The sequence below is a fragment of the Mastigoproctus giganteus genome, chromosome 11, assembly GCF_048544385.1.
Source record: "Mastigoproctus giganteus isolate SK-2022 chromosome 11, ASM4854438v1, whole genome shotgun sequence".
Lineage (NCBI taxonomy): Eukaryota > Metazoa > Arthropoda > Arachnida > Uropygi > Thelyphonidae > Mastigoproctus > Mastigoproctus giganteus.
Window position 1 is genome coordinate 8,412,769 of NC_143585.1, and position 288,358 is coordinate 8,701,126.

The following is a 288,358-nucleotide window of genomic DNA, read 5'->3' on the forward strand; positions in this document are numbered from 1 at the left end:
CTCTGCAACCTTCATCAAATACGTTTGTAGGACAATTCATCCTTCAGTGCTGTATGCTTCATAGATCTGGGCTTTAGCTTCCGTATCCACACTCCGCCGCGGTCAGTCCAAAGAATATTGGATGATCAGGTGGCTTTCGCGCAAACATAACTTCACAAATGACATCCACACTACAACCATTACATCAGCCTTCAGTTACAGAACTATGAAACTAAAGGCTGAAAAAAGGAGACTGGCTACTACCATAAAGTGATTACAAGCTACATCAACTCTCCTGATTTCTGGGACAAAATTCAAATTATTATATAAGGGTCACCCGTAATTCATTACATAAACCCGTATTTGTGTCTGTAAATTGCGTGTTCTCTATTCGATTCGCCTGTTTTTCTGGACGAAAAAAACCCCAGTTTCTGGGGAAAAACAGTTTGCTATCTATGCCTGAGACCGACTAACTCAGCCACGGAGTGAAAAAGGCCCATTTAAGTTCCTCGCGTCATCGACGGGATTCGAACCCAGGTCTTTTCCACCCGGTGTAGGGGAGGACGGTGACGATACCACTTTGCTATCCGTGCAGGCTGATTTCTGGGACATTTGCTTTTGGAGGATCTCACACGAAACCCTCAGGGCCTTTACCTTTCCCTGCAACAACTGTAACAGGATCCACCTAACTGACCGCTTCATCCTTACCAGCATATTTCAGACTGTCCAGAACCTGGATGAAGATCTTCATCAATTTATAAAAAAATTGTACAGAAAATACGTTATTGCCAGCTTAACATTGTAGGGCACAGGATTTTGGCAACTATGATATCACCGGAAGTCCAGTTGAAAAAAGTGTCATCATCTGTTGTTACATTTTCTCAAATTTCTATGATTTTTCGTATTTTTTACTTATGTAATAATCTAATTTACCATATTTATTCATCTTTGAATTATCTGCCTCTCTAATTTATGTAATGGTGTTCAAAAACAGATCGCCATCATGAATCCCATGTCAGAAGACTCCTTTTAATATGAGGACCCTGCTAGCAAAAGTAATTTCTAACTCAAGCTAACATGTAAAATGTTATCTACATTTTTCTGTCTGATAATGAAGGCAATTAGAGAAGCCGTATCATTGTATTCATACCGTAGTAAGCATATCCTCGTTAAGGCTAAAGCTCTCCATTTGAAAACCTAGCAAGGTTAACATCTCTACAAAATACGCTTGATTTCATTCCTGAATCGCTCGGGGAGAGTTAATTTCCTAGTGGCCTTCATGTAACGAGTTACAAGCAGAAGTAGTTGTTGTGTAGGCTTTTAAAAGCATCAGCGACTAAGGCCATATTGCTCCGTGTATGTGGTCTGTAAATTGCGTGCATTCTAAGGTCGATTTTCTATTTGCTGGATGAAAAACCCTTGTTTACGGGGAAAAAACACAATGTCACCCTCACCTGAGACCGACTAACTCAGTCACGTTGTGAAAAAGGCCCATAAAATTTTCTCCCGTTATCGACGGGACTCGAACTCAAGTCTTTTCCACCAGGTGTGGAAAAAGACCTGACCTTCCCTTTGTATAAGGCAATTGTCAGGCCACACCTTGAGTACTGCGTACAGGTCTGGAGGCCTCACTTTAGGAAGGATGTAGATTTGCTTGAGCGTGTACAGAGAAGGGCAACAAGATTGGTGAGAAGAACAAAGGGGGTGCTCTTACCAGTAGAGGCTTAAATCCTGCAAGTTGCAGCATCTGGAGACTAGGCAGCTGCGAGGTAATCTGATTGATGTGTATAAGGCCTTGAATGGTTTCATCAGGCTCAACGCTGAAGGGATATTTCTGCCTGCTCCGATTAAGATCCTGAGGATGCGTAGATTCAAATTGAGGAAAGACAGACGTAGAATAGATGTGCGGAAGTTTGACTTTAGCCAGCGGGTAGGTGATTGCTGGAACAAACTTCCATCTGTCGTTGTAGAAGTCGACAGCTTAAAAAATTCAAAGCAGAACTAAACAAACATTTGGAGCGAATGGATGGGTAAAATGGGAAGTTTTTTTTTGGCTGATGCTGCATAAGCTTGCTTTCTTGCATCGTATGCCTCTACTAATGCTAAAAGACGGCGATCCTACAAACTGTGCTACTCACGAGGACACACGCAGGGATAAATTGAGGAAACTCTCACTGTAGTGAATACTCTTAACAATAGCTCTAATTCTGAGCATTCCTTACACAGCAAACTATTCCACTTTCACTAATTTGTAAAACGTGCTGTGGTTCACATATGCGTTAATAACTTATCAAGGCTGTCGATTCTAAAAAGAAAATTTTACTTATGCGAAGCACGTGAATCTATGAGAGTGCCTTTAAATAAAGTGGCGAAATCTAAAGGAAGGATAACCAAACCTAATAATCCATTAACAGAGAGACAAATTGCCTCGTTCACAATAGTGAGATACAAGTTTTGCAAACCAGCTTGGAAGATGTGTGTGGTGAAAGCAATATTGACGGAAATGACCAGAACGTGTACTGAAGAGCAGATAGAAAGGCTAAGAACTCCACTTCGTACCAACAGTTCCTTTCAAGAATTTAAAACGTGGTTCCGAGGGAAAACTGTCGAGTAAACCATCTGGCAACAAAGGTAAAAGTAAAGTGCAGCCATTATCAACCCACTGCAGGATGGAAGCCTCCTCAACAATTCATGCTGAGGGAAAGGGACCATAATTAGTATTAGTATTAGTATTAGTAACGGCCGTATGGTGCAAGAAAGCCTATGGCTTATGCTGCACCAGCCAAAAAAAAAAAAAAAAAAAAATCCGAACAAAACAATGATATAAACAAAAATTAAATAAATAAATAAATAATAATAATTAATAAATAAATAAAAATAATAAAATGAAATAAAAAATAAATAAAAAGGAAATTAATCCTATCATCCTATGCGCTTCCCTTACCCGAAAGTACTATCCAGATGACCTTTGAATTTCCCCAAACTGTCGGCCTCCACCACCCATGAAGGCAACTTATTCCAATAATTTATAACTCGCTGGCTAAAATAAAACTTCCTGCAGTCCAATCTAAACATTTCCCCCCATAACTTGAATTTATGTCCCCTAGTTCTAGCATCATTTATATTCTTGAAAATTTTGTCCTCATTCATTTTACTGATGCCTCTCAGAGCCTTAAACACCTCAATCAAATCTCCTCTAAGGTGTCTAGTTTCCAAACTCTGCAACCCACATATTCGAAGTCTTTCTTCATAAGGACGCCCTTTTGCCGATCTCACCAGGCGAGTTACCCTTCTTTGCACCCTTTCAAGAAGCTCGATGTCTTTCTTCAGGTGCGGTCTCCATACTTGAACACAGTATTCCAAGTGTGGTCTAACATAAGCCTTATATAATGGGATTATCACGTCCCTATCTCTACTTGCAAAAGTTCGATAGATCATCGATAGGACACCATGGGCCTTCCTTGGAACCTGTTTACAATGCTCAGAGAATTTCATGTCTGACCGTATCGTAACACCCAAGTCCCTTTCCTCCAGTACTGGGTTTAGTTGAACTCCACCAAGTGAATAAGTTATTTTGGGATTACTGTTTCCCAGGTGTAATACCTTACACTTTGTTGGATTAAAGCACAGCTGCCATTTTTCTGACCATTCCTGAAGTCTATCTAGGTCTCTCTGAAGAAGCTCAGCTTGACAGTGATCATTAACTACTCTACCAATTTTAACATCATCTGCAAATTTAGACATCACGCCCTCTATCCCTTCATCAATGTCGTTTATGAAAATTAAAAACAACAGTGGTCCTAATACTGATCCTTGGGGAACCCCACTTCTTACATCAACCCAATCTGAGGAATAGCCATTTATCACAACCCTCTGCCTCCTGCCCTGAAGCCATCCTTCTATCCATCTAAGGATTTTCCCAGTGATTCCAACCTGTTCTAGCTTATAAAGCAACCGCTCATGTGGGACTGAGTCAAAAGCTTTGCTGAAATCTAAATAAACAATGTCGAAATTATTCCCTAAATCCAGCTCGTGAGTGACCCTTTCGAAATAGTGAACCAGATTTGTTAAACATGATTTTCCCTTTACAAAACCATGCTGAGTATCCTTGAGAATTTCAATTCGATCCAAATGATCCTGAATTCCACCCTTGATCATTGCCTCCATGATTTTCCCTACTACTGAAGTCAGACTGACAGGTCGATAATTTCCCACTTCACTTTTAGAGCCACCCTTATGTATGGGAGATACATTTGCACTTTTCCAATCCAAGGGAATCTCCCCAGAGTCTAGTGATGCTCGCATAACCAGCCTCAGTGGTTCAATGCACTCGCTTGCCGCCTCTCTCAAGATTATAGGGTATATTCCATCAACTCCAGGAGCCTTACTGGTCTGTAGGCTTGAAAGTTTTTTCATTAAATAATCTTGCGAAATTTCAATATCATTAATTACATATTTTTTAACTTCGCTCCCACAATTTCCCATTGCCACAAAAGGCTTTTCATTTGTAAATATCGATGCAAAATAACTGTTGAGTTCATCTGCAACGGCAGCTGGTGTATTTATTACTATCCCTTTTCCCTTACGTAAAGGTCCGATCTGGTTTGTCCTGCTCTTCTTGGCATTTATATATGTGAAGAATTCTTTATCCCCCCTCTTTGCTCTGTTTGCTAGTGATTTCTCATAAACTGCCTTTGCCTGTCGAACCTTTTCTGTGGCTCTATTACACATCACCTTGTAGCTGTTATAGGCTTCAGTACTTTTTATTGCTCTGTAACTTTTCCATGCCACCTTTTTCTGCTCAAGTAATGTGGCAACTTCACTATTGATCCAACTTGGAACCCTTCTCGTGGAGTATTTTTTTAATGGTATATACGCATTCAAGGCATCTGTGATTAATGTTTTAAAAGCGTACCACAGTTCAATTGTATTCATTCTCTGCGCGATATCTATCCAGTTAATAGAGGCCATGTAGTACCTTAAGGCATCATAATTTCCTTTTCTGAAATTAAAACCCATTCCTTTGCCTTTTACTTCTGCTACCTCTCTCGTCATCATCCACCGTAGAACTCCATGATCACTTCCTGCTACTGGTTCCTCTACTGTCAGCCCTGTTATGTCATCTGATTCATGTGTGATGATGAGGTCTAGGATATTCTTTTCTCTAGTACTTTCCCTGACATGTTGATACAAATAACAGTCATCTAGTTGATTTAAAAATTTTGTTCCCCATGTCGAGTTTCCTTCCCATTTACTCCAATCAATTAGAGGCAAATTGAAATCACCCATAATAAGACATTGACGCTTACTTGCCCATTCCATTTGCATGTAGAGGCTTTTGTCATAGTCTTCACAATCACCTGGTCTATAGATTACTCCTACTCGCATTGTACCTTTGTTTCCAACTATCTCACACCATACAGACTCTATACTAGCATGTGAAATGTCTGAATCCGGGAAAGCTATCGTCGCACTCAGGCTGCTTCTGATAAGAAGCATTACCCCACCACCCCTTCTATCCACTCTATCCTTCCTAAATACATTATACAAGCCGTACTGAAACTCATCATCCCCAATTTCCGGGTGGCACCACGTCTCTGTAAGCCCTATTATGTCCGCGTTACTTGTTTTAACCAGCAGTTCGAATTCGCTCATTTTATTGACGACACTTCTAACGTTACTGTATAAACAATTAAGATTTACTGTTCTTGTATATTTAACAACCCTAACACAACCCTTGAAGTTTTTTAGGCTCTCTTCCCTGATATTAGCTACCCGCTCACGTGAAACGTCTTTGCCCCCAGAACATCTAGATAATACGTCGAGTTGGGGTAACAGATAAGAACTCTTAAGGTATGTGCAAGAGTTACATTGACCAATATTATCAGATAAACGCGTGTCAGTATTACCCACATCCCCCCTAACTAGCAGTTTCCCTGAGCCTTTAAGGTATCCTCAATAATCTGCCACGCTGGTCCATTGTGGGTTGGCAGATCGACCGTATTCAGCAGTCAGGGGCTTGAACCCCGGTCTACTCAAAGAGCGTGTGCTACTGCACTCCCGCTCCTGACCATTCGGATACGGAGGCCATTTTTCGGGTTAAATTGTGTAAATTTGGACTTGAACCTGACCCTTTGTGTTTTTGTGGAGCAGTGGAAGATTGGAGGCATGTTCTGCTTTATTTCCCGGCTTATGACGAATTCAGACAAGAACTATTTAACAGCAGTCAACCAATTAGGACTGACACAAATCAGAAAGGAGGATGACACAAATCATAAAGGCCTTTAAACCAATGCAAACGCCGGCGGAAGAAACGCGTATGCAATCTTGTCAAGTGAGCCGCAGAGTTTATGAATCGAATCGCTTCCAAATATCATGAACTTGAAAAAACCAAGACTACAAAATGTGATGTCGTACATATTCGACCTGATGACATTAAGAGTAGGAGATCTGCAGAATTACCTAAAAAGAACAAGACAATTTTAGAAAAAAAGTCGCCAGTTAGGGTTAAATTTGAGAGTGTCTGCACATCTGCCCAGACACAATAGGAGGGATTGTATGATGAGAGCTTTGTCAATCAGTTCGACCATGGAGAGACTGTGCAAAGCTCATGGGGTAAAAGTTTCCTCAGAGTGCTCTGTGTGCTTAACAGAAGAGACTGGTTCTACAGGGATGGGACACACTTAAATGGAAAAAAATAGTTCAAGAATATTTGCCGATGCTATAGAGGGAACGTTAGGTGGGTCGGAAAACTCCTAGCTTGCGGAAATTCCCAGATTAATAGATAAAAAGTAGTCACACGCAGATGTGGAACTGATTCTTCCACTGCTTCCGTTGGAACGAACAGAATCCTGAAAAACTGGAGATTTTAAGGACTGCTGGGAGTTGTTATGAAACAAGTAAACACGTGGAGTGGGTTAGGGTAAATAAGAGTAAGAACAGGTGCATGCACACCAATGCTACGATTATAGTAAATAAATTTGACGAATTTGAAGTGCTGGTCAACACATCAAACGCGGATGATGTTGAGATATCAGAGACATGGTGTCACACAGATATAAGGAATGCAGAATTGGAATTTGGAGAGTACAATGCGTACAAAAAGGATAGACAGGATATGAAAGGAGGAAAGATTATGCTGTTCGTTAGGAAATATCAACACAAAATACAAAACACAAAATACCATCCATGTCAACTGGAGGCAGAGCCTCCAGTTGACATGGATGGACAGTGCAACGTTGAGTCAGTTTGTGTGACTTAAGCACTGGGAAAGAAAAAAAAATGAGAGTAGGAGTATGTTATAGGCCTAATGACTAATGAGTACAACGAACAATTTTACAGAAAAATAGAGTGGGCCTGTAAATCAGATTCTCTTATAAATGTGGGATTTTAACTTCCCAGATATTGACTGGAACTTGTTGCTTCACCACTCGCACACCAGCAAGACTTTTGTGGATTTAGTGGATAATTGTTTTCTACATTAGCATGTTCGGGAGGCAACTAGAGGGATTAATACTTTTGATCAAGGTTACTGATCAATAACACTGCTCAACGTTGAGCAGTAATAATACTGCTCAACGTTTAGGCATAAATGGAGGGCAGATGAACTAATGAGATTTGTGGGCAAGAAAGATTATTACGAAACATCTTTGGCAAATGATGAAAATAAAAACAGCAAATAGTTCTTTATTTATGTAAACTCTAGAAGGAAGGGGATGAATCAGATTGGCCAACTTGATGTCGGTGGTTCGACTGTTGATGATCCTGCTCAGGTAGCTGACAAACTGAATATTTTGCATGTACATTCACACATGAAGAATTGTGAAGGGACGTTGAAGCCAGAAGTCTATCAAACTCTAACAGATAGCTAAATTATTTTGTACTAATTGAGAGGTAAGTGGAGGAGAAATTGTTATATCCACTTATATTACTTCCTATGCTTACTTCAGACATGACGACCCAGTTGTGAAGATAATCTTCACATCCGATTATCTTCACGAATGGGTCGTCATGTCTGCAATACCGGCGTACCTGCCCACCCACTGATGATAGACCAATAGCCTTGAAACATGTCTGGGTGGTGGTACTCACTGAGAATAAGTTTGTTTTGTTTGTTTTGTTATTTGGTTTTTAGGAGCATTAGCAACTAAGGCCATATTGCTCCGGGATATGCGATGGTCATTCCCTGACCTTTCCGTATTTGGTGGTGACTGGCTCGAACCCCGGTCTAATCAAGAAGCGTGTGCTACACACTGCTGCTGCTCCTTCCCACCTGGCTACGGAGGCGCCTCTGAGAATAAGTAACAATAGTCTTCTCTATTAGTGAAGCGTTACTTATTTGATGTAGTGCAATATCATGGCAACTCGTCGTGAAGGCAGAGCACAATATGAGAAAGAGCAAATGATGCCCACAACAACTACTTTCTAGTTTCTTAAGAGTTGTCTATGGTGTATCTACACACCGATATTATGTAGTATAGTATATAATATAATATTGTCAATTAATCAGTAAAATCTATTAATCTTGTCGAACTTCATTGTCAATTAAATTGTACCTTTTAACTAATTACATATTACGACTTAGATTACAAGCGTAACATAATTAATTAAAACATAACTTGAAACGAAAGTTATATAAATGGAACTCGGAGATAATTAACACTTGATACTGAAAAATATATATAGCGTTATAACTGTGTTAGGATACAAGTATAGGGTTATTATTTTGTACTGGAACTGAAATCAAATCGAAATCATGACTCAGACCAGAGCAGCAAAGCAAAAGGCTCAAGTTAATGGGAGTGCTGTGGATCAGGGGAGAACTGAGGGGAGCAGTTGCCCTCTGAATCACATCCTTTTAAAATGCACTGCTTGCATGATATTTGTGGAGCAATCAGGTACGGGACATGATATTGACATGGGGGATGTCTTTGTGTGTGCGCTATGCAAGGGGTGTGAGGAAATGAGGCGACAACTCAGAGGTGTTATGGGCCTATATCAGAGCTTGAAGGACAGGGTGGATGCCCTCGAAGGTTCTAAATTGAGGGCCCATCAACCTCTCAGCTGCCAACATCAACGCCACAGCTTGCACTTGGGCATCATGTGACACAGAGGCAACCCCCAAGGCAGAATGCGCTGGTCCCGAAGGAACTAGTAGTTGTTGGTGACTCTATTGTCAGGGAAACGGGAATCATGCTTTGTAAAAAGGATAGGTGGAACAGGACCAGGGTATGTCTGCCAGGGGCAAAGGTTGATGACGTTGTAGAGCGGATATCATGTTTTAAGGGCACAAAAGGTGATATAGTTGTACACGTTGGCACTAATGATATTAAGAGTAGGAGACCGGCAGAATTACTGACCAAGTACAGGTCACTGTTGCACAAAAGCTGTTAATTAGGGTTGAATTTGAAAGTGTCTGCAATTCTGGTCAGACACGATAGGAGGGAGAATATGATGAGAGCCTTGTCAATCAATTCGGCACTGGAAAGATTATGCAAGGCTCAAGTGGTAGAATTTTTTTCAGCCTGGACTGTACTTGTTAACAGGAGAGATTGCTTCTACAGGGATGGGACACACTTAAACAGAAAGGGTGCAAGAATATTTGACTCACCTAACACTGACTTGATGGAATCAATCAAGTCAGTGTTAGGTGGGTCGGAAAACTGCTAGATTGGGGGAATACAAGGAATAATAGATTAACAGTAGCCACTGGCAGAGGTGTAAGTGACTCTTCGCGGCTTCTATTGGAATGAGCAGCTTGGAAAACAAGATGCATGGTATTTCAGAGACTGCTGGGAATCATTGGGGTACAAGTAAACACATGGGTTGTGTTAGGGTAGCTAAGAATAGAAACAGGTGCATGTATACTTGCGTGTACACCAATGCTAGGAGTTTAGTAAATAAATTTGATGAATTTGTGGTATTGCTCAAAACATCAAAGGCAGATATTGTTGGGATATCAGAGACGTGGTGTCACACAGATATAAGGGATGCAGAACTGGAATTTGGGGAGTACAACGTCTACAGAAAGGATAGACAGGATAGGAAGGGGGGAGGGGTTATGCTATTAGTTAAGAAACACATAAAATCCAAGGAAGTGAAGCCAGTCAACATCGCTGGACAATGCAGTGTCGAGTCAGTTTGGTGTGACATAAGCATTGGGAGATAAAATTTGAGAGTAGGAGTGTGCTGTAGGCCTAATGACTCTGATGAGTATAATAAGGAACTGTACAGGGAAATAGAGTGGGCCAGTAAATCAGAGAGTTTTATAATGGGGGATTTTAATTTCCCAGATACTGACTGGAATTTGTGAGTTGGTCACTCACACACTAGCAAGGCTTTTGTGGATTTATTGGATGATTGTTTTCTACATCAACATGTTCGGGGAGCGACTAGAAGGAATAATAATCTTGATTTGATTATCAGTAGTGATTCTTCATGCATGAAGAATCTGCAGATAAAGGAACCACTAAATGGCAGTGATCACAGTGTGCTGAAGTGGGATTTACTGAAAGAGGTAACTACCATTAGGGGTAAAGGGAAGGGTTATTGCTTTCCTAAGGGCGACTACGGTGGTCTGAGAGAGTATTTAAATTCTATACAGTGGGACCAACTGATGATGTTACCAACAGCAAACTCAAAATGGGAAGCATTCAAAGAATTTATCTTGGAAGCTACTAGGCTTTATATACCAAACAAGAAATATTGTTCAAGGTTTAGGCCTAAATGGATGTCAGATGAACTAATGAGACATATGGCAGAAAAGAAAATTGCATGGGATACATATAAATCAATGGGTGACATGGAAGCCTACGATAAATATAAGCTGCTCTGCAAACAAGTCACAAAGGAGATTAGGCAGGCAAAGGCAGGTTATGAGAAGTCTTTGGCAAAGGATGCAAAAAAAATAACAAAGAGTTCTTTACCTATGTAAACTCTAGAAGGCAAGGTATGAATCAGATTGGTCCACTGGATATTGATGGTTCAACTGTTGATGATCCTGCTCAGGTGGCTAACAAACAATATGAGTATTTTGCATCTACATTCACACATGAGGAGTTATTCAGGGAAGGGAAGGGAATGCCAGAGGTGAGTTAAACTCTGGCAGTGAGCAAGATGATTTTGTAATACCTAAGAGGAAAGTTGAGGAGAAATTGTTGAAGTTAAACATAAAAAAGGCACGCGGGGTGAATGGATCTATCCAGTTATATTAAAGGAGGCAGCAAAGGAAGTAAGCAAATGCTTAGCCATAATTATGAGAGCTTCTTTGGACTCAGGGCAGGTACCCATAGACTGGAGATGTGCAAATGTGACTCCAATTTACATAGGAGGAACAAAGGGCGACAACTAATTATAGCCCTCTTAGTTTAACTTCTGTTCTAGGAAAATTAATGGAGGCACTGGTCCAAGTTTGCAGACGATACAAAGGTTGGCAGGGTTGTTAAGGACACTGCTGACACTATGCTGCTTCAACAGGATCTGGAAAGGTTGAGCAGATGGACTGAGACGTAGCAAATGAAGTTTAACATTGACAAATATAAAATACTACGTACGGGAAACAGCAACCCGAGAGCAACGTATCAACTCTGTGGTACTACACTGACAGTGGTAGAGAATGAAAGGGACTTGGGGGTGGTTGTGCAGGCAGATATGAATTTCTCTGAGCAGTGCAGACGGGCTACAACAGTAGCTCATGGTGTCTTGTGAATGATATAGCGAATTTTTTTTAGCAGGGATAAGGTGGTGATTATTCCCTTGTATAAGGCAATGGTTAGGCCACATCTTGAGTACTGTATACAGGTCTGGAGGCCTCATTTCAAGAAGGATATAGAGCTGCTGGAACGAGTACAGAGAAGGGCAACAAGATTAGTGAATGGAACAAAAGGTTGCTCTTACGAAGAAAAGCTTAAGTTTTGCAAATTACAGTGTCTGGAGACTAGGCACCAGCGAGGTGATCTGATAGAGGTGTATAAAGCCTTGAATGGTTTAAGCATGCTCAATGCTGATGGGATTCTTCCTCTAGCTCAGAATCATCACCTGAATGGCATAAATTCAAATTGAGGAAAGACAGATCTAGGATAGACGTGCGGAAATTTGCCTTTAGCCAGCGAGTGGTTGGTTGGTGGAACAGACTTCCATCCCTTGTCGTGGAAGTTGATAGCCTAAATAAATTTAAGACTCAGCTGGATAGGTACTCTAACGAACGGAGGGGTGAAATTGGAGTGGTGTTTTTTTTCTTTTTTGTTTTTGGCTGATGCTGCATAAGCTTGCTTTCTTGCATCATATGCCTGTACTAATGCTAATGCTAATGGCAGTCAAGTCAAGTGGACCCAATTTCGGCGAAGTCCGGACGGTCTAACAGCCAAATCCTATTCTCGCACCTTAACGATGGTGGGTATAACCTCCATGCCCATGCACACTGTGGGTGACCACCGAGATGTGAACCAACGGAAGCAGGGGTTGAGGTTGGCGCCCACACCACACGGAGGAATGCCGCCCCTCCGTGTTACCAGGAAATAATATGTAGTAGATGATTCTCATCAACTGGTGCAATACCACCACTTTGCTTATTGGAGGCGTTTAAGTGGTGGAATCCATGTTTAGTCTCCAGAGCTAAGTTCAGGTCACCCCTTCCGCATTCCTTCCAACATGCAGTATGAATGATGTCTTTTGAGATTATGATGGACACCATGGTGAGATCCAAACTTCCTTATATTTCGAGGGTGCAGCTCTAAAACGGTGTTAGCAGGCCGGCCGCTAGTTAGCACACCGGACCGAACCTATTGGTAACCCTCTAGGAGGCTTCCGGATCTAGCTGATAACCTTGTATAACCTTGCTACCGCTACTCTGCAAGACAGTGACTGGCGGCGGTCGGAGTAGTGTGTATGCAGGGGTGATTGTTGAGGCCACGTTATGTCAAAGTTCTGGGTATATTATTACTGTGTGTACACCATATCCAAAAATTTCATTACTTCATACAGCATGTCCCACCCACTTTTTCTTACTATTGAATACACCATGAATTGTCAAACTAATAGAAAAAGTTTATCTGCGAAAAGATGTAAGCCTCCCAAGGACTTCCTAATTCATTTCACAAATACACGTGGTCTCAGTTCTAATCTCAATGATGCCCATTCCCACTTGCAGTCTGCCAAACCCCATGTATTTTTTCTGACAGAATCTCAGTTATCGGTTGATTCAACTACTGCTCATCTCAGTTGCCCAAATTATTCGCTGTATGATTCCTTTCGCCTCAAAGGTCGTACTCGTGCATATGTCCGTTCTGATATTCCCTGTTAGAGAATTGATAATTTGGAATATCCTCTCTTTGATCTTCTCTGGCTTAAAATCTGTGTACCTCATTGTGTCAAATTCATCTGTTGTCTCTACCGTTCTCCGAACTCCACTAATCACTTGGAGCTCTTCGACTTCCTCTCTTTGCAACTTGACTTTCTCCAGTCCAACTTTCCTAACAGTGAGGTAATTTTCCTTGGTGATTTTAATGTTCACAACTCCAGCCGGCTTCAGTTTTCTAGTTCACCGACCCAGCTGGTAGAGATGCTGAGGCTTTTGCAATTACTAATGACCTCGCACCTATTGTTCATTTACCTACCAGAATACCGGACAATCGTAATCATACAACAATACGCTTGATCTTTTTCTCACAAACAACCCTGCTAAGTACACAATCGAAGTGAGTGGTCCTTTAGGCACCTCAGATCACAACGTGGTGATTGTCTCTTCTCCAATGGAGCGTTTATCTCATGACTATTCCCAACCTCGGGTTGTTTGGCATTACAAGAATGCAAAATGGGATGATCTGCGAGATTTCTTTTCTTCTTTTCCTTGGTTGGATTACTGTTTCAAAACTTCTGATGTGAACGTTTGCTCAGATATTGTCAGTGAAATCATTTTTGTATGAATGGAATTCTTAACTCCACATTCCACCTTAAAATCTCGTCCTTTTTCTAAACCTTAGTTTTCCAATAAATGCGCTAAGGCTGTTCAAGGGAAGATGTTGTATATCGTAATTGGCTTGTTTCCAATTCTTTAGTTTCATGTTCTGCCTACACCAGAGCTTTTTTTTTTTTTTTTTGGTAGTTGTTGGCGCATCGGCTTCTGTGGCCATAATGCACCTCCCAAGGTTTTTGCAGTACTTTGATCCAAGCCCGAGGCGGGATTCGAACCCGCGACCTTTGGGTTGCCAGGCAGGCACTATACCCACCCGGAGAGCTCGCAACAATTGTAAAGCAGTTATTAATTAGTCCAAACTAGATTTTGAACAGGCTAAGAGTAGAAAACTTGCATCTTATCCTAATGGTAGCCGAGCATTCTGGTCTCTTGCTAAAAACTATTGGCCGCAACTTTTGCGCATCTCTGCTCCCGCCTCTGTCAAAACCAGATGATTCTATTGTCACTTCAGCCAAGTTTAAAGCTGGAAGAGTTTCTGGAAGAAAAACGCGAGTTGCTGGAGAAAAAAACATGGTATTCTCACCTGAGACCAACCTGAGAAAAAAACCTGAGAACCTCAGGTTTTTTCACCTGGTTTTGGGAGGACCAAGTGTGTTACCCGCGAGAGCAATATACTGAGAACAAAGAATGAAATACCATTTAAGACGAAACATATTAAGAATTTTGAAACCCGTAATGTTAATAGATCAAATGGATTCTTTTCTCTGACGAAAGATTATTACTATTATCACTTTTAATATCTCGATATACGTAAATGAAAATACCGCGCATTAATAATTTGGACACAAAAACAACTGTCGACTACTGTGCCATATAGAAAGGGGTTAAACAATCCTCACTGCTCACCTTCAAATACTGCACACAACAAATCACTGACGTAAATCAACGTCAACGAGCATAGCCAGGGTTTTATCCTTAGATAGTATGTTGTCCGTGAAAGTCATGAAGTTTAAATCAATTTGAGAATCTTGGGCAGTTCTTTCGCTCTATCTGAAACCATCTAGATGTGCGAGATTTCTGACCTTTCTGTTTCTTGTATTGCCTGAGGCAAGACATTGTTCTAGATATTAGTCTAAGTCCTTCGAAGGCAGGCAGCAATATATAATTCTGAATAAGTGGTTTACAGCCTTGCTAGTTTTCGGAATTAGTAATTGTGAATCAGTGTTTGTGGAGTTAATAGAGAAACGAACGCCGCATACCAAAGACGGGGTTCTTCACACACAATCAGCTGCGATTCATTTGAACACGCTGCCACGCGTTTATTCCAGGCAAGTACGACCTAGCGATCATCAAGGTTAAATTTAATACTCTGTCATTGAATTAAAGAGACGATTGGCTCACTTAGGGTCTCGTCATGGTGTCACGCAATATTTCTAGGTTCTTGGTGCACTGCAGTCTACATACGACTGTCAAAAATCCTCCGCTCTTCGACACAGTAAGTTTCCCCGATTTTCTATTTCTTCTTTATTTCAATTATTGGAGTTAAGACACGCGTGTTTTACACGATTATAATTTTATTATTGTGTTGTGGCTTCTGCAAGGAATCGGGGGGTCGAGATGGATGTGTTCTTTTCACTTTCTGTTCCACTTCCATCCGGCATCACTTTGTTCCTCTCATTGCTGTTAGTGAAGTAGAAAGGATAATCTTTGTGTGCTCTAAGACTAATCTGTCTCTTTCTAAGCGTGCGTGTACTGGAATCACGTGAGAAGAATGGCATCAAACAGAGCCCCGCATTTGAGAATGAGTTTATCCTCCGAGGCGAATATGTATTAGCACTTTTTACATTTTTGATTCAAAGCGTCAATAGAATTTTATTTTCACTTTTAAACAGACAGAGAGACAGACTTGGAGAGCTTCCACTGTGATTTGAGTATTATTTCATATACTCTACAAGGGAGAATGGCGTGATTTTTGAGATCGATTGGAACAAATCTCTTTCAAGAAGCGCGAGTTAATTTAAAAAGAAAGGCATCGAATAATGAAGCTAAATAAATTCTCAAAGTTCTTAAGAAGCACTTCTGCTGGAAATTAAACTACAGCATTTGAAGGTGCTCTCAGTGGCAGCCTACCCAGGACGATATTTGTTTGGAGAGGTCTAGGTTCGATTCTCATAGACAACTGGGGAATTTCTAAAACACTTTTCATTCAAAGCAGTAGTTAGTTGATCTCAGATGGAGGTGTAAGGTGTTTTCCAGTGAATTATTCGATGTATCAGACCAAACAACATGCAAATCGGCCTATGAACGCACAGTTGTCTTTGATGTACTGCTGGTTACCGATTACCGACATAATACACTTACCAGCATGGCTGGGGACGTTATTACCAATACCATATAGAGCATTTGAAGTCGCAGAGTCGCGGATCGCTTTGGGCTCAGTTACCCGGAAGCGTCGATTTTAATCACGCAACGATCAACTTCACGTTGTTTGGGATGGGTAACTCCAGCAACGTCAGGCAGTGCTCGTTCCGAATAGTCAATTTATTTCCAATTTAAATCTAATTTTGAAAATAATAAGAACTTCTTTAGTAACTCACTTGACCACCTGATATGTTAAATGATCATGAAATGCATATATGAAAGGATTTTAAAACGAGATGTAATCTTTAGGTAGTGAGGTGAGTTACTTAAAAAGATATCAGATTAGTAAGACAGTTTTACCAATTACAGTTTTAGAAATTAAGTTTAGATTTTATTTTATTAAATATATTAATTTGAATAAGTTTATAAAGACAATAGACCTTATAATTTAGCCATGAATAAACCAAATGAATACCCGGCGCACCTGAAAGTCCTAGGTCTGTTTGCACTTCCACATTTCTTTGCATTTCCATCAGTAAGTTAAACTAAATCAATACATCTCCTTCCCTCTCTTTCCCGCCTTAGAAGAGCCCGTAAGTGCTTCATAATAAAACGGGGCAGATAATTCCTTCAATTTTTTTGCCAGAAAGAAATTCGAAAATTCGAAAATAACTGGTTTTTGGACCAATGACAAAATATAACGAACAAGGACATACTTACTGTCACCAATTATATACGACGAACATTGCAAAGAAAATTAAAAATGGTAATCAGAGGCAAAAACAAAATGCGTAAAATGCTCAAACGGAACAAGCTCTTAATTTGCCAACTATTATTATTAAAGATAGACTTTAATAATACCAATGCTAATTTGGATTTTAGATAACGAATGGAAAACAATTTGAGAGTGCTTTAGTAGAAGCTGCAAAAGAGTTATGTGGGATAAAGCTCTGTAAAGAGTGCAACACGCTAAAATATTTGCGAGAGGGGGCTAATTTTGAAAAAAGAAAAAGAAGGTAAAGGATAATTTTGAAAAGATCTTGAGAAAAAGTATCAGGAAAGTGCAAAAATGATGACCCAATCGGAAGTGATAAGCGTGAAGTTAAACAGATGAGGAAGATATTTTAGAAATATGAAAACTACTTTCATGAACTGGAGAAGAAGGGGTGAAGGAGAAAAAGAAGTTCAGTGAAGGATGGAGAAAGGTTCAAATCGGAAAAATTATCAATAGCCTGGTTCGTCCGTTTTTAACCATCTCGATTATCGAGGTGCAAAAATACGTGGTAGGAAAGAGCCGCAGGGACAGATGAAATCAAACCTGAAATTCTGAAAACCGGGGAGAAAACAGTGTCACGTTGTGCGTATCTCGTTATCTAGAGGTCGTTTTGTGAAGGACAAGTTCCAGGATATTGGAGCGAGGCTTTAATTGAACCAATATATAAAAAAGGAAATAAAGATCAAGGCAAAATTATAGAGAATTTCACTCCCGAAGAATAAAAATACTGATGGTAAAATCTATGCAAGTATCTTGAAAAAAGAAGTCAAAAGATTTTTCAAGTAACTTTGGGGAAAGAATACAAGGTTATAAGCAAAACAGAAGAATCCATTTACAAATATTTATAAAGACAAAATGTCGAAAAGCAGGAGCGGTACAAGAATAGACGGGACAAGGTAGGTTGTCCGTCTGTATTTAGTTCTGTTGCTGTAGTAAGGTTTTAGGCGTATCAGCGACTCAGATCATATTGCACCGCATTTATATATATCTCAGACGAGGGACACCATGTATCCCGCGCCTGAGACCGAATAACTGAACCAGGTTTTTTAAAAAGCCCATAATTCTTCGCATCACTGATGGGGTTCGAACTCGGGCCTCTTCGGCAGTGCTTATATGGACTATTCTACTTGCGAAGCTGGACCTTAGGGCTGTTGGGTCCAATCCGCCCAGGGGTTCGGATTAAAAACGGTTCCAAATGTCGACAGTAGGGGCGTGTCTTAAACCACGCAAGAACTCCTTGTTGCCAGCTACCTTTGTTGAAATTATTCAAGGGATATTAGGTTAAGAGGTTGGTAGAAAATTTTTTATTTTTTCTTAATTTGTAAATTTTAATTTCTCCGATGTAATTTTATAAATTTTATTTCGATAGTTTTTGTAAAATGATCTCCTACCTTTTCCAGAGATAATTCTGGTAAATTATATTCTTTTCGGAATTGCGTAAGCTCAATTTTTTAGGGTCACTAGTAGTTAAAGTTTTCGTAACTGCCTAATTGCTGAAATGCTTTGTTAATTTCGATTCCGTTAAGTTAATTCTGTAATACAGCGTTAGTTTTAAAGAGAGATTTAAAATTATCTAATTTTTGAACTTTATTTAATCAAAAAGCAATTTAATTAACTGTAAACTCGAGTTCATGCTATGAAGCGTTAATCTTTTCTAATTTCTATTTGTATATAATTTATAGATCCAAAAACCAGGCCCGAAGATGAAATTTGATATTAAAAATTCGAAACGTGCCGGTTTTATTTAACATTGGTACTGTTTGGAATCGAATTGTACGAACTGTTCTTTTTCACACCAATAAACTAATTAAAATACTCCAGGTGAGTGCTTCACGAATCAAATTTGTGCATGTCTTTCAGAAAAGTCTTTGGTTTTCGTATTTCATTTTTAATGGTTAATAATTTCGGAGGAAAATTGTGCAGATGGCTTACGTGGAAAGATTAAAATGCAGCTCAAGACAATCGAATTAATTTTTCTGCAGCTCAAGACAATCGAATTAATTTTTCTGCAGCTCAAGACAATCGAATTAATTTTTCTGCAGTTCAAGGACAATAACAATTCTTCCCGGTTGTATTTAAATGTCACGGTTCAATCGAATAAGGATTTTGATAACAAAATCAAATGAAACGTTAGAGCAAATGTATATAATCAAGAACATAGGGGAAAACGAGAAAATGTTTAAGTGACCGTGAGAACAAAAGAGAGTCGCATATTAATTACGGCCTAAGAAATTAAGTTGTTTTTGTTCTCATAGAAGGAAACGTTAATCACGAGTATGTTTTTTTTTTGCAGAAGCACTTACAACTAAACTTATTTATGTCTGAAAATGTTTATATTGACTAAAAGATAGTAAAATATAAATAACAGTTCAGTTTGTTAAATGTTAAAAAATAAAGATAAAAAGTCACAATAAATGTCGTCAGAATATCAATGGATGTGCACAAGAGAAACAGGAATTTGGTCTCTCAGCTGCTTTTTCTGACAGCATGTTTAAATTGTATAGATATTACAATGGTCATAATCTTCACTGAACAACTAATTTGCCTTTATAACGAGTTGCCCTGGTATTCACTACTTTCAAACAGCTGCCTTGCCAACATTTTAATTGACTGTTTGTTTGAAAGATGAAATTATGTTTCAGGACTAACGGGTCCCTCGTCATACAGCAGGTAGTCGCTAGTGACAACACTTACTTATAGCTAAAGCAACTTCTGTTGCTTTAGCTATACAGAAGAGACCGTAATCTCTTAAAATGTGAAGATTGCCTCTCCATCTCTGAATATTCCACTGATGTTGTTTATCTTAATACTTCGATTAAAATAAACAACGTCTGCTATATATATAACTACATATAAGTAAATATATATAGCAAACGTTATAACAATAAAACGTGTTCTTATATATAATAAATATAAATAAGAACACTTTTTTACCATCTTGACCTTTGAATCCTGTTGGTCTGATGTCAGGATTCTTTCCAAATCCAACAACAGTAATTTCAGTTTCTACCTATGCAGGTTTTTATTTTTAACATGGGTGTAACTAAGGTCGGAGAGGGTTAACATGTTTAACCTTGTCAGCCTGCCTCCCATCTCTCTCTCTCTCTCTATCTCTCTTTCGGAGAATAAACAATAATTGCATTTTGTTTGTTGCTTAGCATTGATGGTTAACACGTTTAAAGAGAAGAAAAGGAAGTGTCTCAATAAAACGTGGGATCCAGATATGTGCTGTTTTACCAGCACCACGAATCTCAGGTGTGGGTAACTGGGCAAATTAAAAAGTGTGCCTTTTGCTGTTCCTGTTGTGTGGAAAAATCACATTAACTGCTGAGGGATGAAAATATCAAGGGTGACCAGAAAAAGAAAGAACGGCATAAATATCCTAACGCATCATCTGCAATAAAGCCCGTTCCATATAATGAAGACCCGCTGATACCACCCCCTCCCATGGGATTAATGACATCGTCATAATAACGATTTTGTAACGTGGGCTCTTACGTTCGCTTTTACTATTTTTTTTTTTTTTTTTTTTAAGGACAGCATTTGTTCACGTGCTTGTCACGTGCATCGAGAGTTAATACGAGAGGAGACAGCTGGGAATAATTGAGTGTGACAAGAAGAGAAAGCTGCCAAGGTCGCACATGATTGGCTTGTACAGTTGCTGCCGTACACAAAGGTAAGAACGACTTTGCGCCATTTTATAGAAAGTAGAAAACTACGAAGTTTAAGTCTAGTTCCGGTTTATACTCCTGCATGACCACCAGGTCAGTGGAGTTTTACAAAGAACCAGGGATATAATCGTTAATCGTATTTAGCAGTTATGCGAGCTTGAACCACGATACACTCAAACATCGTGTGACACTGCACTCTCGCTTCTGATCACTCGACTACATCAGTGTGTGTGTGTGTGTGTGTGTGAGTGTGTGTGTGTGAGTGAGAGAGAGAGAGAGACATCAATAAAAAGGCTACCTTACACAGCTTATAGGGGTCTCATATGCAAGATTGTGCTGCGTAACGGAACAGAATACTGAATTTGTTTCGGTGGGAGTTTGCAAGGATGGGGTATATTCTGCTCCTGAATCAGGGCGGGTATTCATTCCACACGCTGTTTCCGTTTCCGCATAATCAACATTTCTGGTTTTCTCTCGATGTCCCTGAGCAGTTCTTAGTGCTCTCAGCATCACCATGATTGTCACACACACAACCTTACTCCAGTTCCTTGTACTGATTCACGATTCTAGAACTCCAGCTATTTCGTGATTCTATAGAGCTCACGCTCAAACTCCTTGTGCTGGCAGGCCTTGGACGCCTTAACCCGGACTTGAACACCTAAACCTGGCCCTTGAATTGTCTTATGTATGCATATTCAGGAGCGGATTAAGGTCGGTTGAGGCCCCGGGCGCAGAAGAAAATATTGGGCTCCTTAAAAAAAGAGAGAGACAAGGAAAATAAAAATACATGTTAACCATTTTTTAAAATAAATAAAAAATATTAAGTACTATTAATGTTTTATTTCCGATAAAATTTGAATATAATATATGTATAATATAATTAATAATAGCATAATAATAATCACCAAGTTTTGAACTAATAGTTGAACATATTAGTTCAACTAATTTGTTGGGGTTTTGCGTATAAAGTTGGGGTTTTGCGTGGGTCCTTAAGAAGTCGGGGCCCAGGGCGCGCGCCCGGTGCGCCCGCCGTTAAATCCGCCTCTGTGCATATTCCTCTTTTCTACGTATTATTGTTATTTCCTACTTTTTTGTCTTTTTAAGGTCTTCCCACCCTGCAATTCAGCAACGCATAAAAGGAATGGTTTCCCAACGTTTCGGCAGATAAATATTTCTGTTTATATTCCGACACGACAACCAAGTCAGTAGAGTTTACAATAAATCGTCAATACAAATATTTATCGTATTTAGTAGTCACGGGCTTGAACCCGAACCGGGGTTCAAGCCCGTGACTTCACTCAAGGAACTCGTGCTATGCACTCTCGCTCCTGACCACTGGGCTACGTCAGGCCTATACCACTTCATGCAATAAATAAATGTGTCTGTGTGTACATGAGGGATTCGTTGTTGTAGAGTTTTAGGCGCATCAGCAAATTAGGCCATATTGCGTCGTATATAGTATGTGTGTAATTTGCGTGCGTTCTGTGGTCGATTTGCAGTTGTTGGAAGAAAAACCCGAGTGTCGAAAGAAAAAACGAACTTGTTACACTTATCTGATACTGACTAACTCAGCCACGTTGTGAAAAAGACCCATAAAAATTCCTCTCGTAATTCATGGGATTCGAACTGAGGTGTTTTCCTCTTGCCATCGTGGGTTGCACAGATGGTAGCACTATTCTCTCCACACCGGGTGGAAAAGACCTAAGTTTACATACCGTCAATGAAGTGAGAAATTTTTGTGGGTCTTTTTCACAATGTGGCTGAGTTAGTCGATCTCAGGTGAGGGAGGATAGCATGGGTTTTCGTCCAGCAAACAACAAATCGACCACAGAACACACGCAATTTACAGACAAAATACACAGAGAAATATGGCTTTAATCGCTGATGCTCCTAAAACCCTATAACAAGAACAACAACTAAATATATGTCGTGAATTACTAAACTTCCATTACATAGTGCTGCGTGCATATATAGACATGAACGAGTTACGTATTAACCCTTGCTTCATAAAAATTGCAGTAAAATAAAAATGATTGTTATCTATCAAACTATATAAGAAATATTTAAAAATAGTTCCCAGAAGGGTGGTGGTTTGTAAAACTTTCTGATTTTAGTGCTCTTTGGGGCTAGACCGCGCTATAACGGGAGTTTATTTTATTACAAAAGAAACGCGAAACAAACGTTATCTTTCAATTTGAGTATTACAAACCGTTGAGTAATGTTAAAATAAAATTTAAATTTTCTGTTTATACTCGGGGACGACCACATGGTCAGAGGAGTTCACAAAATAGAGAGGATATAAGAAACAGCACCGTATTTAGCAGTCACAGGCAGGTTGTGAGGTAAGTGCAATGAAGTTGTAGTAGTAGTAGTAGCTTAAGCAGAAAAAAGCAAACAGATAATAATAATAATAATACAATTATAGTTACGCTGGAACTTGTTCAGACTTTCTCAGAGAGCACCGAAGTGTTCACAAGAGTTTCTTGAAATAGTTGTGCAAGGAAAGGTTGGGTGTTGCACTTGCCACTATTTATAAAAATAGTTATTTCGATATTATGCTTTTATAAGAGGGACTGATATCGTCAGGCCTTAGTTTTTCATAAGTTAATTACGTACTATCACCAACTTCCTTCTTCGCTATAAATTTCAATCGTCCATTCAGGCCATTCAGAGAATCAAACATGCAGTTACTTACATTAGATTACATTTTTCGAGAAGTGTACTGTACTCTACCGTACAGGGTCATTTGATTACTAGTATTTACTTACAGGGCATGAACTGCAGGGCTCTGATACCTGTAATGGATCGGGCACATGAAGTGCAGAAGTTCAATACGTTATAAGGTCATTTGGTTATTAGTATACTAATATCATGTATAATAATAACAAAGTACTAATAACCAAAAAGTTCTATTCCCTCTGTGAATTTCGCTAGTCCAAAGCCTCCTCCATGTTACTCACCAGGCTTCCAAGCTACATTTTTATTGACAGGCCAGAGACCCTTTAAAGGAAAGCAGGCATCCGTAGGCATAGAAGATAATCACCGGGATTTTTTTTATTTATTGTACTAAGCGGTCCCAGCCAGCTTTCCTGGCATCCTCGCCACTATTTATATACTGTACAGATAAATACAAATTCCTCCATTATAACGTATTGAACTTCTGCACTTCACGTGCCCGCTCCATTACAGGGTATCGGAGCCCTACAGTTTATGTCATGTAAGTTTGAGTCTCTGCCAGGAAAAATAGATAGTGAGAAAGTCCTCGTATTAGTTCTCTTGAATCATTTCACCTTTCTTCTTTCGTTATGTTTGCCGCAGCTGAGCACCTGATTATAATGGTCGAGCAGCGTTACGCTGTCTTCACAGAGTGTGTGCATAGTCTGTGTTCGCCTAGACGGGTTAGCCGTTGAAACACCACCCACCGAAGATTTAAAAAAAAAAAAAAAAAAAAAAACTTATATTTAGGCCACCCGAATAATTAAATTCATCTGCCGTGCTCTGTCTTATGTCTATTTTGCTGAACGAAAAACTCCAGTTTCTGGGGGAAAAAACCTTGCTATCTACGGGTGAGACCGACTAACTCAGCCACGGAGTGAAAAAAACCCATTAAAGTTCCTTGCGTCATCGACGGAATTCGAACCCGGGCGTTTTCTACCCGGTGTGGGGAGGACGGTGACGATACCACTGTGCTACCGCGCAGACTCCCACTGAAGGATAAATTAAAAACTTCCTCGATATGCCACACTACTCAGAAATAGCTGGCAGCACCCCACATATGACTACCAACTTTATGACGACATCCGCAGTATTCTCATCACAAGAACAACCTGCTTCCCTACAGGACAGGAGCATCACCTGCTGGACTCAGGGGTTATTTACGAGACGGAGAACCATCGTCGGTGTTGAGCGACACGAAATCAATCCCCCGCCCAACAACTGGATGGGCCTCCAACCCAGAGCACCACATCATATTGCAACCACGGTAATGATAATATTCCTGACTTGCCCCACCGGATCCAACAACCTCCTGACCACATCCGGACAAGTGACCATGTCCGAACAAGCAACTCTCCTGTCGAACACATGGAGGACGCGAATTTAATAGGTATAAAGAACGGAAGGAATTGTCTACTGGACAGAGTTATTCTACATGAACGGAAACACCGAACTAGACCCCGAACTGGACGTCGAGCTACCAATATGGAGACGATACCCAAAAAGGACTCGTTACCTGATTTGACTGCGCAATTGGCGATCTGTACCGGGTACCCTCACCTGGTACACTTTAAATCCCCTACCTAGATTGCTTCGAGCCGACCGGGCTAGCCGAGTGGGTAAAGTACCTGCCCGGCAACCCAAAGGTCGCGGGTTCGATTCCCGCCTCGGGCTTGGATCAAAGTACTGCAAAAACCTTGGGAGGTGCAATATGGCCACAGAAGCCGATGCGCCAACAACTACCAAACCAAAAAAAAAAAAAAAACCTAGATTGCTTCTGTCTGCTACCCTCTCCTCCCCTACCTGCTCCATTTCCTCTGGTCAAATCATTTCCACTGACATCGTGGGGTCACTTTCCCTGTCGACCCCATATTTCTAACTTCCCGCAGCCTTCAGTCTTTTCCCGACTCTGACTTACCACCTATAGCGAACGCTCTAACCTAACAAAATCTTAACTTTTAACTAGCGCAAAATTTAACTTGTCAACTTAACTTAAAACCAGTTCGGCTTAACTTAACTCCTAGCTCTTTTTTTTTTTTTTTTTTATTATATAGGCCCTTGCCACTGAAATCACCGAAAATTATGTGGTAGGGCTTGCCAGAGTACTATAAAATCTACTGGGTACCTGACCTGCCTCCCCATGGCAAAGTGTGGTAATAGTGCCCAACGACTAAAAGGTCAAAAGAAAAATGGTACACAACACTATACATTACCACTCCCCTTATACTTTTTAAAATCTCTGACCTTGACAGTGTACTGTGGCACACAAACAATGTACACAATGCGGCGATGGGGGTTCCCCCCCATCGCCGCATTGTCAAACGACACCCTAGTGTCGTTTGACAGCAAATACACTTTACTGAGAAATATATCCTATTGAAGACAAACCCAATCTGAGACATGACCTCCTGGATTTGACTACTTTGTATCAAGAGACTACTCTGTATACCACGCTGCCAACTCACCAGAGGTAGGGTACTCGCTAAAGGTAGGAATTTCTGCGGGCACCGGCCACAGGTGTAGGAATTCTAGTTAATTCCCACCCAGGCTAGGATTTAATCTCACCCTAACCTCAATCGAGGTAGGATTTGCTGCTGGCACTAGTATCTGGTGCGGGATCTGCCGCTAGTCCCATCCTGGGTAGGATTGCACCTTCATACCTTAGGGTGGGCGAGGTTCTGCATATATTTTCGGATGTAAACATTATATGCACTTGCATATTGTAGAGTAGGTTAGATGCTGCTGCTAACACCTCCGGGTGTGGGATGCCTGGTACCTGAATGCTGCAAGGAGGGTTAAGCCAAATGGCAACCCCTTTGCAGGGTACCATAACCCTGGAATCTTTTTTCTCTTTCCCTGGCTCTGGGTGAGCTTTCCAAGATCAGGGGTACCCAATCATTCGCTCCCTCCTTACCTACCTCATCTGGAGGATGCCTTTTTTCTCGTACTCTCTTTTTAACCCCCACTGTTCAGCTATTTCTCTCACTCTCGCTTTTTTTGTTTTGTTCCCCGTCAGGAAGCTCAGGAGACCCCTAACGGACAGCAACAAGAGTATTGTGGACAGCCAAGCTCACAACCCAGCGGTGGTGGCAAGCAACGTAGAGTCCCACTAGGGGTCCTGCGGCCAAGTAGCCAGAACTCGACGCAAAACTTCACACACAACACTTTTCTGGCTTTTAGAGAGTTTCTGTATTTATCACAAGATGGCGCCTTAACCAAGCACTATGCCATAATGCAAAAGGGTGATAGTCGTTTTCTACAACTTTTCACATTCCCTCAGGATTCTCTATTCAGGGGCGACGCAGCATGTTTACTCAAATCGATATTATTAACAGAGATCCTTTTATGATATTGAGAGACTTGTTTTTACAATTTCTTGGGCTTATGTCTTTTTGTTTTCATTTTTTTTTTGTCAATTCATCTAAATGGTATATTTAAATTTTACTGGATATTTTATTGTGTTTAATGTATTATTTATAAAAAAATCTGCATATTATTCTTCGCACTTCGATACTAAAGTTTATTCAGTCGTTGCGAAAATCCTTAGTAGTATTAAAAAATAATTTAATCGCTCGCACAGCCTAGTAGTGAGAACCTGTAATTCAGTGGTTATCCTTGAGTTTTCGAAAAACCGCTTTCTATAATTCGAAGTAAATTATGGGGTGGGTCAGATGTTGTACGTGTACCGAAGGGCTGTTTGAAAACAACCACAGTGGCTCTCCTTTTAAGTAATGCTCCAGTGACAACTGAGGACACGCTTCTGGGTTCTGAAAAGCGATTAACGCTGTTCGTGCAGTTGAGTTGCGTTGTAATTTGTTTGTGTTTATTTCTGAAGAACAGAATTTTGCGCAACTGGATTTAGATAAGTGTGTAAAAACTGCTTACAGCAAAGGATGAGCTGTATGAAAATATAAAATAAAATTTCTTTTTATACTCTGGGGCGATCACATAAGGAGTTCACAAGATAAAGAGAATACAAGAACATTGTACCGTATTCTGCAGTCAAAGTCGCGCGGCTTAAACCACAGCCACTTAAAGCAACCCCAGAGGCCCACATCTGGGGAATACGGGCTTGGCACACCCAGGGTCCTGAGCTGGAAAACATCGTTCTTCCCTTTCTTGGTTATTTCATTCTACCTCTGACTCTCTCTCTCTCTAAAGGTGATTCAGAAATTTTTTTGGGTGGTGCAGCAAAAGCCTCAGGCTTCCTTGCACCAGTTGGCTAATAATAATAATAATAATAATAATAAGTGCACTTCTGTAACCTTCCGGTGGACTACACACGGTTACGGAGGTTATTCCCTTGTTTCTTCAGACGATAGAGTTATTTATTTTGGTTGGATGTCTCGATAATTTATTTCACATCCTGTAGCAAGTGGGACTCCATTCTTAGTCAATGAAGATTTTGGAACCAAAGAATAATGGGGCGGCTTGTGACGTACTGAGTGATCCAATTAGTGTCAACGCAGAATGCGTTGTACCTCGAATTATACACTGGGTGGACAGAAATCAAAGGATACCTACCTAGTAACGGGCAATCCCACCTTTCGCCCGGATAATGACAGTCACACGGCGAGGCATTGAGCCCACTAGTTGACGAAAATATTCCACAGGTATTCCCATCCATGTTTGCTGCACCGCTGTCCATAATTCCGCCGCATTCCTGGAGTCACTCATAGGACCAGGAGAACTCCCCCCCCCCCGTCTCCAATCATCCAAGGTCCAGTGTCGACGTTCTTTTGCCCAGTTGAGGAGTAGCCTTCTGTGTCGTAGTGTTAGCAATGGAACCATAACCTATTGCGGCTAATGATCGCCTGATTGTCTTGGTGGACCATCAGGCGATCATTGCGGTGGGTTCGCCCACTAGCGAGAGGGGTGACAGCGTCGCGTTGCCTAGGAACCAGGTATTCCATAAATTCTGTCCTTTTAGTGTAGCGCTGGCTACACGAACTTTGTGTCCAGTTTACGCGAATTTTCCGACATAACCAAAGAAATCACGTGCCTCTACGGACATATCCACATATACCGATTGTTTACTTATTTTTGCCAGGCACTGTATTTCTTCTCGAGGTACAGCGATTTATATACATGATTTTATTTATTATTGCCTTTCTTTATAGTTTTTTGCTAATAAATTTTGTTTATTACTGTATATTTTTAAATGGTTATATATAATATATATTTATATAATATTTAATTGATATTTAGGAGTATCTGCTCAAAAAAAAAAGCATAGCAAGAGCGCTACTTTTAGCTACACTTTTACACTTTACCCGGTGGCGCAGCATTGAGGGGAGGGCGTAACTTAAGAGGAGACCGAATTAGTTTCATAAATGAATCCCGGAAAAATTATGTTCGGTAAAAATATCCCCGGTAAAAATATACCGGTTAGCGCCTAGGGTGTTTCTCCCCACTTGACAATGTTTTTAAATCACGAACTCGTTTACCGATTTAAAACAGCTGGATGGGGGAAACACCCTACCTCAGCTAAGACCCCCCCTCGACGACACAAATCAATCAGAAAGAAAACGCTCTCGCCTTCACCGAATCACAAAATTCGACAGTACAATTAATCCATTTTTACTGGGGATATTTTTACCGATTACCTTCATAAATACAGATGAAAATAAACATATTTAAAAAAAATGCAAATGTAATGAAATACTGTATAAAATATGGAGTTTTGCTTCAAGTAATAAAACATTTTTTTCACCTACCGCTAATCAGCATTACGTGGAAAGGGTAAATCGATTTTAAAATAACTGTCGACCACCTACGCTAATGTCATCACTGAATATATAATTCAAAGTAAAATAAATTAACCAGAAAAGGCAATCTTTCTAACCGATCTGCTAACAGGCGCAGTAAAAACAAACAAGGAATGAGTTACTGATTTGAGGATAAATGGGCCTGTTGTACTGGAATCCATAGTGATATGAAATAATGATAACGCATATATCCAGCAAAAACATCTTTAATTATAAATAAATACTTTGGACCTATCGAGGCTGAATGTGCCTCTTCATCAACAAATAGAATGGAAACTTTAGAGATAAAAATTATTTTAACGGACACAGAGTTGTGCGTACAGTGAGGCGTGCGAGGGAACGAGGTAGGCCATTTAACCATTAAACTGGTGTTCATTGTGGCTGCATGGACGTGCGTAGTTTTGCCTCCAGCGCTTATCTAGATTTTAAAAAGTTGCCTCCAATATGGGGTGTATTCTCATGCCTTTGCAGCGGTTCATGGTTCTGGAATTACACAATGTATTAAGTGACTCTGACCAGAGGCGGTGGCAAAAGTGTCGGGAGTGGTCAATTACTTCGTAATCCCGCTTGGGACTGAAGTCGTGGTGGGTCGACCAGAAGTGTTCCGCGATTGCGGACTGGTTGGTCTCAGTCACAATCTTTGCAAGCTATGCGGCATACCACACCGCTGCGTAAGAGAGGGGTGACCGGAGCCTTTACATTAGAAACTAGAGAACGTAAGTTTCTACCAGGCAGCTGCACGCATTTTGTGTGCTATTCTCGTTGGATTTTTGAGATCCGGCCCGACATGCCTGGACAGTAGGGAATTTAGGCGGTAGGCACATTGTCCTTAGTGGATGGAGGTCTCGGGTGGACTGTGAGCTCCTGCGCTTGTAATAAGCACTTGTCCAATATGTGGGTTGGGTAGCCGCAATTGATCAAATCTGTCCTCATTTTGGAAATCTCGTTGCGCCTAACTTCATCTGTGCTGGACTGGCTCCAAGCTCTGGAGATTACAGTGCGGCAGTGCTGTTCAGATGGCTAGAGGCATGGCCGGATCTGTAGTTTGTGAACTGTCCGAACCTCATTGGCTTATGGTACACTGAGGTTTCTATATGTGGGCCCACGCGTTTTACCAGGACATCTAAGAATGGGAGAGATCCGTCTACATCTAACTCTAGAGTGAACTGGATGAACGTTGACAAGGAATTGAGATATTCTAGCAACGTTGCTTCAGAGCCACGTGGGATGACGGTGAAGATTTCATCGACGTATCTGCACCATGTTGTAATAGGTACTGGTGGGTTCAGGAATATCTGCTCTTCCAATTCTTCTGTGGCGATGTTGGCCACAGCGGAACTAACAGGGGCACCCATGGCAGTGCCATGCACCCGCTAGTATAAGGAATCCTCACAAGCGCAGGAGCTCACAGTCCACCCGAGACCGCCATCAACTCAGGACAATGTGCCTACCGCCTACATTCCTACTATCCAGGCATGTCGGGCCGGATCTCAAAAATCCTCCGTGAATACCACATAAAATGCGTGCAGTTTGGTAGAAACTTAAGTTCTCTAGTTTCCAACGTAAAGACTCCGGTCACTCCTCTCTTATGCAGCGGTGTGGTATACCGCATAGCTTGCAAAGATTGTGACAGCTGCTACATAGGAGAGACCTCGAGACGTCTTCAAGACCGCCTCGCAGAACACGACAAACCGATTCGCTTTGCTGAGACCAACCAGTTTGCAATCGCGGAACACTTCTGGTCGACCGACCACGACCTCAATCCCAGGGCGACTACGAAGTAATTGACCATCCTGACACTTTCACCGCCGCCTCTGGTCAGAGTCACTTAATACATTGTGTAATTCCAGAACCATGAACCGCTGCAAAGGCATGAGAATACACCCCATATTGGAGGCAACTTTTTAAAGTCTAGATAAACGCTGGAGGCAAAACTACGCACGTCCATGCAGCCACAATGAACACCAGTTTAATGGTTGAATGGCCTACCTCGTTCCCTCGCACGCCTCACTGCACGCACAACTCTGTGTCCGTTAAAATAATTTTTATCTCTAAAGTTTCCATTCTATTTGTTGATAAAGAGGCACATTCAGCCTCGATAGGTCCAAAGTATTTATTTATAATTAAAGATGTTTTTGCTGGATATATGCGTTATCATTATTTCATATCAAGTTACTGTTTTGTAAAACAATCTCCGATTAAAGCAATGTTTTCAGGCGTTTAACTTTTCCTATAAAACCGTTTCTGCAGGGAAGGAGGACCCTAAAATTTCAATGGCGCCCACGGAGTTAGGATTTACTTCTGTGGACACGACAATCTACCGTCCGCTAGCGGAGAGCATTCTAACCCCCGACATCATCCAGAAGGCAAAGGAGGAGCTCCACGAGGACCCGAGCACGCGGCAGGAACATATCAAAGCGCTGAGGGATCTCCTGGAAAGTGAGTGCTTTTCAATCTCTTTCATTTAAGCGACGTAACGCCACCTGCCCAGGAAATAAATCTTCCTTTCTGACTTTCCCAGATGAGCGAGAGAACGGACTCTTTGCCCGCACAGACGACGCCTTTCTACTCCGCTTCCTGAGGGCCCGAAAGTTCAGTTGCGAAAGGGCGTTCGACATGGTTTTAAGCTATTACGACGCGCGTGCCCGCATCCCCGTCTACCAGCAGCTGCTGCCATCTACTATCACTGACACGTTCGCTGAGGAACGCCACACTGTCCTGCCCTATCGAGACGCTGATGGACGAGCCGTTCTGTTTACGAGGATAGGTAGGTGGCGCCATTTTTTCTTTTTAATTAATATTTTGCATATAATTAAAGAAAAAATATTAAGAAAACTCTATAGTCTTAACAAATCAAGAAACGTTTATAAAAAGAACTAACTCCTTAAGTACACAGAGACGAATAGTCTGACGTAAGTTACGCTAATTTTAAATCTGTCTTTTTGGGATATTTTTGCCGTTTTTTTTCGGAGTTATGGATTCTCGATCGGGATCATCGAATCGGAACACAACGCATGTTTTTAATTTTCATTTATTGAGTAAAGCAGTCCATAGTCAAAAAAAAAAAAAAAAAAACTGGCAAATCCGCCAGACATGGTAAAATATACAAATATTAACAATATTCTTATATACATGAGACATTGTATATCATCAATCAATTCAATCATCACACTACAATTCATGTACTGTGCAATGATCGGCCCCTCACCTACGGTACAACGAGTAGGACAAGCAGGCTACAACAGAAACCGATGAAGAGACACTGTCCACAGATGAGCACGAGCATCACATTCTAGCGACCGATCATCCCCGGTAATCTCCAGAATATAAACAGTTCAACAAACAGCCATCCACCAACAGTCAGAGGGCTCAACAGAAGTTACTCACATTAACCAGCAAAACCAAGCTGGAAGAAGGTGTTTTAATTGAGGATCAAATCCAAGAAAAACAGCAACTGAGGCTTCTTGCCAACTGAGTTGGCAGGAGCAGAAGTGGAACACAACGCGATCATATAATCCAGATTATATCAGCCCCACGGCAGTCAATATGATTCATCCGCAACCAAAAATTCTAGAAGAACTATGCCTAGCCTTATAAATGGCATGTCATTTTACAAAAAATTTAATTTTTAAAATTTTAAAAAACAGAGATTAGCTCATTACTTCGGGTACTAACATAATTCGTGATTGTATTTTTATAATTTATTAAATAAAATTTTTATTAACAATTGAAGCTGTTGACTTTCATTCTCTTTTCGAATGACTGAAGATGACGCCGAATTAAAGACCGTTTAATAAATTTTCTTTCCAAAACATAATTACGTCCAGCAGGTAGATAGTAAACACAAATCATTAGTTTCTAAGGCACCAACCTTTCTATATAAAAAACATAAAAGCGAAAAATCGGGTAGGTCTGTAAGGCAAATCATCTGTGCCACGTGTCAGAAATCAGTAGGTCTATAGTTATCGGTTAAATCATGTGTTTCAGAGCATGTAATGCGTTTTAATGTGCGTAACATTTAATGTGATAGACGAAACAATTTATTATTGCTTAAAATATTTAAAAGACATGGGACAAAGATATTTTGAACCAAATTATCCTTTGGCATTAAACTGTTCAGCAGCAGCTTAAATATAAAAGCGCACTTAGATTTATATATCTAGAGTTACAGATATTCATCGAGAAAGAGAGAGAGAGAGAGAGAGAGAGAGAGAGAGAGAGAGAGAGAGAGAGAGAGAGAGAGAGAGAGAGAGAGAGGCAGTGCGTTGGAACTGTAAATATATGAAAAGAAGGAAAGAAGCACTTTTAAACTATGTGAAATCTAAGTATTTCTATATTTCTAGCTAGAAATTATATACAGATGGAAACCACTTCGTGGTAAGATTCTACCATTTCATCAACTGTTGTTGCACGGATACAAAGAATGAAATTGCCAAAGGTTCCATACATATGATCTCTGACGATAGATCTAAACTTGATACGCCTTCGTCAACAATATTAACGAAGGCATATATTAAATTTAATGATATGCCTTCGTATTTTCCTGATAATACAAAGGTTGCAAGAGTAATTAATGATAGTAATTACAGTCATCATCATCATCATCAGCCATTTTCAATCCACTGCAGGATGAAGGCTTCTCGAGCAACTTTCCAGTTCCTTCTGTTTTGAGCACTGGCCATCCATTTACTACTCAAAAACTCATGAATTTCATCTATCCATCTCCGCCTTTGTCTTCCAGGTTTTCTTCGCTCCTCTTGGGTACCATTCTGTTATTTTCTTAGTCCATCTGTCATCATGTCTTCGAGCTATGTGTCCTGCCCAAGACTATTTTAGTTCTTTAGTTTTGATAAGAATGTCCTTTACTTGAGTTTGCTGCCTAATCCATGTGTTTCTCTTCTTATCTAACAGTCTGATTCCCAATATAATTCGTTCCATTCTTCGCTGTGTAGTTCTTAGCTTCTCTTCCATTCTTCGCTGTACAGTTCTTAGCTTCTCTTCCATTCTTTTGGTGAGTGCCCAAGTTTCACTTCCATAAGTCATGGTGGGGAGTATACATTGATTCATTATTTTACGTTTCAGACAAACTGGGATATTGCTCTTCAGTATGTGACTATATTTCCTGAATGCTATCCATCCAAAATTTATTCTTCTCTTGACTTCCAGCCATTTATCATTATTACAGCTAATAACTTGTCCCAAATAAGTATATGACTCCACCTTTTCAATTACTGCTCCTTCAATCATTATTTCCCTTTCCGTGGCATACTTGTTCATCATTACCTTTGTTTTAGCCATATTCATCTTTAGTCCAAAATCCTTACTAACTGTGCATAACTGATTAAGATTTTCCTCTAATCTTTGGGATCGTGGCTTATGACCACAATGTCATCTGCAAATCGTAAATGGTTTAGGTATTCTCCATTCACATTGACTCCTTTCTGCGACCAGTCTAATCTTCTGAAAGCTTCCTCAAGGGCAGCAGTAAACAGCTTCGGAGATATTGTGTCTCCTTGTCGAACTCCTTTCTCGATTTTAAATTTCCTACTGTCTTTGTCTAGTCTAATAAAGGATGTAGCACTCTCATATATTTTCTTCAAAATCATAATATATGGAGTATCTATGCCTTGTCTTTCCAGTGCCCGAAACATTGCCTTATGCTGTATGGAGTCAAATGCCTTTTCATAATCCACAAATGCCAGGCATAATTGTGTTTTATATTCATTTGCTTTCTCCATTAGCTGTGATATTACGTGAAGGTGATCCATAGTTGAGAATCCTGTCCTAAAGCCAGCTTGCTCTTTCGGTTGATTCCCATCAAGTATTCTTTCTAATCTGTTAGTAATGACCCTTGTGAACAACTTGTAGATATGGGATAACAAGCTAATTGGTCTATAATTTCCAATTTCTGATTTATCTCCTTTCTTATGCAGCAAAACTATGATTGCATTATTCCACTGCTTAGGCATCACACCTTTTCTAATGCACTTTGTGAAGAGCCTTGCCAGTTTTTGTGTTATGTCTCTTCCTCCCAATTTTAACAACTCTACAGTAACTTCATCTTCCCCCGGGGCTTTCCGATTCTTCATTTTCTTCAATGCATGTTCTACCTTATCGGGAAGAATATCGGGTATGTCGTATGTGTTGCTACTCTGCAATCCATCTTCCCCACTGCTGGCATCAATCCCTCGCTCCTTGTATAATTCTCTATAGTAGTCTTCTGCTATTTGAATAATGCCTTCTCTGCTGATTATAAGTACACCATCGCTATTCTTCAGTTTCAGTATCATTTGTCTTCCTGTATTACTGCTCATGGCTGCTGATTTAAATCCTTTGTTTTCCCTTAATGCTTGTTCTACTTTTCTTGTGTTAAATCTTCTTATGTCCTCTCTGAGTCTCTTTCTAATGGCTTTGCATAACTCAGTATACTCAATTTTCTCCCTGTCAGTGTTTTTCTTGCTCTTCATTTGTCGTCTTTGGTTCATCATGACAAGTGTTTCTTGACTAATTTTTTCTTCTTTGGATTTCTGTTTCCCTATAGGTTTCTTGGGCTTTATCACTTTCAGAAAGTTGTAATAATCCTCGTCGATATCTTGGTCCTGAGCAGTCTGCAAAAGCTCAAACTTGTTCTTAAGTTCCAGTACATACTGCTTTTTCTCCTCCTCTGTTATTTCAAAGGCCTTTGTATTATTTACTCGAGTCAGATTTTTCCTTTCCTTTCCTACATCTATATCAAGTGTACATCTTACCATTCTGTGATCACTTCCAACATTTACCTTATTCAGGACGGTAACATCATTCACAATATATTTTCTGTTAGTGAGGATGAAGTCGATTTCATTAGTTGTTAATCCATTTGGACTCTTCCATGTCCACTTTCTGTTCACCCTTTTCTTGAAAAAAGTGTTCATTACTGGCGTTCCTTGAGATTCTGCAAATTCCACAAGTCTTTCACCTCTTTTATTTCTTTCACCAATTCCAAAATTTCCTATAGTTCCTCTTTCTGCGCTGTTTTGCCTTTTTCCAACCTTAGCATTGAAGTCCCCCATAATAATAGTGTAGTGGGTTTTCTGCTCATCTAGAAGACTCTCAATTTCAGTGTACATTTCTTCAACCTCTTCATCATCATGGCTCGATGTTGGTGCATAAATCATTATAATCTTTAGCTTGTACCTCTTAGAAATCTTGAGTATTAGTCTTGACACCCTTGGTGATGTACATTTGAATTTCAAAATGTTGTTTTTTAAATCTTTATGGACCAGAAACCCAACTCCACCTTCACTCCTTTCACTGTTTCCATTGGTGTGCAGCAGATTTCCACTTGATAGACTTATAAGTGACTCATTTCTTCTTCTTGTTTCAGCCAAACCGATGATATTCCAATTCACATTTTCTAATTCCTTTTCCAGCTCTAATATCCTGTCTTCACCGATGAGTGATCGTACGTTATAACAGGCCAAGTTCAATTTCCGTGCATGGCAGCCTGGTCGTACCCAGAGATTCTTAGCACCCTCTCCTTCCACTCTGATCCTCTCGCTGCCGTAAGAGGGAGAGTGAAAACTGCTGGGGACTGAGGGCCATTTGTATTGTTGTGCTCTCATTGCTGGAGGGTTTGGTCTTTTCCTCTTCACGCTGACCAGGCGTCTTGAAGAGAACCACTCTACACGTTCGTTGCCACCTAAGTGACGTAACAGGGCTTTTCCATCGAGAAGGTGTGCATGAGTGGATTTTAGGGAGGCAGGCCAACCGGACTTCTCCTAAATCTTCTGTAATAGAGAGATATTGGATCCATCAGTGTTTTAGGCTGAGTGTCTGATAACACACAGGATACCTGTTCCCCTCTAAGCCCCAGTAATTACAGTGTGCTACCCCAACTGGATAAATTAATTAGGCAGATGGGATAATAAGTGTCATTGAGGGTTAACATTGATAACTGCAAGATGCATTACTCCATCTGAGTAGCAGCAATCCCATAATAGCATAACAAATCAGTGGTACAACTCTTAAGGTCGTGGAGAACGAAAGACGCCCAGGGCTCATTGTACAGTTCAACAAGAAGTTCTCTGAGCTGCGCGGACAACTTCCATGACAGCTCATGGGTTCTGTCAATGGCACACAGGAATGTTTCCAGCAGTGACGAATAGGTGATCATACTGTTGTATATAAGGCAATGGTCAGAAAACTCTGGAACCCAAGCGAAACCCATTTGTAACCAGCCTTTCTGCAGTAAGCGGGGCTCTGCTGCAATCAACTTTCTCTTCCCTAGCGTCTCGTGGGATCCATGATGTAGAAACTAAAACTCTCCATACCACTCTTTCTATGATTAAAGCTGGCCCCTTTCAAAATCAGCCATGTGGAAGGCAATGGCATACCACCACATTATATGATGCCGCAGAGACCACAACAAAAACAACTCCAAAGACTGCTGTAAACCACATCCCGGATGTCACTGTGTGCCCCGCAAAATTAAATTTTTAGAAAGAAGATTTTAAATGTGGCTACATGGAATGTAAAAATCTTAAAAGAAGGTAAAAATTGACATTTGAGGAGCAAACAAAGTCATGTGGACAGGACAAGGTCATTTCAACGCTAGAAATGGGTCTTTGGTTGCTTTTTCCTGGAAGTGACCAAGTAAAAGAACATGGTCTCGCTATTATATTGAATAAGGAATGTTCAAGATCTCTTCTTGGATATAATCCTGTTAACAATAGAATGATAATTCTACTGTTAGAATTATCATTCTACCAGTTAGAATTTAGAGCCAACCAGCAAATTTGACAGTTTTAGTTGCATATGCACCAACACCAACAGCCACAGATGAAGGTATGGATATTTATTATGAAAACCCCCAAGAAACTCTTGACCTGGTCCCAAAAAAGGTTGTTTTAATACTCATAGGTCAATGCAGAAGTAGGCAAGACAGTGTCTTTTATTCCGGAATGAGGAAGGTTTGGCCTTGGCATTAGAAATTAACAGGGAGAAATTAATTGAATTTTGTCATCTGAACAGTCTTGCCATATGCTTAACCAGCTTTCAGCAAAACCCGAGAAGCCTCTAAACATGGAAATCTGCTGATCATAAAACAAGGAATAAAACTGATTACATATTTATTCAACAAAGATAGCGTTCCAGCGTTATCACAGCAAAGACTCTTCCTGGTGTAGATTGTGGCAGTGATCATCAGCTACTTCACATCAATATCAAGCTAAAGCTGAAAAAGATCATGAAAACAGTTTTCCGTAGACGAGTGGATATAGAATATATTCCCAACGATTATATAAATGAAACAAAGAATCGTTTTCAAACTCTATTAGAACTGGATGAAGAAATGCTGCCTGAGGAAATGTGGGAAAATACACAAAGCATTATTAAGGATTCAGCAAATAAGGATACATTAGAAAGAAAAAAAAGAGTAGGAAGATATGAATTACAGACGCCATCTTTAAACTTATTGAACAATGTTTTCTCAGATCGTGTCAGTGAAATTATTCTTGTAGGGATGAAATCCTTTATTCCACACTTCACCTTAAAATCTAGTTCTTTATCTAAACCCTTGGTTTTCCAAACTATGGTAATTGCGATATACAATATAAGAATGTTGTATATCGCAATTGGCTTGTATACAAAATAACAGCTTCATTTTCTGCCTACACCAAACCTCGCAAAAATTGTGAAGCAGTTATTAATCAGTCCAAAACTAGATTTCGAATAGGCAAAGAGTAGAAAACTTGCTTCTTGTCCAAATGGAAGTCGAGCATTCTGTTCTCTTCCTAAAGCTAATGACCGCAACGTTTTTACATCTCTCTTTCCACCTCTGTCAAAACAGATGATTCTATTGTCACTTGAACCAAAGATAAAGAACCAATGATCTGCTCGCATCCAACTTTTCTTCCAACTCGTGTATTGATAATCTTGGTAAACCACCTTCTCCCATTCTTAGTACACTCCATTCGTTCTGTGGTGATCTGTCAAAAGGATGTCAGGATTTTGAACAATCTTGATGATAAAAAAGCTTCAGAGCTTCTGGTGGTATTTCGCAACTTGTTTTCAAAACCTGAGGCTCCTAAACTGACTTCTGTTCTACGTATCTCATTTTTTCACTCACTTTCTTATTCCAAAGGTGTTGTTTCCCTTCTGTTTGAAAATTTGCTCATATCAGCCAGTCCTTAGAAAGGGTGACAAATCCCTCCCGTACAATTATCGTTCCATTGCACTTACTTCCAGTCTTTCTAAATTGATGGAGAAATCAATTAACCGTCAACTTTTAAACTATCTAAAGACCTTCCATCTGATCTTTGAAAGCCAGTATGAATTCAGTAAGTTTCGATCCACTGGTGATATTCTGCCATATATTAGCCATTTGGGATAAAATTCAATTTAAACGTTTGGTGAACCTCAAGCAATTTCTCTTAATATTTTAAAGGCTTTTGATCGTGATTCACATAAAATTCTTCTAAATAAGCTTCCATCTTATGATTTGATAGCTGTTTTTTGTAATTGGGTATAGTTTCTTCTCTAACCACTCACTTCGGTGATGGTAGATGGCTCTCTATCTTCTAACTTCTCCACAGATCTTGTATTCCCAAAGGTTCTATTCTTCTCCCACTCTTTTCTTCTCTTGTATATGAATGACCGTCTTCCATTGACCAGAAATGCTATCTATAGTTTTGCTGATGACAGCACATTGCATTCCACTTAAAGTTTGAGAAACCGCTTTCATATGCTGAAACTTCCCGGATCTCTACTACAAATTCCCTAAATGCTGATCTCTAGACCAGATAATTCTCCAGTGGGATGAAGATAATTCGGTTGATTTCAATCCTTCTGAAGATGTCCTGTCTATATCTCGCAAAATGGATCCTTCTGATCCTATGCTTACCTTCGATGACACTCTGATTTCTAGGCAAGATCATATGTCTCTATTGGGGATTGCCCTGACTTCTAATCTCTCTTTTGGCAAAAGCAAAAACACATTACAAATATTGCATCATCTGCATCTAAAAAACTGGGTTTTCTGTTTCGTTTTTGGTGTTACTTTTCTTCCAAACAGCTGATCACTCAGCACAAATCGCAAATCTGCCCTACCATGGAATACTGTTTCCATATCTGCGCAGTACCCCCGAAACCTATCAGGCTTCTTGACTCCATTCTTGACTCCATACTCTCTGTCTAATAGAAGTTCTGTTTTTGCTGCATGCCTTTTCTATAGATACTTCCATGGGCACTCTTCTTCTTAATTTGTTTTTAATTCCGCTCTCTCTTTCAAACCTGTCCGAACACGTGCAGCAACAACTTGTGAACATCCCTTTACTGTCAAACTTCAAACACACAGAACCAAACTTTTCTAAGGAAGGGGATGAATCAGATTGGTCCGCTTGATGTTGATTGTTTGACTGTAAATGGTCCTGCTCAGATAGCTGCCAAACTGAATGAGTATTTTGCATCTACATTCACGCACATGAGGACTTCTATAGCGAAGTGGAGAACAGAAGCTTGTTAAACCATAACAGGGAACTAAATGATTTTGTAATAACTGAGAAAATTGGAGGAGAAATTGTTGAAGTTAAACATAAGAAAAACACCTGGGGTGGATGGGATCTATCCAGTTATATTAAAGGAGGCGGCAAAGGAAGTTAGAAAACCCTTGTCCATAATTATGAAAGCATTGTTGGACTCAGGGGAGGTCCCCAACGATTGGAGACGTGCAAATGTATCTCCAATTCACAAAGGGGGATCGAAGGGTGACACGAGTAATTACAGTCCTGTTAGTTTAACTTCTCTTCCGGTTAAAATAATGGAATCTCTGGTTAAAGAAGAATTGCAGGATCATCTAGAGAAGACTTCAGTTATAGCTCGGACACAGCATGGGTTAGTTAAGAGGAAGTCTTTTCTGACCAATTTGATTGGATACTATGATGCAGTCACAAAGGAACTGGATGCAAAAAATAATTTTGATGTCATATACTAAGATTTCAGGAAAGTTTTTGATACTGTCGCACATGGAAGAGTACTGTACAAATTGGAGCAGTATGGCATTAAGGGTAAGTTGCTGCTATGGATAAAGGGGTGGTTGAGTGGAAGAAGACAGAAATTGGTAATCAGTGAACGCTGCTCCTCATGGAATAATGTTGTTAGTGGAGTTCCCAGGGCTCGGTGTTGGGCCAATTGTTGTTTTGTATATTTATTAATGGTATTGATGAAGGTATATTAGGCTTAATATCTAAATTTGCATATGATACAAAGTTGGCAGGGTTGTTAATGACAGTAACAGGATCTAGAAAAGTTGGGCAGATGGGTGGAGAAGTGGCAACTGGAATTTAACATTGACAAATGCAAAGTACTGCATATGGGTAGCAGTAACTCCAGAGAAATGTACCAACTGTGTTGTGTTACACTCAGGGTAGTGGAGAACTGAAGAGGCCTGGGGGTAATTGTGCAGTCAGATACGAAGTTTACTGAGCAGTGTAAACTTCATACCTGTCTTGTCAATGATATACAGGAATTTTGTTAGAAGGGATAAGGAGGTGATTATCTCCTTGTATAAGGCAATGGTCAGGCCACACTTTAGTACTGCGTACTGATCTGGAGGCCTCATTTTAGTAAGGTTGTAGAGTTTCCAGAACGAGTTCAGAGAGGGGCAACAAGACAGGAAAAAAAAAGGTATGCTCTTACGAAGAGGAGCTTATGTTCTGCAAATTGCAACATCTGGAGACTAGACACCTGCGAGGTGATCTGATTGCATTAGCATTAGCATTAGCATTAGCATTAGTAGAAGCATTTGATGCAAGAAAGCAAGCTTATGCAGCATCAGCCAAAAAAAAAAAAAAAAAAAAAAACCACTTCCACTTCACCCCTCTGTTCGTTCAAAATACCTATACCTGTCCAGCTGAGCCTTAAACTTATTTAGGCTATCAACCTCCACTACAAGGGATGGAAGTCTGTTCCACCAACCAACCACCCGCTGGCTAAAGGCAAATTTCCGCACGTCTATCCTACATCTGTCTTTCCTCAATTTGAATTTATGCCCTCTCAGGTGATTCTTCTGAGCTAGAGGAAGAATCCCATCAGCATTGAGCATGCTCAAACCATTCAAGGCTTTATACACCTCTACCAGATCACCTCGCTGGTGCCTAGTCTCCAGACACTGTAATTTGAAAAACTTAAGCCTTTCTTCGTAAGAGCACCCCTTTGTTCCATTCACTAATCTTGTTGCCCTTCTCTGTACCCGTTCCAGCAGCTCTACATCCTTCTTGAAATGAGGCCTCCAGACCTGTATACAGTACTCTAGGTGTGGCCTGACCATTGCCTTATACAAGGGAATAATCACTTCCTTATCCCTGCTGGAAAAATTCCTGTATATCATTGACAATACTCCATGAGCTACTCTTGCAGCCCGTCTGCACTACTCAGAGAACTTCATATCTGCCTGCACAACCAATCAAATTGGTCAGGCAAGACTTCCCCTTAACAAAACCATGCTGTGTCTGAGCTATAACTGAAGTCTTGTCTAGATGATCCTGCAGTGCTTCTTTAACCAGTGCCTCCATTAATATTCCAGGAACAGAAGTTAAACTCACAGGTCTATAATTACTTGTGTCGCCTTTTGATCCTCTTTGTGAATTGGGGTCACATTTGCACATATCCAGTCCATGGGTAGTTCCTCTGAGTCCAAGGAAGCTCTCATAATTATGGCTAAGGGTTTGCTTACTTCCTTTGCTGCCTCCTTTAATATAACTGGATAGATCCCATCCACCTTTCTTGTATTTATCTTCAACAATTTCTCCTCCACTTTACTCTCAGTTATTACAAGATTCTCTAGCTTACTGCTAGAGTTGAATACACCTCTGGCATTCCCCTCGCTGAATAACTCCTCATGTGTGAATGTCGATGCAAAATATTCATTTAGTTTGTTAGCTACTTGAGCAGGATCATCAACAGTTGACCCATCGATATCAAGTGGACCAATCTGATTCACCTCCTTCCTTCTAGAGTTTACATAAGTAAAGAACGCTTTGCTGTTTTTCTTTGCATCCCTTGCCAAAGATTTCTCGTAATCTGCCTTCGCCTGCATAACCTCCTTTGTAACTTGGTTGCATATCAACTTGTATCTATCATAGGCTTCTGTGTCATGTGTTAATTTTTAAGTATCCCATGCATTTTTCTTCTCTGCCATATGTCTCATTAATTCATCTGACATCCACTTAGGCCTAAACCTTGAACAATATTTCTTAGTTGGTATGTAAAGCCTGGTATCTTCCAAGATAAGTTCTTTGAATGCTTCCCATTTTGAATTTGCTGTTGGTAACATCATCAGTTGGTCCCACTGTATAGAATTTAAATACTGTCTCAGTCCATCGTAGTCGCCTTTACGAAAGCATAAACGCTTCCCTTTACCCCTGATGGTAGTTACCTCTTTGAGTAAATCCCACTTCAGCACACTGTGATCACTGCCACCTAGTGGTTCCTTTATCTGCAGATTCTTAATGCATGAAGAATCACTGCTGATAATCAAATCAAGAGTATTCCTCCCTCTAGTTGGCTCCCGAACATGCTGATGTAGAAAACAATCATCCAATAAATCCACAAAAGCCTTGCTAGTGTGTGAGTGACCAGCCCCCAAATTCCAGTCAATTTCAGGGAAATTAAAATCCTCCATTATAAGACTCTCTGATTTACTGGCCCACTCTATTTCTCTGTACAGTTTCTTATTATACTCATCAGAGTCATTAGTCCTATAGCACACTCCTACTTTCAATTTTGATCTCCCAATGCTTATGTCACACCAAACTGACTCAACACTGCACTGCCCAGCGATGTCCACTGGCTTCACTTCCTTGGATTTTATGTATTTCTTAACTAATAGCATAACCCCTCCTCCCTTCCTATCCATCTATCCTTTCTGTAGACGTTGTAAACCCCGAATTCCAGTTCTGCATTCGTTATATCTGTGTGACACAACGTCTCTGAAATCCCCACAATATCTGCCTTTGATGTTTTGAGCAATACCTCAAATTCATCAAATTTATTTACTAAACTCCTAGCATTGGTGTACACGCAAGTATACATGCACCTGTTCTTTTTCTTAGCTACCCTAACACAACCCATGTGTTTACTTGTACCCCAATGATTCCCAGCAGTCTCTGAAATATCCTGCATCTTATTTTCCAGGCTGCGGCTTATTCCAATAGAAGCAGTGCATTCCTCTTAAACAGCATTTAAAAAACATAAACAAATAAATCATCAAAGAAATAATTTGATTTGCAGTTTTATTTTCATTGTCAAAGTTTTCAGTTTTTAATAATATTTAAACACTTAACTTTGCTTATTCAAAAGGATACAAATTACATGCCAACTGAACGTCTCCCTCATAATCATACTTGTATGCTAAATACACTGCTCGACAAAATTAACAGAACAAAATGCTATTCATGAATATTGACGTCTATTCATAAAGTATGGTCTGGATGTCTTTGTTGTAGGATCAGACGTGGAGAGATGATACCAACGCCTCTTGAAGACTGCTGTGGGACACCTGCTAAAAGTTAAAAAACACTTCTTTTGATTTTAACAGGTTTCTCTCCGGACTAAGTGTGGTTAAATTTAGATCCAGTAACAGTTCATTACGTAGGTCCAGATATATGTTACACGAATGCATTAAGTGGTGCCAGTCCTACAGTTGTCCACGTACACAATGGACATCGTTTACGAGCCCAAAGTCCGGAAGTCGCTTTTTGGATGACCCCTGTCCTGTCAGAAGAAAGGTAGCGTATAAATTAGAGAACTAGCCAAGTCTTTGTTCGTTGAGGCAGGAGACACTAGGTAGAAATAACTTGGTAGTACTGCATTTGGTAGAATCATTCCAACGGATTTGCCAGAGTGAAACAAGTTCCTGCAAAGTACGCCAAAGTGTGTTATTCGTGTTGTTTCGGGCCACTTAGCTACCAGGAAGCAGCAAAACAGCCGGACGACTGATGCCTGGTACACAAGCCCGCCTTCTTGTTGGCTAGGACTCTACGAGCCCTAGCCAACAAGAAGGCGGGCTTGTTTCTACATTGTGACATTTGCAAGAAACCTTGCATCCACTGGATGTAGTGCCATACCAGTGGGTGTCAAAAAAAAAAAAAATAAATAAAATAAAAAAATCCATGTGGCAGTTATTTGTATCTATAATTGCATTATTTGCGATCAGCCTCAGAAATGATCTGAATCATTATCTGTCCATCTTAGGATCTTCGCCGCCATCAGCAAACCAATTTTACGGAGGATTTCGGGCCATCTTGATGCTGATAGAAAAGCTGATAGAGAATGAGATTACTCAAATCTGCGGGATAAGCGTAATCACTGACTTCCGAGGATTTGGATTGAACCACCTCCGCTACGTGTTCACGAACAGAAACTCAATGTCTGTTTCAGCATTACAGGTGAGTGTGCAAGCGAAGTCTTACATTCTGCAGAGTAGGGTGGTGCGGGAATATTTTTGTGATTTGTAATCGAGTATTTTTTTTTCTAAAGGAAGGGTTTCCCGCTCGATTCAAAGGCGCCCATGGACTCTACGAGCCCGCATTCGTCGATTTCGGAATGGCTCTGATCAAACCCTTCATAACGGAGAAACACAAAAAAAGGGTAAGACATCTTTGAGTTGGTCCTTACTGTTAGAAAAAGCACGCTTTTCTGCTACAACGGTTTCTGTCGTTAATATTTTACATTAGATTGCCAAGTTGCCGCCTCCCACACAAGTTCGATGGTATCATACTACTTCAACCGGCAAGCGAAAAAATCTTAAATATCAAATTTGTTTACTTTGCATTTTGTTCATTGAAAATATTTTTTCTTGTTTACTTTCAACTCTGTATCCAGGCTGCTGCATTTTGATTTCCCTGCCCGGTCACCCCCTAAGCGCCCATGTTTATATATCGCCACTATATCCAAAATACTAGAATTTTCACAAGCAAATTTCTATTTCTGAGAAGCTGTAAGAGCTTTTCAAAGTGGTTCTGAAAAGAAGTTGTTTTTGATCTCTCCGTAATCCTATATATTCCTTGATCTGTGCTTAATCCTATATATTCCTATTTTAAAAGTTTAAGTCGACTCTTCCGTGTTTCTCAGTTTGACCGTTTATTTTATTTATTTATTTTGTGGTCCTTGAGGCTGTCACAGACATTATCTTAGGCATGACGAGCTAGGGTTTGTTATCTGGGAGTCTAAAACGCTGATGGAGCGGATATATTGGTCACACGTGAGTCAAATGGACCAAAGTTTGGGGAAGTCCAATCGTTTTGAAATAAATCATCCACTTACACCTTCACGATGGTGGGACTGTTACTTAGCCTACCTATAACACCCGTGTGGAAGCCCTGAAATACTGAATTTAGTATACTCGAGGTAACCACTCTGGTGTGTACCAACGTAAGCAGGGGCCGAGGTGCGGCGTTCACATCGCAGAGAGGAATACCACCCCTCTGTTCTATCAAGCAATACTAGGTGGTAGATGACTCTTATCAACCGGTGAAATACCACTACTTTGCTTATTGGAGGTTTGAAGTGGTGAAACCCATGTTTAAAGCAAAGTTCCGGCAACCCCTCCTCATTTCTTCCATCCGGCAGTATGCTTATGATTCATGTCTTTGAAGTTATGATGGACATCATGACGAGATCCAATCTTCTTTACATTTCGAGGGTACAGATATAAAACGGTGGTGGCAGACCTGACACTACATAGTCCATCAGACGAAATCTATTGGTAGCTCTCTAAGAGGCATTCGGATCAGCTAGTATATAAATTACTGCCACTACTCTGCTAGACAGCGATTGGAGGAAGGCCCAGTAGTGTGTATTCGGGGGGGGGGGGCACATAACGAGGCCACGTTATATGGCAAGGAGCTGAGTATATTCTTGGCGTGTGTACGCTATATCCAAAAATTTCAGTACTTCAGACAACACGTTCTCCCCACCTTTTGTTACTACTGAATACATCACGAATACTCAAACTAATAGAACAAACTTATCTACGAAAAGAACTAAACCTTCCAAATATTTTCTCGTGCATTGGAGAAATATGCATGATCTAGGGTCCAATCTCAATGATGACAATTTCAACTTACAGTCTGTCAATCCCACTTACTTTTCTGAGAGAATCCTAATTCTGTTGATTCAACCATTGTTATCTCAGTTGTCCTAATTATTCGCTGTGCGGTTGCTTTCTCTTCAAAGGTAGTATTGTGCATACATCCGCTCTGATATTCCCGTCGCAGGCGTAGTAATTGGGAATCTCCTCCTTCCACTCTTTTCTGGCTTAAAATCTCTCTACCCTATTTTGTTAAATTAATCTGTTACTTCTATCAAATTCCCATTTCCACTTATCATTTTGAAATAATTTAACTCCCTTTGTATGGAACTCGACTTTCTCCAATCCATCCAACTTTCTAACAGTAAGATAATTTACCTTGGCGATTTTAATGTTAACAACTCCAGTTAGCTTCAGTTCTCTAGTCATGTGGACCGAACTGGTTGAGTTGCTGAGGCTTTTGCAGTTGGCAATGACCTCACACAGATTGTTCATTTACTTACCAGAATACAATACAATCCTAACCACACAGCCAACACGCTTTGATCTTTTGTTCACGAACAGTCCTTCCAAGTACTTTAAGGTGACTGATCATCCAGGTGCCTTAGATCACAACTTGATGATGGTCTCTTCTTCAATGAAGTCTTTCTCTCGTGGCCAATCTCAGCCTCGTGTTATTTGCTATTACAAGGATGCAAAATGGGACTGATGTTAATGTTTGCTCAGATCGTGTCAGTGAAATTGTTCTTGTACGAATGAAATAATTTATTACGCAGTCCAACTTAAAATCTCATCCTTTATCTAAACTTTGGTTTTACAATAAACGCGCCAAGGCTGTTCAAGATAAGAACGTTACATATCATAATTAGTTTGCATCCAAATCTCCAGGTTCATTTTCTGCTTAGATAAAGAAACTCGCAATAATTGTAAAGCAGTTATTAATCAGTCCAAACTAGCTTTTGAACTGGCTAAAGAGTAGTAAAGTTGTTTTTTGTCCAGACCGTAGTCGAACATTTTGGTCTCTTCCTAAAGCTACTGGCCACAACTTTTGCCCTTCTGTACTGCTACCTCTGTCAAAATTTGATAATTCTATTGCCACCTCAGCTAAAGATAAAACCGACTTACTAGCATCATACATGGTCCTTGAGGTTGTCACAGACATTCTCTAAGATATGCCAGACAAGCTGTACTTGCTACCTGGGAGTCTAAAACGCTGATGGAACTGATATTCGGGTGACACTCAAGTCAAGTGGACCCAATTTGGGCGAAATCCGGACGGTCTGTGACAGCCAAATCCTCTGCTTGCACCTTCACGATGGTGGGACTGTTAGTAATCCTGGGTATAACCTCTATGCATAAGTACATGGTGGGTGACCACCCAGGTGTGAACCAACGTAAGCAGGGGTCGAGGTGTGGCGCCCACACCACATGGAGGAACGCCGCCTCTCTATGTTACCAGGCAGTACTAGGTGGTAGATGACCCTCATCAACCGGTGAAATACCACCACTTTGCTTATTGGAGGCCTGAAGTGGTGGAACCCATGTTTAGTCTCTAGAGCTAAGTTCCGGTCAACCCTTCCCTATCTCTTCCATCATGCAGTATGATTGATGACTTTTGAGGTTATGATGAATGTCGTGGCGAGATCCAATATTCCTTACATTTCGAGGGTACAGCTCTAAAACGGTGTTCGCAGGCCGGCCGCTAGTTAGTACACCGGACTGAACCTATTGGTAACTCTCTAGGAAGCTTCAGGATCAGCTAGTGTATAATCTTGCTACCTCTACTCTGCCAGATAGTTACTGGAGGGAGTCCGACTAGTTTGTATGCGGGGAGCATTGTCGAGGCCACGTTATGTCAAGAATCTGGGAATATTCTTACCACATGTACGCCATATTCAAAAATTTCATTACTTCATAAAGCATGTCCCACCTAATTTTTCTTACTATTGAGTACACCACGAATTGTCAAACTAATAGAGCAAGCTTATCTGCGAAAAGATCTAAACCTCCCAAGGACTTCCTAATTCATTTCACAAATATACGTGGTCTCAATTCTAATCTCAACGATGTCCATTTCCACTTTCAGTCTGCAAAACCCCATGTACTTTTTCTGACAGAATCTCAGTTATCGGTTGATTCATCTACTGCTCATCTCATATGCCCAAATTATTCGCTGTATGATTCCTTTCGCCTCAAAGGTGATACTTGTGCATATCTCCGTTCTGATATTCCCTGTCAGAGACTTGGCAATTTGGAATCTCCTTTCTTTGATCTTCTTTGGCTTAAAATCTCTCTACCTCATTGTGTCAAATTCATCTGTTGTCTCTACCGTTCTCCCAACTCCACTAATCACTTGGAGCTCTGTGACTTCCTCTCTTTGCAACTTGACTTTCTCCAGTCCAACTTTCCTAACAGTGAAGTAATTTTCCTTGGTGATTTTAACGTTCACAACTACAGCTGGCTTCCGTTTTCTAGTCACACCGATCCAGCAGGTCGAGATGCTGAGGCTTTTGCAATTACTAATGACCTAGCACAGATTGTTCATTTACCTACAAGAATCATACAGCCAATACGCTTGATCTTTTTCTCACAAACTACCCTTCTAAGTACACGGTCGAAGTGAGAGGTCTTTTAGGCACTTCAGATCACAACTTGGTGATTGTCTCTTCTCCAATGGAACCTTTATCTCATGGCTATTGCGAACCACGTGTTGTTTGGCATTTCAAGAATGCAAAATGGGATGACCTGCGAGACTTCTTTCTTCTTTTCCTTGGTCGGATTGCTGTTTCAAAACTTCTGATGTCAACGTTTGCTCAGATCGTGTCAGTGAAATTATTCTTGCAGGACTGGAATCCCTTATCCCACACTCCCCTTTAAAATCTCCTCCTTTATCTAAACCTTGGTTTTCCAATAAATGTGCTAAGGCTGTCCAAGAGAAGAATGTTGCATATCGTAATTGGCTTGTTTCTAATTCTTCAGTTTCATTTTCTGTCTAGACCAAAGCTCGCAACAGTTGTAAAACAGTTATTAATCAGTCCAAACTAGAGTTTGAACAGGCTAAGAGTAGAAAACTTGCTTCTTGCCCTAATGGTAGCCGAGCATTCTGGTCTCTTGCCAAAGCTATTGGCCCCAACTTTTGCCCATCTTTGCTCCCACCTCTGTCCAAACCAGATGGTTCTGTTGCCACTTCAGCCAAGGATAAAGCTGACTCGCTAGCATCCCATTTTTCTTCCAGCTCATGTATTAATGATCTTGGTAAAACACCTCCCACCATTCCCAACACGCTCCATTCAATGCCTCCTGTGGTCTTCCGTCAAAAGGATATCAGAAGGATTTTGATGAATCTTGATGCTACGAAAGCTCCTGGTCCTTATGGTATTTCTCCACTTGTTCTCAAAACCTGTGCTCCTGAACTTACTCCTATTCTTTGCCGCCTTTTTTCACTTTCTTATTCCAAAGGTTCCTTCTTATTCCTTCTGCTTGGAAATTTGCTCATATCCAGCCAGTTCCTAAAAAGGGTGACAAATCCCTCCCATTCAATTATCGTCCCATTGCAATCACTTCTACTCTTTCTAAAGTAATGGAGAAATCAATTAACCGCCAACTCTTAAACTACTTAGAAACCTTCCGTCTGATCAATGATCACCAGTATGGATTCCGTCAGTGTCGATCCACTGGAGATATTCTGGCTTATGTTACTGGACGCCGACCTGAACAAATTCGCTGCTGACCGGACTTACCGGAAAAAAATTATGACGAGTAGGACTAATCAGCAATGACTGATGTATACCTTGCACCTGTTCCTGTCTGATTGAGCTGGTGCTCTTATCTCGATGTAAGCCAGCTCAAGCAGATTTAACTCTCGTAAGGAGTTCTCTCCTTTGTATTATAATATGTTTTCTTTGTAAAATTACCTTTTTGTAAATAATTGTTCAATTTTCCCAAGTTTGGGAAACTGTAAGCCCCTGTCTTTATGGCCGTGAAGGGTAATAAAAGATTATCTCTCTCTCTCTCTCTCTCTCTCTCTCTCTCTCTCTCTCTCTCAATTTATGGACTAATTCAAAGGAAAGGTTCGGTGAAACACAAGTAGTTGCTCTTGACATCTCAAAGGCTTTTGATCGTGTTTGGCATAAAGGTCTTCAAAACAAGCTTCCATCTTATGGTTTGCCAACTGTTTTTAGTAATTGGTTATCCAGTTTTCTCTCTGATCGCTCACTGAGGGTGATGGTAGATGGCTCGCTGTCTTCCAACTTCTCCACTAATGCCGGTGTCCCCCAAGGTTGAGTTCTTTCCCCCACTGTTTTCCTCTTGTATATCAATGACCTTCTTCCATTGACTGGAAATCCTATCCATAGTTTTGCCGATGATAGCACATTGCATTCAACTTTCCATTTTGAGAAACCTTGTCCTGCTCAATCAGCTGCAACTTCTCGAAAATCTGCTACCAATTCCTCCAGTGGGGCAAAGACAACTTAGTTGATTTTAACTCTTCTAAATCTCAGTCTTGTCTTATATCTCGCAAAAAGGATTCTTCTGCTCCTATGCTTATTTTTAGTGACACTCTGATTTCTAGGCAAAATGATATATCTCTTTTGGGGGATTACTCTGACTTCCAATCTCTCTTGGCACAAGCACATTACAAATATTGCTTCCTCTGCATCTAAAAAACTTGGTTTTCTCTTTCGCTCTCGGCGTTACTTTTCTTCCAAATAGCTGCTCACTCTGTATAAATCGCAAATCCGCCCTGCCATGGAATATTGTTCCAACATGTGGGGTTGTGCCCCCCAAAAGCTCTCTCAGGCTTCTTGATTCCATTCAGAAGAGGGCAGTTAGGTTAATTAATGATCCATCTCTAACAGAGTCTCTCCACTCGCTTTCTCATAGACGTACTGTTTCTGCTGCATGCCTCTTCTATAGATACTTCCGTGGGCACTGTTCTTCTGAATTGGCTTCCATAATTCCCGCTCTCTCTCTCAAAACAGTCCGAACACGTGCCGCCACCAGCCAACATCCATTTACTGTCCAACTTCAAACCCACAGAACCAACTTTTCATCTTCGTCATTTATTCATTCAACCGCCGTTTTCCGGAACAACCTTCCTTCTTACGTATTTCCTGAAAATTACAGTCTACAGAAGTTCAAGTCCAATGTGAACAAATATCTTCTTTCGTCTTCTTAACTTTAAACCCAAGCACGGTACTAAGTACTATAGGTTCTAATACCTCTCGTGTTTGGGGTTCACATAAAAAAAAAAAAAAAAGATACTTTTCCTCTTACTCTTATATTGACGATATTGGTAAACCATCCCCTATCATTCCGAGTACTCTCCATTTTAATTATTTTCTTGTCTTTCATTTGAAGGATGTCAGAAGTATGTCAAAAGAATTTTGAATAAACTTGATACCTAAAAAGCTTCAGGTGGTCTGATGGTATTTTTGTTCTCAAATCCTGTGCTCTTGAGCTTTCAATCCTTCTAAAAAACTCAGTCCTGTCTTATATCTCGCAAAAAGGATTCTTCTGCTCCATTGCTTATCTTCAATACAACTCAGATTTCTAGACAAGATCACAAAACCCTATTTAGGGATTACTCTGACTTCTAATCTCTCTTTGCATACGCACATCACAAATATTACTTCCTCGGCATCTGAAGAAAAACAAGGTTTTCTTTTTCGCTCTCGTCGGAGGTACTTTTCTTCTTAACAACTACTCATTCTGTACAAATTTCAAATCCGCTCTACCATGGAATATTGTTTCCACATCTAGGGCAGTGCCCCCATTACTTGTCTGCGCTGGTAGCCAAGTGTTATCGTCACCGTCCTCTACACACCGAGTGGAAAAGGCCGGGGTTTGAATCCCGTCGATGACGCAAGGAACATTTATAGGCTTTTTCACTCGTGGCTGAGTTAGTCGGTCTCAGGCTTAGATAGCAAGGATTTTGCCCTTTTTCGTCCAGCAAAGCAGGTAAATCGATCAGAGAACACACGCAATTTACAGACATAATACACATTGGTAGATGACATAACTTTCCGGGTGATCCTAATAAATATATATATATATATATATATATATATATAATATATATATGTATATATTTATATATTTTTATTCCATAACTTACACTATGTACTTCCCCGGATGGCTGGGTAGGTTTCAATGGTCTATACCACTCTACCGCCAAATAGCGGCAACACTCAGCACTCTCGTTGTGTGGCTTTTTCCTCCTCCTTGGGGTTATCCTCCTTCCTCCTTTTCGCTTGGTGGAGCAAACGGGAAGGTTGGCTACCTCCTATATATATATATATGTGTGTGTGTGTGTGTGTGTGTGTGCGTGTGCGGGCAGACACATTACAGATGTCAATACACATGTCTCTTCTGTAGATCCTTCCAGATGCTTCAAGTGCCTCGGATATGGACATTCGTCCAAGAACTGTAGATCTAAAGAGAACACTTGTGGCCACTGCGCAAGACAGGGACATCAAATTGCTGAGTGCCCTGATAAATCCTCCCCGACCGTATGTCCAAATTGCAAACTCAGAAAGAAACCTGCAAATCATTCCTACAAAGATACTACTTGCCCCGAATTTTTCAGGGCGCAAGAACAGACCAAATTAAGAACTGACTATGAATAGAACACAAAATAATAATGTAAATTTTAGTGTTAAGATATTGCAATTAAACTGCAGCGTAGTCTGGCAGTTGTTAATGATGTATATAGAATGATTTCATTGCATAAGTTTTCTGTTTTGGCCTTACAAGAGCCATACTCCTTTAAGGGCGTGGTTAAAGGTCTCCCACTTCAGTCTCGGATCGTGCAGTCTATTCCAGAATCTTCCGGTGCTGGTCGTGCTGCGGTGACCAGGGTTTGGGCGGCCCTGGTCATTGCTGATCCGTCGATTACGGTTACAAAGATTTCAAGCCTATGCTCTAAATTCGCAGCTTGTGCTTGTCTTGAAGGATCTTTCGGCTTATTCTTTTTTGTTTCTCTTTATATGAGGTGTTCCCAACCTATTGAACCTTTCCTTAATTATCTTGAGGACCTTTTATTTAGGCTTTCGGGTTTACCACTTTTAATCTCCTCTGACTCAAACGCTCACTCTCCAATGTGGGGTGGTAACACATCCTGTCCCAAAGGTGAGTTACTCGAAGATTTTATCATCTCTAAAAACCTTATAGTCCATAACACCAGAGGTCAACCCCCCCCCACCTTCTCAAATGCCTTGGGACAATCGTTTATTGACATAACCATATCTAATCGTCCATTTAATTTAGGTATTAATAACTGGTTGGTTCGTCCTTCCTGGTCTGGTAGCGATCACCACCCCATTACGTTTGATCTGGTCACCACACTCAGACCTTCTCCTTCCCGTTTTAATCATGATACCCCTCGTTATAGGACAAAGGACGCGGATTGGTCTCTTTTTGATGCTAATCTCCTCAGTCTGGCTACAGAGGAATTCATTTCAAATACTACTACCTTAGATCCTAATTCTCTGGAAATGAAAATTACGGAACTTATTTCCAAGGTCTCTGATCTTAGCTTTGTAAAGAGGAAAAGAATCATAAACTCTGTTCCGTGGTGGACTGCCAGTCTCACTGCTCTTCGGCGTCTTCTCAGGGCTGCTCGACGTGATCTAAATAGGGCCAAAAGGTCTGATAGGCCTCCTGCAGAACTGAATAGGCTCTTTGAAATTTACAGAGCTGGTAGAAGCAACTACTTTAACACTATCCGGAAGGAGAAATCTCTTGCATGGGATAGATTAGTTGAAAAAACTATTAAAAACGATCCCTGGGGCCTACCTCACAAAGTTCTTGCGTCAAAATTACATCTGCATACCCCACAGAATTCAATCTCACTCCCCAGTTCCTCTGAAACTCTCACTTGGTCTGCATCTATTGAAGCGATTTTAGATGAACTTCTTCCCCAGGAAACTTCGGTTCCTGAAAGTAATGACCAGACTCTGTTTCGTCTTCAACATCTTTCCTTTGAAGGCCCCTCAAATGAACCTCCTTTTACCGTTTAGGAAATCGATATAGCGATCAACTCTTTCTCTTGTGGCAAAAGTCCTGGGCTTGACAATCTTGCGGTCTCTACCGTAAAACGCACTTGGAAAACTAAACCCTGTCTCATTGCTACCTTAATGAATACTTGTTTGCTTTATGGTGTCTTCCCAGATCGTTGGAAGACTGCCAATCTTAAACTGCTAATTAAGAGTCCGGCTAAAGCCGTTGACTCACCTTCCTCCTATAGGCCAATCTCTCTTCTTCCTTTTCTTGGGAAAATTCTGGAAAAACTTCTTGTTGCAAGATTTAAAGACTACTATGTTTCTAGGAATCTCTCCTCTTCTTCCCAGTTTGGTTTCACGAAGGGCAGATCAACTACAGATGCTATAAATCTTCTTTTAAATACTGTTAGAACATCTCCTTCAAAATACGTTCTGGGTCTCTTCGTGGACTTCAAAGGGGCCTTTGACACCTTGTGGTGGCAGAGCGTCCTGGAGAGGTTCTGAAGGGCCGATGTTTCCTGTCCTATCTATAGCCTTATTTCAAGCTACTTTCAAGATAGGAACCTTGTGGTCTCATGGGGCTTCTGCTCGGTTTCGAGACCGGTTTCTAGGGGTTGTCCTCAGGGATCCGTTCTTGGCCCTGTCTGCTGGAACTTGATGGATGGCTAAATGTCCCTCATGGCGATATTGTTAATATTGCCTATGCTGATGATCTTGCCCTGCTGATCCCTGGGAATTCTCGCCTTGAGCTTGAAACAAAGGCTAACCACATCTTGGATGATCTACACATATGGTGCTCACTTCATAAACTTTCGATTTCTGTATCTAAGACGAAGCAGCTTCTATTAAAAGGTCTGTTAAATCGTAATCGACCTCCTGTGGTGAGGCTTCTCAACCAGACAATCAAGCTTGTACGTGAATTTAAATACCTTAGGGTGGTGATTGATGATCGCCTTTCTTTCATTCCACACTGCAAATTCCTAAAGGAAAAAATTAAATCAACTACTGGCTGGTTAATTCACATTGCCAGATCTCTTTGGAACCTCAAATCTAGAACATTGGGTTTATACTACAAATCTATATTCCTCCCAATTGTTACATATGGCGCGGGTGCGTGGGGTTCCCGTGTCCAAAACTCTCTCATCCTTAAAATTCTTCTACAGACGCAAAGATCCTTCCTTTTGGCCACGAGCAGGGCATGTAGAACTGTTTCTACTGATGCCCTGCTAGTTCTGAATGGGCGCCTTCCCATTCATTTAGAAATTATCCTTGCATTTCTTAAATTTCACAGGAGGCGTCTTACCCCTGCTTCCATTGGTGTTTTTGAAAATAATTATAATAATTCTACCGACCTTGAAGTTTCTCGACTGCTCAGTTTAGCCCTTGATGAGTGGCAGCTCTCTTGGGATGACTCTTCCTTTGGCAGAATTACTTTCTGCTTCCTTCCTAAAGTCTTTGTAAAATCTAAGAATCTTTCCTGGCTTCAACCTGGACTTTTTTACTCTTTTCTTCTTACGGGTCACGGCCTTAACTCCCACCTTTTTAGGTTTGGACTGGTCCCCTCTCCTCTTTGTCATTGTGGAGCTGAGGAGACGGTGGAACATTTAGTCCTAAATTGCAACATATATTTAGATTTATGTTACCAGCTCATGTTAGACACTAATGTTTACACCCTAGATGATTTCCCAAAATTTTTGGAAACATCAGAATCCTTCTCAGCTTTTTGTAACTACGCTAACTCCGTGTTTAGAAGACGAAAGATGCTAAACACAGCTCATTCTGTTTAACTCAAAATTTTGGATAAAAAAAATGTATTGTTTAGAATTACAACTTCCTCTTTTTATGTAATTGTGATCTTAATTTTATTATGACTCTCGGAGTTAATAGCCTTGTTAAATCTCAAGTTTTCCTCATTGTGTGTTAAGATACTAGAGATGCAGTTCTAACAAAATCACTGAAGGTTATTAGATTGCTTGTTATTTAGTGTAACTGCTTAAAACTCTTACCAACTATTGTTCAGAGAAGTTCTTCTGGGCTTCTCAGAAGTCTTGTCTTCTCACTGTAAATTTTTGGAAAATTTTGTAATTAGATGCTGAGTTAAGTTAAGTTATTTTCTTGGTGTCTCAGACACAATTAAATTTGTTTCTTGAGTTTTCCTTTCTCTGGCTGGCTGAGGTTGGGCCCCTCTTCCAGTCGGAGAAAACCTAACTTTCCTCTCTGTTCTTAGTTGTTAATTCATCCTACCGTTTTCTGCACCTTTCTTAAGAGAATATCTCTCTTCTTTCTTTGTCCTACTTCTCCTTCCCATAACTTTCACGGGTTTACCACTGGTTGGAAACCCTCTTTGCGGTTACTAACCCCTGGAGCGCCTCCTCGTGGCAAGGTACGGGAGTCTGGACGCAGGTGGCTTCTCCCCCTGCCTCCAGGCTGCAAAGTCTCCAGGGCCGGCAAACAACACCCATCAGAACCTACACTAAAACATACACACTTGCCGGCTATAAATAAACTACAGAAGATACAGCGGTATATAGGGGAAACCCTGGAGGCCGCAATCATTACACGAATACCTTGTACCTTGTACCTTGTAGATCCTTCCATGGACACTGTTCTTCTGAATTATCTTCTACAATTCCAGCTTTCTCTATCTTCCCAAGCAGTCCGAACACGTGCCACAACCAGTAAACAGCCTTTTACTGTCCCACTTCAAATGCACAGAACCAACTTTTCCTCTTCCTCATTTATGCCTTTAACTTGCATTTTTTTTGAACAACCTCCCGTCATCCATATTTCTTGAAAATTATAATCTACAGAAACTCAAGGGTGATGTTAAAAAGTATCTTCTTTCATCTTCTCAACCTTCAATCCACGCACGGTACCTATGGGGGTTCTAATACCGTCATGCATCTTCTCGTCTATCTTCTATTTAAAATTATAATACTTTTAGTCTTTAAAAAAAGTCTTACAGCTCATTTACTTTCGTTTTATATTTTGTAATTTATGACTGTAAGGTTTAAGTTTTGAAACATATATTAATAAGAACTTCTTTTTTTATTATTCTTATTTCCAGCTGTAACACACGTAGGTGCACATTTGTTTCATAATACAGGTGTTTCAAAAGTGAAAAAAATGTATGTTCTTTTGAGTTATTTACTTTACTACTGTATTCGGACTTTATAATACTTAAAATGTTTAAAAGTTCATCGGTGGCATTTCCAATGATTTTAAATTAAAATACATAAAACAGAACAAGAAAAGTAAAAAAATAATGGACATCTGAGCAGAAGTAAAATAACCCAATTTTAAATTAAATCTGAAGGCTATTCTGGGTTAACATCGAAGATTGATAGAAATATAGCATTTGGGTAGTGAATGCTCGATGTAATTTATAGGAGCCGGGGAATCTCTTACTCTTTTACAGTACTGCGGTGGTCCAATTTAAAGATTACTTGGCTAAAGCCAGAACAGAAGATACAGCGGTATATAGGGGAAACCCTGGAGGTCTGAGTTCTGTAAACGGAGAGCAGGTCTAGATGCTTTTTTGTGCAAGTGAATTAGACCGGGATTCACCGTTTCCTTCTTTGATTCATATTACGATCAAGGTTCTTCAATTTGAAAGGACTGTAGTTACACTTCGCCATAGACATAATTTACCATATTACCTGGAAACGAACTTGGGGTATCCTGAACTTGAATTTTTATTTCAATTGACTTTCTTGAAACACGATTTAGTGGAAACATGACTCACTCATGATGTTAAGGACAGTGAATTGGTCCCACCCGGCTTTGTTGTTATTCGTAGGGATAGGCTTGATAAGAGAGGCGGTGGGCTCATAATCGTTTGCCAAAAAGAGATTCCTATCTCAAAAATCAAAGTTTTTGTTAACATTGAAGGTATTTTCTTTCAGCTGGGCAGTGGCCCTTATACCTGCTATGTTATGCTTGTCTACCTTCCACCACCTGTAGATACTCTCTTATGATCGAATTTGAGAACAGTATCGACCAAATTTTTGATCAACATCTAAGAATGGACCATTTAATTGTTTTAGGAGACTTTAATATGCCACATGCCTAAAATGGATGTAATGCCAATTCAACTAATGTGTGGACACTTAAAGGTAGATTTCAAAAAATTTTCTTCTCTTTAAATTTGAATCAGATCTGTGAATTTCCAGCTAGAAACGAAAACTACTTGGATTTACTTCACCAACTTTCCTTTGGTGGTCTTTAAGCCAACTAATCTTTTCAAATCAGATCACATGCCTGTCGCTCTTTCCATCAAGAAGAGATCAGCTAAAGATACGGATTTAGAACGAAAACAGAAGCTCAATTTCAATAAAGTGAAATGGCCTGATATGAATTACTCATTTAGAAACTGTAATTGGGAATTACTATTAAAAATCAATGATCCTCAAAAAGCACTGGACTGCTTTAACCAAATAATTAACGAAGTTACAAACAACCTTCTTCTTTATTCCATTATAGTGTTCCTGATTCAAATTACCCACACTGATTCCTTAAGGTACTAAAATCCCTACTGGCAAAAAAACAAACAAAACAAAAAACGAAAAATGCATAGTACGTTCAAGCTAAATAAGGAAATATGCCTTTATAATAAATACTCTTCCTTAAGAAGAAAGGTAAAGATGACATTAAAACAGAACTACAACAAATACTTGGGCTTCATCGAGGGAAGAGTCTTTGAGGTAAAAGATATGAAGCCTATATTCAGCAACTTCAAGGCAAAAAATCAAAATGCGGCTGTAAACATACTAGATATTCCCAATGATTTGTCATCTTAGCATTAGCATAAGCATTAGTAGAGGCATATGATGCAAGAAAGCAAGCTTATGCAGCATCAGGCAAAAAAAAAAAAAAAAACTCTTCCACTTCACCCCTCCGTTCGTTCGAAATACCTGTCCAGCTCAGCCTTAAATTTATTTAGGCTATCAATTTCCACAACAAGGATTGGAAGTCTGTTTCACCAACCAACTACCCGCTGGCTAAAGGCAAATTTCCGCACATCTATCCTACATCTGTCTTTCCTCAATTTGAATTTATGCCCTCTCAGGTGATTATTCTCAGCAAGAGGAAGAATCCCATCAGCATTGAGCATGCTCAAACCATTCAAAGCTTTGTACACCTATATCAGATCACCTCGCTGGTGCCTAGTCTCCAGACACTGTAATTTGCAAAACTTAAGCCTTTCTTCGTAAGAGCAACCCTTTGTTCCATTCACTAACCTTGTTGCCCTTCTCTTTACTCGTTCCAGCAGCTCTACATCCTTCTTGAAATGAGGCCTCCAGACCTCTATACAGTACTCAAGGTGCGCCTGACCATTGCCTTATACAAGGAAATAATCACCTCCTTATCCCTGCTAGAAATATTCCTGTATGTTATTGATAAGACACAATGAGCTACCCTTGCAGCCCATCTGCACTGCTCAGAGAACTTCATATCTGCCTGCACAACCACCCCCAGATCCTTTTCATTCTCTACTACTGTCAGTATAGTACCACAAAGTTGATACTTTGCTCTGGGATTGCTGTTTCCCATATGTAGTACTTTACATTTGTCAATGTTAAATTTCATTTGCCACCTCTCAGCCCATCTGCTCAAACTTTGCAGACCCTGTTGCAGCAGCAAAGGATCAGCAGTGTCCTTAACAACCCTGCCAACCTTTGTATCGTCTGCAAACTTGGACATTAAGCTTGATATACCATCATCAATATTATTTATAAATACAGAAAACAACAATGGACCCAACACTGAACCCTGAGGGACTCCACTAATAACATTAGTCCACGATGAGCAGTGTCCATTAATTACCACTCTCTGTCTTCTTCCACTGAACCATCCCTTTATCCATAGCAACAATTTGCCACCAATACCACACTGCTCCAATTTGTGCAGCGGTCTTCCATGTGCAACAGTATCAAAAGCCTTTCTTACATCCAAATATATAATATCAAAGTTATTCCTTGCATCCAATTCTTTTGTGACTACATCATAGTATCCAATCAAATTGGTCAGGCAAGACCTTCCCTTAACAAAACCATGCTGTTTCTGAGCTATAACTGAATTCTTGTCAAGATCCTCTTACAGTGCTTCTTTAATCAGTGCTTCCATTAATTTTCCTGGAAAAGAAATTAAACTCACAGGTCTATAATTACTTGTGTCAGCCTTTGATCCTCCTTTGTGAATTGGGGTTACATTTGCACATTTCCATTGTGTGGGTACCTCCCCTGAGTCCAAGGAAGCTCTGATAATTATGGCTAACGGATTGCTCACTTCCTTTGCTGCCTCCTTTAATATAACTGGATAGATCCCATCTACCACAGGTGCCTTTCTTGTGTTTATCTTCAACAATTTCTCCTCCCCTCTACTCTCAGTTATTACAAGATCATCTAGCTCACTACCAGTGTTTATCTATGGCATTCCCCTTCCTGAATAACTCCTCATGTGTGAATGTAAATGCAAAATATTGATTTTCTTTGTTAGCTACCTGAGCAGGATCATGAACAGTTGAACCATCGATATCCAGTGGACCAATCTGATTCATCCCCTTCCTTCTAGAGTTTACATAAGTAAAGAACTATTTGCTGTTTTTCTTTGCATCCCTTGCCAAAGATTTCTCGTAATCTTCCTTCGCCTGCCTAACCTTCTTTGTAACTTGGTTACAGATCAACTTGTATCTATCAGAGGCTTCTGTGTCACGTGTTAATTTATATGTATCCCATCCATTTTTCTTCTCTGCCATGTCTCATTAGTTCATCTGACATCCATTTTTTTTTTTTTTTTTTTTATGTGAACCCCAAACACGAGAGGTATTAGGACCTATAGTACTTAGTACCGTGCTTGGGTTTGAGGTTAAGAAGACGAAAGAAGATATTTGTTGACATTGGACTTGAACTTCTGTAGATTGTAATTTTCAGGAAATACGTATGAAGGAAGTTTGTTCCAGAAAACGGCAGTTGAATTAATAAATGAGGAAAATGAAAAGTTGGTTCTGTGGGATTGAAGTTGGACAGTAAATGGATGTTGGCTGGTGGCGGCACGTGTTCGGACTGTTTTGAAAGAGAGAGCAGGAATTATAGAAGCCAATTCAGAAGAACAGTGCCCATGGAAGATCTGTAGAAGAGGCATGCAGCAGAAACAGTGCGTCTATGAGAAAGCGAGTGGAGAGACTCTGTTAGAGATGAATCATTAATTAACCTAACTGCCCTCTTCTGAATGGAATCAAGAAGCCGGAGAGAGGATTTGGGGGCACCACCCCAGATATGGGAACAATATTCCATGGCAGGGCGAATTTGTGATTTATACAGAGTGAGCAGCTGTTTGGAAGAAAAGTAACGCCGAGAGCGAAAGAGAAAACCAAGTTTTTTAGATGCAGAGGAAGCAATATTTGTAATGTGCTTGTGCCAAGAGAGATTAGAAGTCAGGGTAATCCCCAAAAGAGATATATCATTTTGCCTAGAAATCAGACTGTCACTAAAGATAAGCATAGGAGTAGAAGAATCCTTTTTGCGAGATATAAGACAAGACTGAGTTTTAGAAGGGTTGAAATCAACTAAGTTGTCTTTGCCCCACTAGAGAATTACCTGAAGATCGGCATTTAAGTATTGGTAGCAGATGTTCGAGAAGTTGAAGCTGATTGAGCAGGACAAGGTTTCTCAAAATGGAAAGTTGAATGCAATGTGCTATCATCGGCAAAACTATGGATAGGATTTCCAGTCAATGGAAGAAGGTCATTGATATACAAGAGGAAAAGAGTGGGGGAAAGAACTGAACCTTGGGGGACACCGGCATTAGTGGAGAAGTTAGAAGACAGAGAGCCATCTACCATCACCCTCAGTGAGCGATCAGAGAGAAAACTGGATAACCAATTACTAAAAACAGTTGGCAAACCATAAGATGGAAGCTTGTTTAGAAGACCTTTATGCCAAACACGATCAAAAGCCTTTGAGATGTCAAGAGCAACTACTTGTGTTTCACCGAACCTTTCCATTGAATTAGTCCATAAATGGGTAAAATAAGCCAGAATATCTCCAGTGGATCGACACTGACGGAATCCATACTGGTGATCGTTGATCAGACGGAAGGTTTATAGGTAGTTTAAGAGTTGGCGGTTAATTGATTTCTCCATTACTTTAGAAAGAGTAGAAGTAATTGCAATGGGACGATAATTGGATGGGAGAGATTTGTCACCCTTTTTAGGAACTGGCTGGATATGAGCAAATTTCCAAGCAGAAGGAATAAGAAGGAACCTTTGGAATAAGAAAGTGAAAAAAGGCGGCAAAGAATAGGAGTAAGTTCAGGAGCACAGGTTTTGAGAACAAGTGGAGAAATACCATCAGGACCTGGAGCTTTCTTAGCATCAAGATTCATCAAAATCCTTCTGATATCCTTTTGACGGAAGACCACAGGAGGCATTGAATGGAGCGTGTTGGGAATGGTGGGAGGTGTTTTACCAAGATCATTAATACATGAGCTGGAAGAAAAATGGGTTGCTAGAAGGTCAGCTTCATCCTTGGCTGAAGTGGCAACAGAACCATCTGGTTTGGACAGAGGTGGGAGTAAAGATGGGCAAAAGTTGTGGCCAATAGCTTTGGCAAGAGACCAGAATGCTCGGCTACCATTAGGGCAAGAAGCAAGTTTTCTACTCTTAGCCTGTTCAAACTCTAGTTTGGACTGGTTAATAACTGCTTTACAACTGTTGCGAGCTTTGGTTTAGGCAGAAAATGAAACTGAAGAATTAGAAACAAGCCAATTACGATATGCAACATTCTTCTCTTGGACAGCCTTAGCACATTTATTGGAAAACCAAGGTTTAGATAAAGGACGAGATTTTAAAGTGGAGTGTGGGATAAAGGATTCCATTCCTGCAAGAATAATTTCACTGACACGATCGGAGCAAATGTTGACATCAGAAGTTTTGAAACAGTAATCCGACCAAGGAAAAGAAGAAAGAAGTCTCGCAGGTCATCCCATTTTGCATTCTTGTAATGCCAAACAACACGTGGTTGGGAATAGCCATGAGATAAAGGTTCCATTGGAGAAGAGACAATCACCAAGTTGTGATCTGAAGTGCCTAAAGGACCTCTTACTTCGACCGTGTACTTAGAAGGGTTGTTTGTGAGAAAAAGATCAAGCGTATTGGCTCTTTGATTAGGATTGTCCGGTGTTCTTGTAGGTAAATGAACAATCTGTGCTAGGTCATTAGTAATTGCAAAAGCCTCAGCATCTCGACCTGCTGGGTCGGTGTGACTAGAAAACGGAAGCCAGCTGGAGTTGTGAACATTAAAATCACCAAGGAAAATTACTTCACTGTTAGGAAAGTTGGACTGCAGAAAGTCAAGTTGAAAAGAGAGGAAGTCAAAGAGCTCCAAGTGATTAGTGGAGTTGGGAGAACGGTAGAGACAACAGATGAATTTGACATAATGAGGTAGAGAGATTTTAAGCCAGAGAAGATCAAAGAGAGGAGATTCCAAATTGCCAAGTCTCTGACAGGGAATATCAAAACGGACATATGCACAAGTACCACCTTTGAGGCGAAAGGAATCATACAGCGAATAATTTGGGCATCTGAGATGAGCAGTAGATGAATCAACCGATAACTGAGATTCTGTCAGAAAAAGTACATGGGGTTTGGCAGACTGCAAGTGGAAATGGACATCATTGAGATTAGAATTGAGACCACGTATATTTGTGAAATGAATTAGAAAGTCCTTGGGAGGTTTAGATCTTTTCGCAGATAAGCTTGCTCTATTAGTTTGACAATTCATGGTGTATTCAATAGTAAGGAAAAGTAGGTGGGACATGCTGTATGAAGTAATGAAATTTTTGGATATGGCATACATGTGGTAAGAATATACCCAGATCCTTGACATAACGTGGCCTCGACAATGCTCCCCGCATACACACTACTCGGACTCCCTCCAGTCACTATCTGGCAGAGTAGAGGCAGCAAGATTATACACTAGCTGATCCGGAAGCTTCCTAGAGAGTTACCAATAGGTTCAGTCCGGTGTACTAACTAGCGGCCGGCCTGCGAACACCGTTTTAGAGCTGTACCCTCGAAATGTAAGGAATATTGGATCTCGCCACGACGTTCATCATAACCTCAAAAGTCATCAATCATACTGCATGATGGAAGAGATAGGGAAAGGTTGACCGGAACTTAGCTCTAGAGACTAAACATGGGTTCCACCATTTCAAGCCTCCAATAAGCAAAGTGGTGGTATTTCACCGGTTGATGAGAGTCATCTACCACCTAGTACTGCCTGGTAACATAGAGAGGCGGCGTTCCTCCATGTGGTGTGGGCGCCACACCTCGACCCCTGCTTACGTTGGTTCACACCTGGGTGGTCACCCACCATGTACTTGTGCATGGAGGTTATACCCAGGATTACTAACAGTCCCACCATCGTGAAGGTGCAAGCAGAGGATTTGGCTGTCACAGACCGTCCGGACGTCGCCGAAATTGGGTCCACTTGACTTGAGTGTCACCCGAATATCAGTTTCATCAGCGTTTTAGACTCCCAGATAGCAAGTATAGCTTGTCTGGCATATCTGAGAGAATGTCTGTGACAACCTCAAGGACCATTTAGGCCTGAACCTTGAACAATATTTCTTAGTTGGTATGTAAAGCCTAGTAGCTTCCAAGATAAGTTCCTTGAATGCTTCCCATTTTGAGTTTGCTGTTGGTAACATCATCAGTTGGTCCCACTGTATAGAATTTAAATACTGTCTCAGACCATCGTAGTCGCCTTTACGAAAGCAATATCCCATCCCTTTACCTCTGACGGTAGTTACCTCTTTGAGTAAATCCCACTTCAGCACACTGTGATCACTGCCACCTAGTGGTTCCTTTATCTGCAAATTCTTAATACACGAATGATCACTGCTGATAACCAGATCAAGAGTGTTACTTTCTCTGGTTGCCTCTCGAACATGCTGCTGCAGAAAACAATCATCCAATAAATCCACAAAAGCCTTGCTAGTGTGTGAGTGACCAATTCACAAATTCCAGTCAATATCTGGGAAATTAAAATCTCCCATTATAAGACTCTCTGATTTACTGGCCCACTCTATTTCCCTGTACAGTTCCTTATTATACTCATCAGAGTCATTAGGCCTATAGCACACTCCTACTCTCAATTTTGATCTCCCAATGCTTATATCACACCAAACTGGTTCGACACTGCACTGTCCAGCGATGTCCACTGGCTTCACTTCCTTGGGTTTTATGTGTTTTTTAACTAATAGCATAACCCCTCCTCCCTTCCTATCCTGTCTATCCTTTCTGTAGACGTTGTAGTCCCCAAATTCCAGTTCTGTGTGACACCACGTCTCTGATATCCCAACAATATCCGCATTTGATGCTTTGAGCAATACCTCAAATTCATCAAATTTATTTACTAACCTCCTAGCATTGGTGTACACGCAAGTATACATGCATCTGTTCCTATTCTTAGCTACACTAACACAACCCATGTGTTTATTTGTACCCCAATGATTCCCAGCAGTCTCTGAAATATCCTACATCTGGTTTTCCAGGCTGTGGCTCATTCCAATAGAAGCATGGACATGTCCATGCTTCTATTGGAATTTTTTTTTATTTTTATTTATTTTTTTTTTATATATATGTATATGTATATATGTATATATATATATATTTTTTTTTTTTTTTTTAACACAAATTCTTTTTTTTTTTTTTTTTTTTCTCTCCTCTGGAGTGGGCCCCCAGAGGAATCTGGCCCATCTTTTGCCAACATCAGGTGGGTCAGAGTCTCGAATTGAGACAGTGCGAGCTCCATTGAGACTGGCCCACCTTCCCGTGGGATGGACGAGTACCCAGAATCATCTGTCCAGGTGACTGATGATTCTGGGTAGCCAAGCGGTCAGACACAACAACAGAACACACACAGAATACACCCAAACATACACTACTTATTTCTGGCCCTTCTACAGTGGTACTGTTCTTTACAGAGATACGAGGCGGAGATGAACTGACGTTCTAGGTGCCGCCCATTACAAAAACACATGTCCAATAGAAGCAGTGCAAGAATCACTTTCACCTCTGCCAGTGGCTACTGTTAATCTATTAGTCCTTGATTCCTCCCCAATCTAGCAGTTTTCCGACCCGCCTAACACTGCCTCGATAGCATCAGCAAACATTCTTGCAACCTTTCTATTTAAGTGTATCCCATCCCTGTAGAAACAGTCTCTCCTGTTAACAAGTACAGACCAGGCTGAAAAAAAGTCTACCCCTTGAGCCTTGCACAATCTTTCCAGGGCCGAATTGATCGACAGGGCTCTCATCATATACTCCCTCCTATCGTGTCTGGGCAGAATTGCAGACACTTTCAAATTCAACCCTAATTCTCACGGCTTTTTTTCAACAGTGACCTGTACTTGTTAAGTTAATTACTTTTAATCTTTGTCTGAGGCAGATTACCTTGCTTGGAGCTTTGAATAAATTGACAACAGATATAGCAGATGACGGGATGGAAGGTAACGAAATTGTTTCTCTCAACTACATTGATACACTAACAGTATTTGAAATCACCCAAGCAGAATTGTGGAGCACAATCCACAGTATGAAAAAGGACCCCACACGAGCCCCAGACGTTATCCCTATTGTATTATGGAAAAAATGTGGAACCACACTTGTAAAGCCATTACTTAACTTAATAAAATTATTCGTTCCACCTGCATAGATATGATTTCGTTTGTCTCGAATATATCCTAGGCGCTTGATGAAGGAAAACAAGTCGACTCCATCTTCTTTGATTTAAGCAACGCCTTCGACAAGGTAATCCATCAGACATTAATCAATAAACTGCATCGCTATGGTCTCAGAGGACAGGCACTAAACTGGATTGCAAAATACTTGGAAGGTAGCCAAATGTCGGTGACATTTAAAGGTAAAATGTCATATCCTTTCAAGCCTGAAATTGGTGTCCCACAGAGTTCATCCTTAGGCCACCAATTATTTCTTATCTAGAACAACGACCTGCCAAACACCGTTGGAGACTACCAAATCAAAATAGACATATTTGCTACGATCGGCCTCGACGGGTTTCCTATTTTTATTTTAAAAGTATGCAGTGCCTATATTGTTGATGTGCTGTTGCACATTTTCCAAAACATCCTGAAAGATGGGGTTCTCCCCCAGAGATGGAATCACTACTTTGTGCGGCCGGTGCCAAAAAAGAAGAACCCTAAGGCCTCTTCAGACTTTCGACCTATATCCATCAGTTGTTCTCTTTTAAAACTTTTTGAAAAGTCATCCTTCCTGCTTAAACCCAACAGTGTTTGGCTCACAGGCCACCCCACCTCCATACCGTAGTACCGAGACGATCCACTACTACAAATCTGTTGGTGACTCTCTTCAGAATGCAGCACGCATTAAATGAAAAAGCCCAAATTGACATCATATTCCTTGACATAAAGGCAGCTTTCCATAATGTGTCGTTACTTGCGCTTAAAAATATATTGAAAGTTTATTTCCGCATTGAGGGCAAACTATTGCAGATCATCAAGACCATTTTGAAGCCAAGGTACCTAATTGTACAACACCAAGAATTCCGTGCAGAATACACCCTCACTTGGGGTGATAAAACACCTCAGGGAGGAGTTTTATCAGCTTTGCTGTTCGCTGCCGCCCTGGAGCCTTTTTCTGGCGCTGAATCAGAATTTCATTTCCTACGCCGATGATATGAAATATTTTGTTGTCTCTAAAGAAGGATCTCTGGTGTCCGACGTCAATTTCCACGCCAACGTTTTTTTTTTTTTTTTTGGAGCATTAGCAACTAAGGCCATAAGGCACATTGCTCCGGGAATATGCGGTTGTCATTCCCTGACCTTTCCGCATCCTCCGTATTTTGTGGTGACGGGCTCGAACCCCGGTCTAATGAAGAAGCGTGTGCTACGCACTGCTGCCGCTTCCCACCTGGCTACGGAGGCGCCTTCCACGCCAACGCTAAGCTGTATGAACTGGAGACATACCTGCGCAAAATCGGTTTGTGGCTAAACTCAGACAAGTCAGCACAACTGAAAATAACTAATAAGAAGATATAAAATGAAATCAAATTATCTATTAATGGAGCACAGATTAAGAAAGTGAACTCATACATCGACCTAGGAGTGACGTGGGACGAGTGCCTTACCTTCCAAAGGTACTTTCAGAACACGAGAACAAAAACTCTCGCTGACATATGGGCTGTAAGACAGGAAATAACTGGGATTCGAAACCAGCAAATAGTGACCCACTATGTCCAAAGATGTATCGTTCCTGCATCCTTATATGCTTCAACAATTTGGTCTTCTGCTCCAAATACTTATATCAGGAAATTTCTCGGCGTGGAACACTGGTTGCTCCGGTGGTTAAATAGGATTGCCGGGAAGCCCTTCACGATTTCGAAATCCATACTGTACGCAAACTTGAACACAGCTCCGTGGATTCAGATGATCACAATACGCAACACCTGCACTCTGGCACCACTTCTGACTGGGAGTTTAGATGCCACTCAAATTGAAAATCTTGTAGTGAGGCCCCGCCCTGGAGCCGCTTCCACAACCCTCATAGTCTCCGAAGCGCTCTCAATAACACGGAAGGATTAAGGCGGATGTTTCCTGCCAATGCTCTGGAGCTGTTTAGAGACCTCAAAATAGACCCGGACAGGTACTGCCATGAGAAAACTTACAGGAAGCTCATTGCAGCGGATCTGTATACGAAACTACAAATGTGACGAAGAAAGCAATTCAAGAAAGACTTCAAGTGCCCTCGAACTCATAAAAATCTTAAATGAACGATTTATAGTGTTTCCAAAAGACTCTTATAGGACTGAGGGTAAAAAGTGTAAAGTGTAAAGTGTGTTTAGGGTCAAACGGCACCAGGGGTTTCCCCCATCTCCGCGTAGTTTACATTGTGGTGTGATACAGTTCACTGTAAAGGCCAGAGATTTAAAAGTATATGGATCTTGAGGTGTGTGATGTTGTGTACCGTTGTTCTTCTGGCCATTTAGCCGCCGGACCCCAGCTGAGGCCCGACGTTGCCCACACTTCGCCCCGTGGAGGCAGACCAGGTACACTAGTATTACAGTTATTTACTCTGGCAGGCCCTGCCACCTAGTTTCCTGAGATTTCAGTGGCAAGGACCTTAAAAAAAAAAAAAAAAAAAAACGTTTGCGTGGGTTGATCGCTAGATTGAAAGACCGAAATGTGAGCGAACTTAATTTGGAGCTATTAAATTTTGACCTGTGGGATATACGCTGGCGAGCAGGTAGAGAGGGAGAGGAGACTGAAGACTGGGGGGAGAAAGACAGAAGAAATGGGGTCGATAGAGGAGGCGACCCCATTATAAGGCAGTGGGGCATGCCCATGCCCCACCAGGAGGAAATCTGGGTTGGCGAGTAGGGGAGAAGGCAGGAGGAAAAAAAAAAAAAAATCCTGTCTCCTCCCCTACCGCCGAGGGAGGGGGAAAGAAAGATGGGTCCAGCAAGAGCGCCGGCACCGATTGCCATTATGGCTGGCATATGCAGAGCGGTCTCATTGGGCTGGTTGGAATTCAGCTGAATAGAAAATCACTCGTGAGGCTGTGTCCTGTCCGAAGGAGGTCCACACATCATTTCATGACTGAGGGTATAAGGTATAAGGTATCATGACTGAGGGTATTGATTTTGTTCAGAGAATGACAATGAGACCCCAACCCACAAGCTGTACTGGGACCGCACCATAATAACGGATAAGACAATCCCGCAGAACAGACCGGACATAACCCTTGTGGACAAGAAGGAAAAGGCTACCTATCTGATTGATATAGAGGTACCTAACACTGGCAACCTGCAGAAAACCCATGGAGAAAAAAATCAGGAAGACAGGAGATCAAAGAAATGTGGCATATGCAACATGTAACGACCATCCCGATCATTGTGTCAACCACAGGTATGGTGCAAAGACCCTAAATAACAGCCTAGCAGCAATAGGTCTCCCAGAGAACACCTACAAGGAACTCCAAAAAGTCGCAATCCTGAACACGTGTAGGATAGTCAGAGAGTTCCTCGACCAACAGTAACACCAGACGTAACAACAACCACCCTGTGTACTTGGTAGCAATACCCGTCACGAGGTGGCACCCCCAATCAGGGAGAAATAATATAAGAAAGCAATAATAATAATAATAACGATTCAAATAGGGTTAATTATTTTCCACGATAATAAAAGTGGCTGCATTAGTTTTACTTGAAATTTTTGATTTCTGAAACCTCACGTACACATATCTTTTTATAGATTCAGTTCCACGGACGAAACATGGAGTCGTTGTATCAGTTCTTCCCTCCTTGCATTCTTCCTGCAGAAGTGGGAGGAAATCTGGGTCCCGCTAATTATAAGGTGTGGAGCGACAAACTTTTAGTCAATGAGGAAGGATTCAAAGAAAACCTGAAGTTCGGCTACAGAGAGGGATACAGGAGGCATGAGAAAAGAGGATGGTTGAGCTGGTTTTGACTTCCTGAATATAAGTTGGTAGAAAAACGCACAGCTGTGGAAACTCAATTCTAAAGAAAAAAAGTGTTAAGTCGATTTAATAATTACAAAAAAAAAGAGTGATGATTTTATAAATTGCTTCTAATATTAACTTTTAAATAAAGTTGTTCGCTAAAATCATGGTTTATTGAGAAAGAAAAAATACAGGTCGCTTATCATCGATTTTATTGCCTTTGAATTATTTGTACTTTGTTTTAATATTCACTTATTATAAAATTTACTATAAATTAGGTATCAATATAAAAATGGGGGGGGTGTACCGAAATCATTTAAAAGTAATATTTGCGGTCTGCTGGCTAACTCATCTAACCATAGACCTGTTCAATACATCACATGTAACAAAAAACAAACCCATCAGGAATACCGGAATAACTAGAAGAAATAATCAGGAAATCTTAACTTTTACTTATTGTCAGAAACGACGTAAAGCATTAAAATTCTTACAGTTTATGAAAACATTACGTGCTTATGAAAGCAGCCCTCGTAACTTGAACGAGGATTATTTTCATAAGCGCCTTCCTTGAGGCAACCCCACAGGAAATAATGTGGCCGAATTACAGCAGAAGATTGCAGAGTGTTTTTAGACAGTGTGTTCTGCAAACATTGAGACTATCTCAGCAATTGGAACAGGCGGTATGCATAACACCAAATTATGGACATATTACACCAAGCGGGTAGATGAATTGGTTCTCATCCTTAATGTGACAGTTTTTTTTTTATTTTTTTTTAACCACTGGCAGGAACTGAATCATTTACGTTCATTTGTTGCTTTAACAAGCGGGCACTAGAGATAAAGACAAGTTTTAATCTGTGTACCGATCTTTAGGAGATCCCCAACACAGCCACCCAGATTGGAAGGACAGGCGCCTGTTGATTTCTGCAGATTTTGCAATATCAATTTGTCTTGCGTACTTTCTAGAGTCAAGTGTCTTTCTACTTAGAGGTTTAGCACAAGCTACACCTTTTTGAAAGTGGATTTTTCTCTCTGGAAACCCCTGTGAGAATTTATAACGTATTCCAGAGAGAAAATCGCCCTACCTTAAATATCATTTGCAATAAACATAACTAGCCTGAATTTACTCAGTATTAAAATGGCATGATGATGATGCAAGGAAGCCAATTTATTCCGTATCTGCCAAAAAGAAAAAAAACAGAAGCCTATCTCATATTCTAGCGTAAGTTAGATCCTTAGTTAGTTCCTTTTTAGTACCTTAATTAGATCCTTCAGTTAGTTCCTTCTCGGCATTTATTTCTTCATTAACAACACATTAACTGACTTGCAATTAATGTTAACAAACCAAAAAGAAAAAAAAAAGTAGTGGAGAAGGATTTAAGTTCCTTTTTGTTTTAATTTGAAATGTTAATTTTATGGCAATATATACACAGTACTGCCATAAATACCTATTGTCAAATGGTAAATAATAAGACACAAGAACTCAAAACTCTGTGGGTTTATTCTTGAATACCCAACAAATGAAACAAAAACACTGATTCAAAATGCACCCCCCTTTGTTTTTTACACAAGACCTCAAACGTTCGGCCATTCATCAATAGAAGTAACGCACAACATCCAGCGGAAAATTGGCCACAGCACGCTCCAGTGATCTCTTCAGGTTCTCCAATGTGGCATGCCTTTTACCACAGACCATCCCTTCCAAAATAGCCCACAAACGGTAATCAAGTGAATTAAGATCTGGGCTGGCTGAAGGCCATTCGTCATGCTTGATGAACTCGGGCACATTCTTTGTCAGCCATGTTTGGGTGATCTTTGCCTTGTGGCCTGGCGCTCAGTTCTATTGGAAGATCCAGTGCTGACCATTGAAGAGGGTTTGATTGAGGGGTCTCACGTGCGGCTCCAGAATATTTCACCCTCTGAATACAAAAATGCATCTTTCAAGTTTGCATCTACGAATTGTATTTTTTATTTATTTTATTGCTTATTATTTTATGTTTTGATTTTTACCTTGTTATGTATTTTCGATCTGTTTTTATTTCTTGCAATTCCAATGAATGTAGTAAACTGGAATTTGCATAATGTACAACCTTCTAGCCGAACCAGGCTGTTCCAGGGGTGCCCACTGATGTGGAAATAAAATGATATTAATAATAATAATAATATGCAAAAATGCATCTTCGTAGGAAGCTCCCCACCAAACCATCACTGATGCTGGATAATGACCTTTTCAGCCCTTTTCGCGGCCTGACATGCCCCTGCAAAGCTATGGGCATACTTTCATAATTTCACATTTCGCTATGCGCTGCAGCCAATTGCTCTATAATGCTCAAATGGCAATATTGGCGAGATGATTTTGAAGACGTTCGGGACATGCTATGAAAACAAACTAACAGCGCAATTATACAAGATTGCAGGATATTTCAACGCAATTATTGAAATCAAATAATATTAGAACGCTTTATTTTGTTCGATTTTCAATCAACCGAGGGCTATCTCCAAGGGCTCGGCCCTCGGGCTTTAGTGGGAGCAAATGATCCCAATGACTGAAATTCAAACGAGAAGTGTAGGAATTTTATTGTGAAAATAATGTTTATTAATAAACAAGAAAATAGATAAGAAATAACGATTTCGGATTACCTATAAACACAGAATCATTATTTCTGTTTTAAATGTTTGCTGACATACTGCATTTTAGAATAAAGTTAAATTCTTAAGAGCAAACCTCATTGCCCGTCACCACCAAATACGGAGGATGCGGAAAGGTCAGGGAATGACCACCGCATGTCCCGGAGCAATATGGCTTTAGTTGCTAATGCTCCTAAAAACCAAATAACAAAACAACAGCAAATTGTTTGGAAATTATATTTGTAAAGCTTTTAATCAATCGCAAAGGAGAGGTTGCACAGACTTAAAATTAAATGTGTCAAGAATGACATATTCAAGGCTCTGAAAACAAGCTTCGAAGAAAGCGTGGGTCACATCATCCTAACGGCGAGATACCACAGGAAGATGACAGTCAGGCAGCTCCTATTAAAAATTCAATTTCTTTTCAAAGATTTCTTCCACAAAAGAGTTGATGGAGTTTCGATAAATAGTCATTCCCCCTCCTTCTGTCTTTTTCTTGATATGTTAGATTTAGCTGTGGCTCAATTTTTGGACATCAACGTAATGATATCTATAACTGTATGGCAAACGATATATTTTTTTTTTATATTATTAATTGGCAGCCATCTTCTTGGCACTGCACGGACCTTGTTAACAGATGTCTGGACCCACCCTAGTTCTGTAGATGAGAAGCGCACAGAGATTGCTAAAGTCAAGGCGGATCTTGCGAGGTGTGGCTATCCCACACTTCGCAAGATCTCGTCCCTTGACAAGTGTGACCTACAGACACATGATCACGTAGTGACCAACAGGAATATCCAAGGTAATGACTCAACCGCGAGCGCCTTTATCCCATACTACCCAAACCTATCACAACAGGTTTCTAGGGTCCTAAAATCACATTGGATAAAGTGCGTACAACTCCCAGGCAGAAAGTTGCGATCCCTCATCTCTAGAGTGAAAACACCGGTTCCCACCTTACTACAAAATGGTCTAGTCTGCCGCATCTCTTGCCGTGACTGCACTAGCTGCTACATCGGGGAAACTGGGAGACGGCTAGGCAAACGACTTTCGGAACACGAAAGAGCCATCCGCTTAGCGGACATAGAACACTCGGCCATTGCCGAACACTTCTGGTCAACCCGCCACGACACTGACCCGCACCGCGATGTCGTGATTGTAGATACGTCCCGCCACTACCGGCGACGCGCCTGGTTGGAGTCGTTGAACATCACATGCTATAAAACCTCAGTCAACAGGAGCAGTGGATGTTGTGTCCACCCAATTATTGAAGCAACCATTGTGATGAATGACAAACGTTGCAACGTTCACATACGTCACAGCCACAAGCTTCAACATCAAACATTTTCATGCATGGCAGTACATGCCCTCATGTTCCACACTCAACTGTCAGTTTGACGATGAAGGTTACCTACCATAATAACCGAAAGCTTTTGTATGTATTTAGTAATGTGTATTTTACAATTAGTATTAAACTTGTCATTATTTATTCTGTCTTCCGTTTTGCTCTGTCACATAATAATCCACCACAATAATAAATTGAAATTTTTGCTAAAAATTTTTGTTTCACTTTTTCAGTTAGCACTTTAAAACGATCCTAGCTTTCTTACATACATTTATACATATTCCACAACTACACAAAGAGACGTAGCTAAGGAAGGGCGAGTGCGAAAATACTATATCCTACGATCAGCAGCCGATGTTTATTACAATCGAGCATTATACACTGTGTTTTTTAGGCCTGGGTTCGAATCCTGTCAAGACAGAAGGAGTGTTTTTGCGTTTCCTTCCACACCGTGATCAAGTTAGTCTGTCTAGGCGTCCGTAAAAGGCTGCACTATTTTCCACTCTGAATAGAGGATTATTCTTCCAGACAAATATGAAACGGGGCCATAAAATACAGGCGATTACAGACACATTATACTGACGCCTCACAAACTTAGTTTCCTTTTTGAAATAGCAAAACAGCAGCAAAATGTAGATCTGTTGGAAGGAGTGCAGAGAAGGACAACCAGATTGGTGAAGGGAACAAAAGGGTGCTCTTAGCTAGAAAGGCTTCAGTAGTACAAATTACAGCGTCTCGAGACCAGGCACCATCGGGGAGATCTGATTGAGGTGTTTAAATCCTTGATATTAATGGTATTCTTCTACTTGCTGAGACTATACTCACATGAGGGGGCATGAATTCAAACTGAGGAAGGATGGATGTGCGGAAGTTTGCCTTCAGCGAGCAAGTGGTTGAGTGTTGGAACAGGTTTCCATCTGTTGTTGTGGAAGTGGTTGGTTTGAATAAATTCAAGGGAGAACAAATTCTTGCAGGGTACGAATAGGGGAAACTGTGTTTGTTTATTTTTTGGTTGATGCTATGTAAGCTTGCTTTCTTGCATCATTTGCTATTACTACTCCATTATTCCTCCATTACTCTTATTAAACCGATTAATTTGTTTCGAAGAATTATCCCCATTACAAACTGATACAAGTAAAGGCGAATGGAAATAAACTTCATTATCGACTGGATGCAATTACATCAAGTTAAGTAAACAGCCACAAGCCATGCAGGTAATACAGAATATAATGTTTAATGCAAAGGTTGATTCAGCATCGCGTGATTCGAGACGACAAAGCGAATTTCCTCGTGAATCTAAGAAAGGAGACTTATCAGTGACGTCAAATGATATGCACGAAAGTGTAGCCTGAAGGCGTAATTGACTTTGGCCAGTCGCCCAAGTCCCATGGGGGGGCGCACTGCAATCATTGTTTTCGGTACAGGAGTTTATAAAAACTGTATTTATTTATTCGGGAGAAGGAGGTTAACGTGGTTTTCGATCTTGTTGGAAATAAAGAAAGAAAGAATATTTATTTGTCCTACCAAATATGAACATAGTAGTACAGTGGTATGAGACAAATTCCCTTCAAGGCAGAAAATGCCAGATTTTACGTGGGCCAAGAATTTAGGAAAGGGATGTCTGTCGCTCATGTGCATGGAACATTTTTTGAATGATACAAGAGATCATAGCGTTTGCGCATACTTGCTACACTTGTTCACAGATGCTACATACGTTAGCTTGCATCTCTTTTTGCGCTGGGGGAGGGGAAATAGAAATATTTCAATGGAGAGTGTGCGCAGATAATTATTTTATTGACCCATTTAAGATATTCCCCTGTTATAGGGAAGACATGGCGTGAATATAAACATATACACATAACCCAAAATTAGCTGTTTGCTTTGGCTCTGACGACTAAAAGAAAACAAAGTTAATAAGACTGTAAACTTTATCATAAATATTTAATGAAGATAAGGAAGCACGCAGTCATGAACTGCATTTAAAAAGTTACCAGAATTTTACTATAAAAGCTTGTTGAGTGAACATTTAAGCTTACTGACATCGTCCCTTTTAAAGTACCTTCCTTCTGCACACACACTTGCTCTATCGGTCTTCTCAGGCCGAGTCTATAAAACATTCTATAAAATAGTGTTTTCTTTGATGTCATCCGCTGTAAAACATCATAACGAAACCATATTTTCGGAACAGCCAGAAGTCAGACGAGAGTAGGGAGACTGTTAAAAACTCCCACCCCTAGTGACCACTTTTGTTAGGAAGCTTGGATCATACGTAGATTTTTCGAACAAATCACCTGTGATGGCTTTCCTGCAGCCCATTTAATCTTCCGACAGCGAGCGTGGAGCAAACTTGCACCCACACGACACATCCGTAACGTTGTGTCAGGATTGTGTGTACTGAGCCTACAAAGAGTCCATGAGCAATCTCAACAACAGTCATTTGTCTATTATTTCGAGCGCGTTCCTTCACCATCGTGGCATTTTCCTCGTTTTGTGACTGCGAAGTGCGTCCCCTGCGAGGTTCATCTTGCACTGTTTCCAGTCCGTTTTTAAACTCGATTAAGCTACTCGTAAACCGCTGTTTATGAGTTCGCCAAGTTCTAGAGAGATGCTTGCAGCAAGCATCTCTGTAGCACTTTTCCTAAGTTCAAAGAACTTGATGAAGTGGTCGAGCCATCCCTACTTGGCATGTATGCGTACTAAGATTAACGCCCCACGAAACCTTGCGGCCGTAGCGCAAATCATTTAAATACCAGTGTGCGTTTCAACGCTCTAATTTTATTAATTATTATAATAATAATTAAATTTTTATATGTTTTTGGACTACTTTAACTGCTTGATGTCATGTATGTTCTTTAAGGGGTCAGCGAGATTTATGTGCAAAAGACATTTCCTTACAGACACACTGGGTCTCTTCAGTTTGCTGGAGGAAATTATACATACTTCGAGGCTTACAGGACTTCAGCAGCTGAAAGCCACCTGTTAAAAGTTTCCTGTTCACGTGAAAGACGTTATCAACATTAGACAATAAAAAGGCGTAACTTGATGGAAGTTTTGACGATGCCTCCAGCATTGATGGCTGGAGGCGTGTTCGTTGTACTGCTACGGGATTATCGCAATGATGCATAAGATACCATGTCATTAAGAATCAGAAAGACCAGGAGAAACACTATAAAAATAAAAACGTAAAAACATGAGTGAGTGAATATTTTTTCCCGAAACACGTAGCTTTCGCAGATTCGTTTTTTTTTTTTTTTTACTTTACATATATAGAGGGAGATTCTGATATTTTTGGACTCTTGGCTCAACCTCATGTTTTGGTCCACCGATGTTAGCTATTATCAGAGTACTGTTGACAACACTAACATAGTTTCATAATCAAAGGTAACTTTGATTATGATATTTGAGGATACAATTATATATACAAACAAGTAGGTATAAATTATATTAAGAACAGTAAGCCAAAGAGGAATTTCAGAGATTGCAATAGGCTGAAATATACCGCTGAGATCGAACAGCTGACGTCGTCTAGTCTTGTCCTTGATTAAGTCGAGGGGCCATCATCCATTGCGTTTACAAGGGGCAGCATCTCCATAAGGAGGAACTATCTCCCAAGGCTAGGGAGTTGTTTATTGTACGGTGAGAGCGTGAGCGCGGGCTTGGTGAAGAAATCCTCCAGACATACATATCCCAAATGTTAGGATCTGAGATCCGATCCGTCACCAGCTGCACCACAAAGGTAAAACGCCGGTCCTGCATGAGGAGTTTCAGCCGTAGAATCGTGAGCACGATTGCCATATCGCTAATTCGGATTGCTGGGAGAAGGACAGTTTGTGGGTTGCCCGTTTCAGGTTCAAGAATTCTGCAGGGTTGAGAAGTTTTATGTTGTTTGTGGTTGCTGATGTCCAGACTTCAGCTTCCATAAAGGATTGCCAGGTAGATGTGTGATGTCACATAGCTTGTGAGAAGGGTTTTATCCCTGAAGTGGAACTGTTTTTTGCTGGCCCTTTTTTGAGGTGGCAAAGCTAGTTTATCGTTATGATCGGAGGAGACATCTTTTTGTCAAACTTAACTCTCAGGTCAGAATGATGATCCACAAGTGGGGGATTCTGACTCCGCCCAAAGTGGTTACGATGGGTGTCGGGTGCGGTTTAAGTGAGAAGACGATTTTTACAGATGCGCTGCATTTCTGTGGAGGCTGAATGTGGTGAATACGCCTGAGATATAGAATAGAATCTTTAATTGCAGTAATGATAGACATACAATTAGTCCCGTCACGGCATGGTGGTGCCAGCGGTTTACAAAACATATTTACAAAAGAGATACACATGAGAAAAACATATGTTACTTCAGATTATTGGAAGGCAACAAAGCACAGTTCTACATTTTCAGTTCGACGATATGTTGACAGGGCCTGAAGTTCTGATTAAATTTTTGTCGGAGACTGCCGTAGCTGTATGTGATGAAGAAATCTTTGTTAATGTTTGACATCACCAGCATAAAACTATTAAACTATTATATTGGGTAACCTGGAAAGTCACTTCAACTACCGGTATGCATCGTGTTTGTAAATTGCGTGCGTTCTCTGGTCTATTTGCCATTTTCTTGGACGAAAATCTCCAGTTTTTCCGGGGAACAACTTTGCTATCTACGCCTGAGACTGGCTCAGTCACGAAGTGAAAAAAGCCCATGAAAGTTCATCGCGTCATCGACGAGATGCGAAGCAGACCCTTTTGCATCCGTTCTGGGGAGGCCAGCGACGATACCACTGTTCTACAACACAGACCAGTCACCGGCATTAGTTAGACACTTGCTTTTATTAATCAAAAGTAGCTATGCCAGCTGTAAAGAGTACTAACTTTAATGGGCTTTTTTCACTCCGTGGCTGAGTTAGTCGGTCTCAGGCGTTGATAGCAAGGTCCCCCCATAAACTGGGTTTTTCGTCCAGCAAAACAGGCAAATCGATCAGAGAACACCCAATTTACACAAATAATACATAAACGGGTATATGTAAGAAATTACGGGTGGCCCTAATACAATAATTTGAATTTTTTTTTTTTTTTTTTTTTTTGTAATTGGTTATCCTGTTTTCTCTCTGATCGCTCACTGAGGGTGATGGTTGATGGCTTTCTGTCTTCTAACTTCTCCACTAATGCCGGTGTCCCCCATGGTTCAGTTCTTTCCCCCACTCTTTTCCTCTTCTATATTAATGACCTTCTTCCATTGACTGGAAATCCTATCCATAGTTTTGCCGATGATAGCACATTGCATTCCACTTTCCATTTTGAGAAACCTTGCCCTGTTCAATCAGCTTCAACTTCTCGAATATAATCGCTACCAATTCCTTAAATGCCGATCTTCAGTGGGGCAAAGTCCACGTAGTAGATTTCAATCCTTCTAAAACTCACTCTTGTCTTATATCTCGCAAAAAGGATTCTTCTGCTCCTATGCTTATCTTTAGTGACACTCCGATTTCTAGGCAAAATGATATATCTCTTTTGGGGATTACCCTGACTTCTAATCTCTCTTGGCACAAGCACATTACAAATATTGCTTCCTCTGCATCTAAAAAACTTGGTTTTCTCTTTCGTTCTCGGCGTTACTTTTCTTCCAAACAGCTGCTCACTCTGTATAAATCGCAAATCCGCCATACCATGGAATATTGTTTTGGGGGCACCACCCCAGATGTGGGGTAGTGCCCCCAAAACCTCTCTCAGGCTTTTAGATTCCATTCAAAAAAGGGCAGTTATGTTAATTAATGATTCATCTCTAACAGAGCCTCTCTACTCTCTGTCTCATAGACATACTGTTTCTTCTGCATGCCTTTTCTACAGATACTTCCATGGGCACTGTTCTTCTGAATTGGCTTCTATAATTCCCGCTCTCTCTTTCAAAACAGTCCGAACAAGTGCCGCCACCAACCAACATCCATTTGCTGTCCCACCTCAAACTCACAGATCGAACTTTTCATCTTCCTCCTTTATTCATTCAACTGCCATTTTCTGGAACAACCTTCCTTCATATCTATTTCCTGAAAATTGCAATCTACAGAAGTTCAAGTCTAATATCAACAAATATCTTCTTTCGTCTTCTCAACCTCCAACCCAAGCACGGTACTAAGTACTATAGGTTCTAATACCTCTCGTGTTTGGGGTTCACATAAAAAAATAAATAAATACGTGCAAAGCAGAACTTATTTATTTATACGTTTGGAGAGGATATATTTTGGAATAATACGTTTGGAGAGAATGGATGGGTGAAATGGGAATTTTTTTTTTTTGGGGGTTATGCTATATAAGCTTGCTCTTTCTTACATCATATGCCTGTACTAATGTAATACTAATAACTACCTACTATACTGTAGTGCTTGGTGGTTGTCAGAAAAACAAAATTCAAGCTAACAATGGTGTTCTTTTTATACAAAACATTTTCGAAGACCTAGACCGTCCAGACAGAGGTTCCACAATCCCCTCCATCGAAACTAGTGCAGCAAATATCGAACACACCACCCCGAACTTGTGATTTTTTAAATTTTGCTTCTGTTAGTTATTCATTTGCTTTTACTGAAAGAGGATAACGTCCTCCATTCGACTTCATACTTCGACCGTACCCTCTAAAACTGGATAAAACACTTTTCCTCAAAAATGGCATTATTGAGTGGAAAGTCTTCTACTGGGAAATGCTCAGTTTCACCTTTTAAATCAAAGTCTTAGTGAGAGGAGTGATGAACAATAAACGTGCTACCGAATTACCATTACACTAGAACTTGGTTTAATAAAAATTTCTAAGCGGCATTGCGTGAATGAAGGGGTTGCAAGATAATGTAGTTCGCTACTTGTCCATACCAGCGTAAAAATTGCATAATAATCTTCTTCAGTGGCATTAAAGTGATGTTTTTAAAAATAGGCGAACATGTTTTTATATCTTAATAAATGTGTAGTTATATTCCTTGAACTTTCATTAGCTGTAGATGGTGTATAAAAAATAGACTCCAGGTAGATCGTTCCAACTTGTTTGTGTATAAACTTTTAATTCTACTCTATGCTGTTCTATTTAGGTTCCATGTAGATGTACAGTTAAACTTTTAAAAGTAGACTTGCTTTTAAAAACTACAATTGCGTGCATCTGTAGTTTAAATTTAAATATCAAAATTCAAATGATGATGATATTTAAATTATGAAAAGTTTTGACCAAACCTTAGCGATCGAAAAATATTACTTTATTTATAGTGAGATAAAGTTATGAGAAAATTATATAAAATATAGGAGGCAGAGAAAGTATATTTAGAGAGAGCTAGAATAGACAACATTACCGAGTATTTACGAGATTACAGATAGTGTAAATAATCAGCGCAAGAATGGTAACATATAAATAGGTAGGAAGAACAGGAATAAAAGCCTTATTTAAGACGTAAATGGAATACCAATGAAGATAGAAAAATGTGAGCTACAAACGAAAATTGTGGTTACATGTGAACACAGTAGATGTAGGCCTTGCCTTGATGGAACTTAGAAAATTAGGCAGCCCAATGTGCCTCTTGATATGTCAATATAACCTTTTGGAGTTGTACTTTTTGTTTTGAAATGTTAATTAACATTTCAAATTAGAAAAATTGCTCGTATTAAATTGCTCAAATTAGAAAAATTGCTCGTATTAAATTGCTCAAATTAGAAAAATTGCTCGTATACAAACAAGTTTACACGCAAACAAAATCTAGCTGAAGTTTATTTTTCAACACCATCTACACATTTCTTAAGTTGATAAACAAGTTCGCAGAATATGTTTAAACCCTTGGAGTCTATGGAAAAAGAAAATTCTGTACACGTTTAAGGAAGTATTTGGGAAACACTACCTGGAGTCTAATTAAACTCCCTCTGTGTTGAATCTACTTTTTATAAGTTTATCTAACTGGAGTCTAATTATAAGTCGAACACAATCAACCCCCTCTAACCTACACCGATACAAGTCAGATTATAACTACACACCTACCTGTAGTCTATTTAAAAAAAATAATAATAATAAAAGTTTCACTGGAGTCTAATTAAAAATTGAATCCAAGTGTGTTCTATTGTTTCACAAAATTAATCTTCCCTTAAGACTACATTTTTCTATTTTCTTGATAGAAAACACCAATCAGCACCTTCGCTCATTTTTAAATTAAAGATGTCACGTTTCACCATTCTCTAATTAAACACCACGGATACTGAATAAAGGCAACTCTATTGTTTATAAAGATTAAGTTTACGCATCCACCTGGAGTCTATTTACATCCGCATGGGGTCTAATTAAAAGTTGAATACACGCAAGTTTACGTACAGACGAGTTCTACCTGGTGTCTGTTTTTATACACCTTCTATATAAGTTCACATTAAAAATACTACATGTCAGATTGACATTTGCGCTTCTTAAGATATTGAAGTCTAATTAGACAACTGGGCCCTGTAAGAGCAAAATTAAAAAGTTGAGTGCGAGCAAGTTTACACACACACAAGTTATCCCTTGAGTCTATTATAAACACCATCTACAGATAATGAACATAACTTCACATTTCTAAAGATAGAAAAACAAGTTCAAAGAATATAATGTCACGTTGTTCTTTCTTACCACCAAATATTTCATAAGTTCACAGAATATATTGGGATAATTTTTACAGATCTACTTCTACACGTTTCGCTATACATCTACATGCAACTCGGTTTAAAGCGACAGCTCTAGTCGACTGCAATTAGGAAAGATAGTAGTGCCTCTGACGGGTAAGATATGTAAGGGGAAACAGAGAGAGAGGGAAAGAAAAAGGGGACCCTCTGATATCTCCTAAGGCCATTTATTTTAAACCTCCGCTCTTCCTTGAGTACCCAGAATACACGTTTGGGTGAGACTCTGACGTCATGGAAAGATTGGGAAAGAGGCTCGAGGTCGCTTTATGCAAATGTATTTAAACCCCATTCTTATCTGCTTGTATTGCAGTGTGACATGAGGAATTACAGGTCCGTTTGATTAACTTCTGTTTCAGGGAAAATAATGGAGTCACTGATTAAAGAAATAATAACATCTAGACAGGAGTGTAGTTATACTTCTGTCACAGCATGGGTTTGTTAAGGGGAGAACTGACTTGACCAATTTGATTCGATACTATGCTGCGGTGACAAAGGAAATGGATGAAAAAAATAATTTTTATATCATTTACTTAAATTTCAGGAAAGCTTTTGATACGGTTGCACATAACAGACTGCTGTACAAATTGAAGAAGTGTGGCATTAAGGGAAAGTTTCTGCTGCAGATATAGGAATGGCTGATTGTGAAAAGACAGAGAGTGGCTATCAATGGACACTGCTGTTTTTGGACTAATATTGTTAGTGGATTCCCACAGGATTCAGTGTTATGGAAGGAGGACCTTTTTTATTTTTAAACTGTAATTTTTTTGTAAATTTATTCTCTTGAGTTGTAATTTATTTATCCCCTTTAGTTTGCATGGTGTACAAGGGACGATTGTAACTAGCGACCAATTGAATAAATAAATTATGTACATTGTTATTTTCTGTATTTATTAAGGAAACTGATGATTGTATATCAGGCTTAATGTGTACGGTTGCAGAATTATACAAAGATTACCATGATAGTTAACGAATGAAGTTTTTATAGTCCACCAAGATCTGGAAACATTTGGCGTATTTGTTGAGAAATGGCAATTGAAGTTTATCACTGACAAATACTCAAAATACTAGGATTATGGCTACATATCTGTAGCAGCAATCCCGGAATAACCCCTTGAAGACTCAGAACTCTTTACCATGAGTAAACTGAAATCAGCCATCTCCAACATCAGAATCAAGAAATGTCCGGGCTTCGACTTAGTTGAAAACATATTCATAATAAAATTTTTTGAAATAATGCCAGAAGTACTCATCAATTTATATAACAAATGCCTTATGAAAGGAATCTTTCCAGATGTATGGAAAAAAGTGCACTCATCAATATTATACAAAAACCAGGAAAGCCAGCTTCAAATCAGAAAGCCTACAGACCAATTTAGTTGCTAGCAAATCTAGGAAAATTGTTTGAAAGACTACTTGCTCTGAGAATTATAAACCTCTTTAAAAACAGCAACCTAAATTCTCCCCTACAGTTCGGGTTTAAGAAGGGAAAATCTTGCGAAGATGCTCTTGTGGATCTCGCCCATCACATTGGGACCTCTCAGGCCTAAATATGAATTAACCATTTTTACTGACTTCGAGGGCGCTTTCGACTCCCTGTAGTGGACAAGCGCCCTCGATAGACTCGTCAAGGCCAATTGCTCCCGACAACTGTTCCACGTAATTAGAAGCTACTTTCAAGACAGATATATCAGAGTCATTTCAAAACAGCAGTCTCTAACAAGAAAAGTTTCCAGAGGGTGTCCCCAAAGTTTTTTCTTGGGACCTATCATCTGGAATATTCCTAGACAGCTGGTTACTTCGCAGTTTTGATAAAACACAAGCAATAGCATAGCATATGCCGGCGATTTGACTCTCATCTTTGCAGGAAAATCTCGCTCGGATCTCGAATCTCTCGCCAACATGGTCCTCTCTGATCTCCTTGTTTCGGCAGCCACTAATAAACTGAGTATATCTCCTTCAAAGACCAAGATGATAACTTTCTGGGGAAAATTTGATTACGGTAGACCTCCGCTCATTAAATTTAATGGCCGTTCCATCCCAATGGTTCCACAGCTCAAATAACTCGGAGTTATTGTGGATGACCGATTAAATTTTGTGGCCTACGTCAACTATCTAACTTCAAAGATCAAAAAGTATACTAACGCTCTAATCAGAATCACCAAGACTGAATGGGGATTAAATAGGAAAACTCTTTCCGTATATAACAAGGCTGTTTTTGTCCCAATGGCCACATACGCCTCTGGAGCGTGGTTTCACAGGGCAACAAACATCAAATTTAAAGGCAAACTAATCACACTTCAAAGATCTATGCTCCTTTCAATGCTTCTCGCTTGCAGGACTGTATCCTCTGTTGCATTGCAGGTCTTGGGAGGTGTGCTTCCAATGGACCTTCACCTCGTCTATGCTACCGAATAAAACATCGAATTTCCACTGAAATTCTTGGCATAACTTGTAATATAGGTGCAGATGTGAAGCAAGAAAAACTCAGAATATGGAAAAATTTGATAAACATCTGGCAAACCAGATGGGATACCAGACAAACTGGGCATGTGACACGAAACTTTATATCAGATGTTACCTTTGCCACGGGAAGAGATATTAAGAAATGGTTCAACCCTAGTCTGTACTCTTCTTACTTAATCACTGGTCACGGATCCCTAAATTCAAAATTATTTCAATTCGGGCTTGTCAACTCACAGCTTTGCTCCTGCGGGTCCGAGGAAACTTGGGCTCGTGTGATTTATCGTCGCTCCAACTACAATGACCAAAGATCAACAATAAAGTGTCATCATAATAATTTTGCTGAGGGAAATGAAGAATTGGTGGAAAATGAAGAATCCTTTCAGGCATTTCAAAGATTTGCACTAGAAGTATCCACAAAAAGAAAAGAGATGTTGGCTGCTCCATCTCCTGCTTCTTCGTCTACTGTCGGACCCCTGGAAAATACACCTACGCCATCTACAACAAACTCTTAAACTTCCAAACACGACTTTACATGAATGTTAACTGTACAAGAGATTGTTTGCAATGACCAAGAAAAGTATCTTAAACTTCATACAATAGAGAATAGGAGAAGAAGAAGAAAAAAAATAAATAAAAACTTATGCTGATACTTGATTACGCTCTTGGACTCTATTGAAACTATTACTTACGTATTCTGCGCACCTATCACGGTTATCCAAATTATAAAATGGACCTGCTTACCTGACAGGACGTACGTAGATAGGATATCTTGCTAGATAATTCTTTTTCTCAGAAGAACTGATTTCAAATCAGATTAACTTTACGGATAGGACTCACTTGACTCGACTACCTGATTGGACTTTACTGGCTGCACTTACCTGACAATAGGAACTTGCCTTCTCCTTCCATGGATAGGAGTTTTTATTTTCTGGTTCTCCACAGCTCCTAAAGGGTAGAAATTGCACACACTGCACAAACAAAACATTACTCACATTTCTGGTCTTTTACAGTGATCTGTAACCATGACAGTGTAAAAAGGCGCAGTTTAACTGACGTTCAGGTGCCGTCCTACATAAGATACTATATGTCCACATCCCGGAATAACGTATGAACTGTGTGGTACTACACTCACGGTAATCAAAAATAAAAAGGACCTGGGAGTAACTGTGCAATTTCATATGAGAAGGACAACAAGATTGGTGATGTGAACAAATGACAGCTCTTACAAAGAAATATTTCAGTTCTTAAAATTGCAGCGTTTGGAGACTAGGTACCTCAGAGGTGATCTGATTCAGGTGTTTAAGGCGTTGAATAGCTTGAACAAATCCAATATTGACGGGATTCTTCATGACACAGGGAGGAGAGGCATATCAATTTTTTAACTCTCGTTTCCCTATTGAAAGGTGGAGGGGGAGTTGGCAAATGAGGGAAACACACATTCAAATTGAGCAAGGATGGTTACAGAATAGATGTGCAGAAGTTTGCCTTCAGCCAATGGGTGGTTGATTCCTGGAACAAGCTTCCCTCCGTTGTTGTTGTGTGAGTTGATGGTTTGAATAAATTGAAGGAAGAAGTAGACAAACTGTTGGGTGGAACTGGTTGATTAAATGGGATTTTTTTCCTGGCTGCGCTTGGATGTGCTTACTTTCTTGCATCATTTGCCACTATTAACACTAATAGTAATACTAATACTACTCGTTCTTCATTTTATTAATTCGTCGCCACTTGTCTGTCTGTCTGTCACGCGTGCATCACGATAAGTAATAGCTCAGATCAATTCATATTTCTGTTAAATAGCCTTTTGCTTTGTTGATGTATTGATAATTTCTCAAATTTTCAAATTAATTTAATCGCAAAAGAACTGGACGTAACTTAATGTTACTTTCAATCATTTAACTATTTTTTAAGAACAGTTAAGAAAAAAGTTAAAATCATCTTCCAATATTTTAAAGAACTTCTTGCTATTACCGTTATTAATAAATTAATAATGGTAATAGCAAGAAGTTCTTTAAAATAAATTGAAATTAGTTTAAAATGAAATTTATATTTGCGTGTAAAGCAAGAATTTGGCGAAATTGAAAATGAATTGCTTTTAATGTTAATCACGGATGGTTTTTTTCTCTTTAAATGCAATTTATTGTTAGAAAAAGCTCGACATAACGAAAGAAAAGTAAATAATTCAACGGAGGAGACCTTTCTTTAGGAAAAATGAGGCCGCACAATCTGAGCCATTGCGGAAATAAACTGAGGACTTTTTTTTTATTTATAGCTTATGTTATATGCAGTTTCTAGTGAAGATAAAAACAGTTGGCAACTGGAGAGCACCAGCCATGTGGGAGGGTGGACAAGACGTACAGAGTATGCGAAGGTTGACCGCCAGTTGTTTTCTATTTAGATAATATTTTTATGCTTTGTTAAAAGTGATGCAATCGAGTTAAAAAAACATCGTACTTTTTTACGTACAAAAGAAATATATGCTTTTTTTTATTTTTATTTTAGGGCTTATCATTGGTACAGTATATGTGCAAGTCAATGGATAAGGCAGTTGATCGGCCCTGTTTTTCGTCGCGGTACCAGGACTAATTGCGACTAATAATAAGGACTTTCTCTGCTTGAATTTCTATTTGATTGCTTAAAAGAACTCTCACTAGCATGCGGTTCGTTTAGTGCGATTATTGAAGAGTGCTATTCGTTTTTCATTAGGGCTGAGCGACACAGGGAGGAGAGGCATATCTTATTTTTTAACTCTCGTTTCCCTATTGAGAGGTGGAGGGAGAAAAGTTAATGGTTAAAAGCATTCAAGGTCTTAATTGTGAAAGAACACGTTTGCGATTTGCTTTTCTCGGTGTGTGTGCGGCTTCAGTCGTGTAGGCTTCTCTGCGCAGACACCACAGGACATTTCCTCTTCTCTTTGGGAATTAAAATATTCGCATCAACGGTAAGTATCCCCACTAATTTTCTGGTTTTCTTTCTGTTGTCTGCCTTGAAACTTATGAAAGTATTTATGTCGATAAAACGGAGGAACATCGTCTTAATTCTTTCTTCGAAACAGCTAAGACGGAGTTTTCAATTGCCTTCCAAGAGATATCATAATTTTTTTGATTCGTAAAAAGAAGTCTAAGGGTAAACTTTTTCGTCTTTCATCACATTAACGTTTCTTCTTGCATTTTTCTTATTTTAATATAATAAATGAAATATACAGCATCAGTCATTACACTTGTGTTCAAAAATTCGTTACCTGCGTGTGCGTGAGAGTCAGGCGATGAGGGTAAGGAACAAGCACAAAATTGTGCTAGAAAACCGAGCGACATCAATGGCAAGACGTACGAGTCGAGATTAGTGGTGATATTTTAAAGATTGTTGGTTTCCATGAAAATGCGGCCAGTTTGAGCCTTCCGAAGTCAACGGTAGCTGATGAAAAAAGATAGAATAGTAAGGGTAATGCAAGAGTAAGAAAATTGGGATCACTCTAAGGTATTCTAGGCAGGACAAATTCCAAACACTTTGTTAAAATGGTTTTTCTTCCTTTTACAAAAAGCACAGCATTATGGTTCTTTATTTGGGCGATCACTGTAGAGGTTACCCAAACAGGCACAATGTCCGCAAGAATGACTATCTTGAGAACAAGATGAAGATGATGTACACCCATAGCAGAGACAGGGGAAACATCTGGTCACAACAGTAAAACTCTTGTATTTGTGGGTTGATTACCCGATATAGATTCTATCCAGGATTTCAAAGATCTTGTAAAGCCTAGGACCGAAACCTAAAATTCAATTTATTTATTGACAAGATCTAGAGGAACTGTGAAATCTAAAAATTATTTCCATCGAAAATTCCACGGAGATATACGATCTATGTATTCTAAAATATCATTTTTACTAAGGTTTTTGTCGACATCATAAACAAGTATGGGATTTAGTTCTTTGGGTGATTCTGGCGTAATATCAAGTTCAGTAAAATTTGAAAGTGTGGTGATTTTATTTAATTCTTCTTTAGAAGCAGTTTCAATAAGTCCACCTTTATTTTTGATGAATTTGATCTAACATCTTTAAGATTTAATTTTAAACCTTAAATCACTTTATCTCCAACATCTGCGCTGGCATTAAGTTCGCTATCTTCCAAATTTTTTTAAATAATGACATTAGCGCTTGAATGGAAAAGTTTTGTAGGAGTAGATTTGTGGGAGTTGGGAACACGATCTGGAAACAGTAGAGGATGCGTTTCATCTAAAGAATTTTTTTTAAGTATGTCAGCATAAGAGAACAATTGTGGATGGGATTGTAAATTAAACTGTGGAACAGAAGATGACAAAAGTCAATAGAAACTCATTTGAGTTTCTATTGTCAAAATTTTGAAACTCATAAGCTTTAACTCTGTGTTTTTCATTGTCAATAATCAGATTATTCGCATCAACGTCAAGATCATTGAGTTTATAAGAAACATTTACTTGTATTTTTTGAAATACAATTATTGTCATTGGTAATTAATTACTGTTCTGTATGTGTATAAAATACACAAACAAATCAGTGAATTCTAACATTTAAAAAGTTAAAATTGTAAAGACAAAAATCATTTACTTTAACTTGACATTCAATTGCAGAACAGTGACAGTAGAAGCAGATGTTTAAAAACTTTTCAAACATTATTTTTTGAAGCATTATCAACTTTTGCATCTATATCATTTGAAGTATAAGAAGTTTTGTTTTTTGGCATCAATGTCTGAATATTTTCTACAATGTGACATATGCCTCAGAAGGCTCACAAAATGAAAACTTGTCCAATTTGCACTCCTGCTGAGTACTATCAAAATTCACAGAACCTTATGAAGAACCAAGGGGAAAAATTACCATTCCGGATATTGGTTTTAATACTCTGTTCATCCGTTGAATGATAAGAGAGAAAAATGGTTTAAAAGATTACACCATATAACAGTTTTTGTTTATCGATAAGAAAATAAAACGCAGACAGAGAGAACAGTGAAGTCCTCCCAAGTAAAGTGGTGGACTTCACTTGGGAGGACAAGGTTCTCTCAAAACTTGGAGAGATTATAATATAACTCCTTAAATATACCAATGGAAGAACAAGGTCCTCTTCAAAACTGGAGAGCTCCAAAAAACGTCCGGAAACACTAATACTTGTACATGCATTCAATTAAGTCAAATGATAAAGTTCTAATTATAGGAATATATAAGTTCAGCTATAAGACATTGTGGCCATGTTTATTACAATATTAAAATTATTTAAAAATTGAACAAGTTTTATTTCCTGACCAGTTTGCCAGGGTGCGTGATACAAATTATCTAAAAATGAATAATGGGGAGGGTAGTCAACGTGGTTTTTTATAGAATTATTCTACCTATAGGGAGGATGGCGTTTAGTCCCAAAAGTTGCCTAAAACTAGCCAAGGAATATCAGCTGTCTATATTTAATTGTATTAATACAGGCTAATCTCTCGTAACGTAGGACTCCATATTGAATATATACAGCAGTATACATCACAGACATCAAAGAAATCAATACCTTTTAGGTTTTTCTCAAAATTAAGTAATTGACCATCAGGCGTCCCAAGTGGCAGGTTACAGTAGTGATCAACATCAAAAATCGATGGCCACCTGATTTTCCCGCTAAAATACCCAGAAGGAGGAATAGATCAGTAGCTACAATATCTATATGTACAAAACGGATAAAAAATATAATCATACAAAACGATTGATACCCAACGAGAAAATTACAAAAAAAAAAAAAAAAAAAAATCACAACTGGTGCCAAGAGTCCAAAATAGTGTCACAAGGAAATAATTAATTTTGTCCACCGAAAGGGGGTTAGCAACTTCAATATGATTAACGTCTTTTGAAGTTATGATAAATATCATGGAGAGATCCATTATTCCTTACATTTCGAGGATTCAGCTCTAAAACGGTGTTCTTCGCAGGCTTGCCGCTAGGCAGTCCACCAGACCGAACCTACTGGTAACCTTATAGAAGGCTGCCGGATCAGATAATGTATAATATCACTGCCTCTACTCTGCCAGAGTAGAGTCCGAGTAGTGTGTTGGCAGTGGGAATTGTCGAGGCCACGTTATATCAAGGAACTGGATATATTCTTACCATTTGTACGGCATATCCAAAAAGTTCATTACCTCATACAGCATGCCCCCTCCACCTTTTCTTACTTCTGAATGCACCGTGAATTATCAAAATCATGGAACAAACTTAACAGCAAAAAGATCTAAACCTCACAAACACTTCCTCGTTCATTTTATAAATATACGTGGTCTCAGTTCTAATTTCGATAATGTCCATTTCCACTAACTGTCTGCCAAACCCCATGTACTTTTTATGAGAGAAAACCAGTTATCAGTTGATTCAACCACTGCTCATCTTAGTTGTCCGAATTATTCGCTGTATGATTCCTTTCGTTGGTATTTGTGCATATTTTCCTTCTGATATTCCCTGTCAGAGTCTTAGTAATTTGGAATCTCCTCTTTTCGATCTTCTCAGGCTTAAAATCTCTTTACCACATTCTGTCAAATTCATCTGTTGCCTCTATCGTTCTCCCAACTTCAATAATTATTTAGAACTCTTTGACTTCCTCTCTTTGAAACTTGACTTTTATCAGTCCAAATTTCCTAACAGTGAGGTAAGTTTCTTTGGTAATTTTATTGTTCTCAAATCCAGCTGGCTTGCATTTTCCAATCACACGTACCCAGCTGGTTGAGATGCTGAGAATCTTTTACAACTACTAATGACTTCTCGCAGATTGTTCATTTACTTATTATACCAAGAATATCAGACAATCATAACCACGCAGCTAACACAATTGTTCTTCTTCTTACAAACGACCCTTATAAATACACAGTCGAGGTGATTGGTCCTTCCTCTAAGCACCTCAGGTCATAACTTGGCGATGACACCTCCTAAAAATACAGTAATAATCTTTTTATCAAAGCCATTCTCAACTTCATGTTGTTTGGCATTACAAGAATGCAAAATCTGATGATCTGCAAGATTTTTTTTTCTTCTTTTCCTTAGTCAGATTACTGTTTCAAATCTTCTGATGTCAACGTTTTCTCAGATCTTTTCACTAAAATTATTCTTATAGTAATCAAATCTTTTATTTTTATTTCCACACTTAACCTTAAAATCTCTTCTTTTATCCAAAACTCGATTTTCCAATCAATATGCTAAGGCTATTCAAGAAAAGATGTTGCATATCGTAATTGGCTTGTATCCAAATCTCATCGTTCATATTCTACACCAAAGCTCGCAACAACTGTAAAGCAGTTATTAATCAATCCAAACTTGATTTAAAACAGGCTAAGATAGAAAACTTGCTTCTTGTCCAAGTAGTAGTCGAACATTCTGATTTCTTGCCAAAGCTAATGGCCGCAACTTTTACATATCTCTGTCCCCACCTGTATCAAAAGCAAATGGATCTGTGTTCACTTCAGCCAAAGGTCAGTTCAGCTTAAGTGCTAGTATTATATTTTTTCCTGACTCGTGTATTGATGATCTTGGTGAACTACCTCATACCATTCCCAGTACACTCTATTTAATGCCTCCTGTGCTCTTCTGCCAAAAGGATGTCAGAAGAATTTTGATCAATCTTGAAGCTAAGAAGGCTCTAGGTTCTAATGGTTTTCTCCATTTATTCTTAAAACCTGTGCTCCTGAATTTACTCCTGTTCTGTGTTGCCTTTTTTCAATTTCTTATTCCAAAGGTGTTTTCCTTTCTGCTTGGAAGTTTGCTCATATACAGCCAGTTCCTAAAAAGGATGACAAATCCTTTCCATCCAGTTATCGTCTTATTGCACTTCCTTTTGCTCTTTCTAAAGTAAAGGGTTAATACGTTAAACATGAACTTTTAAACTATCTAGAACCCTTGCATCTGATCAACAATTGCCAGTATGGATTCCATGAATGTCGGTCCATTGGTGATATTCTGGCTTATGTTACCCATCTATGGCCAAATTCAATGGAAAACTTTGATGAAACTCAAGCAGTTGCCTTTGATATTTCAAAAGCTTTTGATCGTGATGCGCATAAACGACTTCCAAATAAGCTTCTAGCTTATGGTTTTCCAACTGTTTTTTTTTTTTTTTTTTTGTAATTGGGTATCCAGTTTACTCTCTGACTGCTCACTGTGGGTAATGGCAGCTCGTTCTTTGCTCTCTAATTTCTCCAGTAATGCCGGTGTTCCCTAAGGTTCGGTTGTTTCTCCTACTCGTTTCTTCTTGTATATTTCACTTTCTTTCATTGATCGGAAATGCTATCCCAATGAGAGTACATTGGAATCCACCTTCCAGTTTGAGACACCTTGACATGCACAAAGAACTTCAACTTCTCGAATATCCACTGTCAATTCCTTAAATAGTGATTTCCTGTCTTATATCTCTCAAAAAATTCTTCTCCTCCTACGCTTACCTTTTATGACTCTGATTTCTAGGAAAGAACATATATCTCTGTCGTGGAATACCCTGACTTCTAATCTCTCTTGGCACAAGCACATTACAAATATTGCTTCCTCTCCATCTAAAAAACTTGGTTTTCTCTTTCGCTCTCGGCGTTACTTTTCTTCCAAACTCACTCTGTACAAATCGCAAATCCGCCCAGCCATTGAATATTGTTCCGACATCTGGGGTGGTGCCCCCAAAACCTCTCTCAGGCTTCTTGATTCCATTCAGAAGAGGGCAGTTAGGTTAATTAATGATTCATCTCTAACAGAGTCTCTCCACTCGCTTTCTCATAGACGTACTGTTTCTGCTGCATGCCTTTTCTACAGATACTTCCATGGGCACTGTTCTTCTCAATTGGCTTCTATAATTCTTTTCAAAACAGTCCGAACCCTTGCCGCCACCAGCCAACATCCATTTACTGTCCAACTTCAAACCCACAGAACGAACTTTTCATCTTCCTCGTTTATTCATTCAACTGCCGTTTTCTGGAAAAAACCTTCCTTCATACGTATTTCCTGAAAATTATAGAAGTTCAAGTGTAATGTCAACAAGCATCTTCTTTCATCTTCTCAACCTTCAACTTAAGCACGGTACTAAGTACTTTAGGTTCTCATACATCTTGTGTTTAGGGTTTTCAAAAAAAAAATCTTCTGGGTAGTCATGTTAAAGCAATAGTCATATTGTAAGTAAGAAAATAATAAAGTTAAAGGATTGCGAATTTGTAAGATAGGAAAACGAAAAATATCAGGGCAACCCTCTCACCAAACTATACCAAATCTACAAGGTAGACATCAATTTGTCATAGTATTATGATAGTGTTTCTTATTCACAAGGGGTCGTCAAAAAACACAATTGAATTTTAGACGCAGTTATGATGCGTATTCCTGAACTAACAAGAACCAGCCATTCATTGAGCAACGGAGCTCTCCACTTTTTCCCTCAAAACACAACAAGCATACGACATGATGGAAAAGATGGGAAGGGGGGGGTTGCTGGAGCTTTCCTCTCCTATCTGAACACGGGTTTCGCCACTTTATTGAAACAAAACAGGGTGCCTTCGTATCTGGGATATGAAGAGGTCTGAAAATGACACAATTTCCGCCATTATTGTAGAACAAATTTTAAACTTGTTCCACAAGAATAAATCTTTTGTAACATATGGTACAAGCACTCTTAGGTCGACAGAGTTCGTATTATTGCTGTCCACCCAAACCAGATGACAGTTTGAATCCTAATAAAGACAGTTTGAATCCTGTCAATAACGCGGGGAATTTTTATGGGGCTTTTTCACAACGTGGCTGAGTTAGTCGGTCTCGATTGAGGGTAACTTGGCTTTATCTCCCGGAACCTGTGGTTTTTCTCCCAGCAAGCAGCAAATTGGCCACAGAAAACACGAAATTTATAGATATATTATATACTGCGAAATATGGAGTAAGTTGCTGATGTGTTTAAAGCTCTACAACAACTGTCTAACACATGGCACAAGGCACTCTGATGATACACACGTGACGTACAATATACAGTGACGGACAAAAAACTGCATCACTCGTGAATTTTGCAAATCATGTGTTTTGCGCTGCATTGTGGGTTGTAGAAACGTTCGAAATGTAGCCGAGTGGTCAAGTGCAGGTGCATAAGTACACGTGCCTTGAGTGACCGGGATTCAAGCCCGTGACTGCTAAATACGGTGCTGTTTCTTGTATTCTGTCTATTTTGTGAACTCCTCTGACCGTTTGGTTGTCCCGCAGTATAAACAAAAAAATTATTTAATTTTATATATATCTCTGTGAATGAAATCCAATAAAAAGACTCCACTTGATATACTCAATTGCCATAAATCTCTTCCCAAAAGGTAAAATGCGTAATTAATGGAAATATGAGAAATCATGTAAATGGCAATCGTGACAACCAAACATACATTTTTTTGCATTTATGTGTAAAACTGAAATGACAATTTAACGTAATAATATTATATACTGTAATTCAGCAAAATGAGTCCTCAATAGTCTTTGTTCCTCCTCGAGCTGCTATTACAGCCTTGCAATGATTTAGCATAGAGTTAATCAACTTCTGGATAGATATATGGTTGTTGCCCAATGTCGTGGTCCCACAGCCTTACAATGCTCTCCTGCAGCTGAATCTTACTTGTTGGCATCTTCTGAGCAATTTTAGACGACATTATTATGTACTAGCAATTTTCAAATCTGCACTGTTGCCAGGTCAGTTCAATACTGCAGTCATACCTCAGAAATGCCAGCATTTCTGAGGTATGACTGCATCATAAGGGAGAAAAACGAGGGAAAACATTGGTGGAAGTATGTTCTAAGCCTTGTGAGACAAGAAGACAAACTCATCATTAAATCTAAATAGCATAAAACTTACCAATTTTGCTGTGTGGCAAGGTGCTGGCTGAGTCCTGTTGAAAAATGGATGTCTGTGTGGTGATCCCTAATAACAAGTTTTAGGCACTCCTCCAAGATAGCAGTGTAGGTTTCTGCATTCAGCGTTCCGTTAATAAACTTAATTCTCCCCACCCCTTCGCTTTTTATGCTTCCCCAGACCATCTGTCCGGAAATGTGGGGAACTTTGCAGTCGGGATGGAATTCGTCAGATTTTCGTCTTCTGACATATCGCTTGCAGGTTGAATTTGGATTCGTCAGAAAATATGACGGTGTCCCATTGCTCCTTTGTCCATGAAACATGCGTTTTAGCCCAAGAAAGTCGCTTCGTCCTCATTTGTTGGGTCAACAAAGGCTTCTTCTTGGGCCGATAGGCAAGTAGACCACATACACATTCGAAAGCCGTCTTTGGATAGTTCTTGCACTTGTTTCAACACCATCTCAAAGTCCAGTTTTAGATCAGGAGCATTAGCATGGCGATTACGAAGGCATAGCCGTTTCAAATATCGATCTTGGGAAGGCGTAGTCACTCTGTTACGGCCTGATCCAGGTCTTCTCTTCAATCACGCTATAATTTCAGCACCCGGGATACTATTGACTGGTGGCAGCCTATTTTATTAACGATAGCACGCGTAGAAAGCCCTTCCTGGGACACAGCAACTGTTACAACCTTTTTTTTTTCTTGGTGTCAACTGAACATATGGAGCCATGCTTACACCCCCGCAAAACAGGATACTAATGAGCGTGTATACCCTTCCAACGCCGTATTTATAGAAAATACTGATGCAATACCTTTCAGTTACTGTCTGATGCAATAGGAGCGTTATCTGACGAAATACCTTTACTTTGCGAAGGTATTTCGTCAGTAAGATATTCAAACAATATCTTATAAATTTCACTACAAATGTTACTTTTTTTAAGGTGATGCAGTTTTTTTGTCCGCCGCTGTAGTTATGCGTGTCATGTGTTGTATAATTGGATGAATGATGAAATAAAATTTAAAATTTTAAACTACTTTTAGAGAAGAAAAGCAAGAGTTCCGTTGATGGAAAACAAACTGCATCCTTCTCCGTGATTTTGGCTACGGTTGTGAAGAGAGCTTATACATCTTCCCTCCCTCTGGATGAGACAGACCCAGACTTATTGCCACTCTTCCCTACTCCAATAAAGAGAGCGATTGTTATTACAATGGTATCCGCACACGCTTTAAAATTGGAGCGTACTTCGTCCTGTTTAGTCCTTTCAACTGACTGAGTGCTAAACGGCAAAAAAGCATTTGTAGAAGATACGCTGGAAAACGGCCATCAGAGTTCTGATGGCCGTTTTTGACAGCAGGAGAGACGCCTTCAAAGAAACTAAGTTGTGGGCCCATCAAGCTCTCAGCTGCCCCTATCAACGCCCGGGCTGGCACTCGTGCATCAGACAACACAGAAACAACCACCAAGGCAGAATGCTCCGGTCCCACAGGAGTTATCTTTAATCAGTGACATTATTGTCAGGGAAACGGAAATATGTTGTGCAAAAAGGATAGTGGGATTAAACTAGGGAGTCTACAGAGACAAAAGTTAAGGGCCTTCGAGAAGATATCTTTTAAGGGCACTAAAGGTTATATTGTTATATATGCTCTAAGGACATTTAAGAGTAGAAGATTTGCAGGCTTACTTTACAAGTACAGGGCAATGTTGAGAAAAAGTCTCGCGTAATAGTGAAAATTGAAAGGGGGAGAATTTTTATCAGTATGATCTGTGATGGTTAATAGCAGAGACTACTTCTGGAGCGATGGGATACTCTTAAATAGAAAGGATGCAAGAATATTTGCTGACGCTATCGAGGCAGTGTTAGGTGGGTCTGAAAACCGCATAATATATTAACGATAGCCACAGGCTATCGTGAGAGTGATTCTTGTACTACTTCTATCGAAACGCGCTGCAGCCTGGAAAGCAAGGTACGGAGATGTGAAGCCCTGCGTTGAGTCGTCATGGAACAAGTAAATACGCGGACTGTGTTAGGGTAATTGAATGGAACGATAGGTGCATGTATACTTGCATGTACACCGATGCTGGGAGCTTAGTAAATGAAACACATGAATTTCAAGTATTGGTCAACTGAATTGGTCAACTGGATTGGTCACTCGCACGCTAGCAAGATTTTGTGGATTTATTGGATGACTGTTTTCTACAGCAGCATGTTCGAGAGGCAACAAGAGGAAGCAATACTTTTGATCTCGTATATGCGTGTAAAGCAAGAATTTGGCGAAATTGCAAATGAAGTGCTTTTAATGCAAGTCACGGATAGTTTCTTTAAGTGCAATTTCCGCTTACAAAACGAAAGAAAAGGAAATTATACAACCGAGGTTCTTTCTTTAAGAACAATGAGGCCGCAGTGTCTGAGACATCGCAGAAGTAAAGTAGTGCCTTTTGTTTATTTACTGCTCGCATTGTAGGAAGTTTATAATAAAGAGGAAAACAGTTGGCGACTCGAAAACACGGGTCATGTGGGAGGGTCGAGAAGATGTATGTGGAGTGAAAAGGTTGAAGCCAATTGTTTTTCTATTTAGATAATAATTTTATACTTTCTTAAAAGTAATGCATTTGAATAGTAATGAAAAAAGAACGTCGTAATTTTTTACTCGCATAAAATTATATATATGTGTGTTTTTTTTCCCTTTGGAACTTATCATTCGTACAGTACATGTGCAAGTCAATAGATAAGGCAGTTGATCGGCCCTGTTTTCATCGCGATGCTAAGAACCTAATTTACGACTAACATTGGAGACTTTCTGTATTTGAATTTCTGAATCCGAATCTTGAATTTGATTACTTAATTGAAGTGGCTATTCGTTTTTCGTTAGGGCTGAGAGACACAGGGAGGAGAGGCACATCTATTTCCGTTATCATTAGTTGCCACTGGCTTTCCCCTCCCCTCTAATGATTTCAGGGCGACTATTTTTTACTCTCGTTTTCCTATTGAAAGGTGGAGAGGGAAAAGTCAGTGGTTAAAAACACCCAAGGCCGTCATTGTGAAAGGACACGTTTAACATTTTGTTTTCTCGGTGTGTGTGTGTGTGTGTGTGTGCTGCGTCAGTCGTGTAGGTTTCTCTGCGCAGATACCACAGGAGATTACCTCTTCCGCACTGAATCGACCTCTTTGGGAATTAAAATATTCGCATCAAGGGTAAGTATCCCCACTAGTTTTCTGGGTTTTTTTTCTCTTGTTTGCCTCAAAACTTATGAAGGGATTTACGTCTAGAAAACGGAGGAACATCGTCTTAATTCTTTCTTCGAAACAGCTAAGACGGAGTTTTCAATTGTCTTCCAAGAGATATCACAATTTTTTTGATTCGTACAAAGAGGTCTAAGGGTAAACTTTTTCTTTTTTCATGACATTTTTTAATTATTTTAATGTAATCGATAAAATAAACGGCGTTTGTACCCGCACTTGTGTTCAAAAATTCCTTAACTTGTGTGCGCCTGAGAGTCAGGCGCAAGAAGGTAAGGAACAGGTACAAAATTGTGCCAGAAACTCCAGCGATATCAATAGCAAGATATACGAGTCCAGATGAGATTCGTGATACTTCCAAGATTGTTGGCTGCCACGGCAATGCACACAGTTTCAGCCTTCCGAAGTCAACGGTGGTTGATTTGAAAAAATGGAATATTAATTATGAAACAAAAGTAAAATCATTATCCATTTAGCCAATGGAAGGGTGACACAAAGGTTAAACCATCGTCCATTCACATCAAACTATCTCTTGAGAGTCAGTTTGATGTATTACGATTGTTATTGGAGTTATGTGATAATCCTTGGATTTTACTATTTAATTATTAAGTGTAAAAATTAAAAAAAAAACTGTAAATATAAACGTCGATAACAGGAGTCGAAATTGAAAAATTTAAGAAAAACAGGACGTTTGTTAATAAAATATCTTATTTTTCAATTCCTACTATTAGTTGACACTCTCCCTATATATATTTATATATCTTGTTCAAATTTTCAATCGTTAATAAAATACTCTTTATTCATCCACTCAAGTTCAAATAAATTTTTTTAAACTTGTAGTGGATGACACTTGATGTTAATACAGTTTTTTCAAATATTAATTCATTAATTAAATTTAATTAATTAATTTTAGTTTTATATGGGAGAAAAAATTTCTCTTATATATTTCTCTTATATAGGATATAAATTTAGAAATAAATACCGTCAGTGGCGAAGCGTGTAGATCGCTGGAAAAAAATTTCTTTTTCAGATTCTTTTTTCATTCTGGGTTCTAGTCTGAGTCAAGGGGGGAACAAAATGGAAAATGAAACGTGTGAATAAAAATAAGAGTCCAACAACATATATAGAAAGGAAAATGGAAAATTGCGAGGAAATTCGCTTTCTATTTTGCCACTTAATATTGTGATTCTGTCATATGTATATACGTATTTATATTAATTGTAATTATTTAATAATAAAATAAAATTTTTCTTTGTTGACCTAAGTAGGAATTGACTTAAAAATTTTTTTTTTGTATTACTTGTTTTATCTTCTTTAACAAAAATTGTTAAACAATTTCGCAAACTCTATAATTAATGGTAAAGAACTATTCTTGTAATCCGTGCACTGCTCTAGAGCGAAGTTATGCGGGCAGCCACCTTTACCATCTCTTTTGAGCCCCTAGTCGAAAGTGTTAGATGCCCCTGCACTATGCGTTGGGAGTTGCATGGGCTTGATTTTGTTAGGGGAGCGGGAACATTCTTGAACAATGAGAAGTCCTCTGCAGTGGAATCCCATTACAGTGTCCAGGTGAAGTTTGGTTCTGTGGAATCCCACGTGACATAGTCATCAGCAGTGCATCTCGTCCCAACAGCAAAGTTCGAAAAAGCAATCATTTTGAGATCATTCCTTCTCTGACGTTACTGTTGAATCAGAAGAATCGCTTCTTGGAGTTCGAACAGAGAGAGAGAGTTTGGACAACCCCGTAGTATCTGTAGCGCTCTATAGATGGGCCTTCATATAACAACAAGACAATCAGTGGTAGCCAGACTTGTACGCATTTGATTTCAGGGTTTACAATTGGCCTAGCCGCCCCATGTCTTCATCTGAATATCAAGGAACACTTTCGCGATGAGGTAATATAATAATGCAATATACGTTAAATTTAGTAGCAAACTGGCAGAATAACCGCTAGCCCCAAAGATAGAACTCAAAATTAATAATAAAAATAATGGAAGTGAATCAAGAAAAATAATAAAAGTGAGTACCAACTATTAATCGGTGCAATTTATTTATATAGTGAAAAGGAAAGGCTTATGCCAAAATTAAGGCGAATGGAAGGAGGAATAAGGATAACAATAGACTTCACTCTCCCTCGAATTGCTCTAATACATTTTGAAGTTTAAAAATTTAGAGTAAGCAAAAGCATAGAAACAGCATATTATATAGATACTTCGGATTTACCGGGAGCGTAACTGCCCGACGTTATACTGAAGATCCTGGTATTACAGTATGTAGCGATATTTGATGTAAATTAGAAGAAATTTCAGAATACCCAATGCTTCATAAATCCAATAATGAATAGAAAAATTATGATTAGAAAAAAGTAGGGTCAATCGCTTCGTGAGGTTCTCGTACACTCTGACTACCATCAGAACAAACCAAAGTGTAAGGTGATTGGTCTGACCACGTGACTTTCTTTCATTGTCCACTCACGACGTTCTCGGCACAACTGGAAGCGGATTTTTCTCCTTTTCTCGGAAACAAATGGCTTCCGAATAGGTGAGCGGCTGCCAGTACCCAATTTCTTCAATTCCCTGCGCATGGTATGGGATGAAATAGGACAGTCCTGGGCTTGGTTGAATTCAGGTGTAATTTTCTGCACATTGCATATCCTATTTTTTTGTACAGTCCTCCTAAGAGTACGATGACTTCGCTGGTGAAGTATTGTTTTTCTGCCACATTCACCCCTTTGAGATATGGCAGAACCGTTTGCTTTCTACTCATTAAAATCCTTTGAGACGGATGCTTTTGAGAAACCAATTATGTCTTTCGTCTCTTGAATCATGGGTCCTGCTAAACGTGCACCCACGATAGGACTTTTTCAAAGTCTGATAAATCAAAAAAAGTCTGACTATCTTTTGTAGATTTGTATATATTTTCAGTTTTTGTACAACGGCTCCTCAAGTGTAATTCAAGTACAAGAAAAAAAAAAGTAAAGAAGGGAAAAAAGAAAAAAAAGCTCTAAATAGCTTTTAACTGGAAAGATTACTATAATGTATGAATAATAAAAATAAATAATTGTAAACTGCTGGCTTAATATAAAATAAGATTTCAACTTGGAAGTTGTGAAATGAAGTGAGCTTCCTGCTAGCGCTGTCGCTTTCTAATTATGAAACTAAACTCGTTTCTTCACATGTCTAGTTTGGTAACATGCAAAACAAGGTATGAAAGATTTTTTTCACGTCTTTTAGATGACCTTCAAGCGTTGTCCTTAATTTACTTTTGCGTTGACCCATTTATTAATAACCACTGTGTGTCCGAATTGATAAACAATATTCTCTTAATGTTTGAACGATGGCAAGTCTGTGAAATCTATTGCCTGTTTCCTTGGTAGGATTGCAGTTGGTGTTTAATTTTATTTTTATTTTAGCCAGCGAGTTATAAATTACTGGAATAAGTTACCTACATGGGTGGTAGAGGCTGACAGTTTGGGGAAATGCAAAGGCCAGCTGGATAATTACCTACGGGAGCAGGGCATAGATTGTCTATTTCCTTTTCTTTAATTAATTATTATTATTTTTTTAATTTTCTTCTTATTATTATCTTTTATTTTATTTAATTAATTTATTTATTTTCTTTTTTTGGTTGCTGCAACATAGGCTTCCTTGCACCATGTGACCATTGCTAATACATTAGTATTTAATATCACTAATACTAACATACTAATCAGTGGATTGTAATACAGTGCGACTGCATTAAAAAAAAGTTCTTGTTCACACTCCATTCAGAATGGTTTACTATTAATTATCTTTACAATGAATACAATCATTAGCCGCATTTAACATTAACTCTAAACAGGTATGTATGTGCACTGAAAGGACAGAATTACTGGGATACCTGGTTCTTGGGCAACACGACGCAGTCGCCCCTCTCGTTAGTGGATGAACCCACCGCTTCGCAGGTATATTGGCACCCTGCATTACCGCATTCAAGGCGAAGCTAATTCGATGTCAGTATGGACAAACGTTGTGAGTTAATCGACTTTGAAAGAGGGGTAATAGTGGGTGCCCGACGCATGGGTCACTCTATCGCGGAGGTGATACAGAAACTGAACTATCTCCGTTCGACAGTATTAAGAGTGTATCGGGAATGCGCCATTTCCGGAATAACATCTCATCATCGACAGCTCTGTGGGCGGAGAACGATGATTGATGAACGTGTCCGTCGACGTCTGTCTCGTATTTTTCAGTCAGCTGGACACCCACAGTGCCACAAATCACCGCCGACTTCAATGAGGGAGGTCCAGAAACGTCTCCACCAAGACCATCAAGCAATCATTAGTCGCAACAGGTTATGGGACCCACCACAGTCCCATTGCTAACACCACGACACAGGACTCTACGCCTCAACTGGGTAAAAGAACATCGGCACTAGACCTTGGATGATTGGAGACCGGTTTCCTGGTCCGATGAGTCCCATCCAAGCGGACGAGAGGGCGCCTATCTGGCGGAAACTGCACGAGTCTGTACACGTTATGTCAACAAGGAACTGTTCAGGCAGGTGGACGGTCGGTAATGGTCAGGGGAGTGTTCAACTGGCACACATTGGGACCTGTGGTACGTCTAAACGCATTTCTGAACGGTCGAGGTTACGTCCATCTTGGCAGACCATCTGCATCTCTTCATGGTCATCTTGCACCCACAGGGCAATGGACTTTTCCAGCAGACAATGCGTCTCCGCACAGAGCCGAGTTGACTAGAACATGGTTCGAAGAGAATTCCGCAGGTAGTACAATCTGCGGAGCATCTTTGTAATGCTGTGGAAAGGTCAGTTCGAGCTTTGGATCTTTCACCCAGGAATGCGACGGAATTATGAACAGCGGTACAGCAAACATGGATGGAAATACCTTTGGAACGCTTTTGTGAACTAGTGGAGTCAATGCCTTGGCATGTGACTGCTCTTATCGGGGTGAAAGGTGGGTCTACTCTTTACTAGGTAAGTATCCCATAATTTTTGTCCACTCAGTGTAGTTCAGATTTATTTTCGCAACTATTTCACTTTTATCAATTGAGATTAACTCTTCTTTACCAGCGTTTAAAGAAGGATTGTGAAAAGCGTCATATCAGAATTAGAATAAAAAAATTGAGACGCCAAATTTATAAGGACTGGCGTGAAGTAGGTTTGAAAACTTTTAGCCAAAGCACTTCGTTTGATTACATTTTTTTTTTTTTTGGTTGAATTCTTTATTTTTTTATTATTTATTATTATTATTTTTTTTTTTTCAAGCAGAAGATGTTGTGGTTTCGCTGTTTGTACGAATAACTGGTGGTTTGATTTTTTCTTAAATTTTATCTATAAAAAAAATCGAATTTTGACCTTTGATTTCTGTTGGAAATTTTGGTAAGCATCCTATCGTTCTAGCCATGGCAACAGAAGTTTACTACAGACCTCCAGATGATGACTTAACCCCCGAGGACCTTGAGAAAGCCAAAGTCGAACTAAAGGAAGTTCCTGCTGTCAAAGAGAAATCGATAGCGGCATTGAAGACTCTTCTCAACGGTAGGCGTTTTTATATTTCGTTTCAGCAGCACAATTAAGACAATGAATAAATGAATCAGATGAATTTTCAGCTTTCACCGACATAATTACCCATCTTATGGTGTTTGTTTCCCACAACATCCTTTCTGCTGCATATTTTAAAGTGTATTCTTTGTTTCTGTGACATAAAGTTGGCAATATTAGAATATGTGTCCAGTGTGGTGACAGGTCTTCATAATCGTAAACAGTGTAAAAGTAATTTGAACTTCTCATTAACTATTCCACTGTCGCATTTCCACTTTCCAGAAGTGGAGGGGTGCTGATAAATTCTCAGACAGACCAACTTCCGATTTTTTTGACAAATAGGTGACAAATTCTGAAGGATCATATCATTTTTATGTAAAAGAGCTCATTTGCCTAAAAAAACCCTAACGTACGTTTTCATTTTTTGCTTCTTGAAGAAATTATTTCAGCTGAAAACTTCACTTTCGATAAAAATTGAAGGCAGAGCGGTTACGAAATAGTTGTTTGTACAGAGGAGAACACAAAGGAAATTCAGTTGGTATGTTGGCGGCGTTAGGAGAACAGTGTCCATGCTATTCAATCATCAAAAGCTGGGTTGCAAATTTTAAAATGGGTTCTTTGACACTGAGAGTGCAGAAAGACAGGAAGACCACATTTTGCGACAGTATCCGAAAATGTTGATTTCATTCTCACCATAATGCAGTTTGATAAACGAATTTCTGCTGAACGGATAGTTGAGATTCTAAGCATGTACATGGAACGTGTTATTCATGATATTTTGGACATGCGGAAGATTTCTGCCAAATGGGCTCACAAATATCTGAATGCTAATCAAAAGCGATAGCCTGTCCTGACTTCAACTGCCATTCTACACCATTTTTAGCAAGGTACCAATGAGCTTCTGGCGCGAATTGTGACCATGGATGAAACATGGTTATTTAATTATGATCCATAGACCAAAGAACAGTTGAAGGAGTGGCGGTACGGTGGCTTTCCCCCGCTCAAAGAAGTTCCTCACCCACCCAGAAGTTTGCTGACAAGCTCAGGACCCCTGCCTTTTGGAACAAGGATGGGATTTTGTTTATTGGCTATCTGAAAAAGGATAAACGATAATTGCTGTGCTTTATTCATCACTTTGGACAAAATGAGGGAGGGATAGAAGGACAAACGTAGGGGAAAATTCACTCGTTTTGTAGGAAAATGCTGCAGCACACACAGGCCAAATTAGCTGAACTACCCCTCACATTTCTTCTACAAGCAACAGATGCCTGTTGCTCGTGTGACTTTAGTCCAACTATGACATTCAGTCTTTCGATTGTGTTGTTGAAAGAAACAAGATACCTTCTTGAAGAAGCGAGCACCTATCTTTTTCTTTCTATTAGGCAGAGAACTTACCAGAATCCCCTGGTAGAATCATTACTTCACTGTCAGCTCCAAAATTATGGTCAATGTCTTTTGGAAATGCTGCATCACGCATGGAAACCATTCCTTAACAAAAAATAAATTGAATCTCGCACTAGGTTCATTGGGAAAATTAGTTCAACTACCCAAGTGTATTATGCTCATGAATTGTTTGTGTCCTCTGGTTGATTTTACTATTTTGCTGTACGACTAACCCGATTTTCCGGGGTGAAACATTGCTATCTACGCCTGACACCGATTAACTCAGCTACTGAGTGAAAAAAGGCCAAAAATGTTTCTCGCTTCATTGACGAGATTCGAATCGGGTCTTTTTCACCCGGTGTGGGAAGGGGCGGTGACGATGCATCTGTGCTACTCGCGCAGACCATTCCTCAACAAAGAACTGTTGAAAATGATTTGTTAATACTGTGTAAGCCCAGAAGACAATAACGTTCCACGCCCAGACGATACGAAGTTCAAGATGCACTGAATATTTTTCTACACATTAACGAATGTTTTCTTCTCTAATAGAATCAAAAAAGTTTTTCATTTGCTGAAATAAATGTGTAGAGTTTGGAGGAGGTAACAATGAAACAGAATACACTCCGATGTTTGTGCGATAAACACTTTTGAAACCCTACTAAAATGCGCTTTATTTTGACTGTAATGTTTTTCTTGCATAATGATCCGCTTTTCCTTGAAATGGTTATTAAACAGATATCTCCACTTTTCCTCCAACCATCAGCAATTAGACTACCTGTGCACAAGGAAGTAGTGATTGAGGACACCTTCCTTGACTTCTATGCTGGAGCTGATTCAGATAGTTTTCAGAGGATTGTAACATCACTAGAAATTGTCTTTGATTAATTAACAATTAGTCTAAGACATCTGCTATGTCTTTTAGAGGTTTGTTCATGAAGACTTGACTGATCACATACGTTTCTTAGAGAGAGAGAGCTTTTTTTTTATTCTTCTTATCGTGTTAAATTACTTTTCAGACCAAGAAGAGTTCGTTTCCAACACCGACGAGAACTTTCTTCTGTCGTTCCTCAGAGTGCGCAAATTCAGCATTCAAAGTACCTTCCGGTCCATCAAAACGCACTACAGCATCAAGAAGATGCACTCCAAACTGTTCAAACCATCAGATTTCACGGATGTGTTGAATGTGTTCAGAACGAATGCTATTCATGTCCTTCCCACCCGAGGTCCTGGAGGAGAGGTCATCCTGCTTGCAACGGTCGGTAAGTCTGCTTTTCATTATTTTCTCTTTTTCAGTTAATGTCTCGATTACACGGCTTCATTCGGTAGAATTAAGGCTAATTTTACCTTTCAGCTTGAGTTGAACTAGATTGTAGAATGAAATATTTTAGTCCAACTGTGACAGACTTTTTCTCACCGAACCTTTAAAATTTCAGGACTTTTGGATCCTTCAAAAATACAGTTTAATGATGTCGTGCGAGCTCTTTTACTGTCCTTGGAATGGGTTCTGAACTACGAGGCAACCCACATTAACGGAGCCATTACGATCGCTGACCTCAGTGGAATGGGAATGGGCCATGTCAGAAAGTATTTCAAGCCTTCAGTGATCCAGCAGATCATACAGTTCGTTCAGGTAAGAGGTGCTTCAAGGATTTTCTGAATGTTTAAAAGAGGTGTAGTCTTTATTGCCGATTTCCATTGTTCTGATTTTCCTTCCGATTTTTTAATGATAACGTCAAACATGAAAGATTTAAGAGTCTTTAGTAACCTTGTAAGGCAGAGAAGACAGAAGATACTTGTTGATATTTGAATTGAATTTCTGTGCATTGCAATTTTCAGGAAATATGTGTAAAGGGAGGTTGTTCCAGGAAACTAAAAGGAAAAGGAAGAAATGAGGAGGAAGAAAGATTGGTTTCTGGGAGTTTGAAGTTAGACAGTGAATAGATGTGCACTGATTGAGGCACGAGTTGTGTCATGTCGTGATATTAACACGTTAAAAATAATTTCATGATGGAAATATTGCTTCCAGATAAAAGTTTTAGATTTAAAAGAAGTCTATGCGTTGTGGAAGGGGTAGAGAAGAATAATCTGTAACTTAGGGTGGTAAAAAATGTTAAGGCCGGTCCTGTACATAGTGTTTACTGTCAAAGGCCACCGAGATCACCCCCAACTCCGCGCAATATACGCAGTGTCGCAATACAGATTGTGTGAAGGCCAGAGATAGTGGGAGTTTAGTGCTGGCGTGTGTTGGTATGTCGTTCCTCTAGCCATTTAGCTGCGGGGCCCCTGGTGGGATTCCCCGTTACTCGTCCATCACCACGAGGAGGCAGGCCGGGTGTAAGGTGTAGATAAAGTATCTGATTGGGGTGAACCCTGGGGATGCCCTAGGTTCGCCTGGCTAATATGGACAAGCTTTTTGAAAGATCGTTGGCTCCACGAATTCAGAGATCATTGCTAGAAAACCATTTGTCGTCTGATGCCCAGTTTGGTTTTAAAAAAGATCTCTCCACGGAGGATGCTATTATCATCCTAACACCAATTATATCCAGAACTTTTCAGCAAAGTATGTGCTTGCTGTTTTCATTGAGTTTGAGGGTGTATTTGACTTGATCTGGTGGGAGAGTGCCCTCAGATCTCTTCGCCTTGCCAACTGTGATGAATATACCTATACAGTTATGCGATCTTATATTTGTGAAAGAGAGATAAAAGTACATGCAAGACATCTCAGGTATTTCTCCTATATTTCTAGAGGATGCTCTCAGGGATCAGTACGGGGACCTCTTCTGGAATGCCGTTTTGGATCAGTGGCTTACTAAAGATCATGGATGTGGTATCAGAGTGGCTTATGCCGATGATTTGGTAATTTCAACTGAGGGATGATCTTGAAAAATTTTGGAGGAGAAAATACAGTCGGTGCTTGATGATCTTATTGCATGGGCTAAGATTAATAAGCTTAAGGTTTCTGTTAGTAAAACTAGTTTCATGATATTTAAAGTACACCTTGATTATAGCCGACCACCGAGAATATTAATTGATGGATCACAATTAATACTTGGGTATTCTATTGGATGATAGATTAAGCTTGGAAGTTTAGAATTAAGCTAGAAGGCAGCTACCCAGGTGTTACCTGTTCCCTGGTGGCAAAGTGGTCTGACTGACACAAGAAACCAACAGAGCACACACACACACACACACACACACACACTCAGACTTCCAAGTTTTTATTTAATATACATTTTCAGGCCCGCTACACCATTACAGACTTTCAAGGTGGAGATGGGCGATTGCCTAAAAGCCACCCTCTTACGTGAACACACACACACACACACACACACACACACACACACACACACACACACACACACACACACACATCACCACAAGAAGGAAGGCCGGGTGTAGGGTGTAAATAGAGTCTCTGGCTGGGGTGAACCCGGGGGTTCCTTGAGCTTGCTAGGGAAGCTCTCTGAAAAAAACCTCTGGAAGTTTTTTTATTGAAAACGAGCGTGGGATGATATTCGAGTAATGGAGAAAAGGTAAAGATAAAGAGGATGGATGATGGGAAGGCGAAACCCGGAAAACGAAAGTGAAGGACAGAGGAGGCACGTCTGTGGAAGGAGCCGCTTCTGTACATAGTGATAATTGTAATGCGGCTCCGGGGGTTACCCCAACTCAACGCCAATTCTGTATAGTGAGTGGAGCTCAATGCATAGCCACGAGCCTGGTAAGGAGTTATGCTACAGCGAAGACAACCAGTAAAGGGAGGACATACTTAGCTAGGCTATACCTATATGGCATTTAAACTAATGAACAAACTGGGAAATAATTTAAGGAGTGTGATTTCCCCGACTAGGTGGGCATGTCACATGCAATTCGACAACGTGAGAAAATGTACGTGGGCGAGACAAGAAGAAGAAGGTTATCTGAAGCTAGAAAAAAAAATTCAAAATTTGGGAAGGGAATTTATCAAAAGGAAAGTTACGTTATGCTTTAAGAAAATGTATTTAAGGTTAATATAATAAATAGAAATATGGGGAAGAATATAGATGCATTGTGGATGCATCTATTCGGCAATAGGCTTGCATATTGGGTTTTTCTGATTGACCAAACGGGGTCAATTGCTGTCTTTTGACTAATCATTTCCCTAGACATCCTGACCACTAAGAGGAGTACTGCATGACTGCTATAGGTTGCAGAACGTGATGCTGTTTATAATGCGGTAATTATTGCGACTTAATAATGGTTTAAATTGTAGTTACTACTTAAGTGAGGACTGTGTCTGCTAGATCCTCCCTGTCAACTTCTAAACATACAAGGACTCGTAAGCCTGCTGCCAAAACGTGTGTTGAAGTGAAGTTAAATGAACATGTTTCATCTCCTCTCATATTCGGGAAATTATGATAATATATTCACAGGAATTTTAAAGTACGAAGGTTGTTTTGAAAGTAAGGTAAAGCAGGCATATTTCTTCAGTCATCTAATGCTAAAGAAGGCAGTCTTTGCTTTTAAAACAGCTTTCATAAAACCCCACTGACACACGAAGTGTGTCAGTGGGGTTTTGATATCATATTGATATTTTGATATTCTTTATTATATACAGAAAGCAATGTGCTTTCTGTATATAATAAAGAATTCTTCTATATTGTCCTAAGCAGCGCTAATTAAAATTTCACATTTCCTTTCTTTTGTTGCAGGAAGGACTTCCCCTGCGATACAAGCAAGCCCATGTGATCAATATGCCCTTCATTGCCAAATCTCTTTTAACCTGTATTATGCCGTTCTTGTCAGCAAAGCTGAAGCAAAGGGTAAGTGGTTCGATAAATTATTCTTCATTGGTAGCATTGCAGAGAAACGTTTCCTAACACTTCAGCACATCCATCGTAGCAGATTTCTTTATAGCAGGCCTAGGGTCATCGCTAGTTCGCGCAGCGGACTTTTCTTTTATTACTTTATCGCAATGATCTATCTAGCAGAAATGCAGCCCACCAGAAACAGTCCCTGGATTTCTCTAATAATTTTTCCTTTTTACCCCACCAGATTGTCATTCATGGAAGCGGACTCGAGGAACTTCACAAAGCCATTCCGCCAGCCTATTTACCTTCTGATTACGGAGGCCTTTTGGAGCCATTAGAAGGGATGGACACGTACAAAAAGTTGAAGGAATGGGAATCAGCTTACATTTCTTCGTATCAGTATGGCTACCGCAAGAAGCCATGTTGAAAATGTCTTTCGCAGTAGTGCTACAAAGCCATCAACTTCAGTGTTGATTCTGTTGGAAAATTTGTTTCAAACTACTCAAGGATTCCAAAGGGTTTGGTGGACATCTATTTACACTCGCAGTAGGAAGAGGTTTCCATGCGCCACTGGAAATGTAATTCCCCTATCTGTTGCCAAATAAATTCTTTCTATCTCATTCCTCGCTTAAAGCAGTGTTTATTAACAAGTATCCAAGAAGGTTGTTGAAAGTTATTATGTGGAATAAATATGCTCGTACGTAAGAGGAAGGGTTGTGTACAATTTTGACTTTACCGTCTAATGAAAATTCAACGGTAGTGTGCAGCAAGATAAAAATAAAATCTGGGGGTACCTGTAGCTTTTGAATGCTGTTTTCCATAAACTCCTGCCATCTAGGGGCGGAATTCATTGAAACAGCAGAACATAAAAATACAACGTTGCAATCTTCATACAAATATCGTTATACAACAGAATAATGAAATTTAATGTCTTTTTCTTAACTTTAAATGCTATTTTTAATTGAGTAAAATAGCTTAACGGGCTGAACCTGAACACTCATAGAATGCGCTTCATACTTAGAGTGATCAGTGACCATTCAATCTTTATAAGAATCATTTTATCTTTTGTATGTTTTAATCTTCATTCAAGTTATGACCTGGATTGCCTTCAATAAAAATTAAATCGAAAAAACAGAAACGCCTTTAGAGGATTATCAAAAAAGAATTAATATAACGTCGGTATTACTATTAGTATTACTCATGTAGTGTAAGGAAATCACAGGTTTTTGCTTTTTTTATGAAAACCCCAAGCTCCAGAGGTAGGAGAAACTGTAGCATTTAGGCAGTGCTCTAGGCAGTGGCATAGCTACCATGTAGGCAGGCAAGGGAATTGCCTCCGAGCCCGGACCCTTTAGGGACCCGGCGTCTTTGGCTGTCTCATCTTTTTGCAATTTTCATTAATTAAGTAGGGGCCCGAACATGTTCTTTGCCTCCGGGCCCGAAAAGGGTAGCTACGCTACTAACTCTACGTTCTACTTAGTATTAATGGGCAGAAGGTCGAGAACGTGAAAGAAGATATTTGATGATATTAGACTTGAATTTCTGTAGATTGTAATTTTCAGGAAATACTTATGAAGGAAGGTTGTTCCAGAAAACAGAAATAGAATGAATACACGAGGAAGAAGCCAAATTTGAAGTTGGACAGTAAATTGATGTACACTGGTTGTGGCAACTATTCCGACTGGTTTCGAAGAAAGCGGGAATTATAGAAGCCAATTCAGAAGAACAGTGCCCATGGAAGTATCTGTAGAAGAGGCATGCAGCAGAAACAGTGCGTCTATGAGAAAGTGAGTGGAGAGACTCTGTTAGAGAGGAGTCATTAATTAACCTAACTGCCCTCTTCTGAATGGAATCAAGAAGACTGAGAGAGGTTTCGGGGGCATAGTGGCGTAGTGTTTTGTGAAAGGTGCCACCTGTGGTTTCCCACATCTGTACCCTGGTACTTTGTGAAGAAGTACAGAATCTCTGTAAAAGCCAGAAAAAATGTAATGTCTGGTTTCTGTCAGAGTAGTGTTATGTTTTGTTGTTGTGTCTCTGACTGCTTGGCCGCAGAACCCCTAGCGTGACCCCACGTTACCCGCCACCACAACTGGGAGGTGAGCCAGGCTGCCCATTATACTCTGGCTGGCCTTTGCCAGGGTTGCCTGAGCTTCCTGACAAAGGTCAAGTGAAAAAAAAAAGGGGGGGGGAGGAAACATAGAACAGGAGTACGAGTTAGAAGGAACAGAAAGAGGGAAAAGGAGGACGGACTGAAGTTGAGGAGCAGTCCGCTCCTTGTGAGGTGAAAATAGGGGTCTAGGAGTGGTAGTTAAAGTAGCAGGGGACAGGTACCCCTGCATGATCAGAGGCCAGTGGACTCTGTATCCTGCACTCAGAAGTTCTCCAGAGTGCCACCAATCCTGCACCAGAACGGTGCCGGCTGATCCTACCCTATAAGGAGTTTGCATCAGTGTCCCGCACTCGATGAGTGCCAGCAGTCCCGCACCAGAATGGTACCAGCAGTGTTCCTACCCTTAAAGGATTAGCAAGTTGTCAAGGCAGTGTCCTCTAGCAGAGAAGGAGCTAACTCACGCCAGTCTGATTCAGGCCTTGGGCAGCATGATCCAATGTTGTTCTCATTTCAGCAATCTTCGCTAGCCTCAGCGAGAAGATTTCCTGCGCATGCACATTTAGTGCCCTGTACGTGTTTTCATCGAGCAGCAGCGAGGACTCTTGGTTACGTGAATTCCTTTGAATTGCGGTAGCAAACTTGTTCTACTGTTGTCATAGGCAGAGCATTCATACATTAGATGCCCCCTGGACTCTTCTCCACAATGGCACCGTGGGTCTCTTTCAATCCCCATAGCTGTGAGTTTCTGAGGGAAGGGGCCGTATCCAGAGATAATAAACGTCATGTGCAGATCAGATGAGAACCAGGGCGGGGGCTCTGGGTGAGTACGATTTATAGTTGGGAGGAATCGCCTCGTGATGTCTCCTTTCTGCGTGTTTTCCCAGCTCTGTTGCCATATCGCTTGTAGGTGTTGGGTGATTCTCCTCTTCTCTATCTTGGGGTCATTTGTAAGATCCAGCTGGAGATTTACTATTTCAGCTGGTGTTACTTTCCTAAGGTGGTAATATAGGCCTCGCCTGACTACTTCTAGGTAGAGTGACTGACAACCTGTTAGAACTTGCAAGGCAGGGGTGCTAACAGTGCGGCACGCCCTACTAATTGATACCAGCGTGAACCTTTGAATTGTATACAGCTTCTGTTTGTTTTTTGTTAGTGTAACTTGTCTATACCAAGCGAAGGCACCGTAGCAAACTATCGGGACATATACTGCTTTGTATATGAGGGTCAGAGCTTTGTGCTTCAGGCCCTAGTCGGCCCTGCTCACCCTCGTGATCATGGCGGCATACTTCCGGATTTTGTTGGCTAGATATTTCAGGTGATTATGGAAAATAAGACCCGAGTCAATGTAAATATCTAAGTATTTAACCTCTGTGTACAGTCGGATGGGAGTGAAGTTTAATTTCATCGTAGGTGGTCTTCTAATTTGTAGTCTGCCCTTGAGGAGAATGGATTTTGTTTTTTTCTGCCAAGATGGTAAGGTTGTGCAAGGCTGCCCAGTTCTGGAGCTTCACAAGCGCCGCATTTGCAATAATTTCCAAGGACGGCCTAGTGTCCGCACGCAACAACAGGACAAGGTCGTCCGCAAAGGCCAAGGGCTCAGCCACCCCCAAGGTCCAAGCCCAGGAACTCGTCCAAGAAAATAGACCAGAGGAACGGGCCAAGCACAGAGGCCTGCGGACATCCCCGGTGGATGAATCTGGTAACTGTCTGATATTTGTTAGTAACTCGTACTTTTCTGTTGGTTCGATAAGACTTCAAACTGTTATATAGATTTTTAGAAACATTTGAGTGCCGAAGTCTCCGAAGAACGCTGGGCTACCACAGGCGGTCGAAAGCTCCAGCAAAGTCCACCAATATAGCAAGAGAGTACTTGAAAGCTGAGTGCGTTGCTTGGGTGTTTAGATTGTTGATAGCGTCTTCAGTGCTGCAGCCTGTTTTAAAGCCACATTGTTTTTCTGAGGAGAGTTGGTGTTCCTCGTAGCAGGCAGAAAGTCGAAACAAGAGTGGACGCTCCAGTAGTTTGGCCATCACGGAGAGTTTTTCAGAATTAGTTTTAAGGTTGCAGTCTTCCATGAAGCTGGGAAGGTGCCCTCTGCCAGGCACTTATTCAGTAGACTTAGAAGTATAGCTGGGCAGGCCTCAGCGAATTTTTTGAGAACTTCTACCTCCAGCAGGTCTGAAGCTGTTGTTTTTCCGTCTTTCATCTTGTAAATTGCCAGGTCCATCTCAAAGCCGGTGAACGGGAGCTCCACGTTGCTGTGTGGGGAATTTAAATTCTGGTTGATAATTTCTTGTTGCTGTTGTGTCAAGGGTACCTCTTCAACAGGGTAAATGGTATCAAGAATGTTATTTATAGTGTCCTCCCAGGTATAGGTGGAAGTACCGTCTATTTTCAGTGTTGTATCAACCACCTCACTACGTGGTAATTTATTAGTTACAATTTTGAAAACGATGCCCCAGGGGTTCTCATTTCCGGAGATAGACACCAGAGTTTGCCACGATTGCTTTTTGTTTTTGCGAATTTCTTTAGTATATTCATTCCTGATTGTGCAGTAAGCTTCCCTAGCTGCCGTAATCTCTTGGGAGGACATCGTCGCCCTTGACCGCTGGAACATTTTCCTAGCATGGTGGACCCTTCTTCTTAGGTCGTATAGCTGGTGGTTCCACCAAGGACAGCATACCTGTATGGCCTTATGCGTGGGATGGAAAGGTCTCAGATGCTTCTGATAGTAGCGGTAATGCTTTTCACACATTCATCCGGAGTTAGTGTGTCAAAGAGTGGAATATCTTCATCGAGTCTTGTTGACAGTTCAGTTCGAAAGCGCTCCCAGTCAGCCTTCTTGACGTTATAACGTATCACATCTCTGGGGACTGGAGGGGTACGTTCCAGAGAGCGAACCAGGGAGATTGAAATCGGGGTTTCGGGGGCACCGCCCCAGATGTGGGAACAATATTCCATGGTAGGGCGGATTTGCGATTTGCACAGAGTGAACAGCTGTTTGCAAGAAAAGTAACGCCGAGAGCGAAAGAGAAATACAAGTTTTTTAGATGAGATTTCACCGTAGCAATATTTGTAATGTGCTTGTGCCAAGAGAGATTAGCATTAGCATTAGCATTAGCATTAGTAGAGGCATTTGATGCAAGAAAGCAAGCTTATGCAGCATCAGCCAAAAAAAAAAAAAAAAAAACCCACTTCCACTTCACCCCTCTGTTCGTTCAAAATACCTGTCCAGCTGAGCCTTAAACTTATTTAGGCTATCAACCTCCACCACAAGGGATGGAAGTCTGTTCCACCAACCAACCACCCGCTGGCTAAAGGCAAATTTCCGCACGTCTATCCTACATCTGTCTCTCCTCAATTTGAATTTATGCCCTCTCAGGTGATTATTCTGAGCAAGAGGAAGAATCCCATCAGCATTGAGCATGCTTAAACCACTCAAGGCTTTATACACCTCTATCAGATCACCTCGCTGGTGCCTAGTCTCCAGACACTGTAATTTGCAAAACTTAAGCCTTTCTTCGTAAGAGCACCCCTTTGTTCCATTCACTAATCTTGTTACCCTTCTCTGTACTCGTTCCAGCAGCTCTACATCCTTCTTGAAATGAGGCCTCCAGACCTGTATACAGTACTCTAGGTGTGGCCTGACCATTGCCTTATACAATGGAATAATCACCTCCTTATCCCTGCTGGAAAAATTCCTGTATATCATTGACAATACTCCATGAGCTACTCTTGCAGCCCGTCTGCACTGCTCAGAGAACTTCATATCTGCCTGCACAACCACCCCCAAGTCCCTTTCATTCTCTACTACTGTCAGTGTAGTACCACAGAGTTGATATGTTGCTCTGAGGTTGCTGTTTCCCATGTGTAGTACTTTACATTTGTCAATGTTAAACTTCATTTGCCACCTCTCAGCCCATCTGCTCAACCTTTCCAGATCCTGTTGCAGCAGCATAGTGTCAGTAGTGTCCTTGACAACCCTGCCAACCTTTGTATCGTCTGCAAACTTGGACATTAAGCTTGATATACCATCATCAATATCATTTATAAATACAGAAAACAATAATGGACCCAACACTGAGCCCTGAGGGACTCTACTAATAACATTAGTCCACGATGAGCAGTGTCCATTGATTACCACTCTCTGTCTTCTCCCCCTCAACCACCCCTTTATCCATAGCAGCAATTTGCCTCCAATGTCACACTGCTCCAATTTGTGTAGCAGTCTTCCATGTGCAACAGTATCAAAAGCCTTTCTAAGATTAGAAGTCTCGGTAATCCCCAAAAGAGATATATCATTTTGCCTAGAAATCGGAGTGTCATTGAAGATAAGCATAGGAACAGAAGAATCCTTTTTGCGAGATATAAGACAAGACTGAGTTTTAGAAGGATTGAATTCAACTAAGTTGTCTTTGCCCCACTGGAGAATTACCTGAAGATCGGCATTTAAGGAATTGGTAGCGGATATTCCAGAAGTTGCAGCTAATTGAGCAGGGCAAGGTTTTTCAAAATGGAAAGTGGAATGCAATGTGCTGTCATCGGCAAAACTATGGATAGGATTTCCAATCAATGGAAGAAGGTCATTAATATACAAGAGGAAAAGAGTGGGGGAAAGAACTGAACCTTGGTGAACACTAGCATTACAGGAGAAGTTAAAAGACAGAGAGCCATCAACCGCAGTTAGCAATCAGAGAGAAAACTGGATACCCACTTACAAAAAAAAAAAACAACAAAAAAAAAAGTTGACAAACCATAAGATGGAAGCTTGTTTATACCTTTATGTCAAACACAATCAAAAGCCTTTGAGATGTCAAGAGCAACTGCTTCAGTTTTATCAAACGTTTCTATTGAATTTGTCCATAGATGGGTAACATAAGCCAGAATATCACCAGGTGATCGACACTGATGGAATCCATGCTGGCAATCATGAAACGATGGAATGTTTCTAGATAGTTTAAGAGTTGGCGGTTAATTGATTTCTCCATTACTTTAGAATGACTAAGGTTTAAGTGCAATGGGATGGGAGGGATTTATAACCCTTTTTAGGAACTGGCCGGATATTAGCAAATTTCCAAGCAGAAGGGAAAATATCTTTGGAATAAGAAAGCGAGAAAAAAGATGAAAAAAGGCAAAAAAAAAAAAAAAAAAAGGCAAAAAAAAAAAAGCTAAGATCAGGAGCACAGGTTTTGAGAAGGAGTGAAGAAATACCATCAGGACCTGGAATTTTCTTAGTATGAAGATTGTTTAAACTCCTTCTTCGATTTTTTTTTTTTTTTTTGACGGAAGACCGCAGGTGGCATTGAATAGAGTGTACTGGGATTTGTAGAAAGTTGTTTACAAAGGTCATTAGTAAACGAGTTGGAGGAAAGTATGATGCCAGCAGGTTAGCTTTATCTTTGGCTGAAATGGCAGTACAGCCATTTGGGTTTGACAGAGGTGGGAATAGGGATGGTGAAAAGTTGCGACCAATAGCTTTGGTAAGACACCGGTATGCTTGACTAACATTTAACTAAGAAGCATGTTTCCTACTCTTACATTGTTTGAAATCTAGTTTGGACTGATTAATACCTGCTTTTCAATTTTTGGAAACTTTGGTTTAGGCACAAAATGAACGTGGCGATTTTGTTACAAGCCAGTTACGATACGTAACGTTCTTATCTTGAACGACAACGACTTAGCATAGTTTTTGGTAGCTAAGGTTTGATTAATAAAGGATGAGATTTGTAGGTGGAGTGTGGAATAAAGGGTTTCATCTCTACAAAAAGATCAAGCGTGTTGGGTGTGGTTAGGATTGTCTTGTTTTCTAATAGGTAAATGAAGAATCTGTGACAGGTCATTAGTAATTGCAAAAGCCTCGCATCTCGGACCTGAATCTGGGTTGCGTTACTTGACAGGGAACGAGATACTTGAGTCCCTGACGAGCTGCCAGTCAGATTTGTTTCTAGGAAAGCACCCGTTTCTTCAATGATTCAGCTTCTTTTCGTAATGCACCAGTGCCTTCCTTACTTGGGGTGCAAAGCAAACAGTCATGGGATGAGCATGGGTTGTCTACTGAACCGACCATAGAATACAATCCACAAACTATACAATTAATGAACTCATCACTGACACCGAGTCACGATGTCCTTTGGAATGTATCGAAAGTGGATCGTATGATAACGATTACTTAGATAACATTTTTAACTTAAGAAACATTATAAAATATAAATTTACAATATAATACAGAATTTTGATTAATAAGGTATTAATGAAATTAAACTAAGCACAAATACTTCAGAAAAGTTAAGAATTAATTTTTCAAAATATTGTAGAAATAAATTTTACAAATTACAGAAATTAAATTTAAAATGTAAATGTCTAAAAGAATGTCTTCTTAGAGGAAATATTCTTAATGTTAATATCGCATAATGAAACAAATTCATTTTCAATTTCTTTTATTAAATAAATTCCAATTTCTTGCAACACATTTTTAATTCTTTAAGCACGAATTTTTATAAAGAAGTTCGAGAGAAAGGAAATATTCAATGATGTGGATATAAATAGATTTTGTGTGAGAAATATGGCTGAAAAATTACATACAAATGAGAGAAACAGTCGAATTATTACAAGTATTTATTATTTCTTTTCTTATTCATGAAAACATAAAATACGCAAATTATATCACAGCATATTACTTCATAAAATAACAGGGTGTATGAAACGATCTTTATGACATAAACCTTATATTCTTTGTATCATGATGAACGATGCACGCTTAGTATCATACATCGCTCACTACCAAAACAAGTGTTATTGCAAATCGATAATGTCCAGTGTGAGTACCACGAATGGCTTAAATAATGTCAAAATAATCTCCAGTTACGCTTTTTTTGGATAATAGAGTGGTCAGTTTTTTCACAGTTCTCTGATTTGTGTCTTTAGCTCTTCTAGTGACATCTGCAATGGACAGACTTGCAGACATTGTCTTTAAAGAAACTCATGGAAGAAGATATCCCGGGTGAAACATGTGAGATATGTAATAATCCCAAGTGCACATCCTCTATCAAACCCAGTACATTAACCTAATGCCAGAAATGTATCAAATTATATCAGAGAACTCAATGAGTTTGTGACAACTGAGAAAAAATTGGAAGAGAAATTGTTGAAGGGAAACATAAAAAGGTGCCTGGGGTGGATAGAATCTAGCCATATTAAGGGAGGCAGGAAAGGAGGTAAGCAAACCTTTAGCCATAATTAAGAGAGCATCTTTGGATTCAGAGGAGGTCCCTTTAGACCTGTAGATGTGCACATGTATCCCCAACTCACAAAGGGGATAAAAAGGAGACATGAGTAATTACAGAGCTTCAAGCTTAACTTCTGTTGCATGGAAGTAATGGAGTGTCTGGTTAAAGAAGTAATTCAGGACCATCTAGACAGGAATGCAAGTATATTGCAGTAACAGCATAGATTTGTCAAGAGGGGGGTCTTGTCTAACCAATATGTTAGGTTACTCTGATGCAGTGATCAAGGAACTGAATGCAAAAAATGATTTTGATATCATGTTCTTGAGTTTCAGAATGGCATTTGATACTGTTGCATGTAAAAGATTGTTGTATAAACTGGAGCAGGGTGGCATTAAGAGTAAGTTACTGCAATGGATAAATTAAGTGGGAGAAGACAGAGAGTGGTCATGGACCACTGTTATTAGTGGGGTTCCCCAGGGTTCGGTGGTTGCCGTATTGTTGTTTTCTGTATTTATTAATAATACTGGTGGAATGTGGAATCAATCAGGATTAATGTCTAAGTCTGCAGATGAAGGTTGGCAGGGTAGTTAACCAGGTATGCTGCTGTAGTAAGATCTAAAAAAATGAGGCAGGTAGGTTGGGTAGCTTAAGAAAGAACTAGACAAAATATTGGCGGGAATAAATAGGTGGAATATCAGGTGTCGTTTTTATTATTATTTTTTTGGATGATGAGCTTGCTTTCTTGCATCATTTTCCACCGATAACGTTAATGCTAATGCTAAAATAGCAATTGAAGTTTAACCCTGAAAAGCAATGATAAGGAAGCGATTATCTTTTTGTACAACGCAACAGGCAGGTCGCACCTTGTGTGCTGCACAAAGCTTTTGAAATCTCATTTAAAAAAAAAAGAGGTGCAACAGCTGAGTTTCGAAGAGACACAAAAGGGAAAGACCCAATTCTTCAAATTACAGCGTTTGTAAACTAGGAACCTGGTATTAGTCCAAATGGAGTGCTTAATTAAAGCATTAAATGGATTAAGTAAACTTGTCTGACAGACTAAGAATGCTGATAGCATCCTTAGTCTGTCAGACAATACGCACAACGGGAGAGTTTGTTTGTTTGTTATTTTGGTTTTTAGGAGCATTAGCAACTAAGGCCATATTGCTCCGGGATATGCGGTGGTCATTCCCTGACCTTTCCGCATCCTCCGTATTTGGTGGTGACGGGCTCGAACCCCGGTATAATCAAGAAGCGTGTGCTACGCACTGCTGCTCCTTCCCACCTGGCTACGGAGACGCCTCACAACGGGAGAGAAACTTAAATTGTGAAAGGCTGGCTGGAAGATAGTGTGGTGATGTTGTAGTAGGTAGTAGATAGTATGAATAAATGTAAGAAAGTATTATGCAATTTGAGCGGATGGACAGGCGCTGTGGCTTTTTTATTATTATATAGTTTTTTGGCTAATGATGTAGGTGTTGGTGTAGTGCTTTAGGTGCAACTTGGGCAACATTGCCATTTATATAATTATCTAAATTACGTGTATTCTACGGTTCATTTTTGTTTGATGTAAAATCTCGAGTTTCCAGAAGATAAAACCATGCTATCCTCTCATGAGACCGACTAACTCAGTTACCTTGTGAAAAAGAATCGTAAAAATTCCTCGCGTCATCGACGGGATTCAAATTATCTTTTTTACGCACGTTTTAAAATCAGAGCTGAATTTAAACTCAAGTCTTCCCATCATGTATGGGAAGGACGTTAATTATACCAACTGCGCTACTCACGACATGGTTCATGCTGTATAACAGGCCCGGGCAAACTAGGGCCCGCGGGCCGCATGCGGCCCGCCGCACATTATTAATTTTTATACGTGGATGTACCTCTAATTTTGAAATTATTGAAAAACTTCTTTCGATGGAATCTTTTAAAGACCAAACAATGGGAGTTGATATATTTGAAAAATGCTTAACAAGGTATAATTTACAATGGAACAAAATTGTAAGCGTAACAACTGACGGAGCACCAAGTTTGACAGGTAAAAATGTTGAAGAGTTAAAAAAAATTCAGGATAAAATTTAATTACAATTCATTGTATTATACATCGACAAGTATTATGTAAAAATGTGTTAAAGGTTGAACATGTCACATCTTGTATTATTAAACTAGTAAATTTAATACGATCGAGAGGCCTGAAACACAGACAATTCGTTAATTTTCTTCAAGATATTGAATCCGAGTACACAGATATTCCTTATCATAGCCAAATTCGATGGCTTATCTTAGGAAAAGTTCTTCGGCGAGTATGGGATCTTAAAGATGACATCGTTCTATTTTTAAAACTGAAAAATATTATGGACTTTCCCAAATTAACTGATAATAACTGGATTTGTGATTTTGCGTTTACCCTGGACATCGTGACACACTTTAATACTTTCAACACCGTGTTACAACGGAAAAATGTATACGCCCATGATATGGTAAAAAGTTTAATGGATTTAAATTAAAACTCCAGTTGTTCCTTCGACATTTATTGATTAACAAGGTAGACCACTTTCCAACCACGAAGTTGCTGAAGATTCCAGAAAATAAAATAATATAATAAAATTTAAAATATAATAATAAAATAATAAAATTTGAAAAATATTGTGAAATTATCAACGCTTTAAGTGACGACTTTTCACGAAGATTTGGCGACTTCCAAAACATTGAGACAAGTTTGGCAATAGTGCGCGACCCATTTTCAATATAAATTGATAGTGCACCGAGTGAACCACAGTTTCAGATTATAGATCTGCAGTGTGATACCGATTTGAGGGAATTGCACCGTCGTGTGGAAATCTGTAAATTTTACAATACTCTTAATTCGGACAAATTCGACGAACTTAAAAAGATTTTCCCCGAAATATGTTGGTTATTTTTGGGTCAACCTACATATGTGAACAAACATTTTCCATCATGAATCTAAATAAAAATTCTTTACGATCAAGCATCACCGATGAACATTTACAAGCAGTTTTAAGAATCTCAACTACAAAATTAACACCCGAAATTAAAAAAAAAAATGTTAAAAGATGTAAAACAGTTCCATATCATCTCATTAAATTCTTGGTTTTTAGAGAATAATTTTTTATGTTATATTTCTTCTTCATGATAACAAATAATATATATCTAAAAATAATATTTTATGTGCTGCCCGCCTTCTTTTTGAATTCCTAAGGTGGTCCTTCAGCCAAAAATGTTTGCCCAGGCCCGCTGTATAAGCTTGCTTTCTTGCATTATTTGTCATTATAATACTAATGCTGATTGCGTGCAATATTCATATTAAATATGTTGTGAATTGAGATGTGTTCATTCTTTTAGAAACTTAAACCCTGTGAAACTGAACTGAATCGACTTATCAACCTCATTCGTGATTATTGATGTCTACGTTCTTCTGGTCCTCAGCTAGCACAAGGGTCAGTCTGTGTTTTAAGATTATATGACGAGAAAATCATTCTGTATTTATGTTTCTTCATAACGATCTTCACCAAAATCCTTTAGCTTCTTAAAATTAAAACACTTTTCAGTTCACTAATGTGGAATTTCTGGCTCTATCCACATTCAGAAATGACTCAGTTTGTGTTCCATTAGTCGTCGCAACAATCACGAGATTTATAACCGTACGTTAAGCTCTTTCTGTAATCTGAGAACCAATCCACCAGCTTTTCATACACCGACAGTTCTTCAAGAGAACCAAGATGGCCGCCGTATTCCGATGGCAGGCAGGAAGGAGGAATGTGTTTATGTAGAGACAACAAGTCCCTTCCATGAATATACACCTGAAATGGAAAAGAAAATCGATTAAAGGAATGCTAATTGCGTGCAATATTCATATTAAATATGTGGCGACATATTTAACCCTCTTTTTATAAAGGTTACATATTTAAATATGTAACGTTCATAAAAAGTTACAAAAAGTAACACCGGGGTAAATTTGGCACAGTTATCTACTATGTACTCTACTTAAATCCGGCTGTGGTATAGTCCGATTTAAATAAACTATCATAGACTGTAGTCGGAATCGAATCAGGTTAAGAAGTCAGGTTCCATTTGATTATATTGATCCGTTAGGCCAATTATAGGGACGACAAGCGCACACGTTAACTTCGAAACGGAATCATTAAGATAATAAAAACAACCTTATCGTCAATATTCAGCAACTGAGAGAGAGAATACCACGCACCAGATCTTGTATTTGCTTTTTGAAGAAAGGTTTCACAACTGCGTGAAAGGCATCTACCACAACATGCTCATTAATGATGTGGATCCTCTTACAATTCAGCGGAAAGCCATTCTGGAAGAAAATAAAAATCATTCACACATTTTAAAAATAGTCAGGCAATTATTAATATTAATAAATATGAATGGAAGTTTTTCAAGAATTTCTTCTAACGTGGCTGCATAAATGTTTACATCCACAACGAAAGAGATTAAAATACTATCTGGTGGTGTATTCCTGAAGTTTCTAAAACGAGTGTTCAGGCTACTTCTTGAAAAGAGACTTTTTTCCAAGAAGATCAGACGAGGTTCGGAGTGCACTAGAAAGTGTAAGCACTGAAGAATAAATCAGTTCACAGAGAAACGCTACCATATTTATCTTCAGGGAAATAGCTACAAAACGCATTAGAGGATTAATATTCGTTGTTCACTGTGTTCATTATTATGGAAACGTTTTGTTGGAAAGCTTTTATGAGGACTGTTTTCAACAGTTGCGTTTGAACAATGGACACAATTGTCGTGTAAGAGCAAAGATGGCTGAATTTTCGAATGGCCGCCGTGCTATGAATTTGTCCAATGAAGTGATGTCGGCTCTCAATACACTTCTGAATACCCCGGAAAGCGGTGAACAGTGTCAGACTGCTGACATTGAGCGAAAAGTCCGATCGGTTTTGGATTTATATTACAGATGGAAAGATGGTGCTGGAGGCGAGTTCAACGACATCTTGACGAATCCAGATAATTGGAGAATCAGCAACAAGGTGGTCTATTATCTCGGTAAGGTGTGTTTCTGGAAGAACGTCAACAACGTGAGCCTGGTGGCCGAAGTCCTAAAATGCATGAATGAATTCGACAACTGTTCTGACATTGTGGAACAAGAGAAAGTGTACGCCTCTGGGCTGGATGGTTCCGTGCCCGAATCTATCAGGCAGTTGTTGGCGTGGCAGGGAAACGATGACCTAAGTCGTAGACCAGTGCGAGAATCCCCTCTCGAGTATTACCTGAGGGCGGCCACCGCCACTAAACTTGTGTTTGACGAAAGCACGCGTTTTGTGGATGCCTTTTGCGCTACATCTGCCATGTTCTACGCGCAGTTGTATACCCGGTCCGACCAACTGATGCTAGCGCTAAGGTACGGGGCAAAAATAACGGTGCACGTGTCGCTGGCCTGGTCCGAAAGCGAACAAGTCCACATATCTCATTTTCTGTTGTTTTGTTTCGGGAAACTGTTCTCCAACGAACGCAGGGTCCTCCTCTACAACGACGAAGAAGAAATCAGCTGTTTCGGCGACAGAGTCCAGTGCGCACGTTACGTGCTTCGTGCTGCACCTCAGTTGTCGCTCGGATCTCTTCAAAGCGTGATCAATCAGAGGATCGTGATGCAAAGACAGTACGGACACCCCGTTTGGGACTTCACCGCGAGGCAGTTCTTTATCATGACGTTGCCATGGTTGCCCTTGTTGCGGCAACGCTACTTGAACCCCTGCGAACTCACGCATCTCTGTCGATGTAAAATCAGAAGCTGTCTGAACAAAACCTGGAGGCTTCCAGATGGAATCCGCACACTCCCTCTTCCGGAGAATGTTCGCAGCTATCTTGACCTGCAGTCGGACATTATTGAACCTTCATCTCTGTAATGGCCGAGTAAGTGATTATTTCGCACCCGATGCTTAAATTGTGCATTGATAAACAATGGAATTTGCAGACATCCATATACATAATTTTTATAATAGAGCATTGGACATTGCGTTTCTTTACCATGGTCGTATTTAAATGGTCAAATGGCCAAGTGCAGAAACTATTCGATGTGTACAAGAAATGCTAATACAACCTACTAAACCTATCATTGTTTAGTGTTTTCTGTTTTCACCAATTTTTTGTGCGGTTATATTCAAACATTTTCTTTGCTGGATGGAATGACCCAAAGCTCGACTCTACCACTATTTTTTTTAATATTTACATGATTTTTTGTGCTGTTTTTACTTATTTGTATCTCTGCATAAAGTCTAGATATCTGCAGTCAGCCTGAATTAACATCCATGGCAGAGGACCTTAATTCAGGCTGAATTCATTAAACAAAGTAGTTATTTTTACTCAGCAGCGAATTTGCACAAATGTTGTTTCCATTTAAGAAAACGTTTGCAACAAAGAGCCACGATATGCTTAAAATAGCTTTCAGAGAAGATACTACGTTTCTATCAAAGGCTTTTCTGTGGGTCGCAACGTTTAAAGAGGGCCAGTTGTCTATCGATGAGATTCTTGCTCTTCAATTTCGCAAACCAGTGATTCAATCGCTCGTGTTTCTGATATGATTTGAAATGATGGATGCTGACCTCTCCTCGAAGTTGTTGGTGAATTTAGTATTAGTAATTAGCCATAGTGCAAAGAAGCCGCACGCTTTCACTGCACTGGCCAAAAAAAAAAAAAAAAAAAACTCTTAAAAAGTTGATAGGAAAATTCAAATTATGCCCTTCCCTCCTTACACAGGTAAACTATCAATTTGACTTTTGAATTTCTTCAATAATGAAAAACTAGATGAAAGAAAACTTCCTACAATCTAGACTGAACCTTTGTAATTTGAACATGATCACTAATTTAATCCTTATGAGTCATACAATCAATTTTAACACAAGATTTGAGTAGGTGAGTCACGTTTCAGCAGTGCTTGTACCATGGATCCTCACTGATGATCAAAGAGAGCGGAAAGTTCTCGCAAATCAGGACATAACCCCTGGCTTACTGCTATGAAGGGTTTTGTAAAGTCAGGGTACCTTCGAACCTTACAATAAAGATCATATTTATTTATTTATTTATTAGTCAACGTGGTGCTGGTGACTCATACTTTGTTTCTTTCATAATTGCAAGCGACAAATCGTGAGTCTAATGACTCAGAAACAAAAGTGAAGTCCTCTGAATTGTTTTCTATATTTATCACTGATATTGATGAATACACGGGACATATTTTTGTCAGAATTAATGCCGAAGTTTGCAGATGGATTGAGAAATAACAATGAAGGTTTAACATTGATAAATGCAAAGCATTGCATATGGGTAGAAGTAACCCCAGAGAAAGGTACCAACTATGCGGTACTACACTCGGAGTAGTGGAGAAGGAAAAATACCTGGGGGTAATTGTGCATTCAGATATGAAGTTGTCTGAGCAGTGCAGACAGGATGTCAGAGCAGCTCATGGGGTTTGTCAATTATTTACAGGAATTTTTCTAGCCAGGATAAGGAGGTGATTATACTTTGTATAAGGCAATAGTCAGGCCACATCTTGAGTACTGAATACATGTCTGGTGATCTCGTTTTAGGAAGGATGTGGAGCTGCTTGAACGAGAAAGCCTTCAGTTCTTTAATTCTGTGAATCGCACCGTGCGGAGACTAGGTACCTGCCAGATGATCTGATTAAGGCTTTGTGTGGATTGAGCAAGCTCAGTGCTGATGGGATTCTTCCTCTTGTTCAGACCACACATATGAGGGGACACAAATTAAAATTGAGGAAGGAAGATTGCGGAATAGATGTGCAGAAGTTTGCCTTTAGCCAGCAGGCGGTTGATCGCTGGAACAAACATCTGCTTTTGTTGTGGAAGTTGACAGTTTAAATAAATTCAAGGAAGAGCTAGTAAATGATTAGGTGAGATATGAAGTATCAATTTTCTTTTTTCATTTTTTTTTTGTGATGCTGTACGAGCTTGCTTTCTTGCATAATTTTCCACTACTAATGCTAATTCTAAATGGACGATTTAATTTCTTCCAAGGCACTAAAGAAGAAAACAGTCTTGATCAAATGTGAGCGTCATGCTTATCGTATTTTGACAGGACATTGTTCATTATGAATTTATCACTCGTGATCAAGTAGTCAACCAGCACTAGTACAAAACAAAATAATACAAATCTAAGACAATTATACGATGCTATTCGGAGAAAACGGCTGAGAAAAGTGGGCTACGGGAATTAGTAAGTGCTTCATACAACGCCCCCTGAACACTCGGCCTTTTCCAGTTAACAATTTCTTGCGAAGCACTCCATTACCATACTGCTGTATTCACCTTATTCAATCCGTGTGAATTTTTTTTTTATCCGCTTAAAAGTCTGGTGAAAGATCAAGATGTACAACGACTCAGAACTAGAAGCAGTTCAAAAAGAAGCCTATCAGACTTTTTGATCTTAACTCGTATACACCCGAACAAAAACATAAAATATGAATACAGTCAACCCTCGATTTAACGGACTAATAGGGGAGAAGGGGTGTCCGTTAAATTGAATGTAACCTGAAGGGCATTTTTTATTGTTCTTAATGTAAAAAAAAAAGCTTTAATACCATATACAGTACTGTACAATATAAAACTACGTTGCAATTTGGCCTTTGATTTACGGATATCAGAAATAGTTTGTTTTTTTACGCCGTAAATTTCACAAACACGTGCTACTGAGACGCCTTGTTCTAATTTCTCAATTAGCTCTAATTTCTGCGCCACATTTAAATTCACACGCTTTCTTTTAACTCCTCAACCACTTGATGCCATTTTAAATTGTAAGGATTGCAAAATTATTTAATAAATAAAGTCACAATTCAGAAATCACAGAAACACTCTGTATACAACCTGACCGCACGGTAGCTTGAGGCAGACTGAGACCGAAACAAAGCGAGTCGGTAGACCTGCAGTTTAGTGTCCCGAGTCACGTTCTGCTCGCAAGTTACCGCCTGCTTTTATCTGTCTTCTGTAATCTGGGAAAACGTTTTCAGAAAGAATAAAAAACAATTTCCTGACTACAATTTCCTGAATTTGATTATAAAAATAAAAGTAGGTAATTATCAAAACAATAATGGAAATAGATAATTATTATTAATTTTTAATTAATAATAACGCTGACGTTTTATATAATTAAAAAAAATAATAATATGGTCCGTTAAATACGAAATCCGTTATATCGGGGTCCGTTAAATCGAGAGTTTACTTTATTTATAAAGTAGAATACGTAATATTGAATAAGAGTCCCCCCCCCGTCAATAGAGGCATCCAGTGTAAGAACTGATTTCACTCATCATCTAGCAAACACCCACCTCAATCATCTTGAGCAACTTCAAGAAAGAGTAGACGGAAATCGATTTTCTGACCCTCTGTACTGTAAGCCACTGGAAGTCCAGAAGCACAGAAAATCCATTGATCTGAGTAGCTTCGTAGTTTGCGATCCATTCCACCATCATCAAAGCGGATCGAATTTCCATATAAGTGTCTACGTGAGCTTGGTCGAAGTTCGCTAAAAGTAAGAGAAACAGAATATCAGAGCCTGCACGAGAAAATAATTTTAAAAAAGTGTACCACAGCTGAGACACTGATTCCATTGTTCACTTTCTCAATTGTGGCACTGCAAGGAGTTACAGTGAAACGTTGCATTGTCTATTTCCTGAAAGAGCACGTGAAAGTTTATATATGAAATACATTTTTTACTTTTACACATAGTTATCGTTTTAAGCAGTGTGAAATGTGAAATTTTCTTAAATTTTGCACATGAATGTATTTAAAATAACAGAAAAGAGTGGAACTGCCATTCCCTCGCATATTTAACAATAGCATGGTAATTTTGATTGCTGTCCTTAGCAAACTGTTTTGAAAAATTATTATTATTAATACTCCTGGAAACTGCGGTCAGCACCCTGTGAGTACCCTGTTTACTCATCTCTAAAAGGGTGGCCAACCACCCTGTTCACCCATCTCAGCAATCAATATTCCAGACTGAGGTACTTTTTAGGTGGGAAGCAGGAGCAGATGATCAAATTTCAGATGCGTAGAGAGGGACAGGGGCAATGCACCTCAGGATGTACCGACAAAGCAGCGTTGGCTAATGCACACCGACGAACTCCTGACGCACTGCCAAAAGTGCCGCGTACGTCTTCTGTCTCATCTTGACAATGTGAGGCTGGAAGATGAGTCCAATATGGGTCTGTGTGGGAAGTTACCCTTTGCACCCTTTCGCCGCTAACGAATATTTGAACATTATTTTTGACTCATTTTTTGGTTATCGGTAGTTGAGCAGATTTGGAAGGGTTCAGATGCAGCCCAGTTATGGCTAGATTGTTTCCCAGTTACATTATCTGTGTTGGTTAATATCAAAAATCTCATGAGGATGATTTGAACTCACGTAGGACTTCAGATCGTCAGCATAGGAAACAAAGTTAGAGTTACATTCTATGAAAGGTTCCAAAACAGCTGCGAAGAGGATATTTGAAAGCATACTTCCCTGCGGGATTCCTCTTGTGACGTCGAAAGTTACCTGGATGCTTTTTCTTTTTCAGGAAGTAAGCTCTTTCTTTCTTAAAGATGGTAACGTCTGAGGAAAGTTGTGATTTCTGCCATTTCGGGTAGGCCTTCTGCTTCCTGATGAAGGCCACCGAGTGCAATTAACTTTAATTGTTCGGAGAAGACCATGATGGCATCGTCTACTGACTAGGAGTCAGAGTTAGGCGTCCCCAGTCAAATCCGTTCGGGCACTGTGAACCGATGTCCGGCTTCAGATATTTAGTAGAGAAGGCAACCCTGGCAATTGAGCAGCATACTCATTCGGTAACTCAGGGGGATCACCATGTATGGGTAACTGATATGCAATTGGCAGGTGATCAGATTAGAATTGAAAATTACTAGGCAGGAGCTTGGTGCCTGGTAGATTATGCAATATTAGGTCAATTGCTTGACCTCTTCTAATATTGCATTTGGTTCTTGACCTAATATTGCATTTGGTTCTTGCCGGCGCCAAAAACCGTGTAAGATCAAAGGTCCGAAGAGTAACTTCAAAGCCCACAAGAGCATCCTCATGCTTAGGCATTGGTATGCTGAAATCACATATATATATTGGTATACTGAAATCCATTTTTCAGTAAGATAAATGATACGAAACTCGTCAACAAGAAGAAGAAGAAGGAGAAGAAGGAAGGTCTGGAGGGAGTAAAGCTTATTTTTTATACCGCATACATTCTGCTTGAACCAAAGAAGCTTTCCATTGTGCGAATCTGGTTGCATGTGGTCCTTTTGTTGCTATGCCTGTATGTCCTGTCTCTGTCCATTGTAAGCTATCGGTCTACTTTTCTCTTGAAACGTCTTAATGAGGGTGTCTAAAGGCCAGCAGTTAGAATTCAAGACGATATGCTTCGCATTCGTCGGGTAGGAGATGATAAAGAAAGAGTAGGTCGGAAATTTTTTTTCATAGTCTTGGCATCAATCTTAATCCCATGCTCATGGGCAAAGAGTGCTTTGGTACTTTCCACTTGTGTTGAGGGACTCAGTCTTCAAACGAAAATTCTTTCCCTGGTCTGTACAGCTGATATATTATTGATTTCCTCCAGCCTCCTAGACTGAGAGACCGAAACCGGTTGGCCCAGGGCAGAAACTTTTGTCTCCTGTATTGGTAGTCTGTTCCCTTGAGGTTGCATTGTCGAAACATCTTGGGTGGAAATAGCCATTCTGGGATTACGGCTGGAAGATTATGCTAGAGAACTGAATTGATCAAAAGGAAAAGGCCGGGTTCGAATCCCGGGCCTTTTCAATCCGGTGTGGGGAGGACGGTGACGATACCACTGTGCTAGGCGCGCTGGCAGTCCAATTAATCAGGATGACTCGAGGCAACATGCTTTCAAATCCCTTCAAGTTAGAGTTTTTCTGTTGTTAAAAACGCCGTCCTCCTCACAAAAAGCGTACAATTTATAGACTGTGTGCAGTGCGGGACAAAAACTGAAATGAAAAGAAATCTGGACAGTGATTTCACTTGCAGTTTGACCTGTAGTACAGTACGTCCTATTCTTTCGGCTAGTGCCGTGAAAACTGCTCCCGGGCTTCAGGTCCTCGCAGGTAGCACCATGGATATAATCACTGCCTCCCTACATCCAATGCGCCATAAAAAACCAAACCAATCAATCAATCAATCAAGCCTCCCTACACCGGATGAAAAAGTCCGGGTTCGAATCCTGTCAACGACAGCGAAGAATTTTAATGGTTTTTTTTTTTTTTTTTTTTCTTTCACAAGGTGGTTGAATTAATGGGTCTCAGGCGAGGATTGCATGGCTTTTGCTACCCGGAAATTCTGGTTTTTCGTCCAGCAAACAAGAAATCGACCACAGAACCATTAGACCCATCTCTCGCTCTTCCTGTTTATTGAAATTACTTGAAAAAAAAGTACTAAAAACACTTACCACGCATATTCTCCCTCACAGGCCTCAGCAAATTCATTATGCTTTGCAAAACAGATCAACAGTTAGTAACCTGATTATGACTACCAATGCCATTCTTGGATCATTTGAAGTGAAAGCAGAAATGGCAATCATATGTCTTGATCTACAAGTTGCGTTCAATAGTGTTCACATCCAAGCCTTGCCTAAACTCCTTCGAAATTACTATCACATAACAGGCCAAGTATTGAAGTTTCTGATATCTCTCCTTCAGAATAGAACCATCCAAATGTCCATAGGAAAGCAAAAGTATACTAGACAAATACAAGCAGGCGTGCCACAAGGAGGAGTCCTGCCTAGAATTCTTTTCACAGCTATCATCTGCCCGCTAATACACAATAGAACAGATTTGATATCATATGAGGATGATTTAAAGATCTTAACAAAAATAAATTCGATCGATGAAGCAAAAGACACCACAGTAACCATCAACAAGACCTTATCAGAAGTACGGCGGTACCTCACGAAATTTGACCTGCAAGTTAACCTTGAGAAATCTGCCATCATGGTATTCTCGCTTAAACCCACACCAACCATAATTCAGCCTGCGATTAACGGAGTCCTGATCCCCTGCGTCGAAAAGCAGAGAGATCTGGGTGTGATCTTCGACAGAAAATCACGATTCCATCATCATATAGAAGAACTCTGTGCTAAATTCAGCAGGAAACGGTGGGTTGCCAAACGGCACGTGTTACACATTTAGAACACAAACCTGATAAAAATGTATAAAAAAAAAAATTACTATATTAGGGTTACCCGTAAATGATTACATTAACCCGTATTTGTGTCTGTAAATTGAGTGTGTTTTCTGGTCGATTTGCCTGTTTTGCTGGACAAAAAAACCTCAGTTTCTGAGGGAAAAAACGTTGCTATCTATGCCTGAGACCGACTAACTCAGCCACGGAGTGAAAAAAGCCCACTAAAGTTCCCCGCGTCATCGACGGGATTCGAACCCGGGCCTTTTCCACCCGGTGTGGGGAGGATGGTGACGATACCACTGTGCCATCCACGCAGACTGATAAAAATGTATATCAAGATGATGATTTTCGGAGGTGTACTGTATGGAGTAGCGTTGTGGGCTCGGTTGTAAAAACCACAATTAAACCATTAAAAGCCGCTGAATCCTGAAGCGGGAAATTTGGAAGTGTTAAAATTTTTAACACTTTTAAAACATTAAAAGCCACTGGCTCCTGAAGCGGGCAATTTGGAAGTGTTATCTCCCACCACAGCAGCACACAATACCGATGTCCAAAGAGCTGAAGTTAACCAGGTTTTCAGCATTAATGCACGAGAGAAGACTCATCTTCACCGTAAAATGATCGCAGGGAGAGTATCAGTGCCCAACATTTGGGACACCGTGTGCTGGCGGGTCCCTCAACCAGCTCTCCGTTCCACTCCCAAGCTTCTTACTCTTCCTTCCAGGCTACATTTTAAAGATCGATTCCTCCCTTATCAGAAGCTCCATCTAGTTCAATCCCTGGATGCTCACTGGTTTAATATCATAAATGATAAAAAGTATAGTACGGCTCATCCTAGATCTGCACGTGGTCTCCACAACTGTCAACTGGTTTCAGATAGTTACACCTGGGCAAGAATCTCACAGAAACCGGACTCATGGAGACTATCTTTTGTTATCGCAATTTCTATTATTTTAGTTTGTATAATTTAATCTTTATTCTTCTGGCAAGATGATCTCTGCCGCTTGTTTACCCCTGGCATGGTGTCGTGAAGGGTATTGTAGAATCGTGGTACCTGTGTGTACCGGTGAACCTTACAACAAAGATCTTATTATTATTATTGTTGTTGCTCTTATATTATTTCTCCCTGATTGGGGGATTCCACTCCGTGACGGGTACTGCTGCCAAATACACAGGGTGGTTGTAATGACTGGTGTTACTGTTGGTCGAGGAATTATTATTATTATTATTATTATTATTATTAGCATGCATGCAGTTTAGAGAAGACCCAGTATGCTGACGTCTTATAGCCTTAGTTGCTTTGGCGCTTAACGAACAAAACAAAACTACGCTCAGCTATCCTAAAACAGATTCGATTAAAATGAAAAGGTAAAAAATATAAATAACAAAACAACAACAAAAAAAAAACTGGGAAGTATTCGGCAGGCAAAAGTAGCGGCTCTGATCCTCAACCCACTTAAAAAAATCTTAGATGTACCATTCGTAATAATAATAATAATAAACCTGAAGGATTACTTCGAAACAACACAGTACCACTTCACCAGGCCATAAGGAAGATAGATAAGTGGTATACTCCACTCAACCTAAGTGAGGAACCCCCTTCCACCCAGAAGGCACAAGAAACGAAGCTGAAAAGATGGGCAAAGAAGACACTCCATGGCAGACACTACAACGACCTCCATCAAGATCACATGGATAACACTGCTTCCAATGCATGGCTCACAAGCGGGACGCTCTTCCCCGAGACTGAAGGATTCATTCTGGTCATCCAAGATCAGGTAATCAATACCAGAAACTATAGAAAATACATCTCAAAGGAGCCCGGAATGTCAGATGACACATGTCGAAAATGCCACCTGGCCTCAGAAATGATCCAACACATCACCGCGGGTTACAAGGTGATCACCCAGACCTATGAGTACACTCATAGACACGACCAGGTAGCCAGGATAATACATCACAAGCTATCGAGGAAATACCATTTGGTCGTAGAAAGTGTACTGTACTACAAGTACGAACGCCAGGCAGTACTAGAAACGCGAATCCACAAGCTGTACTGGAACCGCGCCATAATAACGGATAGGACAATCCTGCATAACAGACCGGACATAACCCTTGTGGACAAGAAGGAAAAGGCTACCTATCTGATTGACATAGCGGTACCCAACACTGGAAACCTGCAGAAAATCCATGGGGAAAAAATCAGGAAGTATACGAACCTAAGACAGGAGATCAAGGAGATGTGGCATATGCAAAAAGTAACGAACTATCCGATCCCGATCATGTTTTGTCAACCACAGGTATGGTGCCAAAGATCCTTCATAACAGCCTAGCAGCAATAGGTCTTCCAGCGAACACTTACAAGGAACTCCAGAAAGTCACAATCCTGAACACCTGTAGGATTGTCAGAGAGTTCCTCAACGAACAGTAACATCACACATAACAACAACAATCCTGTGTACTTGGTAGCAGTACCCGTCACTAGGTGGAAGTTGCGTGGAACGCCAAATCAAAGAGAAATAATATAAGAGCAGCAATAATAACAATAAAGATTCACTAATTAAAAAGATTATGAATTTTTCTTTATTGGGGGAGAGAGAGAGAGAGAGAGAGAGAGAGAGAGAGAGAGAGAGAGAGAGAGAAAGAGAGAGAGAGCACTGGAGTATTAGAATACAAATGAAAGACCTTACAGCTGTTCAGGAATATTGTGAATACGTACCAACACCGAAAAAGAGGATGGCTTCTCCATCAGGTCCTCTTCGGGGAAACACTCTGACAGACTTTTCCCACAGCGACGAATGGATCTCTGTGATATCCAGAACGCAGAAATATTCTGGGTTTCGAACCCGATTTTTGTAGTAGTTTTTGATCATGGTGAATGCCTTTTCCACGTGGAATTTCTTGGCGCGAAGGAACATTAAAAGGAACGCGAGATCTGTGTTTGCTGTTAGATGCTTCGCTCCTGAAAACGAAGAGAAAGTGAACTGGACTTTCAGAATGTAATCTGTGAACAGTGTTAAAAATTGCACTTTTTTTTTCAGACAATTACATTACTGTAAGTGTAGGTGCTTTGCCTTTGCCCTTCTTTATCAAATTAATAAGGGCAAGGGCAACAGCTGACAAAATGCAAGAATATAATTTCTTTATTTTATACACAAAATCATCAGCAAAGATCAGAACAAAGTACGAATCTATTAACAGCGAAAATAAACCGAAACCTTTAAACCAAAAGGCACTTGATATTCAAGCCTTGAGAAGCAGGTCCGTGTTACAGCAAAACTAACTTTAGCGGCAGGATTGGACACCCACTTGCTGGTGATTGTTATTGGGGTTTAGGCGCATCACAGACTTGGGCCATATTCTGCCGTATGTAATATGTCTGTAAATGGCGCATTTTCAATAGTCGATTTGCTGTTTGCTGGACAAAAAAAAACCGGAGTTTCTGGGAGAAAACCATGCTGCCCTCGCCTGGGGCCGATAACTCAGCCAAGGTGCGAAAAAGATCCATAAAACTTCCTCGCGTCATTGAAGGGATTCGAACCAAGGTCTTTTCCACCCGATATGGGGAAGACGGTGATTATACTAACTGTGTTACCCCGAGGATCGGTCTATTGGAATAAAGGATTATGTAGCTGTTGGAGAAATGGCAAAATGACAAGTTTAATTATAACTTCAATTGAACAAGACCCTTGGTGAACTGCAATCAGAGAACGAATTCGCGTCGCCATCAACGGATCCTTCTATCATCCCTTTCGAAAACAGAACCTTGACTTATATCTCGCCGTGTTTCACTTTAATTCTTTCAGGACGGACTACTGAAATCCCTACGCAACGTAAATGTGTTCTTTCGGATTTTTAAACCATCACAATAAATCGGCCGTGAAGGCTTATACTAACATTATGCAGGACGAAATCGTGTGGAAGTGGGTGCTTGATATGGGCCGTCGTATGTGGCACACTGGATATAATCACCGTTCTCTTCATACCTGGTGGAAAAGGCTAGGGGTTGAGTCCTATCAGTGATCCGGAGAACTTTAAGGGTTTTTTTTTTTTCACAACGTGGCTGAGTCGGTTTCAAACGATGATTTTAGGGTTTCTTCTCTCAAAAACTCGGTTTTTTTTGTCTAGTGAAACAGACAAATTGATCAGAGAAAATGAGCAATGTACCGATACAATACATAACTCCTCAGAGCTTTAGTTGGTTTCACGATTAACAAAAATCAAAGAAATAACAAACAATTTTAAATGGGCCACTCTGGCTTCGTCCTGTTCACGAACTCGCTTCATTTCAGTGTAAAGTAATTTGGCGAAAAGAATTGAGTTTCGTGTACGTTAGTATGCCACATTAAGAAAAGGAAATTTCCTGTCCTGTGTCAAAATATATGGGTTGCAAGGAGGAATCCAATAGGTGACCCCTAAAAGTAAATGAAGGATACGATTCTTTTATTTTTTTTTTGAGTGATATCTGTACTATTCTAATAGCAAGGGCTTATTATGTCCACATGGCAATGTCGTGCCTCTGTGCGTAGCACAGGTGGTAGAACAGCAGTCTTCCCCCACATCTGGTGGAAAAGACCTGAGTTCATGTCCTGTCCGTGACGAAGAGAATTTTTATGGGCCTTTTTAACGACGTGGCTGAGTTAGTCGGTCTTAGGCGAGGGGCGTATTGTTCTGTTCCCAGAAACCTGGGTTTTTTATCCAGCAAATCGATCACAGAACACATGCAATTTACAAACATTATATTCACCGAGCAATATTTTCGCTGATGCTCCCAAAACGCTATTATGACAACAGCAATTGGTAATATCGTGGGCAGAATTACAGAAGGTTAAAAACTGATGCACATCACAAAGTATTTTGAACAACTTTCAGATTAAATATGAAACCATTTGACAGTTATAACTTCGAGTGGGCTGCGAATGCTACGAGAGACCACGCCCTGCCCGTAAATTTTCAAATGTACGTGCTGCCAAGCCAGTTCCTTATAGCAACTCACTTTGGCCGGTAATAATAACTCCGGAGTTGACTGTCCCCTATGTGTAGTTTTTTTAAACTTAACTTACCCTTTATCAAGGATTTATATCTTTTTCTATCATCTAACTTACCCTTTAGCAGTTCTTGAAGTTGTATCACAGAGGAGGCTCTAATTTCGGGAGTTTCATTCAACTCCTTCTTTGCCTTTTGTATATCTGACACGGTGAGGACTCGATCCTCGAATGACCTCATGGAACTGCACTCAGATTCCATTGAAATAAAACGCACACCGAGGGATGTTCAAGAAACTTAAGCGTGGAAACAACCAGTTCTAGCGAACATAAATGCCAGCAGGGACAAAAATCTGTAAAAGCAAAAAGTAGAGATATAAAGGTAGAAGATCCAATATAGTTAGGGAATAAATATAGTAATTAATCTTCAACGATAGAAGGATTTATAATTTCTTAAACATTTTAACCCATAGATTTTTAACTTGTATATGGTTTAAAGCAGTCTTTTTCTCTTCTGAAATCACTACAGGATAGTAAGCATTGCAATGAACCCCTTTTAACATTTAATAAAGTTTTAGAATAAAATAACCTTACGAATATACACTGAGTGATCACTGAATTATGACCATCCTTATGAATAGTGAATACGACCCGTTGACCACGTGAGGTACGAGAGTGCGGAGTTAGTCGACCTACGTAGCATAGATAAGGTGCCAGAGGTTCAGCAGGTAGTAAAATTCCGAGAGTGAAGGGAAAAAGGAAGGATTTATATTTAACTTTGATAAACGACAGATTGTGGGTGCTCAACGAGCTGGTGGCTCGATTTCCCAAACGGCTGAACTGGCGGGGTGTTGGAGAGTCGCCGTAGTGTACCAGGACTGGAGTCAAAATGGTCAAACAACTACCAGGCGGCAAAATTGAAACGGTCAGCGGTTGATGTTAGAGGTGAGCGCCGGTTCCGACGACACGTATCGGCGAACAGGCGCAGCACTGTTGAAGAGTTGACTACCCAATACAACATGAGCCAACCCGTAACAATATCTGGCATGACCATGCATCGCACGCTCGCACGTGTGGGCTATACCAGCAACGACCCCTACGACATCCTCTCCTAACCAAGGTTCTTCGGCGTAAAAGACTCGCCTGGTGCAAAAGAGCATGCAAGTTGGACGTTAGAAGACTGGAAGAAGATGTGCTTGTCGGATGAGTCGCGTTATTTACTCCACACCGTGGATGGTCATGTATGGATTTGGCATTAACAACATGAGGCGCTTGATCCATCATGCACGTATCAAAAGTGCAGGCCGGTGGAGGCGGTTGTATGATGTGGGGAATGTTTCACTGGTAGGAACTTGGACCCCTGGTGCATGTGGAACAACATATTACTAGTCTCCGCTATCGTCAACTGCTTGCTAACTGTGTACACCCCGCTATGTTACAGTTTTCCCCGAATGGCGATGGTGTCTTTCAAGATGACAATGCGCCGACCCATCGGGCACTTGTTGGACAGGAATGGTTTGAGGAACACAGTTCTGACTTCCAGCATATCGATTTGGCTCCCGAACCCCTTCGATATCAATCCCATAGAGCACTTGTGAGACACTATAGGAAGGCATATGAGGCGTTTGGATACACCAATCACCTCCATACTTGCATTGCACACAGCTTGGTTGGCCATACCTCCCGAACGCTTCCGACATCTTGTTGAATCAATGCCACGTCGGATAGCTGCTGTACTGAGGGCAAAAGGAGGACCTACGAAGTATTAGGTAGGTGGTTATAATTCAGTGATCACTCAGTGTATTTAAATTATTGAAGACAAAGCTTCGGTAATAAATAGTACGTAAATTACTATATTAAAAATAAATCTTAATTCGGAGATTCTCATCAAATTGTATGGAATATTAAAATTATTTAATAATTTAAATATTCCGTACAATTAAAAATTAAATTTAAATAATATTAAAATATAAATCTTGAAACGTTAAAAATAATTAAACAGAAACGCTTAAATAAAAATATTCAGACCTCTAATCTTACAATGAAAAACAAATTTTGGCTCTAGAAGAAATGCACCTTAAAAAAAACTACAAAAATCGTCCTAAAAAACTCATGGTAATTATGAACAAAAGGTTCAACTATTAAAGCAATTAATAAAAGGTTTGGTTGATTTTGGCCGTAATGACTTCTTTAGGGTATCGGGAAAAGACAGTCTACCAATTTCTCGCAGGAAGCTGTTGGGGTTGTACTCCGGAACTCTTCCTCTACTCCCTTAAAACATTCTTAAACTTCACCAATGAAGATGGGCCCGTGTTAGCTTAGCCCTAATAATTCTGCATTCCATTTTATCCCAAAACCAAATCTTATTTTAATTACACAGTTTAAACTATTCAAATATTTAAAAAATTAATATTTGATGTATTTGACTTATTGAATTGTTATCGATATCTCCACAATTATGTAAGACTATTCGTGCAAAAAGGTTTTCAACATGTGATCGTTGTGGATCCAGATGGCATTTGCAAAATCTACTGCATACTCTGGAATATAGGAAGGATTCAGATTGCTGTAAAATATGTGATATTCTGATCACAGAGAAGCTTTATTCGAAAAGCTCCTAGGGGTAAAGGAGAGCAAAGCAACAGCAGAGGATTGTGTACATTCAGTTGTAGTGAAAAAGTTTGTGTGAGTATCACACCGTCTAGAATGTTAATAAGAGGATCACTAAATTCTGGGAAGATCCCCTCGGACTGTAAAGTTCTGTGAAATGAACGACGCAGTGTTTGAGCGGTGTGGATCTCTGTTCAGACAAGTTTGTAGAGGCAGGGAGATTATACCCTAGCTAATCTGGAGAGCTCCTAGACAGTTACCGATAGGTTCGGTAGGGGGAATATCTAGAGGCCTGCCTGTGAACATCGTTTTAGAGCTGTACCCTCGAATATAAATAACATGGATCTCACCATGAATTCCATCATAACCTCAAACGTTATCAATCATACTGTATGATGGAAGAGATATGGAGGAGGGGTTAGCCGGATCTTTGTTCTAACAGTTCGATCATGAAGGTGCACGCAGAGGATCTGGCTCTCACAGAATGACCGAACTTTGCCAAAATTCGGTCCACTTGAATTGACTGTCACATGAATATCAGTTCCATCAGCGTTTTAGACTCCCAGGTAGTAATCGGCGCTTGACATACCTGAGAGCATGTCTATGACAGCCTCAAGGACTCAGGTATGGAGAACTACCAACTGGAATCAACAGAGAAGTTAACAAAAAAAGGAGGATTGGATGCAAGCCAACTGTAAAGTAGATAAAACAGACCAGGGAAAATGTGACAGAGATTACAGACTTCTGAGGAAAAATTCCCAAGAAATGAAAACAAAGCAAAATACAGTAAGAAACAAAGAAGATAACATATTCATGGAAGCTCGTCATATTGTGCATAGATGGATAGAATTTCTTGAAAAATTATATGACGGTTAACAACTGGAGGAGAGTGTGCCCTGGAACCTGAAGATACGTTTGAAAAAAAAAAAAAAAGTGCTGAGAAGATAATTTGACAAAGCTTTAATTAACCAATGAATTGAAAAGCACCAGGATGTGATGGTATTTCCTCAGATCTCCTTATTGCTGAAACAGTGACTAAAATAAAGGTGGAGATTAAGAAAGACAAAAATAAGAACGGTGTAAGACAAGGTGTAAGACATGTCCTTTCTGCAATGCTATTATGCTATAATTTTGCACACCAGTGTATGATATTAATACACTGCTGTGCAAAATTTAAGGACCAGTCAGCTTCTCATAGGAGTGGCCAGGATATGGGAAAAGCGTACCAAAGGAAATTCGTGAGGTACAGAAATGATGAAGGAAACAATCGACACAACAAGGGAAACAAAACGGTACAGAGGGACTTTATTCAAAAATGGCAACATAGCACTGGCTGTCATGATACAGATGCATCACTCCCAAATATGGAACAAAGGGAAGAAGTGGTCCTCAGTAGGAGATATGGCCACCCCTAATGTCGATGCAGGCTTTGCGCCGCCTGTCCATACTTAGAATAATGTTGTTGATAAGTTCTTGCGGTAACATCGTCCATTCCTCTGTCAGCGCCATCTTCCGCTGGTGAACATTTTCTGGTGGGTCTGGACGTGCCGTTAGGCGTTTCCCCAGAGCGTCCCATATGTGTGGTGTTCGATAGGATTTAGATCGTTGAACGGGCAGGCCAATCTATACGAACAATGTCCTCACTTTCAAAAAACATATCAGTAGCTGAAGGGCGATGGGGTGTGTGGCGTTATCATCCATAAACAACAACTCGGGGCCAATGGCATCTCGGAACACACGCACATGGGGAAGGATTACCTCAGTACAGTAGCGTGCACCGGTTACAGTACCGCCTTCCAGTGTCTGGAGTTGTGTACGTCCATCCAAGATAACGCCTCCCCAGACGAGAACACCTCGACTGCCATATCGATCCCTTTCAGTGATGTTTGCGGGGTGATCCCGTTTGCCAACCTCTCGCCAGATTAGCTGACGTCCAGAATCCCTGCTGAGACTGAATCTACTCTCATCAGTAAAGAGTACCTTAAGTAAAGATTTTGTGGTTGTAACTGAGAGAGAGAGAGAGAGAGAGAGAGAGAGAGAGAGAGAGAGAGAGAGAGAGAGAGAGAGAGAGAGAGAGAGAGGTGGATGATGGAATAAAGATTAATAGGGTGTCCAATTAATATGATTCGATTTGCAGATGATATTGTGGCAAGAGCCAATATATAGAATATCTACAGAGAGGTGTCCGGAAAATAAACGCAATTTTAAAAACAAAATACAATCTGAAACGTATCATGGGATAAAAAGGTGATAGAGTATAGTAGGAAGCCTGAAAGAGCAAAAAAAAAAAAAAAATGTGATAAATAGGAGGATGGAGCAAGTGGAATCGTATAAGTATTGAAAAACAAGATAACCACAGATGGAAAATTCAGAGAAGAAATTACCAATGGAATTAACCACGGAAAATAAGCATTTCTTCGATGAAACTCGTCTCTTAATGTTAACACAATAAGTCAACAAACAGGAAAGAAATGTATTGAGCTATATAAGGAACATAGCATTATAAAGATGTGCGACCCGGACTGTAGCAGCTTTGAAAAGAAGAGAAGACTGTGTGTCGTATCAGTGCCACGCAAAATCGAAGGGTTGCCCACGTATATTATGTACATAAATTGTGTGCGCTCTCTGGTCGATTTGCCTATTCTGCTGGATGAAATACCAAAATATCAGGGGATAAAACCTTGCTGTCGACATCTGGGACAGCCTAACTCAGCCACAGAGTGATATTTTCATAAAAATTCTCGTATCATTAATGGGATTCGAACCCGGGCTTATCCACGATGGTCATTATAACGATGGTTATAACCGGTGTACTGTCCACCCATAGAGAAGAGAAAACTGGAGGCTGCTTTATAAAAGTCGCTTGCGAGTCGTTTTATAAAAGAGTACTAAAGATTCCATGGGTGGATAAAGTTATATCGGTTATACAAAAGATACTGATATTTTGTCGAATACGGGATATTTTGTTAATGGTAATTCCAGTTCGTTTGATAGTCTGACGTTAGATAGGAGGGAAGTTGAAAATTTTTTAGCCTGTCATAGAAGAAATGCTGGAAAGTTGTGAAAACATTTATTTTTCAATATCCCTCCCTTAAATCAACCCACCTTTTCGACACGATCCACTGGCTTTCGTAATCCGTTTCAATAAAATTCACAACATATTTTTCACTCTTGGAAAGAGACGAGGTCATGATATCCAGAATACAAGACGAGTGAAGAAGGCCCTTACAGAATTCGAAGGATGAACCTCACAAAGACCCTCGTAATACCGAAGCAGAGACCTAATAGAATCCTATGGAGAGTCACAAATCAGATCAATCGGCAAATAATGCCAAATTATCTACACAACAATGGTACAGCACTGTAGATAGTCCACACAGCTATATACTGTGTTGCCATAGCAGCCACTAGGATTAATGGAAAAGAAACGACAGACCAGCAGCAGACGAACGGAAAGCAGAAAGAACTGCCAGCTTGGGAAAGAGGACTTCAGAAGAAGATAGAACAATTAAGAGTCAAGATAGGCCAATTGACCCAGTACCAATGGGGGGGGGGTCATCATCATCATCATCAGCCATTTTCAATCCACTGCAGAATGAAGGCCTCTCCAGCAGCTTTCCAGTTCTTTCTGTTTTGTGCAATGACCATCCATTTACTACCCACAAACTACCATCCATTTACTACCCACAAACTACCATCCATTTACTACCCACAAACTCATGAATTTAACTGTCCATCTCCGTCGTTGTCTTCCAGGTTTGCTTCTAGCTCCTCTTGGGTACCATTCTGTTATTTTCTTAGTCCGTCTGTCATCATGTCTTCGAGCTATGTGTCCTTGCCCAAGACCATTTTAGTTCTTTAGTTTTGATAAGAATGTCCTTTACTTGAGTTTGCTGCCTAATCCATGTGTTTCTCTTTTTATCTAACAGTCTGATTCCCAATATAATTCGTTCCATTTTTCGCTGTGTAGTTCTCAGCTTCTCTTCCATTCTTTTGGTGAGTGCCCAAGTTTCACTTCCATAAGTCATGGTGGAGAGCATACATTGGTTCATTATTTTAAGTTTCAGACAAATCGGGATATTGCTCCTCAGTATGTGACCATATTTCCTGAATGCTATCCATCCAAAATTTATTCTTCTCTTGACTTCCAGCCATTTATCATTATTACAGCTAATAACTTGTCCCAGATAAGTATATGACTCCACCTTTTCAATTACTATTCCTTCAATCATTGTATCCCTTTCTGTGGCATATTTGTTGATCATTACTTTTGTTTTAGCCATATTCCTGTTTAGTCCAGAATCCTTACTAACTGTGCATAACTGATTAAGATTTTCCGCTAATTCTTTGGGATCGTGGTTTATGACCACAATGTCATCTGCCAATCGTAAATGGTTTAGGTACTCTCCATTCACATTGCCTCCTTTCTGCGACCAGTCTAATCTTCTGAAAGCTTCCTCAAGGGCAGCAGTAAACAACTTCGGAGATATTGTATCTCCTAGTCGAACTCCATTCTCAATTTTAAATTTGCTACTCTCTTTGCCTAGTCTAAAAATGGTGGTAGCATTCTCATATATTTTCTTCAAAATTATAATACAGGGTGTTTCACTTAAACGTTTCAGAACTTCTAAGAGGGGTAGGGTACATCCTGACAACTCGAAATCATATAGCAATGTGGGGTCGGAAATGCTTTCCTGAAGCGGTGTTGTACACAGAAGCACCATAAAGAAAAGAGACCGTAAGTGAGAAATCGTTTTAATAATACATGAAAAGAAGCAAAAGGTACATGGATTAAAGTAAGTGTTCGAAGTTTCTTCAACCTCGTATTGCTTTCGCACAGTGGTACCTTGGAAAATGTGCTACAAATCCCCTTTTTCCTGCTGAAGTGTTGTTTTCCGATGAGGCATCCTTCACAAGGGAAGGAATTTTCAACACGCATAACGACCATATCTGGGCGGTCGAGAACCCGCATGCAATACGACGTCGTGCAGCACAGATTCGATTTTCGGTCAATGTATGGGCCGGTATTATGGGAGATCACCTCATCGGACCTTACCTGTTACCGTGTCGTCTAACCGGACCTATCTACTTGATCTTTCTGCAGCAAGTATTGCCACAACTTTTGAGAGATGAACAGATTTCTGCATCGACGCAACAGACAATGTGGTTCCAACACGATGGAGCCCCTGCCCATTATAGCGGAGATGTTCGTAACTACCTGGATGTCACATTTGGTCAACAGTGGATCGGACGTGGTGGTCCCGTGCGTTGGCCTGCTCGGTCACCCGACCTATCATGTCTTGATTTTTATTTCTGGGGTCATATGAAATCGCTAGTTTATGACACCCCTGTTGACAATGCTGAGGAGCTGGTTGCAAGAATCGCAGTAGCTGCCGAAGAAATTCGCCAGAATGTTCGGATGTCCATGCGTCGGAGATGTGAGGCGTGCATTGTAGCCCGTGGAAGAAACTTCGAACACTTACTTTAATCCATGTACCTTTTGCTTCTTTTCATGTATTATTAAAACGATTTCTCACTTACGGTCTCTTTTCTTTATGGTGCTTCTGTGTACAACACCGCTTCAGGAAAGCATTTCCGACCCCACATTGCTATATGATTTCGAGTTGTCAGGATGTACCCTACCCCTCTTAGAAGTTCTGAAACGTTTAACTGAAACACCCTGTATATGAGGTATCTATGCCTCGTCTTTCTAGTGCCCGAAACTGCTTTATGCAGTATGGAGTCAAATGCCTTTTCATAGTCTACAAATGTCAGGCATAATGGTGTTTTATATTCAATCGCTTTCTCCATTAGCTGCGACATTACGTGAAGGTGATCCATAGTTGAGAATCCTGTCCTAAAGGAAGCTTGCTCTTTCGGTTGATTCTCATCAACTATTCTTTCTAATCTGTTAGTAATGACCCTTGTGAAGAACGTTTAGATGTGGGATAACAAGCTAATTGGTCTATAACTTCCAATTTCTGATTTATCTCCTTTCTTATGCAGCAAAACTATGATTGCATTATTCCACTGCTTAGGCGTCACACCTTTTCTAATGCATTTTGTGAAGAGGCTTGCCAGTTTTTGTGTTATGTCTCTTCCTCCCAATTTTGAGAACTCTACAGTAACTTCATCTTCCCCCGGGGCTTTCTGATTCTTCATTTTCTTCAATGCATGTTCTACCTCATCAGGAAGAATATCGGGTATGTCGTATGTGTTGCTACTTTGCAATCCATGTTCCCCACTGCTGGTATCATTCCCTCGCTCCTTGTATAATTCTCTATAGTAGTCTTCTGCTTTTTGAATTATGCCTTCGCTGCTCTTTATAAGTACACCATCGCTATTCTTCAGTTTCAGTATCATTTGTCTTTCTGTATTACTCCTCATGGCTGCTGATTTAAATCCTTGGTTTTCCCTTAATGCTTGTTCTTCGTTTCTTGTGTTAAATCTTCTTATGTCCTCTCTGAGTCTCCTTCTAATGGCTTTTCATAACTCAGTATACTCAATTTTCTCCCTGTCAGTGTTTTTCTTGCTCTTCATTTGTCGTCTTCGGTTCATCATAACAAGCGTTTCGTGACTAATTTTTTCTTCTTTGGATTTCTGTTTCCCTATAGGTTTCTTGGGCTTTATCACTTTCAGAAAGTTGTAATATTCCTCGTCGGTATCTTGGTCCTGAACAGTCTGCAGAAGCTCAAACTTGTTCTTAAGTTCCAGTACATACTGATTTTTGTCCTCTTCTGTTATCTCAAAGGCCGTATTATTTACTCGAGTCAGTTTTTTTCCTTTCTTTTCATACATCTATATCAAGTGTGCATCTCACCATTCTGTGATCACTTCCAACATTTACCTTGTTCAGGACAGTAACATCATCCACGATGTTAGGATGAAGTCGATTTTATTAGTTATTAATCCATTTGGACTCTTCCATGTCCACTTTCTGTTCACCCTTTTCTTGAAAAAAGTGTTAATTACTGACATTCCTGGAGATTTTGCAAATTTCCCAAGTCTTTCACCTCTTTCACCAATTCCAAAATTTCCTATAGTTCTCCTTTCTGCTCTGTTTTGTCTCTTTGCAATCTTAGCATTGAAGTCCCCCATAATGATAGTGTAGTGGGTTTTCTGTTCATCTAGAAGACTCTCAATTCCAATGTACATTTCTTCAACCTCTTCATCATCGTGGCTCGATGTTACTGCATAAATCATTATAACGTTTAGTTTGTACCTCTCAGAAATCCTGAGTATTTGACAAATCTTGACACCCTTGATGATGCACGTTTGAATTCCAAAATGTTATTTTTTATATTTTTATGGACCATAAAGCCAACTCCAACTTCGATTCTTTCACTCTTTCCATTGGTGTACAGCACATTTCCACTTGATAAACTTAAGTGATTCATTTCTTCTTCTTGTTTCAGCCAAACCGATATTCCAATTCACATTTTATAATTCCTTTTCCATCTCTAATATCCTGTTTTCATCGATGAGCGATCTTACCGTGTGGACATTTGGACATGTATTATTGTAAGGGCGGCTCCCAGAACGTTAATTTTAATCCGCCTCCTATTACTGTAGGAGGCGGATTAAAAGACTCTTTATAGAGTCTATTTTAACAGACTCTATAAACTAGGACAGATCGTTGTAACAAACCAAATTAAGTTGCCTTGCATGGCAGTCTGGTCATACCCAGAGATTCTTAGCATCCTCTGCTTCCACTCTGATCCTCTCGCTGCCGTAATAGGGGGAGTGAAAGCCGCTGGGGACTGAGTGCCGTTTGTTTCGTCGTGCTGTCATGTGCTGGAGGGTTTGGTCTGTTTCTCTTCACGCTGACCACGCGTCTTGAAGGGAACCACTCTACACGTTCGTTGCCACCTAAGTGACGTAACAGGACTGACCATCGAGAAGGTGTTCATGAGTGGATTTTAGGGAAGCAGGCCAACCGGACTTCTCCTAAATCTTCTGAAATAGAAAGATATTGGATCCATCAGTGTTTTTTAATGACTGCAGTCATTAAAAAACGTAAAAATTCGTTGTACAAGAAAGAGAAGACATAATCTGCTATGCTGACGATATTGCGAACATATCCCAAAAAATTAATGAAAAGATCAATCGAAAGCTACACGACTTAGAATCCTATCCTATCTCCATCAATTTGGACTACTCATTAATCCTGCAAAATCAGCCCAAATTTTATTTTCTTTGAAGCACTAACCCACTGAAGTCCAAGCTTCTCTAGATAGCTTGATTGATTTTTTTGATTTGGTAGTTGTTGGCGCATCGGCTTCTGTGGCCATATTGCACCTCCCAAGGTTTTTGCAGTACTTTGATCCAAGCCCGAGGCGGGAATCGAACCCGCGACCTTTGGGTTGCCGGGCAGGTACTTTACCCACTCGGCTAGCCCGGTCGGCCTCTAGATAGCATTCTCCTTCCAGTGGTAAATATACATACGGACTTGGGAGTCGTCTTCGATTGCAAACTGATCTTCAAGCCCCACATTGGCAAGCTCATAACAAAATTCTGCAAAATGCGGTGGATTACCAAACAAAAACTACTTCACGTTAAGGATCTGGATGTGACTCGGCGATACGTATACACTTATGTATACTCCGCCATGTTATACGCCTCAGAAATATGGGCATCTGCAGCCCCCACGAATATCAAGCGTGTGTCCTCCTCCGAATATTGGCTCCTTCGTTGGATTACACATAAACATCATCGTCAAAACCAGCAACGAACAACTGCAATGGCAACCGCACTGAACTTTGCTCGACTGCCAAACCTTATAATGGAAAGGCACCTCACACTAACTGCCAAAATGACCACTGAAATAATATCGGAGCCAAACATATGGAACTGTGCATCTGGAGAATCCCGCAACCTGAATTGAGGTCAGTTCCAACACTTATAGCCAACCATAATAGACTATCCCTTAGCGACCGTTTTCTCCCCAAGCAGATGCTTATCACAGTCCAAGCAATCGAAGACGACCTCTACAAATTTGTCAAAGATCGCAAACACCGGAGAGAGATCCTTGATGACCTAAACTCAACCAGGCAAACTGCACAGTAATGTCGCAGTATAATAAATTTAAAAAAAAAGGATGTCTGTATAATATTGTATATAATGTCAAAAGTACTGTATAATATCTTTATGATATATTGTGAATAATTTAAAGGAAACTTATTATATTGTTGGCCCTGGGGGATGAACCCGAAGTTCGATGTGGGCCCCGTCCTCAAGGCTTTTGTCTACCAGCCAATGTGAAGCCCCTGGCATTCCTGCAGTGAAGGGTACATTGAATACATCCTGTTGTACACAATAAAGATTATATTTATTTATTTTAGACTGAGTGTCTGATAACACACAGAATGCTTGGTCCACGCCAAGCCCCATTTTTATTCCTATTACCAAGGGAGTAAAAACTGATTGGAAAAGTGCAGAGTATACAGCGTCAACAGAAAACGCAAGATCAAAAATCAGAGAATAGGAGAATACTTGGACCCACCGAAGCAGAACTTCCTTGCACTTAGCAAGAGACTACGCCGATACAAAGAGCGCTCCCGGGAGAAAATAAACAACCGAATCTTAGATGATGATGACCAAAGAGCCTTCTACAGGAGTCTCGGAGAAGACGAAAAGAAGGAAACAGACCACCCGATCAAAAGGCGATTGAGGAGTTCTGAGGCAACATATGGAACAGGAAAGTATAACATAACAGCCGACCCTCTGGATAGAACTAGAATGGAAGAAAAGCAAGGACGTTCAAGAGATGAGAGAGCGGGAGATTTGGGAAGAAGTACAACAGTCGATCATTAACTCCCACAACTGGGGAACTCCAGGAATAGATAACATCCACACCTACTGGTACAAGAAGCTCACATGCACCGACAAGCACCTAACGGTGCAGTTCACCCGAATGATAAGGCATCAACAGACAACCTGAAGGCAAAAACTAAGATACAAGTAACCTGGCCAAAATACAGGCGTATCACCTGTTCCCAATGAAGGATATACAAGATCTGACTAGCTGCATAACCAAGAAGATATCAGACCACTTGGAGACTCAGAGCATAATGGACGAACAGCAGAAAAGATGCAAGCGGACGAGCAAAGGATGCAAGGATCAACTAACAATAGATGCCGCAGTTATGGAGCAAACCTACACTAAGAGCCGCAACTTGTACACGGCCAACATCGATTACCGCAAGGCCTTCAAGCTATACGTGGGGAACGAGAAGCAACTCCAGTAATTACTCCGAGTCACCGAAGAATTGAGCAATGATATCAGGATGGAATTTGGTATAGACAAATGCATGACCAATGAATTGCATCAGGGGAAATTAGTCGGCAGAAACTACCAACTTCAAACTGCTAAAGAGGAGAGCAGGGTAGAGCAGAATTTAGATTTATTGCACCATAATATGATTAACATAAAAAAACGTCACCCCTGAAACAAAATTAGCGTCAGATCACTGCCCAATATGTTGTGATATTTCTCCATCCAATTGTGCAGGTGAGCAATATAGCGATGTGCAAACACGACAAACCAAGAAAATATACTCCCATAAGTTCATTAGACTTGAAATTATTTTAGAACATCTAAAAACCTACAACTGCATTGATCTGTACAATAAACCGGTGGATGAAGCTACCAACTTGATTGAAAAAGAGCTCTTTTACTTATTGTTGACCTGGGTGCCTCGAAGCAGGTAAGAATCATGGACAAATCTAAATCGTGGTTCAACAAGCATTTAAAACAAGCATTTGTGACCAAGAAAACGGATTACAGAAAATGGAGAAATTCAGGTTTTAATGAAGACCTAACGGACTGTAAGAAAAAAGAGCCATTTTCTTAAAAAAGAAACGACATGCACGCTACGAAGAGGTTCTTAGAAAACTACGACATTCAAATCGAATTGTGAGCAAAAAGGCTACTAAATTCGAAATGGAGGAAACCATGTTAAGGCACAGAGCTAAGGAGAGCTTCGAAAGGCTGCGAGTTGAACTTCAAGCTAGGAATGTACAAGAGGATCAGCTGGATGATATGGCGCAATATATTGTTCAGAGTGGCAGGGTTAGAGGGAATGCATTATCCAACGTCGCTATTTCTAGAGAAGACCTCATCAATGTGATTTAACTCCGTGCCTAACAAATCTACGATTTGCCCCGACGTATTCCCTATTTTTATTTTAAAAATATGCAGCGTCTATATTGTTGATGTGTTGTTGCACATATTCCAAAACATCCTCAAAGACGGGGTTCTTCCCCGGAGATGGCATGGCTACTTTGCGAGGCAGGTGCCAAAAAGGAAGAACCCTAAGGACTCTTCAGACATTCGTCCCATATCGATCAGTTGTTCTCTTTTAAGTTAAAATTCTTTGAAAAAGCCATTCACTGTTCTTTAACAGAATAGTGTTTTGCGCACAGGCCACCCCACCTCCATACCGTAGTACCGAGATGATCGATTATTACTCATTGTTGGAGATCCTTTTCAGAAGGCGACACGCTTTAAATGAAAAGGCTCAAATTGACGTCATATTCCTTGAAATAAAGGCAGCTTTCGATAATGTATCGTTAACTGCGCTTGAAATTATACTGAAAGTTTATTTCAGCATTGAAGGCTTCCAGGGCGGCAGTGAACAGCAAAACAGATAAGACACATCCCTGAGGGATTCCCCAAGTGACGGTGTATTCTGCAAGGAATTCTTGATGTTGTACAATTAGGTGCCTTGGCTTCAAAATGGCCTTGATAAAATGTAATAGCTTGCCTTCAATGCGGAAAACCAAACCAACTTATTATTTTTAGGCTACCTGAATAATTAAATTCATCTGCCATGCTGTGTTTCTTATGTCTGTTAATTGCATGTGTTCTGTGGTCGATTTGTCTGTTTTGCTGGACGAAAACCCCAGTTTCTGGGGGAAAAACCTCGCGATCTACACCTAAGACCGACTAACTCAGCCACGGAGTGGAAAAAGCCCATTAAATTTCCTCGCGTCATCGACGGGAACTTTAATGGGCTTTTTTCACTCCCTGGCTGAGTTAGTCACTGGACTGGGATTTTGATCCACTTCAGATCACCCGGACTTGTCAACTGCTGACCCCTACCTCCACAGGTGGGAACTCTGCATGAACTGCTGTGCCGTGCTTATCCAGCAATCCAGCTGGGTTGGGATCTTTCCTGGTTCTGATACTCGGTTCAGAGCGGGAAGGTAGACAATCCCCTTAGAAACCAGCTATCGTTGGTAGCCTGTGGAACCCTTCTACTAACCCCTTCGGGGGTAGGATTAACGGACACCACTGTCCAGACTTTCTTTCCTTCATTGATCTTGTAACTTCTACTTTTGGTTACAAGGTGATCAGCGGAGGCCATATCCAACTGATATTGAAATGAGATTAGGATTTCTTGGTCGGTTAAGTGACCTCCCCATCAGTGGCAGTATGTTATAACAGCAGAAGCAGCAACAACAGCAAGGATTTAGGTGACATCTCATCAAGGGGTGCCCATGATGCAGCATCTTCATCTCAAGCAGGAACATTCATCTGGCAGCCCAGCAATGATCTTAAGGGTATAAGTTTGCCAGCTATTTCCTCTTCTGTTCAATGTTTATTTTGGAATTCTCTAGAATTTTCTGGAAAGTCCAGTGCGAGACCCGTCCTGGATATGGCGCAATTCTGGCTGGCCTCCACGTGGCTGAGATTGGGAGGCAGGGGGCAGCCGCCCAGGTGTCTGCTGCCCCCTGGCTGCGAAGTCGCTCGGTGCCGACACACAACAAACGTAACATTTGCAAACCAACATTACACTTACATAGTCAGCTTTGGAATTTGCCTAGTATAGGCGATAGAGCGGCGAATGGGGAAACCCTGGAGACCGCAAAAAAGAACAAGAAACACACACAAAAAAAAGAAAAAAAGAAAAAAAAATATCCTTGGGAAGGGTCCTGGGAGTGTGTGTGTGTGTGTGTGTGTGTGTGTGTGTGTGTGTGTGTGTGTGTGTGTGTGTGTGTGTGTGTGTGTGTGTGTGTGTGTGTGTGTGTGTGTGTGTGCGTGTGCGCGCTGTTGCCGGCTTGCTGGCGCGGGGTTCTTTTGAATGGCTCCAAATCCTCTTTGGACATTCAGTACGTGACTGTTGAGGTTGGCCATGGTTCTTGCGCAGTTGTGGCCTACCTCCCCGTGGTGTAGACGGACACTGGGCAGGCTTTCCAGGTGATCGCCTGCCTGGTGACAAAACGGCCAGAAACAACTAAACAACACAACAACACACACACTGCACGAACATAACGTTACACACATTTCTGGCCTGTTACAGTGCTTTCTGTAACCATCACAGTGTACAAAGACGGAGTTGAACTTTCGTTCAGGTGCCGTCCTACATAAGATACTATACATGTCTACATGTCTACATACATCCTTGGGAAGGGTCCGATAGTTAAAGGACCAAACCCAGTCAATGACATCTGGTAGACTGAGTAAATGAAGGCATTCAATGACTGCACGGTGTTTGATTCTCTCAACAGCCGCCATTACCCTCCGCACTTCAACGCCCTCTGTGAAGCTGAAGAATAAGGCTACGAACCTGAAATTTTCTGAGAACACGTAAGAAGAGTCACCGCACAGATTGGTAATATTGTCTTTCTCGAAAACCTTTGCAATGTATATTGGGCTAAAATCTTTTCGAACAACCCCCGTAAGTGACCTAAGAAACCAAATTGGAAAGCGTACACTGCTTGCATTCGAGTCGAACCACTCAATTTTGCGTGGTTCAAGACTATTCACGCCGGTAATGAATAAACTATCTTATCTTTTGTAAGAAGGAACGGACTTACCCTCACTCGTGAGAGACAGCTACGGGCAGAAAGAGTTTGATGATTTTTTTTGCGAGTGTTGAAGCAGAACACACACACACTATAATCAGCTTAAGTGGGAGAGAATAAGACTGTGTAGATACGCTGAGAATTTGTGCAAAGTATTCTATTTGTGAGATGGATTGAACGTCATCACTGGCGTCACATTCCTTAATTGGTTGTTTCCTCCATCCCGGACAGCCTGCAGGGAACAACATCTTGCGAAGCCGCATTAAAATTGCTCACACACTATCAAAACAATCCACAAATGTCCTCGGACTGACAACTCTCTTAAGTAGCTGAAAAGGAAGAGCTCACAATTATTCTGGATTCGCTATTTTTATAGTTGTTCATCCCTGTGAAAAGGAAAATCGACGAAGGAAACGTTAACATAAAAGTAGGATTTTCCTACAAAAATACGAGCTTTAGAACAAAAGCCGGAAGAAGTAAGTTTTCTTTTTACGGGAAAGAAAACTATTTATGTCACTTTGATGCGATCATTTTGAAAAGATTCCCTTTATTCTAATAAATAATTATAAAGGAAAGTCGATCTTATTTTACGCTCAGATGGCTCTAATAATCTTTCTAAGGCTATAGAAAGGTAACCAGTCGATGGTGATCAACTGGTGGATCGCAAAGTCGATTGCGCCTACCACCAAATTAGCGTTAGCAATGGCCACATGGTGCAAGGAAGCCTATGGCTTAGGCTGCACCAGCCAAAGAAAAAAAAATAATAATAAAAATAATAATAATAAATAAATTAAATTTGAAAAAAATAAAAAAATAAATTATAAAAAATAAATAAATAAAAATTAAAATAAATGAATAAATGGTAAAATAATACGAAACAAAAATAATTAATAAGAGAAATGGTATACAACCTATGCGTTTCCCTCTTCCCGTAGGCAATTACCCACAGTGGCACAGTACAGTATTTAGGTTCAGGCGCCACCGGTGGTTTCCCACATCTGCGCCATACGTGATGGAATGCAGAACTACTGCACAGTCAGAAGAAGTTTAATGTCTGGTTTATGTAGTATTGTGCTTTGTTCGGTTGTTGCGTCTCTGGCTGCTTGGCCGCGGGGCCCCTAGTGTGACCCAACGTTGACCGCCACAACCACCGGGAGGTGAGCCAGGCTGCCCATTGTACTCTGGCTGGCCTCTGCCAGGGTTGCCTGAGCTTCCTGACAGAGGCCATAAAAATAAAAAATAAAAATAATATTAAAAATAAGTAAAAAAAGCTAGGGGTGACCCCGCAAGGAAGTTTTCCAAGAGCTGGCCATTATTTGTTCCTCTTCTATCTTCGTTTGCACTATGCCAGGCAGGCGAGCGGCAATTTACATCTGCTCCGACGATGATTTTCTGATTTGGAAGGACATCCAAGAGGTGTTGAAGGTAGTTTATGGCAAAAGTGGTTTCTATCCCCGGTCCACAATATAAGGAGACCACATAGAAGGATCCTATGGGTGTGATTACATGGGCGCAAGCTGCCCAGGTCGAACATAACTGCGTCACTTTGGTGCCTGTTATATTAGGATTCCTGATGAGCACCGCCGCCCAGGAAGTGTCTTCATCACACTGAGTGGTCTTGTAAGTCAAAGGGTATCCCTTTACCTGTTTTGCGTTGGAATATGGCTCTTGGACAATAATTATATTGGCATTTTCCTCGTCAGCCTTCACTCTGAGCTGGTCAACCACTGCTCTGGCCCGCTGTGCGTTGTGCTGAAAGATTTTGATTTCCGTGGTATTGAATTGTTTTGGCCTAGTTCCCATAATCGGTCCTACTCTGGTACATACTCTTGGCTTTCGTATACGAGGGGCACTTGGGATCTCTTATGGAATGATTGCTATTCATTTTCGCTGCCTTGCAGTTCACACAGACGGGTTCTTTGGACTTGTTTGGGCAGCTGTTAAAGTTGTGCAGTTCGTCGGAGCAGTGGCCGCATGTTGTTGTTGTTTGAACACAGATGTGGGAAGTGTGGCCGAACCTGCTCCTGTCCCCTCCTCTCCTCGCCACCCCCTATTTTTCTCCTGGTGGGGCACGGGCATGCTCCACTGTTCTGCCTTGGAGTCGCCTTCTCTATCTCCCCATACTTCTGTCTTAGATTCTAGTGTCCATCACCCCTATTTATTATTATTATTATTATTATTATTATTATTTCATTTATTTATTTTTTTTTTCCTAGTCACCAAAATCTCGGGAAACTAGATGGCAGAGCCTAGTATCTGCCTCCACGGGGCGAAGTGTGGGCAACGTTGGGCTTCAGCAGGGATTTAGCGGCTAAATGGCCAGAAGAACAACGATACACAACACTGCACTCATACAATATCCATATAGTTTTAAATCTCTGGCCTTCCCAGTGAACCGGTACTCCTACAATGAAAGCAACGCGGAGAAGGGGAAACCCCTGGTGCTGTTTGACACTAAACAAACTTTACTTTTAACACTGATGAAGGTGAAAATGAGATATTCTCAAAGTCAATTGACTTTTAGGTTTGGTGCTTAATGACCCCGAAACTAGACGGGATGCTTAAAAATTACTTGAAGTCATGTATAGTAAATAGCCGGATTCCAAAGGCTTTTTTCCTTGATTAGACGCCGGGACGATGATTATTGAAGTTTTTGTATGGCACATGACAATAGTTGATTGATACCCACAGACACGATAATAGCTGATTGAACCCAGGGACATTGTCAACTCCTCCGAGTTTGATTATGGACGTTGTGACATCCAGTAGTATTACTCGGCACCATAATAGAACCACTGCAGAAGTGTGATGACATTCACGTGGTGCATTCTGTCAATAACCTTTCATCACAATGCACCACGCGTGACTTCAATGGTTCAAGGACAGAGTTCACTGAAATGAAGAACAGCAACGGATTGTCTTTAGTGATGACTCATGGTGAAATTATACCTCCGAGATAAAAAAAAAAAAAGGAAACAAAAATATTAGGACCATATAAGGATCATCCGTGAATAACCCCTTCTAAGCGTGTATATTATGCTCAACAATTGCGTGTTCGTTGGTTTCTTTGTCAGTTTCGCTGGACGGAAACCCGATTTTCCGATGGGAGAAAAAATTGCTGTCCTCGTCTGAGACCGACTGACTCAGCCCCAGAGTAAAAAAAGACCGTAAAATTTAATCGTGTGATTATCGGGATCCGAACGTGAGCCCTTTACACCTGGTCTGGGGAGAACGGTGATTATAACCGGTCCTATCCTCAAGAACTATCTCCGAGATAGGTCGAAGCAGTCAACGAATCTTACGAATCTAAAAGTCATGGTCGAACAGCGTTGGACGCATCACTAGGACGTCATACAGGTCTGCGCGGTAGGACAATGGTTATAATCGCTGTCATCCCCACATCGGGTGCAAAAGGACCGATTTCGAATCCCATCAACGACGAGTAAATTTTGTGAAAGTTTTTTTAACTCGTGGCTGACTTAGTCGGCCATAAACGTCAACAGCGCATATTTTATTTCCTATTTTCGTCCTTCCACCCGCTTGTAATAACTGGACTCCTAACGGAAGGATTTTTATGGAATTTTCGATTTGGACCTTTTAGAAAGATTTGTAGTGCCACTTCAAATTTCATTTAAATCGGACTACGAGAAATCCGGAAATTATTTATTTTCTTCAGGCATATCGCGTAGGTGATTGATATACAGCGTATTCTGGCTGAAGCGCTGACTATTATGTTTATTGCCACGCGCTTATTTGAGGAATGAAGAGGCATTGCGGCGGATGAGCAGAAACGAAATGTTCTGGGTTCGTACATAAACTTGTTGCTTTTTGCTCTATTTTTTGTTATAAACCACGAATTATTTTCTAAGGCACCTGAACGTATAAGTTAAAGTACGCACACGTACATCAAATAATTTGTTCATTTGAATTGTCTGATTTGTGTGAGGTACCCAAAGTGAATGCAAAGCGTTTATTTATTGAAACTAGTATTACTTAAAAAGATAATAAAGAAATACATTTCAGTAATTTTCAAACCATAGGAAGTAATTGTAACTTTTTCTTCAAAGACACCGTCTTGTGCAATAAAGAGAAATCAGTATTTCTTTCTTAACCCGTTCATCTATAAAAGGCACACTTAGCCAGGGTGGTGGTGGTGGTTAGTCTGCGTAGGATTGGAATCCATATTGGTAATCCTTCACGCGCTGCGGATGCCACTCTGCCACCTTGTTGAACACCGAGAGTTCTTTTATAGGACCCAGATGTCCACCGTATTCTGCAGGAAGAATCGCTGGGTCGAGGTATTCGTAGACGGATTCCAGGCTATCGTGGAAGACTATCTGCAAAGAGAACAAACTGGAAAATCAACCCTCACTTAAATATAAAGATTTTAATTATTCCCGACGAGTCATTTGGTAAGTTTATTCTACAAAGACCAACATATTATTACGATGATTATTCAAGAAATACACAATTCACAGAAAAAAGAAACAACAAAACAAAAAATATATGTATTCAGTATATACCGTATCTTGAAATAGATACGGTATATTTTGTTTGATTAAGTTGAGAAAAAAAAAACATCTCTGGTCAGCAAGCGAATGAAATTAATTTTCATTTGACTCAACATTGTATTATAGGTATTATTAGGCGCTTTAGCATATAATGCTTAATAATCTTCACCATATCCATACGTCTGTCCGCATGTAATAACTCGCCTCCAAGTGGATGAATTCTCATGAAATTTTATATTTGAGCTTTGTAATACAATTTGTATGTTACTTTGAAATTTTATTAAAATCGGATTAACCCAAATGTGGCAAATATTATTTATATTTTCCATAAGTGTTGTAGGCTATCTATACCGTATATTAAAGCTGAAGCACTGCTCCAATCAGCGCACGGACTTTGCTTGCTTTGCGCTGATTGGAGGAATGAATAGGCAATATGGCGATATGCAGACACGAAACAGTCTCGCGTTTAATTATTATGAATTATTAGTATTATTATTTGCCAAATTGTCTGAAATATAACGTGCTGCATACATTAACTAACCTGTTGTTGTTAGCAGTTAGCGTTAATTATTTACCTGAAGTTCATTTACATTTGTTTATCAGGAAACAACCACAATATTTTACATCGTTACGATTTTGGATAATACATTGTCGATATTTACAAAAGATAGTGAGTGTTATATAACCCATCCTACCAGAAGACATACTACGCTTATACAGCTGTTGTAGCTGAGTGGTCAAGCACGCAGTTACGAGAGTATACTTATTTCCAGTCAACACGGTTAAAACGCGTGCGGCTACTAAATACGACAATGTTCTTGTTCTTATCTCTCTCTCTCTCTCTCTCTCTCTCTCTCTCTCTCTCTCTCTCTCTCTCCTCCTTTAGAACGCCTCTGACACTTGCACTAAGTGATATTTAGATTATGACCACCTACCTAATACAGTGTTGGTATTAGGTAGATGGTCATAATTCAGTGTTGGGCCATCGTTCGCACCGATAACAGCCGATATTCGCAAAGGCACTGATTCCACGAGTCATCTGAAGAACCGTAGCGATCTACAGCCATGCTGCCTACAAGGCTTTCCACCGTGTCGGAGTGGATGAAAGTTGCGTACCCATACACCTCAATTCGTTTTTCAAAACATCCCAGATATTCAATTAGCTTGAGGTTAGGAGAATTTGGAGAAAACCAAGGCGGGTAATATCTTCAATGCGTTCTTCCAATCTGCACAGTGTGGGCCCGATGATATGGCGCACATCGTCTTGGAAGATCCTGTTTCTGTCTGGAGAAAAATGCAGCATGGAACGGTACAAAGGATCTCCTAAGAGCTGCCGGTAGACATGTATAGTATCTTATGTAGGACTGCCGGTAGACTTCATCAACGAAATGTTGGTCCATACGCACTAGGGGTCCTGCTTCCTTCCAGCAAAACATGCCCCATATAAAGCAACCACCGTCACCTGCCTGGACAGTGGGCACCATGCACGATATTCGTGGACTCATGTTGCTTGCGCCACCTACGAAGGCGTCTGTGGGCCTGGACTCATCCGACCAGCAAACTTGTTTCCAAACTAGTATCCAACCAGCGTCTTTTTGTTGACACCACAGCAATCACCGTCGAAGATCAGCGGTGAGGAGAGGGTGTTTCCCGTATCGTCTGTTGTGGGAATCCCATAGATCTGAGTGTGCGGCGCATCGTCATTTGCAATACTGTTCTTGCATTCCCCATACTGGATTGCGATGCACAGTGACCTGTCGTTGAGCCCGTACAACACGCTGAACCCTTCGCTCAATACGGATGTCCACTTTGCATTATCCTTTACAGGTCTGTCTTAACTGTCATATTCATGACGTGAAAAGTGTACCATTATTTTACATATTATGATGTACATTTGTATGACGTAATTTTTAATTTTAATTTTAATTTATTTATTCTTTTTAAATCGCATTTATATCTCATCTGGTTCGGTTTATCTCTGTAAACATAAAACCATATCAAATGTGGAAAACTGCAAACGTGACGTATTTGGACTTTTGAGATAGGATCACTTACCCGTTTTCTGACCTTCTCGCTGAAGAGGTGTCGCACTACGGAATACACTGCTTTAAGAAGGGAGGACATACTGAGCACGTGTAACTGCTTCAGGCGATATGGTGAAGAATGCTGAAAGAGATCAGAGAATTTTTTTTTAATTCGTATTTAGAGTTATACGAGTTGTTGTTCAATTTCTTCTGTAATACGACTGCCTTAATCCATAGTGGGTCGATCCTCTTTCTACAGAAATTTCAAGGCAATCCTGGAAAATGGAAACGCCGTCTGACTGCAAATATTACCATGTTAGACTTGTTTCAAAGATAAAGAGCCCTAAACTTTTAAAGACCTCTGGCCCTTAGCCATCAGCTGCGTTTTACTAAACATTTTAGAGAATAAACAGCCCGGTCTTGAACAATAGTCCTTTGGACACAGGCCAAATCATTCACACGCATTCGTAAAGGGGCGTTCTACAACTAACAACCTAATGGACACCCCTTTTTGCAGATACAGTTCTTGAACAGCAAAGAAAAACTTAAACTAATTTGAAATATGAAAAAAAAAAGGCACTTTATCTACGGGTCAGTAATGCTGGTTATTCCTGAAAAATTATACATCGACTTTGTTTAATTCAAAAGAATGCCCAAAAGCAACGACGAACATTTAAAAGATATTCCGCCTGCCGAAATTAACACTTCTGACCCAACCTCACATTCAGTAAAAAATGGAACACTTTTGAAACTGTGGGGCTACCACAACATTTTCCAGGAGAATGATACAAACCCAAGAGACTAAATGGAAAATTCATTCATTGTCAGGGCTCTCCGCTATCATCCAAGGAAGTCTTCGTGGATAGTACAGTTGGTATTATCACCGCCTTCCCCACACTGGGTGGACAATACTAGAGTTTGAATCTCATCAATGACTGGAGGAATTTTTATGGATATGTTTCGCAAGGTGACCAAGTTAGTCAGTTTCAGGCGAGGTCAGAATGTTTTCTTTTTTTCTCCATGATTTTCGTCCAGTAAACAGCAAATCGCTTAAAGCACACATGCAATTTAGAGACATTTTTTTATATCGCGCAATATGGCCTAAACTACTGATGTGCATAAAACCCTACAAAAATAACAATAACAGTCCATGGTACGGCGTGCAATGTGATGCCCAAGGTCCCTTCGATTTCGCATTGCTCGCCGGCAGACAACTTCTCGGTTACTTGGTGAGCTATGGTCTGCGCTGGCAGAAGAATGTGATTTGTTGCCGCAGAAACTTATAGACACCTTTTTGTATCGACTATGGTTCGCCGCTGTCAGGCCTGTTTAGCCTTTGGAGGGGATCATAAGCTAATCACGTAACCTGGACTGTTCAAAGATCCCTTAGACGTACCAGAGGTCCCAACGCCTGCCTGTTGAACACGCCCCAGACCATTACCAACCGTCCGCCTGCCTGAACAGTTCCTTGTTGTTCTTTTAATTTTGTCAAGCAGTGTATAAGAATTACCAAAATCATCGGACACTTTACTTATGTAATCAAAGGAAAGCACGGAATGATTGGGTCTTCCATAGAATGGCACTTATAAAAGAATCTACACTAACAAGTGAAAGCATTCCCACAATGGTTGAAATCTTCCTTGAGTAGACCAAGTCTCAAAGACATGTCCTTGATCGTTCCTCTTTCCACCCAGCAAAGCAAACGTCAATTAATGGAAAAGACTTACAGAAGTCATCCATAGTCTTTCTAATGAGTCATTGGTCCAGATGGGCTTTTTTAATTCCGATTTTTTTTTGGTTAAACTGGGCATCATCATCATGTTAATGTTCATCCAATTTTCTGTGCAGAGTCCACAGGAGGGGACTCTTCATGAGAATTACCCCTCCTAAATATGTGTTATTACTTAAAGCCCCATCAGCCCTCCTAGACAGCAGACTGGATATAACCGCCTCCTCCCCATACAAGGTGGAAAAGACTCAAGTTCGAATCCCGTTAATGAAGCGAGTAATTTTTACCAGTGTTTTCATAACGTGGCAGAATTACTTCGTCTCAGAAGAGGGTAAAGTGGTTTTTATCTAGGAAACGGGTTTTTTCATCCAGCAAACAGACCACAGAACACACGCAATATGCAGACATATTATATACAGCGCAATATGGCCTGAGTTGCTGATGGCCAGAAGCACTACAATAGCCAACCAACCTTTTCCATCAAGCATTCATCTTGTAACGTTGATAGCAACTTCCATGCTACTGGAGCTTCTTTAAACAAACATCAAACCTCTTAAGTCATTTTATAATAGAAGAGAAAAATCAGAGATATAAACACCATGATTGAGATACTCACCCTAAGATTCAGGGGTGAGGGAATCTCTGCATCCTCTGTGTACCAATCTTTTCTTATCTTTTGAATAGGATTGAAGGTCTACAAAACATTATTTCAAAGTTTGTCCCGCTTGACAAGGAATATGCTGCTATGAATTCATTTCTAGAAACTATGCTGTCCAAGCTCAGTTACTATTGTTGTTGTTGTAGTAGGATTTTAGGAGCATCGGAGACTAAGGCCATATTTCTTTTCGTAATCTGAGCAAGGATTACGAACCTAAGGGGGCCTAAATTCAAATTCAGGCAAGACAGATGTAGAACAGATGTGCGTAAATTTGCCTTTCGCCTGAGGATGGTTAATTGCTGGAACAAACGTCCATCTGTCGTTGTGGAAGTTGATAGGTTAAATAAATTCAAGGAGGATCTGGACAAACTTTTAGAGGGGATTTTTTTTTTTTTTTTTTTTTTTTTTTTGGCTTATTCTGCATTAGTTCACACGCTTTCTTTCTTGCATCACATGCCTCTACTATTACTACTAATACTATTACTATTACTAACAAATCTACAATCGGCCCCGACAGGTTCCCAATTTTTATTTTAAAAATATGTAGCGCCTATATTGTTGATGTGTTGTTGCACATATTCCAAAACAGCCTGGAAGATGGAGTTTCCCCCGGAGATGGAATCATTATTATGTGAGGCCGTGCCAAAAAAGAACCCTAAAGACCCTTCAGACTTTCGGCCCATATCCATCAGTTGTACGCTATTAAAATTCTTTGAAAAAAGCTATCCACCCTGATTTAAGTTTTGCGTGTTTTGCGCACAGGCCACCCCACTTCCATACCGTAGTACAAAGAAGATTCACTATTACTTATTTGTTGTAGATTCTCTTCAGACTACAACAAGCTTTAAATGAAAAGGTCCAAATTGATATCATATCTCTTAGCATTGTGGCAGCTTTTGATAATGTTTCCTTATCTGCCCTTGAAAATATTTTGTCAGTTTACTTCCTCATTGAAGGCAAACTATTACAGATTATCAATCGTACAACATCAAGAATTTCATGAAGACTCACTTGGGCATCCCTCAGGGAGGTGTTTTATGAGCCTTGCTTTTCACGGACGCTCTGGAACCCTTTTCTATTACAGACTCTTAGTTTTATTTCATACGCCGATGATATTAAGCATTTTGTTGTTTCCAACGAAATAGCCCTTATGTCCATCGTAAATTCCCACGCCAACGATCAGCTTCAAGAATTGAACTTATACTTAGGTAAAATAGGTTTATGGCTAAACTCTGCCAAGTCGGCACAACTGAAAATAACAATAAGAAGATAAACAGAATTGAGTTATCTATAAATGGAGTACAGATTAAGGAAGTCAACACCTACACTGATCTTTGGGTGACGTGGGATGAGGGCCATACCTTTCAAAGGCACTTTCGGAACACCAGAACAAAAACTCTCGCTGCCATTTGGGCTGTAAAACAGAAAATAACTGGGATTCGGAATCAACAACTAGTGACCCAATACATCCAAAGATGTACCATTCCTGATTTCCGTATGCTTCTGTTATATGGTCCTCTGCCCCCTGAGAAACTTCCTATATTAGGAAGTTTCTCAGCCTGGAATACTGGGTGCTCCGGTGTTTGAATAGTATTGCCGAGAAGCCCTTTACAATTCAAAATCCATACTGTATGCAAACTTGAACACAGCTCCATGGATTCAGTTGGTCACATTACGTAATATTGACACTCTAACATAACTTGCCGATCAATTCGGTCCTGATAAAGAAGAGATTGTGCAAGGCTGACGGGTTAGAATTTTTCTCAGCCTGGTCTGTGCTTGTTAACAGGAGAGACTGCTTTACAGATTTGAGATATACTTAAATAGAAAGGGTGCAAGAATATTTGCTGATGCTATCGAGGCAGTGTTAGGTGGTTCGGAAGCCTGCTAGGGGTGATAAAAAAAAAAAACAACCAAACTATTATTTTAGGCCACCCAAATAATTAAATTCATTTGCCGTGATGTGTGTCATATGTCTGTTAATTGCGTGTATTCTGTGGTCGATTTGTCTGTTTTGCTGGACGAAAAATCCCAGATTCTGGGGGAAAAACTTTACTATCTACGGCTGAGACTGACTAACTCAGTCCCGGAGTGAAAAAAGCCCAAGCCCATTAAAGTTCTTCGCGTCATCGACGGGATTCGAACCTGGGACTTTTCCACACGATGTGGGGAGGACGGTGACGCTACCACTGTGCTACCCACGCAGACGCTTGGGGGGGGGATACACAGACTAATAGACTGACAGTAGCCGCTGGCAGAGGTGAAAGTGATTCTTGCACTGCTTCTATTGAAATGCAATTGAGCAGCAGCCTGGAAAGTAAGGCAATGGGGATATCAAGGACTATTGGGAGTCATAGTGGAACAAGTAAACACATGGGCTGTGTTAGAGTAACCAAGAATAGAAACAGGTGAATATATACTTGCGTGTACACCAATGCTAGGACTATGGGAAATAAATTTGACGAATTTGAGGTATTGCTCAAAACATCAAAGGCAGATAATTGTTGGGATATTATGAAAACGTGGTGTCAAACAGACATAAGCATTGCAGAACTGGAATTTGGGGAGTACAATGTGCACAGAAAGGATAGACAAGACAGAAAAGGAGGAGGAGGATTAATTAAGAAACATATTAAATCTAAGGAAGTGCATCCAATTGATGTTGCTGGGCAATGCAATATTGAGTCTGTTTGGTGTGACATAAGCACAGGGATAGGAAAAATGAGTGTAGGAGTGTGCTATAGGCCTAATTACTCTGATGAGTGTAATGAGCAATAGTGAAGAGAAATAGAGTGGGCCAGTAATTCAGAGTGTCTTATAATGGGGGATTTTAATTTTCCTGAGAGTGACCAGAATTTGTGGGTCGGTCACACACACACACACACTAGCAAGGCTTTTTTGGATTTATTGAATGATTGTTTTCTACATCAGCATGTTCGGGAGGCAACTAGAGGGAGTAATACTCTTGATTTGATTATCAGTAGTGATTCTTCAGGAATTAAGAACTTGCAGATAAAGGAACCACTAGGTGGCAGTGATCACAGTGTGCTGAAGTGGGTTTCACTCGAAGAGGTAACTACCATCAGGGGTAAAGGGAAGGGTTTTTGCTTTCGTAAAGGCGACTACGGTGGTCTGAGACAGTATTTAAATTCTATACGGTGGGACCAACAAATGATGTTACCAACAGCAAATTCAAAATGGGAAGCATTCAAAGAATTAATCTTGGAAGCTACTAGGCTTTACATACCAACTAAGAAATATTGTTCAATGTTTAGGCCTAAGTGGATGTCAGGTGAACTAATAGATGGAGATAGATGTGAACTACAAAAGGTTTATAGAGGACAAATCGTACAGAAGTCAGGGACCAGCTTTCGTCTTCAACCGAGTGATTGTCATCGTCTTTTCATCGCTTTTCATGTGTCTTCATTTCACATTTTAATATTAGTTTTATATTAAAAATATGTAATTATACGTTTTATGTCCTAATATATGTTTTAAGTAATTTTTCTTGTATAAGTTATTTAATGTTCCCCTAGCATTGTCGCTGTTGTCAGTATTATTGCATCAGGCAATAATGTATCCAATCACTGCTGCAATGTAGATATTTAATTAGACAGGTGGCAGAGAAGAAAAATGCATGGGATACATATAAATTAACATGTGACACAGAAGCCTATGATAGATATAAGCTGGTCTCTTACCAAGTCACCAAGGAGGTTAGGAAGGCAAAGGCAGATTACGAGAAATCTTTGGCAAAGGCTGCAAAGAAAAGCAGCAAAGAGTTCTTTAATTATGTAAACTTTAGAAGGAAGGAGATGAATCAGATTGGTCCACTTGATATCGATGGTTCAACTGTTGATGATCCTGCTCAGGTAGCTAACAAACTAAATGAATATTTTGCATCTACATTCAAACATGAGGAGTCATTCAGGGACGGGAATGCCAGAGGTGTATTCAACTCTGGCAGTAAGCTAGATAATCTTATTATCTAGCTTACTGTCAGTGGAGGAGAAATTGTTGAAGATAAACATAAGAAAGGCACCAAGGGTGGATGGAATCTATAAAGTTATATTAAAAGAGGCATACAAGGAAGTAAGAAAACCCTTAGCCATAAGTATGAGAGCTTCCTTGGACTCAGGCGAGGTACCCATGGACTGCAAATTTTCAAATGTGACCCCAATTCACAAAGGAGGATCAAAGGGAGACAGGTAATTACAGACCGGTTAGTTTAACTTCTGTTAAACTAACCATTAACATGGAAATTAAGGGGGCACTGGTTAAAGAAGCATTGCAGGATCATCAAGACAAGACTTCGGTTATAGCTCGGACACACCATGGGTTTTTTAAGGGAAAGTCTTGTCTGACAAATTTGATTGGATACTATGATGTAGTCACGAAGGAACTGGATGCAAAGAATAATTTTGATATCATGTTTGGATCTTAGAAAGGCTTTTGATACTGTTGCACATGGAAGACTGCTGCACAAATTGGAGCAGTGTGGCATTGGAGGCAAATTACTGCTTTTGGATAAAGGGATGGTTGAGTGGGAGATGACAGAGAGTGGTACTCAATGGACACTGCTCTTCTTGGACTAATGTTATTAGTGGGTTCCCCAGGGTTCGGTGTTGGGTCCATTGTTGTTTTCTGTATTTATAAATGATATTGATGATGGTATATCAAGCTTAATGTCCAAGTTTGCAGACGATATGAAGGTCGGCAGGGTTGTTAATGACACTAATGAGAGTACTGTAAGATGTAAAATCTTACAAATATAATATTTTGTGGAAGAGGGAGATTTATTTAAAGTAAAACTTATAATAAAGCAATATGGGGGAGCGGAACATTACAAGTTAAGAATATTACTAAGATCACTGGCAAGGATTAAATTAGAGAACGTTTATGAAGGTCAGCGTTAAGCTTGACAAAGGCTAATGGCAAGGAAGGGGTGTACTTCGGTTCCCAGCGCACAGGAGCATCCAAAACAATAGAAACTGGTTGCAACTGTTATGAGTAAAAGGTGTCAACTCTGGTAAACAATAGCGCGGTGGACCATGTGCTGTCGGAACATTTCTTTAATCGGTTACACCTGGGCAGTAAAAACGGAAGAAATGCTGGGAATTAGATGGAAGTCTGGCTCTGGCTGTCGGTGATGGCAAGTTTTTAGATCGTGGGAAATTAGTCTGCTACAGTATAACTATAAGCGGCTGACTTCAAAGGTACTGACAGCCTTAGAAATTTTACAAATTTCTTAAAATAAGAAGTTAGATCGAGCAACAAGGAATCAGCGTGAGAAAGATAAAAATTAGCGAATAAGAAGAGAGTGGAAGTTGATAAAATGAGTACGATTGGATAAACAGAAAGCTAGGGTGTATTTGACATATGTAGGCGGTACAGAAAAGGAGATGGACAAAAAGTGAGTGAACGGGGGAAAACAGAGTCATACCGCGAGTTGAGATTCATGTGGGTGGTTATGGAAATGAGTTAGAAGACACAGAGTTGAGAATTTGGGCGTGTTGCGAAGATGAGTGAGAGAAACCACAGTTGAGTTTATGTGGGTTTTTATGAAAATGGGTTAGTGGGATTCTAAGTTGAGTTTTTTTGTTGGTGATAGAGAAAATGAAATAATAGTTTAAATTGTTGTTCAAATGAGAGAAACGAAAGATAAGTAATATACTAAATTGTTGTTCAAATGATTATAATATGTTAGAAGGATAATAAAGTTTATAGTGAGAATCTTGGAATGTTCTAAAGATAGATAATTGAATATAGTAAATGTTATATGAGAATATTTGAATGTTCTAAGGATAGATAATTGAATATAGTGTTTGTATTAATGGAGAATCGTTGATCTAACTGAAAGACTAATAACAAATAGAGACTTTAGGAAAGTTAAGATTAGTCTTCAGTGTATTGTAACAGAATGGCGAGAACACAGACTATAATGATGAAACACAGATTATAATGATGAAAATAGCATATTGATTGTTAATATAAGAATAATATATGCAAGGTATCCTTGACTTGACCTTGTATGCATATTACATGTTTTTTATTCAATTGTATATTATGTTGTATATATATATATATATATATATATATATGTAAATAAACTTTGTTGTTGGTTAATTTGTGAGTTGTTATTCCTGAACACTCAGCCTTTCCGAAGGGAATTATAATTAATTGAGAAGTTCCCTCGAATCTGGAATTCTCCTAGGAAGTAAAGTCAGATGCGTAAGTGGGGGAAATAAGAATAAAGTGGACAAACACATAATAGGGAACAAAACGAAATAAAAATAAGACCAATAAAATAAATAAAACAATAACTAGATATAAACAATCATCAACTATCTTTAATTCCACCCCCCACAGTACGCTGCTGCAACAGGATCTAGAAAAGTTGAGCAGATGGGCTGAGAGGTGGCAACTGAAGTTTAACTTTGATAAACGTAAAATACTACATATGGGAAACAGTAACCACAGAGTAACGTATCAACTGTCTGGTACTACACTGACAGAGGTAGAGAGTGAAAAGGATCTGGAGCTAATTGTGCAGGCAGATATGAAGTTTTCTGTTCAGTGCAGACGGTCTGTAAGAGTAGCTTATTGTGTCTTGTCAATGATATACAGGAATTTTTCTACAAGGGATAAGAAGGTGATTATCCCCTTGTGTAAGGCAATGGTCAGGCCACACCTTGAGTACTGTATACAGGTCTGGAGGCCTTATTTTAAGAAAGCTGTAGACCTGTTGGAACGAGTAGAGAGAAGGGCAACGAGATCGGTGAGTGGAACAAAGGGTTGCTCTTTACAAGAAAGGGTTAAGTTTTGCAAATTACAGTGTCTGGAGACTAGGCACCTGCGAGGTGATCTGATTGAGGTGTATAAAGCCGTGAATGGTTTGAGCATGCTCAGTGCTGATGGGATTCTTCCTCTAGCTCAGAATAATCGCATGAGAGGGTATAAAAATTCAAATTGAGGAAAGACAGTTATAGGATAGATGTGGGGAAGTTTGCCTTTAGCCGCGGGTAGTTGATTGCTTGAACAAATATCCATCTGTCCTTGTAGAAGTCAATAGCTTAAACAGATTCAAGGCAGAACTGGACAAACATTTGGACCGAGTGGTGGGGTGAAATGAGATGGTGGTGTGTGTTCCTTTTTTGGCTGATGCTATATAAGCTTGCTTTCTTGCATCATGTGCCCTTGCTAACGCTAATGCTAAGCCTTCTGAAAGCAAAGCTGAAAGGAGGGAACACAGTCAAAGCCCTAAACACCTATGCAGTCCTAGTGCTAACAAACACCTTCGGGGTCATAGATTGGACTAACACAGACTAACACAGAGCTGGAGAATATCATGAGAAAGGCAATGACAATGATGACCAAGAGCCACCAACACCACCCTAAGTCAGAACTGAAAAGACTGAGAATTGTTCGGAAAGAAGGAGGAAGTAACCTAATAGACCTCATCGAGCCCCAGAAAACAGCTACTGCTAACCTGAAGGATTGCTTCTCGAAATATACAGCAGCGCGCCACCAGGCCATAAGGAAGATAGACAAGCGGTATACCTCACTCAACATGGTTTAGGAGTCTCCTCCAAATTAGGAGGCACAAAGGAAACTAGAAAAATGGGCAGAGACGACACTCCATGGCAGACACTACAATGATCTCCATCAAGATCACATAGATAAAATTGCTTTCAATGCACGGCTTACGAGCCGGACGCTCTTCTCCGAGACTGAAGGATTCATGTTCGCCATCTAAGAACAGATAATTAACACCAGGAACTATAGAAAATACATCGCCAAGGAGCCTGGAGTGTCCGATGACACATGCCACCTGGCCTCAGAAACGATCCAACACATCACTGCGGGATGCAAGGTGATCCCCCAGACTGAGTACACTCATAGACACGAGCAGGTAGCCAGGAAATACCAGTTGATCTAAGAAAGTGTACCGCATTACAACTACGAACCCCAGGCAGTACTAGAGACCACAACTCACAAGCTGTTCTGGGACCGCGCCATAATAACGGATAAAGCAATCCCGCACAACAGACCGGACATCACCTTTGTAGGAAAGAAGAGAAAGGCTACGTATCTGTTTGATATAGCGGTACCCAACACGGGCAACCTGCAGAAAACCCATGGGGAAAAATCAGAAAATAGATGAACTTAAGACAGGAAATCAAAGAGATGTGGCATATGCAACAAGTAACGACCATCGTGATTATCGTGTCAACCACCAGTATGGTGCCAAAGACATAACAGCCTAGCCGCAATAGGTCTCCCAGCGAACACCTACAAGGAACTCCAGAAGGTCGCAATCCTGCACACCTGTAGGATAGTCAGAGAGTTCCTCAGCCAACAGTAACATTAGACATAACAACAACCACCCTGTGTACTTGGTAGCAATACCCGTGACGACGTGGAACCCCCAATCAGGGAGAAATAATATAAGATCAATAATAATAAGTGAATACTGTCAAAAGCTGAGCAGAGCAACATATACAGGCCTGCTTTCTTACAGATACTTCCGTTTCTCATGAAGCTATTACAAATATTCATCAGGATTTTCCTGAGAATATTTGTTATAGCGTGATGGTGGATTATATACCTGCGAAATTTAGGGTATATAACAGATTGGTCATCGGATTCCACGCTTGTTTGCTTATATTGACTTTGCTACAAACAATCAACCTAGGACATCATTGAGCCGAGTTCGAAGAGAACAATGGAAAAGACTTCTGAAGTGGGATCCCCAAAAAAGATCAACGTTAATTGAATATATTATAAAGTTGACCCGTGTTGTCAACAGGCATATCATATATGAATGAGAAAGCATGAAAGACGGGGTACAGAAAAGATGTTAATTAATGGCATTTTTACCACACTTAACAGTAAAGGCGTGATAGCATCTGGAAGGTAGAAACAACATCGTGTTAAATATGTAGCTGAATTTGCTTGTCTTTCAGAAAGACTAGTAATAATTAGTAATAATAGTATTTAAGGGATGGTGCGAATCAAAATTAATTAGAAATCAGTGTCAGAATGGTGTCGAGAATCTGGGTAATCGTTAATTGGCCAATAATATTGAGCGTAGTGAGCGAAAAACGACATCAAACAAAAAAATAACTGCTGCAAATCGTTACCGAGCACCTAATCGGCCAATTCTGAGAGAACACTGTGAATCCCTAGCTGTCAAGGGGCATTTACTCGGAAATAAACTAATAATGATTAAAAACATCTACTTACTAGCACTAAATTTCCCAGTTTTATGGATGCACGAAGTCCAACACGATTGTGGAAATCTGTCCAGGTTACACCCCGCAAGTCAGAAAGCACAATTAATCCATTGATCTGAGTGCATTCGTTCTCGAGATCCCACTCACCCAGTGCACACAACGCACGACACCCGGCTTCAAAAGCAAAGTCTTCATGAGCCAAGTAATCTAAAAAATGAGGTCATTCAATGAGTTAAAACAATAAATACGAGAGATATGTAAAAAAATGAAAGCAAATTGCATGTTATAAATCTCCCCACAAATTATTATTATTATTACGATATTAGAGAGGGGGAGTTATCCTACAAATTTACTTTCATTTAAGGTAATATCTATATATAAAAATGATCCCCGTATGAATTTTGCAATCATAGACCAATAACAATACAGTCAGTTATAAATAAGATAATAGAAAATTATATTTTTTCCCATATAAGCAAATACTTACATCAATATGGGCTGTTAAACAACTCTGTATTTTCATATCAGAAGGGCAAGAGCACACAGACATTATTAGAGAATTTAGTAGACTCTTTTAACTTACATTTAAACAACAATAACTTCATAATGATTTTATTTATAGATTTGACCAAAGCATATGACTTAATTGATGTCCCAATATTGAAACAGAAATTACTGAAATATGGTATAAGGGGAAGAATCAATCAACTCTTAACATCTTATTTAACCAAAAGAAAAATAACAGTAGAAGTAGAAAATACAAAGGGAAAATCATACAATGTAAAGTGGGGAGTACCTGAGGGCACTCATGCAGGGCCAATCATGTTCAACATCTATATAAATGACATATTCGAAGTAATAAAGAACTCCTTTATAAAAACCTATGCAGATGATATAATTTTATATACAATTGGAAAGAACCTTACAAAAATGGCAAAAGATTTACAGCAGGATGCAATACATTTGCAAACTTGGCTACATGATAATAAATTAGCACTCAACTTTCAAAAAAACAAAATTTTTGGTAATTAGACCTCCTCATCAAATCTTAGAGCTCGTGTCATCCCTCTATTAAATTACATAAGATAGTATGAACCAGAGCTGTAATGCTCAATACGTTCCACGTTGATATCAATACTTGTAAAATAATAAAAGTTTACCTCAGTATAATACGTAGAACACTTCCGTATGATACTCTCCAGAAATTAAAACGAAAAAAATCGAAAAACTTACATTAGAGTAACAAATAATTTAAAAAATAATTAAAAATAATTTTCGTTTTAATTTCTGGAGTGTATCATACGGAAATGTTCTACTTACTATTTGAGGTAAGCTTCTCTTATTTTACAAATATTAAATTACATAAACAAGAATGCCTACATGATCAGAATTTCCAGAATTGGAAATGTTAAACTGTGGTAGAAGTTTCAAATCATTGTTGCTTTTGGTTATGGATTGACTACAATCTAAGTTGAGCAGTTCATATAACAAATTTGTACAAAAAAATGAGATTTTACTACATTAAGAATAAGTTAAATCTTAGAACAAAAGTTACCTTATATTATGCATTAGGGAACTCCCGACTCAATTATTCAGTAAATGTATGTAAAAGTAAATGTAAACGTTTTTCAAGGGAAAGTACGAATGACGCGATTTGCGATAGTGCACGCACCTGACAGGAGTAGTGAGAATTATGGATATCTTTTTCCTGAATTTTAATGTAGTCCCATTCGTCTAGGATAATACAGGGTCGGCAGACATTGAGAGAATTCCAGAATAATTTCATGGGTAAGGTTGCAGAGAGAAGTTTAGAGAAATTTGACTGATAGCACTGCTCTGCATTTTGACAAAAAAAATAAAAATAAAAAATTTCTGAATCATTTTCTAATGCTAATTTCTAAATGGCTTCCGTTTGTTTCCATTACTTCAGCTTTCTTCAAAAATCACGAAAGAAAATTTGATTTTTCACAAATTTTTATTAATTTTGGAAAAAGTTGTGCACTGAAATTATAACAAAATGCTACTTTTACGAGACTTTTATGTTTAAGTACATGCAGAAAACTATTAAAAATGACAGTGTGATAAAAAAGTCTACTAAATACACATCATTTTAAAAATTGATCTACGATTAATCAAACAAACGAAAAATCAAATTTTTATTTCTTTGAATTTCTTGTAGATTCTTCTACTTTACAATCTCTCTTCAGCGTCCAGCAATAGTCAGATATCATGCTAGCATTCCACCTCCTCTGGTACCTCATGTCCATGTCTTTAATGTCCTGCTGGAAGCCCTCACCCTGCTTTCCATTAACACTTCCTATATTTTTTGGGAACTGTTCGATGTGTAAAAAAATGTATCTTGAATCTCATATTGCAGTCGAGCTTCTTGAAGTTTCCCAACATATTTTCAACTTTATTCTTGTAGTTTGGATCCTTGTTGTTCCCTAAGAAGTTCTCAACAACAGACCTGAAGTTAATCCATGCCTGTTTTTGCCTTTATCCCTAATGCCCTCAAAATCACTGTCCATCATCAGTTAATGAATTTTATGTTCAACAAAAATACCTTGTTTCTCTTCAATGGAATTTAGTACAGAGGCAGTTGAAGCAAGGACTTTCCTGAGGTAAAGCTTTCATTAAGCCCAGTTTCATGTCCAGGTGTGGAAAAACGAATAACATTTCTGAAATCAGCATGAAACACTGAGTTAAAAGCAGCTATTAGTTTATAAAGTTCGAAAACCAGGGAGTGGTGAAATCTAAGACAGATGGTATCGAATCTGAAATTGTGACTAAAGGACATGACGTATGCCAATACGCCATATCCTGTAGTCACAATAACGAAGCTCGAAAGCCCTCTAGTGGCAGCTTCTAATGACGTTACATCAGTAGAAGTTGGCTGTTTTACTAAGGGTGGAACTGAGTTAAATGGAACTGATAAATGAACTCTAAACGCCAAAGCTGCCCCATGACAGCCAAGGCACACCGGCACCAAATTGCATCCTCAGAACCTTCTACAGAATCTGAATTATAAGAAACTCTACATAGCAAGATAACTTCACCTGCGATACACAGATAAAATCTAAATTTCTAAAAACAGTTGTGATAAACTGTTCAGAAGCAATGACTTAAACAAAATTAAGGTTATTTGGAGAGCCTTGAGTTTACTGCTCAATGATTCAATTTAATAATGCAGGGTTGGATCATCTCTAATTACAGATTGTAACTTTGGCGATGTATTTAATTTTAACCGAAGTGTTTAAATATTGTCCATCCTGGAGAATCGTATAATAGTACCAGAACGTGTGCCTGTATTGTGACCAATACTCATTTCGTACATACCCAATTTTAAAGCGATGATGGACTCTCCCTCTGGACCTCGATATGGCAGAATTGTACCATAATTCATCATTGACTGCGGAATATCGCTGATATCGCGCGTAAAGTAAAACCGCTCTTCTTCAGCTCGATATTTGTAGTAGTTTCTGATGGCGTTGAAAGCCCGTGTCACATTGAACTTCCTGGCACGAAGAAACTTTAAAAGAAACTTTGGATCAGTTTTTGGAAAGAAATCTTCTGCATCTGAAAAAGAACGAAATATCCATGTTATGACAAACAGTATCATTAAACTCGTTGCACAAGCCATCAGCAGATGATGGAAAGTAAAATGCAACTTGTATTTACATATTGAAGCAAAAACTGCGCTCATTTTTTGTCATTCGAATCAATACGTTCTCTGCAATTATCCCATTTCTTGAAACGTTGACATAATTAAATATTTTGGTTACTGCTACGATCCGCCCTCTAAAAACAACGTTTGAAGTTAGTTCGCCCTTAACTGCAGGTGAGAAGCAAACAGTCATGTTTGTTTCTCACTTGCAATTACGAGACACCTGAAAACCGCATTCACTTGTTTTGGTGATTTTTTTTTGCGATATTTTTAACAAAAATCTGCACCAACGCACTCTCGCTGGAGGGGCCCTAGGTTCACGGGCACGTCTCAGTGGATTCGTGATTTTGTGCTGTAGGTACACCTAGAATAGGTCAGCGCTTGACATCAACAACTGCCATTCTGAAGCTTCTCATGATTAGGAAACAGCAATAGTAGCTAACAGTATAGACATGAATCTTTTCTGCTTCCCTCTGGGGCGTCCAATTTGTTTTGCTAGGGTAAAACATAAAAAAAATGCTGAATATTTACGACGTAAATGGGTTCGAGCAGAAAGAAGGTTAAGGGTCGCAGATCGGTTTCTTAACATATATTTCGTTTCAAGAAATAGGATTTAGTAGTATTTGCAGTTTGAATTCTTACACGTAATAATTAAATAAGCAAATCCGATGCTGTTGTAACTTAGCGCAAATCACATTGATTGCGTGGATCGTATAATTTTGTTAAATTATTATTAAATTGAAGAAGAGGCTTAGTATGAAAAGAAGCAATACAGAAAATTCAAATAAAACACAAAAAGGATATTTTTAAAAGTCGATGTGAAAGCATATTTTACGATATTCTTGTTTTAAATTTAGGAAGGGAGGGACAAAATACTTCGAACTGCTCACATGACTCCGACCACAAAATATGAAGAAATACGATGGTGCACGTTATGGGTAAGAAATGTTCCAAATGCAAGGTTTCAGCAAAGAAAGAAAGTTCCTGATGTGCTAAGAGAGCTATGGGCCTGATGGCATTTCTCCACTTGTGCCCAAACCCTGTGCTCCCGAACTTACTTCTATTCTGTGTAGCCTTTTTTCACTTTCTTATTCTAAAGGTGTTTTCACTTCTGCTTGGATATTTGCTAATATCCGGTCAGCCCTGAAAAGGGTGACAAATCACTTCTACCCAGTTATCGTCCCATTGAAATTACTTCTACTCTTTCTAAAGTAATGGAGACATTTATTAACTGCCACCTGTTAAACTATCTAGAAACCTTCCACTTAATCAATAATCACCACTGTGAAGTCCGTCGGTGTTGATCAACTGGTGATGTATTGGCTTATGTTACTAATCTATAGACAAATTCAATGGAAAACGTTTTCTGAAACTCAACATTTGCTCTTGACATTTCAATGGCTTTTGATCGCGTTTGGCATAAAGATCTTCTAAACATGCTTCCACCTTATGGTTTGCCAACTGTTTTTTGCAATTGCGTATCCAGTTTTCTCTCTGACCTCTCACTGCGGGTGATAGTAGATGTCTCTCTCTATCTTTTAACTTCTCCACTAATCTTGAGATTCCCCAAGGTTTGGTTCTTTCTCCCACTCTTTTCCTCTTGTATTTTAATGACCTTCTTCCATTGACCGGAAATCCTATCAATAGTTTTGCTGATAATAGCACACTTCCTTCCACCTTCCCGTTTGAGAAATCTTGCCCTGCGAAAACAGCTTCAACTTCTTGACTATCCACCACAATTCCTTAAATCTGATCTTCATGCAATTCTCCATTAGGGCAAAGATCACTTGGTTGATTTCAATCGTTCTAAAATCCTGTCCTGTCTTATATCTCGTAAAAACGATTCTTCTGCTCCTATGCTTATCGTCGATGGCATTCTGATTTCTGGGCAAGGTTATATGTCTCTATTCGAGATTTCCCTGACGTGTAATCTTTCTTGGCACAAGCACATTACAAATATTGTTTCTTCTGCATCTAAAAAACTTGGTTTTCTCTTTCGCTCTCGGCGTTACTTTTCTTCCAAACAGCTGTTCACTCTGTACAAATCGCAAATTCGCCCTATCATGGAATATTGTTCCCACATTCTGGGGCGGTGCCTCCAAAACTTCTCTCAAGCTTCTAGATTCCATTCAGAAGGGGGCAGTTAGGTTAATTAATGATTCATCTCTAACAGAGTCTCTCCACTCGCTGTCTCATAGACGTACTGTTTCTGCTGCATGCCTCTTCTACAGATACTTCCATGGGCACTTTTCTTCTGAATTGGTTTCTATAATCCCGCTCTCTCTTTCAAAACGGTCCAAACACGTGCCGCCACCAGCCAACATCCATTTACTGTCCAACTTCAAACTCACAGAACCAACTTTTCATCTTCCTCGTTTATTCATTCAACTGACGTTTTCTGGAACAACCTTCCTTCATACGTATTTCCTGAAAATTACAGTCTACAGAAGTTCAACTCTAATGTCAACGAATATCTTCTTTTATGTTCTCAACTTCCAACCCAAGCACGGTATTAAGTACTCTAGATTCTAATACCTCTCGTGTTAGGAGTTTTCATAAAAAATCATTTGCGTCCTGTTGGATCTTTCTCTGTACACAACTTAAGTCACAGGTGTTGAGAACAATGGAGGAGAACTTGAAGGAATGTAAACAAGAATTTTCAGGTTACAGATTGCTCGTCGATGCAGAAAGGGGAGGTTCTATGGGGAGATGCTCTTGACATCAACTGCGGCTATCTGATGCATCGTACACTGTTCCTCTCACTACAGAAATCTATTTGGATGCTACTAATTTTATATCATTGTGGTTACTAGTTGTAATTGGTTTCTGTATTCTCAAAATGTCGAGAGCGTTTCGTTTCTCAGTTCGACTTTCACGTCTCATCTAGACCTACTGGAAATCTAATTTACGAGGAGTTCAAAATCAATATTTACAAGTGATATGATGCTTGTAAATTATGTGTATTTTGTAATCGGTGTGGCTGATTTTCGGGATGGAATATTCGAAGGAAGCGTACGCTTCATTGTACTTAATTGTTTTAAACCCTCGCGGTTCTAGAATTGTTATATGTCTCTTAGAATGTCTTCTCTATATTTCTGGATTTCTCTTTGATGGTCAAAGTGGGTTTCGAGGATAATTCGTTATATTTAAAAATTTTAATGAAATTTAACGCGCCCCGCAGCTGGTAACCAAATAACGAGTAATTTAAATGATAAATTTTGCATTTTTGTGGATGCCGAAGCCAACTTACCGAGTAGCATTTCTTTGAGTTGCTGTAAGCAAGAGTTTCTGGTGTCAGGGTTCTCGTTTAGCTCCTGCGCTGCTTTCTTCAAATCTCCATCGGTGAGAACTTGATCATCGTGCGCCCTGTAGACAATCTGCGCGCCATCTGCTGGTTTGACGCGACTTCGAGGGATGTCTGGAATGTTGAAATTAATGGATCAGAAGCACGGCTAATGCCGATTTGTTACGTTGTCTTATTTTCTAAAAAAGTATTATGATAACTCCAAATTTGTAATTCAATCGCTAAGCGTAGTAATATGTGTAAATACTGTGCTGAGAATTTACGGAACATTACATATTTTTTCGAGCAAAGTAATTAAATGCTAGAGAGTACAGATAAGCGACCTCTTACTTTGTTCCTGCAGACTGAAACACACAGCAAGCATAGAAATGAAACAGAAAAACATAGAAACTTTCCTCGTTACCGATCGCTGAACTGTACATAGATCGTGCAGACCAGAGGTTCCCCAACTTTCACTCCTACAGCCTGTTTAAAATTTTTTTGTAACCAAAATTGGTTCTTAGTCTAAAAGAGACTGAAAATAATTAATAATATTAATAAAATAAAATAAAATAACCAAGATTTTATCGTTACCTAAATACCATGAATTTGCATTAACAACGCTCTCATCCCTTTTCTAGAAATGGACTGGTCTGTAAAGCTGAAGAAGGTTCAAAGTCGGGAACGGCTGATATAACATTGTAGTTTGCATATTTGGCGATCAGTTCTCGAGGGAGAATGGATCCGCTTTTAGAATTTTCGACTTCGAAACTGGAATGCATGTGGGGGCCAAGGCAAGCATGTGCTAATGTGCCTGTGTTTGTACTTAGGGGTTTCCGTCCAGCAGAACAGGCAAATAAACTAGAGAATGTACCCAATTTACAGACACATAGTGTGCATAGCATTTGAGGTGAGTCGCCACCGGTGATTTCCCACAAATGTCTGCCAGAGGCAAAGGTTGATGATGTTGTAGAGCAGATATCATCTTGTTGTACACATTGGCATTAATGATATTAAGAGCAGGCGACAGGTGGAATTACTTAACAAGTGCAGGTGAATGTTGAAAAAAAGCCGTGAGTTAGGGTTCAATTTGAAAGCGTCTGCAATTCGGCCCAGACACAATAGGAGGGAGTATATCATGAGAGCTTCGCCGATCAATTCGCCCTTGGAGAGATTGTGTCTCAGCCTGGTCTCTGCCTGTAAACAGAAGAGACTGCTTCTACAGGGATGAAATACACTTAAATAGAAGGGGTACAAAAGTGTTGACATGTAGACATGTAGACATATATAGTATCTTATGTAGGACGGCACCTGAACGAAAGTTCAACTCCGTCTTTGTAAACTGTGACGGTTACAAAGCACTGTAACAGGCCAGAAATGTGTGTAACGTTATGTTCGTGCAGTGTGCGTGTGTTGTGTTGTTTAGTTGTTTCTGGCCGTTTTGTCACCAGGCAGGCGATCACCTGGAAAGCCTGCCCAGTGTCCGTCTACACCACGGGGAGGTAGGCCACAACTGCGCAAGAACCATTCGTGCATTTTTGTACACTCTTCTTATATTGTAAATACTGTAAATAATTGTAATTTTTGCTCTTTGTACACCCTTCTTATATTGTATATAATTGCAATTCTTGCATTTTGTACACCCTTCTAGCCGGTTGGCTGTGTATAAGGGGTGAAGGCAAACACTTGCTATTTTTAATAAACGGATTTTAATAATAATAATAATAACCATGGCCAACCTCAACAGTCACGTACTGAATGTCCAAAGAGGGTTTGGAGCCATTCAAAAGAACCCCGCGCCAGCAAGCCGGCAACAGCGCACACACACACACACACACACACACACACACACACACACACACACACACACACACACACACCCAGGAGACAGGACAGCAAAAGACGCAAGAAATAAGGATGAGAATAGCATAAAGTAAAAAAAAAAAAAATAAATAAATAAATAAAATAAAATAAAAATAAATAATAATAATAAAAAAAAAAAAAAGTAAAATAAAATCTTTATCCATTTCTTGCCCACATCTGTATGCAGTGCTGCCCAAAGTGGTCCACAAAGAGAAAAGGTGTATTGTCAAACAGAAGTTGTAATGTCATTCAATCATGATCGGCAGGAACAAGTTCTAGATATAATTCTGAATTCTATTAAACTGGAGTGCTGTCAGAAGTCTCTGGTCGATGACGGTATCACTGAGCAGAGGAAGGATTTAGTCGAAGAGAGTCTTGATAAAGGATGAGTCAGAGAAGTGCAGCATCTGTTAAAATCTTTGCGTGGTCTTGAAAGCCACAACCATTTTGTATATGACGTCATCAGGACGACGAGGCAGCGCACAGTTGTATTATGATTTATGATGCCTTTTTCAGTTTCATTTCTTGAATTAACATTGAGGTTGAGAGCCTTCCTGCGATTAAAAGCAGCATTTCAGAAGGTTTGAAGGGCCTGGAATTGTTGACAGAAATGAGTATCTTCTCACCTCCGGGACACAAGTTCGGTACTGTTGCCTTAAGAGCCGATCTTAGATCATCGTAAATGGAGCATTCAAAAAGTACGTGAGGAGAGTCTTCCCGTAGACCACATCGACAGGAGACTGTATTGGAAAGTCTGAATTGGTAGAGTTTTGCGTTAAGCGAACCATGCCCAGTTAGTATGTAGGAGGTAAACAGTGAGGGTGAAAACCATTTTCTGGTGGATGATGAGAGTAGTGCAGTTACGTCGGGAACGAGGTTTTTGGTGATAGCTCCTTTTTCGGTAGAATTCCATCTATTCTGCCAGGTATTCACTAACACATTCCAGCATCTGGTTCGCTCAGTTTTGGGATCAGTCTGAGGGTTAACAATGATTCCCTGAAATTCCGCAGAAATGCCTTTGCCGATGTAAAAGCAAAGCCCTCTAAACACAACATGCAAGTCAAGTGGTATGATGCCTGCAAGAGTCTGTAAAGCTGGAGTTGATACTGTTCGGCAAACGTGAAGTAGGCTGAGGAGAAAGCAACGTTGGATAGTGGATAACTTGGTTTGTACTGTTTTGAGTGCAGTACGTCTAAACCAAAGGCTGGCAGTGTAGGTTGTAATTGAGATTATGGCACCATTATAAAATAGATGCAGGGTTTTAGTGTTCAGTCCCCAGTCTTGTCTGGTAATTTGGAGCAGCATTGCGGTAAAACTCTTAACTTTGACAGACAGATGTTGAATATGCTCAGTAAAGGAAAAGCGGTCGTCGATGACGACTCCTAAAAATTTGGTGCTTCGGACAAGTGGAAGTGATTTCTTGTCAAGTTTTACAACTGGTGGTCTGCAATAGTCTAATTTGTGTTTAAAAATCACGATCTTCGATTTTGTTGGGGATAATTTTAATTTGTTCTTAGAGGACCAGGACGATAGTTCAAAGAGTACTTTATTGGCATAGAGTTCTAATTCAGATCTTGAGTTTCCATTCACTAAAATGATAATGTCATCTGCATACGCAAGTTGTTGCACATTTTGAAATTCAGTCGTCCTAAGCAGCTAATCATCAAGAACTAGGTTCCAAATCAAGGGATCCAAAATTGATCTTTGGGGGCAACCACGGGAGACAGATCTGTTAATCTTCGTGCTTCTAGTGATGACGGTGACGGTGCGATCAGCAAAATAGTTTCTAACAAGTTTATAAAGCTGAAGAGAGCAGTGATTGGAACGGAGTCTGCTGAGGGCACTTTCCCACCATAAATTATCAAAAGCGCCCTCAAAATCGATAAAGATTGCCATAACGTACTTGGAAGTGGAGCAGTCAATGAGGTGGTGGAGTTCTAATAAGGCGTCTTCGCATCCAAGCCCTTGCCTAAATCCGTATTGAAGAAAGGATGTGGAGCTTGTGGCTCCCTGCAGTGTGGTTATTTTATTGGCAATTAATCTCTCTAACACTTTTCCCAGGTGAGAGAGCAAGACTATGGGGCGGTAGGATCTCGCATTATCTAGTGGCTTACTAGGTTTATGTAAAATCTTAAGAATGGCGTCTTTCCACGGTTTGGGAAACGTTCCAGTATTTAAGCAGTTGTTGAATAATTTAAGTAGAACTTTGGGCCTTAGGTCATAAAAGTGTTTGATAAATATGTTGTCAATCAGGTCATCGCCAGGACATTTGTTTGACTGAATTTTATTCAAGATTGAAGTAAGTTCTTCTGCAGTGAATGGACTAGTTTCTTCTAAAGGAAGGTATTTTTGGTTTAAATCACGAATAGATAGATGGTGTGAAGTGTCAATAGTGAGATCATCGTTAGGCAGCAGTTGATCCAAGATGGCATTTATGGAGTCTGTTAGTGTAATAGTTTCCATACTGTTGGAGGTAATGGAGTTAAAAATGTCACCCAAGATCATTTTGTTTTTAGCAATTTTATAAATGACACCCCAAGGATTATTATTCCCAGATGTACGGACAAAATTGTGCCAGGATTGCAATTTGCTTTCATAAATCAATTTTACGTATTTTCGTTTGAGAGTTTTGTATTCTTCATGTAATCTGTTGACTTCTTCTTGAGGCCAAGTACGCCGTTTACGCTGAAAATTTCTTCTGGCTTTATGTACAAGTTTCCGAGTAGAGGTAAGTTCGTTATTCCACCAAGGTGTGCAGTTAGTTTTTAGTTTCTTTTTATGCGTAGATTTCTGAATTGCAGTGATGATAATGTTTTGAATCTGCAGTGCTAGTTGTTCGGTGGTAAGAGAATTATAATTTTCTAGGTTGTCTTCAGGCAAGTGAGAGAGAACGGAACGATTAAAACGTTCCCATTTTATGTTTCTAAGAGAGTAACGTATGAGATTACGAAGAGGTTGTTGAGGAGGAAGAGTTGATCCCAGCAGGAAGACGATGGAGCGATGGTCACTTGTCGTTAGGTCAGTTTCTACGTGCCAGTCAATAATATAAGGAGCAATACGAGCTGTAGCCAGAGAGATGTCTATGTTTGATTCACCCAGGGAATTGGAAAAGGTACATGGCTGGTTTGATTGATTCAAGACGGTAAGCTGATGGGAGAAGATGGTATCCTCATGCAGTAATCCCCGAGCATCTGTGAATGAACTATGCCACAATGCAGACTTGCAGTTTGAGTCGAGTAAAATTAGCAGAGGAATAGGGCCTAATAAACTGAATACGGAATCGATATAGTGTAAGTGAGGCGTCAAGTCAGATGACAGGGGGCAATACATTGAGATAACATAAGTCGAGTGATTAGTACTCAAGACATGAATGCAAATAGCATGATGTGATGTTAAACAGGACAAGAGTAAAACGTCAACATTTTTATTAAATATTACGATGGCTACCTTAGGATCTGTATGAGTCGGTTGTAAAATCCGAGAAGAGCAAGGATATCCGACAATTCGTCCTTTTTTATGATATGGTTCTTGAAGAATGAGAATGTCAATGAGTTCCTCCTCAGATACACGACGTAGCTCATCTGCCACGGTGCGTGAATGGTGAGCATTGGCTTGCAGAAATTTTAAGTTTACAGTCAAAATATTTGACTGGGAAGCGCTTGAACTCGATAAGACTGTGATATTAAAAGGGAATTGTTCGTTGCCTTACTGTGTCTTCAGCCTTTATGTATTCAGGACAGTTGATATCTCTGACCGAATGATTAGCATCATGTTTGTGCCTCTTGCAATTAATGCAGACAGGCGGTTGATCCTTGCTGGGGCACTCAGCAAAGATATGGCCTAATTTGCCACAATGTCCACAAGAAGGTCTTTCTTGTTTACACGTACTTGAAGTGTGTCCGAAAGCAAGACAACAATAGCACTTCGTCACAACTGTGAACGGCTTAAATCGATAGCATCAACAAAAGTGTTTGTTGATGCTATCGAAGCAGAGTTAGGTGGGTCAGAAAACTGCTAGCTTGGGGGGAATGCACGGACTAATAGATTAACAGTAGCCGCTGGAAGAGATGAAAGTCATTCTTGCACTACTTCTATTGAAATGCAATTGAACAGCAGCCTGGAAAGCAAGGCAATAGGGATTTCCAGGACTGCTGGGAGTCATAGTGGAACAAGTAAATACATGGGCTGTGTAAGGGTAACTAAGAGTAGAAAAATGTGCATGTATACTTGTGTGTACATCAATGCCAGGAGTATAGTTAAAAAATTCGATGAGCTTGAAGGGCTAGTCAAGACATCAAAGGCAGATATTGTTGGGACGTGGATCAGAGACGTGGTGTCAAACAGACATAAGCAGTGCAGAACTGGAATTTGGGGAGTACAATGTGTACAGAAAGAATACACAGTACAGGAAAGGGGGAGGGGTTATGCTGTTAGTTAAGAAACACATAAAAATCTAAGGAATGCATCCAATTGATGTTGGTGGACAATGCAATATTATGTCTGTTTGGTGTGACATAAGCACTGTCAAAGGAAAAATGACAGCAGGCGTGTGTTATAGGCGTAATGACTCTGATGATTACAATGAACAGTTGTGCAGAGAAATGGAATGGGCCAGTAAATCAGAATGTCTTGTAATGGGGGATTTTAATTTCACAGAGATTGACTGGAATTTGTGGGTTAGTCACTTACACACTAGCAAGGCTTTTCTGGATTTATTGGATGATTGGTTTCTACAGCAACGTGTTCGAAGGGCAACCAGAGGGAGTAATAGGCTTCATCTGATTATGAGCAGTGATTATTCATGCATTAAGAATTTGCAGATAAAGGAACCACTAGGTGGCAGTGATCACAGTGTGCTGAAGTTGGATTTACTCAAGGAGGTAACTACCATTAGGAGTAAAGGGAAGGGCGTTTGCTTTCGTAAATGTGACTACGGTGGTCTGAGGCAGTATTTAAATTCTATACGGTGGGACCAACTAATGATGTTACCAACGGTGAATAATTCTAAATGGGTAGCCTTCAAGAATTTTTTGAAGCCTTCTTGGAACGTACTAGGCTTTTCATACCAACTAAGAAATACTATTCAAGATTTAAGCCTGAATGGATGTGAGATGAACTAATTAGACATCTGGCAGAGAAGAAAAATGCATGAGGTACATATAAAATAACAGGTGACACAGAAGTCTATGATAGATATAATCTGGTCTGTAACCAAGTCACAAAGGAGTTTAGGCAGACAAAGGCAGATTTCGAGAAATCTTTGGCAAATGATGTAAAGAAAAACAGCAAATAGTTCTTTATCTATGTAAATTCTAGAAGGAAGGGTACGAAACAGATTGGTACAATTGATATCGATAGATTAACTATTGATGATCCTGCTCAAGTAGCTAACGAACTAAATGAATATTTCGCATCTACGTTCACACATGAGGAGTTATTCAGGGAGGAGAATGCCAGAGGTGTATTAAACTCTGGCAGTGAGCTAGATATTCTTGTAATAACTGAGAGAAAAGTGGAGGAGAAATTGTTTAAGTTAAGCATAAGGAAATCACCTGGGTTGGATGAAATGTATACAGTTATATTAAAGGAGGTTGCAAAGGAAGTAAGCAAACACTTAGCCATAATTATGAGAGCTTCCTTGGACTCAGGAGAGGTACCTATGGATTTGAGATGTGGAAATGTGATCCCAATTCACAAAGGAGGATCAAAGGCTGACATAAGTAATTACAGACCTATTAGTTTAACTTCTGTTCCAGGGAAATCAATGGAGGCACTGGTTAAAGAAGCATTGCAGGATCATCTAGACAAGACTGCAGTAATAGTTAAGACACAGCATGGATTTGTTAAAGGGAAGTCTTGTCTGACAATTTGATTGGATACTATGATGTAGTCACAAAGGAACTGGATGCAAAGAATAATTTTGATATCATATATTTGGATCTTAGAAAAGCTTTTGATACTGTTGCACATGGAAGATTGCTGCACAAATTGGAGCACTTTGGCTTTGGAGGCAAATTGCTGCTATGAATAAAGGGATGGTTGAATGGGAGAAGACAGAGAGTGGTAATCAATGGACACTGCTCTTCGTGGAGTAATGTTATTAGTGGAGTCCCTCAGGGTTCAATGTTGGTCACGTGTTGCTGAATTTCAGCAACACGTGAGTGCACTTTTGTGCAATGCGATTTGAAATGGGGTTCTCATGCATTCAACACTTTAGTAGAAGTATTATATTATTGCGAAATAGGTCGCAACCTATTTCGCAATAATAAATGGTATTGTGGGAGGGAATTACCGATATAATTTTTTGATTTCGAATCCATTGAAATCACAAACAGATACACAAAACGCAAATCTGACTGCAATTCACAGAAAATTCTGGATTCTAGGGTGTGTAAAGCAGTGTTAGCAGAACATTAAAGACATTCATTTACAAAAACAATTGCCACCTTTAATGAACATTATATACAGCATTTACATAAAAGAAACAAATAATTACAAACAAGCATACCAATTTCCATATATTTGAACCATACAACAGTACACTACACTATCTCTCTCTCTCTCAAGAACTATTTACAAATTATTAAATTATTTACAAATTATTAACATTAGTTTGGATCAGTTGTATCTTGCTTAAAATGAATCATCAATGATTACTCAATCATTATTTTACATTACCAATTTTTATCTCTTACATCAGTAAACTAATTTCAGCTCTCATTACTCTTTTTGTATATTTGTTTCTAGCCTTTAACACATGAAATTTATTACAAATGTATTACAAATATATTACCTCTTATCTCAATAATAATATTCACGTTAGATCAGAATTTCTACCTTAATAACTCTCTAGTTATCATCTTAGTCATCCCCTTTACCATCCTTACGTTATTTCATAACCATTAACATTCATAATAAATTATCTCAGCCTTAGTAACTAACTTGCTTAATACAACAGGAATGTTCTTTTTATTTAAAAGGACCATCACTCAATTCCTTACAGACCTAGGTGATGAACTCTTCAGTTCAGGATTCGAGAAAAAAAAACAGGAACAGATTTGCCGCTGCTTCCAATTTCCTTGCGTTCAGGCTTCCTTCGTGGCAGACAGGCTTTCTTCCATTTTTGGGCACTCTGCTTTCCTTAGTGGCGGACGGGCTTTCTCTCATTTCTTGGGCACACAGCCTCCGATGTCGGACCGGGCTTTCTTTCTCTTCTTGGTCACATATCTGCACAAACTGGCCATTTTTCAACGGGCCGGACCCTAGACACAAGTGCAGGCTCTCTTTCTCTTCTTAGCTCACTTATCTGCACAACTTTCAACGCATACGTCTCCCACTCTTCCATACATCCAAAAAATCATCATCACTTTCAGTCCGCAGTTACTCGCATCTTCTACGCTTCAGTATCCCTTACTTTCACGTTTTTTATTCTTCATCTTGCTACCACGAGATGTGAACTCCGACCACCAAAAAATCTACTCCCACTGCAAGCCGTAAACTCATGGCCTTCTCCTTTTGAACACAGTGAAGTCTGTATCTGACTTCTCTGTGTAATTGAGAAAGGCTTTAACACTTTCTCAATTACTCCCCCCCCCGAACTTTCTTTTTCCATCAAGTTTGAAATACCTCCCCCAAGGACTCATAACCAATCCTCATATTCTGCTTAATTTTTTATTCCTTCCTATTTGCTAAAACATGTCTCCCTAGCGCACAAACCAATCCTTCTCTAGAAATTTCTTATTTTTTTCACACGGCAGTATGGTCCTTCATGTTTGCCGGTAACCTCCAAAACACTCATTTTGGTATTCACACTTTTTCTGCTAAATATATCGAACTTATACAAAATTCAGTCACTCTGGCGCCGTTTCGTTTTTAGGTGAACACTGGACGTCCAATAGTTTCCTGTTTACTTTCTACCGGTGGCTTAGATCAAAAGAGACGCTTCATAATCCCTCGAAAGTACTTGTTTCCATTTAGCCGCTATTTAACATATACGTCTATAACTTTCCCATTCCCAAATGCAGTGTTTTTTTACATTAAAAGTAACCTTATTTACATTAAAACTAAATATCCAATCTTAATACTTACTATCTTTAACTTAATACTCGGTTTCCATCGCACTTTCTGGAATTATTTTAGCAAAACGGATATTTCTATTATATTTGTAAGACCTACTTCTTACAATATCATTATGGTAAAGAGAGTAAGCAATCAGAATCTATTTTTATGGATGCTGTCCACGAAGAAACGACTCGTGTAATGTATTGGTAAGCTTTGAAATCTTTTATGTAGCATAGTGAATGCAATTCGCATTAGCATTAGTAGGGCATATGATGCAAGAAAACAAGCTTATACAGAATCGGCCAAAAAAAAAAAAAACCCTTCCCATTTCACTGATCCATTCACTCCAAATGTTTGCCTAGTTCTGCCTTAAACTTATTTAAGTTGCTGACCTCCACTGCGACAGATGGAAGTTTGTTCCCGCTATCAACCACCCGCTGGCTAAAGGCAAATTTCTGCACTTCTGTCTACAATTGTCTTTCCTCAATTTGAATTTATGCCCCCTCAGGTGCAGAATCTGAGGAACAGGAAAAAGCCTTGAATGCTTAACCATTCAAGGTGTTATACACATCAATCAGATCACCTCGCAGATGCCTAGTTTCCAGAAGCTGCAATTTGCAGAACTTAAGCCTTTCTTGGTAAGAGGACCCCTTCGTTCCCCTCACAATCTTGTTGCCTTTTTTTTGTACTCGTTCTAGCAACTCTACATCCTTCCTAAAATGAGTCCTCCAGACCTGTACGCAGTACTCAAGGTGTGGACTGGCCATTGCCTTATACAAGGGGACAATCACCCCCTTATCTCTGCTAGCAAAATTCCTATATATCATTGACAAACTCCATGACCGGCCTTAGCAGCCTGTCTGCATTGCTCAGAAAACTTCATATCTGACTGCACAATTACCCCCAGATCCTTTTCATTCTCCACTACCCTGAGTGAAGTACCACCCATTACTTCTGGATGTAAATAATAATACTTGAAATAAACAGAATTTGTTGCATCTGTGTGTGTCCTTTTTTATCCAAATAATTTCTAAATAAATTTCATTCTCAAGAAATATGAATTTCAAAATAATTTCTACATATCTTAGTGCCGAACCGGAAGGAAGTATATTTTAAAGTTTGTATTTTAAATATAGACTGACTGCCCTGTAAGCCCTGTTGATTCATAATATAGGAATTATCGAGCACGTAATAGCTCTCTAGTATCAAATCCTATATCAAAAAATAAAGGTAAGCCCTGTTGATTCATAATTTAAATATAGAAAATTACAACAAAACTCACCACACTCTGTTTGGCCCAGTTGTTTCAAGTAGGAGTCTCTTTTTGCAGGGTTCTCGCATACTTCTTTCACTTCTCTGTCGATCTCTTTGTCCGTGAGAAAATAGTCATCAGACAGTGGCTTGAACGAAATCCCTGTGCATGCCATTGAATCTTATCTGAGGGAGAAAGATAAACATCAATTAATTCGCCAGTGATAGATGGTGGATAGACCTGGAATTAAACCGTGGGGGGTTATAACGCACTCTGGAAATCACGCTTATTTTTATAAAAACGTTATCAAGGTTTTCTTTTTCAGCAAAAAACAGTGAAGGCCTATTGAAGATTTGCCACTGGGTATATGGCCAAAATCAAAATGCGCCAAATGTACATATAACAGGTACAATATTTAGCAAAGTGACGGCGCAGTGGAAGCTTCACGGCGCTATAAAGAAAGGGTTTTACAATAAACGACAGATGAATTAGTAGGGTGGAGCCTAATATCAATCTAAAAGAGAAAATTTAGATGTAAAATAATAAATTTGAATATACAGTATGTAAAGTATCCATAGAAAACTCGGGTTTTTCGCCCAACAAAGCAGGCAAATCGATCACATGCAATTTACACACGCAATGTACAGGGGTAGATGAAATATCTTTCCGGGTGACCTTACATAAAGGTTTCGTTTGTTTTTTTTATCCTATAACGTATGTGCTAGATGGTGGTTGAGTGAGTGAGATTGTGTGTGTGTTGTCTTCAGGTATTAAAGGTCTGGAGCCACCCTACATAAAGTGCTATACATGTCGACATGAACCTCGACTCATTTGTAAGTACAAAGGGGGATAAAACAAACCATGGGACGGACATCGCAAGACTCTTCTCTACAGCTCTCTGTGTCGGAGTGTTGGTCTTACTTTGTCGTGCGTCTTTGAAAAAGTCTCGTGTTTGAAACTCCACTGCGGAGTTCTAGTGATGTAGGCATGTATGGTACCGTACGTAGGACGGCAACTGAACTTCAGTTCAACTCCGCCTGTGATGAATAGACAACTCGATAAAAGACCAGAAGTGTGTGTAGTGTTATGTTACGGCAAAACATTTTTTTTTTCTTTGAAACTCCACTGCGGAGTTCTAAAAATTTCAAACCACTCTTCAGATCGATGAGGAGCCTGTTAAGTGTCGCTATTTGCCAGCAACCTTGAAATGCGTCCATGTCTCGGGGGTATGGCTGCGTCACGAACAAGTTATTCTCGGAATTTTCTTCCAGCATCTTGTCCGAAGGAAGGTTACATTTTTTCTCCAGATTCTTTGAATATTAAGCAACAAATGAGCAGGGCAGACATCTTTGCTTTAATCGCGCTAGCTTCGATAAAAATACAGCAAAATTAAACCGCCCTGTTCAGCTCGAGTTCCACATTACGATCCTAAGCAAGTTAAAGCTACTTTTCTTTTCTTAAAGGAAACCTGTTACACTTTAGCCTGACGTTGTAAGCACAGAACCGTGCATATCAAAAGCAAAGATTAAGGAATTAAAAATTAAAGGCCGAAGCATTACAAGGCAAAAATATGAATAAAAATCGCAGAGATAAAAAACAAGAGATAAAAAACCTGTACATTTTAACGATAATAGAAGAATGACGTCAGCAGTCTTGATTCGTTTACTTGAAATTCCAAGGTAAGCAACATTACTTAGCCTCCATTAGATGTTATCTTCTCTTTGGTATCCTTGCTTCGTCCCCTCTCTACACGCCTGTCACATGGCAAAGTGCCTGTTTACTTCCTTCTTCATTTTCGAAAGCATTTCAATCAGAATTCCGTGATGGAATTACAAATTCGGCCTGCGTGGGAAAATTCTGAAAGCTGAACTCAGCTTCTTGCACTGTATACGCGTGCAATGAACGAATTTCGTTATGTATGTGTCTATATATTGTATATTAGATCGATTATTAAACCAAACTAGCTCGATCTATAAATTGACTTTAACAGAACCCAAAAATGCAATCGAATTGAACGTTACGTCACAGTGTAATATAGGAATACTCTCAAGCTTAATGTTTAAGTTTGCAGATGATACAAAGGTTGGCAGGGTGGTTAACGACAGTCATCAGATTGAGCTGCTACAACGACATCTACGAAAATTGGGTCGTTGGACTGGGAAGTGGCAACTGAAGTTGAACATTGACAAATGCAAGGTACTGCATATGGGTAGCAGTAATTCCAGAGTAACTTACCAATTGTGTGGTACTACACTCAGGGAGGTGGAGAATGAAAAAGGTCTTCGGGGTAACTATGCAGTCACATATGAAATTCTTTGTGCATTGCAGACTGCCAGGACAGATCATGGGGTTTTGTCATTGATATACAGAAACTTTGCTAGCAGGGAAAAGGAGGTGATTATTCATGTGTACAAGACCATGGTTAGGCCGCATACTGAATACTGCATACGGGTCTAGAGGCCTCACTTTAGAAGGGATGTAGAACTGCTGGTACGGGTGCAGAGAAGGGCAACCGAACTGGTGAAGGGAACAAAAGGGTGCTCTCATCTAGAAAGGCTTCAGTTGTGCAAAATGCAGCGTCTAGAGACTAGGCACATGTGTGGAGAACTGAGTGAGGTGTTTAAGGCCTTGAATGGATTGAGTAAGCTGCTTGTTTAATGGCTTTATTCCGCTTGCTGAGACTACACATGAGAGGATATAAATTCAAGTGGAGGAGGATGGTTGAAGGATGGATGTGCGGAAGTTTGCCTTCAACCAGCTGGTGGTTGATCGTTGGAACAGGCTTCTTGCTGTTGTTGTGGAAGTGGTTGGGTTGAATAAATTCAAGGAAGAAATGGAGAAATTCTTGGACGGTACGGATGTGTGAATTGTCTTTTTTTCTATTTTTTTTTTTTTTTTTTTTTTTTTTGATGAGGTCGTATGAGATGGTATTTATTTCAGTTATACATATAGGGATAAAAGGAGGAGTAGCACACCAAATAGAAACCTCAGAAGTAGAATCAGGTCGAAGATATAACCTAAATTTTGTAATATTGAGATCAAACTTAAAAGTAAAGGAATGCATTATTTAAACCAAGGAATGTATAAACAACGTAAAATAATTTAGAAAAAATAATTTATCATTTAAATCAAAGGAAAGCGTAACAAGTAAATGGTAAATTTTGAAAAAAGAATGCTAAATTTTGAAACAAAGGAAAGCCACGCCTAAATTTTATTAAAAATTATAAAATTTTAATAAAGGAAATTATAGTTTTAAAAGGAATGACAAAACAGAGTGCGAATCTATAAAAGGCATAAATTTTCAGAGATTTTGATGATGAATTCTGCAACAGAACTTAAAACTGGGATCAAATTTGTAGGTTTGGCTGAGCAAACAAAGAGGTAGACTTAAAGGATAATCAAATATCAAATCACTTAACGGTAAAAATTTTCTTGACAAAAACATTTAAAGTCGAAAAAGGGGACGAGTTTTATTAAGTGGACGAGGCGTGAAAACTGAAGGCGATTACATCAAGTATCTGGAAGACAACATTTTTTTAAAATTTTATTTCTGTAACTTTTAAATCTGATTTCAGTAATTTTGTGAAATGAATTTCTATGTCATTTTGTAAATTTAATCTTTAGCTTTTCTAAAACAGTTCTGATATTTTAAATTTCTTCTGGTAACTTCTGTAATTTAATTTTAATTTCGTTATTGGATAAAGTATTGGTGTACAATTTAATTTCTGTAGTAGATTGTTAATTTAAATTCTGGTGTACATTGTATTTGAAAATTTCGATTTTGTAATCTTTGTGAAGTTCAGATTTTGTCTAAATAATGTTTTTACCAAGATCGACTTTCAAAACAAAGTCAAGGACATCATGACTCAGAAGGAAGAGCAAGCAGGCACTTCAGATATGAGTCATGAGTTCATCGATTGTATGCCTGCGAAGTGTATTCTAATCTCGCTCTAATTGACAAACCAAGCTCAACTGACAATTCTTTTCTTTGCATCCAATGTAAAGAATGTACCAATCGCAAATTATAAATTGGTGCATTACGAACTGAATATGAGTCACTGCAGAAACAAGTACTTGTCCTAGAAACAGGTGCAACTGGGAACTCGCCGGGTCTCGATCTGCTTAGTGACACACCCTCGATTCGGGTGGCAGAAAAGAATTGTCACAGGATCCATGAACTCCTATACGAGCATACCCGTGCATAGTAATTAAGGAAATGATGCACGAGGAGGATGCCTAAATGGATGAATGCAGAACCAGCGTTTATTTAAAATTTTGTTCACTTGGTGAACAAAATTTTACATAAACGATGATTATAAGCTGAGAGTATTGTGGATTAACTCAAGACTTGAGGGACTCTGCAAGGCTTTGGTGGAGAGGATTTTTATCAAAGTAGTCGACCTTATAGGAAGAAGGACGTATGTTGTAGACACGGTGTTCATTTGAACGAAGGTGGTGCAAGGATTTTTGCTTTTGCCAGTATCATTGAGGATACCTTAAGGGTTCAGGGAAACTGCTAATTAGAGGGGTAATATAGATCCTCGATTACTTGATGATATTGGCTAAAGTAATGCTTGCACTCACTTCAAGTATTCTAGTTAGTAGTTTCGTGATGTTCGTATGATGTTGTGAAAGTAGCAACGTTTTAAATGAGAGGGAAAAATAACTTCAAGGGGTGCGCCAGAGTAATAAACCATAGTAGACGAATATTTAGACTTTACTGTGGCCTCAGTAATGTCAGTGTATTGTCAATAAAATGGCTGCATTCGTTCTCCTGATTAGGAAAATTAATGTTGACATAATAGGGCTGACAGAAACGTGATGTCTCACCGGGAAATTAGGAATGTCGAGTTCCATTATGGTATATTCTGTATATCTTGTGAACTCCTCTGACCGTTTGGTCGTGCCGGAGTATAAACAGAAAATTTATTTATTTAAATTTATATATAATCTATTTAGGAAAGAAAGAGAAGATAGAAGTGGTCGTGGAGTCATGCTTCTTATAGAAAGCGTGAAAAGAGCTTTTGCTGAGTCGGACATTACTTCATCCAGCATAGAATGTGAGTTAGTTGAAAGCAATGGTATAAAGAGAGAGGGAGTAATTGACAGACCAGAAGAATATGTAGAGTATGACGAGGGTTTCTACATGCAGATGGTACGGGCAAACAAGGCTGAAAGTCTTATTATGGGTATCTTCAATCTTCTCCGGACTGACTGGAATAAGTGGGAGGGAAACTCACTTGGTGAACAAAATTTTAAATAAACTACTTGATTATTATTTGTACCAACATATTAAGATCAAATAAGAAAAGAATATTCTAGACCTGAGCAAACATTATTCAGAAATCAGATGATATTATAGAGCTCACAATGCAGGAACCATTGGCAGGTAGTGATCAAGCTATCATTAATTGGAAGATGAAGAAAGCTGTTGCAGTTGTTAAAGGTAAAGGCACGGGTTTTAATTTCAGAAGAGGGCGACTACGACAGTATAAGGCGCGCGCTATATGACATCTATTATTTGGGCGGATCGAAGAAGGAGTGAGCGCGAATACATTTCAGTTACAAGATGCCTTAACACTAAAAGTCACAGGAGCCATGAACTCCTATACGAGCATACCCGTGCATAGTAATTAAGGAAATGATGCACGAGGAGGATGCCTAAATGGATGAATGCAGAACCAGCCGGTTTAATAGAGCAGAAAAAGATACGATCTACGAAAAGTACTGAAGGCTACATCAGATACAAGATGATCGATCTGTAACAGCACCATAGATAAGGATAAGGAGAATAAGGCTACGAAAAAGAAAGCACTGATTTGTGCACTTTGTATGTTAATACAAAGAAGAAGACGAAAGCCAGTTTAGGTAGGTCTCTTATGTACTGGTGTGAGAAGGTCTTGGATAACCCAGCTGATGTTGTGGATGAATTGAAGAGACGCTTTGCATCGGTCTGTACTGACGCAAGACCCTTCATGCTGAAATAAGAGTAAAATATAAGAGCAAAATACAGATTTAAAAAAAAAAAAAAAAAAACCTTCTTATAATAGGGTAACTCGAGAATTATTTCATCGATTCAAAATAGATAAAAATTAAAATAGATAAACATTATAATTAGAGATGGATGTAAAAAAGTAAAATACAACTGTTTCGGAGAGTCAGTCACGCCAAGCGCTAGATTTCCTGCATCGTTGAGGAAGCAGACTGAAGAATCGTTTCGTGACACTTTTTTTTTGGCCTTGATAAATCTTTTAGGATCGGCATTAGCACTCTGCTCGTACTAGGCAGTAGAGAGCTTGTTGGAACTTATCAGCTGTGGGATAAAATTCCCGGACTTGTGCAATTAAAAGAACATAAAGTTTAATTTTTATTCAAAGTAATCACCACCTGATTGAATGCATTTATTACACTGTTCTGAAAGTTTCTGAAAAGATTCAGCGAAGGAGTCCAAAGCGATGATATTCAGTTCGGAGGTTACGATTTTCTTTATGTCTTCAACATTCTGAAATCTCTTTCCTTTGAGAGAAATTTTAACCTTGGGAAAGAGGAAGAAATCCGCTGGTGCTAGATTGGGAGAGTAGGGTGGATGACTGATCTGTACAATGCCATGTTCCTTCAGAAATGTCTTCAGAACTAGTGGGGAATGGCCGGGGGCATTGTGTGCAACAAGTAGCGCTATCTTTCTCTCGAAATTGCGGCCTTACCCTGGAAATGCACCTGTACTTAGAACGCTGCACCGACTCTCTTCCCTTCTATAAAAATTCCTTGTGAATCATATCCTGTTTGTCTAAAACCATGATCAGTATCAGGATGATGCTGATCGCGAAAACCTTTTGGGTCTCCATGATGATTTTGAAGTCTACTGCATGCTATGATGCTTCGTCTCTGGGTTGTACTGAAACACCCAACACTCATATTCAGTGATAATGCAATCGAGGAAATTAGGATTATCTTGACAATCGTAATTCCTGGATGGAGTTTTCGAATACATGCTGACATTTTTCTTTGCTTCTTCTGTGCGGCACAAATTTTTCATAGACCTTCCTTTTCCCTATATCTTCATACAGAATTTGAAGAATCATCGCCTTGTTCATATCTTAGTCATCAGATATAGTTATCCTTGATAATATTTGATATAGTTATCCTGAGAGTCAAGCTACAGTTTTCCGAAATTCTGTCTCATTTCGAGAGTTTGATGGGAGCCTGCTTCTTGGGTCATTGCGCAAATTCTCACATCCGTCTTTGAACCGCTTATACCACTCAAACACACTGGTACGACTTAACGTTTCATCCCCACCACAACTAGTTTTTAACATTCATGCACTTCTGTTTGAAGATTTCCCCAATTTAAAGCAGAACTTGATATTCGTTCGTTTCTCCAATGCAAAATTGTGACAAGGAAGGTTAACGCTACTAACGATGCTGGTTGTTACTTGCAATATGTCAGCCTACTGAACCAACTCTGTACCACCATCTGTTGGAGGAAGTTTGACTTACAACGCACCATTTCCGTTTATATTCAAACTGTGGCAGTCCGGGAACTTAACTGCTACATCTCGTACACAAGTAACTAATTGGAAGTGGCAGGATTACAAGCAACATAAAAAAAAAAAATAAATAAGATCTTTTTATATTAACGTCAGGAGTGAATAAATATGATGAAGTTCTAATTAAACGAGCTGATGCCAACATAACAGGAATACACAGAGTGTATACCAGAAAACTGGTGTCATCAAATGGTGTACTGGATGCATAATTAGAATAGTCTGCATCAAATAAAGGATCGAAGAGTTTCTGATCACTGGTGCCACACTCCTACATTCTTTGGTTTGGATCTTGATTTGAATGAATAGAGTTGCAATGAATCAGTTTACAACGCAGCTAGATTGTGAATCGATTTACAACAATCCTATTAATGTATCCCAAATTTCTGTACATAAAAGGACTTTTTTATAAGGGACTGAGTCGACGTTTGTTGATCTGACTGAAATATAACTCACAAGGCCAGTTAAAGTGGATAGTAGCCTTCTGTTCAGAAAGAAGTACGGAGGTAAACAACAATTTTCCTGTTGGAAAACTTAAGTTAAACTGCACTAAGGAAAACAGACTTTAGTAAGTAGCTCTCTGGTTTCCGAAACCTTTTGAGCATCAATGCCAACCATCCCGAGAATGTGATGATGCCAAGGAATCTGAATGGTACTTACCGGAACACATCGGTGATGTCGCATACTAAATAAATAAAAACAAACTCTTTCATTAATCCGCTTTTCGTTTCAAAAATTTTCTATTTCAAGCCCCTTTTGTCTTCCTTCTTCCTTTTCAACTAGTAAAGTAATGTAAGTTATTATTTTTTCCGCATAGCTATTTTTTTGACAATCATGAGAAACCAGTTTGTGTTTACAGCATTTTCCAATAGCTGTCAAGGACTGAACCGTTGTATATGCCTTCTGTATTTTGCTGTTCATGTTACATTACATTCCAAAGTACCGATCGGTTCTGAAAAGCTGTCCGGTTAACTGTTCCTATAAAAATAGGAATACGTGCTAACTTTATTTCATTTTGTTTTTACTATTTTACTGTGAAAATTTAGTATTCAAGCGGATGGTGATTGAAATATGTACAGACGGATTCGTAGTAAATGCAGTGGTAATTGAGGGGATTCTAATGGTTAATCAGCGCATAAAATTCATCTGGACGGCTTCAAGTTTCTTACTGAGGGTGGCCCTTAAGGGCTACTCTCAGTAAGAAAATTCAAACAAAAGGCATCTTGGATATTAAATGTTGACAATACATTCTCCTATGGACATCAAGTATACTGAGACAAATTTAAACTATACGTTAAGTTGCAGTACGTTTATTGTCTTGTGCTAATTCGACTTCAAAATGCTTGCTCTGGGTTCGGATTTAATTACCACTATTCGATTCCTGTGGTCAGAAAGGACGAAACCCTCCGATACAACGTCAGAAAAAAAGTGGATTAATTTTACCTCTGAAATTGTACAACTCAATATTCTCAAGTGGCATTCGCGTCTTTAAAAAAAGCTCCGACATCATGGTTATTATTGTTATTATATTAGAATTTAATTATTACTCACAGAAGGTGCACACTCTCTATAATAATAACAATAAATAATGAACAAAGATAATGAACCTGTTTTCTCAGAACATCCAGATGGCTAGTGCTGTTCAAAATTTTGGAGATCAGAATAGATATGACTCAACTGCGCTTCACATTAACAGGAGGAGGCCACAGATATTACAAAACGAAGGCAAATAACTGAAGTACACGTTCATAAATGTACGATATCCATTCAGAAACGCACTGTCTTGTTTTTCGGAAACTGGTCCACCAACATAAACTCTGGGTGGAAGGAAAATACTAGAAAAAACAACATTAAGCAACCAAGCGTTATATGAGAGCATTTGTTGCTAAAACACCTTGAAGAGGGACCTTGAAGCGAGTGAAACGAGTTCCAACAGCTGTTCTCAACGCCATCTGTCAGTCACATCACAAACACAGAGGAACAGTGCTCTGTGCAGCAATGCAAGAAAGAAATTTAAAGCTACATCAAAAATTAGGACTATTCTTACGTCAATAAATATAATTTATAAACATTGACATTAAGATGATGCGGTTATGGTTTACGATTTTAATTAACTCATAAAAAAAATTCAAAATTCTTATTCCAAAGAATTCTGCATTTTTTGTAGCAACATTTTTTTTGATGGAGAATTCCCAAATTTTTTATAAAAGGTATCTCTTTCTAAAATCAATGATCAAAGAAAAATTTCTAAGATTAATTCAAGGTTTATCAGGTTTTCTGGAAGAAAGAGTCGTTTCATCCGAATTTTGATTTAAAGGTGAGGTTTTTGTTAACATTTCTACAATTGTTAATAATTTGTATTAATTTATTACACAAATTGTTAATATTGTCATAATCATTCCTATTCTCCTCTACTATAAAGTTATTAACTCTTTCATAGAATACTTTTGGTGAAAGATACGCTGAAAGGGTAAAGTGTCTCGATGTTTGTAAAGCTGGGCTACAGAGGTGGGTGAGAATGATATGCACGAATGGTAGCGTAATGACCTGAAAAGTATTTTCCAAAATGTAAGAAGTAACTTGAGATAAATTAATATTAGTTGAAATATGATCTATACACGAGCTTACAGAGCTATTTGACCTCATGGGTAGCACAGTTGGTAGGATCGCTTTTCCACACGGGGTGGAAAAGACCTGAGTTCGACTCCCATCGATGAGGGGAGGAGTTTTTATGGGCCTTTTTCACAAAGAAGCTGAACTATGTCTCAGGCGAAGGTATCGTGGTTTTTTCTCCCGGAAACTCGGGTTTTCTGTCCAGGAAAGCGAAAATCAACCACGAAACACACCCAATTTACAGAAAACGTACACGGAGCAATATGACCTCGCTGATGCTCCTAAAGAACCCTATTACGAGAACAAAAGCTATTTAACAACTTTTGTTGTATTGTTATTGAAAGTATTCCCTGTTGAAAATTATAGCTGCTTCAAAGATAAGCAATAATTATCTTCTATTGGACCTGAAGAATGATTGAACAGATTAATCATTCGAAGTAATATTAACTTGTAATAATGATACAAAGCATGCAACAATATCTTTCAAAAATTCTATACTCGCTTTAAATTAATGTTCAAAGCAGGTACTACAAGAGAATTGATAATTTTATTTAAAAAAAACACTCCTCAATAATTGCTGAGAAGATTCAAAAGATGGTGCGTGAACAAAATTCATTAATAATCTGTATTAGGATGGAATGTGTAAGAATAGTGTTACAATTTGTGACTGTTGGGGGGGAGAAATTATTATTTCTTATATATTTTCTACCTTTTTTGATACTTATTTATTTATTTTTATTGGTAATCTTATTTAGATTTATTATTATTTTTACCTTTCATTAGAAATCTTATTTAAATTTTTTTAGATGCCTTCACACCTTCCAAGGCTCCACTTTTTGCCACCTGACTGGTATACATTGTATATCTCATTGAAAATTCTCGGATCGTGAGAGGGTAAATTCTTTTGTTTCCCCTAATCAGTTTCCAGGATTCTCTCGCCAAATTGTGGGAAGAGCAAACTTTTAACCAGGCAAGCAAGGCGTGCGTTATTTAGAATAACAGGACTCAAAGTGAAAATAAAACATGAAATTTATTACCTACATACGATATACAACATAATATACAATTGAACTAGACAGCATATGATCATAATATACAAAGTTGACCCAGAGATACCTTGCATTTATTATACTTATTACAGCTTCCCATCACTAGTTAATCTGATTTGAAAATTATATATATATATATAAAAAAAACATGATTCATTCTTCTTGCCTTATTCCTTAATTAACTCTTAACACTTATGCATTCATTGTACCTATTTCCTTTACTCCTGGATACAATACTGTTTCATATAGTAATAATCAAAATGCTACATTCATCATTCAGCTCTTTATTCTCACCACACTGTTACAATATCATCATCATCGGCCATTTTCAATCCACTGCAGTATAAAGGCCTCTCCAGCAACTTTCCAGTTCCTTCTGTTTTGTGCAATGGCCATCCATTTACTTCCCACAAACTCATGAAATGAATTTCATCTATCCATCTCCGCCGTTGTCTTCCAGCTTTTCTTCTAGCTCCTCTTGGGTACTAATCTGTTATTTTCTTAGTCCATCTGTCATCATGTCTTCGAGTTATGGGTCCTGCCCAAGACCATTTTAGTTCTTTAGTTTTGATAAGAATGTTCTTTACTTGAATTTGCTGCCTAATCCATGTGTTTCTCTTCTTATCTAACAATCTAATTCCCAATATAATTCGTTCCATTCTTCGCTGTGTAGGTCTCAGCTTCTCTTCCATTCTTTTGGTGAGTGCCCAAGTTTCACTTCCATAAGTCATGGTGGGTAATATACATTGGTTCATTATTTTACGTTTCAGACAAATTGGGATATTGCTCCTCAGTATCTGACTATATTTCCTGAATGCAATCCATCCAAAATTTATTCTTCTCTAGACTTCCAGCCATCTATCATTATTACAGCTAATGACTTGTCCCAGATAAGTATATGACTCCGCCTTTTCAATTACTGGTCCTCCAATCATTATTTCCCTTTCTGTGGCATACTTGTTCATCATTACTTTTGCTTTAGCCATATTCATCTTCAGAACTCAATCCTTACTAACTGGGCATAACTGATTAAGATTTTCCTCTAATTCTTTGGGATCGTGGCTTATGACCACAATGTCATCTGCAAATCGTAAATGGTTTAGGTACTCTCCGTTCACATTGACTCCTTTCTGCGACCAGTCTCTAATCTTCTGAAAGCTTCCTCAAGGGCAGCAGTAAACAGCTTCGGAGATATTGTGTCTCCTTGTCGAACCTTGAGAGAGGCGGCAAGCGAGTGCATTGAACCACTGAGGCTGGTTATGCGAGCATCACTAGACTCTGGGGAGATTCCCTTGGATTGGAAAAGTGCAAATGTATCTCCCATACATAAGGGTGGCTCTAAAAGTGAAGTGGGAAATTATCGACCTGTCAGTCTGACTTCAGTAGTAGGGAAAATCATGGAGGCATTGATCAAGGGTGGAATTCAGGATCATTTGGATAGAATTGAAATTCTCAAGGATACTCAGCATGGTTTTGTAAAGGGAAAATCATGTTTAACAAATCTGGTTCGCTATTTCGAAAGGGTCACTCACGAGCTGGATTTAGGGAATAATTTCGACATTGTTTATTTAGATTTCAGCAAAGCTTTTGACTCAGTCCCACATGAGCGGTTGCTTTATAAGCTGGAACAGGTCGGAATCACTGGGAAAATCCTTAGATGGATAGAAGGATGGCTTCAGGGCAGGAGGCAGAGGGTTGTGATAAATGGCTATTCCTCAGATTGGGTTGATGTAAGAAGTGGGGTTCCCCAAGGATCAGTATTAGGATCACTGTTGTTTTTAATTTTCATAAACGACATTGATGAAGGGATAGAGGGCGTGATGTCTAAATTTGCAGATGATGTTAAAATTGGTAGAGTAGTTAATGATCACTGTCAAGCTGAGCTTCTTCAGAGAGACCTAGATAGACTTCAAGAATGGTCAGAAAAATGGCAGCTGTGCTTTAATCCAACAAAGTGTAAGGTATTACACCTGGGAAACAGTAATCCCAAAATAACTTATTCACTTGGTGGAGTTCAACTAAACCCAGTACTGGAGGAAAGGGACTTGGGTGTTACGATACGGTCAGACATGAAATTCTCTGAGCATTGTAAACAGGTTGCAAGGAAGGCCCATGGTGTCCTATCGATGATCTATCGAACTTTTGCAAGTAGAGATAGGGACGTGATAATCCCATTATATAAGGCCTATGTTAGACCACACTTGGAATACTGTGTTCAAGTATGGAGACCGCACCTAAAGAAAGACATCGAGCTTCTTGAAAGGGTGCAAAGAAGGGTAACTCGCCTGGTGAGATCGGCAAAAGGGCGTCCTTATGAAGAAAGACTTCGAATATGTGGGTTGCAGAGTTTGGAAACTAGACACCTTAGAGGAGATTTGATTGAGGTGTTTAAGGCTCTGAGAGGCATCAGTAAACTGAATGAGGACAAAATTTTCAAGATTATAAATGATGCTAGAACTAGGGGACATAAATTCAAGTTACGCGGGGAAATGTTTAGATTGGACTGCAGGAAGTTTTATTTTAGCCAGCGAGTTATAAATTACTGGAATAAGTTGCCTTCATGGGTGGTAGAGGCCGACAGTTTGGGGAAATTCAAAGGTCATCTGGATAGTACTTTCGGGTAAGGGAAGCGCATAGGATGATAGGATTAATTTCCTTTTTATTTAATTTTTAATTTCATTTTATTATTTTTATTTCTTTATTAATTATTATTATTTATTTATTTAATTTTTGTTTTTATCATTGTTTTGTTCGGATTTTTTTTTTTTTTTTTTTTTTTTTTTTTGGCTGGTGCAGCATAAGCCATAGGCTTTCTTGCACCATACGGCCGTTACTAATACTAATACTAATACTAACTCCTTTCTCGATTTTAAATTTCCTACTGTCTTTGTCTAGTCTAATAAAGGAGATAGCACTCTCATATATTTTCTTCAAAATCATAATATATGGGATATCAATGCCTTGTCTTTCCAGTGCCCGAAACATTGCCTTATGCTGGATGAAGTCAAATGGCTTTTCATAATCCACAAAAGCCAGGCATAATGGTGTTTTATATTCATTTGCTTTCTCCATTAGCTGTAATATTACCTGAAGGTGATCCATAGTTGAGAATCCTGTCCTAAAGCCAGCTCGCTCTTTCGGTTGATTCTCGTCAAGTATTCTTTCTAATCTGTTAGTAATGACCCTTGTGAACAACTTGTAGATGTGGGATAACAAGCTAATTGGTCTATAATTTCCAATTTCTGATTTATCTCCTTTCTTATACAGCAAAACTATGATTGCATTATTCCACTGCTTAGGCGTCACACCTTCATGTTCTTCCAATGAAGGAAGAATATCGGGCATGTCGCATGTGTTTCTAATTTGCGATCCATCTTCCCCACTGCTGGCATCATTCCCTCGCTCCTTGTATAATTCTCTATAGTAGCCTTCTGCTATTTGAATTATGCCTTCTCTGCTGTTTATAAGTACACCATCGCTATTCTTCAGTTTCAGTATCATTTGTCTTCCTGTATCACTGCTCATGACTGCTGAATTAAATCCTTTGTTTTCCCTTAATGCTTGTTCTACTTTTCTTGTGTTAAATCTTCTTATGTCCTCTCTGAGTCTCTTTCTAATGGCTTTGCATAACTCAGTATACTCAATTTTCTCCCTGTCAGTGTTTTTCTTGCTTTTCATTTGTCGTCTTCGGTTCATCATGACAAGTGTTTCTTGACTAATTTTTTCTTCTTTGGATTTCTTTTTCCCTATAGGTTTCTAGGGCTTTATCACTTTCAGAAAGTTGTAATATTCCTCGTCGATATCTTGGTCCTGAGCAATCTTGCAGAAACTCAAACTTGTTCTTAAGTTCCAGTACATACTGCTTTTTCTCCTCTTCTGTTATCTCAAAAATATTTTGTATTATTTACTCGAGTCAGTTTTTTCCTTTCCTTTCCTACATCTATATCAAGTGTACATCTTACCATTCTGTGACCACTTCCAACATTTACCTTATTCAGGACGGTAACATCATTCACGATATACTTCTGTTAGTGAAGATGAAGATACAATATACTTTGTAGACAAATCTTCAGTATCCTAATTTCTCTCCTTGTTACTAATCATTCAGATAAACCGATTGTACACAAATCTTCTTCAATTATACAATATATTCAGATTTGTTTATATAATTTAATTATCCATCATTTAAAGCATATTTAGAATCTTTCTATAAACCCCTTACTTTCCTTCTAACACATTATACACTCACAACCCTCTCAATGTGCCCAATACTCAATATTTCTATCATTTTTCCTTTCTAACACATTATAGCTGTTTGTACATCAATTCCATCTATTACTCATTCCTTCGTTTCCCTTGCATTATACATTAACCCTCCTTTTTAACATAATAACTCTGTTAGTATATCTACCTCAGAGATAATTTATCTTTCACTTTACTTTCTAGTGCTACCCTCTTTCATTAATTTCCCTACTATTGTACTAACAGTCCTTCTTGTTAACTTAGAATATATCGCTCATCTCTTCTATCTTCTTCTTCAGGGAAGATTCAGGCTTTCATCTTAGGCTCTCCACGCTCTCGTCTACGGCTATCCTAATACTAATACTAATACTAATACTATCGTTTTTGGTTTCCTTCATCCGCTTTCTCCTGAATCTGTTTCTGATAATTTTCCGGAATTCTTGGCTCACATATCTGCACAACTGGCCATTTCTTAACGGACCATTTCTTCAGAGGTACAGGTTGCGATTTCGTTGCTAGGAACGCCGTTCCCTGCCTCCCGTGCCGGACAGGCTTTCTTTTTTGCACGTTTACCTTAACCTTAAACTTTCGACGCACATGTTTCCCACTGTTCCATACTTCCAAAAAAACATCATCACTTTAAGTCTGCAGTTATTCCCGTCCTCTACGCTTCACTACCCCTTTCTCTCCCCCATTTTTTAATTCTTTTTCTCCTTCATCTTGCTACCACGAGATGTGAACTCCAACCACAAAAAAAATTACTTTCAATTTTTCCCTCAACTCAAGACTTTGAACTTTTTTCTCCCTCGTTAGACCTCCTCCCACAGGACTCTACCAATCCCGTTTTTCCTCGTGTGCAGACCAAGCCTTTTACCTGTAATTTGAAATTTTCTTGTCTAGTTCTTAGGTCAGCACAAACCTTTCATGTATCCGATCGTATCCAAGGATAAGTGTAAAAAGGGTGATTGCGTAGTGTAGCGGGGAAGCGCTGGAAGAAATCCAAAAATAAATTTTCTGTTTATACTCCGGGACGACCAAACGGTCAGTGGAGTTTACAAGATACACAGAATACAAGAAACAGCACCGCATTCAGTAGTCACGGGCTTGAACCCCGGTCACTCAAGGCACGCGTACTTATGCACCCGCGCGCCTGACCACTAGGCTACGGCAGCCTGGTGGGCGAAATTGATTATAGATTGTTGAATTTAGTTTGTGTGGGGCATTCACTTGCTTGCAGGTAGAGTAGGGTGGGAGACTGAAGACTGGAGGAGATAGAAAGAAGTATGGAGCGGATAGGGAAGACAGCTCCAGTTAAAGTGGGGCATGTCCATGCCCCACCAGAGGGTTAAGTCGGAGTGGCGGATGGGGTAGGGGACAGCGCAGCCGTCTACTCCCCAATGCCCAGGGAAAGGGAGGAATAGTAGCCGGCAAGAGAGCCGGCGCAAATCGCCTGTATGGCACATTGGCATAAGCTGTCGATTGACATCCAGTAGAAAAGTCGTGGCTAGGACAGCATCATAGTCTTCGTTTCCAAGATGTTAGGATCATTTGGGAGGAATCCTGTCCGAGATTCATAGTCCTGAAGGCGTGGTTGATTTAGTATAGTATTAGTATTAGTATTATTAATGGCTGCATGCTGCAAGAAAGCCTAAGGCTTATGCTGCACCAGCCAAAAAAAAAAAAAAAACCCAAATAGAACAATAACAAAAAAATAAAAAATAAAATAAATAAATAAATATATAAATAATAATAATTAATAAAAGAAAAGGAAATTAAACCTATCACCCGAAGTTTCCTTCACCCGAAGGTACTATCCAGATGATCTTTGAATTTCCCCAGACTGTCAGCCTCAACCACCCATGTAGGCAACTGATTCCAGTAATTTATAACTCGCTGGCTAAAATAAAACTTCCTGCAGTCCAATCTAAACATTTTCCCCCGTAACTTGAATTTATGTCCTATAGTTCTAGCATCATTTATAATCTTGAAAATTTTGTCCTCATTCATTTTACTGATGCCCCTCAGAGCCTTGAACACCTCAATCAAATCTCCTCTAAGGTGTCTAGTTTCCAAACTCTGCAACCCACATATTCGAAGTCTTTCTTCATAAGGACGCCCTTTTGCCGATCTCACCAGGCGAGTTACCCTTCTTTGCACCCTTTCAAGAGACTCGATGTCTTTCTTTAGGTGCGGTCTCCATACTTGAACACAGTATTCCAAGTGGGGTCTAACAAAAGCTTTATATAATGGGATTATCACGTCCCAATTTCTACTTTCAAATGTTCGATAGATCATCGATAGTACACCATGGGCCTTCCTTGCAACCTGTTTACAATGCTCAGAGAATTTCATGTCTCACCGTATCGTAACACACAAGTCCCTTTCCTCCAGTACTGGGTTTAGTTGAACTCCACCAAGCGAATAAGTTATTTTGGGATTACTGTTTCCCAGGTGTAATACCTTATACTTTGTTGCATTAAAGCATACTGCCATTTTTCTGACCATTTCTGAAGTCTATCTAGGTCTCTCCGAAGAAGCTCATCTTGACAGTGATCATTCACTACTCTACCAATTTAAACATCATCTGCAAATTTAGACATCACGCCCTCTAACCCTTCATCGATGTCGTTTATGAAAATTAAAAACAACAGTGATCCTAAAACTGATCCTTGGGGAACCCCACTTCTTACATCAAACCAATCTGAGGAATACCCATTCATCACAACCCTCTGCCTCCTGCCCTGAAGCCATCCTGCCATCCATCTAAGGATTTTCTCAGTGATTCTAACCTGTTCCAGCTTATAAAGCAACCGCTCATGTGGGACTGAGTCAAAAGCTTTGCTGAAATCAACATAAACAATGTCGAAATTATTTCCTAAATCCAGCTCGTGAGTGACCCTTTCAAAATAGGGAACCGGATTAGTTAAACATGATTTTCCCTTTGCAAAACCATGCTGAGTATCCTTGAGAATTTCAAATCGATCCAAATGATCCTGAATTCCACCCTTGATCATTGCCGCCATGATTTTCCCTACCACTGAAGTCAGACTGACAGGTCGATAATTTCCCACCTCACTCTTAGAGCCACCCTTATGTATGGGAGATACATTGGCACGTTCCAATCCAAGGGAATCTCCCCAGAGTCTAGTGATGCTCGCATGATCAGCCTCAATGGTTCAAGGCACTGACTTGCCGCCTCCCTTAAGATTATAGGGTACATTCCATCAATTCCAGGAGCCTTACTGGCCTGCGAAAGTTTTTTAATTAAATAATCTTGCGAAATTTCAATATCTTCAATTACATATTTTCAACTTCGCTCCCACAATTTCCCATTGCCACAAAAGGCTTTTCATTTGTAAATATCAATGCAAAATAACTTTTGAGTTCATCTGCAATGGCAGCTGGTGGGTTTAATACTATCCCCTTTCCCTTACGTAAAGGTCCGATCTGGTTTGTCCTGCTCTTCTTGGCATTTATATATGTGAAGAATTCTTTCTCCCCCCCCCTCTTTGCTCTGTTTGCTAGTGATTTCTCATAAACTGCCTTTGCCTGTCGAACCTTTTCTGTGGCTCTATTAAACATCACCTTGTAGCTGTTATAGGCTTCAGTGCTTTTTATCGCTATGTAACCTTTCCATGCCACCTTTTTCAGCTCAAGTACTGTGGCAACTTCACTATTCATCCAACTTGGAACTCTCCTCGTGGAGTATTTTTTTAATGGTAAATACGCATTTAAGGCATCTGTGATTAATGCTTTAAAAGCGTTAATAGAGGCCATGTAGTACCTTAAGGTATCGTAATTTCCTTTTCTGAAATTAAAACCCATTCCTTTGCCTTTTACTTCTGCTACCTCTCTTTCTCTTCATCATCCACCGTAGAACTCCTTGATCACTTCCTGGTACTGGTTCCTCTACTGCCAGCCCTGTTATGTCATCTGATTCATGTGTGATGATGAGGTCTAGGATATTCTTTTCTCTAGTACTTTCTCTGACATGTTGATACAAATAACAGTCATCGAGTTGATTTAAAAATTTTGTTCCCCATGTCGAGTTTCCTTCCCATTTACTCCAATCAATTAGAGGCAAATTGAAATCACCCATAATAAGGCATTGACTTTTACTTGCCCATTCCATTTGCATGTAGAGGCTTTTGTCATAATCTTCACAATCACTTGGTCTGTAGATTACTCCTACTCGCATTATACCTTTGTTTCCAACTATCTCACACCATACCGATTCTATACTAGTGTGTGAAACGTTTGAATTCGGGAAGGCCATCGTCGCACTCAGGCTGCTTCTGATAAGAAGCATTACCCTTCCACCCCTTCTATCTAACCTATCCTTCCTAAATACATTATACAAGCCGTACTGAAACTCATCATCCCCAATTTCCGCGTGGCACCACGTCTCTGTAAGCCCTATTATGTCCGCGTTACTTGTTTTAACCAGCAGTTGGAACTCGCTCATTTTATTGACGACACTTCTAACGTTTCTGTATAAACAATTAAGATTTACTGTTCTTGTATATTTAAATTTCCAAACACAACCCTTGAAGTTTTTTAGGCTCTCTTCTCTGGCATTAGCTACCCGCTCACTTGAAACGTTTCTGCCTCCAGAACACCTAGATAATACGTCCAGTTGGGGTAACAGATAAGAACTCTTGAGGTATGTGGAAGAGTTACTTTGACCAATATTATCAGAACATAAGTTTAGTATCACATTTGATACTAAACTTACGTTTAAATCTCATATTGACCTGATTGTAAAGAAAATGAACTACTTGGACAATAAACGTGAAACAGACTACAACAACCGCACAATATTTAAGAACCACAGTGTATTCGGCCATTTTGTATGGCGGCGAATTGTGGGCGTCAGCCACCCCTGACCACATTAGGAGAATATATGCGAGTGAATTCTTGAACAACTGATAGTGCTTATGGGCAAACCATAAGCTCGCCTCCCTTAACAGTTAAGAACTACGCAGCTCTCTGAGCAGCTTAAACTGCAGCGTTTACCAGACATCATTGCCTGGAAACGATTAATTACCACAATCAAAATGATGACTGACACGTTATCATCACCATGCTTCTGGCAGCTTTGTAGTGCACATACTGTTATCTGCTTTAAGAGGCACAAAATCCTTGAGAATGAAGACCAATAGACTGAAGATCGCCGACAGGTTTATAACCGCCAGTGCGTTAGAATCAATTCAGTTCCTAACACGTATAGGAATTGACCTACTAAGGACCCTCATATAGGAAACAAACAAACAAACCTAAATATAGGAAACAAACCGCAGTGTGGTTCTCCGAGGCTACTGTTGCATCGTAGTTGTGTGAATTTCTGTCAACAACTGTGTATATGACCTCATAAAGCCGTTCCAAGAGAGGAGCAGCTCGATCGCCTGCAGCGGATCCAGTCGAGATAAACAGCCATAACTACAAAAGGATGATATGCTACCAGATTCACACGAAAGAGAGATTCTTTGGTTTATGCAGAATGTACGCAGCCTAAAAAACAAGCTTCATTGTCCCAGACTCTCCTATTGCTTGATGAGTTTGATGTCATCTGCCTTACAGAAACATGGTTAATAGACAGACAGATAGACAGCTTGATCTTACCCCTTTTAACACCCCTTACAAACACATTGGGAATCATAGGATTAACGGATGGGGTGGAGGTGTTGAAATCCTGTTCAACGATCGATTCCCGCCAAGAAGGTCACGAGTCAGGCAGTCTGCCTGACGCTGAGGAGTCCTCTTCACCAAATCCAATGCTGCCTGGTTTACATTCCTCCAGATCACAATGAAGGCTCCAGAGCTGATCTGCTCACGTGGTTAGCAAACAACTTAATGCTAAAATTCCAACTGTTATAGCAGGTGATTTTAATTTGCCACTGCCAAGGCACGGGGATGCCCTTGAAGGCCTTTAATCTTACACGGTTAGCGAAGCAACCAACTAGAGCGTGTCAAGCACTGGACCTAATCTTCCACAACTTGCAAGACATCAAACTTCTACCTAGAAACTTTCGATTCCAATCTGATCACTCGCCAATTGCATGTAAACTATCCTTACAGAGCAATTCCCTTGGGTTCCCTGAGGACTACTCCTCTGGATTGCCTAGGATAGCCTTCTCTACCAAATATCTGAAGCCAGAGATCATTCTCCAATGCTTGATTGGGTTTGACTGGGGGCGTCTTTATTTTGAGCCGTTGGAGGATGCCGTTATGCTCTTGTCCGAACAACTGAAGTTAATTGCAATACATGGTGCAGCCAGAATCACCAGGATTGGTAACAGGCCGAATTGGGGTTTTAATAAGGAAACTAAGACAGCTTTCATCAAGAAGCAGAATTAATACCGGAAATTGCAGAAAACCCAACTTCCCTCAGACCTTTCCATCTTTAAGAAAGAAAGAGCATGCTTCTTAAAAAAGAAAAGGCAGGTCCTTAACCAAGCTGTTCTCGATAGGTTGAAGAGTGGTAGAAGGATCCTTTTGCATCATTATCATCTAGACATTGACCAAAAGCTTTTTCAAGAATGGGCACAGTTCAGCTTACTGCAGGCAGATTTTCCTAATTCTGATTCCTCTCTCTCTCGCAGGAGGACTGGTTACCTAGGGCACACTTGACTGAAATAGAAATAACTAGACAGACCCTAATTTTTGTCATCAAAAAACTACCCAACAAAGCTACTGTAGGTCCGGATGGTTTCCCACATTTTATTATCAAAATTTTCAGACCATATATAGTTGACATTCTCCTTCACCTTTTCAGACGAATCCTGCAATCTACAATAGTTCCTTGAATTTGGAAAACTTACCATGTTAAGCCCATTCCAAAGATCAAGAAACCGAAAACTCCTAAAGACCTGCGACCAATCTCCATCAGTTGTTCTTTACTCATTTGTTCTCCATCAGTTGTTCTTTACTCCTTTCTACAAAGGAGACGACAACTACCAATCTTCTTGATACCCTCTTCAGAATTCAGCGCGCCCTTAACACCAAATCAGAGATTGATATCATATTCCTGGACATGAAATCGGCTTATGACAGAATACACCTCCAAGATCTTTTTACCATTCTGAAGCACTATTTCTGCCTGGCAGAAACCTTACTTCAAATTTTGAAGTCTATTTTACTTCCTAGACATCTGTCTGTGACCCACAATGGCTTTCAGATAACTATCGACGTCTGAAGAGGCATCCCGCAAGGAAGCGAACTGTCAGCTATCCTGTTTGCGGCAGTTTTAGAGTCTTTTCTAGCTCAGAATCCTAATTTTGTCTCTTACGTTAACGATCTGAAGTTCTACGTGATCTCAGATCATAATCATCAGATTCATGATATCAACCAACAAGCTTCTAGGCAGATATCGAACTTGGAAAATTATCTTGCCATAATTGGGCTACATCTGAGCCCTTCCAAATCAGCGCAACTGACGATTAGCATTAGAATTAGTAGAGGCATATGATGCAAGAAAGCAAGCTTATGCAGCATCGGCCAAAAAAAAAAAAAAAAAACACTCCCATTTCACCCCTCCGTTAGTTCGAAATACCTGTCCAGGTCGGCCTTAAATTTATTTAGGCTATCAACTTCCACAATAAAGGATGGAAGTCTGTTACACCAACCAACGACCAGCTGGCTAAAGGCAAATTTCATCTGTCTTTCCTCAATTTAAATTTATGCCCTCTCAGGTGATTATTCTGAGCAAGAGGAGGAATCCCATTAGCATTGAGCATGCTGAAACCATTCAAGGCTTTATACACCTCTATCAGATCACCTCGCAGGTGCCTAGTCTCCAGAAACTGTAATTTGCAAAACTTAAGCGTTTCTTCGTAAGAGCAACCCTTTGTTCCATTCACTAATCTTGTGGCCCTTCTCTGTACTCGTTCCAGCAGCTCTACATCCTTCTTGAAATGAGGCCTCCAGACCTGTATACAGTACTCTAGGTGTGGCTTGACCATTGCCTTATACAAGGGAATAATCACCTCCTTATCCCTGCTAGAAAAATTCCTGTATATCATTGATAAGACACCATGAGCTACTCTTGCAGCCCGTCTGCACTGCTCAGAGAACTTCACATCTATCTGCACAATTACCCCCAGGTCCTTTTCATTCTCTACCATTGTCAGTGGTAGAGAAAGATAACCAAGAAGAGAGTCAAAAATGATATCCAAATCTTTGTTAGCGGGGAACCGGTGCAAAATGTCATCTCTCATACTGACCTTGGCCTCACCTGGGATGTTGGGCTCACTTTATCAGGAAGATGCAGAAGACGTACCGGCTCTTTGGGCAGTGCGTTAAGAGCTCGTTGGTGTGCATCGGCCATCGCTGCTTGTTCGGCACATCCTGAGGTGTATTACTCCGATTACTCTTTATGCTTCAGAAATTTGGTCATCTGCCCCTGCCTCATACCTTCAGAAGTATCTCAGTTTAGAGTACTGGTTGCTTAGATGGATGAACTGGGTGGTAGACTACCCCCTAACTATCTCCAGATAGATCCTACAGGCAAATCTGGGCACCACTCCCTGCGGACATCTCATCATGACAAAAAATGTCCTCATGCTTGCACGGCTTATAACGAGGCTAATTGATGCTCCATCGGTATCCACATTAATCTCTGGCCCGAGGAGGGCAAGACGGGAGCACCCCGACTCCTGTCTCCCTCTGCGTCTTACGTTGATCCACCCTGATAGGTTCTGTGAAGACAAGCTCTACAGGAAGGAAATCCTCAAGAACTGCCACCAGATAATGAATCTATGATACTCACCTGTTCCTGGACATGAATGAATGTTCTTTTTTTTCTTTTTAAACTTGGCGATTTGTATTTGACAAAGACATTTTGTCTTCATGCAATTATATATTTTGTATATTACTGTATATTTTTTATATCATTGTATATTTTGTATATTTAATCGGGTAAATGACTCGGGTCGAGCACGCTTGTATTCTTGTTTATGGTACATGTGTTCTTCGCATCTCAGTCTGTAAGTATTCACACCCTTCTGGCACAGAGCCGTCTCGGGGTGACCCAAGGTTTCTTGGGAAATAAACTGATTTTAATAATAATAATAATATCTCGCACAAGTTGATTCAGTGGATGTGATGTTAAGATGAACTTTTGTATTGCAATTGCCAGGACTCTACACAGAAATGTAGTGATGAGTAATGCAGTTTATATTTCATCTTTTCGTGTATATTTAACCTTTCTTGTATATTTTAGACATTCTTTTATTCACATTTTATGGTAATCCCCTGGCATTTTCTGCCGTGAAGGGAATTTGTCACTTACCAATGTACACCTATATTTTAAATTTGGTAGTACAAATAAAAATGAAGTTTGATTATTATTTAGGAACATCAGTGTCCAAGGCCAGATTGCTCCACGTATAAATTTAAATGTATGTTTTTATGAATTTGAAATCAATTCCGGCCCTCTCGAAATTAACTATTACAGCACGTTATGAAAACGCTAGGAGATCATGGTGTATAAAGAGTTGTTATATTGAATTTATCGATGGACATCTCCACGAAGAAGAAGAACGTCTCGTTCAAAGGAATGATTAAAGCTAAATTCTCACCATTCGAACGAAGAATGTATTTATGTTCTGTCAGCAGATTATGTCCGAAAAAAAAAAGAGAAATACACTGACATTAAAAGGGTTGTTTAGAATTGGCTTTACTTTCTATACAGTATTTACTTAACTTATATTTAATTAATAGTGCTGTCTTTAAAAGAATAATAAACAAATACTATTCTGAAATTTATATAAACAACAGAAGGCGTCCGTAATGTTTGCTTTAAAGATATTCATCTCTTCGGTAGAATAAGGAGAAACAGAACATTTCTTTCTTAGCCCACACACAAGAAAACAAAACAGCCGCTAGAGAATAACTAGACTGCATTGAATGAGAATCCGTATTTGTAATCCTTCATGTGCTCAGGATGCCACTCTGCCACTTTGTCGTACACTGAGAGTTCTTTTAGAGGCCCCAGATGTCCATCGTACTCTCCAGGAAGAATTGATGGATCGAGGTATTCGTGAAGGGACTCCAAGGTATCGTGGAAGACGATCTGAAACAACACACCGGACAGTCAGTCCTCAAGTGTAACAATTACAATAGTAAAAAACATTGATTTATGTGCGAGGAGTCATTTAAGAAATTTATACCACAAAACCCATCATATAGAATCAAAAATCAAGAAATATGCAAATCGGATATATATAAATTATCTTTTCGATTTCTTTGGCCTTACCATGCCAAAGGTACCTTGGATGTGGGCATATGGGAAAGTAATGCGACGAATTTCTATTTGTTTAGGGTTATAAATAAATAGTAATCGTTTATTGTCAAAAATACAGGCAAGCCCATCACGGCTTTATAAACACGAGCCGGAATAAACATAATTCTCAGAAGCTAAAACAATAAATTAATTACAAATTGGATCTCAGTTTTCAGTTGAACTTGCAGCCACTATAAGGAGGAATTTTTCTGGCATTCATGAAGTGGTGAGCCTTCAGCAGTTTTTGATCAGGTTGGCTGTCCCTTTTCCGTAGGAATGTTTGTCACAATCAATTCGGAGTTCATTAATTAGTTGAAGTTCAGAGGTGAGGATTAGCCTGTCCACTTTTGAAGTCTGTTCAGTTTAGATGCGTACAATTGTCTCGTTATCCCGTTCTAACAGGATGGAGCTTCAGTGACTGATTGTGATGGTAGGAGAAACTGCCACTTCTGAGAGTAGTTTATATATATATATATATATATATATATATATATATATATATATATATATATATATATAAATTGTATAAAATATTGTAAGTACAAAGCGTGAAGGAGATTTTATTGAATTAGATCTAATGAATATACGGTATACACTGGGAGCGATATATGGTATGAAAAGGAGGGCGAAATGGACCGGAAATTAAAATAAAGATAAGAATTGAAAAAGCAACCAAGATGAAATAACATTGAGGTGTCCCTCACAATCTCATTGTCATCATCAGAGGTCATCCAGAAATTATGAAAAAGACAGCAATGTTCTTGCTTCTGTTTCCGACATGCTCTGTATGCTATGGTGCACGTGCATAGTAGCCACGTGTTACGAAGGCAAATTTAGATTTTGAATTTTGCGGTAAGATTATAAGATAATGTGCCAATAAAAGTGGTTATGATACGTAGTGCCTACAGATCATGGATGAACTTACAGAAGCAAGTGAAAAGAATTGCAAAAAATTGACAAAACGGGATAGACTGAAGTAAGGAATATCGGTATAGACAGGAAGAAGGGACTTATCGTTACTTTGTAAAACTGACCGAAAGACCAAGATGGCGGGGTGCCGGTATATTTATGTGTGGGTACGCTAGCGGCTCCTAGCGTTAGGTGTGTGGAAAAAAATTATTGTTATGGTGTCTGTATAGATTGAAATGAAATGAGTGGTGATAATGACTGTATGGATTGAAATGAAATGGGTGGTGATGATGAGCTTAGTTAAATACACGATGTACAAACTGCCCAGGATAGTTAAGAAATATAATAGTTTACAAAGTAGCAGTGAAAAGCAGCTAAACTTTGTTAAGGCGAAAAATAGATTGGGTAAAGTTAGAAAGTAGCGTCCCGCTATTGCGTTGGGTAGACTAATGGCTCACAGGACATAAGAAGTAGTGGCTAGTAAAGCAGAAAGATGAATGAGGTAGAGATCAGTAGTTGGGCTGGGGTAGTTCGGGGTTGGAAGCCCGTTCCTGTAGTTAGGACCCTGAACAAAGGTGTGGGAGTGCGTGCATCATGTATTTAAGGTCAGTTGTGTGAAAAATGTGGTAGGAATAAAATGAAACGAAAGTTAGAATTAAATATGATTACAATATATACATGTTTAATACACTGTGTTAGGCCAATTGGTGGGTACAAGTTTTCTAGACTGTAAGACACGACAGAGGCCTAGTGTATTGTATATACACTATATACATACTTGATGTGTATGGGATTTGTTATTAATTAAAGATAATGCTGTTTATTTTAATGTCCCTTAATTTTTTATGCTTTCAGATGTTAAGGGCCTTGCAGAAGTGGTAGCGAAGATATGTTTTAGGAAAATGGTTGTTAATTAGTTTTTTGTATAGCATCTTTTGATGTTGTCGATAGTTATTTCCTTATCGCTGCAGATGGTTGCTATTCTGATGCGTTGCGCTAGTATAACGTTGGCATGGACTCCTCTAGAAATATTGGAAAGCCACTGTGTGAGGTTGACTATATTAAAATTGAATGCATCACGTTTGTTGTACAGGTTGATGGCAGCTTTGTTGTTTATTTATGTAATTTCACGATCTAGGAAATGGCTGTAGTATAATTGTTGTTTGTTTTCTTCTAGTTTGAATTCATTGGGGTATAAGTGTCCATAATCCTTGTTGAAATTAGGGCAGCTAATAACTATGAGGTCATCTATATATATCTGTAGAGGTTAAGTTCCTGTGGAAATGAGTTTTCTAACCAATATAGATATAGGTTAGCTATTATGCATGAAGCAGGACTACCCATGGGTGTTCCCTTCGTTTGTTAATAGACTGTTTTGCCGTCGTATACTTGGAGATAAACAAGTTCAATAGGTTGTTCCAGTAATTGGTATTGCAAGTTACATTCTCTTTATATTTTGCTTATATATCTTTGAGTACTGTTTTTAGTTTGGTTTGGTTAATACTTGTAAATAAGCTGTGGAAGTCAAAAGTTTGTATACTGGTAACATTATTATTCTGAAAGGATTTTAATACTGGTGGGTTGTTGCCTATGATACTGCTGTTATGTATGATGTTTAACAGAGGTGCAGTAGCTGTTCAAGTGTTTTTCCCAGTTTGTGTACATAACTATTCTTGCAAGATGTTATAAATCTGAATCCTATGGGTTTTTTTGTGGAATTTTAGAATGAAGTATATATAAGGTAAGCTATAATTGTTAATAATCAGTTTTAACAGTATTATCTTTAATTAATAACAAAAAACCCATACACATCAAGTATGTAAATAGTGTAAATACAATACACTAGGCCTCTATGGTGTCTTACAGTCTAGAAAACTTGTACCCACCAATTGGCCTAACACAGTGCATTAAACATGTATATATTGTAATCATATTTAATTCTAACTTTCGTTTCATTATATTCCTACCACATTTTTCACACAACTGACCTTAAATACATGATGTACGCGCTCCCACACCTTTGTTCAGGGTCCTAACTATAGGAACAGGCTTGCAACCCCGAACTACCCCAGCCGAACTGCTTATCTCTACTTCATTCATCTTTCTGCTTTACTAGCCACTACTTCTTATGTCCTGTGAGCCATTAGTCTACCGAACGCAATAGCGGGACGCTACTTTTTAACTTTACCCAATCTATTTTTCCTCTTAACAAAGTTTAACTGCTTTTCACTGCTACTTTGTAAACTGTTATATTTCTCAACTGTCCTGGGCAGTTTGTACATCATGTATTTAATCAAGCTCATCATCACCACCCATTTCATTTCAATCCATACAGTCATCATCACCACTCATTTCATTTCAATCTATACAGACACAATAACAATATTTTTTTTCCACACCTAACTCTAGGAGCCGCTAGAGTACCCACACATAAATATACCGGCACCCCGCCATCTTGGTCTTTCGGTCAGTTTTACAAAGTAACGATAAGTCCCTTCTTCCTGTCTATACCGATATTCCTTACTTCAGTCTATCCAGTTTTGTCATTTTTTTGCAAATCTTTTCACTTGCTTCTGTAAGTTCATCCATGATCTGTATGCACTACGTATCATAACCACTTTTATTGGCACATTATCTTATAATCGTACAGCAAAATTCAAAATCTAAATTTGCCTTCTTAACACGTGGCTACTATACACGTCCACCATAGCATACAGAGCACATCGGAAACAGAAGCAAGAACATTGCTGTCTTTTTCATAATTTCGGTGGATGACCTCTGATGATGGCAATGAGATTGTGAGGGACACCTCAATGTTATTTCATCTTGGTCGCTTTTTCAATTCTTATCTTTATTTTAATTTCCTGTCCATTTAGCCCTCCTTTTCATACCATATATCGCTCCCAGTGTATACCGTATATTCATTAGGTCTAATTCAATAAAAGCTCCTTCACGCTTTCTACTTACAATATTTTATACATACATTTTTTTTTATATATATACACACGTTATGGCTGTAGGGTACGTTTTGCTAATGCAGTGTCCATGATCCATAAGTTATGTTATCTTCTTTTTAGTACAGGCACATTCCCCCTATATTAATTAGCTTCTCAATACCATTATTCTTGATATATATATATATATATATATATATATATATATATATATATATATATAATATAATATATATATATATAATATATATATATAATATAATATAAATATATACACTGCTATTACTATCATCAATATATAAAATATATTGATGATAGTAATAGCAGTGTGCTGCTACAGCAGGACCTAGAAAATTTGGGCAGATTGGTTGAGAAGTGGCAACTGAAGTTTAACATTCACAAACGCAAAGTACTTTATATGGGTAGAAATATCCCAAGAGAAACGTACCAACTATTTGGTACTACATTTAGGGTGGTAGAAAATGAAAAAGACCTGGAAGCAGTAGCGTAGCTACCATGTAGGCAGGCAAGGAAATTGCCTCCGGGCCCGGGCCCTTTAGGGGTCCGGCGTCTTTGGTTGTTTCCTGTTTTTGCAATTTTCATTAATTAAGTAGGGCTCAAACATGTTCTTTGCCTCCGGGCCCGAAAAAGAGTAGCTATGCTAATGCCTGGAAGTGATTGTGCAGCCAGATATGAAGTTTTCTGAGCGATGCAGACAGGCTGCCAGAGCAGGCCATGGAGTTTTGTCAATGATTAGCATTAGCATTAGCATTAGTAGAGGCATATTATGCAAGAAAGCAAGCTTATGTGCAGCATCAGCCAAAACAACACTTCCATTTCACCCCTTCGTTCGTTCGAAATACCTGTCCAGCCGAGCCTTAAATTTATTTAGGCTATCAACGTCCACAACAAGGGATGTAAGTCTATTCCACCAACCAACTACCCGTTGGCTAAAGGCAAACTTCCGCACATCTATCCTACATCTGTCTTTCCAACAATCGACCGAGTGGTGAGAGTTACATCTATATTTGCCTCCCATAGTGTGCTGGAGAAAGTTGATGGTTGATTAGGTCTGTTCAGAACTGCTCGATTACTGTTTGAGATGTAATCCTCCAGGCGCTGACCATTTCTTGCACCCCCATGGTCTGGTCTTTCACTGTGCCAAGCAGGGGATCTGCAGTTGGCGTCCATTCCTACTATGAGTTTGGCATTCCGCATTTGTAGTTGGATATTTTGCAAATATCTTGTCACGGGCAATATATCTTCTCCCGGACGGGCATATATAGAGGTGACATAAAATTCCCCTAACGGTGAGGCTACATGGGCACATACGGCCCAGTTTGTACATAGGTCTGAGATCTTGGTTACAGTGAGGTCAAGATTCCGGACAGCGATGGCAGCCCACGGGTTGTCTCCATCGACTTGTACGATCTTGTAACATCATGTATTTAATCAATGTAGGGGGTAACATTTCACTTATTTGTTGTAGGTGTAGAGCTCCTGTAGCATTAGTATGTCATAAGTTTCTTCCGTGGCTTTTTAGCCATTTGTGCGGCAACAGCCTTAGATCTCTGAGCATTGTGCTGTGCGAATTTAATCTTTGTTTGATTATAGTGATTCCTGTTATTCCCCATAGTCGGTTCTGTTTGGTTGTGCACTGTTAGCCTTTATGTAGATTGGACACTTATTATCCCGTAGTGAGTGATCAAATGGTAGCTTCGTTTCTTTACAATTCACACAAATTGCAGGTTCTGCTTTCCTGGGGCAGAATGCGAATTCATGTCCGATGTCCGCACAATGGCCACAGGTAGGCTGTGTTTGTTTACAGGTGTGGGTCGTGTGACCAAAGCGGCAGCACCTGTAGCATTTGGGAACAGCCACGTTCTCACGAAAACGGTGGCTGCCCCAGTTTATATAGATTCTTGATTGTTGGCTCAAAGATTTCCAGGCCGCTGCTGAGAGCTCTATGATCCAATTTATGGCATTTCCGTTTCTGGATTTAGTTTTATGTTTGGGCATAACGTGTTGCCCTGATTCTTCCTCCATGAGTGTCTGCTTCAAGTTTTTGCAGTTATATTTCCTCTGTTAATTCTTCTGGGGTTGTAAGGAGCGACTCCGTAGCCAGGTGGGCAGGAGCAGCAGTACGTAGCACACGCTTCTTGATTAGACTGGGGTTCGAGCCCGTGCCCGCCAAATATGGAGGATGCGGAAAGGTCAGGGAATGACCACCGCATATCCCCGGAGCAATATGGCCTTAGTTGCTAATGCTCCTAAAAACCAAAACAACAACAACTTCTGGGGTTGTCTCTTGGTCTACATCAAATACAATGATGCTTGGCCCTTCCGTCTAGGAGGCTCTGCTAAGAGTCCCAGCGTTGAAATTTTGGGGTTGTTAATTATACTTTTTATGTCCTCCGCAGTTTCAGTCTCAATTAAGACTCCGACGTTTCTTGTTTTCCGAATAGATCTAATCTTAGTATGCTTAAAGTCACCCTTCAGCTTTTCTACTATTGTTTGTTTTACTTCTTCACTGGTCTTGTGTGTTTCTGTAAAGACTGGCTTTAGTACAACTAGGTGCTGTTTTGGTATGAGGGTTTTCCTCTGGGCTGTTGTGGTTCGGTTTGTAATAGTGTTTTCATTTGGCTTGTTTAGGTTGGTTTTCAGCGATTGGGAATAGGTAGGGACGCGCTGTAGCATTTCCTTTGCCCTACTGTTTTGATAAACTTGAAGTTTGGCTAAAGCAACCTCTTTTTCAAAGTTGGTCTGGACTATGATTGTCTCCATTTTCATCCATAATCCCACTGTTTCCCCCCCCGGAGTTCAGTCGTAATCCTGTTATGTTGATCTTTAAATAGGCTTTCTAAGGTAGTCCTTAGAATAAGAGATTGCTCCAGTGCAGTGCCGTCAGGCAGTCTGGGGTCCAGTGGGGTTTCTTGTTTTTCCTGCCCTTTTTCTGTCACATTTTCTTGTTGGGAGATAGTCTGCTCCGTTTGGTCTTTGTTCTCGCTTTTGCAGCTGGTTTTCATCTCCGATCTGGGAGCTGTGGATTGCTTGCCCTTTCTCTTCGCTGTGGATGCTGTTAGAGTACCGTCCAGATCTTCGTTATTCTCTATAAGTATTGGGTCATCGTTATTTATAACCTTTTTCAGAGGCGTACTTGGATTTTTCGATTTTACGGCCAGGCCCGGATTATCGGGATTGTTTCGGTTTATCGGTTCCATATTTTCCCGGTATGAAGAGTTCTGAAGGGCAGATACTGAATTGCTTAGCTGCAGGAGTACAATGCTTAGTTCAGATTCTGTTTTATGCTTGTTGACCCAGAGCTTGCCGGGTGCGGAGGAAACAATCTAAAAATAGCACCGGAAAAGAGCAGCTCCGTCCTTCTTAGAGGAAAACTTAAATTAAACAGGTCGCCACAAATCAAAATAGAATGTACCACTGTCAGGCTAACCAACCAGATAAAGTACCTAGGGATAATTATAGATAGCAATCTCTCATTTAAACCCCATCTGAATTACCTCAGGAAGAAAATACGCAAATACACAGGATTCATACTAAGAATAACGCGAAAGTACTGGGTAGTAAACAAGAGGACCCTTTCCTTATATTATAAAGCCTTATTTATACCGACAATTATCTACGGCTCACCCGTATGGATGACGAAGACCAGCACAACAACAAATAGGAAAATATTAGAAACAATACAACGGAACATACAATACTACTAACCATCAGTGGGCAAGCAGTACAACTAGTACGGCGGCGCTTCAGGTCAATGCTGGTGCATTGCCCCTTGACTTAGAGGTAGTAAGAACTGGATTAATGTATTATTACAAAAAGGCAATACCAATCACAACTAACGGCTTAACCCTCAAAGTTACCAATGATTGGAACTAGGAGCAAAAAACAATTGATGCACACCTAACTCACATTTGGCAGACAAGGAGGAATGACACCACCAAAGGAGCAATGACACACAAATTTCTTTCCCTAGGGAAAAAAATGTACCCAAAAGCACCAGCATGTATCTATCCGGGCCTTAACACTACCTACTTATTAACAGGCCATGGCCCGTTCAAAGATAAACTGAACACAATAGGCATAATAGAAGACAGGAATTGCCCATATGGAGAACCAGAGACTTGGAGTCACGTCATGCATGACTGCGAAAACTATGAAGATATAAGAGCGAGTCTTATTGTAAGAATTCAGTATAACCCGATCCACCAAGAGTCCCGACTATTGGACACTCAAGAAGAGTACACAGCACTACTTCGCAATACAATTATTCACAAGAAGGAAAACAATTATTGCAATGCAAACTGTTCCTCGGGAGGACAATAACATCATGTCATGGTGTTATGTCATGGACGAACTAAAAATAAAGGAGAGACTCAGAAGAGTCAAAGCTAGAGCAAAAGAATAAAATCTCAACATGAAGAAATAGACGCCATTTGAGCCTGAAAAGACCTGCGCAGGTCTACTCCTCCTGGGAGAGACCAAAGCAAGAATCCTGCGGGCCGACCACCTCGGACTTGATACAAACGCGCCACAACGATGGAGTTCCTGAAAATGATAAAAATTGGAATGACATCAGAACTAGGATGCCATTTGGCTACCAAATTTCTCACCTGCTAGATCCCTTTAAAACCCTAATCCCTGGAGGAGGGAGAGACACACGCTCCTTTCCCCCTTGCCAACCCTATTTCCCTCTGGTGAGGCATTGGCAAGCCCACTGAAAAATGGAGGGTCACCTTCCTTACCTACCTCTCTCCTTCCTATTTCCCCCAGCGTTCTGCCTCCCCACACAAATCTGTCATCTCACTCAGCGATTAGCCTTACATCAAAATTTTAAGCTACGCCAAAATTCTTACCCAACCCAACTAGGCTTAATCAAACCCTTCAGCGTAAAACCCCAAACAGTGCTCCTAAACAAAACCCCAAATTCGCAATAAAACATCCTCGCGACTATTTATTTTTCTAATTTTTATTTTATTTATTTTATTTAGTTTGGTCCTAGCCACTGAAATTCCAGGAAAGTAGGTGGCAGAACCTGCCAGAGTGCTGATTCAATCACTGGTAACACCCAGCCGCCCTCCCCGTGGCTGGTATTGGTAACGTCGAGCCCCTCTAGGGGGCCGGCGGCTAACAAGCGGAATGAACAATTGGTACAACATTCTATATAGTACTTATCCCACACATTTTTAAATCTCTGGCTTGACTGATACAGAGAACATACGCTGAGATGGGAGAAATCCCAGGAACTGTTAGATCCTCAACATACCAAATACTAAATACAAGGGGCCCGCTCCCCCCACCCCCAAACTGGAAGTTTTTATTGGAAATTATTGATTGACTTACTGATTGATTGATTTTAATTTTATTGGCGCAAAACCGACTGGGGTTATAATGCACCAGGAATAAGCTAAAAGAACCTCGCGATACATTACCAGATCCCTCTTCCACTAACAGGCGATTCAGAGCAGTTGTTGAGACTGCTACTGTTTTCTGGCATGCTTGTAATAGAGAAATTGGGTCTCCAGTGGAGTGTTATACCACAATGAGGAGCCTGTTGGATTGCATCGTGGTTGCTTCCTTGATGGATGACCTGTGATGCTGTGATGTTATTGTGGGGGTTCCAGGAACTGTACGTGGAGACTGATCGAGGCATTCCCCTTTGTTGATAACTGCTGTGCTGTGGGGACTGTTCAGATTTGAGGAAATTTGACTTCTCAATTGTGATCACCTGGTTTATATTTCTATTTCTATTATAATGGAGCTACAAGTGTCAGCTCGATCCCTGGAGATAATCACAACCTTATGTTGGGAGTTTATAGTGTGAGGTACCTTCGTACCTTCATGGTATTGCATTATGCTATGGACATTACATTGAGAACGAATTGATCATCTACAAGGGAATTTGAGGTGATTGTACGTCAACATTTTTCAGTGGTACAGCATTGTAAATAGGTTGCAAGATTACAGGGCAGGCCGGCTACGGCCGTATAGTACAATAAATAAATAAATACAACGCGAATATGTTGCTGAAAAATGTGTGCTGAGTCCGTATCAGGTACAGAACATTTTACCATTCCCGAACGAACACATTTTATTAAAATGTTTAGTTATGAAAATATTAAGAGGTACTATTTGCAAGAGTCGTGCGATTCAGGAAACAACTGAGGGAGTCTGAACGTGAATGGGTTGTGGGATGTCAGAATTTATAGCACAGGACTTAGCGTACCAGGTTAGGAGTTACCAATATTACAATTCTTATGGCCCTGTCGGATTGTTTAGAGTTTATCCGAGGTAACTAAAATAAAGTAATGAAATGAAATATCTCTTGACTGTTGAGCAAGGGGTCACTTACCCGGTTTCTGATCTTCTCGGTGAAGAGGTGTCGAACTACGGAATACACTGCTTTAAAAAGAACGGAAATACTGAACACGTGTAACTGCTTCAGGCGATACGGGGCAGAATGCTGAAAGAGATCAGAGAAATTGTAATAAACAGTACAGTGCAGTCACACAGGTTGTACTCTGGTACATATTTCTTGCCTTCCTATTTAAACTTAGAATTACTGAAATTTGTTTTGTTACATTTATAATCGGTTTTTATTACTTTTATAATGTTTACTTAATTCATAATCGGTCTTCTCTACAAAAATTTGAAGATAATTCTGGAAAAGGGAAAATACCGGCTAATAGAATCACTAAAACATTACGAAATATAAAGAGACCCGAAACTTTAAAATCCCAACTACCAACATGGAAATTATCCAGCGAGGCGAAAATAGTGTCTCTGTTTGGGTAACCGGCAGCTATTAGATCGCACACCTAATAACTACAGGATGAACAAAGATTGTGGGAAAAAATGTTTCATTTTATATATATATATATATACACATTTCTGACACACATGGCACACAGACCCTAAATAAAGGTGAGAACGCTAGGAGTTACAGAAAATACAAAACAGTAATAATCAATACAAAACTAGAATTAAAATTTATACAAATTTTACGTTAAAAAAACAGAGTAAGGAACAAATTCTTATAGATAGATGGGAACGAACTCAGAAATTGCAAAATGGAGGATTAAATAGAGATAATCAACGTAATGATCGATCGATTTAAAATTATGGATTGGAATTCAGTCAAGATTGCGCAGAAATTGATTTAACGAAGTCCAGTCTGTGTGCTTAAAGCTAAAAAAAGTATCTGCCAAAGGAAGGTTTAGAAATAAAAGAAAGGAAATCTACGAAGGAAATAGGGAAGTGATCTGACCCGATGAAATTATCACCCTTAGAAATTGAGAAGAGAATTGATTCATGGGTAAAAACTAAATCAAGGTAAAAGGAGTTCTGGGAGGGAAAGTTACAGATTTCAGTTATGGCATTACTAAGCCAAATGTTGCAAAATTGCTTAGCCAGTGAATTTGGTGAACGATTGGGGTCAAAAGCAGTTGGAACAAGAAAATCACCCAGAATAAGTGGTATTGCTTTCGGAGATTTCAATAAGATCGCTGCATCTATAATATCCTCTAATTGTTGAATGGTGGCTAAAGAAAGTGGGGGAACAAGGTAAAAAAGCATAAACAGGAGAAGCTTTCCTGAGTGATTAACTAATAAAGAGATGCCTTCAATGGAAGAATGTTTGGTGTAAAGTCTTCTTTACACTAAACTAAATGTTTACTACACTAAACTAAACTACACTGTACACTAAACTAAAAGTTTAGTGTACTGTCTTCTTTACCCAAGTGATGGGTAAAGATAGCAATGCCATCACCCTTCGAGTCTCGATCCAAACGATAGACAGAATAGGAGAGAGGTGAAATTTCACTATCAAGTATGTGTGGATGTAACCAGATTTCAGTAAGGGCGACTATGGCAAAAGTTTGTTGCAGAAGGAAGAGACGAAAAGCACTGATATTTTTTACAACACTTCTACAATTTACATAAAATAGTAACGATAATGATGACGACTTTAATAAACATCGGGAAGATAACCGCTAGCTAGTATGAGTAGGCCTGACAAGATGGGCAGCAATGCCAGAAGACGACCTGTACGGCTTAATAATATCATCGACTAACCAAATATCAGTATCTAATATACACGCTTGCTCAGATGAATTACTTAAGATTAGAAACGACGCATAGTCTGGATAACCGGTGTATGACTTCCTCACAGAGGTGAGAAGACCTAACTCAACGTTGAGAAAATCCTCAATATCTGAAGGATCTGTGGAAGAAGCAAGCTGACTGATGAAAGACCGAGCCTGGCGAGGAGCAGCTTGAAATCGTGAGCTCTTAATAGTTCCGAAGGCAAATAGGGGCGCTCTACTTCCATTAGATATGCCAGCTGATATTGTGAACTGTTTATTAGATAGACGCTGATTATAATTGGTGGGGCGAAGACTGTTCGCAGGCGCTGAGGACAAGAACTGACCTGTCAAAGCGACTGGCTGAGGTGCATTTATAGGGCCATTCACATTATTCGGCATGAGTACTCCAGAAGAGCAAGTAGAATCGAGAAATATATTTGAAGGAGAAGTTGACATTATCAGACAGAGAACTAGGTAATTGGACAGCATCCAAAGACAGGTGGGCAACTTGATTGGAAGTAGCTTTACCATCCAAATGCGAGATAATGACGTGACAGGATTTATAGATTCAGCTTATCGATGTGAATCACTGAGGAAAACCTGCTTAGAATGTAAGGCAGTAGGAACTGTAATAGGTTCTGTGCGATCATTCTGGATGAATTCTTTCGCAATTTCACAATCAGAGGCATCAGGAATGGAAGATTGATTGAGAGTTTTTGTTGGATGAGGCTTAGGAACTTCAGTAGTCTCACAGTTGAAGGATGTGAAGGCGGAGCTTGGAACGCTACATTGTAAGTCATGAAGTGGAGAAAGGCCTTGGGATTTCTCAGTCGGCACAGTGTTAAGACTGCAGCATAGAAGAATCTGAAGGGTGACAGTTTGTGCAGGAAGTGGATGAGACCGAAGCTTGCATAATTTCAGGATTGGTTGCTGGTTCATTACTAGGAGCCTTGGCCTAATTTTTGGCCTTCTCCTGCTACAAAAGCAAAAAAAAAAAAAAATAAATAAAAATAAAAATAATAATAATAAAACAAAAACAATACTAAAACATGTGTAAATTATTTAGGAAATGAGCTTTTTGCACTAGACAAGTTGAGTAAAGTCTCATTTTGCACTGACAATGAATACTAGGTGTAATTGCCATCCATTTCACAACAGTGGACGCACTTTATATAACGAGACGCCATTGCATTACTCCGAAAAAAAAAAAAAAAAAAAACTACTCCAAGGAAGAAGTATATTGTATTTATTTAAAGCGTATGCCATTATCAATTGGCTGTTTCGGCCATTTTAGGGCCTCATCGGTGGATACGTAAGCACTGTGAAGGACTGAACAATCCAGTGATCAGTTGAAATTAATATAACCTCACAAACATTTATGTGAATGTTTCAATTTCTTAGCTCCCAGCTTTGTTTCTGCCCTGCCCTTAACCCATAACGCGTCTCAAAATCATCCTTTTCTGTTCTTCAATTTTATCGAGTCGAATATAATAAATTACCAATATGATATTGATTAGTAGTACAAGTAAATATCTACTTACCACACATACGTTTAAAAGTTTTATGGCTGCACGGAGTCCAATACGACCGTGAAAATCTGTCCAGGTTAAACCACGCAGGTCAGCCAGCACAATCAATCCATTGATCTGGGTGCATTCGTTATCGAAATCCCACTCACCCAGTGCAGAAAGAGCACGACAATAAACGTCAAAAGCAAAGTCGTCGTGAGCAATGTAATCTGTATAAATGAGATAATTTCAATCAGTTGAAACAATAAATAAGAGAGAAATTTAAAAAGAAAAAGCAATTTGCATATTAATGGGCTTCCGCAGAAACTATTTCTCTTTTTCTAGAATGAAACATCGAAACATAACATTTAAAGAATTCAGCGAGAAAGATGGCCACCAGTGACAGAGAGAGAGAGATAATCATATTACCGGTTTGTTTTTCCACTAAAGAAACTAAGGCAATGGAATGGCAGTGTGTTTTCTGAAACTTGCGTGTATTCTTTATTCTTTGAAAGAAAGAACTCCAAAGGCAACCACACGCTAAGATGACTGCTTTCTCAGTCTATCAACGAGATTTTTTGGGAAGATGACAGACAATTCTTTGTTTTCGATTATCCAGTGGCTACAGGAACGACAGTTTGAAGGTAACTGTAGGAGTTATCTCTTTTAACGAAAATCTATACACAGAGTTAGCTTTGCATTAGCAACACTTACTTAAAATCTTGTGGTGTGTCGCGTTTAGCCCGATACAGGCCTTTCTTGTCATGGACTGTACAAGTTGTTGCAGGATGTCCTGTGGTAGTGCTACGCATGGGTTGCAGAATACAATTATCTCGAACATTGTAAGTTGGACGGTCCTAGCATCCAGTGTCATTTTTCCCGTTTCGCAGCATCCAGTGTCATTTTCAATTAAGTTTAGATTAAGTGAACTGGGCAGACATTGGAGAAAGGCGGATTGGTTGCTATCTTCCTGAAACGAGTTAGCAATCTTGAAGTATGGAGGGTTCTCTTCTTGATAGAATCCATCCGGAGTTTTCCGAATGTACCCGTTACCATTGTCGTGTACTTGCCTTGTATCCACATGTGTGTGTGTGCTATGTTCATGAATTGGAGTTTTCTCTGGTCGGTTCGAATGTTTTGCCGGACCAAAAAACCGAATTGCTGGGAGAAGCCTTGCTATCATTTCTGATCTTGTGCGGTTTTAGGTGCATTGGGACATTAGAAACAGGCAAATCTACTACAGAACACACGCAATTTATTTATGTAACAAATTTAATGCGTTCTATGACTAATTTGCATTTTTGCTGGTCGAAAATTATTGCCACTCTCGCCTGAGACCGACTAACCTGGTCACACAGTGAAAACAACTCATAAAATTTTCTCGTCTCATTGACAGAATTCGAACTCTTGCCTTTTACCAACCAGCATGGGGAGGACGGTGATTATAACCACTATGCTACGCACTGAGGCTGAGAAGTACATAGTGTACAGTGTTTCGTGTCAAGCGGCTCCAGGGATTCGCTCTTGTAAACATTGTAACACAATACAGCTCTGTAAAGCCACAGAGTGTGAGTTTATTAAGTAGTCTGCGTCATGTTGCGTTGGGTGATGTTGTCTATTGTCTCCAGTCACGTGATCTATAGGCCTGTGGAACACTACACTCCTCTAGTTTTCGTCCAGCACCAAGGAGTGGTGGGCCTGGTAGTAGGGAATGAAAGGTCTCTGGATGGAGCGAACCCTGGGCGTCGCCTGAGCTTCCCAGTAAGAGCCCCAAAAGAAGAAGGAGAAGAAGAAAAACTAAAACTCTGAAAGTTTTTATTGGTAGAGCAGCGCGAGGTGATAATCTGAGTTTGGAGAAAAAGGGAAAAGTAAGAAATGTGGATGATAGGAAGACGTCGATCAAGAAATAGGCAGTTAAAAGGACAAGGGGACAACCCTATGGAGGAGCTCATCTCAACAGGGGGACGTTAAGAGCAGGAAAAAGATTTAAGGAGATACGGCCGAACAGGAAGAAAAAAATTTGGTTGGAAGGTGCGGGTATCTAAAGCCATGGGCTGGGGAGAAAGAAAGTCAAAGGCCCAGAGCGCCCTTTGTGGTGGGGGAAGATCCCCGCAATGATTATCAGTACTAAATCACATTTAGTACTGATAATCATAGTACTGACCAGACTAGCTGCAGGCAGTGTCACAAATCTGAAGCCATGCTGCAGGACACAAGGGTGACCGCAGACGTCAGCAAGGAGGTGGATCCCTTGAATTGGTTGCTTTTTTTATTTATTTTTATTTTTTTCTGCCCGTGCGCGTCGGTGTGACGGCTGCCTAATCTTGAGCGCCTCAAGTTTTCAGTGTTTATTTTAGCGAGTCTCAGTAATATTTTCGTACAGTGACTTTCTGATTTATCCCCCGCATGAAACTTTAGGTAATTATTGTTTTTACGTAATGTGTTTCTTGCCTGTACTGTTTTCATATTTGCTTCCTCTGTTTGTCTCAAGGCCCGAATGTTAACTCTCCGGTTACTAGCTTTCACTGCTCGCTAATCCTTGCGCGCTACAGCCGGTATCACAAGGTCAAGCAGTTGCATTGTGTTGGGTGTTATTCGCCGTATTGCAGGACGTTTACAACTCCGACCTATTTACGCTCCCGCTCTACTTATGAGACTGCCTTCGGCAACAGGTTGGAAGAAACTTGCCAATCAAGCGTTTGGAATTTGTCTGTTATATGCCTGGAAACCAAGTTTTGGAACTTGTCAACTTTTTTTTTTTCCCTGGACAACACTCTCAACAGACCACTTTTACTTTGACTACTAATTGTAAGCTTCCTCGGAATTTATACTGCGCTTCAAGCTGCTAAGTTGGCGAATTGGCATCAAGACGGTTTCTTTCGCCCTGCCTTCTCACTTTCCTGATTACTGCCCACCTGGCAATACCCTTCATCCCCTCTTAAGTCAGCGCCTTCACTTCCAATTCAGATTGATACAATGAAGGATAGAACGGGTGTTCGTCAAATGTCCTGTGCCGATTGTGAGAGTAAACCGGAGGATACGTTGCATTTCGTACCGGAGAATCTTCTGCCGTAATTGCCAGGCATCTAAAGTTAAACGGTTGAGCAAACAAAGGAGAAGAAAATGGCTTTGCCACCTCTGTGCAAGTAACTCAAAACCAGCGGAAAAAATCGGAGGAAGAGGTACCCTCTATCACTCTTACCGACGCAAGTCCTTGGGGTTGTTTCAGGTGCTCTGTTCGAATGTCGGAAGCTCTGCATCATCGGCAGCATCGAGAACGCCTCGTGATACAAGCTAACTCGTTGGGATAGATAATGCCTTTTTGGAACGGGAATACGATTTCGCTCCTGCCGTCTCCGTGACGGACTCCCCAGTGAATATCCCCTTAGAAATTTTGGAAATAAAAAACGTTTTAAGTGACAACACCACTACACCCAATGCCTTCCCTGAGGGTTTTAAGACCAGCTTAGGGGAGGTCCTGTCTTCAATAATGAATTCTCTTGCTTGCCTTAATGCTGAGAATAAAAGGCTCAGAGCCCAAAATACAAAACTCCTGGATCAAGTTCTCTTGCTGAACGATCAACTCAGAGATTTGAAAATCTTTGTAATTGAATGCCATCTTCCTTCTAGTCAGACGTCAGTGATGAACCATCAGGAACCTCAGGAGCGTTTCCGTGAAATGGATGAGGCCCCTCCGCGATCCTCAGCCCAAACTGTTCAATCCCTGCAAGGGACAACTGATCCAAAAAATTTACAGAGTTTGCCTCTGGCTGCAGAGAGGTTGACTCAGCAGATCTTCACTCCTGCCGTTCAGCTGAACCCACTGGAGATACATCCCTCGCATTCTGACCCCGTTGATCTGGATCTGTCCATGATTGCTGATAGTCAATGTACCCAGGATCAATGTCGGAATCTGGGTGAACCTAACTCGTATCAACATTGCAGATTACAACAGAAGAAGCATGGTTGCCTGGTTCCAATGAGCCCAACCACGGTAACAACATGATGGAGATGGGAGAACCCCCATGCCAAAACAGGAATGGACGGACTGGCTCAGGTGGTTGCCTCGAGCCATCTTCGCCATCTCCATCAACCTCTCAAGCACATTCTCTTAGCCAATAATCCCCAAAAGGCTATTTCCACCCAAGAAACTTTGACAGTGGAACCCCAAGGAAACAGATTACCAATACAGAAGACACAAGTGTCTGCCCATCGCCAACCGGTTTCCGCCACTTAGTCGAGAAGACTGGAGAAGATTTATAACATATCAGCTGTACAGACCAGAGAAAGAATTTTTCTTTCGAGCCTGGATCCTTCAACGCAAGCAGAAAGTATCAAAGCTCTCTTTGCCCATGAACATGGGATTAAGATTGATGTAAAGGCTATCAAAATGTGGTTTCCGACCTACTCTTCTGTTATGGTCTCCTGCGCAGCGAATGCGAAGCATATCGTCTTGGATTCTAACTGCTGGCCCTTAGGCACCCTCATTAATCTGTATCAAGAGAGGAGTAGACCAATCTCGGAAAACGGACCCAGACAGGTCATCAGGCATAGCAACAAAAGGGCCATATGCAACCAGGTTTACAAGGCGGAAAGCTTTTGTAGTTCAGGCAAAATGTACGCAGCATAAAAAACAAGCTTCATCCCCTCCAGACCATTCTTTTTCTTGACGAGTTTGATATCATTTGTCTTACTGATACATGGCTATCGGTGGATAGGCAGCTTGATCTTGTGCCTCTAAACATGCTCTACAAGCCCATTGGGAATTCAAGAAACACCAGACGGGGTGGTGGTGTAGAAATCTTCTTTAACCGTCGTTTTCAGCCAGTAAAGACAAGAGCAAGCCAGTCGAACAACTTTGATGCAATCTGTACAATGCTGAGAAGTCCTCTTATTCGAATTCGGTGCTGCCTGGTTCACATCCCCCCCCCAGATCACAATGAAGACTCTAGATCTGATCTGCTCACCTGGTTGGCAACAAATTTAGTACCTAGAACTCCAATAGTAGTTGGGGGTGATTTCAACTTGCCGATCCCTAAGCACGAAGATGCACTTGTGGGTCTTAAGGTACCTTTGACCTTACACGGTTCTTAGTGTCGTCTACTAGAGAAGGCCAAGCGCTTGACCAAATATTCCATAACCTACCAGATATCAAGCTTCTGCCTAGCAATTTCCAATTTCAATCGGATCACCCGCCAATTGCATGCCAGTTATCCATGCATGGCAGTTCCCCTGAGTTACCTGATGAGTATGCTGTTGAACTACCTATGTTTGCCTTCTCTACTAAATATCTCAAGCCGGACATCCTTTACAGTGCTTGAGCGGATTTGACTGGAGATGCCTGTATTCTGAGTCGATAGAGGATGCCACTATGGCCTTGTCCAAACAATTGAAGTTAATTGCACTCCGTGGTGCATCCAAGAAAGTTACGATTTGTAGCAAGTCGAATCGATGTTTTAATGAGGAAACCAAGTTGGCCTTCATCAGGAAGCAGAAGGTCTACCGGATATGGCAGAAATCTCAACTTTCCTCAGATATTTAAGAAAGAAAGAGCTTACTTCCTAAAAAAGAAAATACAAGTCCTAACCCAAGCTGTTTTTGATAGGTTGAAAAGGGGTAGCAGACCAGACAAACCACCATATCATTGATCAAAAGCTTGTCCAGGAATGGATACAGTGCAACCTCCTGCAGGCAAATTTTCCAGATACAGAGACTCCTCCCTCACAGGAAGACCGGTTACCTAGGGCACAGATCAACGATATAGAAACATCTAGGGAGACCCTGATTGATGTCATCAACAAATTACCTGAAAAAGCTACTGTAGGACCAGATGTTTTCCCATTATTCATAGTAAAAATATGCAGCACGCACATTGTTGACTTTCTACTCCACATTTTCAGACGAATCTTACAATCTGAAAGAGTCCCAACAATTTGTAGATCTTACCTTGTCAAGACCATTTCAAAGATTAGGAAACCTGAATCTCCGAAAGATCTGCGACCATTTTCCATCAGTTGCTCTTTATTTAAAATCTTTGAAAAAGCGATTCAGCCAGCAATTGCCCAGCACTGGTTTCGTCACAGGCCCGAGTACCTTCATACTGTTTTGCACAAGAGATCAACAACTACAAATCTTCTAGATACCCTGTTCAGAATCCAACAGGCCATCAATAACAAATACTAGATTGACATCATCTTCCTGGACATTAAGTCGGCATACGATGGAATATACCTACCAGCTCTATTTACTATTCTGAAGCACTACTCAGGTCTGGCAGATACCTTGCTACAAATCTTGAAGTCTATCCTACTTCTCAGACATCTGTCTTTTACTGTCAATGATTTCCAGGTAACATTCGACGTCACAAGAGGCATCCCGCAAGGGATTGTTCTTTCAACAATTCTCTTCGCAGCAGTTTTGGAACCTTTCCTAGCACGTAATTCTAACTTTGTTTCTTATGCCGATGATCTGAAGTCCTACGTGAGTTCAAACCACCCTGATCAAATCCTGGATATTAACCAACAGGCCTCTACACAGATAATGAAACTGGAAAACTATCTAGCCATAATTGGGTTGCATCCAAACCCTTCCAAATCTGCTCAACTACCGATAACAAAAAAAAAAAAAAAAAAAAGAGTTAAAAATGATGTTCAAATCTTCGTTGGCGGGGAAAGGGGGAAAAGGGTAACTTCCCACACAGACCTAGGCCTCACCTGGGATGTTGGACCCACTTTCCGGCCACACTTTGTGAGGATGAGACAGAAGACGTACACGGCACTTTGGACAGTGCGTCAGGAGCTCGTTGGTGTGCATCAGCCAGCGCTGCTTTGTCGGTACATCCTGAGGTGCATTGCCCCTGTTCCTCTCTACGCATCTGAAATTTGGAAATTTGGTCATCTGCTCCTGACTCCCACCTAAAAAAGCACGGCAGTCTGGAATAATGGTTGCTCAGACGGATGAATAGGGTGGTGGGTCACCCTTTTACTATCTGTAGATCCATCCTCCAAGCTAATCTAGGGACCACTCCCTGGAGACTTCTCATTACCACAAGAAACATACTCATGCTAGCTCGGCTTATCACAGTCCGAATAGATGCTCCATCTGTATCCACGTTAATCTCTGGCCCAAAGAAGACAAGAGGTGAACGCCGCGGCTCCTGCCACCCTTTGGGGTTTACGTTTACAAACATTGATTCCCTTAGGGGCATGTTTCTGGCCACCTGCCTCCAAATCTACAATAAACTGGGAATCAACCCTGATAAGTTCTGTGAGGACAAGCTCTACAGAAAGGAATGCCCCAAGAACTGTTACCAACTATTGAACCTGTGAAGTTTACCTACACCTGGACTTTTTTGCATGCTGCATTTTGTTTTTCATATTTTTATATTTTAGTTTTTTATTATTTTTATTTTTTAATTCTGATATCTATCTATTGCTATAAATTTTGTTTTATTTGAAGCGTATGTAAGTTCAATTATATAAATATCTTGGGTCGCGTACGCATGCACTCTTGTACATTGTACATGCGGTTCCTCGCACCGCAGTATGTAAATCTCACACCCTCCTGGCACACTGCAGTTTCTTGTTGCTAATAAACGGATTATAATAATAATAATAATAATAATAATAATAATAATAATAATGAAATCACAACACAACAAATAATAATAATAGTCAAGTTTGATTTGAGATAAACCAAGGGAAGTGACCAAATATCTTTTATCTAGAAGAAGTCAAGAAACTAAACCATCTTAACGATGACTTTGTTTCTTCACGAAAGTTATAGAGATCTGATCTTGCGACTGCCCAAATTTTAAAATTCCTGGAATAAGGTCTAGTAATTTTGACTTTGTCTTAAGCAGTTTTTTGTCACACCCCTGGTGGACAAGTTAATCCTGGAGCAGCTTAGAGTACCACATTTTCCGCGACCAACGCTCTCATTTCATACATACCAAATTTTACCACGAAGATGGACTCTCCTTCCGGGCCTCTCTTTGGCAAAATCGTCGTATAACTCCACACCGACTGAGGAATCTCGCTAATGTCCCAGATAAAGTAGAATTGCTGCTCGGCGGACCGATACTTGTAATAGCTTATGATGCCATTGAAAGCTCGTGTCACATCAAACTTTTTGGCACGAAGAAACTTTAAAAGGAACTTCGGATCAGATTTTGGAAAGAAATCTTCCTCATCTGAAAAAAAAGAGAAAAAACATTCCTGTTGTACAATCAGTATCAATAAACACCACAAGTTACACAATTAATACTTTTGATGCACGGAACTAATGATAGAACTTATTTACACTTATATATTTTAGCAAAATAGTAGTGGTTTTATTACATGACCATTTAAATAAAGCTTTAAGGACGTGGCTTGCATTAAAACGAATCATCCGTGGGTATGTTAGGTGCTAATGTGATTAGAATGTTTCTTTGAGTTCGGTTTGAGTTTGAACATAAATGCTTAAAAGGTTTTTTCGTGCTAGGGTATTACGTCGAGATAAAAGTCTAGACTCTAGGTCTAGAGTCTAGAACATCAAAATCAGTTTCGGGTAGGCCACCATTACGAGGAGAGGAATGGGAAATTGTGTTCAATGTAGCAAAATACACTTATGACATTGAAATTGCAGCATTCATAAGGAATGATCGGAAATGCATGCAAACCAAGGCTTATGAATCGCCCAGATATACATATTATTAAAATATGGACCATCGGGCAGAAGTTTAAGCTGATATATAAACTAAGGTAGAGATCGTGGAGTTAGAAGCAACGTGTTCTGTCATTATTATTATTAAAAAGCCCTTTCTCCTTTATGGGATTTTTTTCGCCCCATGACGGACACTGGTACCAAGTACAAGGGATGGATGGTTGCGTCCGGTTACTATTATTATTATTACTGTTGGTGGAGAAACTCTCTTACTATCCTGCAGGTGTTCAGGAATGGGGCTGTCTCGAAGTCCATGTAAGTTTTCTCCGGGAGTCCTATTGTTGCAGGTTCTTATGGAGGCGCTTGGACACCATGTCGGTGGTTGACACGGTGATCAGAATGGTCATTACTTGTTCCATATGCCACATATCTTTGACTTGCTCTCTTAGGTCTGAGTACTTTCTGATCTTTTCCGCGTATGTGTTCTGAAGATTGCTAGTTTTGAGCATTCCACGTCGATCAACTAGGTAGCCATTTTCTACTTGTCAATGAGGACGATGTCTGATCTGTTGTGCGGGATCGTCTTGTCCGTTATTATGGCACGGTCCCGATATATTCTGTGAGTAGAGGTCTCTAGTACGGCCTGAAGCTCATACTTGTGATACGGTAAATTTTCATTGATCAGCTGGTATTTTTATACTAGCTTCTGATGTATTATCCTAGCGAACTGGTCGTATCTGTGAGTGCAATCCATCTGGGTGATAACCCTGCATCCCGCTCTGATGTGCTGGATTGTTTCTAAGGGAAGGTTGCATTATTGACATGCGTCATCTATTATTGCACAGTCCTTAGCGATATATTTTCTGTAGTTCCTAGTGTTAATTATCTGGTCTTGGATGACGAGCACGAATCCTTCGATCTCGAAGAAGAGCCTTCCGTTCTTGAGCCAAGCTTTGAAAGCCATCTTATGTATGTCGTCTGGATGGAGGTCATTGCAGTGTCTTCTTCGCTCATCTTTCTGTCTTTGTTTGTTCTGTCTGTTACAGTATGGTTTCCTTTATTGAGGATGAGTATAATGTGCTGTTTGTCTTTCTTTCTTATGGCTTAGTAGATTGGTGCTATGTTTTCCTGGAAGTAATCGCGCAACTTCTTAATTGCCTAATTCTCCTGTTCAATGAGGTCATTCAATCTGCTCTCTCTATTTCTTTACTGGCTATGGGCAGAGTTAGGGGGGGGGTCCGTTAGTTGCTGAGTGCCAGTAGTTTCTGTGTGTTGGTGTGAAGGTATTCTTCGATATAGGTCTGGTGTTGCTGTGGATGTTGTCTTTCTTGAGGATGGCCTTCACTTTCCTGGTCAGCTTCTTACTTCTCTTACCCGTTTGATACTGTGTCAGTTGGCCTATCTTCACTCTTATCTTCTGCTATAGCCTTCCTTCTCAGGCTGGTGGTTAATTGTATTTGCATTTTGTGTTATGTTGTTCTCTGGTTTCCCTTTCGTTCATCCTAGTGGCTACAGCGGCACAGTAAATGGCTGTGCGGATGGTGTCTAGTGTTATTTAGGTGTTGTTGAAACAATCCGATATTACTCGCGTGTTCACGTGGTCTGTGACTTGTCAAAGGATTCTGTTGAGTCTGTGCTTCGGTTTGGTGTGGGTCTTTGTGGAGTCAATTCCCTCGAATTCTGCTAGCACTTTCTTCCACGCTTCTCTATTCTCGATATCGCGATCTTCTTTGATTGCACTTCTTCTGCTCCTGGTTGTAGTTATTTTTTCTTGCTGTTCCTCCTCCTGTTCTGGATCCGTTATGTCCGCATTCGTTATTGTTTGTAGTTGGGCGCTCACATCCTGCTTAATTTTTTCTAAGAATGCAGTATCTATCAGGTTCTTCTTGATTATGGTCCGTTTCCAGTCTGCTATTTGCTGTTTGGTGACTTGAACAGTCGGGAATCATTTCCACATCTTGTTGTGTAGTTTCGTCCTGTACATTGTCATGCCTGTCACTAGTTTTGTTACTTCGTATCGTGCTTGCGTGATGAACATATACATTTCGATGCACACCTTCATGCATTGGCTTCTCTTCTTCTTCTTCTTCCCCGTTCCTGAGCAACTAGGGCAGTTGCGCAGAAACACTTCCAGTAGGTCGGGCTGGAGAGGTTTGCCTTCAGTTGTTGTTATTATAATAAAACGTTTTTTCCATTTTAACATTTTTTCCCCAGCAGTTACGAGTACTGGTATTAAGTGCATGTGATAGTTGGTTGTGTCCAGTTATTATTATTATTGTTACTGTTGGTCGAGAAACTTATCTCCTTATCTCCTTGTAGAGAACGGAAAGCTAACGGCCCTAAACATAGAAATAAATACACGTACCAATCTTTTGGAAAGAGTTATAAATACATTTTCCGGTATAACAACAAATATGTCTTGTTTAGCCAAACAATCTGTTAGTGACAGTTCCTCTACAGACAAACCTACATTAAGGCATGATGTGTCCCCTGCCCCGATTATTACAGATGATTCACCTTTGCAGGAAGACATTGCTACTGATACCTCTCTTGTCAGGACCACAGTTCTAAAACATTCAAATGTTTTAGAACTCTGGCATCAATGGTTAATTGCTCTTTACCCCCTTCGCTTGCATCCCTTCCCCTCCTCGGCCATGATGTTCTGGCTCTCTCCAAATGGTCTGGTATCTTCTTAGTTATGCAGCTAGTTACGATGTTGAATATCGTTGGCAGGCAAGTGATCGGACTGTATTTCTCTTATCTTGGTCCTTAGACTTCAAGTATGTGATTCCTTGAGTATTCCGGTGAACTGCTCTGCTATCTGCTTGTGGTGCAAGTGAAATTCTTGTACCAGTAGTTATGGATGTTATCTGTTACTGGGATTTGCCAGTTATGGAACTTACTGATCGATTCTTGTACTTCTTCCTTATCAGTCTGTCATCTCTTCTATGCCCCTCGTTTTCTTCCGTTCTAGTTCTATCTAGGCGATCGGCTGTTATGTCTTACTTCGTTGTTCCATATGTTTTCCCAAATCTCCTCGATCGTTTCCTGCTCTTGTTGTCCGTCACCTTCTTTTCCCTCTTTTCCGATATTCATGCAGAAGGCTTTTTGGTTTTCATAAAAGAAACGGTTGCTTATTTTTCTATGAACTCTCTCTGCATCGGCGTTCTCTTGCTGAAGAGAGGAGGTTCTGCTTCAATGTGTCTAAATATTCTCCTATTCTCTGATTTTGTTCTTCTGTTTGCTGTGGAAGCAAACACGAGACTAAAAATCTTTTTTTTTTATCTTTCTTAAGGATGCTTTTCATTTTATCAAACTACTTCTCACTCATATTACCACATTGGCACTGAGTCAAAATGCTGTCTTGACGCTTGGTTCTTTCATCTTCTGCTTAAGCATTCTTTCCCAAGTTGTCAGCTCTTGTTTTTTCATTTCTTTAATTTCATTAAGGTTTTGGAGATGTCTGATCTAAATCACCTTCCACTCAATTCCTGAACTTTGCATTTCCCCAGTGCATTTCCTCTACCTTTAATAACATAGAGGAAATGCATTACCAATTTGTAAATTATGGAAACAAGTTAAAGGAATAGTTGTCAAAAAAAAGCAAAGCTTGAAACACTCTAGCAATTATTTCATCATATTTTCTTTCTTACTTCTTATTGTAAAATAGTTCACAATGTAATTATAAGTGCTGTTGTAAACCATGCGACACGTGGTTGGTTTTCGAAGGTCTCTGTAATGAAATGTAGAAATATGTCCGATTTATTTATGATGTATCTGTTAAATAACACCGCTGTAATTTCAGATGTTTTTCATATTGTTATTCGTATCTTTTTCATAGGGAACACTCCTTAAAAAGCCTCTGGCTTACGAGTTCTCCCTCCCGTCTTGCTGTTATCTCCCAACAAGCGTAACGCCAAATAGGGATAAATAAATTATCAATTATCAGTTATTGCTGAATCTATTTAAGGGTTATTGCTGAATCTGTCTGAACGTTTGGCCATTGAACGGTTTCGTCAGAACTAGCAAAATGTGATTCTTAATAGGAATTTACTAGCTAACCTCTCACCAATATGACGCATATAAAATTTCCAACATATTCTTTAGTTGCGCATCCTGGGAGTTAATTTCATCTATAAAAACACACGCAACTTTATTTTCTTGAAATAACCAGCTGCGTTTTACAAAAAATCTCCCATTAAGACTCTTGGAAACTCGGTTAACAATCACAGTTTTAATTATGTGTGACAATCCGAGCAAAGAATAATGCACTTCATTTTCCTTGGGACATTTTTAATTTCATTTTACCTTCACTTTAAATTCTGTCTTCAAACCACACGAATTAAGAGGTGTGTACCGTAAAAAAATAAGTTCTTGCTAAAACTTTATGGGCAACGTTCAGTTTATTACAGAGCGCAGGCAGCCTGTACTGCGTGCCAGTTTACCGAGAAATAATTTGCTCAATTTAATTCTCGAAGTTATTTTATTGATATTAACGTTGCGTTTACGTGATCTTACTTATGACATTTACTTGGCTGGCCCTTATTTATAGCTGACCTCATCTGGTTGTTGTTGTTATGGGAGTTTAATGGCGCATAAGCTACTATGGCTATAATGCGCCTCCTCATCTGGTAAAAAGGCCAACTGAAGAGCAATAAAAAATGAATTTATAATTTTTTTTGGAAATCGATGTCAACTTACCAAGTAGCATTTCTTTTAGTTGTTGTAAGCAGGAATCCCTAGTATCGGGGTTCTCGTTTAGTTCTTCCGCTGCTTTCTTTAAATCCGCATCGGTGAGAACTTGATTATCGTGGGACCTGTATGCAATCCGAGTGCCGTCCTCTGATTTCACACGGGGTCGAGGGATGTCTGGAAAGGGGAAAAGTAAAAGATAGGTATCATAGACAATGCCGGTGTATTACAAGTCGCCTTATATACTAAAAAATTTTAATGTGAAAACTAATTAAATCACTAAACACCGAGATATATGTAAATATCATAGAATCAAATATCTAAACACCGAGATATATGTAAATATCATAGATAAATACAAAATAGTTAATGAGTCTTGGCCTTGGACTGCATGGTTATTTTACCCGAAAGTTAGATAGAAATGTATCAGTCTCCTCCTGCCAGTTGAGCTCATGTACTAAACAACCCGTGCCAGACTACAAAAATGCAAGATTTTATGCAGTCCTCTGCATGCAATGTGTGTCTCACTCTCTGCATTATGGATCTCAAGCGGAAACCTCTAAGTTCAATTATCAAAACGGTGGTGCCACAGCAGAATGGAAGCCTCCTCAACGATACACGTTGAGGTAAATGGCCCATAATCTGCCACGCTGGTCCAGTGCGGGTTGACAGATCAACCGTATTTAGTAGTCAGGGGCTTGAACCCCCGGGCTACTCAAAGAGCGTGTACTACTGCACTCCCGCTCCTGACCACACCGCTTACTGTACCTCCCATCTCTATAAGCTCTTCCAGAACTATTTCACAGAGCGCACTATCGTGGTTAAATCCAATCTTCTGCAGATAACTAGACCAACCTCTCGGGGGTGCCCACAGGGTTCTGTCTTGGGCCCTTTGTGTGGAACATGGTCCTGCACAGCTGGCTTTCTAAAACTTTTGAAGGATGCAAAATTGTGGCGTTTGCAGATGACCAGACTATGGTTGTTTCTGGGAAATCACGCTCCGACCTTGAAAACAAAGCAAATCTTGTCCTAGCAGATCTCTACTCCTGGACAGTTCTCAACAAGCTTCAAATCAGTACCAGCAAAGCAAAAATGATGCTTTTTAAATCAAAGCTTGACCTACGTCGCCCACCACAAATCAACATCTCCGGAAAACAGCTTCCTATTGTGACACAGACTAAAGTCCTAGGGGTGATCATTGACCATAAGCTGAGCTTCCTTCCACATCTACAATACCTAGGGGTCAAAACGAAAAGATTTTCAGCTGCAATCATGAGGATCTCCAAGAGCAACTGGGGACTCTCCAACAAAACACTCTCTCTGTATTATAAAGCTGTTTTCATCCCCATTGTGACCTACGCAGCAGGAGCGTGGTTTCACCGGGTTCAACGAGTACATATGAAAGTCAAGGTCAACTCCATTCAACGTGCTATGCTCTTGGCCACGCACAGATTATGCCGAACAGTGTCTACAGCTGCCATCCTGGTGATAGCTGGCACTCTGCCGCTTGATCTATTTGTTATCTTCAGAGGGCTTAACTTCAGAATTAAAAAGAAAATACCAACGAAGATACAGGGCCTAGAACTAAATCTCAATACTGACCCCAAAGCAGAAAGAGCTCGCTGTTATAAGGAACTCGTCAACATTTGGCAGTCTAGATGGAACACCTCACACACACAGGCTCCGTTACCAGAAAATTCCTCCCTGATGTCACTTTCACAACCCTGAAAACGGTAAAGACCTGGCTTTCTCTCACCTTGGAATCCTCCTACTTGGTTACCGGACACGGGTCCCTCAACGAAAAGTTACATCAACTGGGTTTGCTACCAACAGATCGCTGTTTCTGCGGCAGTCCAGAGAATTGGAAACATCTTCTTTTCGAATGCAGGTTGTACGATGACTTAAGAAGGACCCTGCTGCAGGCTGTGCCAGGTATCTCAGAACAGTAACCAGAGCCTCTACTCCAAACACCTGACAATCTAAATGCATTCCAATCCTATGCATCCGAAGTCTTTAAGCGCAGGAAGCAGAGCTACATAATTGTTACTGCACCTAACAATACCTCTTCAGTGACTTAAAGTGTTCTATATTCGCATGCCACCATCTTCTTCATTTTTTTTTTCTTTTCCACGTGCTGTCTGGAGTTCCCACTCTAGTGCAGCCAGTTTATTTATTCATTCATTTTCATTCATTTCATTTCATTCAATTATTTATTTATTTTATTTTATTTATTTTTCTCTTCTTTATTTTCTAAATCAAACTATTCTTTTCTTTATTCTTATTAAATTATTATTTTTCTGATTTATTTCATTTGTTCTTCACGCGCTCTGCTTTGAGATCCCACTCTAGCGCAGCCAATTTATTTACTTATTTTATATCTATTTTTATTATTTTTTATTTTTTTCAACCGCTCTGCTTCGAGTTCCCGCTCTAGTGCTGCCAATTTATTTATTTATTTTATTTTATTATTTTTATTTCTATTTTTATTTTTTATTTTAATTCATTTTTTTTATTATATATATATATATCTTTTTTAATTAATTTTTTTTTCACGCGCTCTGCCTTGAGTTCTCACTCTAGTGCAGCCAATTTAATTAAATTGCTTTTTTCTTCTTCTTCTTCTTATTTATTTATTTTTTATTATTGTTTTTTTTATCATTATTATTTAATATATATATTTTTTATTAATTAATTTATTATTATTATTTTACTCTTTTTTTTTTTTTCCTAACTGCACCACGGGTGGTTTATTTTTATTTTTATTTTTTATGTTATTTTATTTTATTTATTTATTTTTTTTGGGCTCTTCTGACTTTATCTCCTCCCTCTGGAATGGGCCCCCAGAGGAATCTGTTCCACCTTCTGGCAACACTAGGTGGGTCAGAGTCTCTCTTGAGACAGTACGTGTTTTTCTGGGACTGGCCCACCTTCCCGTGGTGTGGACGAGTACCCAGAATCATCTGTCCAGGCGACTGATGCTTCTGGGTAGCCAAGTGGCCAGAACATAACAACAGAACACACACATAATACACACAAACGTACGTCACACACATATCTGGCCCATTTGTAGTAATACTGTTCTTCACAGAGACACAAGGCGGAGTTGAACAAACGTTCTAGGTGCCGCCCTTACATATACACATGTCCACATGTCCACATGACCACACCGCTTCTGAGGCTAATACTTTCACTCAACTATCAAGTCAGACTTGAATATATATCACACAGACCAACCCCATAAAGGGAAGTTTATATATATTAAAAGACTGATTTAAGTGATCTGTTATGCTAGAGCTTATGTTCAATGCAAAATCGTTCTTAACATAATTCGTTTGAGTGTATTCTGAAATGTAGTGATGATACAAATTCCCTAACAGAAAAACACTACGTTTCTGAAATTTGAATGCCAGGATGCTAAAGAGAGAAAATCTTCTCTCATTAGGCCTCTAAAGATAGAAGACAATAATTGTTTGCTTGTTTGGACGCTACAGTGGAATATATATTCAAGGCAGAATTCAAAATACACTACCTAGTGCAAAAGTTAATCTACCATTTACAAAAATCATTTAAAGTTTGAGAAAATGAAAAAATGAAAGTACACACAGATTACCAATTACGATAAACTATAAAATAACAAAATAGACACAGGAGCTTTTAAGAAGTTTATCCTGTCTTATAATTGTAACTACTACAGGTTGTGGTCGAGTGGTTAGTGTACTCAGCCATTAAAGGAGGTTGCTGGTTCTAGCCGGCCACAAAAATGCACGACCCATCGTGAACTGAGGAGCTGAAAATCTACCTACCGTTACAATTCGAGGAATGGGCGTGAGCTCAACTGAATGCAGAAAAAAGTTTCTCAGTTGAAGATTGATGGATAAAACAGGAACTTTAACTACTCTAATAAGTAGCGGAAAGTAATTACCGATTATTTTTAAATCAGAAGCTTTAAAGGAAAAATCAGAAAAAAATACTGATTTTTCGTAATCGTTCTTAGAATGGTAAAGGCGTTTGGACACCAAAATCTTTTATTGGAAGACACCTTGAACCACACTTTATAGCGGGAAAAATTTCTTACAAAAAATAACTTGTAGACTGAGAAAACACCCATTGTAAATGGAAACATTCCTCTTGAAGAAGAAGAACAATTAGTTTTTCATCCCACCAAAGCAACTGTGGCAATGTAACAACTCATTCGATAAGAAAACAGAAGCAAGAGGACAAAAAGAAAGTTTATTACAGCTAGACCAGTCATTATTATTCACTTGTCGAAGAAAGGAATCCTGAATTTTCAAACTAGCAAATGTTGACAAGCAAGCACAAACTCTCATCTAAACTGGTATTTATTCTGGGTAATTTTACTGTTTGAAGTTTTGTAAGAGATTCAGAGGATTTCTAAGGGAGTTTTAGTTTCGAGTAATATGAGCGTTTTGGATACTCACTAGCCACCTCCGAATATTCGACGAGGGTGGTGTTCACTGCTGACAAGATGTCCACCGACCTTCTCCCCTGAACCGCTCTATTGGACGTTGGTAAAGTGGCTAATATTATCTTCGCTTACTGAAATTATTTATCCAAATATTTACTGAAATTATTTATCCAAATAATTACAGTTTCAAAAAAATTCCATTTCGATAACAAAATAATTTCAACGTACATATAGTATCTTAACTGGTCAATCATAATTCTATGGCATTCAAAGGTCATTTGTGATTTCGTAAATTAAGAGTAAACTTACCAGACGCTGTTTGGCTCAGTTGTTTCAAGTAGGAATCTCTTTTTTCGGAGTTCTCACATACCTCTTTCACTTCTCTGTCGATATCTTTGTCCGTCAGAAAATGGTCCTCAGAAAGTGGCTTGAACGAAATCCCTCTGCACGCCATTGAACACTATGAGAAAAAGAACGATGAATATCAGTAATGGCAGAAATGATATATGGATGGAACTACAATAGATCGAAACCGTAGAAAAGTATAATATGCTTTCCAAATTATGTTTAAAATATCGGTTTAAATATAATTTAAGTTTTCTCATTTTCGTAAAAGGCACCGTGGCTGACTCATAGTGGAAACAATGGGTCGACATTGTTTTTCTAGCTATTGTCTGAAAAAAACGAGGATGAAGTCAGACTAAAGGAATGTCAGAATAGAATAAAATTGCTTCCCTCGTTGTTCTCATTGACTTCTGGCAAAGCCCTGGGATCGATCCAGTTATACACTGGTGTGCAAAATTTAAGGACCAGTCAGGTTTTCACTTGTAGCTTCTCATAGGAGTCGCCTGGATAAGGGAACGGCATACCAAAAGAACATTGTGAGGTACACAAATGATGAGCGAAACAACACCGACACAACAACGGAGACTAAACGGTACAGAGGGACGTTATTCAAAAATGGCAACATAGCACTGTCTGCTATGATACAAATGGATCACTGATAAAGATGGAACAAAGGGAAGAGGTGGTCCTCAGTAGGAGATATGGCTACCCTAACGTCGATGCAGGCTTTGCACAGCCTGTCCATACTTAAAACAATGTTGTTGATAAGTTCTTGCGATAACATTGTCCATTCCTCAGTCAGCGCCATTTTCAGCTGGTGAACATTTTCTGGTGGGTGTGGACGTGTCGCTAGGCGTCTCCCCAGACCGTCCCATATGTGTTCGATAGGATTTAGATCGATGGAACTGGCAGGCCAATCCAAACGAACAATGTCCTCACTTTCCAAAAGCATATCAACAGCTGCAGTGCGATGGGGTGTGGCGTTATCATCCATAAACACGAACTCGGAGCCAATGACACCTCGTAACAGACACATATGGGGAAGGATTACCTCAGTAAAGTAGCGTGCACCGGTTACAGTACCGCCTTCCAGTATCTGGAGTTGTGTACGTCCATCCAAGATAACGCCTCCCCAGAACACCTCGACCGCCATATAGATCCGTTTCCGTGATGTTTGCAGGGTAATATGTCAACTTCTCGCCAGATTAGTTGACGTCCAGAATCACTGCTGAGACTGAATCTGCTCTCATCAGTAAAGAGTACCTTAAGTAAAGATTTTGTGGCTGTAACCTTTAGAAATAGTGTTGGTCCTTACGTGTTGCACACCAGTGTATGTAATTAAACTTAGTTGAAGCTTCTGGAGTGTGAGGCTTCTGGAGTGTGAAGCTTCTGGAGTGTACTGAACTGTGAGGCTGAATATTTTGATTCTTTAATTTTTAATATTTTTATTCCATAAATTTCAGACCTACACCTGTGTTCTTGTACTCTGCATTACCATTATTTAGGCCTACCGAAATTGAATGTACGAAATATCTGTTTATTTACATGGTTTGCGTAATTTGAATGAAATATTTGTTTATTTACGTGTCACCAATTTACAACCACCTGGCTGGAAGGGTAGGTGGTATATACGTACGCGTAGATCATTGCGCAAATAGTTGATGCTTATCAGGATATGGCCTGCGACTAACTCTTAAGGTTCTTATTAATATAATTTTATTTCAAGTTTAAGATGTTCACTGGAAACCAACCAACCAAATAGGTTGTTGATCGATCTATGAAGTGACCGTGTTGTGAAAATATTGCCCATTAAGTGAAAAAAAAAAAAAAAAAAAGAAACGATGGCATTTCACAAAAATTATCTTTTATCGAACTTTATTTCATGCTAACCCGAGATTTTCGTGGTGTTCAACTTTTTCGTTACACATTATCGGTTGATAAAGAGGATGTCACTTCTCTTTTCCACTTTTCTAAATGTTATTTCTGCAGACTTCGATTTTCCATCTGATGTATTGTTTGCTGTCTTTGATTTGATTTCTTTGCTTGTTTTCTTATTTGTTGCTGTGTCCTTTGATGCATATATGATATTTTGACCCTTCAGCGTATGACTCGACTTGAGAACGTACAGCTCTGAGGGACCCTTCAGCATATGACTCAAATTGAAAACGTACAGCTATGAGGGACTGCAGCAACGTTGTTGCAAATAAGAGTTGTGGCAGTGCCTTCCTCTTTTCTCATACATATATTACTGGGTACCACATTCATTGGCCAGAAAATTAAAAACTATTTGCAGGCTGGCATCAGTCGTTTTAGGGACCACATTTACTCTATCACTAGCCGTCTCACAGTAGAGAAATGGCAACTTACTGAAACAAGTGTCCCACCACAAAACTACAAGTTCCTGCCAAGATACTTAGTGTCTACGAAGAAGCAATCGAAGAAATAAAAAAACTAATTATAACAGTTGTAAAATACAATAAAAATTCCTCAATAGCAATGACGAATATTTATTTCATTTTGGAGGTGACAGAGGAAAATGAATATCACTTAAGAAAACACAATAACACTTAGAGGGTGGCCATATTAATACAAGTATTAAGTATTCACAGCATCAACATGGATCCAAGACAAAATGGCAACAGATTCTGCAAACAAAATCTCCAACAGGGCAACCTCCCTAAAAACCGCACCTAAAAAGAGCTCTACAGAATCACCAAATTCATGCAGGCGAGACTACCAAATGTAATGCAGGAGATGGCCTCAAACTCCCTAATAATAGTAGGTAATCCGACAGTCAACTTGAGCAGCTGCAGAAGTCAACAGTAACTATTTATACTATCATGCTCAGTAGTAGTACAAGTTAACCATGGTTATCTGAAATTTGAAATCGGCAGCTATTTGCTTTCAGAGAAAGGGTATGTCCAGGCTCACCGGCTGCAGTGTATGAAGCACGTGAAGAAATAATGTCTTGGCATTTTAATTATTACTCAATAATTGTATTTTTTATTTTATTATTATTATTATTATCCGTTTATTTCCATAAGGAAACCACCCCGGGACGGCAAAGTGCCAGGAGGGTGCTAAGTACATATCAGGGTACGAGATACTACGTGCAGTGGGTTACATATACTGAACACGTAGTCTCGTCCCGAAATACATTTTATACACATTTTATGTTTAATATATATAGTATTTACACATTGATGATTCTGTACATACATTATACAACTGATATATTTACAATTCACTAATAATTCCATCTATAAATTACATATTTACATAACTGTTACAGAAGGTATATTTTTACAGTCAACAAATTATTATTGTTCTTAAAGCAGAAAGTTTCTCTTTTACTCTAAATTCTTTGGTACTTTGCAGCCGATTCATATTTCGGTAAGTCTATACGAATCCTGGAAGATCTCTTTCCGGTATGTTGCATCCTCACACAGTTTTTCGGCATCTATGTGTAGTGAGTTAAATATTTTCGCTGCATTTGACGGGAAGAATCTTTGCAGGCTACTAAGATTGTTCAGGACTGGACGCAGTGGATTATTTACTTCCCCGCAACGTCTAGCAGTGGCACGCGGTTTGACTAGAATATTATCCAGGACTGGAGCATCCACTCTGCCTGTGAGCATTTGTGCGAGAGTGTGTATGTTCCTGTTAATTGTCCGCTGCATCCAGGGTGTGATGTTAAGGTTTGAGTAGAGAATGGCCCTTGAGATAGTAAAAGGGTGGCCAGCAATTTCAATACACCAAAAAGGAAAAAGGAAGGGAAGCAATGCTGATTTCATGCCATGGCGACATCTTTTGGCAGGTGACACGACACCAAAGCTCAATATTAGGAATGCCAAACTATGACGATTCTATGCTGTTTGAATCTGTAAATCAAAATTTAGAAACGATGGAAACAGCATTCCTGCATGGCATGAATTCGACCTGTTGAGCGCAGGAATTCATTGAGATAGTATTTTAACACTCCTATTTGAGAATTGCCTAGATCTCCTTTAGATTAGCTGTTTTCTGAGGTTTACCGTGGTTATTTCGTTTCGCATGATCCATATCTTCAAGATGGAATTCATGTTCAGCAATTGCTCAAGCATGGTGGATTCTGGAGTGACACGCATACTGTTTCTGTATATTCCACTCTTCATATATTTTTCTCAATATATTATTCTGTCTTAACCTGTAGGTAGCGCAGTGGTTATAATCACTGTCCTCTCTACACCGGTGGAAAAAGCTCTGATTCCAACCTGTCAATGATGCGAGGAACTTTTATGGGTATTTTTTAATCTGGAGCTGAGTTAGTCGGTCTCAGGCAAAGACAGCAGGCTTTCCTCCGGGGAAACTCGGGTTTGTCGTGCAGAAACAGGCAAACGAATCAGAGAACACGCAATTTACAGGCATAATATACACGAATAATTTAGATAATTTTGAAGGGGCCCTAATATAACAGTTAATACATTATTACATTCTATTTATTGATGGTGTAGCTTCTTGCTACTCCATCAATAAATCACCAAGAAGCAGTTAAATTTTTGAAGTTTCTCTGGTTTTAAAAGACCCTTAAAGAATGCCGTTTATTGTTGTTAATTATGAACGGGTCCTCTCTAGGTACTAAAGAGGATCCGTTGATAATGAACGGATCCTCTTTCCAGAATCACCTCCTCAGAACACTTTTTTGATCTTGGGAATTTTGGGACATTAATTATTATTTTGTATTTATCTTTTTCTAGCCTTACTGAACATTTCCAGAAAACTTGAAAACGGCTTTGAGGTAATCAACGTTTATAAACTCTTGTGTTTAGAAGTGCCTTGCGGCTGTCTGGGTTTTCTCAAATTCTGAAACCAAACTCCCGCTTCAATAGGAACCAATTAAGGACAACATTAGAACCATGACCATATTTCAGGGTTATCATGCCTTACAAACAATTCATCACGGAATCATTCAAAATTTACCGCTGCAGCATTAAATTATTTTCTGCAGATTATTTGAATATCGAGGTCAAACGAACTGGAAAGCTTGTTTTGATTTCATTATATGCCCTCCAACAAAAGCAGCAAAACTAAGCCACGCATTTTCATCCGATTTAAAAATTAAGAAGATAAACGAATTAAAAGTTTCTTTTCGTGAAGTGAAACCTGTTATACCTGTTATTTAGGCCTGATGGCGTACTTAGAGGGGGAAAAATTGAATTACACACAAACCGTAAAGAAATTTAAGCGTTTTAACAACGAACCATCAAAAGGGGAAAAAATGCAGAAATAGAAAATAAAGGGAAAACCTGCGTATTTGAAAGAGAACGCGACGATAATTAAGGGAAGCAGTAAGGACAACTTTGAGCCATTTACTTGAAATTGCAAGGTAAACAATTATACAGCCTTGATGAGAATTTTAGTATGCTCGATTCGTAGCATCGATTTTCGTTCTATGGAAATGTGCCCGCTTATCTCATTCCTCCTTTTAAAAAGGATTTCCAACAGTATTTGATGAAACTGTCCATTTGGGAATGTTATGAAAACTGAATTCAACTTCTCGCACTGTACATACAACGGCTGTAGCGATCTCCAAATACATAAATAAATATATATATATTTATTAATAAATTAATTAGCTAATTAATTACTGCAGTGTTCTAGAGCACGGACAGCATTCCTGAATACTCCATCTCAAATCCTGAATATTCCATCAATATAAAAAAAATACTCCACCATAACTGGGAAAATCCTTAGATGGATAGAAGGATGGCTTCAGGGCAGGAGGCAGAGGGTTGTGATAAATGGCTATTCCTCAGATTGGGTTGATGTAAGAAGTGGGGTTCCCCAAGGATCAGTATTAGGACCACTGTTGTTTTTAATTTTCATAAACGACATTGATGAAGGGATAGAGGGCGTGATGTCTAAATTTGCAGATGATGTTAAAATTGGGAGAGTAGTTAATGATCACTGTCAAGCTGGGCTTCTTCAGAGAGACCTAGATAGATTTCAGGAATGGTCAGAAAAATGGCAGCTGTGCTTTAATCCAACAAAGTGTAAGGTATTACACCTGGGAAACAGTAATCCCAAAAAAACTTATTCACTTGGTGGAGTTCAGCTAAAGCCAGTACTGGAGGAAAGGGACTTGGGTGTTACGATACGGTCAGACATGAAATTCTCTGAGCATTGTAAACAGGTTGCAAGGAAGGCCCATGGTGTCCTATCGATGATCTATCGAACTTTTGCAAGTAGAGATAGGGACGTGATAATCCCATTATATAAGGCTTATGTTAGACCACACTTGGAATACTGTGTTCAAGTATGGAGACCGCACCTAAAGAAAGACATCGAACTTCTTGAAAGGGTGCAAAGAAGGGTAACTCGCCTGGTGAGATCGGCAAAAGGGCGGCCTTATGAAGAAAGACTTCGAATATGTGGGTTGCAGAGTTTGGAAACTAGACACCTTAGAGGAGATTTGATTGAGGTGTTTAAGGCTCTGAGAGGCATCAGTAAAATGAATGAGGACAAAATTTTCAAGATTATACATGATGCTAGAACTAGGGGACATAAATTCAAGTTACGGGGGGAAATGTTTAGATTGGATTGCAGGAAGTTCTATTTTAGCCAGCGAGTTATAAATTACTGGAATAAGTTGCCTTCATGGGTGGTAGAGGCCGACAGTTTGGGGAAATTCAAAGGTCATCTGCATAGTACTTTCGGGTAAGGGAAGCACATAGGATGATAGGTTTAATTTCCTTTTTATTTATTTTTTATTTTATTTTTTTTATTTATTAATTATTGTTATTTAGTTATTTATTTTATTTATTAATTTTTTTTATTATTATTTTTTTTTGTTTTTATCATTGTTTTGTTCGGATTTTTTTTTTTTTTTTTTTGGCTGGTGCAGCATAAGCCATAGGCTTTCTTGCACCAAGCGGCCGTTACTAATACTAATACTAATACTAATTAATTCCATGTGAAAGGATGAATGAGTCTTGTGCGCTCGCGCTGGCTAAGCCTGTACAAATTGCTCTACCGTGCACTCTGATTCTAATCAGTACGTATTCAGTAGCGACCGGCTTCCTCCTGGCAAGGACGGTAATCGGAAATTGACTCCCTGTTGATTGTCATTTCCTGGTTGATAACTGGACAGTCGACAACATATCCACACTTGTTAACAGTCACTCTACAAAACTGTTATTTTACTCCACCCGAATAATTATATTTCGGCCACCCGAATAATTAAATTCATCTACCGTGCTCTGTCAGGAATTCTTCTTCATCTGTTGTTATTTAGTTGTCATATTGAGTCCAATCAGGCACTATTTTCTTTGGTTTGGTCCATTTTGTTGGAATGCTATTTCTGTTCTTCTTCTTGAGAACAGGTCTTACGCTTAGCAGCTGAAGGCTATATATTCCTCAGCGGTGTCCAAGAGATGTTCTTGACTGCTTGGTAAATATTTAACCCTTGCAATTAGTAGGCTTCTCAGATCTTCGTACAGTTCGCCTCATGCATGAGATGTTTCCTGCTCTCCGCAGGCATAATTGGATTCTTCAATAATTCCCATCGCGTTTAATTTTGCCTGACAGGGCCCATAGCCTGTGAGAAGGTATGTTGTGTTTAGGTCCTGGTAGAACCATTGGATGTATTCTACTGAACTGCGTGATGAATTTCCGCGTTATTTCTCCTTTGTCCGACTCAGTCCATCTATTCTGCCAGGTTTGCAGCAGGTGAACCGCTTTCCTGTTTCTCATTCTTAAGAGTGTTGGTAACGTCTATAATGAAGCCGCTCATGGAGGCTGGTGTTGCTTTTGACAGTAGGTACGTGAGTCCGCAGCGGGTCACCTCAAGATATATCGGGAGGACCTCTGCCAGTACCTGTAATGCTTACGTGCTCACCTTGCTGCACGCCCTCGTGGTTGTGAGCAAGATGCTATGCTGGATTGTCCATAAGATTCTTTTATTCACTTCAGATGCACACTAACAAATAATCATAGTAACAACGTTGGATGTGTTAGGGTAACAATGATCCTTAGAGCTCGTGGGTAGCACAGTTCATTGAATCACTGTCCTCCCTACATTGGGTGGGAAAGACATGAATTTGAATCTCATCGATTACTCGATGAATTTTTATGATCCTTTTTGACAAAGCTTTTTTAACAAAGCCTTTTTCACTTCGTTAGTCGGTCTCAGGCGAGGCAGCAACGATTTTACTTTCTGACAGAAACTCGGGTTTTTCGTTCGCAAACTGCAAATCGACCACAGAACACACGCAATTTACAGACATATTATACTCGACGCAATATGGCCTAGGTTGATGATGTACCTAAAATTCCTACAATAACCACAAAGAACGTGAAAAGAAATTCAAACTAGTATCACATTAGGGCCACCCAAGATCTAAATCTGCCCATGTGTGATATGTCCATCAATCTCTTGCGTTCTGTGGTCGATTTGCCTGCTTTACTGTACGCGAAATTCAAGTTTTCGGGGAGACAAATCCTTGCTATCAATGCCTGAAATCGATTAACTTAGGCACGAAAAAAAAAAAAAAAGCCAATGAAATTTCCTCAGGTGATTGACGGGATTCGTAGCCCCGAAATTGAGTTACGCTGGTTATAACAACTGTATAACCCGCGCAGACAACGCCGGCATAATAGTATTAGTATTAGTAACGGCCGCATGGTGCAAGAAAGCCTATGGCTTATGCTGCACCAGCCAAAAAAAAAAAAATCCGAACAAAACAATGATAAAAACAAAAAAAAATAATAATAAAAAAAATTAATAAATAAAATAAATAACTAAATAACAATAATTAATAAATAAAAAAATAAAATAAAAAATAAATAAAAAGGAAATTAAACCTATGCGCTTCCCTTACCCGAAAGTACTATCCAGATGACCTTTGAATTTCCCCAAACTGTCGGCCTCTACCACCCATGAAGGCAACTTATTCCAATAATTTATAACTCGCTGGCGAAAATAAAACTTCCTGCAGTCCAATCTAAACATTTCCCCCCGTAACTTGAATTTATGTCCCCTACTTCTAACATCATTTATAATCTTGAAAATTTTGTCCTCATTCATTTTACTGATGCCTCTCAGAGCCTTAAACACCTCAATCAAATCTCCTCTAAGGTGTCTAGTTTCCAAACTCTGCAACCCACATATTCGAAGTCTTTCTTCATAAGGACGCCCTTTTGCCGATCTCACCAGGCGAGTTACCCTTCTTTGCACCCTTTCAAGAAGCTCGATGTCTTTCTTTAGGTGCGGTCTTCCTACTTGAACACAGTATTCCAAGTGTGGTCTAACATAAAACTCATATAATGGGATTATCACGTCCAACTTGGAATTCTATATTCACCCAACTTGGAATTCTTCTCGTGGAGTATTTTTTTAATGGTATATACGCATTCAAGGCATCTGTGATTAATGTTTTAAAAGCGTACCACAGTTCAATTGTATTCATTCTCTGCGCGATATCTACCCAGTTAATAGAGGCCATGTAGTACCTTAAGGCATCGTAATTTCCTTTTCTGAAATTAAAACCCATTCCTTTGCCTTTTACTTCTGTTACCTCTCTCGTCATCATCCACCGTAAAACTCCCAGCATATCGATTGGCCTCCGAATTTCACCAATATCAATCCCATAGAGCAGTTGTGGGACACTATGTAAAGGCATATCAAGCGTCTGGATACTCCAATCACCCCCATACCTGCATTGCTGTCCGCATTACACACAGCTTGGTTGGCCATACCTCCCGAACGCTTCCGACACCTTGTTGAATCAATGCCACGTCAGATAGTTGCTGTACTGAGCGCAAAAGGAGGACCTGCGATGTATTAGGTAGGTGGTTATAATTCATTGATCACTGAGTGTACATGTCTGTACCACTGTGTTTGTATATTCAAGGAACTATTTTTGGAAGAAAAATCCGGAAATAATTAAGAGGAGAATCCTACTTGCTCGGTTTGAGATAGGACGGAAGGTTACATTTATAGTATATAATACTCCTTGTACTTCTGAATGTGAGTTCCTTTCTGGCTTCAGGAGATTTTCAATTAAAACTGTTAAATGTAAAAAAATTTCAAATCTTCATTAGAATTCGATTTCAATCAGTCTACCATTATTGATCTCAATTCATTAAATGTAGAAGAATATGTTCACTATATTCATTCATCTATTTTTAGGGCTTGTCTGCACGTAGGAAATTAAGTAGATCTAAGATTGTTAATTGGTGGCCTCAGGAATTGAGTAGAATGAGACCCCAGGTATACATTTCCAGGCGAAATTTTCAAAGGCACAGGGACTGGAATACCCAGGAGGTTGATATGTTTAGACGTGAGTATATGGAAAAACGAAAAATTTATCATAAGGAGATAAGGTAACAAAAATTAACAATTTAGAGAAATTTGGTCTCTACTGTTGGAAACACGGAACCTTGGGGACTTATTTATCGCGTGAATCGTAACAAATTAATTGGTAATGATGTATATTATGCAGTAACATCTGGTCAAGCTGAGTCAGTTGATTGATATGTTACAATTAAATTTATAACTAAGCATTTGTTTCCAGAAGATAATTTAGAATTAGAGAATACTGATCAGGTCAAGATCCATCAGGATAATAGTTCATACGTTGATGATTTCACTGTTGAACTTTTCTCTTGGACGGAATTATCAGCTGCAGTTGCAAAATTAAAAGTTAATAGATGTCCAGGCATTTGATCTTGTTGAAATTACGGCGATTATAAAATTCTTCTAATTTAATCCTGATATTCTGTTAAATATTTTTAACAAATGTTTATTGGCAGGAGTTATCCGAAATGTGTGGAAGATAGCATTACTGAAGATTATACAAAAACCTGGAAAGCTGACATCTGATCCTAGGGCATACTGTCCTATTTCATTGCTATCAAATATGGGAAACTAATTGAGAGACTTTTGGTTCCAAGAATATATGATAAGTTGTTGACACAGGATTTAAGCTCTGCACGTTAATATGGTTGTAAGAAAGGATCTTCCGCAGAAAATGCTATTGTTGATTTGAGAAGACTGCAGATCTTCACAATTTGAAATGTGGACTTTGAGGATGCTTTCCACACCTTGTGGTGGGAGAGTGCCCTCGGGTCCCTAAGATTGGCTAAGTGTGATAATTATGTTTATTCAGTGATTAGATCGTATTTGAAGCGTAATTATATTATGGTCAGAGCTCAAACTCAGACTTATAAGAAGACTGTTTATAGACGGTGTCTGCAGAGATCAGTTCTTGGTCCTATCTTTTGGAATATTGTACTGGATCAGTGGCTTATAAAAGATTTTGAATCTATTTATTCCTTGGCATATGCAGATGATCCTGTGGTTTGTATACCAGGAATATCTAGAAATAATTTGGAAGAATTAGCTAAATTTGGCGTCAATAAATAAGCTTAAACTATCAACATCTAAAACAAAGATAATGGTTTTTAGGAAAAGAGTTGATATTCTCCGACCACCTAGGGTTTTTGTTTCAAATAAGTTGATTCCCTATATGCAAAATCTGAAATATTTGGAAAGCAGTCTGGATGATTAGTTAAATTTCAGCTTGCATGTGAATAATCCTGTTGAAAAAGTCAGAAATTTTACTGATACTCTCTTCAGGGTATCCAGGTTTGACTTGAGACTAAATAAAAGAAGTCTTCGATTATGTTATACTGCAGTATTTCTACCAACCGTGCCTTATGCCTCTAGAGTGTGGGAGCACAGAATTGCTATCGTTAGAACGAGGAACAAACTGATTTCCTTACAGCGGTCAATGTTATTGGCCATAACAAGAGTAGCAAGAACGGTGTCCAATAATGCATTATAGGTGATGGCTGGTGCAATTCCTTTAGATATGTATATTGCATATAGAGGAATTTTGTAGCGGTTAAATAAGCGTCTGCGCGAGTAGCACTGTGATATGGTCACAACACCGGGTGGAAAAGGCCCAGGTTCGAATCCATCCTGTTGATGATGCAAGGAACTTTAATGGGCTTTTTTCACTCCGTGACTGAGTTAGTCGGTCTCAGGCGTAGAGAGAAAGGTTATCCCCCCAGAAAATGAGGTTGTTTTCGTTCAGAAAAACAGGCAAACCGACCACAGAACACACGCAAGTTACAGACAGTATACATGTACGCAAGGCGCCTCCGTAGCCAGGTGGGCAGGAGCAGCAGTGCGTAGCCACGCTTCTTGATTAGACCGGGGTTCGAGCCCGTGTCCACCAAATACGGAGGATGCGGAAAGGTCAGGGAATGATCATCGCATATCCTCGGAGCAATATGGCCTTAGTTGCTAATGATCCTAAAAAACTAAAGAACAACAACATGTACGGGTATATGTAAGAAATTACAGGTGGCACTGTATAATAATAATTTGAAGATTTTTTTTTTTTTTTTTGATTAAAAAATGAAGTCTCTATCAATTATGGACATATCTGGAGATCGTCAATTCCAATTTAAAATTAATAAACGATTATTTGGAACACGTTTGTTACTGTTTGGCAAAACAGGTGGGATTCGAGTGATTCTGGTTACCCGTCTTGTCTTTTCTTTAAAGATGTTAACTTCAATGCAGATAAGAAGAATTCTTGGTTTTTCCCTAGAATGTTTACATCTTTTTTACTTACAATGTATTAAAGAAAATCTGCGTCGATTTAATTTAGAATCAGATCTTTTCTGTACTTTTGGTGAAGTATAAAACTGGTTGCATATTTTTCTTTACTGTCCTGTATATGAGGTGAATATATAAATAAATAAATAAATAAATAAGATCTTTATTGTACAGTACATCGGTACACGCAGGTACCACGACCATACAATACCCTTCACGGCACCATGCCAGGGGTTAACAAACGGCAGAGATAACCTCGCCGGAATTATAAAGATTAATTTTTAAAAAATTAATTAAAATTAAAAAATTAAAATATTAATTAAAATTAAAAGATTAATTAATAAAAAAAAAAAAAAAAGTACTCATAGCAGATAACATTGACTTGAAAGGAAAACTAATACAAAAATAACAAGTTGTGATAACAAAAGATTTTCCTCGAGTCCAGTTTTCTGAGAGTCTCTTGCCCCGCCAAACCGATCTGAGATCAGTTGGTAGTTGTGGAGACCACGTGCAGATCTAGGATGATCCGTCTATACTTTTTATCATCTATGATTTTAAATAAGTCAGCATCCAAGGATTGAACCAGGTGGAGCTTCTGATAAGGGAGGAACCGATCTTTCAAATGTAGTCTCGAAGGAAGAGCAAGAAGCTTGGGAGTGGAGCGGAGACCTGGTTGGGGAATCCGCCAGCACACGGTGTCCCAAACGTTGGGTGCTGAGACTCTCCCGGAAATCATTTTTACGGTGAAGATGAGTCTTCTCTCGTGCATTAATGCTGAAAATAATGCTGAAAAATTAGCATTAATGCTGAAAATCTTTCTTATTTACAGCTGTACCTGATTTACGTGAAGATAATGTGTTTGTTCTCCTGAGCTCGCAAAACACTTATAATGCATTGCAAAACTTTGCATCTAGTGCGTTCTTGAAAATGAAAATTATTATGAAACTGTCTGTGGGGGTAATAAACGTATAAAATTCCAACGGCTGTACTGAAGGCCAAGAACAAGATAATGTTTCAAGATTAAGTGGCAAAAAAAAAAAAAATAAAATAAAATCAAGCAGCATCAAACGCACATTTCATTAAGTATTTCAGCTCATTAATATTATTTAAAAAATGCAAGAATGCATTTTTATGTGATCTGAGAAAAGTACATAAAACGGCTTGATTAAAAGAGTAATCTTACCTTGCACAGTTCAACTGAAGACCTCTTTAGAGCAGATCGTTACACTGTGATCAAATATTTATCTCCACTCCAACCTGTGTAATTCTGGCTGATTGCAAGAATTCTTGTCGACTGATTACGGTATTGGTGTCAACTGGCTCTGTTTTGCGTTGCTCTTAGTCAGCATAACGAAAAACATGTTTGACCTTGGCGAAAACTGGAAATGAACGCAATACCTCCACTTTCTGGTTCTTCTTCAGAAATTGAACACATGATATCAGACAAGGTTAATTTTCTCTTTTGATATTTATTGCACCCTCAATGTTTCAAGATTAAGTGGCAAAAAAAAGTGATCAAGCAGCACATTTCATTATAAGTATTTCAGCTTATTAACATTATTTAAAACATGCAAAATGATGAGAGCTAAATCATTTTAAAAGTCTAATGTGAAACCTGACATCTCGTCTTAGATAATTTGTTTGTGAAGGCACTCAGTTTGCCGAAAATGTTATGAATCTAGTGGGAAATTCTCTATGCCTTAGTGTAGGCTTTAGCATTCACAGCTGATGTTTTTTTTTTTTTTCTCTCTTTGTTTTTTTAGTACACAGGTCTGGGCAACCTGTGTAAATGGGATTAGCATCCACTGGTTTAGTACAACCTCTAGTGGGTGCTGTTGTTCCCCATCAGAAAGCTCAAGCGAACCCTGATGGAGTCTGAGCATAGAATGGAAGAGGTAATTTAAAAGGAAACGGCATTTCAGGGCGAGCCTGCTGGTAATCTGTAACTGGTAACTGGCCATCTACATTGTCCACACAAAATATTATGATCACTTGCCTAATATTAGAATAAGTTTGGTTGTTGCACGGCTTTAAACGCATCAGTTACTAAGACCATACTGCAATATATATCTGTAAATTTCATGTGCCCTTAATCCCTGGAAGCCGAGAAAAAACCATCCCACATCCGCCTGAGACCGAGTAACTGAGCCACGTTGTGAAAACGATTGATTGATGGGATTTGAACTCATATCTTTTCCACGCTGAGTGGGGAAAAAAGTGATTATACCATCTGTGCTACTCACAAGAGTATAATGGGTATGTCCTCTTCTTGTATTACTGTTAATATTAGTAGTGGGAAATGATGCAAGAAAGCAAGTTATTTAAATCCTTAAACACTTCAATCAGATCACCTCATAAATATCTCGAGTCCAGACGCTGCAAATTGCACAACTGAAGCCGATCCTTTTGTTTGGCTCACCAATTTTGTTGCTCTTCTATGCACCCTTTCCAGCAGCCACACATTGAAACGAGGCCACCAGACCTGTATATGGTATTCAAGAAGAAACCTAACCATTGCCTTGTACATGAGACAATAAGCTCTTCATCCTTGCAGGCAAAATTTTCCGATGAGTTGGTGTATTTTTCTGGTGGACTGTCTGCGCTGCTCAGAGAACTTCATATCTGACTGGAGAGATGTGGAACCCCACACAGTTAATCTGGGATTACTTTTATCCATATGCAGTACAACGCATTTGTCAATGTTGAACTTCAACTGCCATATCTCATCCCAACAACATAATTTTTCTAGGTCCCATTAACGACTCCGCCAACCTTTGTATCATCTGAAAACTTTTACATTGAGCCTCATAGTAATAGTAAACGCCACGAAGTTTAAGGAAGCCAGAGGCTTTTGCTGCTTCACGGACCGAAAAAAGGAATAGATAAGAAAATATAAATTATTTCATTACCTGCTCACATCGGTAATTATATATTCAGTTGAACTTTTCATTTATTCAAAACAGTCAGCCTCAACTACCTGAGAAGACAACCTGTCCAGTGATCAACGGCTCGTTGTCTAAAAGAAAAATTCTTACAATCTTAACTAAACTTCTTCCTTAGTAATTTGAAATTATGCTCAGCCGTTCTGTAATTCTCTATAACAGTAAAAACTCCGCCTTCGTTCTTTTTAATAACCCTTCTCGGAGCCTTATAAACTTCAAACGGGTCACCTCTGAAGGGCCGCCTGTTTGCCAAGCTCTGTAGCCCAAATAATCGTCGTCTTCCCACATCCGGTCATCCTTTTGCCAATCTCAGCATTTTAGTTGTCGTCATTGGACCCATTCAAGAAGCTCGGTGTCTTTTTTTATAGATGAGGTCTCCATACGTGAACACAGTATTCCAAATATACACCTTCTACAATATCATAATAAACACTGTACATTGAACAAGTGGATTCATATATCTATGTCTCTAAGTACGGTATTATATGATATGACAGAGATACTAATTTTTGGCAGGGAACGCCTTGTATAATAAATAATTAAAAAAAAAAATATCGAAGCAGTGTTAGGCATGCTGGAAAACTGCTAGCTTGTGGGGACAAACAGAATAATAGATTAGGAACAGCTGCAGGTAGCGGTGAAAGAGAATCTTGCACTGCTTTTACTGGAAGGGAGGACGCCTTTTTCCACATCCTTCCTTCTTCCTTCTCTCTCTTTATTCTCATCCTTCAGCTGTCTTCCTCACTCATGTTTTTTTTTTTTAAATCTCTGTCAGGAAGCTCCAGCGACCCCTGACGGAGCAGCCAGAGTACACTGAAAGGACATAATTCATGGGATTTCTGGTTCCTGTGCAATCGCGGAGGTGGTACAGAAATTGCACTATCCCCGTTCGACAGTATCAAGAGTGTATCGAGAATACGCCATTTCCGGAATAACATATGAACATTGACAGTACATGGGCGAAGAAATGTGATGGATGAACGTGGCCATCGACGTCTGTCTCGCATTGTTTCAGCCAACCGGAGGATGACAATGGCACAAATCACCGCCGACTTCAACGTAGGCGGTGCCAGAAACGTCTTCATCATCGATTCACTCCTCAACCTATACAACAGATGCTTCGAAGTTCATTTCTTTCCACCCCAGTGGAACAGGTACTCTGTCTGGCCCCTTCCTAAGCACAAACAATCGACGCTCCCAAGCCAACATAGGCCCATCGCTTGCGTTTCTGTATTGCTAAAAATTCTGGAGAAAGCACTGCTACCGTCTGTCACCCATCAAATTTTCTGTGACAGTCCTCAGAAAATACACTATGGGATATCAGGAAGGTCAACTATAACTAACCTTGGAACAACCACTCTGCACATCTTAGAAGCCTTTGAACAAAGACAGGAATTGTCAGTTATATATCTTGACATCCATTCCGCATTTGATGCCATATGTATATACCTAATCTCCTACGTCTCTTAGAAAACTACTTCAATTTTCGCGGCGATGTTCTCTGGTTCCTAGAATCTCTCCTATCGAAGAGGACCCTTGTTCTAAAGATCGGAACAAAGACCTTCACGCGTCACATAACTGCTGGTGTGCCTCAAGGGGGGGGTCCTGTCTGGCATTCTCTTCTCAGTAATCATGGTGCCGTTTGTGACCAACAAGTGCAATTGGATCACATATGCTGACGATGTCAAGCTCCTTACTAGGATATCGCCATCCAACTCAGCAGCCGAAACCATTGAACAAATCACTAGCAAACTGCAGGACATGGCTGACTACCTCAATACCTTCAACCTCCAAATCAACCCCCTAAAATAGGCACAAATAATATATTCACTAAAGGGCAGCCCAACAACGTTGGAGCCTGTGTTTAATGGCTCCTCAGTTCCAAGTGTTCAAACGCACAAAGATCTGGGGGTCGTTTTCGACTCCAAACTATCTTTCAACGATCACGTAAACCTCATATAGTCGAGGCTGAATTCACTACGCTGGGTCGCCAAACAACAGCTGCTCCACACCACCGACCCACAACTGGTAAAAAGATACATCGTATCAATCCTTTACCCGACAATACTGTATGCTTCAGAGATATGGGCCTCGGCTGCCGAATCCAACATTAAAAGAATATTCTCTGCCGAATGCTGGCTTCTAAAATGGGCCAACAGCAAACTCCACTATTCCCCAGCTCTCAGATCAACGCAGTTAGCAGAAACCCTTCAACTACGCAGGCTCCGATCCAACATCGGAGAAAGAAGGCTGCTGTTCACAATCAAGATGGCCACCGGTAAAATTACAGAGCCGAACTTCTGGGATCACTACTCTTGGCGCGTTCCTCCCCCTATTCTCTGGTCTTCAGCACAGCTGCTAGCAAACCATAACCGGCTAGAACTAATCGACAGATTCCTGTCAAAGCAAATGCTGCCCTCTTTGCAAACCAACGACGGGGACCTCCTAGAAGTGGTCAACAATAAAAAATACAGGAAGGGAATCCTCATCGAACTGAAAATGTAAAACTGTGCTTTGTTGCCTTCCAATAATCTGAAGTAACTTATATGTTTTTTTCATGTATATCTCTTTTGAAAATATGTTTTGTAAACCCCTGGCACCACCATGCCGTGACGGAACTAATTGTATGTCTATCATGCTGCAATTAAAGATTCAATTCTATTCTATTCTATTCTATTCTCCAGCAAGACCATCAGGCAATCATTAGCCGCAATAAGTTATGAAAGCCCCATAACCACCAGAGTTCCATTCCTAACCCCACGACACGGGACTCTACACCTCAACTGGACGAAAGAACATCGGGACTGGACCTTGGATGATTGGAGACGGGTCTCCTGGTCCGATGAGTGCCAATTTCAGTTATTTCGAGCGGACGGGTGGGTGGGTGGGTATCTGGCGGAAACCGCACGAAGCTATGCACCCGTCATGTCAACAAGGAACTGTTCAGGCAGGTGAACGGTCGATAATGGTCTGGGGCGTGTTGAACTGGCACACGTTGGGACTCTGGTACGTCTTGACGCATCTTTGAACGATCCAGGTTATGTAACCATCGTTGCAGACCATCTGCATCACTTTATGGTCATCGTGCACACACAAGGCAATGGACTCATCCAGCAGGACAATGAGCCTCCCCATAGAGCCGTCGTAACCTTGTGGAGCATCTTTGGGATGCTGTGGAAATGTCTGTTCGAGCTTTGGATCCTCCATCCAGGAATGCGATGGAATTATGAATAGCAGTGCAGCAAACATGGGTAAAAATACGTGTGGAACGCTTTATTTTTATTTTTAACATATAATATACACAGCAGGCATGCGCCCAGTTAAAGTGTATAAAATGGGCCTGCTTCACTGATTTTTGGGGTTGCCTACACTATCATCCACATATTTCTACCTTAACCACTCCCAGTCTTCAGTCCCCTACCCACTCTATCTTTATGCCAGAGAATGCCCCCCCACAAAAACTTATGTCAAAATTACCGTTCACCCATTTCTTCGGCTTTTTATTATGCAAGCGTTATCCCCCTCACCTAACGATCATCAAAACAGACGATGATGGATATATGTATCGCATATACAGGGAGTCTCAAAAATATTGGTACAAACGTTTAGGGGAGGTAGGTAACATCTAAAGGAATGTGAATCACATAGGAACCCATAACCGGAAACCTCACCGTAAGTCGGTACACGGAGCTGTTCATCAGTTCGCGAGAGGGAAAATTTCTGGTTTACTCATTCAAGGAGTAGTCGCCGCACGAAGAGCATGCATCGATATACGAACTGTGAGCTGGCAGACATGCATGTAGTGTATGGATTAGCAGAGGGCAATGGACAAGCCGCTCAACGAATTTAGGGAGAACGCTTCCCAGACAGACATATACCGGACCACCGTTTGTTTGCGCGTGTGCATTAAAATTTGTGCGATTATGGGTTATTTAGAGGTAACAGGAGTAGTGCGGGCAGACCATGTTCGACGCGAACTCCCGCCATGGAAGAAAGTGTGTTGAATGCCGTCCAGAATAATCCTACTACCAGCACACGTGCCGTTGCCTCTGTCTTAGGAGTGTCTCGTTGCAGTGTACAGCGTGTGTGGAACGACGATTCCTTACACCCCTTTCATCTCAAAAGGGTTCAGTTACTGCTCCCCCAAGATCATCCTGCACGTGTGGCTTTTACGCAGTGGTTTCTCCAAGAAAGTGTTCAAGACGTGAATTTTCCAGTCTATGTTTTGTTCATGGATGAGGCTTATTCAATCAGCACAATGCTCATGTGTGGGCTCACGACAACCCACACGGTGTGCGCCCCCATGCGGCACAACATCGCTTCGCAATAAATGTGTGGGCAGGCATGGTCGGTGACTGATTAGTCGGCCCATACCTCTTACCATCCCCCATGAACTCCATTAAATATCGGATCTTTCTTGAACAAGTTCTACCAGGGTTAGGGTTACTTGACGATGTTCCAGCAAATGTGAGACACAACATTTGGTTTCAACATGACGGGGCGCCTACCCATTATGGAAGGTGTGTTCGTGACCATTTGAACAGGCGTTTTGGGCGTCGATGGATTGGCCGTGGTGGACCCGTTGCCTGGCCCCTATACACTCATCTGATTTATCGAGCCTTGATTTCTTTCTGTGGTGGGGCTCTCAAATCTATCGTGTATGAATCGCCTGTGGAGACGGAAATGGATCCCGTGGCGAGACTCGTCTGCACTGCTGCTACTGTCAAAGAAACTCCAGGTGTTTTCGACCGTGTCCACCAATCCATGATGCGTCGGTGTGACGCATGCATCGCATCTTATGGTGGAACCTTCGAGCATCTGTTGTCACATCATGAAATGCATCTATCTCGTACTCCATCGTTAATATTATGTCAAATAAATGTTTGCCACTAATTACTGTCTTGTGTCATTTCTGCTTCTGGTACCTCTGCTACTACTTTCCCGTGACGTTTCCGGTTATGGGTTCCTATGCAATTCGCATTCCTTTAGATGTTACCTACCTCCCCTAAACGTTTGTACCAATATTTTTGAGACACCCTGTATATGGATATGTCTGTACGTACGTGCCTATAAATGAGCGCGCGCGTTTTTTTTTAGGTCCTAGCCACTGAAATCTCAGGAAATTAGGTGGCAGTACATGCCAGAGTGAAACTAAAACTACTGGGTTCCTGGTCTGCCTCCACAGGGCGAAGGTGGGGCAACGTTGGGCCTCAGCACGGGTACAGGGGCTAAACGACCAGATGAACAACGGTACATGACACTACATATATACAATATCCATGCACTTTTAAATCTCTGGCATTTCCAGCAAACTGGTACACCCACAATGAAAGTAACGCAGAGATGGAGGAAACCCCTGGTGCCGTCTGACACTAAATATACCTTAAAGTGTATAACAGAACAAAGATTGTACAAAACATAAAAATAACTTGTATAACAGAACAAAGATTGTACAAAACATAAAAATAACTAGTAGAATAATACACTTTGTACATGTGGACGTGTGTTTATGTAAGGGGCGGCTCCTAGAACGTCAGTTCAACTCCGCCTAATATCTCTGTGAAGAACAGTATCACTACAAATGGGCCAGATATGTGGGTGACGGAGGTTTTTGTGTTCTGTTGTTATGTTCTGGCCACTTGTCTACCCATAAGCATCAATCACCTGGACAGATGATTCTGGGTACTCGTCCACACCACAGGAAGGTGAGCCAGTTCTAGAAGATGGGACACCTATAGTCTCAGAGTATGAGACAACAACAACAAAAATAAAAAGAAATATTCCTTCTATGGGCCCACTCCAGAGGGGGAAAAAAAAAGAAAAAGAAACCCGAAAGGAAGAGAAAGAAAAAGAATAAAAATAATTAACTAAGATAACAAAAAAAATAAAATAAATAATAAAAAAAAATAAAAAATAAATAAAAATAAATAAATAAAATATAAATAAAAATACACTTTGTACAATGAAAGTTCATTCAAACAGGAAAAGTCCAATTCAAGGAAATAACAAAAAGGTATTCAATGACGTCATGTACAGCGCCATGAAAAATCGCAGAGAGCAGGTTGCTGCAGGAGACATCATCACACACATAAGAATTAATGAGGACATTTTTAGTCCAGAACTCATCCGTCAATCAGTCAACCTACTCCAAACAGTTCTGTGAAACTGTTTCTTGTTCACAGTCATATCTAAGTCAAACTTGTTCATGAGTGCCAATGTTCTTCTGAAGAAGGAGTTCCTGGATATCTCTACTCTAGAATTATCGATGTGAAATGCAGTCTTCTGTGTAGTAGCTACCGATGAAGCGTGAAGGTCAATATGGCATAGAAGATCCGACAGGTAGTTTCAACCAGCGAAGATATGGGACAACAGTTTGAAATCAAGAGCAGTTCGCCGAATTTCCAGAGATTGAAGATTGAAGTAGGAACAGAGATTCCGGTAGAAGATTCTGTGGTAAAACATGGGGTTACGTTTGGAAAGATAGTGGATAAATTTCATCTGGAGCGATTCTATTTGCCGTATCAAGTATGCATAGTGTGGGTTCCATATAGGAGAAGCAAACTCCAGTATAGGGAGTATAGTTGTCTTGAATAGGAGCACAGAAAACTGAGGATCTTGAAATCTGTACGTCTGACGTTTAATGAAGTCAGTTGGTTTTTTCGCTTGGTTTAATATATTCCTAACATGTTTATCAAACCCACATGCAGCGGCAAAAGTAACTCCCAGATCTTTAACTTCGTCAACTCTGGAAATCGGCATCTCCTTGATGTAATATTGATTAACTAAAGCCTTCGTTTTCCTCGAAGCTGCAAAGGAAATAGAGCTGCATTTCTTAGGATTAACCTCCAAGCCATTCAAAGCAACCCAATCAGCAAAAAGAGTTGAGAGTAGCCTGAAGGTGAACTGCATCATCTTGACTGCTGTTACTCGAATACAGTTTCACATCATCGGCAAACATTAGTAACCTAATACCACCTCTCTCAACAAATTGCGGTAGATCGTTGATAAAGATGGTGAATAAAAGAGGCCCAAGAGATGATCCCTGTGGTACTCCTCTTGATGGAAAAAATTCCCGTGAGACTTCCTGTTCGATAATAAATAAATAAATAAATATCTTTATTGCAGGCAGTGATTGGTTACATTATTGCCTGATGCAATAATACCCACAACAGCGACAATGCTAGGGGTTTAACCTTAAATAACTAATACAAGAAAAATTACTTAAAACATATATTAGGACATAAAACGTATATTTACATATTTTACATATAAAATTAATATTAACATGTTAAATGAAGACACATGAAAAGCGATGAAAGGACGATGACAGTCATTCGGTTGAAGACGAAAGCTGGTCCCTGATGATGCGTCTTCTGTACGATTTGTCCTCTATGAACCTTTTTGTAGTCCACTTCCATCTCCTGGACGTTGTGGAGCATCTCCATGGGCAGGAATCTATCCCCTATTCTGAGCCTCCACGCCACAGACTGTAGAGAGGGGAGGGCTCTTAAGGGTTTTGAGGGGATCCTCCAATTGCACATCTGCCAAAAATTTGGCGTATTGACTTCACCCGCTATCATTTTAATTGACACAAGCAAGCGGAGGGCAAATATCCGTTTGGAGACTTTTCTGTAATTTAGAAGTTGGGTGATATCTGAAGTATGTATGAGTGGTGGCAGTTTATGCTTGAAGAGTGTCCACCGAAGAAACCAGTACTCATCAGATGCAATGGTTTTTAGCGTGGTTTTCGTTGCCGACGCCCAGATTTCTTACCCTTAGGTGATGGCTCTGCAGACCTTGTTGTGAATGTCTGCAACATGGTGTTTGAAACCGAGTTTAGGGTCGAATATAACGCCGAGATCTTTGTGCTTGATGACTGGGGTGATGGTGTTCCGTGGATTTCCAGGTTTAGTTGCGTTGGGTTTGATTTGAGGGAAAATACCATTTGTGCAGATTTTTTTGGATTTATCTGAGAGAACTGTGTCAAGTATGTAATCAGATTCTTGAAGCTGCTGAAAATGTTTTCAGAAACAGAATCAGGTCGGGCGGTCCCGTTGATCCGATAGAAGAGCTTCAAGTCGTCTGCATAACTGATAAATTCTGTTCGCTGACACAGGAATGGGTCGATAGCAACTGTAAAGAGGAGCCCTGAGAGAACTCCGCTCTGGGGTACACCTACACAAACTTTCCTTGTGCAAGATTTTTTATTCACAGTAAAGTGAAGAACCCTGGTCGTAAGTAGCGACATCAAGAATTCCACTATATTGCCTTTTATCTGGTATCCATCCTCAAAAAGTTGCAGGAGGGCTTGGATGTCTATGCAGTCGAATGCACATTGGATATCCAGATAAACAATTGCCATCTAATTCTGATTCTAGGTGTAGCATATTAGGAGAGAACACTGTGATCACCTAAAATAGGTGCTGACTTCTTTAGGCATAATTAAGCAGATAAATAATCCTGACAGTACATAACGTCAGAGTCTTAAAAGATCAAATCTTTGTACTATTGGCAAGAAATGTTTGGTTCAATGTGTAGTAAGAAACTTAATATCAGTAACTGTTAGTTGATTGTTGAGGATTTTAAGTTGCTGATGCGTTTAAAACCCCCAACAACTGGTCGATATCTGTTTCCAGGACAAAAAACCCGAATTTTCTAGTGAAGAAACCGTATTACCCTATTGTGAGACCAACTTATTCAGGTATGAACAAAATCCCTAAAATTCCTTACTTCATTCACGGGATTCGAACTCAGGTCTTTTCCACTCGCTGTGGACGATGATCAGAGCGACTGCTACTCAAGAGGACATGTAACGCTCAGTATTTTAAATAATAAGAGAAATCGATAAGAAACTGTTAATAAACTCACAAAATTGGAACTCAGAGGGGAGAAATCATAGACGAGCGATGTAACAACGTAAAAAATGACGTAGATATTGATAGATTAGAATGGCAGATCGTGATAACAGTCGTGATAAAGAAATAAAACATAAAACAAAACAATTCCACAGAAATCGTCCAACTGAACTGATAACACAAACACGTGTAACCTTGGTAACAACAGAATAAATATCGTTTATTGTTCTTTGAGGCTGTGCGGTTTAAGAGGTAATAAATTAACCCTAAAACCAAAAAAAAAAAAAACTGTTTTTTTTCAGTCACACAAACTGGTTTGCTGTTAAAAGATAAGTTGACGTTGCAGAGCAGATAACATCTTTTAAGGGCACAACTGATGATATTGTTGTACACGTTGCCACTAATGATATTAAGAACAGGAGATCTGGGGACTTCCTTAACAAATAGGTCAATGTCAAAAATAAGTAACGATTTAAGGTTAAATTTAAAGGTGTTTGCAGTTCTGCCCAGACACGATAGGAGGGAGTATATGATAAGAGCCCTGCAAATCAATTCGGCCCTGGAGAGATTGGGTAAGCTCATGGGGTAGAATATTTTTCAGCGTGGTCTTTGCATTTTAATAGAAAAGACTGTGTCTACAGGAATGTGATAGACCTGAATAGAAAGGGAACACACTCAAATTGACATTGATAACATAGTTAAATGTAATAATTTTCAGGAGTTAGATCTAAGTATTCAAGGAATACTTGGATCTAAAATTGTTCCATCAGTGCACAAAATTGTAATTTAAGATCAGTGCACTCCTTACATCGATCCCAAAGAAAAGAATCCCCAGGTGAGGTAGGATTAGTCACCAGGTCACCAGGTCGACCTTGGAAAACATTCCACAGGTTCCACAACATATTAAATCATGACTCAACGGATACCCTGACTGAAGGGTATCCTGACTCACAAGGAAGTGGCCATTGGCCACTTCCGTGTGAGTCAAGATACCCTGTGACGTGTTTAAGGCAGATCTCCTAACTACCATTATAAAATTAAATAAATATCAATGAAAGTTAACTTTCAAAAATTATATCTATAATATTATTAAAATCAAACTGTTACAGGAAAAGCAATAACAAAATAATCCAACAATATCTAAATAAATCAAATATTTAAAAGCACTATCCAAAAGTAAACGACTTAACTGAGGAACCCTGACTAAGCGCGTCCGCTCACCTCGAATGCCAACACTGACTCCCTGGTCAAAGTAACTCTTGCACATACCTTAAGAGTTCTTATCTATTACCCCAACTGGACGTATTATCTAGATGTTCTGGGGGCAGAAACGTTTCACGTGAGCGGGTAGCTAATATCAGGGAGGAGAGCCTAAACAACTTCAAGGGTTGTGTTAGGGTTGTTAAATATACAAGAACAGTAATGTTAGAAGTGTCATCAATAAAATGATGTTTTATTGATGACAAGTAACGCGGACATAATAGGGCTTACAGAGACGTGGTGCCACGCGGAAATTGGGGAGGACGAGTTTCAGTACGGCTTGTATAATGTATTTAGGAAGGATAGGGTAGATAGAAGGGGTGGTGGAGTAATGCTTCTTATCAGAAGCAGCCTGAGTGCGACGATACCTTTCCAGGATTCAGACATTTCACATGCTAGTATAGAGTCTGTATGGTGTGAGATAGTTGGAAACAAAGGTAGAATGCGAGTAGGAGTAATCTACAGACCAGGTGATTGTCAAGATTATGACGAAAGCCTCTACATGCAAATGGAATGGGCAAGTAAGCGTCAATGCCTTATTATGGGAGATTTCAATTTGCCTCTAATTCATTGGAGTAAATGGGAAGGAAACTCGACATGGGGAACAAAATTTTTAAACCAACTAGATGACTGTTATTTGTATCAACATGTCAAGGAAAGTACTAGAGAAAAGAATATCCTAGACCTCATCATCACACATGAATCAGATGACATAACAGGGCTGACAGTAGAGGAACCAGTAGCAGGAAGTGATCACGGAGTTCTACGGTGGATGATGACGAGAGAGGTAGCAGAAGTAAAAGGCAAAGGAATGGGTTTTAATTTCAGAAAAGGAAATTACGATGCCTTAAGGTACTACATGGCCTCTATTAACTGGGTAGATATCGTGCAGAAAATGAATACATTTGAACTCTGGTACACTTTTAAAACATTAATCACAGATACCTTGAATGCGTATTTACCATTAAAAAATACTCCACGAGGAGAGTTCCAAGTTGGATGAATAGTGAAGTTGCCACATTATTTGAGCAGAAAAATGTGGCATGGAAAGGTTACAGAATGAACAATAAAAAGTACTGAAGCCTATAACAGTTACAAGATGATGTGTAATAGAGCCACAGAAAAGGTTCGACAGGCAAAGGCATTTTATGAGAAATCACTAGCAAACAGAGCAAAGAGGGGGGATAAAGAATTCTTCACATATATAAATGCCAAGAAGAGCAGGACAAACCAGATCGGACCTTTACGTAAGGAAAAGGGGATAGTATTAAATACACCAGCTGCCATTGCAGATGAACTCAACAGTTATTTTACATCGATATTTACAAATGAAAAACCTTCTGTGACAATGGGAAATTGTGGGAGCGAAGTTGAAAAATACGTAATTAATGATATTGAAATTTCGCAAGATTATTTAATGAAGAAACTTTCCAGCCTACAGGCCAGTAATGCTCCTGGAGTTGATGGAATATACCCTATAATCTTAAGGGAGGCGGCAAGTGAGTGCATTGAACCATTGAGGCTAATTATGCGAGCATCACGAGACTCTGGGGAGATTCCCTTGGATTGGAAAAGTGCAAATGTATCTCCCATTAATAAGGGTGGCTCTAATAGTGAAATTGCAAATTTTTGACCTGGCAGTCTGACTTCAGTAGTAGGGAAAATCATGGAAGGGTGGAATTCAGGATAACTTGGATCGAATTGAAATTCTCAAGGATACTCAGCATGGTTTTGTAAAGGGAAAATCATGTTTAAAAAATCTGGTTCGCTATTTTGAAAGGGTCACTCACCAGCTGGATTTAGGGAATAATTTCGACATTGTTTATTTAGATTTCAGCAAAGCTTTTGACTCAGTCCCACATGAGTGGTTGCCTTATAAGCTGGAACAGGTTGGACGCACTGGGAAAATCTTTAGATGGATAGAAGGATGGCTTCAGAGCAGGAGGCAGAGGGTGTTGTGATAAATGGCTATTCCTCAGATTGGGTTGATGTAAGAAGTGGGGTTCCCCAAGGATCAGTATTAGGACCACTGTTGTTTTTAATTTTCATAAACGACATTGATGAAGGGATAGAGGGCGTGATGTCTAAATTTGCAGATGATGTTAAAATTGGTAGAGTAGTTAATGATCACTGTCAAGCTGAGCTTCTTCAGAGAGACCTAGATAGACTTCAGGAATGGTCAGAGAAATGGCAGCTATTCTTTAATCCAACAAAGTGTAAGGTATTACACCTGGGAAACAGTAATCCCAAAATAACTTATTCACTTGGTGGAGTTCAACTAAACCCAGTACTGGAGGAAAGGGACTTGGGTGTTACGATACGGTCAGACATGAAATTCTCTGAGCATTGTAATCAGTTTGCAAGGAAGGCCCATGGTGTCCTATCGATGATCTATCGAACTTTTGCAAGTAGAGATAGGGACGTGATAATCCCATTATATAAGGCTTATGTTAGACCACACTTGGAATACTGTGTTCAAATATGGAGACAGAACCCAAAGAAAGACATCGAGCTTCTTCAAAGGATGCAAAGACGATATCGGCAAAAGGGCTTCCTTATGAGGAAAGACTTCGAATATGTGGGTTGCAGAGTTTGGAAACTAGACACCTTAGAGGAGATTTGATTGAGGTGTTTAAGGCTCTGAGAGGCATCAGTAAAATGAATGAGGACGAAAGTTTCAAGATTATAAATGATGCTAGAACTAGGGTACATAAATTCAAGTTACGGGGGGGAAATGTTTAGATTGGACTACAGGCAGTTTTATTTTAGCCAGTGAGTTAAGGCGCATTTAGGGCTAGAGCCTCAGCCTGCGAACAGATTTGGAATAGGTATATGTAAAGTGCTTTAGCATCATAATACACAGCTGTGTATTATGATGCGAAAGCAGTTTATATATGCATAGTCCAAATTTGTTTGCAGCTCGAGGCTCTAGCCCTAAATGCGCCTTAGTCTAAATACATCATACACCATCCGGCATCTCTCATATTGTGGAGTTATACTTCATAACTGTTTTTGCCATCATTGCATCTCTCGGGTACCTACCCACTCACCGAAGAAGAGCCAAATAGCCCTGAAACGGTGCCGTCTGGGGGGGCCTGATGGCCACTGAGTTTCCTCGAATAGGTAACAACAATCTTCTCTACTGGGGAGGTGTTGCATATTCGAGGAATATATGAGATTTGTGTGCGAGTCGAAGGAGTAACTGTTCCTTTCTTCCTTCTACGGCATTTCCTTCCTCTACCTCTCCTACTATCACCTTCCTACATCTTTATTGCTTTTCTTAGTCTAATAGGGATAGTATGAGCACAACAGAGAACTATTATCCTATACCATATTTCAAAACGGTGCCGTCTGGGTGGTGGTACCTATCTGAGAATAAGTAACATTAGTCTTCTCCTCATGTGTAGCGTTACGTATTCGAAGTAGTGCTGATATCATGGCAACTCGTTTTGAAGGTATTCACAATATGAGATATAACCTAAAACGATGCCGCCTTAAAAAATTTCTGTTTATTCAGAAATGGCTGTATATTATGATGCTAAAGCCAGTGAGTTATGAATTATTGGATTTAAGTTGCCTACATGGGTGGTAGAGGCTAACAGTTTGGGGAAATTCAAAGGTCATCTGGATAGTACCTTCGAGTGAGGGAAACGCATAGGATGATAGGTTTAATTTCCTTTTTTTTTTATTAATTATTATTATTTATTTATTTATTGTTTTTATCATTGTTTTGTTCGGATTTTTTTAAACTTTTTGGCTGATGCAGCATAAGCCATAGGCTTTCTTGTACCATGCGGCCTTTACTAATACTAAAACTACCCCCCCCCCCCGAGAACTCGAGGTAGTGGAAGCTGAAGATGTGATGAATATCAAGACACCCAAAAGGATTATTTTGGAACATCTTTGGAATAAAATCTTAGACAGCCCGTTTGGTCCAAAGAGCAATTTGTTGATTCAATAACTGTTGTTTCCATAAACAAGATCAAAGGGAAAAACTTGAATGATCCGATTATGGAACTCTCGGGAAATCAGTGTTATTGAAAAAACGAAGAATTTATATAAATTGAGCTTCTTTGCGTGTGAGGGATATAGTAACTTTAATGCAATTCTACAAGTAGCCTTTGGACATATTTGGTCGTAATTAATAGGTCTTTTCACAACATGGCTGAGTTTGCCGACCTTAGGTGAGGGTAGAATGTTTTTCCTCACAGAACCTTGGACTTTTCGTCCAGTAAACAGCAAATCGACCACATGCAATTTGCTGATATATTTAATTCGCGATATGGCCATAGTAGCTGATGCGCTTAAAACCCTACAACTTACCAACCAACCAATTTCAAAAGAGGTGACTATAATGGAATGAGTTGAGTATCAAATTAAACGGTTATATTCTATGAAGAGAGCGGTGGTTAAATCCTATTAACTTAATATGTCAATATGGATGAGAGGTGAGATTAAGAATTTGACCGAAAAGTAAGCATGGGAAAATTATAGATCCTCATCATCAGCCATTTTCAATCCACTGCAGGATGAAGGCCTCACCAGCAACTTTCCAGTTCCTTCTGTTTTGAGCACTGGCCATCCATTTACTACTCAAAAACTCATGAATTTCATCTATCCATCTCCGCCTTTGTCTTCCAGGTTTTCTTCTAGCTCCTCTTGGGTACCATTCTGTTATTTTCTTAGTCCATCTGTCATCATGTCTTCGAGCTATGTGTCCTGCCCAAGACCATTTTAGTTCTTTAGTTTTGATAAGAATGTCCTTTACTTGAGTTTGCTGCCTAATCCATGTGTTTCTCTTCTTATCTAACAGTCTGATTCCCAATATAATTCGTTCCATTCTTCGCTGTGTAGTTCTTAGCTTCTCTTCCATTCTTTTGGTGAGTGCCCAAGTTTCACTTCCATAAGTCATGGTGGGGAGTATACATTGATTCATTATTTTACGTTTCAGACAAACTGGGATATTGCTCTTCAGTATGTGACTATATTTTCTGAATGCTATCCATCCAAAATTTATTCTTCTCTTGACTTCCAGCCATTTATCATTATTACAGCTAATAACTTGTCCCAAATAAGTATATGACTCCACCTTTTCAATTACTGCTCCTTCAATCATTATTTCCCTTTCCGTGGCATACTTGTTCATCATTACCTTTGTTTTAGCCATATTCATCTTTAGTCCAAAATCCTTACTAACTGTGCATAACTGATTAAGATTTTCCTCTAATCTTTGGGATCGTGGCTTATGACCACAATGTCATCTGCAAATCGTAAATGGTTTAGGTATTCTCCGTTCACATTGACTCCTTTCTGCGACCAGTCTAATCTTCTGAAAGCTTCCTCAAGGGCAGCAGTAAACAGCTTCGGAGATATTGTGTCTTCTTGTCGAACTCCTTTCTCGATTTTAAATTTCCTACTGTCTTTGTCTAGTCTAATAAAGGATGTAGCACTCTCATATATTTTCTTCAAAATCATAATATATGGAGTATCTATGCCTTGTCTTTCCAGTGCCCGAAACATTGCCTTATGCTGTATGGAGTCAAATGCCTTTTCATAATCCACAAATGCCAGGCATAATGGTGTTTTATATTCATTTGCTTTCTCCATTAGCTGTGATATTACGTGAAGGTGATCCATAGTTGAGAATCCTGTCCTAAAGCCAGCTTGCTCTTTCGGTTGATTCCCATCAAGTATTCTTTCTAATCTGTTAGTAATGACCCTTGTGAACAACTTGTAGATATGGGATAACAAGCTAATTGGTCTATAATTTCCAATTTCTGATTTATCTCCTTTCTTATGCAGCAAAACTATGATTGCATTATTCCACTGCTTAGGCATCACACCTTTTCTAATGCACTTTGTGAAGAGCCTTGCCAGTTTTTGTGTTATGTCTCTTCCTCCCAATTTTAACAACTCTACAGTAACTTCATCTTCCCCCGGGGCTTTCCGATTCTTCATTTTCTTCAATGCATGTTCTACCTCATCGGGAAGAATATCGGGTATGTCGTATGTGTTGCTGCTTTGCAATCCATCTTCCCCACTGCTGGCATCATTCCCTCGCTCCTTGTATAATTCTCTATAGTAGTCTTCTGCTATTTGAATTATGCCTTCTCTGCTGATTATAAGTACACCATCGCTATTCTTCAGTTTCAGTATCATTTGTCTTTCTGTATTACTGCTCATGGCTGCTGATTTAAATCCTTTGTTTTCCCTTAATGCTTGTTCTACTTTTCTTGTGTTAAATCTTCTTATGTCCTCTCTGAGTCTCTTTCTAATGGCTTTGCATAACTCAGTATACTCAATTTTCTCCCTGTCAGTGTTTTTCTTGCTCTTCATTTGTCGTCTTTGGTTCATCATGACAAGTGTTTCTTGACTAATTTTTTCTTCTTTGGATTTCTGTTTCCCTATAGGTTTCTTGGGCTTTATCACTTTCAGAAAGTTGTAATATTCCTCGTCGATATCTTGGTCCTGAGCAGTCTGCAAAAGCTCAAACTTGTTCTTAAGTTCCAGTACATACTGCTTTTTCTCCTCCTCTGTTATTTCAAAGGCCTTTGTATTATTTACTCGAGTCAGATTTTTCCTTTCCTTTCCTACATCTATATCAAGTGTACATCTTACCATTCTGTGATCACTTCCAACATTTACCTTATTCAGGACGGTAACATCATTCACAATATATTTTCTGTTAGTGAGGATGAAGTCGATTTCATTAGTTGTTAATCCATTTGGACTCTTCCATGTCCACTTTCTGTTCACCCTTTTCTTGAAAAAAGTGTTCATTACTGGCATTCCTTGAGATTCTGCAAATTCCACAAGTCTTTCACCTCTTTTATTTCTTTCACCAATTCCAAAATTTCCTATAGTTCCTCTTTCTGAGCTGTTTTGCCTTTTTCCAACCTTAGCATTGAAGTCCCCCATAATAATAGTGTAGTGGGTTTTCTGCTCATCTAGAAGACTCTCAATTTCAGTGTACATTTCTTCAACCTCTTCATCATCATGGCTCAATGTTGGTGCATAAATCATTATAATCTTTAGCTTGTACCTCTTAGAAATCTTGAGTATTAGTCTTGACACCCTTGGTGATGTACTTTTGAATTCCAAAATGTTGTTTTTAAAATCTTTATGGACCAGAAACCCAACTCCACCTTCACTCCTTTCACTGTTTCCATTGGTGTACAGCAGATTTCCACTTGATAAACTTATAAGTGATTCATTTCTTCTTCTTGTTTCAGCCAAACCGATGATATTCCAATTCACATTTTCTAATTCCTTTTCCAGCTCTAATATCCTGTCTTCACCGATGAGTGATCGTACGTTATAACAGGCCAAGTTCAATTTCCGTGCATGGCAGCCTGGTCGTACCCAGAGATTCTTAGCACCCTCTGCTTCCACTCTGATCCTCTCGCTGCCGTAAGAGGGAGAGTGAAAGCTGCTAGGGACTGAGGGCCATTTGTATTGTTGTGCTCTCATTGCTGGAGGGTTTGGTCTTTTCCTCTTCACGCTGACCAGGCGTCTTGAAGAGAACCACTCTACACGTTCGTTGCCACCTAAGTGACGTAACAGGGCTTACCATCGAGAAGGTGTGCATGAGTGGATTTTAGGGAGGCAGGCCAACCGGACTTCTCCTAAATCTTCTGTAATAGAGAGATATTGGATCCATCAGTGTTTTAGGCTGAGTGTCTGATAACACACAGGATACCTGTTCCCCTCTAATTATAGATACTCACCTGATTCTGCTATGCATCAGCATTAAAGAGATTAAGGAACAAAGCCACTGATGGAGTACCATCGTCGAAAACTGATTATGAGATAGCAGTAGCAAAAAAAAAAAAAAATAATAATAATAATAATAATAAATCAATAAAAACAAAAAAATAAGAAAAACGTCCCCACTGCAACCAAATAAAGGACCAACAGGTCCCTTAACTGGTTGTAGTAGAAGGTCAAGAGAAGCCCTGCAGAAAAGGCAAATGAGTTTGACAGATAGTTCTCACAATATTTACAGTCGTAAGCAAGCTCAACACTATGGCAGCATTATATCGCGTACTTTACGCTGCTGTAAAATAAGCGATATAATGATCTCACACAAGTGTTTGTTATAAAAGCTGTTGATATCAAAGGAGGGCCAGGATCCAGAGGAGGATGGCATATATTCAGTTATAATTAAAACAACAACAACACATAAGTGTATCAAACCATTGGTAATGTTAATAAGAACGTCATTGAACAACAAGAAGGTCCCTCCCGGCAAGAGAGAACTAATATCTCGCCAATCCACAAAGGTGATGCCAAGGAGAAGATGGGTAACTATAGGCCACTGAGTGTGATTTCTGTGGTAAGGAAGATTAAGGAGTCTTTGGTAAAGGCTACGATTCAGAAGGATTCAAGGATTCAGAAGGAAGTAATTAAGAATGGTGTGTTGAACAGATCCTAACATTGGAGGTCATGCCTGACCAATTTTGTAAATTACTATGTTGGAGTCATTAAGTGGTGTAAAGATTACGTTTGGACAGAGGTAAAATATTTGACATTATATTTCTAGACTTTAGTAAAGCTGTTGATGGTATCCCTCATGGAAGGCTGCTGTATAAAGTGGAAGAATTTGGAATTACTACTAAGCGCCTATGCTATATTGCAGGCTGGTTATTGGTTAGGAGACAGAGGATTGTTTTAAATGGTTAGTAATTAGATCGTGGGGGAGTTCAATGTAAAAAAAAAAAATGGGCAGTCCTTCAGGGATCAGTGTTTGGTCCTTCCTATTTCTGAATATCATAAATGATATTGACGAAGGTAAGCAATAACAGTTTGCCGACGATTTTAGAGTGGAAGGGTGAATACAATTCTGAGTCATATTTCTTCAAAAATAGGTAAAGATAAGGATGGGTTGGGATATATATTTTCCGAAAAAACAGCAACTATGGTATTCATTATTATATTGCTTCAAAATGTAAGGTTATGCATTTGGGCAACAGAAATACTGTTCCCCAAATTCATTCCAGTGATTCCTATTCCCCGGCCTCCATTTTCTTTGAACATTAGAGACGAAGGAATAACATGTATTTCAATTCTGCAGTGCTAACTGTCGCCGATTTACAACCTACAACCTACACGCATAGAATTCTGTTGAATCCTTTCTGGACCTTCTCTCAGTTATCACTGCTGGCCTCAGACTGGTTCTGAGGTGGGATTATCTGGCACAGAATGCTTGTGCGTTATTCTTCCTCATATTTTCGCTTTTCATTTCATTTTCCTCTATCCAATCAGAGGTGTGATTGAGGTATGGTTGTGTGTGTGTGTGTGTGTGTGTGTGTGTGTGTGTGTGTGTGTGTGTGTGTGTGTGTGTGTGTGTGTGTGTGTGTGCTGAGCTGGCTTCAGGTTTCTTGAGTGGGATTACATATAAGTTTTTTTTTTTTAACACATTTCTTACTTTTTATTTTGAATAACGAATGGTTCCAAACTCGTTTTTGGCATTCGTTATGAGATTATGAAGGTGGGCTCCGGTACATTCATATTTGTGGCCCACCTCCCCACAGTATAGACAGACAACAGTAGGTGGGCTTCTCAGGTGATCACCTTCCTGAAGACTAAGTGTCAAGAAACATGCGCGATGTTACGGAGTTCTGTATCATCACATTGTACCATGGCAAAGTTGAACTAAATTTCTGGCACCACCCTACATAAGTTACTATACATGACTGCATTTCAATAGAGTTGCTCAAGATGCATTAAATAAATCACCAGTGTTACTCACCGATGGCCCTGAGAAACATGCGCCAACAATTTTCCCTCTTCGAAGAAAATGAAGAAGCCTCATTTTAGGGAGAATATGGATCTGGTAGAATGGGTGCAGAGAAGGGCGAGGAGATTACTGAAGGGGGAAAGGGACTCTAACCAAGAAAGAGCCCACTCTGCAAATTTCAGCTTCTGTAAACTAGGTACTTGCGGGAAGACCTGATTGAGGTGTTTAAGCCTTCGAAAAATTGAGTAAAAAATTGTTGGTGGCATCCTTTTTCTTGCTAAGGACACACACATAAGGGGACATAAATTAAAATTGAGGAAGGAAGTTGCAGGTTCCATATGGGGAAATTTTATTTCAGGCAGAGGGTGGAAGAGTATTCAATGAACTGAAACCTGATACTGAAGATGTGAATGTAATTTTAGTAAATTTAAAATTGAATTAAACGAATTGTTGGAGGGGATGGACAGGTGATATTGGAACTGTTTGTTTTTCTGTTCGGCTGATGCTGTATAAGCTTGGTTTCTTGTATCATTTTCCAGTATTATGAATAATAAAGATTACAGAAAGTTAATAAAAATCAGTAACTAAACAATTGCTTTTAGTGATGGCGGAATGAAACATGACAAGACAAGTTCCAGAATGAAAAACTATTTTTCTTCTCAGTTGTTTCGATACATGTAGAATCTGTTTATCAGTCGCTATATCCCTCTCCACACCCAACCACTACCGTGCTTCTGGGTAAATCCAAATTATCTGGAACTGAGCTCCTGCTTTCTAATCATTCGGGAAGTTTACGTGCATTTCATTTAAATTTTGATGTTAATTACCTTCAGGAAATTTTTTTCATAATTTTTGTTTTATTTATCAATCGCACACTGGCCTTGTACATTATCAGCGCAAACATTGAGCCGCTCAAACCAAGGACAGCTTGTTGACAGTAGCTGACGAGAGTTTTTCAATTAAAATACTTTTTTTTTATGGAAACCACAAAGACGAAAGGTACATACAGAGAATGGACAAAATAATGGAAACATCTGTGACAAGAGTTACAGATAGTATGCACTAATACAGTTTTGGGCCATCCTTTATTTTTAAAATAACTTGTATTCTACAAAAATAGATTCAAATAAACCTTGAACTATCTTAAGAAGAATATTTGACCATTGTCCATTAACAAATGCTTCACGCTTCTTGGAGACGTGAAGTTGTAGGATATCTGCTTCTCATTCTGCTCTCCAAATATGTACAGTGGTTGAATAACAGTTGATTCTGATTATTGTGCAGACAACGGAAGAAGGGCAGTCTCAGTATCATTGTCCTCAAACCAAGATCGGACACATCTGGCTGTGGGTGTATTGCAGCATTATCAACTAGCAGCATGCCACAGTTTGTAGGAAACAGTGTTTGTACAATGGGATGAATTTGGTCACCCAGAAAATCAGAGTAATTAATGGCAGTAATTCGACCATTCCGGGTGATGACAGCACCTAAAGAATACATATATATTACTGTCCAAACCATGTTTATTCTCCTCCATGCTTGAAGATTGGCAAAAAACATTCAGGACGATGCGCTTCCTATGTCATTCGCCAGATGTAAATTCTCCGTGATGTTCGAAAAAGTGTAAATGATGATTCGTCTGAAAACATGACTAATCAAGTGTTCAGTTTCTCTGCTCTTACACCATTGCATCCTCTTTCTAGTTTACCATCAGTATTTTATTTTATTTATTTATTTATTTTTGTTAGTTGCTGGCGCATCGGCTTCTGTGGCAATAATGCACCTCCCAAACTTTTTACTCTGATCCAAGCCCGAGGCGGGATTCGAAACCACTGTTGTAGTTCCAGACCCTTAGCCTTCGCTGATGATCTTGTTCTGGTGGTTCAAGGTGACACAAGAGCGACACTGGAAGCAAAAGCAAATACAGCTCTGGAAAAGCTCCAAAACTGGGCAGCACTCCACAACTTCTCAATTTCTGGTGAGAAAACAAAATCGATTCTCCTCAAGGGAAAGCTACAAATACGCAGGTCTCCAACAATAATGTTAAATAACATCCCCATACGTCTCTACACAGAAGTCAAATATCTGGGAATCTACATTGACACCGGCCTTTCCTTTCACCCTCATCTGAAGTACTTATCCACAAAAATCCGAAAGTATACGGCTATGATAAGAAGAGTCAGCAGAGCCGACCGAGGTTTGAAGCATAAAGCTTTGTCTCTCATCTATAAAGCGGCGTTTCTTCCAATTGTGTGTTATGGAGCCTCAGTTTGGTGTACAAAGGCCATCCTGGAAAAGAACAAGCGTAAACTTGACTCAATACAAAGATTCATGCTGTTGGCTATCTGCAGGGCATGTCGCACTGTCAGCACTCCTGCCCTACAGGTTATTACTGGATGCTTGCCACTCTATCTTGAGGTGATTAAAAGGGGACTTTACCATCGATTAAAGAAGGTAATTCCGACACAGTAGTTAAATTTTCAACTTCAGCTTACCAATGACCTGAAACAAGAAAGAAAACGTATCTTCAAACACCTTCAAGGACTTTGGCAGCATTCATGGGAAACCACGCCCAAAGGAGAAATTACGAGAAGATTCCTCCCATCCATTGTCATGACTTTCCCAAAGTCTCCTTCCTGGTTTTTACTTGGTCTGCAAGTTACATTCCTGATCACAGGACATGGGTCCTTTCAACAGAAATTGACAGCAATGGGAATTGAAAGCAATCCATTCTGCCACTGTGGCGAAGAGGAGTCATGGGGGCATCTCATGTATGAGTGCCCTGCTTACGATGATTGTAGGCTCAAAATATTT

General features: G+C 39.7%; 4 protein-coding genes across 6 annotated transcripts; 1 reads left to right on the forward strand and 3 right to left on the reverse strand.

The window, feature by feature from the left end:
• Nucleotides 1-15,351: 15,351 nt before the first annotated feature.
• LOC150077684 (clavesin-2-like) lies at nucleotides 15,352-113,251 on the forward strand. Of its 2 annotated transcripts, none has more exons than XM_090385324.1 (8): nucleotides 15,352-15,386; nucleotides 31,432-31,620; nucleotides 31,703-31,948; nucleotides 106,318-106,455; nucleotides 108,858-109,100; nucleotides 109,275-109,471; nucleotides 112,533-112,643; nucleotides 112,876-113,251. In XM_090385324.1, exons 2-8 carry the CDS (start codon nucleotides 31,455-31,457, stop codon nucleotides 113,056-113,058), a joined length of 1,284 nt encoding a protein of 427 aa, XP_090241450.1. In that variant the 5' UTR covers nucleotides 15,352-15,386; nucleotides 31,432-31,454; the 3' UTR covers nucleotides 113,059-113,251. The 2 variants fall into 2 exon arrangements, with proteins under 2 accessions (XP_090241450.1, XP_090241448.1); XM_090385322.1 differs by lacking the exon at nucleotides 15,352-15,386 and adding an exon at nucleotides 20,594-20,703.
• An 11,863-nt stretch (nucleotides 113,252-125,114) lies between these two features.
• Nucleotides 125,115-156,781, reverse strand: LOC150077685 (alpha-tocopherol transfer protein-like). Its single transcript, XM_090385566.1, has 6 exons — nucleotides 156,561-156,781; nucleotides 140,250-140,482; nucleotides 137,864-138,106; nucleotides 131,291-131,487; nucleotides 126,188-126,298; nucleotides 125,115-125,783 (listed from the first exon to the last, which is right to left on the reverse strand). Exons 2-6 carry the CDS (start codon nucleotides 140,389-140,391, stop codon nucleotides 125,592-125,594), a joined length of 885 nt encoding a protein of 294 aa, XP_090241692.1. The 5' UTR covers nucleotides 140,392-140,482; nucleotides 156,561-156,781; the 3' UTR covers nucleotides 125,115-125,591.
• A 3,723-nt stretch (nucleotides 156,782-160,504) lies between these two features.
• On the reverse strand, nucleotides 160,505-202,228 carry LOC150077686 (retinaldehyde-binding protein 1-like). The gene is made up of 7 exons (XM_090384682.1): nucleotides 201,981-202,228; nucleotides 192,860-193,014; nucleotides 181,621-181,788; nucleotides 178,043-178,282; nucleotides 174,717-174,913; nucleotides 163,115-163,225; nucleotides 160,505-160,885 (listed from the first exon to the last, which is right to left on the reverse strand). The coding sequence occupies exons 2-7, from the start codon at nucleotides 193,002-193,004 to the stop codon at nucleotides 160,706-160,708; spliced, it is 1,041 nt and encodes a 346-aa protein (XP_090240808.1). The 5' UTR covers nucleotides 193,005-193,014; nucleotides 201,981-202,228; the 3' UTR covers nucleotides 160,505-160,705.
• Nucleotides 202,229-218,004: 15,776 nt separating this feature from the next.
• LOC150077687 (alpha-tocopherol transfer protein-like) lies at nucleotides 218,005-264,061 on the reverse strand. 2 transcript variants are annotated; one of them, XM_090385468.1, is made up of 7 exons: nucleotides 263,932-264,061; nucleotides 250,106-250,256; nucleotides 245,380-245,547; nucleotides 239,984-240,223; nucleotides 232,066-232,262; nucleotides 228,793-228,903; nucleotides 218,005-218,349 (listed from the first exon to the last, which is right to left on the reverse strand). In XM_090385468.1, the coding sequence occupies exons 2-7, from the start codon at nucleotides 250,248-250,250 to the stop codon at nucleotides 218,170-218,172; spliced, it is 1,041 nt and encodes a 346-aa protein (XP_090241594.1). In that variant the 5' UTR covers nucleotides 250,251-250,256; nucleotides 263,932-264,061; the 3' UTR covers nucleotides 218,005-218,169. The 2 variants fall into 2 exon arrangements, 1 of the variants encoding a protein (XP_090241594.1); XR_016547652.1 differs by lacking the exon at nucleotides 218,005-218,349 and adding an exon at nucleotides 230,869-231,500.
• Between the last annotated feature and the right edge of the window lie 24,297 nt (nucleotides 264,062-288,358).

Excerpts from the sequence above, each read along its gene's own strand:
- LOC150077684 (XM_090385324.1), top strand. The coding sequence starts at position 31,455 with ATGGCGCCCACGGAGTTAGGATTTACTTCTGTGGACACGACAATCTAC. Across the intron at positions 106,456-108,857 it reads ATTGAAGACTCTTCTCAACG|ACCAAGAAGAGTTCGTTTCC; the intron begins GTAGGCGTTTTT and ends ATTACTTTTCAG. Across the intron at positions 109,101-109,274 it reads CATCCTGCTTGCAACGGTCG|GACTTTTGGATCCTTCAAAA; the intron begins GTAAGTCTGCTT and ends TTAAAATTTCAG.
- LOC150077686 (XM_090384682.1), bottom strand. The coding sequence starts at position 193,004 with ATGGCATGCACAGGGATTTCGTTCAAGCCACTGTCTGATGACTATTTT. Across the intron at positions 181,789-192,859 it reads ACTGGGCCAAACAGAGTGTG|ACATCCCTCGAAGTCGCGTC; the intron begins GTGAGTTTTGTT and ends TCAACATTCCAG. Across the intron at positions 174,914-178,042 it reads CATCATCGCTTTAAAATTGG|ATTACTTGGCTCATGAAGAC; the intron begins GTATGTACGAAA and ends CTCATTTTTTAG.
- LOC150077685 (XM_090385566.1), bottom strand. The coding sequence starts at position 140,391 with ATGGAATCTGAGTGCAGTTCCATGAGGTCATTCGAGGATCGAGTCCTC. Across the intron at positions 138,107-140,249 it reads ACTTCAAGAACTGCTAAAGG|GAGCGAAGCATCTAACAGCA; the intron begins GTAAGTTAGATG and ends CTTCGTTTTCAG. Across the intron at positions 131,488-137,863 it reads CATCCTCTTTTTCGGTGTTG|CGAACTTCGACCAAGCTCAC; the intron begins GTACGTATTCAC and ends TCTTACTTTTAG.
- LOC150077687 (XM_090385468.1), bottom strand. The coding sequence starts at position 250,250 with ATGGCGTGCAGAGGGATTTCGTTCAAGCCACTTTCTGAGGACCATTTT. Across the intron at positions 240,224-245,379 it reads ACTAAAAGAAATGCTACTTG|ATGAGGAAGATTTCTTTCCA; the intron begins GTAAGTTGACAT and ends CTTTTTTTTCAG. Across the intron at positions 218,350-228,792 it reads CCGAGAAGATCAGAAACCGG|ATCGTCTTCCACGATACCTT; the intron begins GTAAGTGACCCC and ends GTGTTGTTTCAG.